This window comes from Lethenteron reissneri, chromosome 23, assembly GCF_015708825.2.
Source record: "Lethenteron reissneri isolate LAM-NWPU_2019-01 chromosome 23, ASM1570882v1, whole genome shotgun sequence".
Taxonomy (NCBI): domain Eukaryota; kingdom Metazoa; phylum Chordata; class Hyperoartia; order Petromyzontiformes; family Petromyzontidae; genus Lethenteron; species Lethenteron reissneri.
This window is the reverse complement of record NC_083801.1, coordinates 19,895,546-20,183,903: the sequence shown is the minus strand read 5'-3', so window position 1 is coordinate 20,183,903 and position 288,358 is coordinate 19,895,546. Positions and strand designations below refer to the sequence as shown.

Here is a 288,358-nt window from a genome sequence, read left to right as displayed (position 1 = left end):
ACTGGAGCTGAGATATTAGGAAGTGACTGGAGCTGAGATATTAGGAAGTGAGTGGAGCTGAGATATTAGGAAGTGACTGGAGCTGAGATATTAGGAAGTCACTGGAGCTGAGATATTAGGAAGTCAGTGGAGCTGAGATATTAGGAAGTGAGTGGAGCTGAGATATTAGGAAGTCACTGGAGCTGAGATATTAGGAAGTCACTGGAGCTGAGATATTAGGAAGTCAGTGGAGCTGAGATATTAGGAAGTGAGTGGAGCTGAGATATTAGGAAGTGACTGGAGCTGAGATATTAGGAAGTGACTGGAGCTGAGATATTAGGAAGTGACTGGAGCTGAGATATTAGGAAGTGACTGGAGCTGAGATATTAGGAAGTGAGTGGAGCTGAGATATTAGGAAGTGACTGGAGCTGAGATATTAGAAGTGACTGGAGCTGAGATATTAGGAAGCTACTGGAGCTGAGATATTAGTAAGTGACTGGAGCTGAGATATTAGGAAGTGACTGGAGCTGAGATATTAGGAAGCTACTGGAGCTGAGATATTAGGAAGTGACTGGAGCTGAGATATTAGGAAGTGAGTGGAGCTGAGATATTAGGAAGCTACTGGAGCTGAGATATTAGTAAGTGACTGGAGCTGTGATATTAGGAAGCTACTGGAGCTGAGATATTAGTAAGTGACTGGAGCTGAGATATTAGTAAGTGACTGGAGCCGAGATATTAGGAAGCTACTGGAGCTGAGATATTAGGAAGTGACTGGAGCTGAGATATTAGGAAGCTACTGGAGCTGAGATATTAGGAAGTCACTGGAGCTGAGATATTAGGAAGTGACTGGAGCTGAGATATTAGGAAGTGAGTGGAGCTGAGATATTAGGAAGTGACTGGAGCTGAGATATTAGGAAGTCACTGGAGCTGAGATATTAGGAAGTCAGTGGAGCTGAGATATTAGGAAGTGAGTGGAGCTGAGATATTAGGAAGTCACTGGAGCTGAGATATTAGGAAGTCACTGGAGCTGAGATATTAGGAAGTCAGTGGAGCTGAGATATTAGGAAGTGAGTGGAGCTGAGATATTAGGAAGTGACTGGAGCTGAGATATTAGGAAGTGACTGGAGCTGAGATATTAGGAAGTGACTGGAGCTGAGATATTAGGAAGTGACTGGAGCTGAGATATTAGGAAGTGAGTGGAGCTGAGATATTAGGAAGTGACTGGAGCTGAGATATTAGAAGTGACTGGAGCTGAGATATTAGGAAGCTACTGGAGCTGAGATATTAGTAAGTGACTGGAGCTGAGATATTAGGAAGTGACTGGAGCTGAGATATTAGGAAGCTACTGGAGCTGAGATATTAGGAAGTGACTGGAGCTGAGATATTAGGAAGTGAGTGGAGCTGAGATATTAGGAAGCTACTGGAGCTGAGATATTAGTAAGTGACTGGAGCTGTGATATTAGGAAGTTACTGGAGCTGAGATATTAGAAAGTGAGTGGAGCTGAGATATTAGGAAGTGACTGGAGCTGAGATATTAGGAAGTCACTGGAGCTGAGATATTAGGAAGTGACTGGAGCTGAGATATTAGGAAGCTACTGGAGCTGAGATATTAGGAAGTCACTGGAGCTGAGATATTAGGAAGTGACTGGAGCTGAGATATTAGGAAGTGAGTGGAGCTGAGATATTAGGAAGTGACTGGAGCTGAGATATTAGGAAGTCACTGGAGCTGAGATATTAGGAAGTCAGTGGAGCTGAGATATTAGGAAGTGAGTGGAGCTGAGATATTAGGAAGTCACTGGAGCTGAGATATTAGGAAGTCACTGGAGCTGAGATATTAGGAAGTCAGTGGAGCTGAGATATTAGGAAGTGAGTGGAGCTGAGATATTAGGAAGTGACTGGAGCTGAGATATTAGGAAGTGACTGGAGCTGAGATATTAGGAAGTGACTGGAGCTGAGATATTAGGAAGTGACTGGAGCTGAGATATTAGGAAGTGAGTGGAGCTGAGATATTAGGAAGTGACTGGAGCTGAGATATTAGAAGTGACTGGAGCTGAGATATTAGGAAGCTACTGGAGCTGAGATATTAGTAAGTGACTGGAGCTGAGATATTAGGAAGTGACTGGAGCTGAGATATTAGGAAGCTACTGGAGCTGAGATATTAGGAAGTGACTGGAGCTGAGATATTAGGAAGTGAGTGGAGCTGAGATATTAGGAAGCTACTGGAGCTGAGATATTAGTAAGTGACTGGAGCTGTGATATTAGGAAGTTACTGGAGCTGAGATATTAGAAAGTGAGTGGAGCTGAGATATTAGGAAGTGACTGGAGCTGAGATATTAGGAAGTCACTGGAGCTGAGATATTAGGAAGTCAGTGGAGCTGAGATATTAGGAAGTGACTGGAGCTGAGATATTAGAAGTCACTGGAGCTGAGATATTAGGAAGTCAGTGGAGCTGAGATATTAGGAAGTGACTGGAGCTGAGATATTAGAAAGTGAGTGGAGCTGTGATAATAGGAAGTGAGTGGAGCTGAGATATTAGCAAGTCACTGGAGCTGAGATATTAGGAAGTCAGTGGAGCTGAGATATTAGGAAGTGACTGGAGCTGTGATAATAGGAAGTCAGTGGAGCTGAGATATTAGGAAGTGAGTGGAGCTGAGATATTAGGAAGTCACTGGAGCTGAGATATTAGGAAGTCACTGGAGCTGAGATATTAGGAAGTCAGTGGAGCTGAGATATTAGGAAGTGAGTGGAGCTGAGATATTAGGAAGTCACTGGAGCTGAGAAATTAGGAAGTCACTGGAGCTGAGATATTAGGAAGTCAGTGGAGCTGAGATATTAGGAAGTGACTGGAGCTGTGATAATAGGAAGTCAGTGGAGCTGAGATATTAGGAAGTGAGTGGAGCTGAGATATTAGGAAGTCACTGGAGCTGAGATATTAGGGAGTCACTGGAGCTGAGATATTAGGAAGTCAGTGGAGCTGAGATATTAGGAAGTGAGTGGAGCTGAGATATTAGGAAGTCACTGGAGCTGAGATATTAGGAAGTCACTGGAGCTGAGATATTAGGAAGTCAGTGGAGCTGAGATATTAGGAAGTGAGTGGAGCTGAGATATTAGGAAGTGACTGGAGCTGAGATATTAGGAAGTGACTGGAGCTGAGATATTAGGAAGTGACTGGAGCTGAGATATTAGGAAGTGACTGGAGCTGAGATATTAGGAAGTGAGTGGAGCTGAGATATTAGGAAGTGACTGGAGCTGAGATATTAGAAGTGACTGGAGCTGAGATATTAGGAAGCTACTGGAGCTGAGATATTAGTAAGTGACTGGAGCTGAGATATTAGGAAGTGACTGGAGCTGAGATATTAGGAAGCTACTGGAGCTGAGATATTAGGAAGTGACTGGAGCTGAGATATTAGGAAGTGAGTGGAGCTGAGATATTAGGAAGCTACTGGAGCTGAGATATTAGTAAGTGACTGGAGCTGTGATATTAGGAAGTTACTGGAGCTGAGATATTAGAAAGTGAGTGGAGCTGAGATATTAGGAAGTGACTGGAGCTGAGATATTAGGAAGTCACTGGAGCTGAGATATTAGGAAGTCAGTGGAGCTGAGATATTAGGAAGTGACTGGAGCTGAGATATTATAAGTCACTGGAGCTGAGATATTAGGAAGTCAGTGGAGCTGAGATATTAGGAAGTGACTGGAGCTGAGATATTAGAAAGTGAGTGGAGCTGTGATAATAGGAAGTGAGTGGAGCTGAGATATTAGCAAGTCACTGGAGCTGAGATATTAGGAAGTCAGTGGAGCTGAGATATTAGGAAGTGACTGGAGCTGTGATAATAGGAAGTCAGTGGAGCTGAGATATTAGGAAGTGAGTGGAGCTGAGATATTAGGAAGTCACTGGAGCTGAGATATTAGGAAGTCACTGGAGCTGAGATATTAGGAAGTCAGTGGAGCTGAGATATTAGGAAGTGAGTGGAGCTGAGATATTAGGAAGTCACTGGAGCTGAGAAATTAGGAAGTCACTGGAGCTGAGATATTAGGAAGTCAGTGGAGCTGAGATATTAGGAAGTGACTGGAGCTGTGATAATAGGAAGTCAGTGGAGCTGAGATATTAGGAAGTGAGTGGAGCTGAGATATTAGGAAGTCACTGGAGCTGAGATATTAGGGAGTCACTGGAGCTGAGATATTAGGAAGTCAGTGGAGCTGAGATATTAGGAAGTGAGTGGAGCTGAGATATTAGGAAGTCACTGGAGCTGAGATATTAGGAAGTGACTGGAGCTGAGATATTAGGAAGTGAGTGGAGCTGAGATATTAGGAAGTGACTGGAGCTGAGATATTAGGAAGTCACTGGAGCTGAGATATTAGGAAGTCAGTGGAGCTGAGATATTAGGAAGTGAGTGGAGCTGAGATATTAGGAAGTCACTGGAGCTGAGATATTAGGAAGTCACTGGAGCTGAGATATTAGGAAGTCAGTGGAGCTGAGATATTAGGAAGTGAGTGGAGCTGAGATATTAGGAAGTGACTGGAGCTGAGATATTAGGAAGTGACTGGAGCTGAGATATTAGGAAGTGACTGGAGCTGAGATATTAGGAAGTGAGTGGAGCTGAGATATTAGGAAGTCACTGGAGCTGAGATATTAGGAAGTCACTGGAGCTGAGATATTAGGAAGTCAGTGGAGCTGAGATATTAGGAAGTGAGTGGAGCTGAGATATTAGGAAGTGACTGGAGCTGAGATATTAGGAAGTGACTGGAGCTGAGATATTAGGAAGTGACTGGAGCTGAGATATTAGGAAGTGACTGGAGCTGAGATATTAGGAAGTGAGCTGGAGCTGAGATATTAGGAAGTGACTGGAGCTGAGATATTAGAAGTGACTGGAGCTGAGATATTAGGAAGTGTACTGGAGCTGAGATATTAGGAAGTGACTGGAGCTGAGATATTAGGAAGCTGACTGGAGCTGAGATATTAGGAAGTGACTGGAGCTGAGAATTAGGAAGTGACTGGAGCTGAGATATTAGGAACTGACTGGAGCTGAGATATTAGGAAGTGACTGGAGCTGGATATTAGCAAGTGACTGGAGCGAGATATTAGACGAAGTGACTGGGCTGAGATATTAGGCAAGTGACTGGAGCTGAGATATTAGGACAGTGCCTGGAGCTGAGATATTAGGAAGTGACTGGAGCTGAGATATTAGGAAGCTACTGGAGCTGAGATATTAGGAAGTCACTGGAGCTGAGATATTAGGAAGTGACTGGAGCTGAGATATTAGGAAGTGACTGGAGCTGAGATATTAGGAAGTGACTGGAGCTGAGATATTAGGAAGTGACTGGAGCTGAGATATTAGGAAGTCGACTGGAGCTGAGATATTAGGAAGTCAGTGGAGCTGAGATATTAGGAAGTCACTGGAGCTGAGATTAGGAAGTATGGAGCTGAGATATTAGGAAGTCACTGGAGCTGAGATATTAGGAAGTCACTGGAGCTGAGATATTAGGAAGTCAGTGGAGCTGAGATATTAGGAAGTGAGTGGAGCTGAGATATTAGGAAGTGACTGGAGCTGAGATATTAGGAAGTGACTGGAGCTGAGATATTAGGAAGTGACTGGAGCTGAGATATTAGGAAGTGACTGGAGCTGAGATATTAGGAAGTGAGTGGAGCTGAGATATTAGAAGTGACTGGAGCTGAGATATTAGAAGTGACTGGAGCTGAGATATTAGGAAGCTACTGGAGCTGAGATATTAGGAAGTGACTGGAGCTGAGATATTAGGAAGTGACTGGAGCTGAGATATTAGGAAGCTACTGGAGCTGAGATATTAGGAAGTGACTGGAGCTGAGATATTAGGAAGTGAGTGGAGCTGAGATATTAGGAAGCTACTGGAGCTGAGATATTAGTAAGTGACTGGAGCTGTGATATTAGGAAGTTACTGGAGCTGAGATATTAGAAAGTGAGTGGAGCTGAGATATTAGGAAGTGACTGGAGCTGAGATATTAGGAAGTCACTGGAGCTGAGATATTAGGAAGTCAGTGGAGCTGAGATATTAGGAAGTGACTGGAGCTGAGATATTAGAAGTCACTGGAGCTGAGATATTAGGAAGTCAGTGGAGCTGAGTATTAGGAAGTGACTGGAGCTGAGATATTAGAAAGTGAGTGGAGCTGTGATAATAGGAAGTGAGTGGAGCTGAGATATTAGCAAGTCACTGGAGCTGAGATATTAGGAAGTCAGTGGAGCTGAGATATTAGGAAGTGACTGGAGCTGTGATAATAGGAAGTCAGTGGAGCTGAGATATTAGGAATAGTGAGTGGAGCTGAGATATTAGGAAGTCACTGGAGCTGAGATATTAGGAAGTCACTGGAGCTGAGATATTAGGGAAGATATTAGGAAGTGAGTGGAGCTGAGATCTTAGGAAGTCACTGGAGCTGAGAAATTAGGAAGTCACTGGAGCTGAGATATTAGGAAGTCAGTGGAGCTGAGATATTAGGAAGTGACTGGAGCTGTGATAATAGGAAGTCAGTGGAGCTGAGATATAGGAAGTGAGTGGAGCTGAGATATTAGGAAGTCACTGGAGCTGAGATATTAGGGAGTCACTGGAGCTGAGATATTAGGAAGTCAGTGGAGCTGAGATATTTAGGAAGTGAGTGGAGCTGAGATATTAGGAAGTCACTGGAGCTGAGATATTAGGAGTCATGGAGCTGAGATATTAGGAAGTCAGTGGAGCTGAGATATTAGGAAGTGAGTGGAGCTGAGATCTTAGGAAGTGACTGGAGTGAGATATTAGGAAGTGACTGGAGCTGAGATATTAGGAAGTGACTGGAGCTGAGATATTAGGAAGTGACTGGAGCTGAGATATTAGGAAGTGAGTGGAGCTGAGATATTAGGAAGTGACTGGAGCTGAGATATTAGAAGTGACTGGAGCTGAGATATTAGGAAGTACTGGAGCTGAGATATTAGGAAGTGGACTGGAGCTGAGATATTAGGAAGTGACTGGAGCTGAGATATAGGAAGTACTGGAGCTGAGATATTAGGAAGTGACTGGAGCTGAGATATTAGGAAGTGAGGAGCTGAGATATTAGGAAGCTCTGGAGCTGAGATATTAGGAAGTGACTGGAGCTGTGATATTAGGAAGTTACTGGAGCTGAGATATTAGAAAGTGAGTGGAGCTGAGATATTAGGAAGTGACTGGAGCTGAGATATTAGGAAGTCACTGGAGCTGAGATATTAGGAAGTCAGTGGAGCTGAGATATTAGGAAGTGACTGGAGCTAGATATTAGGAAGTCACTGGAGCTGAGATATTAGGTCGTGGAGCTGAGATATTAGGAAGTGACTGGAGCTGAGATATTAGGAAGTGAGTGGAGCTGTGATATAGGAAGTCTGGAGCTGTCACTGGAGCTGAGATATAGGAAGTCAGTGGAGCTGAGATATTAGGAAGTGACTGGAGCTGTGATAATAGGAAGTCAGTGGAGCTGAGATATTAGGAAGTGAGTGGAGCTGTGATATAGGAAGTCACTGGAGCTGAGATATTAGGAAGTGACTGGAGCTGAGATATAGGAAGTCATGGAGCTGAGATATTAGGAAGTGACTGGAGCTGAGATATTAGGAAGTCACTGGAGCTGAGATATTAGGAAGTGACTGGAGCTGAGATATTAGGAAGTCAGTGGAGCTGAGAATATTAGGAAGTGACTGGAGCTGTGCTATTAGGAAGTCAGTGGAGCTGAGATATTAGGAAGTGACTGGAGCTGAGATATTAGGAAGTCAGCTGGAGCTGAGCTATTAGGAAGTGAGTGGAGCTGAGATATTAGGAAGTCACTGGAGCTGAGATATTAGGAAGTGACTGGAGCTGAGATATTAGGAAGTCAGTGGAGCTGAGATATTAGGAAGTGACTGGAGCTGAGATATTAGGAAGTCACTGGAGCTGAGATATTAGGAAGTGACTGGAGCTGAAGATATTAGGAAGTGAGTGGAGCTGAGATATTAGGAAGTGACTGGAGCTGAGATATTAGGAAGTCACTGGAGCTGAGATATTAGGAAGTCAGTGGAGCTGAGATATTAGGAAGTGAGTGGAGCTGAGATATTAGGAAGTCACTGGAGCTGAGATATTAGGAAGTCACTGGAGCTGAGATATTAGGAAGTCAGTGGAGCTGAGATATTAGGAAGTGAGTGGAGCTGAGATATTAGGAAGTGACTGGAGCTGAGATATTAGGAAGTGACTGGAGCTGAGATATTAGGAAGTGACTGGAGCTGAGATATTAGGAAGTGACTGGAGCTGAGATATTAGGAAGTGAGTGGAGCTGAGATATTAGGAAGTGACTGGAGCTGAGATATTAGAAGTGACTGGAGCTGAGATATTAGGAAGTGACTGGAGCTGAGATATTAGGAAGTGAGTGGAGCTGAGATATTAGGAAGTGACTGGAGCTGAGATATTAGGAAGTGAGTGGAGCTGAGATATTAGGAAGCTACTGGAGCTGAGATATTAGTAAGTGACTGGAGCTGAGTTATTAGGAAGTGACTGGAGCTGAGATATTAGGAAGCTACTGGAGCTGAGATATTAGGAAGTGACTGGAGCTGAGATATTAGGAAGTGAGTGGAGCTGAGATATTAGGAAGCTACTGGAGCTGAGATATTAGTAAGTGACTGGAGCTGTGATATTAGGAAGTTACTGGAGCTGAGATATTAGAAAGTGAGTGGAGCTGAGATATTAGGAAGTGACTGGAGCTGAGATATTAGGAAGTCAGTGGAGCTGAGATATTAGGAAGTGAGTGGAGCCTGAGATATTAGGAAGTGACTGGAGCTGAGATATTAGGAAGTGACTGGAGCTGAGATATTAGGAAGTGACTGGAGCTGAGATATTAGGAAGTGACTGGAGCTGAGATATTAGGAAGTGAGTGGAGCTGAGATATTAGGAAGTGACTGGGAGCTAGCTGACTGGAGGATATTAGGAAGCTACTGGAGCTGAGATATTAGTAAGTGACTGGAGCTGAGATATTAGGAAGTGACTGGAGCTGAGATATTAGGAAGCTACTGGAGCTGAGATATTAGGAAGTGACTGAGCTGAGATATTAGGAAGTGAGTGGAGCTGAGATATAGGGAAGCTACTGGAGCTGAGATATTAGTAAGTGACTGGAGCTGTGATATTAGGAAGTTACTGAGCTGAGATCTTAGAAAGTGAGTGGGAGCTGAGATATTAGGAAGTGACTGGAGCTGAGATATTAGGAAGTCACTGGAGCTGAGATATTAGGAAGTCAGTGGAGCTGAGATATTAGGAAGTGACTGGAGCTGAGATATTAGAAGTCCATGGAGCTGAGATATTAGGAAGTCAGTGGAGCTGAGATATTAGGAAGTGACTGGAGCTGAGATATTAGAAAGTGAGTGGAGCTGTGATAATAGGAAGTGAGTGGAGCTGATGATATTAGCAAGTCACTGGAGCTGAGATATTAGGAAGTCAGTGGAGCTGAGATATTAGGAAGTGACTGGAGCTGTGATAATAGGAAGTCAGTGGAGCTGAGATATTAGGAAGTGAGTGGAGCTGAGATATTAGGAAGTCACTGGAGCTGAGATATTAGGAAGTCACTGGAGCTGAGATATTAGGAAGTCAGTGGAGCTGAGATATTAGGAAGTGAGTGGAGCTGAGATATTAGGAAGTCACTGGAGCTGAGAAATTAGGAAGTCACTGGAGCTGAGATATTAGGAAGTCAGTGGAGCTGAGATATTAGGAAGTGACTGGAGCTGTGATAATAGGAAGTCAGTGGAGCTGAGATATTAGGAAGTGAGTGGAGCTGAGATATTAGGAAGTCACTGGAGCTGAGATATTAGGGAGTCACTGGAGCTGAGATATTAGGAAGTCAGTGGAGCTGAGATATTAGGAAGTGAGTGGAGCTGAGATATTAGGAAGTCACTGGAGCTGAGATATTAGGAAGTGACTGGAGCTGAGATATTAGGAAGTGAGTGGAGCTGAGATATTAGGAAGTGACTGGAGCTGAGATATTAGGAAGTCACTGGAGCTGAGATATTAGGAAGTCAGTGGAGCTGAGATATTAGGAAGTGAGTGGAGCTGAGATATTAGGAAGTCACTGGAGCTGAGATATTAGGAAGTCACTGGAGCTGAGATATTAGGAAGTCAGTGGAGCTGAGATATTAGGAAGTGAGTGGAGCTGAGATATTAGGAAGTGACTGGAGCTGAGATATTAGGAAGTGACTGGAGCTGAGATATTAGGAAGTGACTGGAGCTGAGATATTAGGAAGTGACTGGAGCTGAGATATTAGGAAGTGAGTGGAGCTGAGATATTAGGAAGTGACTGGAGCTGAGATATTAGAAGTGACTGGAGCTGAGATATTAGGAAGCTACTGGAGCTGAGATATTAGTAAGGACTGGAGCTGAGTTATTAGGAAGTGACTGGAGCTGAGATATTAGGAAGCTACTGGAGCTGAGATATTAGGAAGTGACTGGAGCTGAGATATTAGGAAGTGAGTGGAGCTGAGATATTAGGAAGCTACTGGAGCTGAGATATTAGTAAGTGACTGGAGCTGTGATATTAGGAAGTTACTGGAGCTGAGATATTAGAAAGTGAGTGGAGCTGAGATATTAGGAAGTGACTGGAGCTGAGATATTAGGAAGTCAGTGGAGCTGAGATATTAGGAAGTGACTGGAGCTGAGATATTAGAAGTCACTGGAGCTGAGATATTAGGAAGTCAGTGGAGCTGAGATATTAGGAAGTGACTGGAGCTGAGATATTAGAAAGTGAGTGGAGCTGTGATAATAGGAAGTGAGTGGAGCTGAGATATTAGGAAGTCACTGGAGCTGAGATATTAGGAAGTCAGTGGAGCTGAGATATTAGGAAGTGACTGGAGCTGTGATAATAGGAAGTCAGTGGAGCTGAGATATTAGGAAGTGAGTGGAGCTGAGATATTAGGAAGTGAGTGGAGCTGAGATATTAGGAAGTCACTGGAGCTGAGAAATTAGGAAGTCACTGGAGCTGAGATATTAGGAAGTCAGTGGAGCTGAGATATTAGGAAGTGACTGGAGCTGTGATAATAGGAAGTCAGTGGAGCTGAGATATTAGGAAGTGAGTGGAGCTGAGATATTAGGAAGTCACTGGAGCTGAGATATTAGGGAGTCACTGGAGCTGAGATATTAGGAAGTCAGTGGAGCTGAGATATTAGGAAGTGAGTGGAGCTGAGATATTAGGAAGTCACTGGAGCTGAGATATTAGGAAGTCACTGGAGCTGAGATATTAGGAAGTCAGTGGAGCTGAGATATTAGGAAGTGAGTGGAGCTGAGATATTAGGAAGTGACTGGAGCTGAGATATTAGGAAGTGACTGGAGCTGAGATATTAGGAAGTGACTGGAGCTGAGATATTAGGAAGTGACTGGAGCTGAGATATTAGGAAGTGAGTGGAGCTGAGATATTAGGAAGTGACTGGAGCTGAGATATTAGAAGTGACTGGAGCTGAGATATTAGGAAGCTACTGGAGCTGAGATATTAGTAAGTGACTGGAGCTGAGATATTAGGAAGTGACTGGAGCTGAGATATTAGGAAGCTACTGGAGCTGAGATATTAGGAAGTGACTGGAGCTGAGATATTAGGAAGTGAGTGGAGCTGAGATATTAGGAAGCTACTGGAGCTGAGATATTAGTAAGTGACTGGAGCTGTGATATTAGGAAGTTACTGGAGCTGAGATATTAGAAAGTGAGTGGAGCTGAGATATTAGGAAGTGACTGGAGCTGAGATATTAGGAAGTCACTGGAGCTGAGATATTAGGAAGTCAGTGGAGCTGAGATATTAGGAAGTGACTGGAGCTGAGATATTAGAAGTCACTGGAGCTGAGATATTAGGAAGTCAGTGGAGCTGAGATATTAGGAAGTGACTGGAGCTGAGATATTAGAAAGTGAGTGGAGCTGTGATAATAGGAAGTGAGTGGAGCTGAGATATTAGCAAGTCACTGGAGCTGAGATATTAGGAAGTCAGTGGAGCTGAGATATTAGGAAGTCACTGGAGCTGATGATAATAGGAAGTCAGTGGAGCTGAGATATTAGGAAGTGAGTGGAGCTGAGATATTAGGAAGTCACTGGAGCTGAGATATTAGGAAGTCACTGGAGCTGAGATATTAGGAAGTCAGTGGAGCTGAGATATTAGGAAGTGAGTGGAGCTGAGATATTAGGAAGTCACTGGAGCTGAGATATTAGGAAGTCACTGGAGCTGAGATATTAGGAAGTCAGTGGAGCTGAGATATTAGGAAGTGACTGGAGCTGTGATAATAGGAAGTCAGTGGAGCTGAGATATTAGGAAGTGAGTGGAGCTGAGATATTAGGAAGTCACTGGAGCTGAGATATTAGGGAAGTCACTGGAGCTGAGATATTAGGAAGTCAGTGGAGCTGAGATATTAGGAAGTGAGTGGAGCTGAGATATTAGGAAGTCACTGGAGCTGAGATATTAGGAAGTGACTGGAGCTGAGATATTAGGAAGTGAGTGGAGCTGAGATATTAGGAAGTGACTGGAGCTGAGATATTAGGAAGTCACTGGAGCTGAGATATTAGGAAGTCAGTGGAGCTGAGATATTAGGAAGTGAGTGGAGCTGAGATATTAGGAAGTCACTGGAGCTGAGATATTAGGAAGTCACTGGAGCTGAGATATTAGGAAGTCAGTGGAGCTGAGATATTAGGAAGTGAGTGGAGCTGAGATATTAGGAAGTGACTGGAGCTGAGATATTAGGAAGTGACTGGAGCTGAGATATTAGGAAGTGACTGGAGCTGAGATATTAGGAAGTGACTGGAGCTGAGATATTAGGAAGTGAGTGGAGCTGAGATATTAGGAAGTGACTGGAGCTGAGATATTAGAAGTGACTGGAGCTGAGATATTAGGAAGCTACTGGAGCTGAGATATTAGTAAGTGACTGGAGCTGAGTTATTAGGAAGTGACTGGAGCTGAGATATTAGGAAGCTACTGGAGCTGAGATATTAGGAAGTGACTGGAGCTGAGATATTAGGAAGTGAGTGGAGCTGAGATATTAGGAAGCTACTGGAGCTGAGATATTAGTAAGTGACTGGAGCTGTGATATTAGGAAGTTACTGGAGCTGAGATATTAGAAAGTGAGTGGAGCTGAGATATTAGGAAGTGACTGGAGCTGAGATATTAGGAAGTCAGTGGAGCTGAGATATTAGGAAGTGAGTGGAGCTGAGATATTAGGAAGTGACTGGAGCTGAGATATTAGGAAGTGACTGGAGCTGAGATATTAGGAAGTGACTGGAGCTGAGATATTAGGAAGTGACTGGAGCTGAGATATTAGGAAGTGAGTGGAGCTGAGATATTAGGAAGTGACTGGAGCTGAGATATTAGAAGTGACTGGAGCTGAGATATTAGGAAGCTACTGGAGCTGAGATATTAGTAAGTGACTGGAGCTGAGATATTAGGAAGTGACTGGAGCTGAGATATTAGGAAGCTACTGGAGCTGAGATATTAGGAAGTGACTGGAGCTGAGATATTAGGAAGTGAGTGGAGCTGAGATATTAGGAAGCTACTGGAGCTGAGATATTAGTAAGTGACTGGAGCTGTGATATTAGGAAGTTACTGGAGCTGAGATATTAGAAAGTGAGTGGAGCTGAGATATTAGGAAGTGACTGGAGCTGAGATATTAGGAAGTCACTGGAGCTGAGATATTAGGAAGTCAGTGGAGCTGAGATATTAGGAAGTGACTGGAGCTGAGATATTAGAAGTCACTGGAGCTGAGATATTAGGAAGTCAGTGGAGCTGAGATATTAGGAAGTGACTGGAGCTGAGATATTAGAAAGTGAGTGGAGCTGTGATAATAGGAAGTGAGTGGAGCTGAGATATTAGCAAGTCACTGGAGCTGAGATATTAGGAAGTCAGTGGAGCTGAGATATTAGGAAGTGACTGGAGCTGTGATAATAGGAAGTCAGTGGAGCTGAGATATTAGGAAGTGAGTGGAGCTGAGATATTAGGAAGTCACTGGAGCTGAGATATTAGGAAGTCACTGGAGCTGAGATATTAGGAAGTCAGTGGAGCTGAGATATTAGGAAGTGAGTGGAGCTGAGATATTAGGAAGTCACTGGAGCTGAGAAATTAGGAAGTCACTGGAGCTGAGATATTAGGAAGTCAGTGGAGCTGAGATATTAGGAAGTGACTGGAGCTGTGATAATAGGAAGTCAGTGGAGCTGAGATATTAGGAAGTGAGTGGAGCTGAGATATTAGGAAGTCACTGGAGCTGAGATATTAGGGAGTCACTGGAGCTGAGATATTAGGAAGTCAGTGGAGCTGAGATATTAGGAAGTGAGTGGAGCTGAGATATTAGGAAGTCACTGGAGCTGAGATATTAGGAAGTGACTGGAGCTGAGATATTAGGAAGTGAGTGGAGCTGAGATATTAGGAAGTGACTGGAGCTGAGATATTAGGAAGTCACTGGAGCTGAGATATTAGGAAGTCAGTGGAGCTGAGATATTAGGAAGTGAGTGGAGCTGAGATATTAGGAAGTCACTGGAGCTGAGATATTAGGAAGTCACTGGAGCTGAGATATTAGGAAGTCAGTGGAGCTGAGATATTAGGAAGTGAGTGGAGCTGAGATATTAGGAAGTGACTGGAGCTGAGATATTAGGAAGTGACTGGAGCTGAGATATTAGGAAGTGACTGGAGCTGAGATATTAGGAAGTGACTGGAGCTGAGATATTAGGAAGTGAGTGGAGCTGAGATATTAGGAAGTGACTGGAGCTGAGATATTAGAAGTGACTGGAGCTGAGATATTAGGAAGCTACTGGAGCTGAGATATTAGTAAGTGACTGGAGCTGAGTTATTAGGAAGTGACTGGAGCTGAGATATTAGGAAGCTACTGGAGCTGAGATATTAGGAAGTGACTGGAGCTGAGATATTAGGAAGTGAGTGGAGCTGAGATATTAGGAAGCTACTGGAGCTGAGATATTAGTAAGTGACTGGAGCTGTGATATTAGGAAGTTACTGGAGCTGAGATATTAGAAAGTGAGTGGAGCTGAGATATTAGGAAGTGACTGGAGCTGAGATATTAGGAAGTCAGTGGAGCTGAGATATTAGGAAGTGACTGGAGCTGAGATATTAGAAGTCACTGGAGCTGAGATATTAGGAAGTCAGTGGAGCTGAGATATTAGGAAGTGACTGGAGCTGAGATATTAGGAAGTTAGTGGAGCTGTGATAATAGGAAGTGAGTGGAGCTGAGATATTAGGAAGTCACTGGAGCTGAGATATTAGGAAGTCAGTGGAGCTGAGATATTAGGAAGTGACTGGAGCTGTGATAATAGGAAGTCAGTGGAGCTGAGATATTAGGAAGTGAGTGGAGCTGAGATATTAGGAAGTCACTGGAGCTGAGATATTAGGAAGTCACTGGAGCTGAGATATTATCAAGTCAGTGGAGCTGAGATATTAGGAAGTGAGTGGAGCTGAGATATTAGGAAGTCACTGGAGCTGAGATATTAGGAAGTCACTGGAGCTGAGATATTAGGAAGTCAGTGGAGCTGAGATATTAGGAAGTGAGTGGAGCTGAGATATTAGGAAGTGACTGGAGCTGAGATATTAGGAAGTGACTGGAGCTGAGATATTAGGAAGTGAGTGGAGCTGAGATATTAGGAAGTGACTGGAGCTGAGATATTAGAAGTGACTGGAGCTGAGATATTAGGAAGCTACTGGAGCTGAGATATTAGTAAGTGACTGGAGCTGAGATATTAGGAAGTGACTGGAGCTGAGATATTAGGAAGCTACTGGAGCTGAGATATTAGGAAGTGACTGGAGCTGAGATATTAGGAAGTGAGTGGAGCTGAGATATTAGGAAGCTACTGGAGCTGAGATATTAGTAAGTGACTGGAGCTGAGATATTAGGAAGTGACTGGAGCTGAGATATTAGGAAGTCACTGGAGCTGAGATATTAGGAAGTCAGTGGAGCTGAGATATTAGGAAGTGACTGGAGCTGAGATATTAGAAGTCACTGGAGCTGAGATATTAGGAAGTCAGTGGAGCTGAGATATTAGGAAGTGACTGGAGCTGAGATATTAGAAAGTGAGTGGAGCTGTGATAATAAGAAGTTACTGGAGCTGAGATATTAGGAAGTCACTGGAGCTGTGATATTAGGAAGTGACTGGAGCTGAGATATTAGGAAGTTACTGGAGCTGAGATATTAGGAAGTGAGTGGAGCTGAGATATTAGTAAGTGACTGGAGCTGAGATATTAGGAAGTTACTGGAGCTGAGATATTAGGAAGTTACTGGAGCTGAGATATTAGGAAGTCACTGGAGCTGTGATATTAGGAAGTGACTGGAGCTGAGATATTAGTAAGTGACTGGAGCTGAGATATTAGGAAGTGACTGGAGCTGAGATATTAGAAAGTGAGTGGAGCTGAGATATTAGGAAGTGACTGGAGCTGAGATATTAGGAAGTCAGTGGAGCTGAGATATTAGGAAGTGAGTGGAGCTGAGATATTAGGAAGTCACTGGAGCTGAGATATTAGGAAGTGACTGGAGCTGACATATTAGAAAGTGAGTGGAGCTGTGATATTAGGAAGTGACTGGAGCTGAGATATTAGGAAGTGACTGGAGCTGAGATATTAGGAAGTGACTGGAGCTGAGATATTAGGAAGTGACTGGAGCTGAGATATTAGGAAGTGACTGGAGCTGAAATATTAGGAAGTGACTGGAGCTGATATATTAGGAAGTGAGTGGAGCTGAGATATTAGGAAGTCACTGGAGCTGAGATATTAGGAAGCTACTGGAGCTGAGATATTAGTAAGTGACTGGAGTTGTGATATTAGGAAGTGAGTGGAGCTGAGATATTAGGAAGTCACTGGAGTTGTGACATTAGGAAGTGACTGGAGCTGAGATATTAGGAAGTCACTGGAGTTTTGGTCACTTTTACATTTAGATTGAAAACTTATTTCTTCAGAACTGCTTGTTCCGTTTAGTTTGTTGTTGTTCTTTGCCTGCACCTCCGATTAGCACGGTTTGCTAGGTACTGCGTGAAAGAAGTTCAACATACACATATGCAACCTGCACTTGCCAGCGTGCTAGTGTATCGGCAAACAACCCCCCCCCCCCTTGTCACGCGCCCACGACGAACATAGCACGCGGAGGCCTTCACCCATCAGTGGATTGTCAAAGGGCTGTTATTATTGACCGCTGACTTGAAACACATCACGTGCAACATATTACCCTCTCGCATCGATGGCACCTAAAGATACTCTGACAAGTGCGTACTAACCCCGAGCCTTCTGTCACCGGTCTGCTGCTGCATTGCACCGTTTCAGCAGCAGATGACAGCAGTAGCCTATGAACCAACCTCTTCCACGCAGCGTGTGTTACTTGCCGTCCATCATATTTTGCTGTAAATCAGAACATCTTTTTAGCACCGTCATCATGTCACGCACGCTGCCCCGTTACTGAAAAGACATTGTCTAACGTTCTAGGCGATGGCCCTCTTTCTGAACAAAGAAGGCCAATGACCAAAACATTGAGTGCCGTCTTGTGTCATTCATTGCACAGCAGTACATACACATTTTATTCCAATCATTAAAATACATACAAGACAAAAATCCCCCGTATAGCCTTAACAGATTGTTGGGGCAAGTGCTGTTAGCGAGCACCTATGAAGGCCAGCACCACGCCCGGCCGCCTTTGTCTCCCCAGTGGCGATGTTTACTATACATCGCACCAGGCACTCATTGAGGCTGAGTCTACCTTGGGGAGGCCCAGGACCGGTTCAGATAATCGTAACCGGTGTTGGCCGTGAGCGGGAATCGAACTCGGGAGCCCAGTTTGTATGGCAGCGTGGTGCTAACCGCTACACCACCGCTACCCACAATCACGAAGGCGGGAGACACATTGCAATATGTACACGACAGTTTGCAGCAATGATCGCACCCATGCCCAAGCGCAATAACGAAGTGCCGGCCGTACACCACGCGACCGAAATGTGCTCCTCGCTCTCCGCTCTTCAGCTGGGAAAAAAACCCCATCTCCACTTGCTTGGTTCGGAGAACGCTCGTCCGACACGTCTGGAATACCTGGCCATCTGCGAACCAACCGAGCGAGTTGGCCGATGATCAACATCTACGAGAGGGTAATTGGTTCTTTACCCTTCTATCTGGCAACACTCACTCTCTTGCGTCCTCGGAGACAGCCAGAAGAGACGAGGGGCCAGCCGCCCGCGCACTGCAGACAGTCACAAAGTTATTCCCAGGAAAGGTCAACCTGGTCCCCGCGGTAGCTTAGCATGTGCCGTGTCACAACACGCCGCTGACCGCACAGCACACACCTGGCTCCCGGACTCCCGTCACAGTCACCAAGGCAGTCGACAAGCTGCCTTCTCTTGGAACGGCACGGTTGGCTCCGTACGGTGTGATAGAAGTTCAACATGCAAGCTTATGGCGGCAGCGATGAACGAGACCTGTCAGCTAAATCCAGCACCGACGTGAGTTCGAGGGAATCCCGTCACCGGAACCCGGGCAATTGCCACTGCTTAAGAAAGCGACCACGAAGCGATGGAGCTCAGGAACTGTGTAAGTCCCCCCCACACACTTGAAACCTGCAATTCGCGTCCAAGCTCCTCACGAAGACGGTAAAGCGTCGACTGCTCGCATTGAAACGCCCGTCAACAACGGGCCCGACGCTGTACGTTGTGCTCGCTCATGAGTCAACCATTGGGCAGTGTTGGCAAAACCTCGGGACCTCGGCGGCGTCACCTGGCGCGTCTCCGCAGCCAGCCGCGCACGCCGTTTCAGCTGAAAAGACGACGGCGTGGGAATCGACTTCGACGCGGCCGCCACCAGCCTGTCGAGTGCTTCTGTTCTACTCGCGACGGTGCCCAGGCGTCCGACAAGACGGACGAGAGAGGTTGCGGAATTCCGCCGCAAGCTTTTCTCACCCAATGACCACGGCTTTCGCCAACCGATACGTGACTACCCGCACTGGCTGCGGACACCAGAGCGCGTCACATCCAATTCCTGCCCGTCTATACTCGTGTGCATTGCCTGTCACCGCCATGCCTGCTGGAGGTTTTGTGTGCGAGTGGCCCACTAAGAAGGCCAGTGAGCATTGCGGTCCACTCGGCACTGGGGAGCCCTCTCTCTCTATCGTCGTGTCACCCACGTGTGCCGTGCCTGGCGCTGGACCCATTTTCCTGGAACTCGCGGCCGAAGGAACTGAAGGAAAAAACGCATTTATTTCTCAAAAAATGCCAACGTGACCTTAAAACTCACCGTTCTTTTAAATGCCCAAACTGAACAGGGGGAATAATAATAATAATTATGAGTATAGAGAGCGCTTGCCAATGACGATCGTGGTAAACTATTCCAAGAAGGTGCTTTTGAACCGTTGCCAATGCATTCCACGAAAGTTTCTTTGACGTTGGCATTTTTGGTGCCCTATAAAACCAAATTAAATTGTATTGTGTTACACTGACCCTTCACTGATTAATGGTTTTTTGTAACGAAAACCTGAAAACGCCTGATCACAAGCAACTTGGCAAAACACAAACATAACTCTCTGCTGGTCTGGTTCGAATAATCGGAGAGGGTATAGTCTGTTGTTGACTTTTGACCATCCACGCGGTTCAATTTGCAACGAAACGTTACTTTGGCCACGTCGTGCACACAGGAACAAAATAATTAAGAGCTTATGTACATCTCTTCACTGAATGATGATTATTAAAATATTAGTCAAAAGCAACTGTTTACATGCCTCTGATTCAGTGAAGCCCCAACACCTCGGGACCAGCATTGTATATCACCCCAAACCGATCTCCTTACTCCCGTCTCCGTCAGTCTCCCTCCTCGCCTCTCACCTCTTCTACCCTCTTTCTGCTCCACCTTCACGACAGCCCCCTCCCTCCCCCCCCGACTCCTTTCACCACTCACATGTCCTTTCTTTTTATAGCCTCTCCACTAACCTATGCACAATGGTAAATAAGGGTGAAATAGTTTTGTTTGGAATTTGTACCGCAGTTTCAAGTCAGAATCAGAATCTTTATTTATACTGGAGCAATCCGATGAGCTATGAAGCTCTTTTTAAAGATGTTCAGCAGCTTCACAGACGTCCAGTAGTCACCGTTGTCAAGACCTATTAAGGTCAGTTTAACACGTAGGCTTTCGCGACCAATGTAATCATAATAATGTTTTTTGGGTTAGATCGCGTAAAGTCATGATGCAATAGCGTTACTTAAATCGATCAGAAATTCTTCATTTAAGCTTAATGAAAACACCTTTGCATGGAAAAGTTTGTAAAAGCAAAACCTAGTGACCACAATAATTAACGTGTCGCCTACAGTTTTGCAGAATAAAGACCCAAACGCAGCGTCTACAGATTCGTTTGTACGTAATTTTGTGATATATACCCGAGGGTATTGGAAAACTATTGATAAATATACAGACCAGTGTTGTGTCTCCTCTCCACATAAAAGTAAAACAACGCTCGAGTACAACGACCTTCGGACTTTCCACACCAATATTTTCTGGCAGTATTTGCTTAGGCAGGCAAATTCTGGATGGGTTTCAACTTTTTGACTTCCAGTCCGGCCTGTTAAATGAACGCTGCTAGGTTTCCCGATGCAGGCAAGAGCTCTTCGCTGACACTGGAAGGCTTACACATGGAAACCACGTTTTCGGTAAGCCAATCTATCTTCTGCTTGCCCCATGGGGCCTTCTCAATACTGAGGAGTCCCTCAACACGAGGGTTGTTGTATTGCGGGAACCTTTATTCGACCCGTGGAGAGGTTATTTACTGGTCGGGTAAAGTGCTGACCGCCACACCCTGTTGTACTTTGCCCTTTACCACCATAACGAAGGGATCTTATCTCAGGCACCTATTGGTGACCACATCGGCAGAGATAGAGCAGAGGTTTTACCGGAGCATAACGATGAAGCAACAAGTTGACGTTTATTTGTTTAACCAGGTCTGAACTGAAGACACCAGAAAAGTTGAATTTGTAAGAGTGGCTCAAAGGCAGAGTCTCCAAGCATAAATTAACTTTGGGTCATGCTCATGTCAATTGGCAGTCCTGAATAATGGCAATTTTACGTCTTTCGTCGAGAACAAGCTCATTCTCACGATCTGGCGATCCTTGCTAACGAGCGTAAAAGTCACCAACAATGATATGCTTGTCACTCCTGGATACTTCGTAAGTCAAGCATAGCCCAGGATGTCAGCAGCAGCTTGGTGCATTGTAGACCTGAATTCAGCTCAGTTGACCTTGGATAAATGATGACAGCGATAATGATGAACCGAGTTACTCCAGGCTGGGATTTTAACTCATGATTATGAATGTGAGCCCCGCTCCTCTTACCAACAAAGCTGCAAACACAATACGTTTGTGTACCAACTTTGGTGACATCTGTGAGAGTATCTGGTCACCACAGGCATATCCACAGGAAGGCAACTTGGTTTAAGGACACACAATGGTGTGCACAATTGCACGTACAAAAGCCTTATCGAGATCACCAGTTCAAAAGAACTGAATGTGTGGACATTTTTCCAAGTAGACCACCAATTGAAAGAGTTGAGAAAATGTGGCCAAGAAACAGGCAGTAGTTAAACAAAGACACATCTGTAGACGGGTTTCATTCTCATTAGGACTCATCGGCAGCATACAGTCATCGATGCCCGGTGCCGCCATATGCCTCGGGAAGCCTCATACAGAGAGAAAGGGCTGTAACGTTTACACTGTGGGGACCCGTAAGTTGTCTCAAGGCAAACAATAATTTAAATCTGCAAATGACAAGGAAACCCATCACAAAAAATGAGGGCTACGGTGCACAACTTGTAGTTCTCAAGTTAGAAGCAGAATGATGGACACACGTATTTTAGTGCATCTATTGTACAGTTATTGATGATAATGATGATCAACCATGGCATGATGGCATGAAAGCCATGTAGAATCGGGTGTCTCTAGCAGGCAACTAAAATAAACAAATTACTCCATTAAAAAGGTTTACACTCAGCAGAAATGTTTTTGCTCAATTTGTTGGTGTATTGAATGACACCTTTGATATTTCAAGAAAATTACGGTATGTGTGCATTTATATGTACATTTATATATTGTATATGCACATCGACAGAGCCAAAGTTAAACATACCCATATTTCCAATGCGATGCCCTTATAAACGGGTTAAATGTATACGTATGCGATTATTAATTCTATTACTTGAAATTCATTGGATAATTAACCTTCTTATGTTTTCTGCATGCGTATATGTTCCCCTGGCCAAAATTGTTAGCATTTACAATTCATACTTTTGTCACCGTACCTTTGAAGTTACGTGCTTTGGCATGTATACACAGATAAAATAAATAAAAACCGCATGGCAATAACAAGAAAGTGCATGAAATAACTTAGAAACCACCAACCAGGGCAGCTTCGTTTAACTGAAAGCGCATGTTTTGTGAATTAAAATGAAATATTTGAATGCATCCAATTGCAATACTTACTGAATGTTTGACGAGAGATGCATGAAACACAAGCCCATGGTGGGGCTGTGTTTAGAGTCACCCGTGGCCGAATCCCATTGCATGCGAGCAAAGGGCGCTCGTTTTAAGGCAAATAAAGTGACCTTGGCCAATACAAGAAGGTGACCCTATGAAATCCGATTACACGTTAACAAGCCTCGCCATATGGCTTCGAGTTGCATGTTTACAAGTGCCCAGCTCCGTCGAGCCCGACCACATGTTTACACGCCTACATCCCTTTACTCTAAACGTACCTTCTCGTTCGTTAAGACTTCAGATGGGGCCAATTAGGCGGTTTTATCCCTCAAACCGAGTGACTGAATGGGGCCCGGGGGTGGTGGTCAGGTGACGCGGCTGAATCGTAATCCTATAGCCGTGGGTCACGTCAGGCCACTTTAGACGTTACCTGGGAGAATACGACGCTGGGCCGAATGAGCACGCAACGTTTTGGCCTCGTGTAGCAGCGGGGCAAGTTTATTTTGAGTCTCATTTGCCAGAGTAGGCCTGGGGTCACTAGCAGGCCAGGCATACGGAGTCACGATCATACGTGAAGTGAACCGCTTGCAGAGCAAGCAAGCTAATATGGATGCTCGTAAAACTGTGTTCACGTATTGTCTTACCGTGTTGTTAATCTGTTGTTTTCAAACTCAAGCTCAGATTAAATGCATTTCTCATCCGGAGATATTGTCACTTCAGCGGGGACCTCTGAATGTTGGTTACGATTGTTTTAATGTAATTATTTTGATTGCATCGTAATCTCAACAGGGGTGGAGCGGTGGCGCAGTGGTTAGATCACTGAACTATAAATGTCTCTGATATAGCGCCCTTTACGACGGAGCATCTCAAGGGCGCTTCACACACAATTAGAGACTTACATCATCGCTCATCTCAAACATTTGAAAGAGCACCCCCAGTGGCAGCTGTCGCTGTGGTTAAAATGTGACTCAGGCCTGCAAACGGGCATTTGTCTGCCAGAAGGAGGCGATGATTGCTATGTGTAATCCTAATTGAATCTGACGACCTGAGTATAATTCCCAGCCATAGTTAACATCAGTGGCGAGTGCTATCGGAGCCGTTTCTGGACACTCCCTTCGCAAATTTCACACTGCTCGGCATGGTGAAGTATGGCCAAACAACACCGATCGCCGACACGCCATGGGGAGGCCTTCATCCAACAGTGGATTAAGAAATAGCTGTACATTTTATATTTACACAGGGGGGGGGGATCGTGTGCCAAGTGCAGTCCTGACCGGGAAATGAACCCGCGAATTTCTAATCGTGAATTGAGCTTTAAAATTAAAACGCTCTGGATACGTTATTCAGCATGTGCTGTGTTTGTTCTTTCTCATACCAGAGAGGAGTCAATAATGAAACGCGAGGGGAGCCACTGGCACTGATGACCGTCATCCCCCCGCCTGTTCTCTGCCACGAGTTTGGTCACCAGTCCACGCAAATCAGTGCAAGATGATCTCTCACTTTCAGCAACGTGTGTGTCTCTTCATAAGGGCACTTTCAGCAACGTGTGTGTCTCCGATTAATGAGTGACCCAGTGATAAACACGTTTACGATTCACGTTTTCAATACATTCTTTAAGTCGTGATAAGGCGCCGGGCCTTATCACAACTTAATAGCTGAAAACAGTGCAGCCTTAAAGAAAGCGTAGATGTAAGTCGTTTCTGCTACAATTGTGAAAGAAAATAAAACACATTCTCAAGAAAGGGATGGCGAGGGGAGGAGAGGTTGGTGTTGTTAACTTGTTTCTTTATGACTGCAGGCACACATTGCACAGGGTATGTGGAAAGAAACATCTTGGAGGCCGACGGATACAACACAAATATGTCACGAATATAGGGTCCCAGCCCAGCGGCATGGGGCGGACATGGAAGAAGCAAGGAGATTTGATGAGGCACTGGGAGCTGTTGACGTTGGGATTTCCTCAACAATGTCATAAAACGTGGGTGCTAATGATACGAATAATTGTTGAATTATACTTATGTTATTGTTTGGGCTGCAGTAGGCTCGTACGACGCATGCATACCTGTCAACCCGTACGGTTTACCTTTAATCTTGTGCAGGGAAAATGAGTTTCCAGGTCCATATGGCGTACATCCGTTTCAATACGGGCAAAAAACACATGTGTGTGTCTATTTGTTTGTGTTTCTCCTTTGTGATGGGACTTTTTAGGATGAACGTTGAGTTCATAAGGGCACGGGGTGACCAGTAAGGTCTCAATTGGTTTGTAATAAGGTAGGGCACTGATATGGGGTTGACAGGTATGCGCATGCTAGAAATGTAAATTGCAGAAGAATGCTTCAAATGTCACAATCTCCAATCACAGGGTACCTCTCTACCACTTTAAATTCTGTAAGGGTGTCCACGTCTACGAAAACGTCCCTCGTGGTTTCAAAACCAGTCATTATAACAGCAACTATTACCGTGTTAATAAATTAAAAATACTGATGTTCACGACGTATTTATCCTAAAAGTATACAACAAAGATGTTACAACCCCTCCTCATGTCGTGTCGGTCGTGGGGTGTTGTTTGACCGTACTTCACCATTCTGGCCAGTGTGAGTTGACCCTATAAGACTACATGGGGAACCGTATGTGTGCATGCGTGTGTAGATGTGAATGCATGTGTAAATGTGCATGCATGTGTAAATGCGCATGCATGTGTAAATGTGCATGCGTGTGCAAATGTGCATGCATGTGTAAATGTGCATGTATGTGTAAATGCGCATGCATGTGTAAATGTGCATGCGTGGGTGTCTGTGAATGCGTGGGTGTCTGTGCTCATGATGCCTGCGATCTGTCAACAGTTAAAGGCACGCGGGCTGAGCCTACGAGATGACCAGGGGAAGACTACAACAGTGGGTTACTGAACCCATCTGTGTGGACATTTGAATGTCATCCCCTCTAAGCATGTTTCCTTCTGCTTCTTCTTGGGTACTGTGCATCAGAGTTTCCTTCAACATGGCAAATCCTCCCGGGTACTTTTAAAGACGAATAGGCGTTCCTGGGATCACTACTTTCGCCTGCATTACGTTTATTTTCATTATAATGTCAACAGTAACATCGTCATTATTATTTATGATAATCTATAGCAGAATCCAATTACCATCGGTATCCAAACATCATTGCATACACACCACCTAGGGCCCAGCAGTACAATTATAACAATCACATATTGCTGCCTGTAGATTGTCCCATGTGTTTTTTTATCAATGATTTGATTGTGGTCTAAGGCAAATTCACCACAAACGCAGTTCTTCTAAACTCGTGGTTTTGCATAACCCTGAAGACTGAGAGACTTTCTCACACGCAATGCACCTACGTGTGTGTTCGTTAACAAAATATATTTGAGCAAAGCGCTGAATATTCATATGCACACATTGTACTCGGGGCTAAATATAATTTTGCCGGCACGATACAAGCATGACGGTGCATTCGTTGGTTTGACTCGTCTAGGCGATTGGGTTGCATAATCCGCAGTAATAAACCATAGGCGTAGTTTTATTGCAGAAAATTATCACAAGAGCTGACCTTGGGATTTGGTTTGAACGCATTCAGACAACATTGTCGCTATCGTCTTGGGAGCTCGAAAAAGCCAAGGGTTGCATGACACTAAAATACCCCTAGTTGGGCGTTCGTCCGGCAAGCGCCACGCCACTCTACGCGCGGTCTCTGCTCGAACGCGCGCACGCACGCGCGGTGCTGCAACCCCCTTACTCCCTGCGCCCGCGAGCGCCCCGGCTTTGCCTCCCGAGCCCAGGTGCCTCCTTCAAGTCGCGCGATTCCCTTGGGCTGTCTCGACGAAGCAGGGGCGGCTCGGTCGCCGTTTTCCACTTGAACTTGGCCATGGCCAGCCGAGCCAGCGCCCGCGTTCTGCTGCTCGCGTGCGTAATGAGCGCTCTCTCCACGGCCTCAGTCATCATCATCGTCGTCGAAGTTGCCTTTCGGGGGTCGCTCCCGACCCCAACGGGGACGGATCCGCTCGAGTCCAAAGACCCTCGAGAGGGGTCCCCTCGGGCGGGACTCTACGAGCCCCTGTGGCGCCGCTTCCACGCCGAGCTGCCTGTGCAGAGAGACGCGCCCATCACGGGAACCTTCCCCGCGGGCTTCGCGTGGAGCGCGGCCACCGCCTCCTACCAGGTGGAGGGCGCCTGGGACGCGGACGGCAAAGGCGAGAGCATCTGGGACCGCTTCAGCCACGACGGCTTCGTCCACAACAACGAGAGCGGCGACGTGGCGTGCGACAGCTACCACAAGGCGCCCTACGACGCGTACCTGGCGAGGGGGCTCGGGCTGAGCGCCTACCGCTTCTCCATCTCATGGTCGCGCCTCTTCCCCCGCGGGGGCAGCGCCAGGTGGGACGAGGCGAGCAGCGCTGGGGTTCGCTACTACAACGAGCTCATCGACGCGCTGCTGGATTCCGGCGTGGAGCCCGTGGTCACGCTCTTCCACTGGGACCTGCCCCAGGCCCTGGAGGAGCTCGGCGGGTGGAGGAACGAGAGCCTCATGGTGGAGGAGTTCGCGGGCTACGCGTCCTTCTGCTTCAGGGAGTTCGGCAGCCGCGTCAAGCGCTGGATCACGTTCAACGAGCCCTGGGTGGTGGCGTGGCTCGGTCACGGCAATGGGTCAGCGATTGCTGTGGTCTCGTGGCAGGCTCGTCCGGTCGTGTGTCGTTTGATGGAAGGGTTCACGTTGTTTTGACGCGTTGCGTTTGTTTGGATAAGGGGGTCATCGCTAAGGCGAATCGGGGGTCACCTTCATTGATGTTTGGAGTTTCCCCCGTGGGTCGCGTGATTTTTTTTGCCCGGGTCCTCTGGGGGGGTTTTACCCCTCCCCCCCCCCCCTCGTCCACATTTAGAATTACATCATGTGTTTTATAGAGAATTTGGCTGCTGATGATATAAATGTCCGCGTGGTGATGATAAGCCACTTCGTTGAGCATTCATTTATGGCCAGGTCGCTTTTGCAAAAAAATATCTACATAGCTCAGTGAGCCTTACCTGGTACAACAAAAAAAACGAATACAGTATACCTGTACTGTGGTGGTCTTGCATCCCGATGAAGTGGTTGGGTTAATGCTGCTTGATGCGCGTCCATGAATCTAGATGAGGCTTCGGAGGCCAATTCTCCGCGTGTGTTATAGACTTCATGCGTTCTCGTCCGTATGGGCTGTGTGTGTCACGGGCTCGTTCGACTCTTGTAGCCACTTGTGGCCGAAGTAATGTAAGTTCAGCATACGTACGTGCAACGACCATCACCACTGAATAGATTACACTGGTCAACACACTTTTTCTGGCATAAGGTATTCCAACGGTTATAATGTAATTTTGGGGTGCTGATTCCAAATATGGCATCAGTTTTTGTCTATCACATCAGGTTTTTGAGATATCAAATATTGCTTTTTCAATAAAAACTGCAGAAGAAAAATATTAAGTAATTGTGGATATCTACATAAAATGATATTATAAACACACTATCCTAAAAATACAGCACCATATTTGAACACTAAAGCAGTCACTGACTCGCAACAACTTGCAATCATAAGTGACAGAGTTAATTTCGGGTAAAATAAATTAAAATGGAGTATGCCGATAGCATAAAAATGAGATGTGATAGAGAAAATCTGAGATCAGATTTGGAATCCGCACCCTGAAATTAGTCTAAAACAGCTGCAAAAGTCCAGGCCAGAAAAAAATGTTTTTTTGTTGTTGACCAGTGTTATTTATAATCGAATCGAGAGTGACCCCTCCTCCTCCCCCCGGCTGGTTCGACAATAGCATCGAATCGCCCCCCGAGTTGAATCGTTACACCCCCCCCGCCCCCATCGAAGCATGATGTTTGTGTAATGAACACGAACGCAGATGGAACGAGCTGAATTGAACTGAACAGAACTGGTCAAAATGTCAACCGCTGCAGTACGGCGAGTAGATAACGCGGGTTGGGCAAGCACATTGCGTGTATAAAATGCTGAATGGGTCATGGATGTTACAATCTTGATTTGAAGCTTTCGTGACTGCAGGAATCCATACTCTTTTGGTTCTTTCGGTAAAGTCACGTAGGTGGAAAATAAAATAAATCACGACGTTTCGGTCGCAACACAAACGGTAGGACCAATACCTCTGCCGTTGCTGATCATTGTTTTAAAGCTGTGGCCTCACACGAAATTGATTTTTTACAAGATGGAGGTACTCTGCAAACCTGCTGGCTACCTTCAGAAATGTGTTCATGAAGCCATCCAGATATATAAACACAGACACAACTTCAACCGAGAGGATGGGTACAAACTGACGTTATTAACCAAGTAAAGTCTTAACTGACTGTAATGTTTCCATCCTACCTGCCTATGTCAGCTGTTATTTCCGACTGCGTCTCTCTCTATGCCTATCTCTTAGATCTCTCATGCTCACATGCCCTTTGGGTTGCACTATCATGCCTATGGATTGCACCACTCTTCGATTTTACATTAACATGCTAATCTCTCACATTAACATAGCCACTTCCGTGCCCTCGTCCAGGAGGCCACTCTCATATCTTACAGTTACATGCTGATTTCTCACATTAACATCACTAGCCCCGGCCACTTCTTTATGACCCTTGGGCTACAACCATTTCAAACCTTTTAAAAAGTCTGCCTCAGCAGCAGACCATGCTTTCCCACCTGATGACGGACGCTTGTGTTGCGCCCGAAACGTCGTGATTTATTTTATTTCATACCTACGTGATTTACCCGAAGAACCAAAGAGTAAGGATGTTACAGTGTTGAGCCGTGTTTAGTTTGCGTTACACAGAGACATGTCTGATCGAGTCTTTTTTTTATTTCTTCTACTTCGATCAACACCGCCAGCGCGAAAGTTCGGCTGCCAACAAAAATCAACGTGCTCGGTTGATTTGAGTTGTTTTGAATGCGTACAGTAACAACTAGAGAGCCACTAGAGGGAGGGAATGTCCAGGAAGAAAGCGGGTGTGTGCATCACGACGTGACAGCAGCGCCGCGTAAGAGCACGTCAGGGGCACTGCATTTTAAAGCACTGCAAACTATAATAAAGTAACTTTCACAGCTCTTTGGTTCTTGCGGTAAAGTCACGTAGATCGAAGAAAAATAATAATAAAAATAAAGGTCAAGAAAATAAATGCTTATTTTTTTTTAATCTACGTGACTTTACCGAAAGAACCGAAGATGATGAATTCCTGCGGTCACGAAAGTTTTAAGTCAAAATTTACTTTCACAGCTCTTTGGCAATCCTCTGCTAGCGTGTCGGCCGTGGTGGTTACTTGACCATACCTCGCCACGCTGGTTGTTGTGGGTTAGCGAGGGATAGGGTAGGACTGCTTCAGATATCACCCGCCAATGATGTTAGCCGTGATCGGGGATTGAACTCAGCCAGCGAGCAAATCCACTGCCCCGCTACTCCAACCTGTTGCTATAATGTGTGCTATGAAAAAGGGGAATTGCTTGAAACGTTGCCTGCACGTGTTACTGACGGACGTGTTGAGTTTGTTTTAAAAAAATAACATTTTAGTTTGCATCCTTGCCAACGTAGCAGCAGCAGAGTCACCGACATATAAGTTGTAACTGTAACGGGCCCTGCTGAATAAACATACGGCATTGAAAGGGAATTGGCTAAACATCTAGAGTCAGTAACCCCTCCGAGGGAGTCATGAGACTCAGCGTGGCTTTACCTGCCACGTAAGTTCGACATGAATTGTTATCGTCATTGATGTTTGTGATTAAGTACTGTACATGTCAGCTGGACGCAATCAGCACACGAGTATATGGGAACCCCTGGAAGCTTAAGTAATTACTGCCTGTATTGACGCATCATCTCATTAGGTTATTTGACCGCCTCTTCAAACAATAATCAGTACCAAGCGCCCATGAGCAATCACAGGTGCCAATTTCATTCGCTTTTGTTGTTGCTAAATCGACCACAAGTGGCCCGATCCATCTGTTGTTGGCGTGGGGCAGAGAAGGTGGCCATGGGAAGGCGATGCTGAACGTCACCTTTCATTTTAGCGCGGGGTTTTCTCGGTTTCTCTGCTTCCCTCCCGCTTACAAACCACCCCATGTATAAAGAAAGCCCGAAAGCGCGACCGATAGACACATTGTATGTGTTTCGATTTAAAGCTTTCGTGACTGCAGGGATTCATCTTCTTGGTTCTTTCGGTAAAGTCACGTAGAATGGAAATAATAAAATAATAAAAATAAAACATAATAAAATAATTCTCACGACGTTTCGGCCACAGCACAAGTAGCCGTCCTCAGGTGGAGAACAGGTCTGTCGAGGACAGACCTGAGGACGGCTACTTGTGTTGTGGCAGAAACGTCGTGAGAATTATTTCATGTTTTATTTGAATTATTTTATTATTTCCATTCTACGTGACTTTACCGAAAGAACCAAGAAGACATTGTGTGTGTGTGTTCAACTTCGTTTGCAACGTACGCAGCCAACCGTGCTAATCGGAGGTGCGGGACGCATTGCTCTCAACGCAAACCGAAGCGCACGAGACAATCCTGGTGATGCCCGCTCACCCGCTCGCGTGCCCTGTTGGTATCTATTAGGTACTCGCTGACATCACTTGGCACCAACACTGTTAAAGGCTACGCGGGGAACCTACGTCTCTGTGTGAACGCGTGTGGGTGACATTGGTTATCACACCGCGCTACGAAACCTGGCCACCTGAGTTTGACTCCCAGAGAAGTTGCGGGGGGTGTATGAGTAATCACGTCGTTGCTGTTGTTATCTAATAATAATCAGTCGCTGTTGTTATCTAATAATAATCAGTCTCTCATTGTTGTCGTTCACGCAAGGTACCATGCTCCCGGGCTCTCTGCGCAGCCGGGCCGGGCGCCCTACGCCGTGGCGCACACCATGATCAAAGCGCACGCGCGCGCGTGGCACGACTACGACAAGAACTTCCGAGCGGCACAGGGCGGTCAAGTGGGCATCACCCTCAACTCGGACTGGGCCGAGCCCCGTGACCCCGCGCTGCCCGCCGATGTGGAGGCTGCTGAACGCTACCTCGAATTTCTGCTCGGCTGGTGAGGGGAGTCGAGAGTTTGTCGAGGTGTGTGTGGTCCTGGTGACGGTGATGCTTAGTGGTGGTGCTGGTTGGGTCATGGTGCCGGGTGGTTGTGTTGATAGTAGAGATACTGATGATGTTGCCAGCAGTAGTCGTGGTGATACTGGGGGAGATAGTGGTGCTTTTGGTACTGGTGATGGTGGTGGCGATATTGCTGGTGTTGCTGGTGGTTGTGCGAGTGGTGGCAATGTGATATTGGTAGTGGTGGTGCTTGCTTCTGGATCAGAATGTGCGTTTGTGGCAGTCACTGCCCAATCACGCATGCCCTGGTCATGCACATCACCAGTGTGAATGACCATGGCTGCCCTCTGGTTAAGTTTGCCTAAAAATATCCCTGGCTGTCGCTAGGCCAACTGGGCCTACAATGCATACCCTCAACCAATGGCATAAAACATTTGATCTGATGTTATATAGTTAATGTCAGCCTTACTAGCCTCTCGTGTCCCGCCTTAAACAAATCTGCTCGCTAACAGTATTTCCCTCAACAGTTCATGCCTCTGGATGAGAATTGGAGACACATGTATCGGAGCTGTACCATGTCCAAGGTCGTACATGTTACAAAGCTTGCACAGTGCGAGTTTTTAATGGGTCCTGCTGTGACACCAGTACAATTTGGCCAGTCTCATCAAGGCAGCTTAAAGGCCACTGGCCCTTGGTATTGTGGCGAAAGTGAGCTCAGGAGGGCGAGTCCAGTTGTGGCCGCACGCGATGGCGCGGGTTCATGTTTGCCCACTGCAGGTTTGCGGAGCCCATCTTTGGCAGCGGTGACTACCCCGAGGTGATGAAGAAGGCGGTGGAGCAGAAGGATATCGAATGCGGCCGCGAGGGCCCCAGTCGCCTGCCGGCCTTCACAGCCGAGGAGAAGGCGTACATCAAGGGGACATCTGACTTCTTCGGCCTCAATCACTACACCACCAGATTGGTGAGCACGTCAGCCCACGTGCCCCTGCGAATGAGACTCGCTGCCGTTTCCCCCCCCTCCTCCTCTTCACCAATTTGTTTTTTACCTGGCCCGAGTCCAGTCGTGTTACAAGTCTCCACTCACACTGGGAAGACTGTGAGTTCAAATCGCAGTCAGGGGTCAACTCAGTTCATATTTCCTTCGTGGCTGATACAATCAGTAATGCTTTGTGGGAAGTAAACAGTCGCGACCAATGGAGACGAGCAACATCACTCCTTGATCATTTGAGCCGGCAGGCGCTACTTTTGTTTTCATGTTCGTTTAGAATTTTAAACAACCGTTATTGAACAAATGATTCGCCGATCATTGAATGTGACAACAAAAGAGTGCGTCCGAAAGAAGCATTAAGTATTTAAGCAGATAAAAACAATTAAAACTTGTTCAACTAGGATTTCAACCCATTGTAATGAAGTCACCTATTGGCAATTTCACATGCTTGCAAGCCACGTGATAATCTTCGGGTGATCGGCAAACCCGGTAATTGACTTTGTATTAAAAGGAGTTGACCAAATCCCACATTCCAGGTGAAGCACGTGGTCAAGCCTTGCGAGGAGAACTACGAAAACGACGGCGACTACGAGCTTCTGACCGACCCGGCGTGGCCACAGTCCGCCGCCCCTTGGCTTTACGCCGTGCCCTGGGGTTTTCGCCGTCTCCTCGCCTACATCTCGGCTCGCGTGGGGCCCACCGTGCCCATAATCGTCACCGAGAACGGCTGGGCCACCGACTACGCGGCCGACATGGTCAACGACACGGACCGCGTCGACTACTACCGCACGTACATCAACGAGGCGCTCAAAGGTGCACACTAATGAGCCCTTATCAGGACGCAATGCAACTGCGCCATTGTGTGCAGACCTCCATTACTCAATGCACTGGTAGAACTGTGATAACTCAGGTATTTCCGCTCAGGTCTGTTATTTAATTGCCATTTTTCGTGCAAAGCCTGACTGAATGTTCAGACTTTTGTTCAGCTCAAGTGAGCAGAAACGATAACACCAGAGAAACCCCTGACATGATTGAAAAGTCAGAAAACAATGATCCGCAATCACTGAATCATGCACGCATTTGCCATACTGCCATCTACTGGCCATCTCTAGGCTCAGCTGTTGCAGTTTCACAAATATCTGCCACACAACGACGTTTGGTTTCAAAGCACGAAGTTAAAGGTGTGTGCTACCATAGCCAGCACATTGGATTAATATGACATGTAAACGCAAGATTCCTTGCCAAGTATGAATCATGATTTGACGTTTCCGTGGAATAGTGGAATCTCCACTGCTAGTTCAGGGTCTCCTACGGAAATAATCACTGACCAATGCTCTTTCGAGTAGGAAAAGACTTTTGATTTTGACTCAACGACACTGGATACATGAGATCTAATCTTATACAGACTGACAATCCAGTGCAACACTTGACAAAGACTGCGAAGGGCAGGTAAGAATGGCGAGATTTGACAGCCGAAGGCATCATTGGCGTCTCCACTACCATTGTGGTTAGATCAGATTGACAAATCGTGCATGCATTGACGTGACATTCTTATTCCACGTGCGACCCCTGGCACGTGCAGCCGTGAAGTTGGATGGCGTGGCTCTGGGTGGCTACACCGCCTGGTCGCTCATGGACAACTTCGAGTGGCGGGAGGGCTACAGCCATCGCTTCGGGCTTCACCACGTGGACTTTGAGGACCTGGATCGGCCCAGAACACCCAAGGAGTCGGCGCTCTTCTACGCAGCCGTCATCCGCGACAACGGCTTTCCTGCAGAGGGCGAGAGGACCAGGGGGCGCACGGGCACGGTGAGTGGGGGCGACACGCTGGGACCTCCCCTGGCCACAGAGACCCAGCCACCGGGACGTCCACCGCTGTGAAATTATATTTTATTGTTCCTGTTCGGGGTGGAATGATTTACCGACAGAGTGATTTGATGAGTTGTGATTCAGTTCAAGAGTTGATTTAGATTCATGTTCTACATTTTAGTCAAACTACTGACCACCCCTGGCCGCGCGGAGTCAAGCTATATGCGAGTTTATGTTTGCCAATGGGGCCTCTTGTTCACACGTTGGAGTTGAGGAGCAATCCGTTGTATATTTTTGCCAGTCGGATGTAATTGTCGCGGAGAAATTGTGTGTTGTTATTGTAAGGCCATTACATTCTTTGGGTCTTTCGGTAAAGTCGCGTAGATAGGTTCAAATAAAATAACAAAAAACTACGACGTTTCGATCGCAACACAAGCGGTCGTCTTTCCTGAAGACGTGACTTTACCGAAAGACCCAAAGAATATGAATTCCTGCAGTCACGAAAGCTTTAAGTCAAGATGTAAGGACATTGTTGTGTAAAACAATATGCTGTTGGAAAAATAATCAAGTCGCTTTTTAAAGTTAGTGCGTGTTACTTCTGCTTGAAATCAATTAATTCTTAAAACTTTCTCCTCTTCATCCCCTGTGGGATGTAAGGCTACAATGATCAATAGACTGAATAAAAAAAACATAAACGAATCAAATGTTTTTGTTGACAATGAATCGAGGATATGATGGTTCTACAATGATTGTAATGAACTTTAAATCAATGAAATGTAAGGCAATTAAATGTTGTTATTGTCATTGTTGCTGTAAAGAAATGAATTATCTTGAAATCAACAAACTGCTTGAACTTTACGAATGATTAAATACATTTTACCAGCTAAACTTTTAATCAAATTTTTTTCGGTGTTTTTTTTGTGTGATATTGTGTTGATTGTTTTCTGGTCATTTATTCAATTTCTTGGTTTGAATAATTGTTGCTTTAGCAATTGCTAATGAATGTCCCCTTAGTGTACTTCCGATTAACAAGGTTGGCGATGTACGGTGCGAAAGAAGTTCCACATGCATGCAGTACATTGTATAACGGTAAAGCCCTCCCCATGCATGGACTCCATAGAGCCATAGGGCAGCAATGGACATTAATGACTGTACTGTATTGATGAGTTCTAATGAGGGTGAAAGTGGACTACAGTTGTGTCTGTTTCACTGCTGCCCGTTGGAACGGCCACATTTTTCAACTCTTTTTAAACTCGTGGCCTAAATAATAGTAATGTGGCTGCATGTTCAGCTCTTCCGAGATGGTGGTTTATACAAGGCTGAGAGAATTGTGCATGCAATATTGTGGTTACACGACTGGCATGCTAGCCACCGTTGTGTGCTTTGCTAATTGTAATTGTGTGCTGGTGCCGGGTGGATGATTACGTTGCATGTTGAACTTATTTAGGCACCGTACGTAGCTGTCCTTGCTCATCCGAGTGGCGGGACCAAGGCCGATGCCAGGTGGCTTTGGGAGAGGCCTTCACCCAGTAATGGATTGGCCAAAACCAATCACTTAATACGTACAGATAGACATTCGTTGTTTGGTCACGAACATTATTTTTAGGGTTGTTCTTTGAAGTAAATGCTACCCATTTAAGACAATCGTCTGCATTATCAGAACCAAGTTGTGCACAAAGTGAGCTCGCCAAGGAAATAGAAGGGGCCTTGTTCTAGGTGTGTGCACGATGGTTTTACGCCAGTTCCAGGAGAACTAGACACACACTTATCTTGTAAAAGTATATTTCATTGCTATGTTCACTCTAAATATACATGACCATGATATCTAATCTAATCAAATAGTATCTATCTACATTTTGACCTTGAAATAATGTTTAAAAAAACGTTTAAAATATTGAATACCTAAGGCTCTGTTTTACCATGTAAAACATAAAATTACGTTGTGTTTTACGAGCCTATGGGCCTTTGGGACTGATGTTTCCCACGAACTTTTATTGACGCAGAAAATTCTGAATCGGTTTTGACTTTCCGAGTCTCATCAGCAGTGCGGCTTGTTGGTTAACATGGCACATTCTTCACAGGGTGGGTGCGTGGAAGTGCACGTCTCCTCTCCTTGTGTACAGGTGGGATTGTGAGTGTCTTAGTGCACAGGTAACTGTCTCCAGGGTTGTCTCGTCATGAAAGTGGAGGAACCAAAATTGTCTGGGGGACGACTCTCACCTGAACAAGGAGGAATTTGAGTGTGTCTGAGATGTGATAATTGGTTTTTTACCCTTTTATCTGGCAACAAAACTGACACTTTTTTTTTTACAAGGAGTCATGTTTGCATAGACCACAATACTTGCAGTCATAATGCAAACAAAAAACATAACTCTGATAATGTATGCACTGTCCTTGAAGTTGATTGGTCCACACCCGAGACATCTTTCCTAAGAGCCTAGTCTCACATGGTGTTGGACCAGATGACGCCAAAAGGCGCACGCCAAAAAGGTGTCGGTTTTGTTGCCAGATAAAAGGGTAAAAAACCAATTATCATATTTTTTCTTCTGGCAAATGAGGTTCCAATGGTGTATCTGAGATGTCTCCTATTTAATTAATAAGGAATGTCTCCATTAATTAGGAGTGGCATGGGTGTTGCGGGCTTATACCTGAAGATGTCTCCATGAATCAAGAGGATCATAATTATCTACGCGATCTTTCTTTGTGAGTAGCAGAGACTTCAATTTTGAATTACTCCTTACAAATAGGGCAGACTATCATCATCTGAGCATGTCTCAGTGAATTGGTAGGACACTCCGTATGGGGACGTCTCCGTGCATAAGAGGGACTAATTATCTAGGGGACGTCTCTATCATGAAGGGCTAGGGCTGTGAGTGTCTGGGGGAAATGTCTCGTCGGATTCTCCGCCAGTGACTAGTGTCACCGCTGGTGCTGCCGGTGCGGCTGAACAGGGTTCACTCTCAGCTCCAAGTGGCCTGGACAGGAGCCGCCCTCCCATGCCCGCCTCGCGCGTCCCCTCCAAGGCCAGCGAGGACATATGGAGCCGCTTCTCTGGCCAGACCGTGGCTGAGAGAGACGAGTTCGTGTACGGAGTGTTCCCGTCCGAATTTACCTGGAGTGCAGCCACGTCATCCTACCAGGTGCGACAGAGGGGGGGGGGGGGGTGTGCTTCGGTTGTACCGCCGTGCTGTTTGGCACGAGGAAGCTCCAGAAAAACTAAAAACTAGAGACCAACATCATCTGACATCAACGCCGAGCAACGCACTGGATAACTTTACAAGTTCATCATGGGTTAGGTTGCGTAAATATAAAATTATGAATTCAGAGTTATGGCACATCACGTAGGTAAAAAATAAAATAAATGAAATGAAAACAACTCATTTTCTTCATTTATTTAACTTAGTACCTACGTCACTTTACCAAAAAAACCAAAGCGTATGAATCCTTGCAGTCACGAAAGCTTCAAATCTAGAATTATGGAAAATCGCCCGATGAAGCTGGTTGTAATCACGTCATACTCGATTATAAATGTTGTGGGTTTATTTTCCATCAGATCCACGTGATGAAGTAATGGCAAATTGATACGTTTTGTTCACGTGACAAACCTTACAAATTGGCTGTGTCGGGTGAAGGTGGGTTGACGACACATTTTATATTTACGTGATCTAACCAAAAAATCTTTATTATGAATAATATTGGTCGCGACATCCTACCTGTTAAATTTGCAAATTGAATACACATCAGAAAGCCAGACAGCACAACTGCGTAAACCTATGTAGTCAGATAATGATGTTGGGTGGGACAATTGCTACCAGAGTCAAGGCAAAACTAAAAACGTGTCTGCTCTAACGAGATAAAACCATAGTTGCTCTTCTCCACCGGTATGTATAATGATAATATATTTTGGTTTTAACTAATTTATCAGGGAGAGCCACACTGAGTTGTAGGCCTCTTTTTTTCAGGAGGGTCTATCCAAAGTACATTCACGGTCGAAAAACAAACAAACACCACACTTGATTTTGCGCACGGACACGCGCGCAGGTGGAGGGCGCCTGGGACGCGGACGGCAAGGGCCCCAGCATCTGGGACGACTTCGCGCACCGGCCGGGCAACATTGACAACGGCGACACGGGCGACGTGGCATGCGACAGCTACCACAAGATCGCCGCCGACGTGTACATGCTGCGGGCGCTGCGCGTGACGCACTACCGCTTCTCCGTGTCGTGGCCCCGCGTCTTCCCCACGGGCCGGCTCGGCAGCCTCAACTCGGCCGGCGTTCGCTACTACGGCGAGCTCATCGACGCCCTGCTGGACGCCGGCATCTCGCCCGTGGTCACCCTCTACCACTGGGACCTGCCGCAAGCGCTGCAGGACATCGGCGGCTGGCAGAACGAGTCCCTGGTCGAGCTGTTCCACGACTACGCGGACTTCTGCTTCGCGCAGTGGGGGGACCGCGTAAAGTTCTGGATCACCTTCAACGAGCCGTACGTGGTCTCCTGGCTGGGCTACGGGGTCGGCTCGTTCGCGCCCGGCATCTGGGACCCCGGCTACGCGCCCTACCGCGTGGCGCACACCATCATCAAGGCGCACGCCCGCGCCTACCGCAACTACGAGTCGCGCTACCGGCGCGAGCAGCGGGGGGTGGTGTCCATCACGCTGAGCACCGAGTGGGCAGAGCCCAAGAATCCCGCGGACCTTCGAGACGTCGCGGCCGCCGACAGATTCCTGCAGTCCATCGTGGGGTGGTTCGCGCACCCCATCTTCAAGAACGGAGACTACCCAGACTCCCTCAAGTGAGATTCGCGTCACGTCTCGCTCGCCACGCGTTTCTCTGTCTCGTGATCTTTTACGAGGGCCATAATTTGCCATGGGATATTTTTCGAGGGCCATTGAGCAACCAAAGCCCTGAAATTAAGCTCTGGTCTTTCAATATTTTTTTTCATTTTAAAATATTTATTTGCTTTTATAATTCACAAGATACTTATCTACAGGCGCTGTTAATTTAGTTGTGTTTCCCAACCAACGCACGCACCACGCAGGTGGCAGGTGGGCAACAAGAGCGCCCTGCTGGGCCTCAATGAGTCGCGGCTGCCCTCCTTCACCGACGACGAGCGGCGGCTCATCCAGGGCTCGGCCGACGTCTTCTGCATCAACGGCTACACCACGCGCCTCGTGAGCCACGCCATGCGCCCCTTTGACCCGCCGAGCTACGAGCACGACCGCGACTCGCACGAGGAGACCGACCCGTCGTGGCCCAGCTCGGCCGCCGAGTGGCTGCGCCCGGTGGCGTGGGGCATGCGGCGCCTGCTGGGTTGGGTGGCCGCCGAGTACGGCCCCCTGCCCGTCTACATCACCGAGAACGGCGTGGCCTCTGAGTACCTGTCCGGCAAGGATGACCCCGACCGCATCCAGTTTTACGAGACGTACATCAACGAGGCGCTCAAGGGTGAGGCCGCACCGGTGCCAGCAGCGGTGCACAAACCGCTCCACCCACCCTTCACTTTCCATGCCACTGAACACTGGAACCTCTTACCTGCTTCTGTTTTCCTATTATAAATATTTTTTCAGTATAATTTAATCTCCTGTACTTGTAGGTTTTCGTGGTTGCGCTGTAGCTCTCGTTGTTTTGGGTTTGCTCAGGCTCTGAAATTTTTGTTTCTGAAAAAGCACTAAGCACGTGGAGCATAATGTCAGACATCATGCTGGACAATACGCAGTACAACCCAAAAACATGTGCGAGGTCAATTTCAACTGCTTACTACTCTCAGATCTCAATTGCGAACAGTCACTTGAATTCACAATCTGTCTATACTTTTCATTAGCTCCCTCGAATTGTGTGGTTGTACCACCGAGAACATTTCAGTGCATCTGAAATGCCCGCAATTAATTTTTTAAGTACCGATGACACGTGCTTTAAAAGTCCACTTTTTCTAAAGTCAGTAACACCCGCTACGTCTGCGCTTACACGCACGCGAATGCGCACCTCTCTGCACCCGCCCACACCACAGCTTCGACGGTGGACGGCGTGGACCTGCGGGGCTACACCGCGTGGTCGCTCATGGACAACTTCGAGTGGGCCAGCGGCTACAGCATGCGGTTTGGCATGCACCACGTGGACTTCTCGCACCCGTCTCGGCCGCGCACCCCGAAGCGCTCGGCACACGTGTACGCGGCCATCTTGCACGCAAACGGCTTCCCCATGCCGGAGCGAGACCGGCCGTTCTACGGCCACTTCCCCCAGGGATTTGCGTGGAGCTCCGCCACTTCCTCGTACCAGGTGCGGCACTCTGCTCTCGATCTCGCTCGGGTTTTTTTTCCCTTTTTCTTTTTTTTTCCCGGACTCGTGCACTTGCGGGGCCAGCTCGCGGCAATGGCCTCCGCGTCCCTCTCCTCCGACCGCTCGCCCGGGCTTTCCCCCCCCCCCCCCGGTCCCTGTGGCAGATCGAAGGGGCCTGGCAATCGGACGGCAAGGGCCTGAGCATTTGGGACGAGTTTGCGCACTCGCCCGGACGGGTGGCGGGCGGGGACACCGGCGACGAGGCGTGCGACAGCTACCGCCTGTGGCCGCAGGACGTGGAGGCGCTGCGAGCCCTGGGCGTCTCGCACTACCGCTTCTCGCTGTCGTGGCCACGCCTGCTGCCCGACGGCACCGACTCTTATGTCAACCCCGCCGCCGTGCAGTATTACAGCGACCTCATCGATGGCCTGCTCAGGGCGGGCATAAAGCCGCAGGTGAGCGTGCTGCCAGTTTTGCCACGCGCAACGCAAACGAACTGCTGCGAAGCACTCGTTCGCTCGTTGTCTGTCGAATGTGTCAGCACAGGCCGAAGAGAAAGAATGTAAAACACCGTGATGCCAGTTTAGAGTCAGGGCCCTTGTTAAACAGGGTGACAAGCCCTGCATTGGGTTTTTATTTCAGTTTCACGCGACTAATGTAAGAGGTTTAATTTGATTATCTGACTGCAGGCCCAAAATGGCTTCGCCAGGATGGTGCTGTGGTTGAAGAACGTCTTTCACAATGGGAAGGCTGTGAGCTTAATCCCAGACAGCGGATGCCTTGAACCATTATTCTTCTGGGGTCAATAAAATGGGAAAATTTGCGTGGCTCATCAACAGTGGTTCATGCTACTCATAGACCAGTCCCGACTAAACAAATGCTTAGAAACACCAACAGAGATAAACAATTGCCATTGCTCTGGTAAGCGTGGAGACAACTTGGCTTTACTTGGAGTGTTGTTCGCACGTCTTTTACTACTATAATTAGAGTAAAAAAAATAAAGGTGCAAATCCTCAATTGCTTTAACACGTCCGCTTTCACCACCACCTGACACAGCTAATTAGTAAGGCTTGTCACGTAAACAAAACATGCCAATTGGTTACTAGTTCAGCACAGTGCATTGGAGAGTAAACCCACACCGTTTACAATTCGAGTAGGACGCTTGCTTGTTCACACCACTGCTGATGGGAGGGCCTCCACGAGAGAGAGTTTTCGAGAGGCCACCTAAAGTAATTGAGGTATTTATTAAAGTGCAAGTTGCTTGAGGCTTCAGACTTCCCGCCAGGCTCGTGTGAGCCATCTCCTTTTGGCCCTGCCACCCCTGCAGGTGACGCTGTACCACTGGGACCTGCCGTCAGCGCTACAGGCAATGGGCGGCTGGCGCGATGAGCGCTTGGTCGAACTCTTTGCCAACTACGCGCGGAAGTGCTTCCAGCTGTTCGGCTCGCGCGTGCAATTCTGGCTCACCTTCAACGAGCCGTGGATCGTGGCCCTGCTTGGTCACGGGTATGGGTCCCACCCTCCCGGTGAGTGCGTGCGTTTGTATCTACGCTGTTGGACTTCTTTCTCACTGTACGCAGCCAACCGTGCTAATCGGAGGTGAGCATAGTTGTATTCCACAGAAGGTTGGGTGGTGAATCTGCCATGCATCTCAGTCAACCCATAAACACCTGGGTCTGCCCAGTGGCGTCTTGCCAGCGAGCATTTGAAACTTCACGTGGCCTCAAAATGTGCCTTGCCTTGCCGCAAGCACTGTGGTGGCATCCCCTGGTCGCGGCTTTTCGTGTGGATCAAGGTGATGGCCACTTTGGACCTCATTCCATCTACACATTGCAAGCTCTCTCCGACAAGCCTTTGGGAATGTTACAATTGACCCATTTGTGAACCCTGTTGCTTCATGGACTCAGGTAATGGGTAATGGCTTGCTTTTTGCCTTTGCTATCTAGTAAAGATAAGATGAAAGTCCAACAGGGTCTCAGGCAAACCTTGATCCAGCCTGCGAATTACAGCCATTGCTGGGAAGCTGATTAGCATGGTTGGCTACATACAGTGTGAAAGAAGTTCAACATACATACATTCTTTCTAGATTTGAAGCTTTCGTGACTGCAAGGATTCATACTCTTAGGTTTTTTCGGTAAAGTCACGTAGGTACAAACAAAATTAATTAAAGTACAATAAAAAATCACGACGTTTCAGAGGCAACACAAGCTTCCGTCTTCAGGTGGAACCGTCACAGCACGCTTGCTGTATCAAGTAAAGAGTACTTGATACATACATTCTGCCGCTGTGGGTGTGCAATTGGTCTTCGTGATTTCATATCTCATCTCAGCCTCTCTCTTTCTATATATACACTTATTGCAGCTGAAGTTTCTTGACGACCGGAGAGGATACAGTGGCAGTTTGCAAAACAACCGAACCCCCACAATGCATTACACATGTACGTGCGCAACCGCGATACGCAACGTCTAGCAGAGCCTTGTCGATGCCAACTTCTCTCGCGCGCGGCCACTCACACACGCGCCAGGCGTGGCGGACTCGGGCCGCGGGCAGTACCGCGCCGGCCACACGCTGCTGCTGGCCCACGCGGCCGCCTGGCACGTGTACGACCGCGAGTTCCGCGCCCAGCAAGGAGGCCTCATCTCCATCACCCTCAACTCGGACTGGGCCGAGCCGCGCAACCCCAACTCGCACGCGGACGTCAAGGCCGCCAACACGTACCTGCAGGTGAGTCGTGGCCCCCCCCCGGGAGGATCGAGGCTGCGGGGGGCTCGGCGCGGGGTGGGTGGGTCCTGGTGGGGACATAAGGCAGGCAGAGTGGAAGAGCGAGAGATAGAGATGGGGGAGAGAGCCTCCATTGTGAGCCGCTGGTTGGAACATGTCAAAGTATATGAACTAAAACTAAACTAAGATATTTTGTATTTTACCAGGAAAGGCCCACTGAGCTATGTAGCTCTTTTTTAGAAGCGACTTGACCACAAATGGTAGCCCAACGATGTAGCTAATCGTGTGGAAATGTATTGCAGCCAAAAACTCTCAACGTGTGATGTTGATTCCAAATGTTCTACATGTTCTGGAGGCGCATGAAACAGGCGTTTGATGTTACAAGGTGTGTTTTTTTTAAATAGACAAAACATTTACCTTCTGAATCACTTACGTGCGGTAAAATAGAATTATGAAAATTGTGCAGAGTAAAAAAAAATATCGCTCTTTTCATTACATTTCATACATTTGAAAACCGAATGTTGTTTGTTTTACTTTTGTCACGAACTGCACATCAACACGGGCATTTTAGACTTGGACTTAATCTGGGCAACGGGCTTCCTTCAGAGCTAAAATAAGGCAGAGTAACTCGCTTAACAGGACAGAAAACTTCGACCGGCAATCTCGATGCTTTAAAACAATCGTGTTACTGCACCACCGTCAACAGAGTCCTTTAATACTTCCTGTCTATTGCAGTGGTGGTTTAAAGAGTTGCACTACTGTGAGCTTCCCTGTCGCAGGTGTATACTCATTGCCCCTTGTACAGTTTCCTCTGGTCGAGTGAAACCGCACGAGATTGTACCGCGTGGGACAAACCGGCTGCCCGCTGTTGCCCTGTCACAGTTTTTCCTGGGATGGTTCGCGCACCCGATCTTCAAGACGGGCGACTACCCGGACGTGATGAAGTGGGCGGTTGCAAACCGGAGCATGCAACAGGGCCTCCCTGAGTCGAGGTAGCCCTGTCAGGGATCCTCGCACCGGCTTCTCCGCATTGCAACACGGCGCTCGCTACACATCGACAGTCAACACCGAGTGCCACGTCTCCGATCAACACCCACGATTGCACGATGCATCAACTATGAACGTCCGTTGACTGTGCGACTGGACTATGCGAATTGAGAGAACAACAGTGAATTAGAGGCATCGCATTGACTGTTAAGGAAAGGAAGTGGGTGTGGGCAGGAGGGCACGTCGCTAGAAGGCACGATTGCCAATGGACGACTCTGGTAGTGGAAATTCAGCCAAAGGAGGTCACTTGCACCTCCGATTAGCACGGTTGGCTATGTACGGTGTGAAAGAAGTTCAACATACTGTCCATCTTGAGCAAGATGGACAGTCGGTATCCCAGTGCCATGAGGGATTTCGATGGCACGATGGGGTCTTCATGCGGAAGTGAATAGATTATAGTTGATGATGAGAAGACTACATACGTCTGTCCTGCACACCCAGCCTCATACACCACCTTCCCGACCAGCATGGCCGTGGAGCAGATTGAGCGGAAAGTAGCGGCGATGTGTGAGGGTGTGGGGGCAACAGATGGGACCGGTTATAGTGAGGAAGGGGGCCACTGCTTTTCTAGCTGGGTCCCTACGTGGCAAATTACAATTTCTCGATACCATATTCCTATAGAACATCCACCACAACACAACATCTTTACAAAGCAATACATGCCACCATGTGGCATCTTACTCATGGGACCACGACACAAAACATCTACCACCTGTCAACACATTAACAGTCGTCAGCTTGGTCAAAAAATAACGGCCTCAATAATTGTCCATCTTCATCGACGCGATGCTTAGGAAAAGTTCGGTACGATATTTGTACGTAGCTTTTATTCACAATTGGTGAGAGGCTGCTTGGACCGAACGTCCATTGTTCAGAGGAGGCCTGGGCCACAAATCAATGCAGTGTCCACTTAATGAAATTATCAAAACATAATTTACAAGAAATCAAGCGGAACATTAAACAAGACGTTGGCTTTGAGCCCACGTAGACCCCAAAACTCTCCAGTAAATCCACTGTCCTTGTGCTGATTTTACGAGGAAGTATCTCTCATGGGATCTCTCAGTCTTCCCGAGGCATTAAAAGAAGCGTAATGTACAGGTACAGGTCCTACAGTCCTTTCCGTGTTCGGCCTTCTCAGATATTCTTCTTCGCCGTAATACATGCTGCTCTTTTGTTTGTGTCGTTGAGGTGGCCACCCAACCCGTGTCCTTTTGTCCCCACGCCCCAAAGGCTGCCACAGTTCACGGATGAACAGAAGGCCTCGCTGCGTGGAACTCACGACTTCTTCGGCCTAAACCACTACACGTCGGTGTTGGCCTTCCCTCGCGCCTACGCGGACTCCGAGGAGTCGTACGACGCGGACAGGTGTGCGTGCCGGCGTGCGTGCACCCCTCCAGAATGAGGCAGCAAGTTGGTAGAGTGGGGAGCACAGGTGGCGCATCTGTCGGTCACCTCGGGCAGTTAACCCAAAACACCCACACTTCGCGTGGCTTTCGGAGTGCACCTAGCCTGGCACAAGCGCTGCGGTGACGTCGCCGCCGCTGAGCGGTGAATGGTGGCTGCGACTGTTGTTGCAGCCCTGAGCAAGCAGCAGAGGTCGCAAACGGGTTTTGATTCCTTACCCATACCCGTACCCGGCCACACCAGGGTCGCAAATGGGTACCCGTATCCGGCCGGGTACGGGTAGCCGGGTATCGGGTAGGGTACGGGTATCGGGTACCCGGTTGCGACCTCTGGCAAGCAGGCTGTGCAGCAGGGGCGCTACTACGTCAGGGATAAGGCGACGGTGGTGGGGGCGGGGGGGGATTGAATAAACTTGCCCCATTGTCTCCACTGCCATGCCGGGAGATCACATCGCCCCAGGGATATCTGGATTGTACTTCAAGCGTGCTGACCATTACACCACTGTAGTAGCTCCTGAGTTTCGCACTCTTCCACCTACTTTAATCAGAATGAGAATATCCATTTATACTGGAGGAATCCGACGAGCTATGAAGCTCTTTTCCACAGGTGACCAGCAGGACATCACCTTTAAGGCAAGGTAATGCCACAGAGTGGACTCCGCGTGTACCTCGAAGTGCACCAAAGACATAACCGCTGCGCTTTGCTCGTCCGTGCAGTGCAGAGGGGTGGGCGTCGAGTCACACCGCTCGTGGCCAGTGTCCGGCTCGGGCTGGTTACGCGTGGTGCCGTGGGGTCTGCGGAGGCTGCTCGCGTTCATCGGGAGCGAGTACGGACACCCGCCCGTGTACATCACGGAGAACGGGGTCTCCGAGCGTGGGAGCCTGGATCTCAACGACACGTGGAGGATCCGATACTACCGCACCTACATCAACGAGGTGCTCAAAGGTAGCGCATCGCCCATGGCCACAACTGCTGATGATGTTGATGATTGAGTTGGCTCAATGGGAAGACTTATAACTCGCAGCAAGAAGGGCCAGGGTATGAGTCCCAAATCGCGTGCCTTTTGTGTGGACTTTGTGTGTTCTCTCCCTGGTCCGCATGGGATTCCTCCACGATCTCCAGTTTCCTCCCATAGCTGAGAATACTTACAACGTAACTGGTATTGGCCAAATATTCCATTGCTGGATTTTTTTAAATGCAAATTAACTAATTTGGGATTACACACAGCAACATGATTTTGTGTCTTTATACTCTTTGGTTATTTCAGTTAAGTCACGTAGGTAGAAAAATAATAGATCACGACATTTCGATCGCAACACAAGCAATCGTCATCAGGTGGGACAACCACAGCAAGAAAAAACTGCTGAAGTAGTTTTCATAAAATAGCAAGAAAAAACTGCTGACGTAGTTTTTTCTTGCTGTGGTTGTCCCACCTGATGACGATTTTTGCCCTTTAGTTCGTTGTCCTTCACCTGCACAGTCCGATTACCACGGTTGGCTACAGTACGGTGCGAAAGAAGTTCAACATGTCGTACATACACACACAACGTTGCGCGGCCTACTTGCGAAAACCTATCAGGACCCTCCTGAAATAGAGTCTTGGGCTTTCCTGGGTAAACACGCGTAATCATAAAATAAATTAAATTATAACTTGTTCTGCGTGAGTGCTCTCCACAGCTGGACTTGTCTGTGGCTGTGTTATAGATCGTGGAGATCCCAAGCGATGGGGTTAATTGAACCCCGGTAATGAACCACAGCATTCCTCAAAGCAACTGGGGAACTTCTAAATGATTGTATTGGTTATCTGGTGTTTCAATATCGGTTGATAGATGGTGGAACTCATACGTAAACTACCTCTCGTTGGAAGTACACCAATCAGTGAATAAAAAATAAAACTTTCATATTATATAGCGTCATTCGTGCCAACAGCATCTCAAAACGCTGTACATTAATTATATATAAGAACCAAATCCTATATACGCGGTTGGCTACACACGGCGCAAAAGAAGCCCAACACACACACACCAAGCAAATGGTAGACCCCATCGTTATTGGACTGAATTGTGCACTGCAATTGATTTACAACACCTGCACCCACCGCTTGCGGCCGCTGCTGGCGCAGCCGTCACGCTGGACCGCGTGGACGTACGAGGGTACACGGCCTGGTCGCTGATGGACAACTTCGAGTGGACGGAAGGATACCAGGAGCGCTTCGGCCTCTACCACGTGGACACCACAGTGCCCGAGCGCACGCGCGTGCCCAAGGCCTCGGCCGCCTTCCTCCGTTCGCTCATCAGCTGCAATGGATTCCCGGACCCCGACCAGCCGCTCCCTCCCTGCGCTCTGCCCCAAGGTAGGGGCGACACGGGATGTGTAGGGTGACCCAGCAAGGGCACGAGAGGGAACCTTCTTTAATTTAAGTGTCCGCTGGAGAAAAAAAAAACTATCCATTCAGTCGCTTAAGATCAGCTCTGGCAGTAGGAGTCCTTCTGACTGGTCGTGTAACATGTCTGGCCATTGTAGGTCTGTAATTCCAACTAATCCAACCTACCAGAGTACCTGACCTCTCATGAGCCTGACCCTGACCATAATTGTAGTTCATGCAATGTTCAGGTAATTTATCGGGTTACAATCATGTATGTTTTTACTGCATTTCGATTTGTGATGGTTAATATTGTGGTAAAGGTGCAGCGCTGAAATTGCTTGCTGTTGCCACTGCTGGCGAAGGGCTTCCGCTAGAGGGAGCTCTGGACAGCCTCTCTGAAAAGTATTTAGCCTACTCGAGTGTGGGTTGGCCAGATGTCACGGGATGAGGTGCTATTACCCACGCTTTATTCCAGCGCACGTGACGTGCTGATTAAAACTACCGTGATGTACCCATTGGTACTACATGGGTAGACAGAGTTGGGGGGGATTTAAGAAACTTGCCCCATTACTTCAACTGCCGCACTGGAAGATGGAATTGGTGACCTATGGATTGCAAGTCCAATGTGTCAACGATGACACCACGGAGACGTGTCCGCTTCCCGCAGTGACGACCACAGAACGTCCGACGTCGTCTCCCAAGCCGGGCGCGACTCTCGAGAGCATCCCGCAGCCCGGCCACGTGCTCTTCATGGGTGCAGAGATGAGCGCAGACGACGCGGCGGTCGCGCTGTACTCGCTCTTCGCCGTGGCGCTGGCGGGCGCGCTGGCGTGCGGCGCGTTCCTGTGGCGCCTCTGCTCTCTCCGCAGGGGCGGCGGAGGCTCGAAGGCGAAGAAGCAGGAGGGGAGGGGGGGCTCCACGCCCATGTAGCCGTCGCTCGGAGCTGGCCGTTGTCACTCGCAGAGCGGGCACTGGTGCATTTGCTGTCGCTTCATACCACGGTGGCGTCACGGTGGCGAGATGTTAACTACCTCCCCTGGTACACAGGAGGTCGTGGGTTTTATGCCGAGCCGGACGCCTGTTGTATATTGGGAGTGTGCGTGTTCTTTTCTCTGGGTCCTCCGGTTTTCTCTCCACATGTAGAATCAACGCGCGTTTAGAGTATTTGGCTGCTATAAATTTCCACGCGGTAAGCCGCTTCGCTGAGCTGTCATTTTGGGCTAGGTCGCTTCTGAAAAAGAGCTACATAGCTCAGTAGGCCTTACCATAGTTTACACCAATGGCTCACTTCAAGGATACGGGGTACTTGTAAACGACCGACTGCGCATCGCACACACTGCAGAGCGAGACACGAAGCACTCCTCAACACTCGCTACCACGCACGCAACACTCAGTACCACGCAAAGATGTAATCATGTGCATCCCACAACGCTGAGACGATACGAATAACACGAGGCACAAGAGGAGGAGTTGGGTACGGAGATGCGCGATGAGCAGAGATATCAGTTTTTTTTAATTGATGGGTGGAATTAAGGCACAAACATAATTGGAGAAAGTACGACCCATCTTGATCATGAAAAGTAACATGCTAGTGTGCCGAAAAAAGTAGATTTTTAATCGGTGAGAGACAAATGGACCAGATACGTTGACGAAGAAAATCGAAGGGAAGTTGAATAACACACAGAGCAGCTTGGATAGATGTGTGAAGAGGAACACGTGGATTAGCAAGCAAGTGCACATTTAAAGACATCGTAACGACCGTTAGGAAAAGTGACCAAAGGGGCGACGTTCGTGGCAGGGTGACGAATTGGAATCTCCATTGGAACCTCATTTGCCAGTAAAAAATATGATAATTGGTTATTTACCCGTCTATCTGCCAACAAAACTGACACCTTTTTTAAAAAGAGTCATGTTTGCATAGACCACAATACCTGCAGTCATAATGAAAACAAAAAAAACATAACTCTGATAATGTATGCACTGTCCTTGAAGTTGATCTTTGAGTTGTGCGCCTTTTGGCGTCATCTGGTCCAACACCATGTGAGACTAGGCTCTAAGGAAAGCTGTCTCGGGTGTGGACCAATCAACTTCAAGGACAGTGCATACATTATCAGAGTTGTGTGTTTTTTGTTTGCATTATGACTGCAGGTATTGTGGTCTATGCAAACATGACTCCTTGTAAAAAAGTGTCAGTTTTGTTGCCAGATAGAAGGGTAAAAACCAATTATCGAATTGGAATCTGTGGAATGGCAGCGAGAGGAGGAGGTGGTCCCAAAAGGACGACCACGGCGGAGGTGAAACGATGCGACGAAGCTCGTGCACAAGAAGCGATGTGGGTTGTGGTGGCATCGTGAGGGATTCCTACGGCGGCCCTCTTTATCCTGCAGTGAAGATGCCGACGACGATGACGAATAACCTCACTTTACTTCTAGAGCACTTACTAATACATTGAGGGGTACTTAAGACAACACTTTCTGCACACGGACAAAATTGTATATCCCACACGAGGTAGTATGTATAAATAACTGCATGCAGTGCTACTAACTAAAGTCTCAGTACACATTCTCCAGAGTGGCACTAACCTTTTGTTATTGCACGCAACTTACTAAGGTGGCGGGTTTCACGACACTTATTTTTAACGCTATCTAACTCAAAAAGCCTCTGTTGTGGATATTTTGTCGCCAAAGCCTACGTGTTAAACTCACTTACTAAATACTTGTAGCACCAACTGAAAACACATAATTAATGAACTACCAGCACTCGCCGCTACATCGGTAGAAGTCACTCCAGTACTTCCCATTCCTCTAGTGACTACAACACACAGCACTGCGATAAGCACGGTTGCCTGCGTATGGTGCGAAATAAGTTTAACGTACATACAACCACGTACAGCGTTTGCTACGCACTGCACTCTGTGTGCCCAGCCAACATTGCACACGCTAATATCATTCAATACACACGCAGATACAACTCCACATGGCACCACAAGACACAGATCCCCCGTATAGCCTTAACAGACTGTTGGGGCAAGTGCTGTTAGTGAGCACCTATGAAGGCCGGCACGGCACACGAGGGGGTGGTGGCCAACATTACTCCCGGCCGTCTTTGTCTCCCAAGTGGCGATGTTTACAAACCGCAACCAGGTACTCATTTGAGGCGGAGTTGACCTAGGGGAGGCCCAGCACCGGTTCTGATAACCGTCACTGGTGTTGGCCGTGAGCGGGAATCCAACTCGGGTCGCCGGGGTCCGTAGTGCAGCGTAGCGCTAACCGCTGCACTCCACACTGCACTCCACACACACTGCACCACAAAGACACACACGCGTGCACTCCGGCTCTCGGCACACGTGAATCTCTCACCACGCGCATCTGCCTCAGCGGGAGCTCTGCACTATGCACGAAACAGAAACGAGAGAACGGGAAGCATTTTTTCCCGTTCTTCACAATCGTACAGAGAACGTCAAGTTGTAAGCTCTTTAAAGATGTCCCCCACACCCCCACCCCGTGTGAACTCTGGGGCACAGCTGAGTCCTTCTGCACGCGCGTAACGGTGGCACAGGACCACGTCGAATGCACAACGCAAAATCCTCCGTGGTGCACACAATCAAACTCCCAAGGTTTATTGCGTCCAAATCGGCTATTTACAGATAAATGTGTAACATTGTTCACGTAATTACGTTCAAATTCCAAACCGATTTTAGCACTTAAACCTGTAAAAGTGAATAAACGCAATGTGGTGTGGAATAACCAAAACGGTGGCGTTTTTTTTTCCCTGTACTTATTTGTTAAACTTTTTGAATGCTTGAGATTCAAAACAAATATAAAAGCAAACTAAACTTTAATTTTCCAGGAACAGCCCGCCTCTGATATAAACTCTTTTTCCAGAGGCGACCTGGCTACACAATTATAGCTCATCGGAGTGGCTTTATCATCGTCATAATCATCATCACTTCTCAGAACTCATGGGGGGTAGCCAAATAATCTACACGCAAATTTGTAAGCAATCGTTAATTATATTCTTCACGTCACGTTGAGACTTCTCGATGTTTCCACTGCCATCTCAATCAGCCCTCTGGGAATAAATGGGTGGCGATTTAAAAACCAAAAATATCTTCCTAAGGGTCACACGAAAATTCAGCAGTTTCCAACGTAATCGGTGGGTTTTACCAGGAACTGACTTGGTAAAGTGTTGAACTTCTTTCGCACCGTACGTAGCCAACCGTGCTAATCGGAAGTGCGGCGAAGGACAACAAACTAAACACAAATAGCAGTTCTAAAGTAAGAAGTTTTCAATTTAGATCATTTAAAAGTGCATGGCTTCAGTGGCTTCCTAATATCAAAAGGAGAGCGTTCCAGACGGCTGCAGAAGCCCGTCTGAAAGCGCTATGCAATGACCGTCTTTGTTCGATGGTTAGCCAAAAGCCAATGCGAGGATGACCGGAGTTTGTGTGGTGATGTATGCTCTTTGACGAAATCAGCAAGGTATTGTCGTTCATTTGTATCAAGCACTCTGTGTGTAGGCACTACCAGGTTAAAGAGGCAAGACCAGGTTAAAAGCGATGATGAAATATACAGGGCGGACCATGTGATCGATATTATACAATAGGCTGCTTGTGAAGCATATTTTAAAAAAATTTTCATTCCATTTATTCAATACAAATACATTATTACGTGACATTTAGATTTTTCTCGCTGGTAATGCACACTGACAAAAGGACACATCACATGGCCTGTAAAACCAAGATGCATTTTAACACCTGAATGTGCATTGTAGTTCAAAGTTCAATCATAAATTCTTTGACAGCATAACAACAAAAAAACATTGCAGATTTGCAATAAGTGAAAAACATATATTCAAAGGTCTCAAGCATGAAGCAGATTATCATCTACGACGTAATGATACGTTACAAGTAAGAGGCCACGACAGAATTTAAACCTTAAAGCGTAGGTGAATGTGCCGGTCGATTGTATATCAGCTTTTTGCCGATGTTGTTTAACCATTTGGAAGTGAATAGTGTGTGCGTGTTCATGAGCTCGCAAACTGCCAGGGATAGTGGCCTAGTGCTCGTGAAAGTCAAGGCAAAGCAACGGGCATGTCGGCATCTGCATTGATCCATGTGTGCCTGTAGAGGCCCTCGTGTAAAGTGCACACTGTGGCTCGGCAACCCTGGCATTGACGCTGTGCGCGTGAATGCTGTTAAAGAGCGTGTGCGTCGCTGTGCTTCCCTGCAAAACACGGTCGGCATCAAGACTGGACCTCATGTTCCATTCTCAGTCTTCATGTTCGTTAAGCCTCAACCCCATGGCGTTGTCTCGGCATTAGATTCTCTCTCTCTCTCCCCCCATTTCCCCAAACCCCCATGGTCCCCATCCTCGCTGCCATCGCCGCCGCAGCTCCCAGCCCCTTACCGCGACGCATAACAAGACCAGAATTGTGGGGTGATGAATTCCCAGACGGTTTCCTAAAAAAAACGAAAACAGAAAGGAACACGTGGACAAATGAGCAATATGAAGATGTGCGTGCACCCCCAACAAAGCAACGATGCACTGCTGTCATCAGCATCATCGTACTATTCATTGCATACAGCTCTGCTAAAAGCAAATTGCACGGAACTCTGTTTGGAAAGAGGTCCTGTGCCCTCTACTGGACATGTGTAGTAAATCATCTTTCGTGTGGCTGCCGGAGTAAATGTGAACAGAGAACCAAATTCCACAGAGATGAGAGAGGACAGAGGCACATTTCACTTTGTAAGACGAACAGCACTGGACCAACCATGTGTTAGTTGGTGCAGATGCCAGGGTCTAAATCCCAGAAGGGGGCGGGGGGGCTTCCGACTGATATGCCAATGAAAAATGAATGGGTGAGCCCTGCTGTCCCATATGGGCCCACGTGTGCTTGTTTAGGGGCCCTGCAATGCCCGTTACATGAACCACCTTTCTGCTTCGAGTTAAGCCACTGCCAGGGGGCCCAACATGGGACTGTGCACCAGGGTATCTGATGCATCACGTCCACAAACACTGGGGAACCCGGCTTTGCATTACCAGAAAGGGCACTTCTAGTTCCTGAGCAATGGGGATCTGTGGGCTAAGATTCTCATGTACTCGTGGAGTGAAATGTGGGACATGCCGAGCAACGCGTGGCACTCCTGCTCTTGCCACCTCTAGCGTGGGTTAAGCTCACCCAGGCATGGGTTAGATGAGGCTATGTGACACGAACAAACTAAATTACTGCAACAAGGAGACCAATTTCACATGTTCTACATGTGGCAGAGGAAAAGCTGAGTTCCACGCACCGGTTTCGAAGGGCAGTGTCGCAGGGCACTCCACTCCAGAGAGTAGAGAGTGACCAGGACACCCTGGCCCAGGATCAGTGCAAACCACATGAAGATGTTCCACACGTCATTGCTCCTCCCGTCGTGAAGCAGGAAGTTCAGCACCACTGCAGAGAGACGGGGTGGGATCAAGGGGCGGTTGCACGATCAGCAACGTTGAGAATGCATTTGTCATGGGACCCACGTTTGGGTTCTGTAAGCTACTCTCCAAGTCCACACACACATGGATGTGAAGTGACACAAACAGGAATGCACGCATTACCCTCATTTTGACGTTATTAAAAAAAAAACTTAATAGAAGTGTTTTTGGGTTAGATCGCGTGAATATATAAATGTGTTGTTAAAACCCGCCACCACCCGACACAGCCAACTAGTAAGGGTTGTCACGTAGACAGAACATGTTAAATGTTTCACTAGTACAGCACGCCGGTTTGTTGGAGAGCAAAGCCACGACATTTACAATCTGAGTACGACGTTTCGCCAGCTTCACCTCTATAATGGATGATATTGGTCTCGAAAGCTTACGTGTTAAAAAAAAAGTGTTTTATTGTTGTTTGTTCAATCTTGCAAAGATAGGGCAGCAATTGTTTTCAGTATGAAAAATATGAGCTTATTTTGAACTAAATCTAAATCAAACGTTTGTCATTTACACACCAACAAACAGTACAAACGTGCCATACAAATGAATGTATAACTAATGAATTTAATATACGTGTGAAAAAAAAATCATTGTTTCTCCGTAAACGGGCAACCCTTTACGGGTGGAAACCCTTTAGGCGGCCAAGTGCGGAAGCAGTCGATGTCGACACGAAGGTGGGCTGAGGAACCGCAGTGGCATTGTGCAACTCCGATCGTTGACGCTATCATGTCGACTGCTGACCACGATCCCATCGATCCGCTTATCGCACGGGAACCAGCGAGTGACGGCGTGGGTGCACGGAGTGCGTGCGTGCGCGCGCGTCTGCAAACGTGTGATGGCGTCACTCACTGCCAAAGCATATGAAGAGGAAGAGCATCACCGGGCAGAACAAGCCGAAGCAGACGGTGAAGACGTACTCGTGCACGATCGCCGAGAAGATGAAGACAATCAGCATGGCAGCCCTGCGGTGACGCCGTGAGAACACCTGGGCCACGCAGGTGCATTGTACGAGGCACTGGATGATTCATCGAGGTTGCGGCGCGCTCATGTAAAATATATCGTCATGCTCGCGATACATTCATGGAATCGTGCACGTACGGATTCGGTACAACTATTTAACAGCTTCATCATGAGACCTCCTTTGCCAGTACCAAAATATAAGATTATGGGTTTTCCCCCTTTTTTCTGGCAACAAAACTGAAACCTTTTTACAAGGAATCATGTGCACAATACTTGCGGTCAAAATGCAAACAAAAAACACACTCTGATAATATATGCATTGTCCTTGAAACTGATTGGTCCACACCAGAGACGGCTTTCTTTTGAGCCTCGTCTCAATTGGTGCTAAACCAGAGGACGCCAAAAGATGTACAGCTCAAGGACAATGCATATATAGTGTATTTTTGTTTGCATTTTGACCACAAGTATTGTGGTTAATGCAGACATGATTCCTTGTAAAAACGGTTTCAGTTTTGTTGCCAGAAAAAAGGGGAAAACCCCTATTCTGATATTTAACATCTTATTATGGCGGCGAGATGTTAAATACTTCGCCTGGTGTGGGTTCAATCCCGACCCTGACGCCTGCTTTATATTATGAGTTTGCGTGTTCTCCCTGTGGTGGCATGGATTTATCTCCGGGTCCTCCGATTTTTCCATCCACATTTAGAAACATTCGTGCAGAGTATTTGGCTAGGATACCTTTGCACATGATAAGCCACTATAAGTTGAGCTATCATTTGTGGCCAGGTCACTTCTGAAAAAGAGCAATATAACTCAGTGGGGCTTACCTGGTAAAATAGAAAATAGTTGAGTTTAAAAATGGTGTAGTAGTTTATAAATGTACGTGCGAGTGATACATAAATGTTACATTCAGGCAAATGGAGCGAAAGAGAAACAACAAAACAGACAACACAAAGGAGACGAAGCAATCTTGATTTGAAGCTTTCGTGACCGCAGGAATCCATACTCTTTGGTTCTTTCGGTAAAGTCACGTTGGTAGAAAAATTAAATGAAACAAAAAATAATATATCACGACGCTTCGATCGCGACACAAGCGGTCGTCCTCAGGCGGAAAAAGCAATAATCCAGCATTTGAACTGTCGAACCAGCGAGCTCAAACCGGGTAGTAACAATTCATCAAATTGTCCGTTCAATAAAAGTGCTTTTAGCGAGCAGCGATTACGATCCAGCCAGGTGCCATGGAGGGTAGCGGCGGGGGGGGGGGGGTAATGAGGCACGGCCTTTGGGCTGCCCAGCCTGCGAGGTGGAGGGCGGCCAGGGCACGTACCCTGATGAGATCCCCGTAGAAATACGTGTAGAGCCAGTCGTGGACAACCACGTTCCACGTGCGGTAGTAATTGGCGAACGAGCGCGAGTTCCACCAGTCCTGCACACAAAGACACAGAGATCCCTCGTATCGCCTCGACAGACTGTTGGGGCAAGTGCTGTTAGCGAGCAGCACCTATGAAGGCCGGCACGACACATGAGGGGGTTGGTGGCCAGCACACCACGCCCGGCCGCCTTTGTCTCCCCAGTGGCGATGTTTACACACCGCCCTGGGTACTCATTGGAGTTTGAGTCGACCGAGGGGAGGCCCAGGAACTATTAAGATAATCATTACTGGTTTTGGCCATGAGCGGAATTCGAATTCGGGTCACTGGGGTTCGAAGCACAGCGTGCTAACCGCAACACGCACGCGAACACACACACGTGACCAGGCCTTATCATCTCTACACTGTGGCAGTGCCAATGATTTCTTAACTGAAACCGCTCCAATGTGTGTGTTAGAGAGAACAGATAGAGGGACACATTGTGCAGATTTGGTTTTATATCAACAGGGAGGGCCCATTGAGCTGTATTTTATAGGCATCCTGCAATGGTACAGATGTTATTACGGTACAGATCTTTTATGGGCGAAAGAAAATAACTCAACACTTTTGTCAGCAACACTGCCTTAAAAGAATAAATATGTAATAGACGGCGTTTCTAGCAGTGGCTCTTCTTCAGAGCACGTCGGTAAGGATCAATGTCCTAAAACGTTGCATCACATATATATTGTTTACTTTTCAGGCGGTGTTGCTGACGAACGCGTTGAGTGTTTTTCTGTTGATTGTGCTTGTGCACCACTGCCAATTTAATAGTCCGATAGCAACAGAATGTACACGTTACTTCACGTGGAGAGACGACACTTTCCGTCTCTTCGCTATTTCCTCGTGACTACATCAGCGCTCCTATAACGCACCGTCACCAATCACCCCCATTAGCTCCCGCGTGTGTTTCTGCCAATGCCAAACCCACGGGGGCTTTCACGCGCCCGCGCTACGCTCACCTTGTAGAACATGCGGTCCGCGAAGCGCATCAGCTCTCCGAACAGGTTCAGCCAGCAGTGCAGGAAGGCGAAGAAGGTGATGATGAACAGCAGGGTGCCTGTGTGCAAGTGTGTGTGAGTGTGTGTGTGTCAGTCACAGGGGAGCGGTAGCGTAGCGGTTAGCGCGCTGCGTTACGCACCTTGCGACCCGGGTTCAATTCCCAGTCACGGCCAACACCGGCCCTGGGCCTCCCCTAGGTTGACTCAGCCTCAAATGAGTACCTGGCGCAATGTGTAAACATTGCCACTGGGGAGACAAAGGCGGCCGGGTGTGGTGTTGGCCAACCACCCCCTCGTGTACCGTGCCGGCCTTCATAGGTGCTCGCGAACAGCACTTGCCCCTACAGTCTGTTAAGGCTACACGGGGGATCTTTGTCTGTCTGTCTGTCTGTGTGTGTGTGTCAGGTGGTGCATCAGCCAGTCATTTCGATCATCTCGGTCAGTCGACCCGTGGCACCTGCTGGGTCTGCCCCGTGACCTCCTGCCAGCGGGCGTTCGACACTTCACGTGGCCTCAAGGTGCACATGGCCTGGCACAAGCGTCGTGGTGACGTCACCGCCACTTAGTGGCAAATGGCGGTGGTTGTTGTTGTTGTTGTGTGTGTCAGTGCGTGGTTGGGCCATCACCGGGCACCATGGCGTGGCACACGTAGAGCACGAGCCGCTCGAGTGTCAGCGGCTCGTGCTGCACGTCCTGGAAGAGCGGCACCACCAGGCACTGGAAGATGAAGTGGCCGTACACAAAGATGCACGCCATCTGCGGGGGGGCAGGGGGGGGGCACGAGTGGAGGGGGGGTCAGGGTGCAGGAGTAGCAGTGGTATTGCTATTTCCCGCACCTTCAATTAGCGCGGTTGAATGTGTGTCGAACTGCTTTTGCACCGTACATAGCGAATCGGAGGCGTGGGGGAAGGACAGCAAACTCAACACAACAGGCATTTCTAAATAAATTAGTTCGTCAATCTAGACGATTGCAAAGTTGCATGGCTGTGGCATAGCTCCAGATGCGCTCGCATTTATACGCTACACGACTACAAATTATATTGTAAGTGCAAGTGCACATGATTCGCAGTGTATTTGCATTACGTGAAACGGTATTGTGTAAAAATCTATAATTTCCCTGCGAAATTTTCCCGGGAAAGCCTCAACTCAGTCTCAGCATTCTTCTTCAGAAGCGTCAAGCTTGACATGGTTGGTCAATACCTAAATGGGTTTTCCTCACTTTAACACGTAGGTTTTCGCAACCAATAGTATCCATAATAGAGGTTTTTGGGTTAGATCACGTAAATAGAAATGTGCCGTTAAACCCGTCACCACCCGACACAGCCAATTAGTAAGGATTGTCACGTAAATAGAACATGCCAATTAGTTACTAGTACAGCACGCCGGTGTGTTGGAGAGTTAACCCACAACATTTACAATTCGAGTACGACGTTTTGCCAGGAATGCCAACTAGCTTCATAAGGGCAACAGCCAGATTTGTGGAGAAACCCTGTGGTTTCGGTCTTAAATAGAGGAGATCATTGTGATGTCGTCACTTGTGAGCCATTAAGGTGCGAAGGCCGGGGGGGGGGGTGGCCTTTCCTGCATGCGAGAGGAAACTCGCGTGCCTGGAGAAACCCCGCATGGCATGGGATAACACGCGGACATTCGTACACGCAGATCAGCATCCATTCTTGCTGGGCGAGCATCTCGCTGCCTCTGGGTGTGTGTGTGCGAATTTCACATTCCTGATGATCTATGCTCAATCCACGAGCCCTCGGGATGGGTGCGAGCCAGGCTGCAGGCCGCGAGGGTGCAGGTGCGAACGAGACGAGAGGCTGTGGGATCGGAGCCTCACCTCGGCAAGCTTGGTGCGCACATAGTCCCAGCGGATGGACGTGTTTCTGAGGGATTGAAAGGAAAGAAAAGTCATTCACAACAGAGTCGCAGCGCGGGCTGGAGTGGGCACCTTTGAAAACAAATGCACGGTGGAAAGCAAGCGGAAGATATGGGGGGGAAAAACACCGGACTGAAGTTGCAACTCAAGTCCGTGTCGATGCAGTTTCTCATAGAGTCATACACACACTCGCAGAGATATACAGACACTCATCAAAATATAAACGCACTCATTAAGATATTCACAAACTCATAGAGATAGCCACAAACTCATAGAGATATACATAAAACTCATACAAATATACAGAATCATAGAGATACATGCACAATTCGAAAAAAAAATTAACAAATTTGTTAATATTACTGCCGTAAAAGGAAAAATATATAATAGGTGACGTTTTGGCAAAGCCCCTTCTTTTATAGCACGTACATAGGAGAGGCCAGAGAGGTAGAGTGGATAACAGTTGGAGACTTCACTTTATATCACGGGGCCTGATAATAAACACACACTCACTCATAGAGACACACACACACACAGAGTCCGTGTTGTTCAAAAGCATAAAAAAAGTCTGTGAAGCCAAAGATCGGTCCTATTGGTCAAATACAAACACATTCACATTCCCTTCCATCGTTTTGGACTCGCCTGGAAGTTCATCATCATCAAAGTCACATCAGATCCGGCCATAGGAGCATCCGTTGTTGTTGCATCACCAAAGCACACGGTTGCGTAGACCGTGTTATCGCAGCTCAGTTAATGTCTAACAAACACGGAGATGTCCCTCCGAATCTCTGTCTGGCTGTCCGGCTGTCCGGGACGTTTCCTGTTTGGACAGGGAGACTCTTCTCGCTTGCTAAATTCAGTGGCGAGCGAAAGCTCACCTGGGGTAGCTGTCGCGGTAGATGAGTGAGGGGCAGAATAGATAGTAGAGGTACTGGGAGATGCTGGGCAGCGATGAGTTGGGGCCTGGAACAATTGAATGTGGAAGAACAGAGACAGAATCAGAATATTTTTTTACTGGAGGAATCAAGGCCGTAGCCATGGAGTCAACATTGGGGGGGACCCAATCTTCCAGGGGGTCTGGAGGTCCCCCCCCCAGAAAAAAAATCTAAATTTGAAAAGAATTTCCTGCCTAAAATATTAAAAAATTCACTAACACATAGGATGGACTTTTTTTCTTCTTTATAATAATGCATAATAGTGTATTGTATTACATTGCTCTGTTTTTATCTTTTTTACCTTTTCTTGTTTCATTGTATGTAATGGCAGAGATTAGGGATTAATAAAGTACAACCATAACCACAATAATATGAACATAAATCTATTTTATAGCAATTATTATATAGCAATATATTGGGGGGTTCATTTTGAGCATATTTGAATATATATTTGGGGGGGGGGATGTCCCCAAATGTATAATATAATTACGGCCTTGGGAGGAATCCCATGAGCTGCAACGCTCTTTTTCACAGATGTCCAGTAGAGGCATTCAGAGTCTGTGTCACCTCTTACTGGCAAACCAAAAATCGAAGTGGAATTTAAGACGTGGATTAGAGCAATGTGAGTTGTGAGCTTTGGTGCTGTGAATAGTGTTAATACGGAGTGCTTCAAAAACATGTTCACACTTCTGAGAATTTGCAACAAGACCACGAGAAATGTGCCTCCGGGCTCTGGAGACCACCTGGAGAAGATTCCAGGCGTGTTAAAGTGTATTATACGTTTTGTTCCCATTAAAAACGATAGTCCCATATAAGTGTTAAACATTTTTTTAAGCACCCTGTATATGGCTATGTCATTTTTTTGGTGCATGGCATGGGTCACAGTCGTATTGATGCGAGTTGACTTTTGGTGAGGGTTAAATTGGTGCAGCTCATTTCCCGAGGAGGAGGTGGGGAACTTTTACGTACAAGACATCAGTGTGAGCGTTGCGACACATTTGAAACCGTCAGGGTTTGACAGCACGATGAGCGGAATGTTTTCAGATTTGTGTATTGTCGGAGGTTGCAGGTGAGGGGGCCGCACTACAGGCCGCCAATGGCCCACGGGCCTTGCAATGAAGAATGAAGATCATTGGCCTAGCTGACATTATTCAAGATGACGCCTGAGTGGCCGTGGGCACTGGCCACCTGTATTTTATTTGTGATCGGAATGGCACGACTTCCGGAGTGTGCTCCGAGTGCACGCTGACCCTGGGGGTGCACAGAGAGTGCGACGCGCGGGACGTTGTCACGCACGAACGCGTGGGCCTTCATCACGAACCGCACCTGCGGGCGGCACAAGCAGCAGCGGCATCGTTATCGTCTTTGTCGTCCTTCGCCCGCACTTCCCATGAGCACGCTTGGCTATATGTGGCGCGAAAGAAGTTCAACACACATGATCATTATTTACTCTATTACACTGTATTATACAATTGCCTTGTTTACCCAGAAAGGCCTCACCGAATCTCATTGCTCTTTATAAAGGAGGGCCTTGCCAAGTTTTGGCAGATGATTGCTATGCATGATCCCAATTGAGCAATTTGCGAGTGATTTTCCAAACAGGGACCATGACACGGGCACACGGGGTCTTTAACGACCACTGCGAAGCAGCAGACGGCGTGTATTTTATGGTGAATACACCCTGGCATTAATCGGAGGGGGGGGGGGGGGCACCGATTCGAACCGTGAATCTCAGCTCCACAGGCATTGCATTGTTATTGCACGCGATTTTTATGTCTGTATGATTTGTCTGTATGCTTGTATGTATGATTTATATGTATGTACGTAGCCAACCGTGCTAATTGGAGGTGCGGGGGGGGGGGAAGGACAACAAACCAAGCACACAAAAAAACAAGTTCTCAAGAAACGACTTTTCAATCCGGATTGAAACGCTGCGTAGCTCCAGCGGCTTCCCAACATCGAGAAAAACGACGACGAGCCCAAACGGGCGGCATCCCCGGCACACACCTGCTCGAGGATGAGGATGAAGCGCGAGGCGGGCGGGAGCACGTGGGCCACGCAGACCCACACGGGCAGCACGCCCAGCACGAGCAGCACGAAGGCCACGTACGGCAGGGCGCACGCGGCGCTCAGGGTCCCTGCGCGGAGCGGCGAGGAGCGCGCGAGGGCCCAGCCGCGGAGCTCCGCTCCAGGGCGCGTCAGCAGCAGGGACCAGGCGCGCGCCCAGGCGTGCAGAGCCCCGTAGGGCACCAGCAGCGTCGCCACGAACATCGCGCCCCACGTGAGCGCCACCAGGTGGAGCTTCCCGAAGCAGGAGATCACGAAGCTGATGTCGGGGAGCAACCTGCCACGGCGTGGGGAGAGAGAGAGAAGGGAAGCACATCGTTCTGAGCGCGGCGCCCGTTGTGTTTGTGTGTGCGCGTGTTGGCGTGGGGAGTGGTGGCGCTGCGGCTAGCGCGCTGCGCTACGAACACGGCGATCCGAGTTTAATTCCCGGCCACGGCGAACCACAGCGGCGGTTGCCTGAACTGGTTCCCCTGGGCCTCGCCGAGGTCAAACCCTGCCTCAAATGAGTACCCGGCATGGTTCGTCAACAGCAGCACTGGGAAGATAAAGGCGGCCGGGTGTGTTGCTTGTCACACCACCCCCTTGTGCACTGTGATGGCCTTCATAGGTCCCACGCAAAGTGATTGCACCACGAGCATTATGGCGATGTTGCTAAGATTGCGTGAAAGCTTATCAGACGGTGAATTAAATGCGTAGAGGCATCGTTTTCCCACGAACGGACTAGGTGAGGAATCACAGAGTGCTGCATTATGGGGGGCGACGAGGACTGGAGATGGGAACGACGGTGGCGGTGGGAACAGTGGCGGTAGGAACGGTGGCGGTGGGAACGACGGTGGCGGTGGGAATGGTGGCAGTGGGAACGGTGGCGGTGGGAACGACGGTGGCGGTGGGAACGGTGGCGGTGGGAACGGTGGAACGACGGGAGAAATAATGGCCGAAATTGAGCATTACTTTAAAATGTAGACATGGTGAAGGTATCACAAACCAGAAATTGTCAGGCGATGCCTACATATTGCCACAACATCACTTGCCCATCTGTAATCGTTATGCATGCTTGAATCCCCGACCCTGGTTCTGTGGGCATGAACTTTTTTCGCACCGTACGTTGCCAAGCGTGATAATCGGAGGTGTGGGTATTGGATTCCATCCTTGCAGATATCGCCCGGCAGTGGTGTCAGTACTCACTCTCCAAGCTCCGCGCTGCGGGGTTAGTGTCCCCGGGCGGAGGTGGCTATGCACGCCCGTAACCCACCGCTGTGGAGACGAGGGTTGGTGGGCCGCACACGTGCTGCGAAACTCCACACGTGCTGCGAAACTCCACACGTGCTGCAAAACTCCCTTGCTGTGGGCGTCGACGTGCCACACCCGGGCTCATGAGGCGCTTCCGCTTGCTATAGCGAGTGTTGTCCCCTTGCACGTGTGGGTGTTTGTCATGGTTGCTCCGGCTTCCTCCCACATTTATTAACAGTAATCCATTGGCTGAAAACATCTTAATACACAGAGGACCGCAGAGCTAGGGCAATTGTTGGAACCGGCTCACCGCTTGGCTGCTGCCTTCCGGCGTGTTCGCGCTTCCTCAGCGTTGTGAGATGCAGTATACACGAACGAAGAGGTTTTGGCAAACTTATATTTTAAAAATTATTTATCATTATATACCTGTCGTGGCGCAGGATGTCCAGGATAAGGGAAGCGACTGCCATGAGCAGCAGCACCGCCAGGAAGATGTGGTAGATGGTGCGGATGTGGTTGACAAGCAGCATCTCACTGTGAACAATATCCCACAATGCACGGAAAAGCCAACGTGCTTATATATTCATCATCAGAATTATAATCGCCTTTGTTCATGATGCACAATTATAAACACGAGGTCTCACAGGTGCGTTTTAAGTTCTATTTATATGCCTTACGTGGCTGAATTGTAAATTGAAGATGTTTTTTTTTTCCATGAGCAGCGGTGCGCAAGTACAAATAACGAAAACTATTCATAGCAGAGAGATATAGAAGGACCATTTCCCGAAAAGTTGCCTATCACACGTTTTAGTTTTAGGGAGGTTTTCTTGACAAATTTGTTGAGCTTGTGTAACATTTAAACCGCTTTACTTAATGTGTAAAGTTAATTTGAGATGTTTCTGTTTTGTATAATATTCAGACCTTTGTGTCGTGTTTTATCTGCATATTATTTTTGGCACGCTAACCCAGGTCTCTTTTGCAAAAGAGGTTCTTAGCCTGAATGGGCTGTCACCTGTTTGTAAGTAAATAAAGTCGATTATATTCCTGTGTATGGCAACAACTAACACCGCCATCTAGGAGAAACGGCTAATAACGTTGACCAACGAGTCAATAAATGATTGAACATTTGCACAAGTAAACCAAAGAGGCAAATCGTGACAGAATTTAAAACGGATAAACGAAATCCACAGCAGCACACACTCCACACGCAGCAGAGTTGTCAGACTGAGTGATTTTGTGCCTAATTGCACTTTTTTACGATTCAGAAAACAAATCCAAACATTTATGCTTTTGTTTTGGGGGGGGGGGGAGGTGTGCAGGCTCTACTCTGGGATAATTAGCCACTTTTCTCACGAAGGTTGGGTACTGTTTACCCCCCCCACGCCTCCGAAAAAATAAAATCTGGCAGTACTAACTCCGACTGCATGACACGCGTTGACATCAGAACCCACACTGATGCAGTAACGTTTTTTTTTCTTCGCTTTCATCAAAACGCCACCGTTTACGGGTAAACTGGAGGTGACGCTGCGAGAGTCCGGAAGCGCGTGAGGTGCTGTGCGGGACGTGCGCGCGTTCCGTTCGTGCCGCCTACTCGAGCAGTGACGACCGGGGCCTGAACACCTTCCCTCGTTGCTCGTGCGCCTCCACGGACTTCCTGCGGGATAGAATTTACGAAACAATGGCGTCGCGTGTCCGAACCTCGCATATCCAACCCCGTCGCATATATCTGCCCCCGTCAATGAAATGCTCGCATGGTGCAACTGTCATCTTCTATGGATGTTCGCACAGCTGACATTATCACGTGTACCTAGATCCACAACGAGCCAGCTACCCAACAGTGTCTTCTCTTGATTTAATTCAATCTTTGCTGTTCTGATTATCACTCCACAACCAAAAAGTAGTACAAGATTGCACAACACCGACATCCAGCAAATGTTTTTTCCCCCTTTTCAAATGTCAAGGTTTGCGTCTTTTGTAGCGGGTGTGACTTGATCGGGAGAGCGGGCAATAATTGTTTAATGGAGAAATTGGACAGATGTGATTATTCGCTCGAGACAACTATTATTGGATGGACAAAATTCAAGATTTTTTTCGCCACTGATGTATTCAATCAACGTTTATCAATCGTTCAGTTTTTTTTTTATCTGAGAAACAAAAGCAGCACGAGTCCCTGCGTGCACGATCTATTTCCCGTGGACGCACAGCCCCAGTGGATAGAGTAAGACACCGCCGAAGTGACTAAGGGAAGAGAGTAATGGCTCTCTCCTTGACTACTCACCACGCTCCAGGCACCCATGCCACATTGAGATTAAAGGCGCGTCACCGCATCCAGCTTAACCACAATTTTAATGACGACCACCAAGGAACGTATTCCTAAATGATAATGGCACCCGGCCTCGTAGGTCAGGGGTCAGCAAACAGCGTGCGGCTCTTGAAGGACTGCTTCGTGAAGTTATTTATCAAGTACCACCGTCTCGTATTGACATTGCATTGCGGCTCTTCATATATATTGAGTTTTTTTTGCACCGAATTCGAAAACAAAAATGCCTATTCTTGTTATTTTGGTTTCCAACTCCTATCTTATAAGCAGGGCCAAATGTAAACACCAAAAGGAGATAACTTGGCAGACTAACCTTGATGCCAGCGCCGGCTATGCCTCCCTGCACTTCAAGGTAAATAACGAAGCCCCATGTGTATGTGCATTTATAAATTATTAATGAACAAACATCCTGTATGTGTCCACAAGCAACGTTTTGAGGGTATGCACAGCCACTCTGTATCTCTGTCGTCTCTGGCTCAAAGCAATATTCATGATGACTCACCTATACCTCACATTTCAGAATGGGTAAAGTAAAACCATGTTGCTGTTTGTAACAAAAAAAAATATTAGAGAACAAAACCTGGTACATAAATCAACATCCATGACATTATTTTGAGAATTGTTTGAGGTGTGCTTTTAAAATTATTTGGTTTACACTGCTGCAGACCCGAGAAGGCGCCCACATTCTGATTGGCCTCCGTGAGTCCAAATGTTGCAATCGAATCGATAATTGAATCCAATTATAAACTTGAATCGTGACAATTCACTCAACTGCTGGAGATATTAATCGTCGCATGTCTACTCGTTACTGTGGCTTGATATTTCCAGGCTATGTACGCGATCTATTTTTTTTGCTGCTGCTGTTGTTGTCGTTGTTGAGATTCGACCAAACCCCAGTGCCACAACATTTCTGGACTCAGCTTCCAGATTTGTTAGCGGACGTAGGATTTTGGCTCGCAGGTGTTTTCCCCGTCCCGACTTGGACCGCAGCCGCCGCTCTTGCCTGTGTTTGTCGTGCAGCCCGTTCTCCAACGGGGCCCCATTGCTGGACAACGCAGTGTGGGGCCCACAAGGGAATTCCGTGGAAGGGTCGGAGCAGTGGTTGTGATCGCCAGGAGATGCGGTCCCTGTGGCTTGGCCCTGCACGCACACATCACAGAATCGCCCATCACCGTGAGCCTCCCCCTTGCCCCCTGCCTCATCGCAACATTCTCATCATCAGCATCGCCAAACATCCCTGGCAGTATGTTTTTTTGATCATTAAGCATCGTTATCAGCTTCATCTTGTGATCGTGCATTCTTCATTCCGATATTAGGAAGCTACTGGAGATATGCACTTTTGAATCGAGATTGAAAACGAATTGCTTTAGAACTGCTTGTTGTGTTTTGTTTCTTGTCCTTTCCCTGCACGTGCGATTAGCACGGTTGCCCTACGTACATTGCGAAATAAGTTCAACATACATACACACGTGCATACACAGTATGGCCATTGCCCAAATAAGTTAGCTGCATTATATTCACTGCTGGAAGGTCTCCCCAAGCTGGTGGGGTTCCTCATAGTCTCATGATGACACAAATGCACCGAGCACCTGGACATTTGTTTATGTCATTGCAGTCAATATGAAAGCTCTAATTTGTCTTTGTTCCCTGACCAATGTGATCGTCTTTCGGTGTAATTACAGGCATTTCCCACTGCATGGCTCTGTGTATGTTTCAGGCATATGGAGGGGGGGGGGGTCCTTGTCGATTTGTGATGGTGCATGTCAGTGTGGGGATAGTATTTATACACCATTTTACGTGGGTGTGCGTTTGTGAGCGTGTGTGGCTGTGTGCGCCGTGTTTGTCTTTGCGAGAGACGCGGATCTGAACCAGTCCTGAACCTCGCCCCTAGGTCAGACTCAGCCTGAAACAAGTAGCTGGTGCGGCGTGTAAAACATCAGCACCGTGGAGACCCAAGGCGGATGTGGTGCTGGCCCTGCTCCCCCTCGTGCACTGTGACGGCCTTCATAAGGTGCTGCTACTCGCTCACAGCACTTGCCACAGCAGTCTGTTAAGGCGATAAGGGGGATCTTAATCTTATGCTTTCACAACAATGTACCCAATCTCCTAGCATAAATCCTGAACAAATCTTGGCCTAGAATTGTCTAAGCCATTCGGTATTTGGGCCAGAGGTCCTGCATCATCCCTTCCATTTCGTACTTTCTAACCTTTGCCCTCCCTAAGCTCCGTGATAATGGGGTTAAACTTTTTTAAGCTGATGTTGCTTTTTGTTATTTTCCATCACGCACCGTGAACACAACACAACCGGCAGGTTATATGATGGCATAGTAAGCGCGATTCAATTCAAACTTTGATCCTGTGACACCATTATTACTTCTCTTAATTGCTATTGTTGTACATTATGGGACCTACACTTTTTGGCGTCCTCTGGTCTAACACCGTTTTGAGACTAAGCTCAAAAGAAAGCTGTCTCTGGTGTGGACCAATCACTTTCAAAGACAATGCATATATTATCAGAGTACGTTTTTTGTTTGCCTTCTGACCACAAGTATTGTGGTTAATGCAGACATGGTTTCAGTTTGGTGTTTTAACACCTTAACACCTGTTTTGTTGCCAGAAAAAGGGGAAAACCTATTCTGGTATTGTTCTCATACCTGTTTCCCACTATACAACTGAGCCATGCCGGAGCTCTGCACAACCAGGCCAGCATGGCACGGGAGGCGGTAGGTGGTTTTTCCACTGCAGAACCCATACCGTGCTGCCGACGTCATGCAATGAACGTGTAACGCTGAAGTGTTATGACTGGCAACAACGTACGATGGAAATAATTAACCTTCCCTCTGGTCCTGCTTGGCCTCTGAGCCAGATTCAGATGCCTTTGTGAGGCCATAGATAGTTTGGTTCTGATTCGGTTTGACAAAGAGCCAATGAAAAGCAACCCATGCCAGAAGGGCCCCACGTTGCCAGTGGAGAAGGGGTGTTAGATTAGCACGGTTGGCTATGTACGGTGCTAAAGAAGTTCAACATAAGATGTACAAAATTGATCTCTGGGGCCTCGTTATGGAACTCCACGTGATTGCTCAACTCAGGCAAGGTTATCATGGCAAACAGGCTCTAGGGCAGAGCTTAGCACAAACACGGTGCCAGCACCGTTCCCACTGGACATAGAGACGAGGTGTTTTTGTGATGAACATGTCCCACGATGATTAATGTGTGCTCCACGATCCTATTCGCTTTACGGATGGCATCGTGAACAATTTTCTTGTTCACTTTTTAGGGGCCATCCATAAATGACGTCACGCACCTAGGGGGGGGGGGCGGGGTCAGACATTTGTGACGATGTGTGACGAGGGGGGGGGGGGGTGTGAAATGTGATGTCACATCAAAATACGCGACTTTCAATAAATATAGACAACACGCTCTACTTAATAAAAAAAATCCTACAACATCAGAGTGCAGCGGCACATTAAATACGCACTACAATGACAATAGTTTAAAGCGATTTGAAGCATGTTTTATTTTTGTGGGGGGGGGGGGGCAGAGCTTTGTGACGTCATATTTGAGGGGGGGGTCTGACTTTTTGTGACGCCGTGTAACGAGGGGGGGGGGGGGGTCAAAAATCGTCATATAATCGCGTGACGTCATTTATGGACGGCCCCTTAGACCCCCAGAGTATAACTTACTGTTACTTGTTGCGCTATAATGACTTGGAAGGAACATTCGCTCTCGCTTAAACAAATCTTGATATTTGACGGCCATTCATATAACAAAGCTTTGATTGGAGTAAGAGGCCCGTGGACGCACACAACACGGCATCAATTATAACGGAGATAAGATCATTAATGTGTATCAGAAAAGCAGTGATGTGTAAGAGATTGCCAATGGGTTTAAAAGTCCAGCGCCTGATAACCGGCCATAGGAATGTTATCATGAGTGGCACACTGCATGCATTAACAGCTGGTAAGCCCTTGCTTGTGACTTTAATTATGCCGTGATTACAACGGCAGTTATTACTGAATGAACTGAGCTGAGGTCTTGTGGGTGACCATACAACTTTACTGTCCTGCCATAAATATTTAAAATACATCAGGAGTGTTGGTTCATTCAGGAAATAGTTACCTCTACATTAACATGTATGCACACATCAAGTAAATGTTAATACGCCGTACAGTGTTAACATACACCATATATATGCCACAACACGTTTATTTGTACGACGGAATATATGCCGATTAAACCGAGATGATTATATTTGACTGCCAAAGTGCATTGCGTGCACATAAAAAATGAAGAGAACACGCCAGCATTTGGCGCACAAGTCATTTTGACTGCTCTATCTTGTAGATCGTTAAATGTTTGAGCAGCTGGATCCGTGTAAGATTCACCTCTTTACTGCCGTCCTGTGTGACCCCTGAACTCTTTGCACAACCTTTGCTCTTTGGGAAATTTGCACCGATTATAAAAACGAAAAACTTCGTGGGTACCTTTTTTTCCTCTGCAGCGTCAAACCTTTGTAACAGTCTTGCTTTAAAAAAATAGATATAATGTGTTGCTATATTCAGAATAGTAATATGAATATGGGCTGTTCTACCACACTTACCACGTGCCACTTTGACGAGTGAGACCCTCTAGAACGGGAAGCGATGATCATTTGAGTTTGAGTCTATTTGATGTGTTATATGGATGGTGCCGTATAGCCCGTTTGCTTGGCTATCTTACGAGGGAGATCCGTGGTGTGTGATGGTTTATGCTCCTTGGCGAGATCAGCAAGGAATTGTGGTTCATTTGTGGCAAGCATTTTGTGCGCAATGAGTGCACAACTCATAATGTCTTCTTGGTTCTTTCGGTAAAGTCACGTAGAAGGGAAATAATAAAATAATATAAATAAAACATAATAAATTATTTTATTATGTTTTAGTTTTAAAATAATACAAATAAAACGTAATCAATTTTTTATTATGTTTTATTTTTCTTATTTTATTATTTCCCTTCTACGTGACTTTACCGAAAGAACCAAGAAGATGAATCCCTGCAGTCACGAAAGCTTTAAATCGAAATTTAACTCATAATGTATTCGTCGTCCGGCAACCGGCGTGGCCTTCCTTCATCCACTGGTGAATAAACGAATATCAAATAATAATGATGATGATGATGATGAAATGTGCTTAACTATCCCCACGCAAGATAATGTAACAATGCCTGGGATAATGGTCCATCCCCTAACAGGACCGATAAGAGGATAGCACCTATCTGCCTTGACCTTGCCCTGGGCGGAGTGTGAACACAGTGTGACCACCGCGGACTGACCAACCCTGGCCGGGAGCCGCGTGTACTCTGGCCTCTGCACACCACGTACAGGCCCGATGTCTCTGGGGTGGTGCACTTCTGATAAAACGCTTTGTACACAGAGTTGCGCTGTCGCCAACATTGATAGTTGCGTAAGGGACTAAAACAAATCTACAAGAATAACTCAAAGGTCAACATTGCACAGCTTTTCTCAGCGTGCGTGTAGCATAAAAAAAAATGGGTTTCTGAGTCTGTATGGATTTCTGTGATTTCATTACCAAAGAAATTGCACATTTGAAGTCAAGTTTGTGGTCCAAGAGGTGCAAAATCATTGTCTGTGTGTATCAGTTGGGGCGAAATCACGACGAATTTTCTATATTTGCACATTGTCTCCTGAGGAAGTCCCACTTGTGAATGTTGTTGGCTTGGAGGGACATTCATTCTCTTTGGCCACTGGGATGATATAACCTTGATTTGAAGTTTGATTTGAAGTTTTCGTGACTGCAGGAATCCATGCTCTTTAGATAGAAAAAAATATATTACCAGTTGGAGCGAAATCACGACGAATTTTCTATATTTCCATATTGTCACGTAGGTAGGAAAAATAAACAATTATTTCTTTGTTCTACCTCCGTGACTTTACGGAAAGAACCAACGAGGATGAGATGATATAGTCATGGTATTACATTGCATACATTAATGTGCACCTGCACCGGATACTTTTAGGACTTGTACATGTGTAATACCTTCCCCCGCACCTCCGATTAGCGTGGTTGGCTACATACAGAGCGAAAGAAGATCAACATGCATACAATACACCATATAAAAAAAATCAGTTTTTTACATATATCTTTCAGTGTGACTTCATTGTGTATTTTAAAACAATATGGAGGCATATCTACCTAGACCACATTGCCCTGTTCACAAACACACTGACCAACTTCTGACAAGCTAATGTTAATGATTAAGTGTTTTGTTTTGTTAATTCAACAGTAGGTTTGAGCAGTGGCTCAGTGTTTAGTACATTGAACTGTGCACCCAGGAGCCTCAGTTTCATTCCGAGCCACACCTCATATCGGTGGCATGTGATAATTAACCAGTCCTGTGCTCACCCCGTTCACAAAACCACCGTTGGTTTGCGCACCGCGCGATGAACCCAACGACCTGATTTCGATTCCTGGCTGTAGTTGAACATCGGTGATGAGTGATAGCTGGACTTGTCCTTGGAGCCACCTTCACCAACCCGCAATCATCAGCGTGGTGAAGTATGGACAAAGAAAGTGCATTACTGACACGGCACGGGGAGGCCTCCATTCAGCAATGGATTGTTAAAGAGTCGCACATTCTTATTGCTATTGTTTATAGACTCATATATTTTATGGTTTGCAACTCCAGTGGAGGGAAGAACGTTAAGATAATTTTGAACTACTTTAAAAAAACATTAGCTTTTTTTCGGTAAAGTCACGTAGGTGAAAATAATGATAAAATAGAAAAAAAAGTGAAAACAACTCAATTAACTTTTTTATTATATTTTATTATTATTTTCACCTACATGACTTTACCGAAAGAACCAAAGAGTATGGATCCTTGCAGTCACGAAAACTTCAAATTTAGAATATTTGATTTATTGATTTTTTTTGTAAACATACCTTAATAGAAGGCATTGAGTACCTACAATTCGTTTAACATGTAGGAGGCTTTCACGACCAATATTATCCATAATAGAGGTTTTTGGGTTAGATCGTGTAAATATATAAATGTGTCGTTAAACCCGCCGCCACCCGACACAGTAGGGAATTGTATATTTATTGATGTAATTTTTCATTTAAGTCTAAAAACTGTATCTAGAGGCAAAGTTGTATGCCAATGTTGCAGAGCGCAGTATAATATTTCATTGGGAAAACGTAATTGTCTTAGGGATGATATTCTGAAAAAGGAACGTTGCCCAATGGTTGTTTTGATGTCATTGTTTTGATTTCAGAACATTGCAATACATGAATAAGTAATTCATATTGTGTTGACATGGTCTGGGCTTACTTCATGGCTAACTGCTGCATAAAAACCAAAATAGAACAAAAACACTGCAATGTTAATGATTAGTCCCTGACAACTTTTCCCACAACATGCTAAACCTGCAACTGTTTTATTGTTAAAATGTATTGGTTTATTAGGTAATATTTTCTTTATTAAAGTAATCACTATTTTATCATTTATTATACTACTTCACTATTATGATTTAACAGTTTTCATTGATCTACATACATAGTTCTGGCTTTCATGACTGCATTTGTTATGTATCAAAAGAGGTAGGAAAGAGTGAGTTGGAAAATATAAACACGAAATGAATGACATCAACACTACAAGAAGAGGAGGCATAGTTTGACAGTTACTGCTGTACTGTCATTTTTAAATGGAATTTTAAAACTTCATAAATTCTCTAGAATTTCTCACTTTGAGTCGATAGTACTTAATTTTCTCTAATTATACAAGTGCACATCAAGTGCAACAACCATTTAAGTTAAATGAAAGAAACATGAGGGAGAATATACATATCAAACGGTATTTATGATGCTCCAATCAGTGCCATTTACTCTATGGATCCAGACGATAGACTGTTTTATCAGGTGAAAGTCTGATTGTTGAACCAGGTGAGAGCCTAGGAAATTTGAATGATATGTAACCAGCCGATTGCCCAAGAATGGCCAAGACACAAAGGTTCGAATCACTCAGTGGGAAACCACCCTTGCAGGAGAGACTTAGGCTCCTGGATGTGGAGCAGGCCTCTTCCCAGCCCAGGCTGTGACAGCCGACGCCGGGCCGAATGGGGCGTGACAAATGGGAGATTATGTTTGGAATTATAGTCAAGATCAATTCCTTTTACCAGGTGATAAATATAGATTTCTGTGAGCTTGCAATACCGCAATACAGCTGTTTTAGTTCTCCATGTTACCTAAAAAGGCATTGCTTAAGGCGCGTCTTACTGTTCACTGATTTGATGACCCCAGGGCCGTACGAACACCTTTATGAGTCCCATTCGCAATGACCTAAGCAATCAGCGGATGAGGAGGGCATCAGCTGCTTTAAAGGGACAGGTTTGGGTTTGGACCATGACACTATCAGTGTAACATGACTATACATGGTTGTATACAACATATTGGTTCAGCCCCAGTTTTTATTAGCTGTCCAGATACAAAGCTATATGAGATATAAATATACGGAAATTGTACTCTACCCATCAATGCCAAAAAATAGCCACACACTCGCCCTTTTGGACTCCCTCGCTTGTTTGTGGAACATGCCGCACATATCTTGGATGGTCACGTGCACAGACTCATTCTTTATTTATCCGCAGTGATACAGCAAAGCAAAAACGAATTCAAATGTTTTTTTCTTGCTGTGGTTTCCCCACCTGATGATGATTGCTTGTGTTGCAATCGAAACGTCGTGATTTGTTTTATTTTATTTCTAAGTACGTGACTTTACCGAAAGAACCAAAGAGTATGGATTCCTGCAGTCACGAAAGCTTAAAATCAAGATTAATTAAAATAAGTTTGATAGAACGGGGCATAGAGTGAATGTGGTGTCTTTTCAATACCCTACCACCCAATTCGTTTGCTTCAGAATTGTCAATCTTTCTCACGCTTCCCATGTCTTGTGATGTCACGATTACAAATTTGTAAATCGCAAATGTCTCCTGGGAGTATCATAAGAAGCCAGGGGTCTCAGTGCAGGTTATGAACGTTACCTGGCCTCTGCATGCATCCTTCAAGTGCTCGTCAACGCCACACGCATCCCCTGCGCACGCAGGCAAACACCGACACACAGTCTTGAAATCACACGTGGATAGTGGCGTACGCTGCCGTTGTACGCCCCGCACTCTTTAAACACCTGGCTGCTGACGACAACATCGGGACGGAACATTTCCACTTCAGGTGCAGCATTAAAGGTGTATGATGCCCTGGCCTTAAAGCAGTTCCACTGAACTGTGCTGCAGGTAATCTCGGAAAGTTATCTGAGACATGTATAGGGGTTAATTATTTTGAAGATACGGCTGGCTTGGCTCTGGACAAATGACTGTATAGACTTAGCCATTGTTTGGCAAGAAGCAGTTTACAAACAAATGGGCAAAAAACACGGCGGAATGAAAACTGAACCTGTGGATGAGGCATGGCAATTCATGTACAATTACCGTGCAATACTTTCAAAGTGCCAACGTAACAGTGTTTTTCTTCAGTAAAAATTCACGGTCGAACAGTACACCATCCATCATCTGCTTTCGTGACTAAGCAAAGTGTTTGCTTCGTAGGCAAGTGTTTGCTGAAATCACAATTATGGCAGCAGTGGCATGCATAAATGCTCGGAGCATGAGTATCATTGTCAGGAATGCTTGAATTTGGCATAATTGTAGTATAACTATTGCACTTGAATGTATAGAAATAACCGCATGATATGTCTTAAAAGCCACAATCATCACTGTTAACTTGAAAAGGCTAGTTGATGACGTTAGACTTGAGCTCATCCTCACCTCTTGAGTTATTATACATAGAGCACCTGGATATATACATCGCAATCATCGCCACCTACTGGAAGACTACCTCTCCAGGTCACTCAAACAAATGAAACGCATCCTCGTTTATTGAATGCTCATCTGGCTAAGTAACATTTACTAGACTAACCATGCGATCATGTGAAACTATACAGACGAGGGCTGTTAAAACCGTCTCTCTTTCATAAACAGAAAACATATTTAAAAAACCGGTATGTAAAAAAAACCTGTTTCTGTTCGCTGCACATGACAACAATACCCATCAATAAACAGAAATATACAACCATGTGTGTGTGTCTGTTTCTGTCTATGAATGCCATTTTAAATGAGGGAGTTACACATTGTACGACATCAGACTGACCTATAGGTTTTTTGTTTTACCCTAACTCTTCACGAGTGGTTTGTGAATCTCCATGAACACTTTTACAGTGATCTGTAGTTGCCGTAAGATGACTACCGCCGTGCCGTTTGTACGTTCGCGCGTGCGAGATGTTAACTACCTCGCCTGGTATAGCTCGTGGGTTCGATCCCGAACCTGACGCCTGTATATTTGGAGTTTTCGTGTCTCTCTCCATCGTGAATTTTTCTCCGGGTCCTCCGGTTTTCCCCTCCACATTTAGAAACATGCGTTGAGAGTATTTAGCAGTTATACATTTCCACGTGATAAGTGCCTTCGTCGAGCTGTCATTTGTGTGCTTCTGAAAAAGAGCTATCTCGCTCAGCGGACATTACGTGGTAAATTTTTAGTCCTAAAGTTCAACAGGAGAAATGGTTGCCGGTTCCTGACATTTGAAACCAGTAATCGATAACACGATTGGTTTCCAGTTTACTGGTTGTTGATTAACAACCCTCAAACACTTTCCAGGGATTCTGATAGTAAACTCTTCATTTTGTATGCTTGTCTCTAGCATCACAAGAAGAAATTCCCCCATGGATTGACCCAGTACCATACGTGACGCAAACCTAACCTGCTCATGATTGATCCTTTATTTACCCAAAAGGCCTCACTTGAGCCTCAGACTCATTCTCGTGAGGGGTGTGGAATGTTTAGCACTTAGCCTATACCTTTTCAGTAAATTTTAGCAATGAAAAGATTGCGTAATATCTGGAGAAAACCCCATATGTACGAGGGAATAACAGTAATGCATATTAGCAACATCCTACTTGCTGTACTGCCTTCTACAGCAACTTCAGATGTCACTATACGGTTGGCGTTCAACACACTAAAACCTTCGCATTATCCATCAACTTCAATTTTCATGCACTGGATTACAGAAGTGTGCTACTGCACCCATCGTACTCAATATTTGTCCTGTTCCGGCAGAGTTTCGCTTGAGCCAACAGGAATAATTCCTTGCAATGTTAATGAGGGTAATATCAATTACAAGCAGGTGATAATTATTCAGCTGTAACAAGAGTGGCAGAACCACTTTAAATTCTCCAGCAGCTTCCAAACTTCTGTTAACATGCCTCCTGATGATCAAAATCTAACCATGTACCATTGCTCTCACTTTGAACATTAAATAGTGTAGCACCTCCCTTAAACTTGTATTTAAGAGCTTGACTCTTGAAAATGTGCCTCACTTGAGACAGTAAATCTAGCTGTGACGGTCCCACCTGATGACGGAGACTTGTGTTGCCTCCGAAACGTCGTGATTTATTATTTTATTTCTATTATTATGTATTATTTATTTTTTACCTACGTGACTTTACCGAAAACACCTAACAGTATAGTGTAGCACCACCAAACACTCGTGTTCATTGGTAATTTAGAGGAAAAAAAACACCGAAACAACATCTTTTGATAAACCCCTGCAGCAGCAGCAGCAGCAGCATTGAATAATGTCTCACTGAAACTCCTGTTTGGTTTCATTCAGTCTCAACTTGCTCAAGGCGAGCGTCATTCAGAAGGGTGATTTATTTCTGACACGATGTTCAGATGGAACCCGATGGAGACAGAGACACTCACCGTTGCGCAGGCCGGGCAGGCTGGTGCCGCTTGACATGTGTCGACAACGTGCGTCCGAACACGCCATGTGGGAAGCGGTGAGACGCGCGAGGAATTGTCTTGACTCTCTCGACCCTGTACGCACACCAGACCCACCCACCACCCCTCTGCTCCCTGCAACTACACGGATTCCCTCTGCCTCTTGCGCTCTCTCTCCGACTGTTAACACTCACTGCTGTCTCGATCATCAACACTGACACACACACACACTGGTCTTTCTCTTGCAGTCTGTCTCCTTACCCCCATCCCCTCTCCCCACCCCCCGTCTCGATTGCCTTGCCACGCACTGCCTTTGACTGCCTGCCTGGCTAACTTGCTCCGCCTGGCAAGCCCCCCGCCCCATCTAGAAACCTGGGTGTAGCCCACCCAATTCCCCAAACTCAACTTTAGCACACACAGACAGACACCACTCGTACAATCGATCACAGCCATCTCTGTACGCATACAAACAAATATGCAGAAGCATGCCAACTATAATATATATAACCTTGGTATGAAAATATGCAAAGGGTCATGACAATTTCTAAGTAAATATTTTAGATTTGCTTATTTTTTTGTTTCAATTTTAAAGTTCACCATGCCAAGGGCTTTCACGTGCAATTAATGCACCGATTGCCCTAACACACAAATGCAAATCGCCTCTCCCAGCCAAACCCATGGATTGATAATCAAGCTAAAGGCTCTGGATGCGCTCGTGTATGCCCTATATACGAACGCTCTGAAAACTTTTGTACTCATGCCTTCCCAACTAAACAGACGCACTCAGAAGTGCATTAAGCATAATTAACGCTCTAATGAGAATTGCAACGAGCATGAAAATACGGCACGTGTGGCATTCTAAAGCATTTATTGAGCAACATACTCATTTGGGTGTTGAATTTATGGTATTTTGACCAATAATAAGTGGCAGCAGGTGTGTAGTGTGGACTTGAGGGGCATGGGGACAACATTTGAGTGCTCTGTGGCTTTGTTGTCGTAGTGTTTATAAATGCCTACCGTCGGCAGATAAGACGGTTGTATCACTTTCACGGGAAGGACAATAACATGACGAGATTTTTCCTCATTAGAACACCGCATTTTTCAGAGGTCACCCACAACAGCCCCACCTAGTGGACATGTCACGAGCCGCCAATGGATTTGAAGGTTAAACCTCCCCGGTGCACCGCGGTTGAAAGGATCCATAATGTCGTCTCTCATGTCAACGCAGATGATTATTCGATGTCTGCTGTACTTCTCAACTTACATCAAAATACCTCTTTAGTCACATGAGTGGCACACATTTTTATTTCCAGCAAATGCATTCACATCCAAATATTTGTACTGGTAGGAACCACCTGGTTCCACCAGCCCACAGGGGATTATTGTGTTCGTCCGTCCGTCGTGCATCCAAAAATGAGAGGGGTCGGGCTGGGTGGAGAGAGGAGGGTGGGGAGGGGCTGGGTGGGGAGGGGAGGGTGGGGAGGGGCTGGGTGGGGAGGGTGGGGCTGGGTGGGGGGTGGGAGGGAGGGGTGGGGTTGGGTGGGGAGGGGCTGGTCACCCTGTGGTGCCCTTATAAAACTCAACGTTTAACCTACTCACGCCGGCATGTGCCCGCCCTCACAGTCGGACATATTTGCGGAATACACCACGCCGCCGTTGACCCTGGCCATTGACCGAGCTGGAATACGGCAAATTAGGCGAACAACTTAAATCTCATTGTGCCTTTTTTTTCCCAGTCATTTGTTGTTCAGGCTGAGACCATAAACTGACCACATTTGTGAACGCACTTTAATCACAGAAGACTGTTTTGCAATCAAACACAGAATCTCAGGCATGCATTATGTTTGATCATCTCTGAAGCTACATATATTATAGGTTGAGGAAAAACGAGGCATCTGTGTATAAACAAAGTGGTCAGGACTGAGTAATAATACATCACGATCAACACAAAAAAACGCCCGGTGTATATTAAGTCATTCGGTTAAGAGCGACATCGGTTAACGTTTTTTTTGCGGTTAACGTTTCGCCTCTCATAGGACCCCATGGTTTCGACGAACGTTACATTTCTGACGAACGGGAAGTGTTTACGTTTTTGCACGCGGAGCGCCAATTTCGGCCAATTCGAGCGCTCGCAAGTGGGCTGAGCGTGCCTCGGCCAATCAGCGACGCCCATTTATGAGGGTTTAGACCTCGACTGGCTTCGTTAACAACGTGTTTTGAAAGTTTCGGGAGTGGAAACAGCTCTCTTGCAGACGCAATGATTTTTACTTGTTTTTCAACGTATAAGTGAAATTCCATAAACGGTTATTTCGGTTAACAGTGGTTTTTGTGGAACGGATTGAAAACGTTAATCGAGGGACTACTGGGTTGTGACTGACACATACACCGAAAATTACACTGCGTGCTTTCACACAAAAACACATTTGGATACATTTGCACGATGTTTATTCCTTGATGCCCTTATATGATTGGCAATTTTATATCCGTCTACGAAAATAAGTTGACAATCGTAACAAGCTGTGTCAGCGTATATTAAACCAGTGGAATGTGGAGGCTGTAAAACCACGAGGCTGGCTGAGGATCAGCTCTCTGAGGCTTGGTTTGTGATGGGATTGTTAATCTCAGTCACTATTCTCTCCACTGATCAATACGACACTAGATTGGTTATCTTGTGCTGGTGGTCAGAGCACAGTCTGTTCTTTTAGTAAATACTAACCAGCTGCAGCAGCTGTACAATTTGGGTGCTCCAAGTGATAAGTGAACTGAATATTCAAATGCTACAAAATCTGTTACTGCTGCTCTGTTGTCTGGAATTCCCTTCCACTGACCATCTGCACTGCTGAGACGCTTCCCCTGTTCAAGTCCAATCTCAAGACTCGGCATGACTTGTCAGTTCCTACGAAGCATCTTCATTTGCACTCCTTACCTACCTCGGCGCCCATCAAACACTCTCATAAACGTCCCAAGGCGAGGAAGGTCCCAGCATTTCACAATTTCAAACAGGGCCTTACATAAAATAAAACCATTAAATGTATTTTTTCTGGTAAAATTCAATAAAACACCAATTTCCGGGGTCTCCAGGGGAAGAGGAGGTGTAATTTCCCCCATCGCCCCCCATTTTGGATCTGCTTCTGAGCATTCCATACCTCTTTCCCTGCTCAAATGAAAATCTTAAAAAAGGTCCTCATTGATATTCAGTAGACGGACGTTCCCACCAATTTGTACAACATCTTAAGATAGTTCACTTAGAAAGGTAATAAATCAATATTGTGTACAAAGTAAATGACCTTTATATTACCATTGCACTGCAGTACTTGTTTTGGTAATTTCATCATAACATTTGGATTGTGTATGCATAATAGGGATCTAAATGCTAGGCATATTATTGTGTTGGCCTTTTGGCCTTGAATAAATAAGAAAATATCTGCCCATTTTAACACAGTAATGCAATTTGTAACGCCGCACAATATTTCACTGACATGATTGAGCGTGACTCTGAGGTGCAGAGCTAAGCTCAATGTCATTTGACATCCAGACGAACGAGGTGGAGCCTGTGAGTGTCTCTTAATAGTCAGCGTGGATTGAATGCTGCGAAGGTGCAGCAGCCGGATGGTGATGATGATGGGCTTCCAGATGTTGGGGGCCGCCATGGAGAAACGTCGCCCGGCAGTGATGGTCTCGGTCCAAATTGGAGAGATTGTGAGTCTCACTGTGAGATATCTACTATGATCTGTGGTGCAGGGTGACAGGAGCAAAGAAAGATACATTAGTTGAACAAAAGGGCGGGCACAGGCCGGCGTGAGTAGGTTAAACGTTGAGTTTTATAAGGACACTGCGGGGTGACCAGCCCCTCTCCACCCAGCCCCACCCCTCCCACCCTCCTCACCCAGCCCCTCCCCACCCAGCCCCTCCCAACCCTCCCCACCCAGCCCCTCCCCACTCTCCCCACCCTCCCCTCCCCACCCAGCCCCTCCCTCCACACCCAGCCCCTCCCTGCACGACGGACACAATAATCCCCTGTGGACTGGTGTAACCAGGAGGTTCCTACCAGTATTAACTTGAGCGTCAGCAGTCGCACAACTTGATCATAATGCTGCCCTCTGGCGGTAAGTCTATGTAATCTTTTATCTCCACTCGGGAAAAATAATTAAAGTTAACGTGCACACCCCTATTACAGTACAAAGTGGTCCAGATGTCGCGTAACCGCCCCCCCCCCTAATTAATTGACCCCAAACATGTTTTGTCCCTTTGCTTATTCATTTCTCTTTTCACACCCATAGGTGTACAAAAAAAACTTTTGAGATAATTAAATGGAGACATCTGGGACCACCCTGTACCGTAATTGCTTATTCAAGCCACTGCTCTCGGAAAGGGCCTTAACCCCACCAGGGCAAGCTCGAGGGAGAGAGAGCGAGAGCCACATCTCCCTCTCTCTCGAGAGAGAGAGGGAAATGTTGGCCTACCCCACACGCTACCCCAACACACGCAACCTGCCAGTTGGATCACGGGAAGGGGTTGCACCCATTTATACTGGCTCGGTGGACATGGGCACACGGGGGGGGGATTTACGGGGCTTTCGCATTCCATTCTCATCAATAGCAACATTGATATGCATTCTACAATAAAGCACCCAAGCCACCTGCCTCCCCTTCAAGATGAATCTGCACAAGGTGGTGCAGAGTAAATTATTGTATTACTCCCACTTTTTGAATGATTGTCTCCCATTATAACAGAAATACACGTTTAATTGTTTAAATGCAATGTTAGGGTCTCTCGTTATGATCAGGTACGTCATACTGATGATAGTGACTCTGCAGCATAAAAACAACTGTAACAGTAACCCAGATTCTAGATTTGAAGCTTTCGTGACTGCAAGGATTCATATTCTTAGGTTTTTTCGGTAAAGTGACGTAGGTAAAAATTTTAAATTAATAAAAGTAAAATAAAAATCACGACGTTTCGGAGGCAATTTTTTACCCACGTGACTTTACCGCAGTGCATGTGAGTGTGTAGACGTGAATAGGTTTGTGAGGCTCGGGGTGTATTTATGGGGTTGTGTGTTTGTTGCAACATTTGCCACTTTGGGGATGTGCATATGTGTGGGTAAGTGTGCATGCTTATGATGGTGGCTTTGAGTCTCAACGCGAAGCTCATCTCCACTCTACAGCCCGAATCCAGTGGTGGATATTCCACATTCCTATGGCAGGGCAGAGTCTATGCATATGAAAACCACTCTCATTGCCACTCAACCATCCCTGTTTCTGATTTATGAATTTGACTATGAACAGTCATATGCATTTACATTAAGGAATGCAATTCATGATTGGTCATGGTGTAGCTTTAAAATTGACATTTTCTCATAATGAATTTAAGCTTCATATTTGTTTCACAGCAAGCCCAGCCACAAGCTCAGTTTGCCAATATAACAGTTGCATACAAAATGTTTCAACTCCCTTTGTTTTTTGGACGTGACTATCCACTGGCAAGTCTTTTGAAAGTCACCGTCCGTCCATCCCGACTAGCCAGCCAGCCAGCAAAACTTTTTTTTAAATCATATATAGAGCCCTGTCTCTCTCCACCTTTCTCTTACCTTTTCTCTACTGTAATACCCCGCAACGTCACTATGTCTAGCTCTGTCTCTCTCTTCCTCTGTCCCCTCTTCAGCGTGAGGCACAAACCCGGCTCAGCGCTGTGGGACGCGGGCGACGTCACACGCGGCGATGTCACTGTCGCGCACTTCGTTTGCGAGTCAACCAGGTATCCAGGCAGGAAGCCAGCCAGCAAAACGTTCATCTAATAAGGCTTGGACAGGGCATGTTCCTAGAAGGGAGGATGACAGATGGTCAAGAATAATATTGGAGTGGCAGGCAAGGAATGGTATGCATCCGAGGGTACATCCACCAAGCAGACGGAGCAATGGACTCATGATGACGACGATGTCCCACACATTACAGGATGATTGTGATTTGAAATATCGACCACATGCATACTGGTTCAGTGGCAAGTGTGCTAAGCACTGGACCCATCCAGCCCTCTGTATAGCTTATCTTCGGCTCCAAATCAAGGCCCCATGAACTAAGATATTATTGGCCCATCCTTATAATTGCTGCAATATACATTATGCAATGCGCCTTAAACCAGCCAAACTCCATTTGCGTATCTCACATGTTATGAAACAAACTGTTCACTTTAACCCTTGGACTATAAAGATCGATATTTTTTGTATTTTAGTACGCTTAACAGGTGTCTGTGTATCCCTAACTGTAACATCAAGCGTACACTGAAATCTTCCCTATATCTCATGCATTGCCATCTATTCTCTTAGCATCATTTCATAGGAAGTTATGCCATTAGCTCTATGATAATGTCCAGTTCTTGATATTGCTAACAATCTAGAGGGAATTTTGACCTGCTCTTCCAAGCTAGCCCTGACATCTTTGGTAAAGTAGAGGGGCACGATAATACACAACACTTCACTGAAATGCAAACACATCGGGCCAGGCGGTACAGTATTGCAGAGGCATCTGCTTATAATCACTGGGGTCGCAACAACCCAACAAATTGTGTACACGTTTAAAACCAAAACAAACTCATATTTGTTGGTCCACCAAAATGTTAATAAAAACGGGACAGTCTGTACTGTTATTGTATTACCTCACTTGAAACTATATCCACGATGTAATCAAATTGCCACTCCGCCTGTTCGATCGAGTCACTTCAAAATCCCAACGGTTGCAAAACCACCGCCGCCGCCCAAGCCCGAACATCGCCCTTGGCCCATCATACTCGGCCACGTTCCCTCGCTTCCCTGCACTCCCTCCACTGGCTTCCCGCCGTCGCCAGCTGGGTCATCCACGAGATGGGCCGGCCTCTGCCCCATTGTCCTTCTCTCCTGTTGTGTCATCAATCGTGCCACTCTTCGCTGCCGCTGTCCTGCGCTGCATTAGTAGCAGCAGCAGTGGCAGCCCAATTCAGAAACTCCTTCTCTACACCAAGTGCCAGGGACCGCCACTGCCAGGTGTCGTTTCTCCGTGGCAACCGCGGGCCGTCTGGAAGCCGATCATCATCATCATCACACTGATGCACGTCCGCAGCGTTCGATCGACACCAACTGTGAAGAGACACTTAAATGCCCCCACGTCTTTCCCCTGGTTGTCGAGTGACACTGAAATTGGCTCAACACCTCCGAGTCGCTGCCATTTTCGCCTGTGAAATATTGTGCACATTTAAAATTGCATTGTTATTCAATAAAGATGCCGCTTTATTGTACGGGGCGAATCTACTGGACACACTACGGCATTTTTATACATGCCAGGGACGTAGTGAATGTTGAACTTCTTTCGCACCGTACGTAGCCAACTTTGGTAATCGGAGGTGCGAGGATGAGTTTCGAGAAAAAAAAACTTAGGATTTAGGGATATTTTTGTTTGTATAACAATGTACATGTCGTAACATGCGTGATGAAGTAGAGTCAAACAGCCTTGACAATCCGCACGGCTTTCTTCTCTCGTGCCGCATTGTGTTTTGATCGCCCCTTGCGCATAAGGGACCGTCCATAAATGACGTCACGCACCTAGGGGGGGGGTGTCAGACATTTGTGACGATGTGTGACGAGGGGGGGGGGGGGGTGAGAAATATGACGTCACATCAAAATGCGCAACTTTAAATAAATATAGACAACACGTTCTACTTAATTAAATAAACTTTTTAATACATATTTTCTCCTATAACATTCAGAGTGCAGCGGCACATTAAATACGCACTACAATGACAATAGTTTAAAGCGATTTGAAGCATGGTTTTTTTTGGGGGGTGGGCAGAGCTTTGTGACGTCATATTTGAGGGGGGGGTCTGACTTTTTGTGACGCCGTGAGACGAGGGGGGGGGGTCAAAAATCGTCCAAATCGCATGACGCCATTTATGGACGGCCAATAAGATATCCACGTTAGCCATGATCTTCAATTAGGCTCATGTTTTTGTCGGCATCTACCCTGCCCCAACGATGCCGCCGCTTTTTCTCCGGAGTGACGTCCGAATCCGAAAGGGCCTCTGCTATTTTCCGTGATTTCAGCCTCGGTGGTGGCGTTGTGTTTTGTGAGGGCCTTTTTGTCCTCTTGGGCACGCGGTTTCAAGGAGTAGAAAGGAAATGTCAGAGGCAGGACATTTGGGTTCGTCCACGACTATCCCAGGCTCTGACTGCAGAGGGCGATCGTGGCCCATGTCAGCAGCCTCGCCAGATTCACGGTTGCCACCACCTCGCCGTAGCTTACGAATGAGAGAGAAGGCATCGCGACCTACCCAGATCCCAGTGTTTGGGATTGAGACGTCCGCTTTATGAAATCAATATTTGAGATATTTACGGTTGTTTGGATAACTTCAAAGTTGGGAATCTGTTACCGTCTGAACAGGCATATTTGTTGTGCCACCTCTAATATGGTCAAATGTGCTGCATTACGAAGAGCTTATATAACACTAGGTTTAGGGGCCTGCTACAACTCGACTTTGGATCTCCAACTCTGCTTGCCAGAATGATCATGAGGACAGGAGCGGACGAAAACATCGTGATACGAATTGCTCAGCAGCCCGAGCAACCACGATCTCTCCACTGCTGGATAAGTCGTCGCCATCAACAACCCACGTGGCTCCTGCACATGAGCTGATGTCATCGCTTCATCGCGCACAGTGGCCACCCTCCTGGGCGTGTTCCCTCTTCCTTTGGTTGTCACGCCATCGTCCGTCCTGACCATCAGCCAACAATCCCGTCCAGCCCCCACAAGTTCTGCCCAAGCCGATTCACCAGTCGAGAGAATGTCCCTTACTTCCATTCGATCTCTGATTCACGTGTTCTCACTTTCCGTCTCTCAGTTTAACTCCGAACATGTCTCTTTCCGTGCTCTGCTGTGCACTTTTCAGCTGTATTCTTTGTCAGTGACCATAGTTCTGATGCGTCTGTCAAAGCAGGAAAGCTTTCAATGGATTGAGTTTGTAATAAAAAAAAAACCCATACATAGTTAATGCACACGAGTAAAGTTTTCCCCGAGCAAAGAAGTGAAGCGTGGAATATTCATCAAAGGGCATTTATTTTAGTTGTATTTTTCTCACTTTTCCAGCGGAGCAAATTACCATGGCAACCCATGGACACAACGGTATTGTCACCACGGATGACACCCAGCCAATTCGCTCACCACTTCCCACGCAATTCATCCCGAGGAGCTGCTTTGACTGGCGTAAGAACAAGCCAGCAAAACGCTGGGCAGGCCGAAATGAATGTGCGCAAATAACTCCCCCCACGGCGTTCCTGATAACACTCGCCACATATTAATTCGAGTAAAGCCAAGGTATGAAGGAAGCAATTGGCTGAGCAAAGGTCCCATATCTGGGTTAAAGGCACATTTTTAAGTCATTGTGTATATATACACATGCGCTTGTTTGTGTTGATAAGGCTGCAAAAAGAGTTACCTATCGACCTATCAAGTGCTATAATGCATATATGGTTAGGTTACGCAGTTACATTAAATTGAAACAAATTATAGATGTTTTAGATTTTTATGCTTTAGCAGGAACTGAATTTTAGTAGGTGAAGGAAAATAGTAATGCCTCTCTGAATGTAACTGTAATTGTGGCTATTTTGTATTTATTTGGTGTGGATATAAAAAAATCGAATACTCTTATTCTACGTTATTAAATAATCAAAATGGGAACACTGTACCAAACTGTACAAACAGTCCACACATTAATCAATGCGCCCGAGTCGTACATTATAAAATTGCGATTCGTACAATTAACAACTCTAATGCATCTACTTCTGAACAAACCATGCCCCCACACAGCCATTGCTGGCAGTTCTCTCTGATTTGCATGTGTAATTTGTGTTCAGATGGCTTCTAGGAGATGTAATTATGGTGACTGTCCATAACCTCAATTAGCCTTACTGGGTTGCAATGAGTGCTTATTAAACTCGGCCTTAATTACAAGTTATCCCAAGGGCCTCGTTGTGGTCCGTTAAGAGTGCAGTACATGTATCAAACGACACCGTGGCATGAACAAGTAAAATAATTTGAAGTCGAGAAGTTCTCACAGAGATAAGTTACGGCTCACTTCGTTTGTGCACGTGTGTTCCAAGCAAAAAACTTGACAGAAAGGCACAACGGCCGGTACATTCGCCGCAGCAACAGCTCTGAACTCTGACCCGCACTCTATGGTTGCCCTTCGCTGTGTACCGAAGGTGGCTTATCCAACCTGGTGGTGTCAGGCCATGTGCCTTGTTACCACGCCTAGTCAGTAACACATACATGCGCACGTACACACGCGTTCTCGTGGACTAAAGTCCAACTGTATTAATAACCTGCAATGGTTAGACTGTGCCGGAGAGTACAGCTATGTGCTAGCAGTCATCCTTGTAAAGTCAAGTAAATAAATAAGTCCACAAGTACCGTGGTTATTAGGAGCTGCCCTAGTGCATGCCTCGTGAATGCCTCGCCCCTGCAGGGACTTCGATCGGCCATGCTTTTCTTTTCTATCTGACACGGGGCAGAGTCCGCTGGCATTGGCATGCGGCGTGGGCTGCTACTCGTTCCATATTTATCCTTCCTCATGGGGCCAGTGATATAGCCCAGCACCAGCAGCAGCAGCGCATTCGCCACTTGTTGCAGAGCTCCGCGGTTCGAATCCAGAGGTCAACCTGGTTATTACTGCTGGTGTGTAAAAACCGTTATAAAACCCGGCGCCTGCTTTACAGTGGACGTTAAATATCCTGTGGTGTCACTCGCACGAGAGCGTGCGTGCGTGTGTGTGCTGGCGTGCGGTAGTGTAGTAGTTAGCTCGTTGCGGTACGAACCCGGCGACCCGAATTCGATTCCCGCTCATGGCCAACACCAGTGACAGTCAAGGCCAACCGGTTGTGGGCATCCCCTAGGTCGACTCAGCCTCAAACGAGTACCTGGTGTGGTGTGTAAACATCACTACTGGGGACACAAAGGCGGCCCGGGTGTGGTCATTGTCACCCACCCCCTCGTGTGCCGTGCCGGCCTTCATAGGTGCTCGCTAACAGCACTTGCCCCAACATTCAGTTCAGGCTATATGGGGGATCTTTGTCTGTTTTTGTGCTGCCATTATGTCGTATCTGCAAATGACTAAAAGTCATTGGAATATACATCGCAATCATCGCCGTCTACTGCAAAACTTGGCAGGACCCTCCTGACAAAGAGTCATGAGACTGGGTGAGTCTTTCCTGAGTAAACGAGCTTAATAAATAAATATCTTTCCAACTTTAGATTCTAATCTTACATGTAACTAATAAGCATAAATAAATGTATATGAAAAATTTACCCATGCATTGTTATAGTGAATATATATTCACATTAAGTGCGTTGGTTTTTAAGTTTATGGTGAAATGTAAAGCTTAGGCATCCAATGTGTTGCGTATAATGTTGCGAAAAGAAAAAAAAACCCCAAAACTCTGGATTTTATTCATATTTATAAAATGGTATCTCTCTTCGGGGAGTGGCGGGACGGCGGTTAGCACACTGCGTTTCAAACCCTGCGACATTAGTTCGATTCACTGTTCGCGTTGGTGGTGAGTGATATCTGCACTAGTCCAGGGCCCTGCCTTTAACCCGATTTGGCATCGGGGAGGCCTTCATCAAGCAGTGGATTTACAAAGAGCTAAACACATTTAATTACATTATATCTCATTGAGTTAGGCCAAATTTCACAAAGTGATCACTGTGAAGACGGTGCGGTGGTCGTACCAAAGTGGTGGATGTGCAATTTTTGAGACGATCCGTCGGAGAGATACAATGTCAGAAAGGTGTTGAAGCACACCGCGCTATCACTTGGTCGATCTGAGCACGACTCCAGAACCCCTTCACCGTTCAGCACTGGCGAGGCTGGTTAAGCGTGGCAAAGCAACCCCCACAACAGATATTGTGTGGGGAGGCCTCCATCCAGCGGTGCAATGCCAGGAAATGTAAATTATTATGCTTATCATCTGTACCTCCTGAGGGCAGATACATTTTTCTCAGGCTATATATGGCCATCTTGAAGAGGCTTTTTGGCTCAGGGAAACCCCATGTATTGTTATTCCACTTTAAACCAGATGCCTCGGTTTGGCCTCTGCGAGTTAGCCTCAGGCAAGGGTCTCTTTAAACTCACGATCTCTTAAGACAAAGAAGGTGCCGTACATATAGCAAGACTCTTGTTGAGAATATAGTCCTGTGTTCTTGGTGTGTCGTTATGAAATGCATTACCAACATCAGGTGTAGCTCATTGATGGTACATTAGGACGTAATTTATTACACGTATCGCTTTCATCATTTGTTACACCCAAATGTAAGCCACAAATAAAGCGCAGAGACGACGTTGCCTGTTTAAACAGGAGTCGGCTATTGGTTACTGTTCAACTTAAAAGGGCGACCTGAACATTAAAGACTCACGTGGCCAGAAATTGACAAAATCCGTGTTTTTCTGGAACACAGCGAATATATTATGCAGAACAGATATGCATAATTGGTTGCTTTTGGGTTAGATCGTGTCGGTGCAATGTCAACGTGAGCCATAACCTTCCCATCATCCGACAAGGCCAAATAAATCAAGTCACGTGGGCGAACGTGCCAGTGATTGTGTTCTTCAGCAAACCGGTTGCATTGAAAAGCGAGCAAAATGTTGTCGATGTGATGACGACGTTTCGATGGAGATTACAACCAGCATCATCAGGTGTGAGCAAGGGCTCAATGCTCAAGTGAATGTGCTTCCTCATCTGGGTCCTTAAGATTTAAGATAGGCATGGGAATCTCAACCAGTTCACTACTCTTGGGAACTAAGTGTGGTTGAAGCTGACTAGTATTTGTGTTGAGGAGTAGAGTGATGACGGGATGAGTGATGACGAGATGTCACACTCGCCTCAGGAGGAGTGACGTCATGTCCCCTCGGGGTATTTGAGGGGGGACCGGTGACGTTGAGGGGGTCTTCGCCGGGAGCCAGGGGAGTGAGTGGTAGGGGAGTAGGAACCCCGGTTAAAAGGGGAATTAGCGCCAGGCTAGAGGGCTACTTTACCCGGCTGGCCGAGTTGGCTGAACCCTCGGCCAGTGCTGAAGGAAGAGCCCGATAGCCTGGTAGGATGTAGGGAACTCCCATTACCCTTCCCTTGGGGAGATTCGTTAGTACCAAGTTACGTTAACCCTTTCCCATGAGTTAGGCGTAAGCCCCTAATCAACAGTTCGGCGTTAGCCCCTATACAACTTGTTTCCGCGTCGTTCTTCTACACAACATTTGTATGGTAATGCCAGGCACGCTGTAGACTGTGAGGTCACCATAGGGCAGAGCTTTGAGTGTTGCCCGCGCGTCCGTATGGGATAACTTCGGAGAATCTGGTTTCCTCCCACATTTCAAACACTCATTAGTGGCATTGGCCAAACACCCTCATGTAGGATCTTCCAAAAGTAGTCTCGAGTCTTGTGCTCTCCTCGGTAAATAAAGAGTCAAGTACATTTAATATAAAAAGAAAGAACTGTACATGCGAGACATTTTCAGCTGACATTTGTTCTGGCTCAGATTATCAATGCAAACAATTTTTTTTGCCGTTAGTGAGGACAACAGTCAGGCCGCCCATGGCTCCCAATCAAGGCCACGGACAGAGGTAAACAGGCAGCATAGTCAACGTGCGTGCAGGCAATGTGTGTGTGTGTGCACAAGCGTGTAATGTATGCCTGTGTGTGGGGGTGGTTGCATGTGTATGCAAGTTCTGTGCGCGTGTGTAATGTACATGCCTAAACACTTATTGTCACATGCACGTGCGTTTGTGCCATGCGACACTTTCTGCACATAATATGAATCAGCAATACAGTATTTGCGTATTTGTATTGTCAAACCTAATTGCATCTCATTTCCCAGAGTCTAGTTCAGAGCCATTTCTCGGGTATATGTGTGGTTGTGTAATGTTCTGACCTGCCTTTCCTGGACATCTGTGAAAAAAGCTTTATAACTCATTTAATTCCTCCAGTATAATATAATATTCCGATTCTGTGTACCGTTGTCAAGCTATGGATGAAATACACGTTCACACAAGTAAATCAACTTACAGCCCTGTTCTCTTCATCATCATCATCAGCCAATCCACTGCCGGATGAAAGTCTCCCCGTTGTCAGCCACTAGCCTTCACACATCATGTGATGCAAACACCCACCCAGAACCTGCACACGAGCTGATCTCATCGCACCGTCTCTGTCGTAGAAGCCCTCTCGGGTCGCCCTCCCTCGTTGGGCTGCCGCTCAGTCGCTACTCTCGCCCATCGGCCGTCATCTCCTCCAGCAGCGCGTCCTGCCCAAGTCCGCTTTCCTAAAAAGTATCAAATGTGTCTTTGACCTGCGCGTTGTCTGTAATCCACGTGTTCTTCCGGCTGTTTCTCAGTGCATTCCCACAATGCAGCTCTTCACGCGTCGTTGCACACTTTGGAGCTGTTGTGTCATATTCTTCGTCAGTGTCAACGTTTCTGTCCTAGCAGGTAATATCCACTGATTGAAAACACTTTCCTTTACACACACATTGGTATGTTTTTTTCATTGCATTCGCCTTTCCAAAATATTTTCAACCTGCCTCTTACTGTTTTTTTCATCATTTTGATCTTGGTCCACTTTTATATAACCGGTAGACATTTACCTCTGTGTTTTCCAGTTGTTTCCCTGCGGCGCATATTTCGGATTCGTTTCGCGAACCTGTTGTCAGTGGTTTTTTATTTGCTCATATATCCCGAGTCGAAACTCGCAGCCCTTTTTTCGTTACGTTTCTTCGAACACATTTGTTGTAGTTCATTTCTCATAGGATATTATAGTGACTGTGCCATCAGCAAATCTGAGACTGCCTTCTCGCTTTTGATTTTCTCTTTTTTTTGTGTGGCCAAATCGTATTTCATTAAACATCTTCGAACGTCGCCGTGAATGTTTCAAAAAGTGTGTGATAGTGCCTTGTCTCTGCGGGACCCTTTTGCCAGTATCAAAATGATGAAAAATAAGAATAGGTTTTACCCTTTCTGGCAATCAAGCAGGTGTCAAGATGTTTAAACACCAAAATAGATACATTTTGCAAGGCATCAAGTCTGCATTAAGCACACATGCTTGTGGCAAAACATGCAAACAAACATGCCCTGAGAATATATGTATTGTCCAGAACAAATCTATTCTTACTTTTCATCAGTGCCTTGTCTGACTCCCCTTTCACAGTAATGTGGCTGGTCCATTAAAAAATAAATATTTTCTAAATATATTTTTACTCAGGCCTTGATTTGTGAGAACCTGGTAACGGAGTTAATTTCTACCGAGTCAAATCCTCTTTCGTAGCCTAGAAATGGTAGTCAAAATGGTATTTGAAATTCATTGGTATTTTTTTTAATCTTGAATATGATTTATGGAATGTCCAGGTCTCGAGTTGAGAAACCTTTCGTAAAGCTTCGCTTGCTTACCCTCGTGATTGGTTGGTCTCTCAAGCTCTTGTTATTCTCTTTCCAGTGATATTCGTGAACAGTTTGTCAGTGTGCGATAAGAGAATAATGCGTCTGCAGTTCAAGTCAGTTGTATCTCCCCTTTCTTTCTGAATAGAAGAATGATTGAGGTGCCATTCCGTTAGTGTGGTTTCTCCCCCTCTGTAGCGAAGGAAGCGCTTTATTCGTGATTTCACTCAAATTCACGCTTTGTTTCTCCGGCGACAACATCTCTTGACGTGACCACTCAACGCACGCCGTTTGCTGTGTTGACGCACAAATCCACGCGTGGTTTCGCGGTTATTTTCTGACGTTGCGTTTATTGTGTGTGTGTGTGTACGGCCTGCAGGTGCATTTGCGTTGAGATGTTGAGCAGTAAAGGCAGCGATAGGGGAGAGAAGGTAGGGGGGGTAGGTCACTGGGCGTGAGTGGGGGCCTATGTGGGAGGGGGAAGGTGTAGGGTGGCCGTCTGACCTCAGCGAGTGAGTGTGTGTGTGTGCAGAGGGAGGGGGGTTTGTCCCATTGATCACGTATGCGCTCGGCGGTGCGTGTACGTGAGTGTGAGCGATGCCACGTTGGTTCGGGTTCACACTCGGCAGGTGCGCTCGCTCAGTGAAAGTATTTGCGTTGGGACGTATGCAGGTGTGCCCGTGTAGCCCTCTGTGTACGCGTACGTACCATATGCCTCGAGTGGACACAGAGCAGAAGGTCTAAAAAGAGAGAGAGAGATAGCCGTAGAGAAAGCTTTGCAACTGAGCTACCCAAGCGCTGGATTACCTTTCGACCAAAGTGCTCACGTGTCTGCCAAAGGTAAGGCTTTGTTGACTCAATGCTTTGTCCACATTCACACACATTCACAGAGAAACCTCACACGTATACTCTTCCGCATACACGAATTCCCAGACGAATTGTGAAATATGTGGACATATGTACGTGTGGTCACCTTCACGTATATTGCTTTTGTGAATGGCATCTGGAAAACGTGGCCCGTGATGTTATTGGTGACCGCTCTGCTAGGGCAGAGCCATGTGTCTTAAGCATCCCATTATGCGCTTGTGCAGCGCGAAACTAGTCCATGCTGATGACACTCAAAGAGCCCGATCCATTTCCTTGCCTTTGCTGTTGTAAGACTAACACACAAAGTTATGATTCCATGCGTAAATTTTGTATCACTTATTTTTATAATTTACCACCGTTCTAATTTACATTGCTCGTAATATCATTAAATGCCATCGTCACATCTAAGACTGGTTATTAGTTTATCCATTTATATTCCTGACTATTTCATCACTTTTCAGAAAACGTTTGAATAACCTTGGCAACAGCACGTCTGACTCCCATTCTGATATGTATACATCGATACTTTCATTGTGTAGTCTTAGTGTAGCTGTTTCCTATTTTACGTGAAGTTTTTTTAAATGTGATCTCGCCCTTGGCTTGTGAGCGCTTGGATAAATGCATCAAATCCCGTTGCAAAGCGGCGCTCAAGGTAAATACTGAACGTGCAAAACAAGTCATGCGCAATAAAAAAATTTCAACAATCGAGGATGGTGGTGGCTTGGGTAGGTGTTCATCCAGGACTGGATAGATCATGGCTGCGGATGATGTTTGCGTCAGCAGTGCAGATTTGGCTACTTCCATTGTTGTTCGCGTTGGTGAACAAGCACGTTTATTTACCGCTTGACAAAGTCATGCTGCTGTTCTGTCCTCCGGACAAGTGCGGCGTTTCACCCAAACGCGCCGTTGGCTCTCTGCCCCCTGTTCAAGTCCAGGCCCTGCCGATGGTCGTCTCTATCTGTCAATCTTTACTGTGCGGCGTCGTGACATTCCGGTGGATGTATAACGCTGATACAAATTCCATTTCTATTGTATTTCACAGTTCCATTTAAAAATAACAAAACAGTCAGACGCAGTGCTCAAACTCATTGCTTAGCACATACAGGCGGTGCTCCAGCAAAGTGCTGGTGCGTTGGCACTGCCACTGTGTGAACACGCAGGCAAGCTCACGCGTCACGTGGTGTTTGCCGTAACACTAAAGAAGCTCATGTGTGGCGTCATAAAACTCCTTTCATGTCACCGGAGGGTGGTGGTGGACTACACATGCCTGTAAATTGGTGGCTACGCACGCGCCTGTCATCCAGCACTGTTGAGGCGAGGGTTGGTGGGTCACACGCATATTGTGACCACAAAAGATCCCTCCCTGTGGCCGTCGCTGAGGTGCCATACCCTGGCTCGTCAGGAGAAGGCAGTACAGCAAGTGGACTAATCGCCATCTGTTTCCACCTCTCTGGGGATAGAGCGTTGCCCCCTTGCCTACGTCGGTTTTCCCCGGGTGCTTCGGTCTGCTCCCACTTGTATGAACACTCATTGAATTGGCTGACGTCATCTTAAAATGAAGGGCCCAATGCAGGACCCCTCCTGAAAATGTAGTTCTGGATTTTAGTGCTGGATTTTAACGAACAATTATTAGTTTTCATGTCGTGTTTTCTCCTATTAACGTTTAATTTGCAATGCATTGGTCAGTTACCAAAATGAAGCCAGTAACATCACTACAGTGTAAACCATTTCACTGACAGCAGAGCAATTCCAGCTGACAGGAAAACAATTTCTGAGACTAAACGGTCAGGCTGCCCTCTTCCAATTTACGTGTTCACTTCACTCCGGCTTGCACAACATTGGTGTCGTTGTGGTCAATGTCTTGCCTATGGATTTTAAATTGTGTACCCTCTTTTATATGCACTATAAGTTGCCATAAACACTTCCCCCAACATCTTCATCGAGGATTTTTCATAGCGGAAAAAGACACCGTGAATGATTATTATCGCGGTGAGCGTGTGTTTTTGTAACCTCTCGTACGCCCATGGTAGGGCAAGTCCCTTAAGTTTAATGTACGGAATTATATATTTATAATATATATTATTATTATAATAAAAAAGGCACTACTCTAGTTTGTAACTGTTGATTCACTCCATTGCTGGATGAAGGTCCGCATCACACCACGTCGGCTCGGTATGCCCAGTGCAGTAAATCGTTATTTGTAAATACCGTAAAGGCTAAACATATACAACGCTATATTTTATTTTAAAATAAATGCTGTAAACACACTGGACTGTGTACAGCATCGGACTGTTGCGTTTCACGAGTGCTACATTCCTTATTGAATTACGAGTGGAAACTGTTGCCCTGGTGAATAGTTCACCGCCACAAAAGCAATACGCTTTTTGGCTGCACTCGTGGCCTCATTCGCTTGAACCGTGACCATCAGTGCACAATTTTACATTCGTCAGAAAGACCTTGAGCTCTGGCAGGACTATATTGACGTATCACTTGACGTTGGTGAATGGCGGGAGTGGAACTTGAGTTGTCAGGTTCGTAGCGCAGTAACACAAACCGCAGTGCCATCGCCGCAACGGCGAAGTTGTAAACAAAAGCTCAGGTTTATTACTGAAACAAATGTTTAATTTCGAGAAGAGGACAGGCGAAAAGGAGCTCATAAACAGAGCCCTTAGAACAAGGGGAGATAAGAGCCCTTTACAATTATCAGAGATTACCAAACATTTGGGGTGGTGAAGCTTGAAGAACGGTGACATTCCTTGAGCCGCACATTAGGAATCTTTTATGTGAGTTTAATCCGTTGGGTTATTAAAGCGTGTGCCACATAACCAACGTTGTGCTCTCATGCTGTGGCGGGTGTGTGTGTGTCGTGTCCTATTTACAAAATGTGCAGGGCTCGGATATAAAGCGCCCTGTTGATGAAGTGGCTGAACGTCCGGACATGACCAGTACACCTCGGTCCTGAAGCCCTAGGTGAGCTTTGCCTTTCGGTAGGTTTTTTTGCACGTGACTCCGACTAATGGTGCCGCTTTTACGCTTTTGAACTGCACTTTGAAACTTGCCCTTTAAGGTGTGACCCATGTGGTGCTGAGATCTGGAGTTTTGCAGGTTCACATTGAGTGGATGTTTTCTTTTTTTTAAACCAGACAGTCGCATGGAAGCAGATTTGCAAACTTTGACAGAAGGGATCGGCATTAGGTAGGGTTTCCTGAAAATTCAGCACCATGTTACTGTCCAAATGTTTCTGTTAATATGTGTACCCAAGTTGCAATTAGCAAACGTGTATGTGACGAGAGAATACATATTCATAAATTATCGAGGATATTTAAGTGTTTTCGGACTTCAATTGCGATAAAGAAGTACTGCTGTGTTCTGTTGCTTCAATGCTCATTTCCAAAGGAGCCCCTATCGTAACTTTTATTTACCCATTTGAGAATCCCTTGATAAATTAAGATTGCACTGGAGTAGCGGTAGTCATGTATGAAACTGAGGTATAACATGGTTATGGCAAAAACAAACAAATATATGTCTCTACTAAACGATCGTAAGAGGAACAGTAATCCATAGAACTGACGTCTGACAAATACACAACAGTTACAATGTTGACCGTTCTCATGGCAGTGAATTTGCATTCGCTTCCGACTGACGTTATTATTGTCTTGGGCCAATCTTGAAATTGCATTCACAGTTAGATCATTTGAAAGTGTGGTCTTCACATCTTGGGGCTTGATATCCCTTTAGTCTTGCTTTTGGATGTATCTTCACGTGTGTGTGTGTGTTCGTGGCTGTAAAAGGCGCGTTGCGCTCCAAACCCAGCGACCCGAGTTCGATTCCCGCTCACGGCCACCAACACCAGTGACGATTATCTGAATCGGTCCTGGGCCTCCCCTAGGTCGACTCAGCCTCAAATAAGTATCTGGTGCGGTGTGTAAAAACATCGCCACTCGGGAGACAAAGGCGGCCGGGAGTGGTTGCTGGCCACCCCACCCCTCCTCGTGTGCCGTAACGGCCTTCGTAGATTTCTGCTCGCTAACAGCACTTGCCCCAAAAGTTTGTTAAGGCTGTACGGGGGATCTTTGTCTTTGTAAAAGGCCCATAGGGCTTCAGCTGAATTCCACTTTTCACTACCAGTCCCATTCCATACAATGTTAATTGAGCTCACGTGTGTGTGTGTGGCCGAAGTCAACGAAGATTACGTGTCCACAAGAGTACACAAAAAAAAATACTCCCGGGGTTATCTCTATCAACAAGCCACGGAGGGGAGCGGTGGCGGCGGCGTCGTGGTTGACGCACCGCGCCGTAAACTTTAGCGACGCGAGTTGGATTCCTGGTCGGAGGAGTTGACATCACCGCTGAGTGGTTTCTGAACTGATTTCTGAATGAATGAAATTAAATTAAATTTTGGGAACCGCCCATTCACCGGCCCGCACTGACCATCAAGGTGACCAACATCGCGTGGGAGAGGCTTTTCATCGAGCAGTGACAGAGTGCTGAGAATTAACAAGCCATCGACAAGTGTCAATTATTATTTTGATGACCTACAAAGTAGCTTCCCAGGTCTCTCGTCAGCCGGGTCACTTCTCACTGCTTCGCACTGTCATTCTGTAACACAGTCCACGACTATCATTCACTTGTCACCTGTAAATCTTGTTTCTGACAATCTGCCCACGGGAATGCATGACCTATGCAAGAAGTGTAAATGTGTGTTTTTTTTTTTAAAGAAAGTAAAAAGTGAGTCTAAAACTAGAATCAATGACTTAAAGCCGCTCGAAAACAAGTTAGGGTACACTGTATTTCGAAAAGTGTTGTATTTTTTGTTGTTGTTCCGCAACGGAGATCTGAGGTTATAAACGACCTCGATAACAACAACACCTGAGCTGGCGGCTGCAAAAGCTACAGATTAACCGAGGGTGGAGCCCATGCAAAGGCCAGCCCTTGGCCCACGACCCCCAGCCCTCAGCCCGCCGAGTCAGTTCCCCCCCCCCCCTCCAATAACCCCTTAGGATCAGATTCAGGGGCAGACCCTTCACCCTGACCCCTAGTGCCATGAAGGTAGGCCCTAAACAGCCCCCGAGAAGAAAGGGGCGCAAGTTACAGGGGGTGCCGCCCCCCATTGGCATCTCCCTTTGTGTGCTTATTCTGGATTCCGCACTTGCAATTCAGCGGGCAACTGTTGGATTTGATTTCCGATGCGCCCCAAAGTGCCGCCTACGGGGGTCGACAAAGCAACGTTGCTCTTCGTTTTTTGAGCATTTTTTGTTGTTTTTGTTTGTAACTTCGTTTGTTCAGCGCGAGTGTGACCGCGCGTAAGTGTCCACGTGTCGCCACTTCCTCCAAACCCGCACATGATACGGAAGAGTAAAGTACTCGTGTGCTACTGACAGTGGCGCGCGACGTGCATTTTTTAGCTTCCCAGAAAAATCAGTTGCCCGTGTCCTGACAGATGTAAATCACAGTTAATGAATCTAAAGCCGCGCTTAGTACGAAACAACATCGCTTAAAACAACATGCCAGGAGATAGAGCGTGCCGAGTGTATCCCAGTGGCCGATGTGCTACTCTGGTTGTGAGTAGACACTCTGAGTTGGATTTCATCGACACTTTGGATGCGATTCGAGGCTGGCTCTAAATGACCCGCGGTGATTTCCCCACCATGTAATCGTGAGTGTCCTATGTTTGTCCCGTCTGCACTCGGCGTGTTGAGTGGGATCAACTACACGGAGCTCCATCTGCTCCTCCCTCATTTGGAATGCCCTAGAAGAGCCAGTGCCGATACAAACGGGCCTTTAAAAAAACTTTTTTTCTTACAATGTCTTTTTTTATTCGCGAATAAAAGAGGCAGAATGTTGGTCCATTGTTTCAGTAACTGTGCATATGTGTAGAATCCTCTACGACTCTCAAAAGCGAGCTCCAAAAGTTCGCGGTCATCTCATTTCATGAATCCATTTCTCTCTTCTCCTGATCTTCAAGTGATCTTTTTGGGGTCAATGTTTTGCTTCATCAGATGTTTAAAGGGCTCCATCCTCTTGCACACATCACAGCTGTCACGTACTCGTCTCAACTCCCATGAACATAGTACGCACTTTACTCGTGCATCTCGTCTTCACAGAGCCCATTACTAAGTCTTGAAACACCAGTGAACCATTATTGATGTACGTATGTATGTTGAACTTCTTTCGCACCGTACGTAGCCAACCGTGCTGATCGGAGGTGCGGGGGGGGGGGGGGAGAGTTCTGGTCTTGGAGGTACAGTCACAACGTGGATGTATGATTTGTCCCAGATGCCATCGCTTTTTTGCAATGTATACCCTTCTATCACAATGTCCTGCTTCTCTTGAGACCACAGCTGCTGGCTCGTACGAAACCCACTCTGCCGTTATGGACAGCACTTCAGTTGTTCAGGGCAGCACTTTAATGCATTGATTTTTATTTTTTCTCTCTCAAAAATTACTTTATAACCCAACTCGGAGTGTGCGTGTGTTGTTATCGCAGCTGATGATTTCGTGAGGAGGGCGAGTGCAGGGTCGATACTGGGGCCAGGCTACATGGTGGGCTTGGCGTCTATGGATGGGAGGTGAAGAGGGTCTGGGTGGAATGGGGCTTTGTGGGAGAGTGGAAGATATAGTGTGGGTGGGAGCAGGATTCTCCAGGGGTGCACACGAGGCTGAGCGAGAGGGCTTAGAGCAGCGGTTCTTAACCTGGGGTGCATGCATCCCCTGGGGGTACGCGATGCCCTTTCTGGGCGTGCGAGATGTGGCCAGATTTGTTTTTATAGAAGGTAAATCATCGAAATACAAATTGAGCACGTGCACGCAAGTACAACTTACTTTGTTTCATCAAACTTGTGTATTTATTAACATACGGTTTTTTTACGATTGAGAACCAAAGCGGTGCAAGGCTGCAGTGAATGTTAAGAACCACTGGATTAAAGGCAGGGGTGGGCCCTCTCGAATTTCTGTCATTTCAGATGCCCCACCCTCCCTCGATGTGGCCCAGGTATTGGCACGGAGAGACTTTATAAGTTGACCTATTGGAGTGATGTCGCAGTGTGCGTCGACATGCAGCTATCAAAATGAAGCTCTGCCCACTTCACTTGGTGGCTCGCAATACCTCCCAGAATGCATCCTGCACCCCACAGAGTATGCTGCACAACATCACACTGAGCACATGCCACACAACACAGATCACGTGCCACACCACACAGAGGACACATCACACCAGAGCACATATCACACCACACTAAACATATGTCACAGTACAGAGTGCCACACCCACGGCACAGAACGGATGCGCTGCACATTATAGAACACTCACACCACACAATAACCTATGTGGGACAATTACACCACACCACACAGATCATAGTTGACAACACACTGCTCCTCGGAAAGCTTAATTGGCACTGAGAAACTCTTTGCTCGCTAAGATGTTTCTGGCTGCATTCTCTGGCAATGTAGCGTTTACAAAACTTATGACTGATGGCATTAATGAGTCCAGCAGCAAAAAAATGCATTATTGAGCACAGAGAAAAATGTAAAGATGATATTTCTGGCAATGGCCATTCTTCAGACAAGTTTACTCGCCAGTGATGAAGGGCAGACGGCAAACATGTTTGTATTAGATCTTCCAAATGTACACTTTCGTGGTACAATTTACAAATGAGATGAATATATCTAAGCACGCGAGTTAAATCAGCAGGACAGTGTGGGATGCGAACAGACTGCAAAAGCGCGGAGAAATTGAGATAAATAAGGAGAGTGGGAGGGAATGAGCGAGTGAGAGGGAGATTGAAAAGCAGAGGGAGTGAGATTGTGCAGCAGAGAGAGTGAGATTGTGCAGCAGTGAGATGGTGCAGCAGCAGAGTGAGATTGTGCAGCAGAGGGAGAGAGATGGTGTAGCAGAGGGAGAGAGATGGTGTAGCAGAGGGAGGGAGAGGCAGGAGGCAGATCGTGAGAGACAAGGAGGGGAGAGTGATTGGCCAAAGTGGAGAGTGTGGAATTAAAGTTTGGGATGGAGAGAGTGAGGAGAGAGAGTAAATATTTCCCACTATAAATAAAGTAAATGTTGAGTTGTTTTCAATATTTTTTCTCTCCCGAGTTTTGGTTTTTAGTAAAAGCTGCAGTAAGGTAATCACACTGGAATGTTGAAGGAGGGTGGTTGGGTGTATGAAGTTGAAGATTCAGAGTGGGCTGCTGTGCTTTACCTTATTTGGTGAGTTGAAGGCTTCGTAAAGTCAGTGGTGTACATGGCTTACTGTTATGCAACCACCGACTTTGCAAGAAATGAAAGCGTATCTCTATGAATTAAATAATAGCATACGACGTTTCGATTGCAACACAAGCAATCAACATCAAGTATAAATGAAAAGGAAAACAAACCTAGTAAACTTAGAAATATAATGCAATTCAACACAGAGAGTCGGCTAACATAACAGTCAACACCCTACCTGGTTGATTACGTTCTTCCAAAGATTTCAAAATTTCAGAGAAAGACAAAACACAGACACGGAAACACACAGACAGACACATAAGCAGAGAGAGATAACACACAGACACACAGAGAGAGACACACACATAGGCACACATTTTTTCTTTCTACGTGACTTTACCGAAAGAACCAAATAGTAATCCCTGCAGTCACGAAAGTTCCAAATCAAGTTCGTATGTCCATGACTGTCTTCCGCACTCCAAAAAGGAATTTTCCACGCAGAGCGCTGGTGCCATGTGCCCCGGGTCATCCACGACACCAGCGTGTGGGATCTGAAGACAAAAATCATAATTTTATTATTTGATCTTCTCTTTGGAACCCAGTTCCATCATATGTGGCCAACTTCCCGACCTTAAATGTGCTTTGTACCCCAATAGAATCAATATAATTAATAAAAATAAAACTTTTTTTTACACTTTTCGCTGGACTGCTCAAAATTTGTAGAAGAAGGAACGCGAATATGTTAAGCCATGAATAGTGAATAAGCGAGAATGACTTGATGAAACAAATTCTGAAGAGAATGTCAGATTTAGCTTGGAAGATGCCTGTTGATCATCTGTAGACGAGAAAGGATGGATGTCTTTAATCAGTGAACAGCATATTGGTAAAGCTACGTGAACTATTGTAGTCACAAACTCGATTCAGCGAGAAAGGGAGCAAAGGTAGAATTATATATTTTTCTGCCACACTGTATAATGCCTTATACAAACATTGAAGGCTATTGATGACAAGTTAAATAATATATTACGAGTCATCTATCAGTATTCTGCTGTGCTGTCCGGTTAGCGCACTGGGCTTGCGATACAGATTCGATCTCCAGCCTCTGTCCACGCAGGAATATTAAATTGTTTCACCACAGTAAGTTGATCAGTAGGTTTCACGTTGCATGGTAGAGCGTGGGAAACTCCCACCTCTTTCCACGAGCAGGCCAAACAACCTCTTAGTGCGGTGTTTCTCCAACTTGTTTGGCCCCTGTACTACTCAGCTGATGCAAATCTTTCTCGCGGAACACCCAGCCCCTCACCCCTGGAGACAAAAAAAAACCCATTCACTTCTAACTAGATTCGAACGTTTTCGTGACTGCAGGAATTTTGCTTTGGTTCTTTCGGTAAAGTCACGTAGAAAATTAAATCTAATAATACTTATAGAATACGAAGTTTCGGTTGCAACACAAGCAACCATCGTCAGGTAAGAATGAATGATACAACACAGACACGGGAACGGCATATTTAAGGCCTCGGCACAGATTTGTTGTCCTTCTGTTTGTCTTGGTGTGTGTATCGCTCTGTGTGTCTTTGTGTGTGTTTCTCTCTGCATGTGTGTCTGCCTGTGCCGTTCCCGTGTCTGTGTTGTATCATTCATTATTGCCTGACGATGGTTGCTTGTGTTGCAACCGAAACGTTGGATTCTATTATTATTATTTGATTTGATTTTCTACTTGACTTTACCGAACGAACCAAATCCCCATTCACTTCTCTCTCCGAATACCAGTGAGGGTATTTGGATCAAGGTAGTTAGTTTACCAAACTTAATTTATAAATAAAACGCGATGAGTAAAATATTTCGATTTAAAGCTTTCCTGACTGCAGGGATTCATATTCTTGGTTCTTTCGGTAAAGTCACGTAGAAGGGAAACAATAAAATAATAAAATTCTCACGACGTTTCGATTGCAACACAAGCAATAATCATCAAGTGTGAATACCACAGCAAGAAAATTTGAATTTTTAAAAATCAATGTCCGAAACAATGTCAATGTTGTCCGGCGGATCAACCTGCATTTGCATCGCAGCCCGGCGAACCACCTGGGAGGGTCGTGGCGGATGACCCCGGCAGTACCGGGGACCACACGCTGAGAGCCACCACTCTCAAGGGGCTCTCCCAGAGCCCCCTTCGGTGCAGGCCCTTCCAGCGGCGGCGGCGGCGGCACGAGCAAGCGGTTGTCAGGGCTGCACCTTCACTCGCTCATTCCCCGTGGAAGTCTTTAATCGGCCACGGGTTCGGAATGCGTTTGGTGGCGGGACACCTCCAGGCGAGGGCCAGGTGCGAGTGACGTCGGCGGTACCGAAGTCGTTTCTTCTGCTCGCACACACCCTTTGGCCCTCGTGGCTCTCGACAGCAAACGTTACGGCGTGTGAACGATGAGCTTGGGAGTCACACGGAACGCGCAGCGACTCGCCTTTGCGGTTGGGCACGCGAACACCGCGCTGGAGCTGTCGCTGCGTCGGTACGCAGCGTCAAGGGGCGCCTCCCCACAGTTTGACGAGGCACAATGGCACCCCCCACCCTCACCCCCCCTTTTTTTGTTTGTTTCAGAGTAGCTTTGTACGACAATAATTGTATAATTTACACGTGTGTACACGAGCAGGTGGTGTTTTAGAATGTTCCAACATTTTCTGTTTTACGATACCTTGTTTGTTTTATAGTGGTATGATCATTTAATAGATTTTTTTAACATGTATGTTATCTAAGGAAGTGGGTGGTATATGACCTACGCTGTGTTCCATTTTGGCAAAGTAGTTAGCTGCATTCTGTGATTTTTTTGTTGCACTTGGCTGTCCTTGAGGTGAACTGAAATGAAATGGACTCCCTTACAATCCCAGCGACTTCAACTGGGAAATGACAGAAGCTGAAATGAAGCAACACTGAAACTGAAGACTAAGCCCCAGTGAAAACCTGAAGTTGCGTAACCTCTTTTTTTTAATGCAATCTCGTGCCATTGTTGGTCACTGCTATTTTGGAGTGTCTGTCATCTATTCAAACATTTGTCCTCCCAGGTTGTTACAGGGTGACATGGTGCACGAAACACGTTGGTTTTATGTATTGGCGTGCATGCGGGCACACAGGTGTATGCACAGGTGTACGCACAGGTGTATACACAGGTGCAAGCTGGCGCTGTTGCTGCGTGATAGCGGATTGAACGATGCACTGCTTCTTCAGCTCATGATGCGTGCAACAAAGTGTGTGTAAATGAATCAACATTTTAAAAATATATATTTGTGATGTCATTTGTCTCAGCACATCATAACATTAGTACCCATTCTTGGAAAAGTGAACGTTGTTTCTCCTTATAGATGGATTCACCTCTGCCATAGAAACATGGAATTTCCACCACTAGCTCAGGGCAGTAAACGGGAGACATTCACTGCCCCACTGATCATTTGAGCGGGAAATAACATTGACTTTGGCTATGTCATGTGTTCGATATGTTAATGTCACCCCTGTCGCCACCACAGGCCCTTTTACCTCTCACCACCACTGTTAAAGAAGAGACGTGATTTTTTATGTAAATCGGTCACCCTGAATCAAGAAAACTCAACATCACTTTCTCTCTACTGTGTAAGGGATGCAGGCAATAGCCAGTGCTTTGAGCGGTTGACCAGTGACATTGAGGAAAGTTCGTAAGTAACTGCTGTTGTGCTGCATCATTAACAGAGGCATACCCTCCATGGCCTGAGTGTGACACTTCCACATCTTCTGCTATGACTTTAAATTCCTCGCTGTCTTTGAGTTTTGCTTCATTCCACATGCCACGAATTGAAGTACTGCGCTATGCTAAATTGCACACGCCACAATCATTCTATTGTGACTCTTCGTTGACATTAATGGTATATTGTGAACTTCTATTCACGATAAAGTACACAAGCGTAGCATTCTGCCTTACTAGCAGTGCAACAATTAATCCCACGTGCTGATTCAAGACATTGTCATTAATGCAGGGGTCAAATTTTTATGCAAGAGGTGATTATTTTGTTTTTACATTGCAGTTAATGATAGCACCTCCTCTCGCTGTAGTGGTGATGTAAACCCATAGCGTGCAATTAATATGAATCGAAAAGCATGTTGCTTCGTACACATGCAATTCGATGCACATATTGCAAGCTTAAGAATGTATCCTGTTTAAGGTGGCTGAATGGCACAAAGACTACACTGTCGAGCTGACACTGTTTAAGATTCTAGGTTTGAATCCTGGTAGCCTCCTGTGATTAAACTGGATTCTCAAGTATGGCGAGTTGATGGCCGTTGCCTGGTTACCAATGACTTTACAACGACAAAAAAAAACATCATATTGAATGTCGTTCTGCACTTAATATGAATACATTTAATCTCTGAGAATAAAACAAAATTCAGCTTGTCTTGCAACAGACGTTACACTCTCGTATTGCCAATGGGAAAGTGCTGGCCCTCAGTGTGTAGAACAGAGGTTACTTGCAGAGATCTCAGAAGTAGCTCTGTAGCGTCTGCTTCTGTGGGATGTTCTCAGGGTATGTGCTCTGCTCACTATGAAAATGCCGAATGGATGTTTTGAATCATGGCACGACTCCGACACCACCAAGTTGTCCCTCCAATCCGTGTTATATTTCAGGGTGTGTGCGATACCGGTGAATGTGTTTTATATGTTGTATAGCATGAACTAACACACATATTTAGATGCTGCAATGAACAGTGATGGTTAACAAACGGTAATTTATATTTTTTTTAAACGTGGGGGAAAAACGATAAAAATACGAGCGCATGCTGTATACAATCCGCAGATATGTAAATGCCGTTACAAAATGAAAAATTGTCAAGTGACATAATGAGCGTTGAGAATTGTTGAAGGAAGGCTTCATGAAATCAGTCATGTTGCTATCACGAAGATGTAGGTAATTATCCAAATTATTTGATTGTCAGAGCCATTTCCACCGCTTGTCATGTGTCAGCTTTTGCTGCCTGATTTTGCGTCCGAGTGGGAGCCACCTCACAAATGAGGCACTCCTACCTCAATGCTGACATCCCAGGCGGCCGCTTGTTTAAATGAATGAACGAATGCCGTTGATGGTTGTGTTTCTCACAGCATTTTTCCAAACTCTTAGAAATGCCACTGGGGCTGGGGATGCCTTTGTGTGCTGACACTCCAATGCCGCATCAAGAATGTGGCATTTTGAGGGTATTGGTGCCTTCCTCGGCCACCCCGCTACGAGTCACTTTGTGAGGAGCTCCTTTAATAGCAAAAGCAGAGAAAAGGGGGTTCCTTCACCGACCATGACTAAGAAAGAGCTCTCGGAGAGACGTGTGCCCTCCGTATTTCTGTACAAGCCGTACCCTTCTGCTGCATATCTAACGTTCCTGCGATTGTGGGTGGCTGTGTTGGACAGGATGTCCGTAAAGCCAAAGTCTGTTATGGAAGAATCATAATTTTACAATAGTTACAACCGCGTGCTTAAATACTCGGATTATGTGAAATGTTTAGTGCATGCCATGAAACTAAACATTTGAGTGACCTTCAACAGAAACATATTCATTAACAGTTCAGAACAATTCACAACATGTACATGTGATATTCTTGCAATTACCTGATACTTATCAATCTCGATCCGATGTGTGTTGCCAACGGCATGGCAGAACATGTGGAGGCTAAGAGGGATGAGGCTCACACAATAAAACATTCTTACGAACATATTACCAAGTACTGCAACGATAATTTTGACCAATCTTGCTGCATCGTTGGCCTATTGTGGAGGAATTAAGTGGAGGTGAATAAAGGCCCTGGCAGTCAGAGTTACTTACAACCATATCAACCACATTTTAAAAAAATAGCAAATCGGCATTGCTGGATTGAGAATCATCTGTGTAGTATGGGCCTGAAGAGGCACTGGAGAGATGAGTTGAGATGGAGAAATACGTGGAGTGAAGGGTCGAAAAGGAAGCAATGGGGATGTGTGGAGAGAAAGTCTGAGGAGTGAGAGTGATGGTGACAGGGTGGCTTTTAAGGCGGTTGATGCACGATGATTACAGACACGGGCTCCAGTGGGTGTGCTTTAGACATGCACTCAATCTCGTTTGTTTGCTGCCATTTGTGGCTTCCTGAGTTCAAATCCTGGTCAGGGTCAATTTTGCCCATAATCCTTCTTGGTTTGAGCAAAATTTGACTTTTCTGCTGGGTCAGAAGTAAATAGTGGGTGTCTAATGGGCTAAACGGGTCCCTGCCATAATAATAGGGAATTATATTTTAAAATAGAGATGACTATTGCTCATGAGTGTTCCAAAATAATCTTGGGGAAAAAAGGAGGTCCTATGTCTAGCAAAGACTTAGAATCGAGAGTACACGAATTAAGCAAAATGCACCAAAATAAACAAAAATCCACAGAGATATACCATGCCTACGATTCACCGAACATACATGTATGTATTTACATTAAACATGTCAGCAGACATAGCAGTACACGGAGATAACTGAAAAGCAGCAACGACAAGAAAGTCCACAATGACATGCTTAATAAGAAGCAACCATTTTGCTCGGATTTATATTTTTTGTTACCATTGCATAAAACGATTTCAAAATGACAAAATTAAATTATGATTCACTTGCCTCGTGAAGAACATTCTTGACAGGACATTTAAAAATGTATTCAACCTTGTATAGATAAGAGGCTTATTAAATCGAATTCAGGAGTTGTTTTGTGGCTTCATGATTCTCATTGAAGAATGTTATTTTTTTACAAACAAGCAAATTAATGTTAGTGGTCAGTATTTTCTTAAATGCAGTGTGAAGTGAGAGTTATTGTGCCTCTTTAATACGCCGTGATCCAAACAACACCCCTGATCTACATATATACTGTACGAACTTGCATACCTACACAATTGTTCAGCGTATGTTACATATTTCACGCGGTGTTTAAAATTGGCCGGTATACGATATGGACATATTCCGTGCCGGCACTTCCCACAACACCAAATATGTGTACCGGGAATGTTTCCTCTTCCTACGCGACGATGTTTCTGCAGAGAGAAATCGCCTGTTAACATATGGGCTACAGGACAAAAATAGGTCGCACTTATAAATACGGCTTGTATGTATGTACGTGTACTAAGCTGAACACTTTTACCCAGAGCTATGTCACGCACGACTCGTACGCCCATTCCACAGAACATGACAAAAAAAAGATAAATCCTCATCTGTTCTTCCAATACGGCTGACAAAAATAAGGCATTATGTTTTTCAACTTGGGGCAATAAGATCTCACGGGGAGTGATGTTTGGAGGGTGGGGGGGGTCGAGGGGGGCGGTGGGTTAGGGCAGAACTTGGAAGTTGTTGCGGATTCCTACACACCCGGGGCTTCTCGTTGGACTCATAACTCCTTTACAACCGGACGCTTATTATGGCACGTCGTCATAACGCCAGTAAACAATCCTTGCAAAATAAAAACATATTTGCAGCAAAGTAATCTCTTTATATGACCGTGCACAGAGCTATTGCGCTTGCAGCAGCACGGGGAGCAGAGTGCGCTACTCCACGTGCCAAGACGAGATGTCTGTGTGTGTGCATGTGCGCGCGTGTGTTGGTATATGTGTGTGAACATCCTACATACAAATGATCTGCTTTGGAAATGCCTCCACTCTGAGGTCCCACCGTTAGAACAAAAAAAAACAATATCCCACCCGTGAGAAGCGGGCAAAGTGTTGGGGGCAAAATGTGACAGTTCACATTGGTGTTTATAATTAACCAGACGGTTGATCAAAATGCTGCTCGTTAACAAAGGGCATCACGAGCAGGACAGCCATTGATAATTGGCAGGGCTCCCCTAATGAATGGGTAACTTGAGGGCTGCCTTGTGCATTGTCGGGACCAGCCCATTGCTCCTATCCCCCACCTCATGTTTTGCTCCCCCCCTCCCAACCTTTTCCCTCTCTCATCCTTCCTCCTCTTTCTCCAACTCCCCCCTCCTCTGTCTCCATCGGTCCCCGTCCCCCCACCTTCCCACACATGTGGGATGAGTGGTACAGCCCCACAGGGCTCCCAGTGGCCACTTGTTTGGTGGGCTGTGAGTGGCACCCCTCTAAATGTGGCCCATTGGTATCGGCTGCTCTGGCGGGAGTTTGGGGGGTGAAGAGAGAGATACAGAGAGAGAGAGATGATGCCAACCGTTCGGGATGAACATGTGTGATGGGAAGTGCAATGTGCTGTGGTCTGTCATAGTGTAGAACGCTGCGGTCTGTACTCAAGTTAGTGGTTGCAGCCCTGCATGGTGCAGTGTGGAACGAGTGGTGTTGCTGCTGTCTTGGTGTGGTGTTGAATCTGGCTTGCGACTACTGCTGCTCCTGCTGACAACGCAGCGTTTTAGTGTGGTGCAACTGTGCGTGGCGTAGCGCACGTCACTTTTCGAGTCGTCCGGCGTGTCCCTCGTTGCGTCGTGGCGTTACCGCGGCGTGGAAGCGGTGGGTGACTGAGAGTGGCGCTGAGGCTCGCTCCTTCCTATCCTCCGCCGTGCTCGCGCCGCGTGGCCAGCCGCCTCGCCGGGATGCCCTCCGTCTCTGTGCGCCTGCCGTGCCGGCGTCGAGGCCGCCGCGTCTCCTGGGTGTGCGTCTCCTGCAGGCTCGTGGTAAGTTCACGAGGAGAGAGTGTGGCCAGTCTCGTTAGGTCGGACTCGCATGGGGGGCGGGGAGGGGGGGTAAACAAGTGCACGGTCAATCTCTTGACTCGCCGGTCGCACGGCGGGGAAGCGTTGCGCGTGTGCCACATCTCGCACGAGTCAGACACCCACGATGTTCACGACGTCGAAATTGCGGGCGGGATGATCGTTCGGTGGCTGCGAACACGGTGCTGCAGAAATGATTCCTTGCGATTGGCACAGCATGTGTTTGTCACACGCATTTTGCTCGCTAGCCAAATTGTGTTTACACTGCAATGCGAATGCTGAGCAGCTTTGTCGTACCGTGTACAGGAAGGGCATGTTATGTTTTCTTCTTCTTCTATATTCTGGTGGTGATAGAGTGCGTAATTCTGCTGTAATTGAACTTAAAACTGCTTTACAAGTGTAACGATGCTGGTGTTTTATTCCGCATTCTTTACGATTTGTTAACATTCATTCCTGGTTGATATATCTATTTTAACGCAATGGCAAAATGTGCATCACGTACATTTAAAAAAATAATCTCACCTATAATTGTTGTTCTCCTTATAATGGCTCAGGTTTCCCTTGAAAACACATTTTGTATATCTGTTAAAAATTACGATGTCAAGTCAAAACATGATTATTATTATTGTACACAGCAACGGTCTTTATTTAGCCAAGAAAGAATCCCAAGACTATTTTTCACTCGGGTTCAATTGGGGAATTGTGCTGTCCAACTTCACAACCAGGACTTTGTGTTTTACCATCAGCAGATTTCTAAACACGGGATACAATCTCAATATCTCCTTTACAAGGCCCTAAATAAAACGGCTGATTGATCGGTTGACCGCCGCATTCATCTCGTTCAGCGCGTCCTTGGAATTCAGCTGAGACCAAGTTCGTGTTTGTGAATGAATGCCGTGGCACGAGATGGAGCGGGCCTTGGTGGACAATCGTCAAGTTCCTGGACAGACCCTAGGCGCCTTCATGCCTCTTGTTTAACTTTGACATCAGCCATGTGCTTCGAACAAAGCTGCTGAGCGTAATCGTATGCCATTTACGAATATTTTCTTGCCATTGTGCTGCCCTGTGATATGCTTTTGCGTTGCATGTGCTGTTCTATTCATATATTTAGCGTTGCTCAGGTGTGTGTGTATTTTTTTATGGCTTTGCTTTATTTTGTTCAAAGTTGCATCGCGCGCGTGTCTTGTGCTGAGTGACGCTGTGTTGTGCTTGATCACAGTCAACGTAATGGTGTTTGCAACCGTCGTTTGTTGGAGTCTATTAGAGCTCATTGCATTTCTCTGACATTGTATGTTGTCAATTTGCGTCGTATTACTTTCCCTTGAACCGTGTTGCGTGTTATGGCCTTGCCTTTTATCTCCCCGGGTAGTTGCGCTGCACCCATCAACAATCGTGGGGTTGGGTTTCTCTCGTGGGAGGGGGGGGGCGTGCAATCTCTCTCTCTGCATCCCAGAATAACATTTGTATACGTGCGTATGTGTTTGCGCACGTGTACGTGCTTGGGCACTCACTCACCCCAGTCTGCATTGCCACGGTGTGTGTGGGTGTGCCGTACGTGGGTGTGCACACACGTGCGTGCACACCACCACATCAAGTGCACACGTAATATCGATGTCAACCGCGTGGTAGCGAGCGGAGAGGAGGGAGGAGCAATCTTCATGCGCAATGCATCTTCCGTCGCCAAGTTAAGCCAACCACGTTCGTTGCCTGTGATTGTTGCTCATTCAAACGGAACCCTGTGGGCGCAGAAAACCACGTGGGTCACTCGCAAACGCAAGGAGCGCGACTCGTCCGCTCGCTCGCTCAGCTGACCGCTAAGACGCAAAGTCACGTGGAGAGGACACGTTGCAACTCTCAAACGGCATCTGGCGCGTGTGCTAAACCATCACTACGTTATCCTCTTTTTTGTAGGCGGGGGGGGGGGGGGGGCTTACGTTGCACGTTGAGCACAGCAACGAGTGCCCCACAATCCACCTGCCCGTACTCTCAAATGCGCATTTTTGGTTTTACTCGCCGATTTGGACGCTTGCCCACTCTGCAGGCTCCGCGAGATTGGCCGTCGTGTTCAAGCCTCGCCCGTCGTAGCGGTTTAACGCAAAAATGTGTCCAATTAAGGCCATAGAATGGCATTTTCTGGGCTTTTTTTCTCTTTGGCGTGTGTGCAATGTGCTTGGCCAATCCTTCTTTGAGTCATTATTCAGAGTTACGGAGCAAGAGAGACTGTGTGACTTCCACAGGGGTCTACAATCCTCGGCTCGCACTCGGTACCATGATATCTGCAGTCCTCGTTCCACATGCCCTCATTCGTGTGAGGACGATGTCCCTTCGCATGCATCCGTGTGACATCTGCGATTGCATTAACACCCTCACGCGATGTCTGTTATCCTTGTCACACGCGAATGCGAGGTCTATAACCCCTTTGCTTGACACTAACTCACGCGGCATATTTGGTACTCGTTTCGCATTCGTGTGTGATCTATGATCATTGTGCCAAGCTCAGCTTATGCGTGGCCCGATAAGACTCGTTTCTGACTCATTCGCAAAAATCTACGACCTCTGGTCTGAGACTCCCTTGCGGGACGCGAACAACCTCTGTCCCACGCTGCCACACGATGCGCCTTTTCTCCGTGAAAGATCTGGGATGCCGTTAGCATGAAAGACGGTCTATAAAGTGGAAGTATGTAGTATTATTATTATCCCCGCTCGCTCTCACAAGCCTCAGTGTGGGCCAATGGTCCCAGGAGGCACGTGTGCGACTCGGCGCACTCCGCATGTAGATTCATGTGGAGCGACTGACCTCGGCGGGGCTTCACTGGACGGTCGATGGCCCTTTTGAAGGCGATCCAGAACTTTGGGCTGCTTCTTTTTGTGTTTGTTTGGGGGCGTGGGAGTGGGGCCACTGGTCCCATGCTTCATGTCAGAATGTAACTTCGGGTTGTTCATCCGCAGCCGCTCGATCTGTGATAAAGGAAACAAACAAAAATAATTGCAGCTGTCTTTGCTTCGTTTGACAATTGTGAATAGCAAACGCAAACGCTGATATGTGTATTTAACCATTAAACCACGAATGTATTCACAACTCCTTGTTTATAAGCTACACTATACTGTACTAAATACACTTATTGTAAGCATCTGGAAATACCCATACCTAACTATGCATGCTCACGATATTGTAATGTTACCACACTTACCAAGTACACGTACACCCTTACACTGATATTTATGCACGGGACATGTCGCAAATATATTCATCAGTTAATATTCATTCTGAGACTAATGGTACTTGTATCAAATCCTGTTTGCGATAATTGATTTTTTACATTGTGTGTCAATGATATATTTATGTTGAATTGAGATCGTGGAACTCATCAAAAGACTGTAAATACGAGACAAATGAATGAGACGAAACAAACGCGATATTAAATTGACAGTTGCTGGGAACTGGAGAGTGGTGGTGCAGTGGTTAGCGCACTGCACTATGAAACCCACGATCTTGAGTTTAATTCCCAATGTTATATTGAGCTTCAAGTCAGTGGTGAGTGCCATCCCGACCATTCGTGGAGCCTTTATTCACCAACCCTAACTGACCAGCGTGGTGAAGTATGGTCAAACAATCCCCACAGCGGACATGGTGCAGAGAGGCCTTTGCTCAGCAGTGGATGACAAATTATGTACTACTTATAATTACAGCCACCATCATCAGCATCGCGATCCATGGGCAGATAGCCCGTAAGTGTCCACTGCACATGCCGTCATGTGCTTCCCCTTCTCTCTTGTGCCAGTGTGTTCAAGTAGTGCACATCAATCTGGCACTAATAACACAGGACAACAATATACGCTACACCCAAATAATACATATACAGCCATGAAGGCACAAGAAATCCAATATGTTTATTCATTGGGTCTTTCTGTAAAGCCACGTAGATAGAAAAATGAGAAAAATAAAAATAATAACAATATCACGACGTTTCGATCGCAACACGAGCAATCGTCATCAGGTGAAAATATAGCGGAAGCGCTGCTAAGGCAGGGAGTTATAAAAAAAAAACACAAATGGATTCATATTTTGAGGCCATGGATCTTTCCCTTGATGTTGGCTATTTCCAAATGAAACTTTTATATATTGCTCGAGAAATTGGTTTGTGAGAATTTCTCTTCAACTAGCGCTGAGCTCGAACAATAATAATCGGCACGTTAAAATACTCTTACACGTGACTGTTGAAATTGTTTGGCTGTGTCGGGTGGAGGAGGGTTTGACGACACAAATTTGGTCCGATAATGACATGGCCTCACCCACAAATCTAGTTTGAATCAAACTCCCTCATTTCCCCTCACACCCAATCCTTGCATGCTACTTACAAAGACAAAGCCCCCTCCCCCCCGTAGCCTGGACAAGTTGTTGGGACAAGTGCTGTTAGTGAGCATCTATTGAAGGCTGGCGCGGCACACAAAGGGGTACAACCACGCCCGGCCGTCTTCGTCTCCCCATTACCGATGTTTACACACGGAACCATGTACTCACTTAAGGCTGAGTTGACCTACACACACAAAAACACAAAGATCCCCCGTATAGCCTGAGCAGATTGTTGAAGCAAGTGGTGTTAGCGAGCACCTATGAAGGCCAGCACAGCACACGAGGGGGTGGGTGGCCACCAACACGCCCGGCCGCCTTTGTCTCCCCAGTGGTGATGTTTACACACCGCACCAGGTACTCACTTAAGGCTGAGTTGACCTACACCCACACACAACCGCACACACATGCTCCAGCCCCAGGCCCATCCGTCAGGCTGTGGTGTGTAATCAGTAATTGCCACTGCGCTTACCATGATCCTATCAATTGCTGTCAGGCAGGGCTAATCTCAGCTCATGCGGGTCTGATGGCCTAACTCTGCCTTCAGGGAGGCATGGGTAGGTGACTTCAAAGTGTTTCGCTGTGCTTTTTAAAGCGTTGGAATTTAATTAAGAGATTTCACGTTCGGGGTGTCAGCTTATTGTCCGAGTACACAGCTCAAAGCCTCAGCACCAGAGAGCCAAGCGTTGACGAGTTCGTTTGCTGTTGCAAGACAATAAAAGACAGGGTGGTGGGACGTAGCCCTTTCTGGATGAAATTATATAAAATAAAAACCTGTCTAGTTCAACGATTGCAAGAAAAGGTCTGTTTAACTATCTCATTTAGAAAAGGTATGCTGCCGTGATATTCCGTATTGGTTTGCACACTGGACTTGCAATCCAGAGGTTAGCTGGTTCAGCCTCTTGGCAGGGCAGTTGGAAACAATGAGGCAGGTGTCTAAAATCCCCAAGCCTCCATCCACCAAGCAGCATAAATAGGTGTCCCACAGTGAGTCAATCGGTAAGTCGTTTGAGGTAGCGCGATGTGAACTCCCTCAGCTGGTATGCAGGGAGGTTCGTGGGTTCGATCCTGACCCTGATGCATGTATATTTGGAGTTTGCATGTTCTCCCCGTGGCCGTGTGGATTTTTCTTCGGGTCCTTACGGATTTTCTCTCCACATTTAGAATCAACGCGCATTTCGAGTATTTGGCTGCTATAAATTTCCACGTGACAAGCCACTTCGTTGAGCTATCATTTGTGGTCAGGTCGTATAGCTCAGTAGACCTTACCTGGTAAATTATAGAATACTTTAACAGTGAATTTCTTCAAATATATATAGCCAGCGTGGAAGAGTAGGCCAAATACCTCATATAGGGGCTCTCTAGAGCTCGCCACAGTGAAAGCCCTTCGGCTAGCAGTCGCATGAGCAAGAGATTGCAGGGTTGCACCTTTTTAAAATAAATGTTGGAATTTTTTGACGTAAAGAAGGGAATTAATTGTTTATTTATGCATGCAGCCACAAGGGTCTTGCTGACTTGTTTGTTTCCATGTGTTCTTGCAAGTTTTCCAGTTGTTTTTTGTAAAAAAAACTTAGTGGTGGGAGAGAAGACATGCAGAATTTAGAAACATTACAAACAAACAACTCTGGATAGGATCTCCACTATCCTCTTCCCCATGGGGAATGACCGCTTCCTGGATATGGTTCAAGAAAACTGGCCAGGAAAAGAATGGTATCATGGAGAGCTTGATGAAAACAATGGGAAGGCATAGAGGCGGAAGACATGCTTGTGATCAGGAAACGTTTATGTATCAAGTCGTGGGGAGACTGGAACAAAAATAATAATGCTTTTTTATCACGTCAAAGTGTATATTTTTTCAACTAGGCAGATACAGACTGTGGGTTCTAGTCACACGCGCAATTAGCCTGTTTCAAAGCAGGATTTAACCACAAATCAGTGATCTGTAATTTATAACGACACTCAATAGATTATTTCACCAGTAATCTGGTTTATGATAATAAAAAACCGATGTTCTGCTAGTTTGGATTGAATCGGCATTTGTTTTGTATTGAATTATCCTCATCTGTTTTGTATTGAATGAGTGTTTGGTTTATATATTTGTGAACCGACATTTGCTCGGATTTATATTTTGTTTTACGATGGCTGGAGGTCCTCTGGCCTTGCACTGGGTCTGTTGTGCACTGATAGCTGATGTACTGCAGCTGACAGTCCATTGATAACAACAGTCATGGGGTGAACTCTGCAGTGCTTACATGTGTGGATTAACTGTGGTTGGGTGAGCTGAGCAGCGCGGGTAAGTATACTGTGACAGTGCATGTGCTTAAAGATGCTTGCGTAAATGTGCGTACGCATCGTACATTAATGACACCTTCTTGGTTCTTTCGGTAAAGTCACGTAGAATGGAAATAATAAAATAATAAAAATAAAACATAATAAAATCATTCTCACGACGTTTCGGCCACAACGCAAGCAGCCGTCCTCAGGTGGAGAGCAGGTCTGTCGAGTAGACAGAGTCTGTCTTGTAAATAGTCTACTCGACAGACCTGCTCTCCACCTGAGGACGGCTGCTTGCGTTGTGGCCGAAACGTCGTGAGAATTAATTTAGTATGTTTTATTTTTATTATTTTATTATTTCCATTCTACGTGACTTTACCTAAAGAACCAAGAAGATGAATCCCTGCAGTCACGAAAGCTTTAAATCGAAACATTAATGATACGTTTATATGTACGCGATCTAAACCAAACACCTTTATTTTGCATCTCTCATGATAGATTTGCGTGCGTTATAGTCCGACAAACCCCAAGCAGATATTTCACCTGTCGCCACCAGCGGCGGCATGACTTTAGTGGTTTGATTTATTTACGTGGCCAACGACAGTAACTTACGTGATAACCATTTGAAATGAGTGGGCTACCAAATCGTTTACTCGTTTTAGCCATTTCCATTTCTGCTGTGGCCCATGGACTATTAGTGAAGTTGTGTGTTCCAATAAATCGAAAGTAGGTGTTAGAAAATGTTTCTCAGGAAATATGAGTAAAATACTTTTATAACCAACCAACCTCTCTCGTATTTCAATGGCCTCAACTGCCACCTCCCAATGTCACCCACCAGCAACATGTTTTACTATCATTTATTGACGTTTCTCATCATCTACAAGCCTTGGCCACCAACTATCAACCCTACCAACTACCGAGTGTCACCACCACCCACCTGTCTGTCTGACCAACCACTTCCTATCCTCATCATTAACCGACCAAACGCACAGTCACCCCGCGTGAGATAACTGCCACCTACAAAGCCCACACCACGAGCCACCAATCCTCCATCCTCAATCACAGCCGATCACCCATGCCACTGCCCGCCAACTTAAATCCAAATTGTAAATAGTTTCAAAATTTCACATTCATTCCATACGAACTATCAAACCAACTTGATATATGATTTTTGGGCGCCACTCATTCGAGACGTCCACGTTATAAGCCACTTCGTTGAGCTATCTGAAAACGAGCTATATAGATCAGCGGGCTTTAACCTGGTTATAATAAACAAAAAAAAGTAAAAATGTTTCACATATTGGATTCCTTCCAAATCAGCGCTGAGGGATATCTGAACCAGTCCTACCTAATTCAGCTTCCCACTTCGCAACTCGTACTGACCGGCGTGACAAAGCATGGTCAAACAACCCCTGACCAACACACCACAGGGGTGTGTGAGGGGAGGCCTTTGGATTAACAAAGGGGTGAATTCATTATGATTCATATATGATTTCATAAAGTGACTGTCGTTGCTTGTGTGTGTGTGTCACACAGCCAGAAGAGACAGAGGAGGACACCAGCTCACAGGGGCTGCTTAGCGAGCAGGCGACCCGCACGCGCCCGCACACGACAGATCGGTGTCGCGTGTGCTCCAGACCTCTGCACAAGCCAGGCAGTCGCTGCCCAGGTGGGATGCATATGGCTGACACGCACAAAGGCACGCACGTGCTCACTTAACAAACAGCATCACACCACTGGGTCACAGTGATGTTGCCACAGTGCTCGTGCCAGGCTACGTGCACTTTGAGACCCCCTGAAAGTGGCGAAGGCTCGCTGGCAGCTCACAGGACAGACCCAGATGGTGTGGGTTGACTGGCTGAGATGACTGGGTGATGCACGACCCGTGATCCCGACTGTTCCAACACGCGCACCCATTAACTAATACACCACGAAGTCGTATACTCACAAGTGCATGCCCCCTACATGCTTGGCACACACAGCGCAAATCGCTTGCGCGTGAAGGAAAGAAAATAAGGAACTCGGAACAGCTGCTCGTGTAAGGACATAGCAGTCACACTGCGATTTCGGATTTAAAATTAGCATACATTCGTTATGTCACACACGCATGAACTCCACCCTGACCTAGCCCTCTCTAACCAGAACCACGAGATTAAAAGGAGCTCCCACTTATTGTCATCTTTTCTTTCTAGCCGTCTTTTCTCGGTTCCCATGCACGGCGAATGCGTACACATTAATTACGCCTCCCAAAAGCTTACGAGCCCCCCGAGCAAAATCCTGCGCACATGCTGATACGGCCGTAGTGTGTGTGCGTGCGCTCGCACGTAGCCCCGCGCGTGCGTTGGTTCCGAGCCAGCCGAACGACGAGGGATCAAAGGTGGCTCATGGTGAGGCTGCAGACACCGGGCAACTTTGATGCACGGCACGAGCGTTTAACGCTCCGCACGTTTGGTGCACATGGTGGTGTGCACGTGGTGGTGCACACTCACTCCAGCTCATGAAGAAAGCGCACCTGCTTGTGTTCCACACTTGCACACACGGGCGTGCGCACGTACATGCGTACGTACGAGGTCTAAAACACGTGAAATGAAAAATGTAGGAACCCTTGCCAAAGCCAGCCTTCTGCCCAATCCACGCTTACTCATCGATGGATGACACCAGTGATACTATAAATACATTCTGAATAGATTTACACATTATTTTGAAAAATATACTGAACCCCACATACTGCCGCCACTCTATGGCCCCACAACTTTGTCAATTCTCCCTTCTTAAACCCATTTTTAAATCCCCCAGGCCCACCCCCCCCGCCCCCACTACCTCATCCTACAATCACCGCCACCACCACCACTCCAGCCTCACCCGTGTCCTTTTGTGCATTGCCACAATGCTCGGAGTAAAGAGTGGCAGTGTGAGGTTGGCGGGGTGTGTGTGTGTGGGGGGCATGTGGCTCCCCCACCCGTCCCCCGAGCTGTCACTCTCCGTCCTTTGTGTCGTGATGCATTGAGGGACCCGCCGTTGCCCCAGCTCCTCCGCGACCCGCTCGTGTGACTGGCTGCACACGCGCCCGCCCACTCGCTCGCTCGCTCGCCCGCCCATGAAGACAGTGGCATGCCACCATCTCTATCTGTCGCTGCAGCGGCGCTCGCAGGAGACGCCGTTCGTTCGCTCAGTTGGGGGGGGGGGTGGGTTGCCCGTGGGACACGAGTCGGTGAGTTAGTGCCACGGCCGTGCTGCTGGCACAGGCGTCGTCGCGCGGCTGAATAACGGCGCAGTGGCGAAATTCGGGCACGCTCCAGATTGGGATTCGGGGGTTGCGATTCGTATTCCGAGATAAGGCTACATGTGGGCTTATTTATCTGGCCAACCTACTCAGTCCATCGTGGAGAATGATGGTCAAACAACTCTCATGACCGCCACGTCGTGAGAAGGCCTCCGGCCAGCGATGGATTCACAAAGCGCAATATTTTTTTTATTGGTTGAAGTTGTATGCCACATACTTGAGATTTGTGGTGGTGACCGATGCACACTCCTTTACACAGATAAGCACTGGTGATCGATGAACTCCCATGCTGTTGCCAGACTGCCACTTCGTGCCAGGATGTCACTGTTTTGCATGATCGCACCAGCAGTCTGAGCACTTTCCAAGTTACTAACGCCATTTGCACATATTAAGCCACAGATAATTTGAATGACCGTATTATTTTATGTTTCATCATGATCATCATCATTGTCACGATCCATGCGCAGAGAGCCTATAGGTGTCTCCTGCACATTTCGTCAGTTGTTTCCACTTTCCTCTGTCGTATGTGCTCAAGTAGTGCGCGCATCTTTCTGGCACCGAACTCGCATGTCGTTGTCGAGCCATTCATTCTCTGTGAGGTCTTCCTCTCTTTCCGGTTCCTCACATTTTTCCGAACAACACACTTTGCATTTTACATGTTGATGTCCCATCCTACACGTGTGTCCAAATAGTGCCAGGTTCCATCTCATGACTACCTGCATCAGGTCTATGTTTCGGCTAATAATAATCGCGATTAATTGAGTGAATCTATATCATGTTATATAACGACTGTACTACAGAGACACATGCACAAACACTCACAATGCAACTCGGTAGAAATAAAAAATATATAGGAAAATATACACTGTTAAGACATGATACTACAAACACAAAGTAAAAAAATGCATATACGCACACATTTTAATAACCCTTACAAAAAACATTGTCAGGGTTACGTTATTGTATACGTATGCTTGACAGACAAGAAATAACAAACTCTGGCATGGTTAGCATGAGACTACAGCATCGCTGTGTTCCACAAACGGCGCAGTGCGCATTGATTACTATTGATATTAAATTGCAGCAAAAAAATGTGCGCGCACTGATACATACGTGAAAAATTAACACAACGTGTTTTACGTTCACTAAATACATTTAACAGGAAGAGTGCGTGAAGACGAATACAATTCACTTGAATGCAACGTAGCAGTGAGTGAATATCGATTTAAGCGGCGTGAGCATGCAGTATGTTTGCGTTATAAATCCTGAGCGTTTATAATTGCACTGAACTTTAAGGGCCAATCCAGCTTACCACACGTCCTCCACCGAGCCTGCGCCATGGCAACGCCACGTAGTAGTACGTGGCAATGCTTTGAGTTTTTCATGGCGATTATCAATGATTGAGTGATTATGAAATGTAAATGACTAAACGCAAACAACTTCCTGGCAACCTATGCAGCGAGAGTAACAAAAATGTGTAGCAATGGCGGCATTCCAGCGCTTCCAAAGTGCGTGCCACGCACGTGGGTATTCACCTTGTGCACAGTGCGAGAGTATGGATTAGCACAGGCTGGGATGGTATGCATCATTGGTAGTGATGCAAACGTTGTGGCGGTGTTGTCGTGATACACACAATGCTAATGATCTTCTTGGTTCTTTCGGTAAAGTCACGTAGAAAGGAAATAATACAACATAATCAAATAAAATTCTCACGACTTTTCGGCCACAACACAAGCAGCCGTCCTCAGGTGAAGACAGAGCTGTCTGAAAGACAGCGCTCCAATGAACCGTTTGATTGGAGCGCTGTCTTTCAGACAGCTCTGTCTTCACCTGAGGACGGCTGCTTGTGTTGTGGCCGAAACGTCGTGATAATTTTATTTGATAATGTTTTATTTTTATTATTTTATTATTTCCCTTCTACGTGACTTTACCGAAAGAACGAAGAAGATGAATCCCTGCAGCCACGAAAGCTTTAAATCGAGACTGCTAATGATGACAGATCTCTGTGTAGAGCAATTGGAAATGATCATTCCTGTTCATGTTAACATGAAAACGTGATTTAAAAACACCCCCACGAATTTCCACCCCTTAGCCTCAATGACTGTCTATGGAAGTTGTGTTTGCAATCACCTATTTAGGCTGGCACGACACACAAAAGTGGTACTGCGTGACACACATCAAATCCCCTTTGTCTCCCCAATGTGGATGAAGACACCACACTCGGTACTCATTTGAGATCGCGCTGCCCTAGGGAATGCGCTCAGAGTATGATCGTACGTTCTCACTCGTTCTTCTCTCGAATGGCATTTGAAACTCAGCGGAGGAATTTGTAACGTACACGTGAAGTTTGGAAAACCGTTCGATGGAAGAAGATGACAATCCTCTGGTGGTGTTCTCTGTTTGGTATTAAAACACAACGAATGTCATCGTGTCGTCGACCAAATGCCCTTCATGACAACACTCAATCGTGTACATTTCATTGCAATTGTACGTGAACAGTGAGGAGTGAGAGCGATACAACTATCTTGGATTGAGTCAAATCAGAGCCAACATGTAAAATGAGTATTGAAGAGACTGAGTTTGTGAACCTTGAGAAAAACCAGTTTTAAAGCAGATTAATCTCGAGAGTTGCTACCGTATTTGTGCATTGCTTTATTTGTTCAACGTTACTTTAAAACTAGTCCACCGCCTTACTAAGACCACGAGCCGATACTCTAGGAGGCCGGGATGTGATAGTCAACTAGTCAAACACTCGATACATCAATCAATAAAGACAAATCTTGGATCAGAGTGGCAGGCAATCTCTCAGCCACCATTCTCCACGAAGCAGTGCTGACGTGACCACTGCACTTGTGCCAGGCTAGGTGCATTTCGAGGCCATGTGAAGCTTCGGAAGGCTCGCTGACAGAAGGTCACGGGACAGATCCACGTACACGCACGCACACACGCGCGCGAGCGAATAAGGCTATGACTATGAAGACACATGGTATGGCTCACAAGAACACACACTGCTGCTAGGCAGTGGGGAACAGTGGGGAAACAAGACAGTTGATTTGTGCGTTGTTGTGAGCATAATACATCTTGGGGTATTGGTTATAGTGGTGCTGCTACGTGTGTATGATGATATTTTGTGTGTGTGAGTAGTTGTTAGTAATCACTTCACATGCTCACATGCAGTTCTCCGCATTCATGGCCAAATATGGCACATACAGTAATGCACATTACAATGCACTTGAAAATGTTTGGCACGCACACAAACACCACACGAATGCATAGGTAAGTTAAGCCTCATGTGCGGTGCTCTGCTCGATTTTGCTTCTCAATTGTGTGAGGTGTGATATCAAGTGGCAAATTATAATGATGATGATGATAATAATAATGACTTATGCTAGAATGTTATGACATATTCACAATTCCTGCACAACAACATAACTGTGTCACTTATCCTCGGTAACTGTGTAAACCATTAACATTATCTCCTCCATATTTTCAGTTTGCAAGTATGCCGGCCACACGAAGGCAAGCCGTCCTCAAGTAAGGGGGCGTGGGAGCGGGCAAGGGTTCAAGGGGGTCAGATCACGGGTGCTGAGGTGGAAAGATGAGGACCCTATAATTGACCATCTCAGTGGGTAATTGATTACCTGATAAAAAAAACGAAATCCCTTTGGGACTATGGTCACAGATGCTTCCTAATCTGTAGGGCTGGCTGACCAGCTGGGAATTACTTCACATATGCCTGCACATACAAGGGAACTCTTTCTTTTGAGCCCACTTTAAATCAGTGGGACACGCACTATCGTTCGCGACGGCCTCTCACGGCCCATCACGGCACCACTGAGGGAGTGGTGGAGGTAGCAAGGGGCACACCAAGCAACTATTGTCTCTCCCCCCCTCCTGCCCCCCCCCCCACCAATGTTAGTTTTCGCTGACACTGCACCGCGCAAGGCCGATCTGACCTGGGGAAGTGCTATTTGATATGCGGAGGGGGGAGGACGAGGACCTCACCGATTGTGCCAAATCTTTAGACGTTCAGTCGAGAGACAAGAGCCCACGGCAGAGCAGCGCAGGAGCGCTTGCGTGGTCAATTCTCGCGGCTGAAATCAAAGTCGCGACAAGTGACAGCAGAATGAAGGAGGCTGTCAGTGGGCGGAGAGAGGGCCTGCAACTGGGGTGAGGGGCAGCAGTGATGGGGCATAATCAGGGTGAGTGCACTATTGTGCAGATTTCATGAGCTGTGCACCCCCATGGGCCGCTTCGTTCTTGCGCGCGTGAGCACACGTGCGCGCTCATGCGTGCACCTGTGCGTAGCTGTACGTGTCGTGCCTACGTGTGTGTGTATGGGTTTGTGGGGAGTGATGGTGTCACACGAGTGGCATCATCAGTGATTCTGTGCCTCTCCTAGGGCGATTTAAACGTCAGCACCGAGTGTGGAAACGTTTTTGCAAAGGCGGCCGGAAAATATTTGCTTTCACACTTGCTGCTTGTGCACAAGTCTGTCTGGTCACGAATGCCACTTTCCCAAACAGCCTATTCTATGTTCATCGTAAAGGTTTTTGGGTTAGATCGCGTGATTAATTATTAATGTGTCGTAAACCCACCTCCACCCGACATAGCCGATTCGTAAGTTTTATAACTTATTGCCACCTTTTGTTCACGTGGCAAACCTTACTAATTGTCGGTTTCTGGGGGGGGGGGGGGGGTTAACGATACATTTATATTTCAGAATCCGAATCTTTATTTAGGCTGGAGGAATCCGATGAGCTATGAAGCTCTTTTTGCACAGATACCCAGTCGTTACGCGATCTAGCCCAACATCCTTTATTACGAATAATATTTGTCACGGAAGCCTACGTGTTAAAGTCTATTCAAGGCTATATATTGGTTGTGCTTTTTATACGTTATCCCCACATGAAGACAGACGCTTGCATTGTGGGCGAAACGTCGTGAGAATTGTATTTTATTATGTTTAATTTTTATTATTTTATTATTTCCCTTCTACGTGACTTTACCGAAAGAACCAAGAAGATGAATCCCTGCAATCACGAAAGCTTTAAATCGAAATTTAATTTAGTTGTTTTCATTTTTCATTTGTTTAATTTTTTACCTACTTGACTTTGCCGAAAAAACCAAAGAGTATGGATCCTTGCAGTCACTAAAACTTCAAATCTAGAAATATATACTGGTTCTCTGTGGTGTCCAGTGTGCACATGAATGAGTCGATAGGCACATGCATGCATGTTCGTGGCTGTGCGCGTGCATGCATTACCAGTCTTCAGCCAGGAGAGGGATCCCGCGTCTCAAGGTGGTCAATTGAGGCACAAAAAAAATGTAAATATACAGGGTGATCCTCTTATAGATACCCAACGGATTCTAATAACCCCTATTGCTTTCGTCTCAACAGGTGATTAGATAGTGTATTGCGAAAGTGATGACTTCAGTATATTCGAGGCGAGAGTGATAAACGATTTGCCAGGTGTGTTGATATCGGTGGGAGACACGGAGAGGACTTGCAAGTAAAATATTGTTTTCCCGATAATGTAGTCCCCAATATTTTAGTGGGGTATCGATGAATGGATCACTGTGTATTACACAAGTACTGCTGAAATATGCGTGTGAGTATTTTGTTAGTTGATTTGTTCATGTATTTAATCCCTCATGCACATCTTAATCGTGCCCCTCGTGTGTGTGTGCATGCAACATCAAACATTCAGGATGTAGTATGTTGAACTTCTTTAGCACCGTACGTAGCCAACCCTGCTAATCGCAGGTGGGGAACCTCCCACACCATATTTTTCAAGCTCTTAGCGATCCAATGTTATATTTAGACAAGTATTACATCTACAATTATTTGCCATAGAACATAATAATGTTATCTTAGCACTCACAAGGTTGAATGCACCTGTGCATCTTGAAAGAACAAGTAAAAGATTCCATGGTATACCCAGGTAAGGGGCCGTCCATAAATGACGTCACGCACCTAGGGGGGGGGGGTCAGACATTTGTGACGATGTGTGACGAGGGGGGGGGGGGGGGTTGAGAAATGTGACGTCACATCAAAATGCGCAACTTTAAATAAATATAGACAACACGTTCTACTTAACTAAATAGACTGTTTGATCAATGTTTTCTCCTACAACATCAGAGTGCAGCTCCACATTAAATACGCACTACAATGACAATAGTTAAAAGTGATTTGAAGCATGTTTTATTTTAGGGGGGGGGCAGAGCTTTGTGACGTCATATTTGAGGGGGGGTCTGACTTTTTGTGACGCCCTGTGACGAGGGGGGGGGGTAAAAAATCGTCCAAAATCGCGTGACGTCATTTATGGACGGCCCCTAAGGGGAAGAATTAACGTGACCAGCAGCAACAATTAACATTTATATAGCGTCAACATTTTATCCAGATGCTTGTTAAATATGAACAAAACATCAATAAATATTTATTCATCTAGCGGCGTACTTTGATGACGCAGGATGCAAGCAACTGGAGCTGACGAGGCAATTCAGAAGGAGCAAAAATATATATCAAAACCATTTTTTTCAAAAATGCCACGATCCCTCTGCTACGTTAAGCTCGTGGCAATTACAAGGCCGTGTGCAGAATATGTACAAGAACGCTGGTGTCAAATTGAGATGGAAAGCATCCTGGAATCCCCGTTACGTTCCGTTGCTGAAGACACCTGGCACATACTTAATTTGGAGCTTTCGTGACTGCAGGAATTACTCTATGGTTCTTTCGGTAAAGTCACGTATAAAGAGAAAATAATAAATTAAATACTAGCATACGACGTTTCGATTGCAACACAAGCAATCATCATCAGGTATAAATGAAATAGAACACACAAATCTAGTATACTTAGAAATGTAATGTAATACAACAGAGAGTCGGATAACATAACAGTCAACACCCTACCTGGTTGATTACGTTCTTCCTGAGAATGCTAAATTTGAGAGAGAGATAAAACTCAGAACCAGAGACATATAGACAGACATATAAGTAGAGACACACAGAGAAACCACGCCTCTGTGTCGATGCCTGGTTGATTACGTAATCAACCAGGCCTCGACACAGTGGTTTCTTTGTGTGCCTATGTTTGTCTCTCTCTATGTATCTCCGTGATATCTGTCTCTACTTATATGTCACACCTGATGATGATTGCTTGTGTTGCAGTCGAAACGTCATGAGAATGTTATTGGTTTTATATTTTTATCATTTTATTGTTTCCCTTCTACGTGACTTTACCGAAAGAACCAAGAATATAATGGTTTTATTGTTTAAGTTTTTTTTTGTTTTTCATTTATAACAAATCTTTGTTAAGTAGGTCGATAATGTTTTGATGAGTACATCTTGGAAATGTTTGATTTTGGCACTGCAATTATCAATTGAAAAAAAAAGTTCTGCAAAAATGGCTTTAAATTGTCTTCAAGAAGACCTCCATGTAGTTGTAACTAATTGCAGGGATGCACTCACTCGTGTCTTTCCAGTTGTGTATCTCCAACAATGACTCTTCTTTGTTCGATGCACTTGTTGTAAGTCACGTAGATAGAATGACAACCGCTTGTGTTGCGATCGAAACGTCGTGATATTTTTAATCACTTTATGTTTGTTTTTATTATAATTATTATTTTTCTTCTATCTATGTGACTGTACCGAAAGAATCATATAATATTTCGTTCCTGCAGTCACGAAAGTTTTAAGTCCAAATTTGTTGTAACATGGCTTTGGTTTTACTAATAGTCACTGTAGCTTAACTTTGCAACCTTCTTTGTGAAGTGATCCAGATGTTTCCTGTAGTTCATTTTCAAGTACAATGACATACGGAAAGACTTTGCCATCATCATAAAACTAAATAATCTAAAATAAATAAAGATGATAATGCTTTTGTATGAATGCATTTTAATCCTAGTATCTGCTTGCCGAAAACCTTCAATGTTTTTGCTTCTTCAGCATGTCGCTACTTTATTTTATTTTAGATCACCACACATTGTGCAATTGTCGAACACGATAAGTCCCATTCTCTAACCTGCCTTGTCTGCCCTCTTTGAAGAAGGGTTATTATCCTGACATGTGAACTCATTGCATAGCTTTCATTTCTCAGGCACCGTTTGTTAATGACCGTGATATAATCTAGGATTGAAGCTTTCGTCACTGCAGAAATTATACTCATTGTTTTTGTTCGGTAAAGTCACGTATGTAGAAATAAAATACAATTTAAACAAATAAAACCAGGTGATAATGAGCGCTTGTGTTGCGTTGGAAACGTCGTGATTTATTGAAATTTAATTGTATTTATTAAAATTTTATTTTATTTCTACATCCGTGACTTGACATATATTTTCTACCCGCGAACGAGACGGCTGTGCAACCGCATAGCGACAACAGCGCGTTAGCACATTGAGAGCAAGTGGCACTCCCGTAATGCCGTGGCTTCTGTGAGAAGCCCCGAGCACAGCTCCTTATGGCCTCATTAGCTCCTTGGGGGGCTGGGGCAAGGGGCGGGCCTTGGAACTGACTTGGCTTGTCCTTTTCATTAAGCGTCCATTTATTAAAGTGCTGCATGCACACTTTTGCCCTCGCGTCCCTGCCTCCCGCTATATCCGTGGGGAAAGTTGGACGTCGGGGATGGGAGCAGAGCTCACAGCTTCACGTCTCCTCGGTATTTACTTTCACAAGCGGCTGGAATATGGGACTTGGGGGAGGGGTTGGCGGGGAGAGAAATGAGGATGGTCGGCTCAGACCGGGGGGGGAATGGCGAACGGGTGATGGTTTGCATTGAAGCACAACAAGAGCTCACAAATCCCAATTAAATTGAACCATTTGAGAGCCCATTATGATACACCATTTAGATCGCAAAGATCATGAGGAACAAGTCTATCTTAAAGACAAAATATCTCGTTACATTATAATAAATCATAAACTACAATCTGCATAGTTCAACATTTTTCACAGAGCATTTCCAAAAGTTGCAGCAAATTTTAAGTGAATGTCATGTGACTTTAAACAAATTAATTGGAAATTGGGTTGACTGTACCTGTCAACTCTGATGTATACATACATATAAACGTTTACTTCATATAGGTTAGTTTCATGCCATCGTGGCTATTAGTTTTTTGCATGAGGCACATACTGAAATGTGCTGTAAATATGATATGGCGTGGATCTGTTAAAATCTTGTAAGAAATCTAGTTGAAACTGCATAAAAATAGGTGTCTGATCTAAACATGTGCTTTTCTGAGTAGCTGACCTGTGTGTTATCTTAATAACCCTCTACCTCACCTGTTTGCTTCCTCACGGATTCTTTCATCTCACTGCAACTTCATTGAGTCGAGCTGCACCAGCTTTTCGCCAGTGAATCGCCCGAATTCTTATCACCCTTGCGACACTTGGCATTCAACTCATTTTGCCCATTGCGTATATATTTATTTTCACGTGAAATGTGCAAGGGACCTGGGTCATGTATGAATGCCTTGCATAGTTTACAAGCTGACAAGTGTGCGTGCCTCCTCGGAGTGGCAGTGTTTACAGCTTTTAAGGAGCCAGGCTCAGCTGCAGGGACCCTTGGGTTATAGCCACTTAGTCTGTCCCGCAGGACCAATTAAACCAGATTGTTTTGGTTTCCACCTTCAATCTCACCCTCCAAATGTAACATTTCAATTTCGCTACAGCATGTGCTGGAACACACGTGATGCTACCTTTTTTAGAGGATACAGGCTTCAGGACATATCATGGAGGGCCTTTTATTTCCACCACAATACCTCTCCTCTCTGCTTTTCCAAAAAAAACACCCCATGACAGCCTTGTCTTTCAGCACACTGTTCGGTGAGGCCTGTCATTATTGAATCTGAATTAACTCATGCTCCCAGACAACCTGATTGCCTCTGTACAACCCAATCAATTAAGATAAATTGCTTTATATATTCTTCTGACTCTTTAATTTAATTTTCTTTATACAATACATGGTCAGGTCAGAATCGAATGCCATGCTAATATTTTTTTACAAAGAAGACTCGGAAAGCAATGTAGTGAAGGGAAAAAAATTGTGTACATTTTTACCACGTTTAGTAGTGGATTGCTTTAGAATTGGTGACTTAATTCTCTGGCACCAGTATGTAATGGCCTAATTTGATTAATGGTGTCACGGCGTCTTGAATTTCCACATCAGGAATTTGCTGGCGTAATACCTCGTACCGTTATTGGGTGAGTTGAACTGTCTACACCATGTGAATTAGCTCAGAGGCAAGCAGAGCGATCTACAAAGCCAGACTTTTTGGCGAAAATGAACAGTGAGCGAGATCATGGAGAAACTAAAAACTTTTTTGCGTGGCGTGTGTCCATGTGGTGACATTTTTCACGTTATCAGTTGCGAAGCTGCAATTATATGAACTATGTTATGAATAATAGACTAAACATGAGCGCAATTGCAAAATGTACAAGCGAAACATTCAAATGCTGCCAAGTGAACTGAAGAAAATGTTTCATCATGTAAACATTCGCATTATTGCTCCTACGTGAGCTGAAGAAGCCAAACTGGGCACTTTATCCCTCGTGTTTACTTGAGCACCTCAATTGCTCCCTTCTTCTCTCTTCATCAATTTGCCCCCCAACCACGAATACGTGAAGAGGTCGTGCTCATTACACACGAATTGCTTGCCACGATGAACCACAATACCTTTGCTGATCTCGGCAAGGAGCATAAACCATCGCGCGAATTCCGGTCATCCTTGCAGCAGTGGCGGCTTTTGGCTGCTGGCCGTAGAACAAAAACATCGCGCACTTTCAGATGCGCTTTTGCGGCCGTCTGGAACGCTCTTCCTTTCGATATTAGGAAATCACTGGAGGAGCTATGCACTGTTAAATCTAAATTGAAAACTAATTTCTTACACATTCCTCTTTGTGTTTAGTTTGTTGTCCTTCCTCCGCACCTCCGATGAGCACGGTTGGCTACGTATGGTGAGAAAAAAGTTAAACGTACAACCAACAATTTGAAAATCCATGCCAACTCTCCAACCCACCTCTCCCTCAACAACCATACCTTCAGCGACCATCCTCCTTGTGTTTAACGAGAGCCCAGCAACCCACACTCCGCCCTCTGTGCAGGGAATGCAGGGCAGCTGGTCTGACCGCTGGCCCATGTAGCGTAACCCCGGTTCCTCTCTCCACTCGTCTCCCTTTATAGCCGTGCCACTTATTGAGAAACTGTACATCATTTTCTGCTCTTTGTAATTATATTGCCTTCCCTTTCCCCATGCTGCCGCCTCGGTCTTGTAGCTGGAGGGAGCTCAGGACCGGTGTAGGTGATTTGACGTGGAGGCGAATCGATGCGATTTCGGACCGCACTGAGCGCGAGGAACTGGGGTGCAAGTGCTGTTATTCTCACAGCGACTTGCAGCATGCACGACCAGAGGCGTGTGCATGTGGGGTGAATTGTGGTCGATGCTTTGTCGTGGCCATAGTGACTTTGTTATAATCGGCAAATGCATTTAAAAAGTCAAAACCATCATTAACACTTTTCTTAAAACATAGAAACATCCATGAGGCCAATGTTACTTACAATGGTCTTCATTTACAGCAGATACATTGACTGACTTACGGTTGGCGTGTGCATGCCTATATTTAAATGTCTTTTTTAACAAACCACTCACCTGCATCATTATTCCCTCCCTTACTCAAGCACACGCTAAATAATAAAGATGATGAGGGTGGTGAGCTTGCTTTGATTATGTGTGCGCTCCACTGCTACTGCACTCCCTGCATGTGTGGCACGTTTGAATTTGTTTTAAAACATGTTCAATAATACACGAAATCATTATTAATAATAATTGTATTATATAATTAAACGAAAAACCCAAAGAATATAATTAAACGATTTATACGTACAGTTCATTCATTAACAGAATGGTTATTTTTTTAGTTTTGTTTGTTTTATTCAAGCAATTCGTTTGGCATAGTCGATTTGGAGAATTGTTACAGTCAGTGGCCTGTAGCCCACATCACACGGCATCTCAAGCTCTCGTCCTAAGCGGTGCATTACAACGAATGGCAGTTGCCGTGTCTTACAAGTGTGCTACTTTCTCAGTGCGGGCATCATTAACGGCGCGAGAAACTTCATATTCAAGTTCTTTTTTGTTGTTGTCCTTCGTTCGTGTACAGTTTAGAGGGAAATCAAAATAGATGTCATTCGCGTGCAAGACAATCGATCCAGACACCAGCGAGACGTCGCACTCAAATTGTAAATGTTTTGGGTTTACTCTCCAACACACTGGTGTGCTGAAGTAGTAACTAATTGGCACGTTTTGTTTAAGTCAGAAACATTACTGATTGGCCGTGTCTGGTGGTGGTGGGATAACGAGGCATGTATTTGTATGCGATCTAACCCACGTTATTTTTTTTATTATGGATAATATTGGTCACGAAAGCCTCCGTTTAAACCGATCCAGGCAGCCTGAGCTGAGGGGTGCAGAGTTGTCCTCTGCCAGGTAGTGTTTCTCTGCTGTCAGCAAGAGGATTTCCGGTGGCAGAAAAATGCGTAAACGTAAACATAGCTACATATATCGTTTCGTGCACGCAAACGTATGTGGGTTAGGGAGTGCGGTCTCTGTTCAAAGGGCCCTTTGTGTTCTCCTGACCCAGGTCACCCGCCCTGCCTGTGCCCTCTCTGTCTACTTAGCGCTGCGGTACATTAACACAACCGGCCCCAGGGAGAGTGGTGTTCACTGTGATTTCATTGCCAGTACTGGATACTCGGTGGGACACTTCAGATGCTCGCCCACCGGTTTTCACATTGACACTCGACCGTGACTGCAACGGCCTGCACATCGTCGTGCGCACAACGTGACACGCACGTCGTTACGCCGCTGCTCTTGCGTAAATTCCATTCGCAATCGTCGCGTGCGATCCTACGGTGCGGTCCCGATTTCATGCGCATTGCCACGCATGATCCCCAAACTCGGTCTGACGGACAATTGCAAGTTCTCACGGACAATGCCACGTGTAGTTTCATGAGAAATCCCACACCTAATTCCATTGACAGTCGTCAATTCCACTCACACCATCCTATGTACAATTTCACACAAAAATCTCACGTCTCATAATATACTAAAATACAGCCCTTTGTCAATCCACTACTGGATGAAGCCCTTTCCACGTTAGTCACGTGAGCTATTTGTACATACTTCACCATGCCGGTCCATGCGCGTGCTGAAGAGGGAGCAGGCCCAGGACCGATTCAGAAATCACGGCATCACTAGGAATCAAATTCACCACTGTGCCACCACTCTACATCATAATAAACTAAAAAACTAAACTTTTTTTTATTTAACTAGGTAAGGGCCACTGACCTTTATAGCTCTTTTTTAGAAGCGACTTGGCCACAAATGATAACTCAACGAAGTGGCTTATCACGTGGAAATGTTTTGCAGCCAAATACCCTGAAACCCGTGTTTGTAATTGTGGAGGAAAAAAACTGGAGGACCCGGTGAAAATTCCACGCGACGAAACTCCAAATATACAATCGTCAGGGTCAGGATCGAACCCACAACCTCTTGTATACCAGGTGAACTCCTTAACATCACGCTAACGTGGTGCCCGTAATCCCATGTACAGTCCCATATACAATTCTACGCACGAACCCCATACCCAGTCCCATACACGACTCCACGCGTAATCTCAAATACAATCCTATATCTTCTTGGTTCTTTCGGTAAAGTCACGTAGAAGGGAATAATAAAATAAAAAAATAAAACATTATAAAATACAATTCTCACGACGTTTCGGCCACAACGCAAGCAGCCGACCTGTTCTTCACCTGAGGACGGCTGCTTGCATTGTGGCCGAAACGTCGTGAGAATTGTATTTTATTATGTTTTATTTTTATTATTTTATTATTTACCTTCTACGTGACTTTACCGAAAGAACCAAGAAGATGAATCCCTGCAGTCACGAAAGCTTTAAATCGAAATTTACAATCCTATAGTTAATGCCACGCACAATTCCGCATGTAATCCCACATTCAATCCCATGTGCAATCTCGTGCACAAATTCACATACAATCCCCGAACACAGTCCCATGCCCAATTCACCCGCTATAATCTGCAAAACCTTGGTTAAGTGCCCACTTTCCCCTTGGGATGCCAGGTTCCTTTGCAAGTCACCCTGTGGTCAGAATCCGGAATACTTTTCCTTGTTTTGTACACACACACACCTACCACCGTGGGGATGCAGCCTTCACATTCTTGTGGCATTCCGCCACGTGGCGCCACCAGGGACCTTGTGGTAAAAAGAGGATTTTTTTCACGTATTGCCCATTACAACGTTTACAACAATTTTTTTTTGTAAGTCTGGAGAAATTATACACAAACAAGGGCTCTTTTGTTCCGTGTCCCGGCACCACCAAAGGCTGCGCGGCATGGGAAGAGGGGGTGGAAGTGTTATGCTTGTGCGTGTGCTTCAGTTCTTGTGTGCATGCGTCTATTAACTTAATGGTGTAGATGTAAGCGTACGTGCACGTGTTTGTGTGTGGAGGGGTATGTGGGGAGTGGTGATGCAGCGGTTAGAGCGCCGTGCTACGAACCCAGTTACCCGAGTTCGATTCCCGCTTGCGGCCAAAAACCAACGGTGACGATTATCTGATCCGGTACTGGCCCTCCCCTAGGTCGACTAAACCTCAAATGGGTTCCACGTGTGATGTGTAAACATCGCCACCAGACAGACATAGGCAGCCAGGCATGGTGGTTGCCACCTACCTTCATAGGTGCTCGTTGACAGCACTTTCCACAGCAGTCTGTTGAGGCTATACGGAGGACATTTGTCTTTGTGTGTTTTCCTCCACTCGTATATGAACACTGCAGTGCAGCGGCGAGCATACGCCACTGCAGTACCATGAACACCCTTAATGCAGTCCTCCACTAAGGTTTGATTTAGCTTACATTTAATCAACTATGTAGGGGTGTAGTCAGGGAGTTGGGGGGTGGGTAGAGGTAGCCCGGTACAAGTGACACGACCGCCTTCTGTGCTGTCCTGGCTACAATAGGGAATGGGACCTGCCCTACCAGTACAAATAGCTACACGGAGGGATCGTTTTGTCTTTTGTAAATGCATTACTAAGTATGGTGTGCATAAGTCATCCACGTGTAGTTTGCACATGCATTTGTCCATGAGGCTGTTCACTCTTGCGCGTCCCCATGTGTACGCATCTGTTCATGTACACACGTACACATGAACGTTACCTCTGTATGTAGGTGTGTGAGGAGTAGTGGCAAGTTGGCACAGTAGGAGGTACAGCTGGTGCATCTACAAGTCATCTCAGTCAGACAACGCATGGCACCTGGGTCTGCCTCCTGACCTCCTGTCAGTGAGCCTTCGACACTTCACGTGGCCTCGAAGTGCACCTGGCCTGGCACAGGCGACGTGGTGACGTCACCGTCACTTGGTCGCGAATTGCGGATATTGGTGTTGGTTAGTAGTGGCACAATGGTTCATGAACTCTGCTATGAACTCTGTGATTCAAGTACGACTTCCGACCATCGCGAGATATCAGTGGCGAGTCGTATCGTAACCTGTCCAAGGGCTCCCATTGATTGGCTCGGCATTAAATAAGTAGCTGGTGTTGTGCATAAACATTAGCACTGGGGAGACAAAGGCAGTCGGATATGGTGCTTGTTACATCACCCAGTGGTGTGTCATGTCAGCTGTGAGAGATGCTCGCTATCAGAAATTGCCCCAACAATTTATCTTGTCTTCACGTGTATATGTGCATGCTGTGTGTGCTTGTATTCGCCCACGTGTGTTTGTGTCTAAATGTCTACCACCTGCTGTGCCAGACATTTGGTATCAAGGGACCCCACAGTCCATTCTTCCCATCTCTTTCTCAAAATCCCTGTCCAAACAGCACAGGTGCAGACACCAATTCCAGAGTGAGTGCTAAATTCCACGTGTTTATTGTGCTTCTGCCTAAATTTAAACTAAAATGTCAACAAAATGTTTTTTTCTTGCCAAAAGTAGCTCATTCTTTTGCAGAGTTTATGTTGGCATTTTACTTCTCAGATAGACACGTGGTCGCAAAGGCAGTTGTGGCTTAGTGAAACGGGACCGTGTATGATGACGTCTCTATGAATTCAGAATGCAATAAATGAGTGAAGGAGATGGGACATGTAGAGAATGAGGCAGATAGGATCAGAGAGAGCGACAACCTGTCAAACTTGATGGTAGTTGGAAATGTTGTAAAATATACAATGGGTGAAGTGGACACCATGGATGTAGAGTTTATTGAAACACATGGCATAGGCAAGTTCAAATTAAAAAACGTTGGTAATAATCATTGTACATCGCATTGTGTTTATAGTGGTGTCAATCCCCTGATATGGCGTCTGTGTGTACCTGAATCGTGTGTTCATCAAAATACTTTTGGGGAAAAAAAATACATTTGGAGGCCAGAAGAGTGGATGTTGTCCTTCCCCCGCATCTTCGATTAACATGTTTGGCTACGTACGGTGTGAAAGAAGTTCAACCTACATACTAAAGAGACGTACAATAAACAGAAGAGAATGAGAAATGTCACTAATAAAATGACTACATTAGAGATATACTACGGATGGGGCAGAGAGAATCAGTGAGAGCAGCATGGCCCCAGCGGTGGTATGGGGGGGGGGGGGAGAGAAAGGGGCTGTAAAGGCGAAGGTAAGGATGCTGATTTAAATGACAAAAGCGAGGTGGGGATCAGAGATGGAAGTGGGAGAAATTATTGAGATGAGAGAGCAGAGCAAATGATGTGGGGCGAGGCGGGGTGAGACGGGTGACGACAGAAACAGACATTTAGAAAGAAAACAATTTTCAACATCTGTGAATGACTCATCAAAGAAAATCCTTAACGGTATAAACAGCAGACTCGAGTATGTGCGGGTGAGTGTATGTGTGCACGCGCGCGCGCGTGCACTTGTTTATCTGTCAGTGTTTATCTGTGTGTGGGTGTGCCATATTAGCTTATGAGAGCCCTTTGAAACAAAACAGATCCCAGGTCTGGTAATGGATCACGCAGGTCCACGCAGTGACGCACGGGCCCAGTGGGGGTCACTCCTTGGCACTCCCTTCTGATATCCATCATGAGCACAACTCCTATATCTCCGTTAGGGTCAATGGATTTGAGTGGCTCGTACAGCGAGATACACCTCAGTTCCGGTCACGCATGACACAACCCACTTTTGGCTTTAGCACATGTAGAGTGGCACTGTCAATGTATAGCGATGCAGCCGCTGATAAATCCATGCCTGAAATCCAGCGGTTTGGAGGCAGGGGTTAGTAGTGCGACAAATAGACGTATGGATATGTCTGTGCGGACCTTTGTTTTACCCTGGATATGTTTGATTATTCTCCAGGTGTTCATATTTAGCAAAATAACCCTTAAAAAGGAATTGACCAAACACCCCAATGCAGGACCATTCGAAAAGAAAATCCTGAGATTGAATGAGGCTTTCTTGGATAAATGAAATGAAAATTTCAGTCACAAATAAAATTTTGTTCGTGATAAATATTAGTAGACTTGAGATGCACAACTCTGGAATGAAATTATTTCCCTTTTAATTATACAGCTACAAAATTGTTGCAAATAATAAAGGGAAACACTTTGCAGCAGTACTAGTGATGGGTTGTTTTAGGCAAAGGCAGGTTCGAGGGAAACTTAACACGTAGTTTTTTTTCATAGCCAATATTATTATTCAAACTTGTTTTTTGGGTTAGGCCATGTAATGTAATGTTACATAGCCTAACCCACCATAAAATCAACAATGAATGAGGGAAGTTTGTTGTAAAACAGAACTTTAAAAGCATGTACAGACTCACATTAATTTTCGTTATTTATGGTTCTGAGGGAGCGGTGCTGCATTGCATTATGAACCTTGGTGACCTTATTTCCATTACCGGCCATGGCTAATGTGTACTGACCAGTGTGGTGAAGTATGGTCAAACAATTCCCATGACTGACACGGTGTGGGCAGGCCTTCATCCAACAGTCGATTGACCATAGGCTGTAAATTATTACATTTATTATGCCTCTTTAAATACATCCATAACAAAATCCACTTCAATAATAACTTAACTAAATACTTTACAGGGCGTGTCACTTTAGGCTCGTGCAAACAATGTTTGTTTAGGATCCTAAGCGCAACACTTTTAACCCAGTCAGGATGGTGGTCCTCTGGATAAACCTGTCCCCGACATAGCAACATGGAATTTACACCTTGGGGCAGAGCTACCAATGAAGATATGAGTCATGTTACTTTAATAATATCACTTGCCCATTTCCAAAATTCGTGGGACGTTCAATCTGCCATATGGTGCTTTGTGTATCATTTTTGTGGCTTTGGCCCTACTTGTTATTTCTCCTTTGATGGGTTCCTCTTCTTCGGCTGGCAGAAAGAATGTTATTTCATGCGTCCATTCTAGGAACATCTCAATGGAGAGCCCTCATGATGGTGGTTGTGTTTCGGGAGACTTTTGAGAAGCTAGGAGCCAGCCGGGTGGCTCTGATGGCCATGAGTTTGTTTTTTTTACTACCGAGAAAGATGTGTGTGTACGGGTAAAAGATTTATAGAGCATGGCAAGGTGGGGGTGGACATCCAGGGAAAAAAAAAGTTGGAGCTCATTGTGAGACAGAGGTTCAGCATTTCAAGCAAAGCCACGCTGGTGGTGGTGGTGGCGTCAGACCGAACTTGCAGACAGGAAGTGGGAGGCCCTCTGCACGCAGCCACACCCCACCCCCAGCCATCCAGCCAGCCACCCACCCACACTCAGGCTTGAGGGGAGAGGGGTGGGAGGGGTGGGTGGCTCGTGGTTTATTTGGTCAATCATTATACCGCGGGGGCTTAGACGAGGAGGAGAAGGGAGAGCAAGAGACAGACGGGCGGGCGGGCAGACGGGCAAAGAGCATGCGTCTGCAGGTGTGTGCACATGTGTGAGTGCGCGCGTGTTTGAAAGGTATGGTGAAGTCTAAGTAGTCGATTGTCACACCAGAGCACTTTGCTCACCCGTTTACGTTTGCATCTTGTTTGATAAAATGTGTATACGAGTGAGCAAGTATGTAGGTACGTATGACTCTTTACGCGTGCATAGATGTGCGTATGTGCGTGCGTGTACGCGTGACTTTTCTTCTTAAAAGTGCAAGTTAACGGGTTTCTGCATGTGTACGTATTCGCGAGCACGTGCGTGCAAGCGAATTTTTTTTCTCGGCAGCGACCATGTGTCATACATTCACAGGAATGTGCGCGCGCGCGTGTGTGTGTGTGTGCGCGCGCTCAATCTGCGTGTTAAAATTAATGTTCTTGAATTAAAAATAAATCTGGGTGCTGGAGCATTGTGTGATGATCGCGAGTAGCTATGCGAACCGCGCGTGATCATATCCCACCGAGACAACGCGTGTCAAATTGGGGCTGGCGTGATTGTCACTAAAACATTTTTTTTTCGGTAATGAGACGACGGCTCGATTTGCTACCCACCCACCACGCTTGGGTCATAGCTGGCCACAGATTATGTCATTAAAATTCCTCTTGATTCAAATATACCCTCGTTTCACTCTTAAGTTTATCCGTGCATTTCCACGCGCTTCTATTTGTCATCATCCCGGTACATCTAGTCATAGTTCCCCCCGTCTGTATGATACAAATTTTAGACATTGTGCATAGATCCATAGAAGCGTTGATATTTTCAAATCGTATTGAAGTATAACTATCTTACACGTGAGGAATCTTCAACGCTGATATTTGCTTAATAACACAACCTCAGTGGTACTCCAATACTTAAGTATGCACACTTAATCTCACCCTAATACACACACAGAAACTTCTGTCCACATAACCATGGGACTTGTGCCAGGAAAGGTGCGCATTGAGACCATGCATAAATATATATGCACACACTCACACAGCCATGACCACATTCAACGCATATGCAAGGTAAAACGATGCGTCGATTTATCGATCAATATAAACAACAAATTATGGTCGTCTGCAACGTTGTACAAGGTATCGATGTTAAAATTTAATTTGCAACCCTGAATCGTGACAATTCGTTGAACCGACGGGGTGTGTAAGTAGTTTTTATACCTATCATGGAATACAATTCTGAACAAAGACAACAATTCCCCGTATAGCATTTAAAAGACTGTTCGGGCAAGTGCTGTTAGCAAGCACCTATTACGTCCAGCACAGCACATGAGGGGGTGGGTCGCCAGCACAACACCCGGCCGCCTTTGTCTTCCCAATGCGAATGTTTGCAAACTGTACCAGCTACTAATTTAGGGCCGAGTCGACCTAGGGTTGTCCCAGGACCGGTTCAGATATTCATCACTGACGTTGGCTGCGAGCGGGAATCAAACTTGGGATTCGTCGAGCAGGGTGCAAATCACGACACTTTTGCTCCCCACACGAATCCTTGACCATACGGAACAAACGCACACACACACGCGCACAAAACAATTGTCCCCCATATCAATTCTTTCCACTTTACCCCATCCCCATCATCTAACTCCCTTTCCCTCCCAAACTCCATGGACATCTACCCAACTTGTCCTCCCCGGCACTCTCGTTCTTCCGCACTCCAGCCTGCCGCTTCCACTCACTCACTTTCTCTCACCTCGCACCCATTTACGCCTTCCGAATGTTCGTGAGCACCCGTTTCGCTCTCCCTCGCACACTCGCCAGCGTGGGACGAGTGCTGCGCCCCACTCTCCCGAGGCGTGCCACGCTGCAGCTGGGCAGGCACACCCGGAGACGGCCGCCACTCGGCTGTGTTTTCTTCTTATTCTTCTTCCCAATTTCACGACGCCGAATGCGTCGCCGTTCCGATGATGGGGATCCGTGGCCACGTGAGAGGGGTACACTTGAACCTGGCCATCTATAGAACTTTGCTGGGAACCTGCGCAGTTCCACAGGGGTACGCGTTGATCTGCCTAGTCGCTGGGTACTGTGAAAAAGAGGTACCCTCTGATTTGGGGGGTATCTGCAGTTACACACTTGGTCAGATATACAATGCGCAATGATAGTAACTAGCGCGTTTGGTCTTTGTGCCATTCTCATAGCTGAATGTTATCGCGAATGCTCGATGTTTCACAGACGGGTATGGTCTGCCAGTAGGGGGTGATGTTGCTATGTAATTTTAACCAATTGGATAATCAGGTCATTTTCGAGTAACCTTGCAAGTTTGACAACTTTGGACCGTGACGCCAAGTGACACATAACCAGATATTTTGTCAAACGACATCATGGGATCTTGAATGTCCACTGTGAAGCAGATGCTGGCAAAGTTTTTTTTTGCTTTATGCACCCAAACCGTGTAAATCAGGTGACGCTGATGCACGGCCACTCGGGCACCTCACCAAGCACATCCACCCAGTGGCGGCGGTCCCTGCGTGAGCGTCTCGCTTGTCCGTGGTGGCAGAAGCAGCGTGGAATTAATTAGGCTTGTCTAAACAGTTCAGAGATTAATAGCAACCACAGCGGCCGTTACCAATGGGACCTCCACAGCAACTTTGTGACTGCCTGCAGAACATTTCCTTTCTGAGCCCAAGTGTTTGTTTCGCAACCGTCCGTGTATTGAGGCTATCTTGCCAGGGACGCCATACAGGGACAACATCATAACAATTGCTCCATCTTTGGAGGTAAACGCTAGCTTAAAGTCCATCATCTTTACAGCCACTGTTTTCTGGAATTCTAAACATTTCCCCCATCATTTGTCTCGGGGGTAAATATCATGTCTTCGCAAATCCCTTCAAGATCTTCCCCATTATATTGTCATCAATAGAATGCCCTGGCAGTTCTAAAATGTGCAATTAAACTCTTGGTTGCATTGCTAATTTTACGGAAAATAAATGACAGCCCTTTGTCATTTATCGCTGGATGAAAGCCATGCAATGCATTATCTGTTATGGGGGGTTGTTTTACAGCACTTCACCGTGATGGTCAGTGCGGGTTGGTGAAGCGGGGGCCCAGAACTGGTTCAGATCTTACTCGCCACTGATGTCAATCATGGCTGGGAAACTAACCCAGGTCACTGGATTCACAGCATATACAAAATTAATGGAAACACTTTAGTTGATAACATGACTCAAAACTATATATCCAGCCCAAAGGTTGTGAGTTCAAACACTTCTCGGTAGGGCATTGACTGATTCCATGATCACTCCAGCATACAAATAACACGAGGCCCAATTTTTGAGAAGTAAACTGTTTGTTCTTTTGAGATGCTGGTTGCTATAATATAATATGTAATTTACACTACGAGCTCAGGACCTCAAACAGAGATAAATGCAGGACAATGCTCATTTGAATAAGGGGACACATTTGCATTTTGATAATAGATTAACTGATTAATGCATTAGAGTCCTTATTCGTTGCACGGTGTTCTGAATCCTGATGATTTAGCTACGCAGTTACCCCCCCCCCCCCCCCCAATGTAGAGCTTTCTCCAGATACTCTGCTTTAAACCCACATACAAAAATACTCAAGCACGATTAGGCCAAACCTATTATTGTTGAGTGTGACTTCACTTTAACAAAAGAACATAAGAAATGTTACAAACGAGAGAGGGCCATTCAGTCCGTTTGGCTCGTTGGGTTGTTATCAGCAGATCAATTCTAGAATATCATGGAGGAGTATCTTGGATCTGTGAGCAGACTGTTGCAGACTCCCACCACACTTTGCATCGTAAAAAATCAATCAGCTACCTTAAGCCTCCGTTGTGAACTTTCCTGCGTGCAGGTTTCCACCCATGGCCTCTGGTTCTCTTCTCTGTGTTGAGCTTAAAGTAGTCATCTGGATAACCTTATTATTTATTATTTTGTTGACATGTAATAAGTCCCTACGTAATCTTATCTGTACAAGACTATGATGACACACAGGTGTTTAGGAAGTTTACAATGCAATTTGTAACCACATCAGACAGTGGTATACTTATGGGGGGTACACGTGCATCTTGGGAGCAGATAAAAGCATTTATTGGGGTGTTTTCTTTTCTAATTCTATATCAATTATGCCACCAATGGCAGTTACATTTCATCTCCAAGCTACCAGGAACTCCTAACGGATTAGCAGAGCAGTCCAGTTATGATAGAACCATGATTTGATACGTGCGTTGTTTTATTATGTATTCATATATACATCCTCAGATATGGTTATGACCAAATTAAGTACTATGAGCAAATTTAAAGATGGCATATTTGTTGTGACTATCACAGCAGTGGCTCGGATAACATTGTCTTGCTACAAGTCAAAGATAAAAGTGAGTTCCTGCTCAAATGAGCATTGGGGCAATGCTTATCTGTTGAAGCCACTAAACCAGTGGTGGGAATCTACGTGCCTATGGCTGGGGCAAGTATGTCCATAGGACGAAGACTGCTGAATGACCCACTAAATGGTACTGACTGTATCAACCACCAGAGGAAATGGTGGGGTAAGTCAACCGCAAACCAGGAATTGAACTAACGTGGGTGTCATAAATATTGGCTTAATACTCGTGCTCGGATCTTTGTCCTTTAAGAACCCACTCAGATGTGTTTTCAGTAGCATTCTTAGATGGGGCCTCGTGATCGTTGACAATCAGAGATGGCGTCAATTGCACCTCACATGACCACGGCCCCTTTTGAAATGCCCTCGCCTCGTATCTACGCCCGTCACTCAGACTCACGTTAGCCAGACCCCCCGCTTCTCTGTATTGTTCCTAGCGGCCCTAGAGCTCAGGGGCAATGGATGCTCTGTAAGATGCGCTTCTCTGCTCCGGGCCAGAGTTCAATCAACGTCCCAGCATGGCACTACCGGACACCGTGCAGCGGGAGGTGCCATTTTCGTCTCTCGGACGATACATTAAACCAAGGCCCCTGTCTGCCCTGAAGACACAGAAGACCCCATGTTGCTCTTCATTAAAGATCGCTGGACCTGAACCTTGCGTTCCCAGATACAATCCCGGTATCGCTGAAGAGTATCGCTGGGGTGGAAACAACTATCTTTGTATGATAATACGTCTACCACAAACAAATAATAAAAACATGTGTTTAAGTAAATATATTCTTCTTTTGTGGGAGCGGGACATCCATGTTAATGAGATGTGTGCAACATCATGGCTATATACTGGTCACTAACCGATGAATCACCTCCTTGCTTAAGAGCCACCTGAGAGCCTGTTGAGACGAGACATCCTCTCATTTGTAAGAAGGGCCTCAATCTGCACACATTACAGGAGCATCGCAGAAACCTAGCAAGGGCAGTCAGCAGGTTGTAATTCTTGCCTCCGATTAAATTTTTATACACTTACATTTTTTTTTATAAAAGTGTAAAAGATTGGAGATTTTTGACTGTCCTTGTTTATTTATCATCACACACTCGTGACCTCCGAATGCAGCTGTTTGTTTAGGTCTCCCCTTTGAGTACACAACATTTATACACGCATGTGCGCACGCAGTATGCCGTATATAAACCTGAGACCATCCCTGTTGGCCTGCTTCTAAGAATCCCATGCGTGCCCCCAGAGGTTTGTGCAATTCATAAACGCAAACTGGCAGTTCGTGAACGTTGCAAAATGTTAAACACAACAGCACATGTTTATAGTGAGGAAGCCATATTCCGTTACCCGCATGCCTCTGCTCACATGCTATGTGTTTGCCCGCTTTATTTTGCCAGTGGTAGAATTTTGTTTTTCTCGGGAAAAAAACCTACGTGATATAATTTCCTGTTTGTGCCACCCAAACTCCAAGCAGTTGATGCCCTGGCTTTGTCACTCACAGGGGCAGATTGCTGTGGAGCCTCCTGTGAGCCGTACCCAGGTAAGGAGCTTTATTCCTTGTTCATTTACACACTTTTATGATACGTAAAAAATGGTTCAGCCCTTAATTTGTTTGTTTACTCGCTACTGCTTGCAGTTTGGTCTTCACAAGGGGGAGCTTCAGAGAGCCATTCTGGAGGGTATATTTATATGTTAGCCTTTTCTTCCACACAGGCGAGATATCTTAAAAGAGGTGGGAACACCCACACTTTACTCCACCATGTGTAAGCTGCCGATGAACTAACCGTGGTTTACGATTTATACTGCTGGATGGACAGAGGTGGAGGGATTAAGAAATGTGCCCATTTCAACGGCTGTACCGGGGGATCGGATCGGCAACTTATGGGTTGCTGTATATTCATTTGTCCAATGATATATTCATTAAGCTTTTTGGAGAGGTGGTGCAGCAGTTTTTAACATTCTTTTAAAAAAATGTAATAAGTGAAGGGTCAGGGCGCATCGAATCGCAATACCCTGGCTTGCCAGCAGAATGCAGTACAGAAAGTGTGGACTGATATCATCTGTCCCTTCCGTTTGGGATAGCATGTTGCCCCCTCGCATATGCTGGTTTTCTCTAGGTGCTCCGGTTTCCTACCACATGTACAAACACTCGCGAATTGTCTGAAAACATCTGAATATATAGAGAACTGCAGAGCAATTATTGGTGCCTACTTCCTGCCTGGCAACCTTGCAGCTTATCTATGGGTTCTCAGTGATTGTGAGATGCAATTTGCATGAACGACGATGCGATATTAAATGAATTATTATATTACTGGGCGGCAAGTGGCAAGTATTATGCAAAAACCCGTACTGGGCCCCCTCACAAACTCACAGTGATGAGCATGGTGAATGAAGTTTGGTGAAACAATATTTAAGACCGACATGGTATGGGGAGTGTTCGATCCAGTTGAGTGAATTGACAAAGAGTTTAACTTTAAAATAAATAAATCTAAAAGTCTCTCGTTGAGTATTGGGCACGTTAAACATATTTTAACATGTTTTTTCTTTTGCAACCAGATGTTTTAAATTTGCTCGTAGAAAATAAATTCATCACAATGATTAAGACAGAAAGAATAATACCTTTGCAAATGTGTGTTGCAATGTGTTGACAAACTATGCACGGAGAATCAGTACAGTTACTAGCACTATAGACATCCATCGGTGAAACTCTACAGACATTGGGTAGAGGTCATCTGTAAAATGACCCATGGTGCACACAAGACAGGAATCATCTTAAATATAACAGATAGCAGACAGGGATCATCACCAAAGGCCTGTGTGGGATTTTCCTCCGGCGTTTTCCATGAGTCACAGGATGCATTTTCTATTGGAGCTCAGGATGGAACGTGTCTGTGGTGCCGTTTTCCAGTCGCGATGGATTTGCCAGAGAAATCGACCTGGAATAAAGTGGCTTGGACAATCCAGGTTCTGAAAAAAGTCGGCCAAAGGCAAACTGGCTGGTATAGAAGAACGTCTCCGACAAATTGACCCAGGCAAACAGGCCGCAATCCTCGGTAGCTGGAAGACATCCGAGCACGTTCAAAGTAGTTATTTACGCCCGAGCGGAAAATTCGATAAGAGCCGTTGCACGTAATTCATCTACGGACCAGACACAGACGCACACAAAACATACCCCACACACGCGCGCGCGCACTTTCAACGGGAATAAAAGTAATGCTGTAAATTACGTTTTTGAAAAGGGATGAAGTACCATTAAGACTGTGTGTGACTCGTGTGTCGCCTGTGCTGTGATCTCAGGCTCCGGCGGGACTGTGCCGTAATCTGCGCCCTTGTCATTAACTCTAAATGGCCTCTCGAGCGCGACCGTAAACTCTTCAACGAGTTTCAATTGTAAATGGCTGACGTTATACTATGTTCACACGGCCGCGTTGTTAGCGCGGCGCTGCAAGCAGCCCAATTTGGTGGCGTCACGTCGGCCTCTCGTTACGAGCAAGGTCCGTCCGCGCTCCCCGTTCCATTTGGCCGCTCAGTGCCCATAAAAGGCCGCCTTTTAGGTCGACTGTTTCGTTTTTTCCTTTCCCTCCCTTCACTTTCCCCACCACCACCACCACCCCCGCTATCCTCCGTAAACGATCACTTTTCAAATATTTTTTGCAACATGCACGTCTTTGCCAGCGCAGTGCGTGTTCGCATGGGGCGGTTTGTTTAGCAAATGAGCCGTGCGTGTGAGAGAGGGAATACCGGCCACGTGAAGGCCACAAATGGGTGGCGTTGGAGCTGGGGCGAATTTTGATGGGGGCTCAGGGTGGAAGGTGTAGGGAGTTTTGGAAGGGGGCTAGAGAGTAGGCGTATTCCTCGTGAGGCTGAAACAACACTTGGAGCTGCATGAAGCCGCCAGTCCCTTCCTGTTTGGCTCACGTCTGCCTTCTCCACTCCGGTTCCGTTCATAGAACTTGTGCCACAACACAAGACTCAGGAACTCACAGGGAAAAGCAGGGAGCCTTTCGGATTAGGGATGACGGCACGTCGGGAGTGTCTGTGTATGTAAGCTTTTGTACGTATGCACTACGAACCCGCTCACGGCCACCACCAACAACAGTGATAGTGAATTATCTGAAACGGTCATAGGCCTCCCCTAGGTAGACTCAGCCTCAAATAAGTACCTTGTGCAATGTGTAAACATCGCCACTGGGGAGACAAAGGCGGTCAGGCATTGTGCTGGCCACTCATCCCATCGTGTGCCGTGCCGGCCTTTATGGGTGCTCGATAACAGCACTTGCCGCAACAGTCTGTCGAGGCTATAAGGGGGATATTTGTCTTTGTATTTAATCATATGTATTTATGTATGTGCATACATTTAGTGTATCCGTGTGTAGGGGTTAGGGCGGGGGAGAAGCAGTGCATTGTGCCACTAATCTGGCAATCTGGATTTGATTCCCAGACATGGATAATATCAATAGCAGTGGTATCTGAAGCTGTCGTAGACCTCCCGAAGATTGGCTCAACTTTAAATAACTACCTGGTGTGGTGTTGTATAAATCAGCACAGGAGAGACAAAGGTGGCAATACTTGGTTCTGGCCACACCACCTCCTCTTGCACTACATAGGCCTTAATATGTGTTCACTAACAACACTTGACCCAGAAGTTTATATGGCTATATGGTGGAGTTTTTGTATGTTTGTGATTGTACTCTTACCTACATATGCACGGATGTGTTTGGCATTTGTGTGTTTTTTTCTAGTCTTCTAGCGTATGGCAAGCATTTGTCAATTATACGTCCAGGTTTAAGTTTGTAAGCTATTTGTAGTTTGTTTCCGATATTGTCCACTGGGTCATCATCTTTAATGTTTTCCGCTTGTGGAAAAGGCGTGCGCAGCAAGCGAGCTCGGTCGCCGCCCCACAGTTTTTCTTGGGCAAGAGCGAAGCCACGTGGAGTGGCGGTGGGGTCCCCTCGACGAGGCTTCCATGAGGAACCTCGGCAGAATGCCACCATCGTCGCCAGCGGTCCTCATTTTGGCCCCGCTTCATCCAGTTGTCTCGCTTGGCACGATCCCAGATTAGTTTGTGGCATCTCAGACGAGTTTTCGAGCAGTTCTTGGTGTCACCAGGAAGTCGATGCTTTGCTCGGATTTTTCTCACTTGGTTCAGATGTCGCGGCATCCCCGCCGGAGGTCTGCTGGCAACAACGTTGGCCAGAAATGGGTGGCCACTCAGTGGGAGTGCGTTTCATTGTGCCCATTATTGTTTGAAGGGCGCCGTTGATCTGGACGTCCAATTTATTCGTGTGGGCGCATGATCCCCAAATTGACATACGGATATACTTAGCACTGGGGTACACGAGGGCAAGGGTGGCCGTACGTAGAGTTTTGGTGACGGCTGATAGATTCCATGCAGAGATACTACTGGAGTCAAGATGCTACACTGTTTCTCAGCAAGCAGCTCTGGGAGTATATCTATCGAAAATCCTGACCATACAAACATACGATATATATTCATTCAGAGTGTCCTCTCCAGGTTTCCACTCTTCCGTTGTTTGTGTTTCTCAGATGCAGCTGATCCTTCATATGCAGTATGCGCACTGTTCACAATGAAAACTGAGCTCATTCAAAATGGACCCGAGCAGCTCATTGTAAAAAATTGTATCCAGATGATACTGGACAACAACTAATTTCCATAATACTATTCATATGTATCCTATGAGAATTATTCTCTGCCGAACGACAGCAGCTATTGCATTTTATATATTAGGTTGTCAGTGGGACAGTGACATTCATGAATGCATAGTTGAATTTCTCATGGTCAACATTCGGAACGCATTCAAATATCGTACTGTAGAAATTATTCTCCTTACCCAGCAAAGCCTCACCGAGTCTCAGAACTCTTTGTTCGGAGGGTCCCGCATTTGTACGCTTAGCCAGAACCCACACAGACTGTTTAGCATGTGGGAGGAAACCGGAGAACCCAGAGAAACCCACACATATAAGAGGGGAACACTCAAAGCTCTGCGCAGATATATTTAAGCATCCTTTGATGTACTGACCACCCTTGCAGCCCAATTCTCCAACCCCTGATAATCCTAGGCAGTCTCCCATCCCGGTGACAACTGTGCTCAGCCCTGCCTAGCTCGCAGGATCTGAAGTTGTGAGTGGCTGGACACAGAAATACAGAGGGGATACTGCACGGGGTCATTCCTGTGGATTTTGATATGTTTATGGACAGCGAGTGGTCAACACTAGGGGTGCAGATAGACCCACAACACGTGGATTGGAATGTGAATGGATCAATATCATATCATATCCTTATCAGTTGATCAGCTTACAGGATTGTGAAGTACTTTTAAACTAACTTAACAGCCAGCAACTACCGCCAAAGCGTAGGCGGTGAGACGCCCCCTGTTGAATTTAGAGGGCTTTGGTTTGATAATTATTAAGTCGGAATAAAATTTTCACGTTTTTTTTTTGCAGTATATATATTTTAAATCCATCCTCATGTGCTGTAATGAATACCATCACATTTTAACTTCCTGGATTCTCGTTTTGAAGCCTGAATATATTTTTTTGTCCGTGATGATGTTTGGCACATTTGCAAGCAAAACGTCATCGTGTTTACTGCTACATTTTTGCCTGTGAGAATTGCCATCCAATTTGCCGGCGAGATGAAAAACAACAACAATACTAAAAATAATCGGAGAATAATGAATATGCATGTGCACCATGTGATGGCTTAATTTGTTTGGCCACGTCGAGATGGTGGAGAGTTTCACGACACATATTTGGTCAAATCATGATGTTTCCTCACCCAAACATCAATAATAAATCGTAATGAATATGTAGCGATATTAAATACGAAAATAAATGTCAAAAACACGTAAAAAATACAATACGTTCATATGCATCAATTACGAAATGTAAAAAGAAAGGTTTTACTGCTGAAGAAAAACTTACTGTGTTTCAACAGGGAGTGGGGGTGCCTTACCCCCTACGTGATAAGTGATGCTGTCCATCAGGGGCTACCTTTAAGTATATGTGATTCCACAGTAACAGAATTATAACATGAGACACACAGACCTTGACAAAATATATTGTTAGACTTTCCTAATTTCTAAATGTTTTTACAGAGCTTGTTAGCGTTTAATGTGCCCAAATTGTTCTTGTTGTAGTTGCATAACAGTGAACACGCTCAAATATAAATTGTACAATCATATTTTGCTGTCAAGTGGTTAAATTTGATGAAATCTTGAGTGGATGCTGATTAGCTCAGGATGGAATATGTGTTGTGAACAGACCTAACTCAAAGCATGCATGCCCTTAGTAAACACCTAGAGATGGAATGTTGGAGGCAGGGGCAGCAGTGTTTGAAAACCTTGTGGCTTGGCATTCATCATTCAAGCCGCCAAGGCTAACACACTAAGGGCAGTGATCCCAGTTTCAATCACTTTCTCATTCCTCATCATAGTGTTACTTGGCTATGACTACAATCATGGTTCCTTCTAAAATGCGTAATCGTTATATTAGCCAGACCAGAAATTAAAATTAAATGAAGACGATTAAGCCAAAACTCAACATTCTGAAACTAAATCTCATATTCTTTCGTGCAATATCAATGGCTGATAAATCTAAACACTGTGAATCTAAACATGGTTTTGTACCACGTGATGCATTTTACTACGGTAGGATTTGTTTCTGTAGCCAGAAGTTGTCTCTAGGAGCAGGTTTTAGATGCAGGAGATAAGGAAGCCTCAGTGTCATCATATAGGTCTCCATTGCAAAAAAACATCCATCTGAATGCATTTCAACCTTGCCAATGATTGATTGAATTGAATTGTATTTTTTTTATTGTATAAAACTGACAAGCTGCGAAATAAATATTACTATAAACTGAAACATTAAACGAATATAAAACTGCAAAAAGAAACCAAAATTACAATTGAAACTGACACATTATTTAAAACAAATAAATTTTCCCTACAGAAATAAAAAGCACAGTTGGAAAACTACCAGTAAACATTGTGGTCTCTCAAGCCACGGACATAAGAGATCCATCGCATTATGCCCTAAGCCATGCACGTTGCATGCCAGCCACGTGGCCATGGTTCGCTCTGGAAAAATGCACCAATTATTGCTATATTAGTCCAGTACGGACACTGCAAGGCCATCTGTCATACGAGACACACGGAGCGCAACTGAGCTACCCTGTATAAAGAAAGGAAGAAAGGAAAAAAAAGATGAAAAGCTCTCCACTGTGTATTCCCTTAACAGCCCAACATCTGCCAGTGGGTCTTACTGGCCCAGAGGTGGTCGGTCTGGGAGGGGAGCATGAGAGGAGTGGGGTGATTCTGAATTCCCTACCAAACATGGAGCCTTTTGCACTTCAACACCAAACCGTTCCTCCACAGCCCCTTTAGATTTGACTAAAGAGACACCAGTCCCTTGAGGGCCAGTGGATCCATAGTCAAGCCCGCATCAACTTGAACAAATCTCTCTTTAAGCTCCTTGCTGTTTTTTTAGTGAAAACAGCTTTGCCAGTGCCATAGTTACATAGCTGCATATCTAAAATATGTATCCATTTTGATGCAAGATTTTCGCTTTGCTTCCACGCCCTTCCCAGCCCTATGACATCGAGTGACAAAGGGTTTACTTCCTAGAGTCGCCTTCAGAGTGTTTTAACAAGTAACCTGAGCTTGAACACAAATAAACATGATATTATTGCAGAATTGACCTGAAATGCTCTGTGTCAGACCCTTTCTCCCCAACACATGTTATCTACTAAGATGTTATTTAATTTGAGTCACCTATGGTAACGCATATTTGCAGAGGCACGTGATGCTATACAGGCTCTCGCTGCTGGGGCAGAATTTTGCATTTCAGCTGTGCTTCCTGGAAAAATGTTTAAAAAATTAATTTGGAGTCGATGACAAAATGCGAAAAACATGAGTGCGGTTATGTGGCTTCACCTAACACTGAGCCGTCCACGCTACACAGGTTTTGTCTTTGGAAGAAACAGTTTGTATTCGTCCCTGGTCCTGAAGATGCATTATCTTAAGAGAAAGTGGCCCTTCAGAAACGTTGAGAGTGGGCTGGATGAGGGATTTTTGTAAATCAAAGCAGTATTATTATTAATTATTATACCGGCCGCCGTTGTCTCCCTAGGGGCATTGTTCATGCACTGCACCAGGTACTCATGTAAGGCTGAGGCCGAGGGGAGGACCAGGACAGGCTTAGATAATTGTCACTGGTGTTGTCCGTGAGCGGGAATCAAAATAGGGTCACCGGGTTTGTAGCGGAGCGCGCTAACCGCGACACCTAACGCTCCCCACACAACAAAGATCCCCCGTATAGCCTTAAAAGACTGTCGGAGCAAATGCTGCTGTTAGCGAGCACCTATGAAGGCCGGTACGGCACACCGAGGGGGTGGGTGGCCAGAACCATGCCTGGCTGCCTTTGTCTCCCAAGTGGTGATATTTATACACCACCCACCGGGCACTCATACACATGTTGTGCACAGCCACACGAATATCTCCACATTGAATCTAACCTATGGAAGAGGTGTAAGTGCTGTTAGGGAGCCCTTGATGAAAACCGGCACAGCAAATGAGTGTCTCACAACTGGCCACTTTCATCTCCTCCTTTGTGAATATTTACACCGTGTGCCAGGTACTCATGGGCTATTCCCAGAAGCCCTGCACAGATATAGATGCCACTTGCCACTGGCGAACATGGCAAAAATCAAAGCTAGATTCGGATGCTCAGAGGACAAGTTAAATGCGGTTCATGAGCACCAATTTAGGCCAGAATTGTGCACAAGGGTGCGGCGTGACCAGCGTTTGCCTTTGTCTCCCCACTACTCACGACGTCGACACATCGCACAAGGTACCCATTTAAGAGTGAGTCAATATAGGGTAGGCACATGACAGGTTTAGATATCACTAGTGGAGGGGAGGCCACACACACATGGACAAAAAACATAATGTCCACAAAGACACGTGCAATAATAGCACGAGGCCCCTCCCTGCTACACTGTGTGTGGGGTGTGGTGAGTTATAACTGAACCTAATGCATTCAGATGTATGTGCACACACGTTTAACCGATTACTGGAAAGGCCACCTTATAATAGGTCACACGGCTCACATTTTTTTTTCACCATAAAGTTGGGCCTGTGTTGTCAACAGGGATGTTTGCTGTTCTATTCTTTCTCTTTGATTTATTAGTTCTTTCCTATTTGTAAAACAATTTAGTTGCATGAGCTGTTACTCCCAAAATTTAAGGGACAGCCTGTTTTATTACGTGTCCAACGGACAACTCGTATATTACATAAAGAGTTTGTTTTTGCTGCATTCATTGAAATGTCCACAAATGTTTGAAAGCACCTGTCAATCTGAGCAACCCACAGACAAATTCCCTGCACGAAGCATCTACGAGTAAGCAAACTAGCTCTCTGAAGTGTTGTCAGGTTGTACCGCGCGTCACTCGGTATGATGTCCAATGTTTCCCTCCGCTGGCTGGCAATATCTTCAGTAACCAAATAAAAAAAAAGATTGCCCATCAATTCCCGAAGAAGCACGTGGAGCGGAACGATTGACATCCTGTCGAACAACAACGTGCGGTAAAACTCCGGCTGCAATGTTCCGCGAGCCGTACAGCACAACCGTGAATATCGACTCAGACGTCAAATCATTATTTACCAACACGTGAGAGCACATTGGGACTTCAAGTTGTTTCTTTATTTTCAAGAGAAGTCTCAAGTTCTAAGAGTAAGAGTGTACAGAATAGAAAGTACAATTGTTGTAATAAAACCTAATTCGAATTTTTATTGTATTTACATTCTAAGCAATATCAGTTAAACATTTACAGTGGAAACACATTTTTTAAACCAAAATCTATACTAACAATTAAGATGCACACTAAATGAGGGTAGAACGTAATGATTGAAACCATTTACTTTCAGGTTGTTCAAGCAATGAATCTAGTGCATCATAACAAAAAACTGATTGAGATGGGTTAGCCATTAAATGTAAAGAGATGCAATAATTGTTCCAGTTCCGTCGAGTGTAAAAGGTGCAGGAACATTCTCCAAATCTAGTATTGGCCCAAGACGTAGGATGCTTGGGATGTGTAATCAGGGTTTCAATGCAGGGCCTGTGTAACTAAATCGGATCAAACGTTATGATATTATCTTCGTAAATGCTTTCAAGGCAAACCTTGACCAGTGTGAAACGTAAAGGTTCAGCCCTGCAATTGCTTGCTCACACCACTGCTTGGCATAAGGGTCTCCACTGAAAGGGGGTTTAAGATAGTTCACGAGAGCTCCTGCTGATGGCCAACGCTTCCACGCTGAGCAGACGTCTTGGAAGATGTGACTCATTCATTCGAGCCCTTCCGTATTGATGGCGGATGCATTAAGAGGTCGCATTGATGGACAGAGTGGCTCTCGTTTATAATAAAAGCACCAGGCTGAATGGAAGACTGCGTCTAGACTGCATTGAAGTCGTGATGCGTGTGGATTTATAAATCACATGACCAGAATCAATAAACGTGAATGAAGGTGGATGCGACAAGCTGGTAGCACGTGGATAACGAGAGATACGATTTATTTCACTTGAGTATAACCTTCATGATTCTTCAGGTACACCTTGTAGACTTTTGATGAAATGATATGTTCAAAAGCACATCTTGGTGTTTTTTCCTCCTATTCCGTTTACTGGGCCTCATACCTTGCCGTTACGTTCAGGTCCTCAATGCAGACAAAAATGAAATCGTCTTGAAGTTACTGAGCTGCTCCCAGTCTCATGTCCATTGTGTTGTCACAGCCAGTGACCCTATCTTACCTGCCCTGCAGAAGGTGCTTTTTAGTCATAGCGCCGAGGTCATGTTGTTTCATTCCACTTATTTCCATGCCTTCAAAAGCGGAGGCATGACGGAGAGAGAGAGAGAGAGAAAAAAAAACCCCCACCGAACATAAAACCTGTGAGAATTGAAACCCTGCATTGTTCAACATTTGTTGTCGCGATCGACTCATTTGCGCGCATTTCGCTGCGCACCAACGCATAACGGTGTTTCTGCGCGAGGGCATGCACGGCACGCTGGTGGGAATGCAACTCGAGTCTGCCAATCACGGGGAATGAATCCACAACAAAATGTCACGTGTTGCTCGCTGCTGGCTCGTCGCCCGGGGATGTGTCACATCTGAGAGCCGCTTTACGGATCATTAGCAGCAGACCGCACTAAACACCGTAGGGCCCAGGACAGACTCCCCCATTGCAGCAACTGCAATGGGCCAGGGCACTCCTGCTTCGCCAAGCATGTGCCCTTGCTGATTACAAGAATGCCACGAGGCCGCGTTTGTTGATGGACGCGCGCCGACAGCTCGATGCAGGGGCTGACCGTGGTGGTTCACGGCGTGCATTTGATGCGGGAGCCCACGCTTGATGCGAGAAGGAACGCGCTATGTGCCAGCGTTGATGTATAAATGACCGTTATATCTCCATCGATATTGTTTATGGATTTTTTTGTTGTTGTTTGCTGTTTTATTGTGTTGAGTATTCTCAAGATATATTTTTTATTCCTATAAATCGCGTCTTTTGTCAGATTCTCCTGGAAATCGTACATCTACATCGACCAAAAGACGATGCATCTGAACAATTATATATCATTCTATTTTAGATATTTTTTTTTAATTGCTTGATTGAGTCATTTACATTTTTATATTTAGCGAGATGCATTCTCGTATTAACCCTTGCATACACGACCCCGAATACACGTGAGATGTGTACAACGCTAAAGCACTTGCTCGGTTATATTTTATATCGTGGGTCTCAATGGGTTTATATCATCTTCGGCTTTGATAATGGATACGGACTGTATTTTAAATTTGAAATATATATTTTCTCCTACTTCTCCCATATTCTGTACCCACATCCCCCCCACACCCTGCCCCCCCTCTCCGTTTGTCCATCTCACCCAAAACCAGCCGAGCAGTGCCAAGCTGCCGCTGATACAGCCAGAGAGGACGGTAAGCATTGACAGGTTTCTCTTGGGTATGCAGAGAACGCTCGCACATTCAGAACTGGCATGCACGAGGCAAGAAACAGCAATATCCCCGCTATGTCGATGTTCCACTCCCACACCGCTGTCACGGCTTCGCATGATGTTTTGCAGCACCGTTCGGAGGCTAATTCCTCATCTCGGACATAACCCCCCAGTAAGGCCATCCCCGCATAAAACCACAGCAGTAAAGTAGAGTGCCGTTCAGTGAAATGAAAGGCAGGCCTTTAAAGAACAGAGGAGATTTTCCCATTTGGACAGATTTACTGCAGTCCCCATTCTTTCCCTGTAGTAACACCTTTCATCTGTGCGTAAATATCCTGCCAATGGGTTCAGCGAGCCCCGAATGAGTCTGGATGCGCACGGACAACGTCCAGCTCTTGTCTCCCTGCGATGTTTGTTGAGATGTTTGCCGACTGAACCATTTTTTTTATTCCGCATATATAATGAGCGACGTTCAAATATCTTGTTTTGCGGGAAAGTCCACGCATCCCGAATAGCCGAACAAGATATTTCGTATGAAATTAGGCAAGGGAGCCAAACAATGTGTTTTTGATGCACTGCGTGTATTGGGCCTATTCTGCCCTTGAACTCAACCGTGGTTCAGAGCCAAAGGCAACTTGACACTTGAGCCTTCCTTCCTTCTGCTTCTAACTCTCCCTCATTATCTCCTGCCCTTCTCCTCTGGCCTCTTTCGCTTTAATAGCTCGTTATATTTATTCCGGTCTATTTAAAAGCGGGAAGGAACTCGATGAGGCAACAGCGGCGCCTAGAAAAAGTGTAAGCGAGGCAACGTTCACAATCGACCGAATCGCACGGCGCGAATTCACGCCGGACACGAAACGCCGCAAAGGAAAACAACAAAGTGCACGGGCAAAATGGTGGCTATAAAACTTTTCCTGCCCTGTTCCGGTCTGCTCGCCCTGGGGCCGTGTCTGTCAACTGACCCCAGGAGAAGAACTGTATCAGGGACCCAAGTTGACTCAAGAATTTGTGGAATTTGAGAAAAAAAACCTTCCAACTACCTTGTCCCCTGACCATGCATTTTGTCTAAACCACACCATTCCCAGACTCTCCTACGCTTTACATTTTTTTTTCTGTCCCCCTGCTGATGTATGCGTTGGACCTTTAAAATCCCCTGATTAACGTTCATCCGGCTGCTTTTGAATTTATGCCACTGGGATCCCTCACACTTTGTCTTTGCTCTTCCTTGCAATGTGCCCTATCAAATACGTCAATGCACGCTCATGCACAGTCCACAATTATACCGCTATTCTTTTCATGGAAGTGTCGCATTCTGTGGTTATAAGGCGTTATTAGTGAATATTCAGAGGAGACCGAGACAACCATTGTTTTTGTTTACAGTATTTTGACGTTGACTTTCATGCCCAGGTATTTAAGCTGCGCGTCTAATGCTGCCTTCGCAATCTCCTTGTGGCCAATTGCACAACACCGTTTGCGATTTTCACATAGCTCTCGTTGCCTTTGAGCCACACATGTGAGGGGTATCTCTGCTTACTATGTGTCAAGGAACCACGCTCTGTACGTTTCAAGTTGTTTTGCGTATACCACAGCCTAAATGTTATTACATATAGACAGACCTCATGAATCAGAGATCTAAACTGTCGTGCAACTGCAGTGTAAACAATTTTAGCATTAACGTACGTACACTGCTCTGGATTATCTTCTGTCAAAGTGTTCTCATGCACAAATGTGCACCAGCCAATACTCATTTCCATTGTGGTCTTGTTTCGAGTGTTGAACAGTCCGCATACCTACGGCTGTGTTTAGTTTATCAAAGTTCAATGTTGATTTTTCATTCGTGTTGCTCGCCATGTCGTGCTAATTTTCACTTACCATGGAGAATGATTGGCTGAGCCGAGCGTGACTTATTTGTGAATCAGTGACTGTGATTTTTAGCCTGTTGCTCTTTCAAGTGAACTATCCTGACCTGATCTTAATGGGCAAGCAATTAAGATAGCGAGTTTTGGAACTCCACTGGTTTGTTTTACAAAAATATATTAACGACCAACACGCCACTAACATAATACTTAATCACCCTTGAAGAAATATGCAGCAAATCGAAAGCACAAAAGCTGGTAACGCTTGCTCAGTAACACAAAGTGAGGGCTGCATTTTTTAGATTAATCATGAACAGTTCTTGGAAGTTGACCGCTGGATTAACTAAGCCTCCTGCCTCGTACACTGTACACATAGTGTGTACAAATGCCCCTACTCATGGACCAAAGGTTACAGGAATTGGCATTTGCATGTTTTAGAAGTCTCTGTTTTTAACGCAAGCCATAAATGTGCTACAGTGAACCCTTCGCCTGAATGGGTAACTGCTAACGATCACAACAATAGTGCTAAGTATTACTATGCTAAATGAATGATTAAACCATGGATTGCCTGAGTAATATTGGCAAATAAGGGCATACACAAAAATATAAAAAATTAAGATAGCAACAACATGATTGTAACAAATATATAAACATATGTTTTGTCATTCAGATAACATTTTGCAGTGGTGGTGAGATGTTACATGCCTCATCTGGTATGCAGGAGGTCGTGGGTTCGATCCCGACCCTGACGCCTGTATATTTGTAGTTTGCATGTTCTCCCCATGGTTGCGTGAATTTTTTCCGGGTCCTCCGGTTTTTCCCTCCACATTTAGAATCAACACACGCTTAGAGTATTTGGCTGCTATAAATTTCCACGTGATAAGCCACTTCGTTGAGCTATGATTTGTGGCCAGGTCGCTTCTGAAAACGAGCTGTATAGCTCAGTGGGCCTTACCTGCTAAAATAAAAGATAGTTTAGTTTTAAAAATAAATCATAATAAATTGTTTATGAGGTTTTTCACACAGGACTTCTCTCAAAACACCCTCCTAAGCGGTGTCCCACATGCCCACACTGTTACGAGAGTGTTTGTTTTCCTACAAAAGCAATATATGTAATTCTCACAGCTGGAATTAAGTAAAAATTTAGTATGATGAATTTTCTTGCGTGCAGTTATTGGTTGCCAGTCTGAACCCAGTTTAATCAGGGTTGACTGCTTGTATTTGAACCCAGCATCTCAGCCATGCCAGCTCAGTGCTCTGATCTCTGAGCCACCTGGCCATCAATTCTTAAATAACATTGTGACCCTGAATCGTGACACTTGATTTCATAATTAATTGTTGGAGTGGATTGATACATGCCTAGCTGACAAGCCCCAGTGGTACTGAATCTCATCTCACTGCTAAGCACGCTGAAGGTCATCCTTGACTTTGTCACTCTGTCGCTAGTTTCGCCACCCGCTGTCATCAATGCTCACGACTGACGCATCTTTCACAAGTGCCATTTGTTTTCATTCATAGTGGTTATGATGTCCCAGCTACTCACGTTTTCCCTAAACCACGTGTTTCTTCTATTGTATTTTTAAGCTATTTCGAGTGCGCAAATGTGTTGTTTGGCTGTTCAATTTAATAGGGATGATATTGTAGGAAATCCACAGTGAGAAGGAGGGACACGTATCAGCATTGTGGGATTTTCTACCAGTGGATCGCACTATCTCACGCTTGTTTAAGCAAATGGTCAATATGGCTCGACTTTGACTCAGGCAGCATTTTGTCAAATTGTAAAAGTGTGACGGTTGTGGGTTTTTTATTTTATTCAGACGCCCCAGGCTTCAGCAAGCGCCGCCGGGACCTACGAGCTGGTGAACCTGCCCAAGACGTGAGTGAGGCCACCCACTCCCCACTGCCACTCGCTCCCCACACTCCCTCTCCACCTCCCCTCTTCCTGTTTTCTCAGTAAACTGCACGTCCGTTAACATTTAAGGCACGTTAATTGCAGAGAGTAGTAAGCTTGCAGTGTACAGCCTACGCTGTGGGTGAGTGGGGCCTGTTGGCTCATACTGCACAAGCCCCCGCCAAGGGGAGGCATCGTTTAGAAAGAAGCTCGTTTGTGCAAATGCTTTAAATACGGTCTCAAAGTTTGGTAAAGGCATCCCTCGGGGTCAGCTAAGGGCATAGAATCAGCGCTCATTGAGGATTTTTACAGGTTGCCTTGGCCTCAAATGAGCTAAAATAGTGTCTGTTCGCTCGTTTATATATTGCTTACATTGCCTGCTGTATGCCCTTTGCACTATTGCCTGCAAAAAAAATTACAAGAATGGCAACCATCTCTGTGTTCTCATATTCCTCAACATGCACTGCATACGCTCATAGCATCCAGTGAATTAATACTATGCAGTGTAAATTTAGCATGCGCCAAAGATACGTATACAAATGCCATATGCAGTGACTCAAATCATCAATGAATGCAAACTAAGAAGTGAGGCAGTGACATTCCTCTGGGTTTTGCTGGACAGAAAGCAAGTTGCTGACCTATTCATGAGAAATTAGAGTTTTATCCGATTGATTTCGTTTTTTTTCTTGGGATGAGCTCTCACATGCAAGGTACAACAATATTCAAAAGGGATTTTTTTCTGGCAGTTCAAAATCCCAAATTGTGCCCTGGTGACTGAGGAGTTTAATGATGCAGAGACTCAAACCTGCAATATTCATTCTTAAACTCACGATACACTCATCACATTGCATGTGTTTAAATTAATATTTTAGATTTTTGTATGTTGTATTTAATGGGTTCACATTACAGCTACAAGTGATGCTACCATTTACTGAAACGTAAATAATGAAATAATAGATGGTTGAGACTTTAACCGAATTGTGGTGACCCTGAGTTGCGACAATGCATCAAATCACCAGGGGATGTGAATCGTTATACCCCTATGATTGACACTGATGGAGATTTCCTTTGGCTGAGAATATCGAATTAATTTGTGACCGATCAAACCCTCCCACGTCGGATAACGATTCCGGGTGCGTTTTTTCTACACCAATCAGCCCAAACGGGAGCTCTTTCAGATGCGCTTCTACGGCCGTCTGGAACATTCTTCCGATATTATAAAGCAACTGGAGCTATGCACTTCTAAATCTAGATTGAAAACTAATTTATTTACAACTGCTTTTTATATACATTTTTTTGTTCTTCCCCCGCACCTCCGATTAGCACGTTTGGCTTCGCATGGTGTGAAATAAGTTCAACATACGCACATATAACATAGACTACAGGCATATGTCCTGCAGGGCACGCGTGGCCGAGATGGAGGCCCCCTTCGAGTTCGACCTGACGTACATCACGGAGCGTATCATCGCCACCACGCTCCCGCCCGGCATCCCGGAGCACGCGCACCAGAGCAGCCTCCGCGACATCGCCGGCATGCTCACCTCCAAGCACGCCGACAAATACCTGGTGGGTCGGTCGTACAGATTACAAAGATCCCCCGTATAGCCTGAACAGACTGTTGTGGCAAGTGCAGTTCGCGAGCATATATGAAGGCTGGCACGGCGCACGAGGGGTTCGGTGGCCAGCACCATACCCGGCCGCCTTTGTCTCGCCAGTGGCGATGTTTACACACCACACCATGTACTCATTTGAGGCTGAGTCGACCTAGGGGAGGCCCATGACCGGTTCAGATAATCGTCGCTGGTGTTGGCCGTGTGTGGGAATCGAACTCGGATCACCGGGTTCGTAGCGCAGCATGCGAACCGCTACACTACCGCATGCTCACACGCGCTCAAGCGAATTCAAACGTGACCAAAGACAACACTGTTTAATTGTGCCGCATCTCCGATGTTAAGCAAGGTTAGAGTGTGGATGGTACTCGTATCGGTGACTACTGTGCACAAAACAGGTGTTGTAGGCTGTTGAAGGCCTTATCCAGCAGTGGATTTGACAAAAGTGGATTGACAGTAGGTCCGCACATGTGCATATGTCCATACTCTGGATCCCTCCAGCAAGAAGCAAAGCACTCACTAACGGAAGGACTGAAACATACCAATGCACGACCTTCTTGATAAAGTGTCCTGAGGTTCATTGAGGCATTCCTGAAGGATTGGCATTTTTTGCATAAATCAACTTGCATTCAACAGGCAGAGCCCCGCACACTTACACAGAGACGCCTGTAATCCCAAAGATTGGTGGATAATGCACCGATGGAGCCTGCAGGGCAATAGATGCCTCTTGGAAGCAGTCGAACAAGGTTGGTTTCTCACGAAGGCGATGTGTTTGTATATTTGAGTGTTATGCTAGTTACTGCAATTTCCTCCCACATGCACGAGTAATGAAAATGTATTGAGACTGAATGTGTTTTTCCCTGTTGAACAAATAAATTATTGGTATATGGGGGATACTGTAAAAGTCCGTGGTCCACATTCCATAGGTTTTGGTGCGCCCACATATAAATGCCACATTCATTCTGCACAAGCAGCGAGTGTTCACTGGTGTACATCCACAAACAATGCTAAAGCATGCGGTATATGTGTATATGTGTACAAATTCTTGTACATGTAAAAGCGTATACAATATGCGAATGGTGCTTGTCTTGCATTTGCAGATCATTAATCTTTCCGGAAGGCGGAATGAGATGCTACAACTCAACCCACAGGTGTGTACAGGTGGTCACGCGCTCACAAGCACACTCTCCTCATTGTATGCGTATGCTGTGAATAACGTGTGCCAACAAAATACAAAGGAAAAGAAAAGCAACATTGATGCGAATACGACTAAACACAAAGATGGCTCATTTAGTCTCGCAGACTGTTGGGGAAAGTGCTGTTGGCAAGCCCCTGGCTAAGAGTGGCATTGCACAAAGGATCCGTGAGACCAACATCGTGATAATTACTGCTGGTGTATTCACCGTAAAAAAAATTACCCGCCATCTGCTTCACAGTGGACGTTAAAGATCCAGTGGCGTCATTCACACGAGTAAGCAATCGTGGTAAGGGTGTCATTGTCTAAATGTAATAAAATACCTGCATATTTCTCAAATGGGATTGTACACATCATTCATTAGTCCCTACTGCGAACACTTTGCAGATCCCTCCTGGCGAAGATTCATGAGACTGCTGGGTAAACAAGTGGTAATAATAAAAATAATAACAGCTTTGCCTCCACAGTGGTGACCTGTACACACCACACCAGGTCGAGTTAATTTGGAGGAGACTCAGAAGTAGGGATAGGTTGAGATGCTACTTGTCGCTGATGTCGTACATGGCCATGAAACAAACCGAGGTCGCCTGGGATTGTAGCGTATTGTGCAAATCTACGTGGCACCACTACCCCCTCATAGCCACACACAAAAAACGCATACAATTAGTCGCATGCATACACTCTCACCAAATTCATAAAAACAAGTGCTTAAACAAGCATGAATTGGAGCTTCTCCATTTATTTATTAACATACATTGCTACAAATAGATTTATTCACATCTCGAACCTAACTTTCTCAATATATCTTAATTATGCTATAATGCCACGAGGCAAAGGGGAGATGCATCTTTACCCCATTTGAGACACTGATGGGAAACAGCCTTGGAATGTGACATTCCAGGACCTTTCCCGGTGTGTTTTCCATTGCCCTCCATAACCATCCACAGTGGCGTTTAGCTGTGGGGATTACCAGAAGACGTATTTCAGCAGTTCACGTTAAACTATTATTTTGATAGCGTTTGTGACCAAGCAATGGAACGGTACACATGTACAGAGACAAAGATCCACCAAGTAGCCTTTGGGGCAAGTGCAGTTAGCGAACACCTATGAAGGCCGCCATGGCACATGAGGGCCATCACAATGCTTGGCCGCGTTTCTCTCCCCAGCGCTGATGTTTACACGCCACACGAGCTACTTATTTGAGGCTGCATCGTATGAGGGGATGGTCTAGCACCGTTTCAGATATTCGCCACTGTTATTGGTCATGAGCGGGAATCGAACGCAGGTCACCGGGTTTGTAGTGCAGTGCACTAACCACTGTGCCATTGCTTCCCACAAACATTTGTAACAAACGCACACAACCTTATTGATGCACCATCATCATCACCACCACATGATATAAAAACAAAAGCCTCACTCGAGGACAAGGTGGTTAGGATACCACTGTAAAAAAAAAGCAGCGGGGCAAAGGTAAACATGCATTGCACCACACGTGTTACCTTGACAAGCAAAAACAACAAGTCATGTTGTGCCCAATGAGGTGCGAGTGAGACAAAGAAAAATGAGTTGAAAATAAATGTTTCCAATGTCGTTGATGAATTGGTCTGTACAAATGGGGAAACCACAGTGAGTGGATAACTACCAACTCTTTTCAAGGCAACTGGCGAGTGTGGAAGAGTAGCCCACCAAAGATAATCTCGAGTGGATCTCCAGAGACCCTTCCACTAGCAGTGGCATGAGCAAGTAATTGCAGGGCTGCACCATTGCCTTCAGCTATTCGGTACGATTGAGATGATATGCCTGCTTAGATGAGTGGTTGACTTTTGATGTAAAAGCTGCCTGGGGGCTGCGCATGTTTTCTGGGGAGTAACGATGTGGCGTGGCGTGCAGGTGTTGGATTTTGGCTGGCCCTCGCGCCACGCGCCTCACCTGGACACGCTGTGTAGCATCTGCAAGGCCATCGACTCCTGGCTCAACTCACACCCCCTGCATGTCACTGTGCTTCACTGTGCGGTCAGCAGGGCAAAGGGTTTATAGGGTTCAGGGGTGACTCTCGATTCAATATTCACAAAGGGGCGTTTTCAGGTGTGCAATGGCTGTGTGAGCAAGCCTGGTCAACGGTCAGTATGGCATCTGTGATAGTCCATAAAAGGCACAATCGGTCATCGGGACCTGTACAACTATTTCACCAAAGACAGGATTGGTTATGAAGACCTCTATGTAAACCAATCAAAGGCATAGTTACCAGGAGCTGTAATATCATTGTATCAGCACACACATTACTGCTTCAGCAAATTGTATTATTAGTAAAAAATGGAGATGTAAAGAGTAGAAATTTTAATTCAAACAAAAAATATCGGTATTTGGCCAACTGGCCTAAAAACATAGTTTTTGTTACTTTTAGTTATACACAAGAAACATATAAATAATAATAATGGCACACACGTGTGCAAATTGTTTATGTAGAGTGCTTCTGAAAAAAATGGAAAAAGGAAATTGCAGAATGTTAGAACATTGCTGCGTAAACAAACAGGAACACGGAAATAATTACCGTCCAATGCTGATGGAGGCATCAGCCTTCCAGCACTCGTGGTTCCGTAATGACTCAAAAAATCCCACTCGTCAGGATTTGCAAGCCTAGAAGGGGCTCGCGTTGGCATTAAGAGCACAGGGTCACTTAAGGTGTTGTTACTTCAGGCCTATGGATTAGGTTTTTCTTATTTACAAGAAGCCCAGTTTAGTGGTGAAATTTACTGAGCCGGAAATGCTTGGCAGCACACATCTTCAAGTTGCCAACTCTCCAAGGTCTGGGCTGATTATGCCCTAATTGATGGAAATTATATCATCTTATTTAATCATATAACTCCTTGGACATATCTAAAGTAGTTACCTTGAAGCAATAGGCCTCATTCAAAACGCGAATGTTTCACAAATTTAAACGTTGACAAATTTTAATGTTTAACAATGTCATTTTGACATTTACCGTTTTTTTTGCACCCTGCGTGTTTTGGATGAGGAATGTGCAGATTTGGAGTGGAAAGTGAACCTCTTAGTAAATCATAGAAGCACAGAAGCTGATAAACTTCTGTTATGTCAGTTTTACAGCGATCGTGCAGCCTTGGAGCACTGTAGTGTGTCTGGAAGTCAGAACTCAGGGTGGCAGCATCACTGACAAATTCCATTCTGGTGTTGCCGCCTTCACATTATAAAAAAACAACCCTAACCTGGCACATCTGCCAATCAGTGCTCTTTTCATGGGTCACCGTGACAATGTTGATGCCCTCTGAGTTACGACCCTTGAGCCACGTACCATTTACAGCCCCAGGTTTTTTTTTAAGCTGGAGCGAATTTGCTGGTAATTCTTTCTCTCGGGCACATGCTAGCGATCGTCTCCAGAGCACGTGAATATTGTCCCTTACACACGTTTTCTCTCTCTGGGGTTTGACACTGAAAAATCGGATAATGCACGGCCGTTGTATAAATCAGATGTGGAATGTGTGTGGCATACATGTGCAGTACATGTTAGGTATGTTGGGCTCCTCTGTGGTCTCTGGCCGCTGTCTCTAAATTGTTCTTTTTCTCTTCGCCCCTCTTCAGGGTAACAGCGGGAGTGCCGGTGTTGTTATCGCTGCCTTTATGCACTACAGTGCCATCTGTGCCAGGTGTGTGCACTGACATATTGGGTGTTCATCGCCACATTGTGTCTGCCTGCATGTATGTAAGAGACGTATGTATGTAAGAGACTGTTTGTGTGCGTTAACGAATGTTTAATATCAGAAATGTTTAAAATACACAATTAAATGTGCTTCTGAACTCTTCAGAAACACAAAGGATTAGTTTTTTTTCCTGTTTATTTAGCGCTAAAATATTACGACACTGCAAAGTGCCTTTTCAATCCTAAACTAGGAAAATATAAAGCCAAGTAACACTGAGGCATAAAGGAACACCGAGTCAAGGCCATCCGAGACCCAGGGATAAACAATGGCCCATGCCCACAAGGGTACACACAGCCACTGAGAATCCCAGAATCAGCAGAGTGCAAGGGGAAGTCTGGAAAAGCGATGGGACAAAATGGCCACCATTCTGGCACACCACCGATCCCCACAAACCACCAAACCGCACCACCTTTGGCAAGGCAGTGACAAGGCCCCTTGAGAGACGTTATAACACTGTAATTCCATAGATGCAAGGCCCCAGAGGAGACCTCAAGCCACAAATGTCGTAGCAGAAAAACCCAGAAATGCAGCAAGGCTGAGTGAGTGCCCAAGCATTGCTAGTTACCTCTCAGAATGAGACACGATGGAAGAGGTAAGGTCGGGGAGGCCAGGAGAGGGCCAAGAGGTTGAACAGCCAAGCCGGCCTAAAACATAGATACAAATAACAATTAAATCATAAAAATAGCTTTTAAAAGGTCTCAGACCTGCTTCTTCCAGCTAGTTTCAGTTAAAAGGGATTTTTTTATTACCATGTCACCTTTGTGATAGGGTAGACAGATAATGGTGGCCAATAATTGTGAGCAAAGAGCATATAACATGAGAGGTCAAGCCTTTGTAGACACTTCGTAGAATTGGTTCCTGACAATTTACAAAGTAACAAAATGTAACAAAATTACTGTCACTCTTAGACCCTCCCCACAACCCCTGACCAACCTCTCAGAACCTATTGCAGTGTCAAGCAGAACGCTATTAGAAAACATGAACACTCACCAGAGCAAATGTCAGATCCACTCGTGTTTTGTCAAACACATCCTTATATCATTCATGGGTGACCAAGAGATTTTATCTCAATTTCAACAAGTCCATACATTTAACCAGATTTTAAAGAAGCTTATAAATTTATGACGTTTTACTCTAGAACATCAATGGCTCGGTATTTAATTGTATTATTGTTATTCTAGATTTGAAGCTTTCTGGACTGCAAGGATTCATACTCTTAGGTTTTTTCGGTAAAGTCACGTAGGTAAAAAATTATAATAAAATAAAAATATTATTTTTACCTACGTGACTTTACCGAAAAAACTTAAGAGTATTATTGTTATTCTTTGAAAGTACTGCATTAATTTTAATTGTGCAGCTTAGTCTATTTTGCAGTACTGACGTCTAGCCAGGTGACTAGTTTGAATCACAACAGCGATGAACACCTCCATACACAACCTTATCGGTTGACATACATGTTTCATATTATCCCGGCAATTCTATACTTTTCTTTTGTATATTAATTTTATGGAAAAAAATCACCTGCTTTCATTTAATATTTTGCCCAAATTTTAACTGCCTCAATAATGGCAACGGGTGACTGATTAGGATCCACCACTTCTTTGTCTCATACTGCATTGGCTCTTCATGTGACAGTCACCGCATCGCACGGCGCTTTCAGGTGCGCTTCTGCGGCCGTCTGGAACGCTCTTCCTTCCGATATGAGGAAGCCACTGGGGGGAGCTATGGCGCTTTGAAATGTAGATTGAAAACTTTATTTCTTTAGAACTGGGTTTTGTGTTGAGTTTGTTGTCCTTCCACCCACACCTCTGATTAGCGCGAAAGAAGTTCAACATACATACGTGCATATGATGCTGTTTGCTCATAATGGGTGGACACAACTATCCGAATATATATGAGTGAAACAAGGAATGACATTCCCTCTACTCTTTCACAAAGGTGGATGGGTCAATAGTCGCACCCACAAAAAATCGTCTGAGGCCAGAAGTTAATTTCTCCGAAGCATCCAGAAGTAAATGTTTGTCACACTCATGTTGCTTCACCCCGTTGTGTCTGTGTAGTTAGCTCCTAATATATCTCAGCAATTCGACACTGGTCGCACACGTGTATTGTAACGCGAGTGCATGCCACACAGTGCATGCTATGACTATGAATGATGTGTACATGTCAATGGATGAGTGAGCGTGTAGGTATTGCATATTTATGCAAGTATTTAGTATGTAGGTTTGTGTATGCGCAAGTGTATATTTAAAAATACTCATGATCACGTGTGTATGTGTGTATAAGCGTTCGTTTATAGGGAGCTCATGGCTAACACCGGTTACAATAATCTGAAACGGTCCTGGGCCTCCCCCGGATCGACTCAGCCGCAAATGAGTACCTGGTGTGATGTATCACAAGGGAGACAAAGGCGGCTGGGTGTGGTACTGGCCACCCACCGCCTTGTGTGCCGTGATGGCCTTCATAGGTGCTCGCTAACAACACTTGCTCCAACAGTCTGTGAAGGCTATACGGGGGATCTTTGTTTTTGTTTTCGTGTGTGCGTGTACCACAGTGCGGATCAGGCTCTGGACAGATTTGCCATGAAGAGGTTTTACGTGGAAAAGTTTGCGTCACTCACCCAACCCTCACAGCAACGGTAAAGCACACGGCCGATGATTGACAACAGTCAGCACATAGCATACAGGCACGTAGCATGCACTTTACAAAATGTAAATGTCAAAACTATGTGCTGAATGAATAGAGATTACTGTATTTGACACATCATTATGATGGTCTCCGGGTTTTCAAATAACATCTTTTGGAGATTTAAATAGGAATTTAATCTCGAGTACTTCACCAGGAACATATTTTAAATACTGTACATGAAATAACACGGCAACATTTCAACGTTCCATGATATGAAGTGATCTGTTGTCAATATCACCACTGAGATTTTAAGCCACCGCAAGTTATAACGCAGAGGAACTGTGACAATGAAATGTTATGCTGCCCACTGCATGGTTTTATAAGACAAGGTCAGCGTCAGGTGACTGGGGTCACTTGGGGGTCACATAAAAAGCTTTAAGAGGTCACTTGGGGTCACTTTGAAGGCGTTCCGTGTAGGAGCTGCCCCTCTACTGGAATGTGCATCCAGGGGTAGATCGAGTCCAGCTGTAGGAATGAGCACATTAATCTGTATTCACGCTGATATATTCACATGAAATAAGGATATCTGTTCACTTAATTTATTGAGGCAAAGGGGGACAGCAAGATACGACATTTGAGTTTTACCAGCAGTCACTGTATTTTCTTTATATAAGACGCTTTTACATTGCTGCACACCCGTGGCAAACTTTATTGTTTTTCTTCTGTAGAAAAACCGAATCTTATCTCTGTGATCAAACATAATCATTTTATGGCACTGCTATCCCTAATAAAAGGCAAAGAGTCGAATAAACTTTCACAAATATGCACTTTGTAAAAGTAGCATCGGTGTAGGCTGAATGTGACACCCTGAGATTTCTACACCGTGCAGGCTTCACACGTGGCCTTGTTGTGGTGAACATCCTTCGTGACAGGGCCGTCAATTCAATTCGCGCGAACAAAGTTCGGTTGTTCCCATTATTGTGACGATTCATCTCACCAAACTCCATTCCTCAACCTCATATCAGAAACAATGAATGCAAGTGAATTGGGGTACCCTGCTTGGAATGCACACATTTAATATTTTCCTAATTAGCTCTAGGGATGTAGTGGCGCAGAGCCTGATATTGTCAAATGCGGGCTTGTAGATGATAAGGGGTAGACTACATCAGGGTGCCATTAGACTCTTTCATTTGGCACAATTCTGCTGCAATTAATGTAAAATTTCACTCACATGTGTGAGAATTAGCGATTACACATTGGTAATATTTCTACTCATAATTTAACAGCTGCTGTCATTTTTGGTTTCATTAACCACACACTGTGTAACGTAATGAAAGACTTTAAAACACACATAGCCGAAACTCAATTTTGACACTATAGCTTTAAGCCTAATATGAGGTCCTTTCTCTGTGCTGCTCATTAAAGGCCCCTTGGCACTCTTTGCAATTAACGCTGCTGTCGCTGCTGTGTAGGTACGTGTATTATTTCAACGGCCTACTGTCAGGTTCCATCAAGATGAACAGTGCCCCTGTGTACCTCTCCCACATCCTCCTTCATGGCGCATGGGGTCCCCCAGGTCTGGAACACACACACGCGCACACACACACATCCACGCATCTGCACACACACACGTGCACACGCGCACACGCACACACTCCACAACCACATGTGCAGGCACACATGCACGGACATTCACACGTGCACATAAACGCACATACATATCTACGCACACGTGCACACACATGCGTACAATATTCGTATTTTGTACACACAGTCATGTGTGCCCCCATGCATACACATGTTGCACAGAGAAGTAGTTATTTACTATATCTCATATCATGTATACAGTGTCACATACAAAGTGGAGCACATATATACCTGCGAATGTAATTACACGCATGAATATACAAGTACACATGTATAACACCTGCATGCGAACACACCAACAACTCTCAACAGCCAAGTTTATCTCCTTATGCGTGCACTTCTTTTGAAGCGTGAGGCTGGCCTCCTGCTTATGAGCATTGCAACAAATGTGGACAAAATTGTGTGCAGTACTATTGGTGCCCCATAAAAATGCGTAACTTCATTTAAAAAAAACTCAGAAGACACCGTAAGGGTGCAGTGATCGCTGCAGTGGGCATCTGCTGTAGAAACTCGTGACGCTCAAGCGAAGGCGCATTGATGTGGTCGACCTCGCCCAGCTTGTATTGGAAACAGGTGTCCACCGCTTCACGATCATCGCCACTTGTCTGTGTTAGCTGTGCTGAACTGTGAGCTGGGCGTTGTTGCCCACCGGAATTGTCTCGGCTTTTATTCTTTTGGAGAGAAGCTAAGAGTGACCGGATTCACGAATTCATGCATTCCATCGTTTTGTGGTGCCGGTATAGCAACCGCGTAGAGATCTGGAGTGCTGCTTGGATGTTCGCCTTTTGGGCCAACGTGGCTTCATGTGTTACATCTATCGGTTCAGCACATTTATAATGCTCAATCATCATTCGGTGATCTAACTAGTCATAGTGATCAATCTACTGTTGGATTGAACATCCCCAAATCTGTGATATAATAGTCCATCGAGCAACTGCGATTAAGATGATTTCACTATTCTCAATGGATGGTCTCTCAGACTTGTTTACGCCGATGGCTGCAGTTCCTTATTTCGTCTCGACCACGAGCAATCATCTCTTATAGAAACGTGTCCTGCCCAAGCCCACTTACTTTCCTTAAGAATCAGTATCATGGCCTTAATTTGAATATGTCCTCTTGGCCATAATGTGAAATCACTTATTTTGCTTTCTGTGGCTGAGCTTAAATAGAAAACAATGTGCATCTCTCCATTTTTTGTGTTAGCATTTCAGATTTTGTTCTATTTTCTTTGTGCATATCGATGTTTCGGAACCATGTGCAATCATTGGGAATATTCACTGATTTAAATGGTATTGTTTGGTTACGTTGGTACCTGAGACTAAACATTATTGAGTAAAGAGCTGCACGAGAGCAGATTGGAGTGTTTCTGGAAAGCTAAACTTGAGAATGAACGTGGATTTTTATATGGCGTCTCATATAGGCAAAATATATCACTTAGAATTGCAATGATGATGCAATGGAAATTAAGATTAATACCAGCCTTACAGTGCACCAACTAAATACTATCAAATATTGGCCTCACAATTACATAACAATGGAACGTGCAGGTGTTCAAGTTGAAGTTTTTGGTTGCCACAATTTAAAATCGCCTCACTCCAATAAAATGCTCATTGAAATGCGGCAGCTCATGTAACACACATCCACTTCAATGAAGGGCCTTAAGTAGATGATGTTTATGTAATGCACAGTATTTCAATTAATCTCCGAGCAGTGTTACAATGCCGTAAGTCCTTTAGGCACACTTCAATATTTAGAAAGCATGAATTATTCACACGCTTAAATTCAAATTGTTTTGTATTGTAAATACAGCATTTATTTTGGGTCACCACCCGTGGTTTTAGGTCTTACATCAACCCTCCTCTTTGTTAACAACACGGACTTACAGACAACAGCCTTCTCTGGATGTGGTACTGAAGGCCCCGATGGCAAAGGCTTTTCCTAGCATCTTGTACTAGTTATAGACTCATCATCGCCAGCGATGGAAACGTAAGGCTGTTCTGCCAACGGTATTTGGCTAACTGGGCCCTATACTTTGAATACCTGTGATTGTTTATAAGCCCAGATTGGATACTCGGCAAGAAAATAAGTGTGCACAAGGAAGGGATATGGGAGTAAAACAAAGAACAATCTCTTTTATTAATTCCCTGCAATAAAAAAAAATCCGTCTATCTTGGGAAGGGTGTTGGTGCGTGTCTCGTGTGTGCGTGTTCCCGTGAATGGCAATATAATTTTCCTTCAGTGAGTAATTGGCTGGAAAAAAAAAACTGCCAATCGCTGGGTATATGGCATGTGTTGATTAGAAAAATCAGTTTTTAATGGCAGAAAATTCGTGGAATACAAGCTTTGGAGATTCAATATTGTTTCTTAATTGCTGTTTATATTAATAATAGTCTATAGCAATTACATACTTAATAAAATACAAATGAGTGGCACGCTGTGTGAACGTCATTTAGCGTGGTGCCCACTGTGAAAGAAACTTGAATGATATTATTAAAGTAAAACATGACGTTGCCAACTATTAAGCAATACATTTGGATAAAAAAAGCTATTTAGTGGACCACATTTCAAAACGAAAATAAATAAATCCTGAGTTAGTGTAAATGAAAAGTATAAAGTAACAAAAGTCTCAAAAACACATCATAATGTGGGTAAAGAGAAATAAGAACAACATCACGAAAACAAACTTGCCATAATTAAACTACGTGGAAATAGGAGATGCGTGATGTAATGCGATGTGATGAATTGCCATAATTCGGGCTCACGTTTTCGAATGAATAAAGCTTCGTTGTTTATTTTGTGTTGGGGCAAATTTAGCTCCTCTAGTGATTGCAGGGGTCAGGTGAACCCATTACATGCAACGAATCGAAAACAATCAGTTCATACACGCACGACACAATGCACGTATCGTGAGCATAAGAATCAATTCTAGTCAATGAATCGGTGCCTTATTGTGTGCCGAGCACGCACCATGGGACATATGCCGCATCCTGCATACCTAATTGGATTTGTGATGTGGAAAATGCCATGTGCCGTATCTACGCATTGTTCGAGGTTTCTTCTGTTTTGTGCTGCACGCACTGCCCTTGCGTGTGCGGTGTGCAGGTGGGCGCGTTTTCCTGCGCTTGTACCAGGGGCTGCACCTGTACTACACCTCACCTGTGTAGTGAGTACCTTCATGTAAACCCACACAGACAGCCAGCCACAGACAGCCAGCCACAGACAGCCAGGCACAGACAGGCAAGCACAGACAGCCAGGCACAGACAGCCAGCCACAGACAGCCAGGCAAAGACAGCCAGCCACAGACAGCCAGCCACAGACAGCCAGGCAAAGACAGCCAGCCACAGACATAGATAGCCACACACAGTTAGAGGCAGCCACACACAGGTGACGGCTGAGCACTAAGCACCAACGATGCGGCACATAATTATTCTGTCTTTCAGTTTCATTCATACGAGAGCCCGTTGAGATAATCTTATCTCTTTCTCAAGGTATGCTTGAGTGGCAATCTAAACATCTATTATTAGCAATATGAATTTTTATATGAGTTTAAAGTATTGCATTAGATTTGGAAAACAAAACCAAAATGAATGACTGTGCAATATTCTTAAAAAGTGGCACTGGGCCTCGAGTGTCTACTTTACAATAGATGGCAAACTGTTGAAATTCCACTCCTTACCAAGTCCTACGTGGCCTGGGAGAATCACTCGACATCGTGCCGACTCCGTCAACAATCTGCAGCTTGCCTCAGCAAGACATCCTTCAACTGCCAGTGCCGACAAGGAGCCACACATCTTCAGCGTGCGAGCGGAGGGACGGAATGTCACCGCCATGTGCTGTGCGTCTCGGCCATGCCTTGACGTGCGCTCTCCTCACTCTTACCACCTTCCCCCCCCCCCCCACTCCTCTCCTCCCCCCCCACTCTGTCTTACCCATCCGTGCATCCTCCCTTAACCCTGGCGCCGGCAGCACGGTCCGGGCGGAGGTGCGCGACGGAGCCCCGCTGTGCATGAGCCTCTCCCCGGGAGTGGTGCTCAAGGGCGACATCCTGGTGCGTGCGGCTCAGGCTCACTGCCGTCGCCTCTCCAGTAGGAGTGTGCTGACTGCCGTTGTCCAGGGCAGACCTGTGCAGCATGTATACGACGCAATGTCCAGATCTACGTAAACAAAAAAACGAAGGAGACATCACAGCGATTACACTCCGCTGCTCTTGACGCAGGTTATCCGGCTAGACGACCTGAATGTGAAGTTGCAGTTGTTGCTCTGCCATCTACATCAGCAGCCGTACGAAACAAGAAGAATAAGGCTGTTGTCGGTCCTGGGTAGAGGCTAATCTGGCCGCAGTGCTGGGGCCAGGATCAGCCCAGCCCGCGGCAAACAACTCTAGTGAAGTCCTCATGAATCAAACCGCGGGTCGATATAATAATGCCTCACTCAATTAATTTTTCCTCACTTTATTACTTTTATTTATGAAGGATTATTCCACTGGGTGGTGCTGCAGCAGAAAGCTTCGCTCACAACTGTAAGGTTGTGAACCGGAGTATCGGATGCTGCCCGTTATCACTCTCGGGTTGAGAACAACACAAATTAGCACCACTTTGTGGAGAGTTCATAGTATGGCTGTCCTATAAGAAAGACTGGGCCTTGCCATAGGATCGTGGAGTTTCCGCTACTTTCTCAGAGCGACCAAAAATATTAGCACTGCCCCAATCTTATTTGAGCAGCGGGTCCACTGCCTTCTGTTTTGTTTTACAGTGTAAATTATTATCTGGCCTCGCTACAATAACCAAGCCACACTGACCAGCGTGGTGAAGTATGTTCTAACAAGCCTCATAACTGCCATGGAGTCAGGAGGCCATCAGCCAGAAGTAGTTTGTTATTTCTACATTCATGAAAGGTAGAAAAACCTCTACGAACACGTTCTCATACTCCTCAGAGGTATTAAATTTGACAGCGTAAGACACACATTCTCATCATACCTCACCCCCTACCCGACATTCATCAGCTTGATAACAGGTAGGAACTCACTCTTAAAAAAAAAAACACATCGTAGGTGAGTGTTATATATTCTTGATTCTTGCAGATTTGGTGACTTCTGTGACACCAGCTAATAGCCCACATTTAGAGGACCTGCAATAACTAATTATGTGTGATGTGATGTTCCGGTTACAGTTATGTACGTTATTAAATCAAATAAGCACGTGGCCTCATACGTGACTTGGGTGCCCTTATAAACACCCAGCCCTGACACTGCCCGTAAGTCCACTTCGGCTCATGTGAGTTATTCTGGGTGCAAAAAAAAAACCTCAACACAAATCTACTACTGTTCAATCCAATCCATCAAGGTCGCCGTGACTTCTTACAGATCACCTGCAGTGGGAAACTGTTATCTTAAACAGTTGGAGATTGAGGTTGTAGAGTTATTGCATGGTACGTCAAAAGTTAAAGTGGTTTCCTGCTCAACTGAGCAAAGGACAGCACTCCATCTCCTCCTATGCAGCCCTGAACCAGCGGTGGAAATTCACGTGCATTATTATGCCGATATAAGTAGTGATTCCATTAATCTCTTGCATGGCTGAATTTGACTCATCTTGAGATAATTAATGGGCCCTGACCTCTGGTTAGAGTACGCTTGTTTCGCAAGCTGACCCCTGCCCTCCTATGCCACGGATACGTCTTTACTTTTTCAGGCTCGTTGAGGATATGAAAAGGAGTGAGCGAGTATGCGAGTCTGGGTTGGGTGGGTGTATAGATGTAATAGGTGAGTGAGTGGGTGGGTAAACAAGCAAGTGAGTGCGCGAGTGAGTGACCTATTGAATGGGTGAGCAAGTGAATGAGTGAGCGAATCAGCGAATGAGCGAGTGGGTGGGTCTGTGGGTGAGTGAGCAAGTGAGTGAGTGCTCATCTCTGCTGTAGGTGAAATGTTACCGGAGCTCGGAGGACGGTCGGGAGGTGGTATTCCGCGTGCAGTTCCACACGTGCACGCTGCAGGGCAACCGCCTGAAATTCACCAAACACGACCTGGACGAAGCTTGTGCTGGTGAGGACTGCTCACCCCACACTCACCGCACTCACTACACTCATCACACCAAGGCCGTAGCCATGGAGTCAACATTGGGGGGGACCAAATCTTCCAGGGGGTCTGTGGGTCATCCCCCAGAAGAAAAAAAAATCTGAATTTGAAAACGAATTTCCTGCCTAAAATATAAAAAAAATTCACTAACATAGGATGGACCTTTTATTTATTTTTAACAATAATGTCTAATAGTGTATTGTATTACATTGTTCTGTTTTTTTCTTTTATACCTTTTCTTGTTTCATTGTATGTAATGGCAGAGATTTGGGATTAATAAAGTACAACCATAACCACAATCATATAAACAGAAATCTATTTCATAGCCATATATTGGGGGGGGGGACATTTTGAGCATATTTGAATATTGGGGGGGATGTGTCCCCCTCAATATATATTATAACTACGGCCTTGCATCACACAGCGCTCACAGCATACATAGCGAACGCACGTCTAGATCCCGTTGTACACGCGGGACACAGCATGCATAACACAAAAGAGTCGCGCATACACAACCGCCATTCGCCACTAAGTGGCGGTGACATCACCATAACGCTTGTGCCAGGCCATGTGCACCTTGAGGCCACGTGAAGTGTCGAACGCCCGCTGGCAGGAGGTCACGGAGCAGACCCAGGTGCCACGGGTCGACTGACTGAGATGACCGAGATGACTGGCTGACGCACCACCTGTGCCCCCTATTGTGCCAACTTGCTGTACTTTAGCCACCCTGCGCTCTGCTCGTTGTTGTGAGCGTCGCTCCTCCGCCCTCCGTTGTTGTTGGAGGGCGACTGCCTCCAACTCACACACCACACCACATACACTCTGAACATCACAGATGTGTACAATGCTCTTAACCATGCACACAACACAACCATCAATATCTATCTCCATTTGAGTCAGTGTCCTTCAACTTATCCAGGAGGGAGGTTGTTGAAATTCTTTATCTATTTTCAAGGTAAAAATTGGTTAACCCGAGTTAAATAAATACAGTAAAAAAAAAGTGTTTGCAAGTAAGAGCTCACATTTTGTGTATGGTACCAACAGCACCCAGTAGCGTACTTCGTGAATGAAGACCGCAAAGGGTCTTTAACATCTACTCTTCAGACAGCCTGGACATTGATGATTTCCCCTAAAAAAAATCACCACCGCACAGCTTGTAGGGACTGGGCTGTTGACTATGCTCGCCACGCTCGCCGTCACACGCGCGGCACATTCTGCAGTGAGCGGCGAACACACGTTAGTTTTTCACCGCGGTGGATTCTTCCTCGTGCTCCTCTCTTCTTTTTTTTGAAAGCCGAATTTATTTCACCTCTTGTGGGAACCACAAACCGCCTACGGACATTCCTGTGCGCTCTTTCTCCCAATCCAAGTGCCCTTCGACAATCTCTATATATCGCAGGCAGACAGCCGCTCTTCACGCTTCGTAACAGCTGCCCCTCGTCTCCCAGGCTATGCCAGACTCTAGCTTTATCTCAACCACCCTGAATCAATTTTTCTCTCAACATGTGAATTATTAAGGTCCTCCACATCTCCCTTGTAATGCGACCCTCTCTCTCTCTCTCTGCTATCTTTCTCTTGTCCATTCCTTTTCAATGCGTGATCTTTATCTGGCCACTTTTGTAAGTGATTTTCAAAGCATAAACTTTGCAGCTCTTGCTGCTAATGCTCCGCTATTGCTGTTACAAATAGAAATAATACTGGCGCAACGTCTACCGCCAATGCATTTAATAATGGTCGGAGTAATTTTACACACGATTGTAAATAGACACTGGCAGATTAAAGTTGTATGAGGTTATTTCAGATGGCTAAAATTACCATTATCTATATTGAAATGTGTTGGGAATAAAACAATAATTATTATTATGATTTTATTTCACATAGTTTGAGTTTATTTTATTTTCATCACTGCTTATCCATTAATCCAGTTTGCTAGCTACAACAAACCAAAGATATAAAACATCAACATTGCAGAGGAGTACAGACTCCTGAAGGATATTTCACAACTATTAAACGAGGTATTTAACTATATTCTTTGTGTCTTTCGGTAAGGTCACGTAGATAGGTTCAAGGAAAATAACTAAAATAACAAAAAACTACGACGTTTCGATCGCAACACAAGCGTTCGTCATCAGGAATAAAAAAAAGAGTTTCCTGCAGTCACGAAATTTAACTGTCATAAATTAAACGCACGCGAATTAAGATTTATAGAGGCTTCCTATAGGGCAACGTGCATTAAACATTAATTTTCTGTTGTAACTATGTATGTCCCCTTATGGCTCATACCCAGACGGACAAATACTTAAGCCATAGAAATCCATTATAATATTAACCCAATGCGTCATGACCATAAATCACAGAGCTTTTAAAATCCAGAGATTTAATCGTGCCTTTCCCCCCCCCCCTTATCCTTCACATTCTTGCTAATAACGCTGCAGGATTTAATGTATAACATAAAATCTTATTTGTGAAAAAAAAAACCCCAAGGGTCAAACCGTAAACCAACACCAGCACAGATCCCACCGAAAACAAGCCAGAGTGAGGCGTAAACATTTTCCCGTGACTCACGAGGGCTTTAAATTCCCGACAGTGCAGGATGTTATGTCCCGCTCACCGCAACCCAGCCACTAGCGTCGTCATGCTGGCATATCCTGACTTTTCATGAGTGAGGGGGGAAAAAAAATCATCAAATTTGAGAAGGAAACCCAGGGCGAAACGTAGACCAGACCTTGGCGAATGCTACAGACACCAACTCCCCCCCCCCACTCCCCCCACCTCTACCGTATATGAGCGAAAGTTGTGGTGAGCAGCGTGACCCCCCCATTGTCTGTCTAGGCCTCTAGGGCATCACAGAGAGAGAAAAAAAACAAGGCTGGATTAACTAATAGGTAGTTCATTTAAAAAAAAAACAATCTTTAACTTAAGTATTTTTCGCTGAAGCAGCATCACATTATTTAACTGTGCTGTGTGGTTTTGATAACTGATCAAAGGTGAATCGGGGTCTCACGATTAGTTCCTCTTGGATCTGTGAAACCACCACCCCCTTTTCCTTATACACACCGCTCCAAGCTGAGCGTCAGCTCATGGTACCTCAACATTGGTGGCAAAGCACGCATTTGTGCATTACATTCGAATATGTTGCGTTTAGACCACTTTTTTTTTAAGGAGAACTTATTCGCAAAATGAAAAAAAAATGGAACCTACACCTCCTTCCCTTATCGTTCCCTCCACGTGTAACTTTAAAGATATTCTTGGTTCTTTCGGTAAAGTCACGTAGAAGGGAAATAATATAATAATAAAATGTTTACATAATACCATAAAATTCTCACGACATTTCGGCCACAACGCAAGCATCCGCCGTGGCCGAAACGTCGTGAGAATTGTATTTTATTATGTTTAATTTGTATTATTTCATTATTTCCCTTCTACGTGACTTTACCGAAAGAACCAAGAATACGAATCCCTGCAGTCACGAAAGCTTTAAATCGAAATTTTATTTTAAAGATGTCTGTTTAGCACGTTAACATTAATTTGAACAAGCTTATCATCATGTATCAGCCATTATCTATGTACTGCTGGATGAAGGCCTCCCCCAAGCTGTCACCGTGACTCACAACAATCCATATAGCTCCGGCACAACAGCTGATCTAACGTTTCCCCTTTGTGGTGTACATCCTCTGGGTGTGTTCCCTGCTTTGGCTGCCAGTATGCTATTAGTCACGACTCCTGGCCATCATCATCATCCCTCATAGTTACGTGGCCTGCCCAACCTCTCTGTGCCTAACAGTCAACACGATGTCTCTAATTTGTTTACGTTCTCTGATCCACGTGTTCCTCCTTACGTTCCTCAAATCCAGGCGCAAACCTCTCCACGCTTGTTTTGTATTATGTGTCATTACATTCTCTGCCAACATGCCAACGCAGGGAACACGTAACTGCGTTACAGCTTAATTCTTCAGGTGCATATCTTTCTTTTTGTGATTAATCTCAGTAATTCATCAAACCTTCTCTCACCCACCTCTTTATTTGCTCACCTTGATCCCAGCTCGCCTTCAGTAACTGCCTTGGGTATACACACTTCGCTGTGCTCAGCCCGTTGTGTTCCTCCCAACAGATATCTTAAATTGGTTGGCAACCTTGTCACTAAACATGATCACACTTGGTTACAAATAAAGGAATGCATCCATTCTGCTCACTCAGACGTCTTGCGTGACAGCTCGCTGTTTATCCCCGCTGAGACAATACACTTTCCCACCAGTAACTACATCTTTTAAAATGGGATTTGCCCCCATGGGGCCTCTTGCCGGCAGGGGGTGCCTCTTGGTCTCCGCTCTGACAACCCATCAGAAGTGACAGGGGACAGATGCTATTTATGTCCGCATTATTTCTCCCCCCCCCCCCCCCCCTGTACTTATTGGCAACGCTTCTGCTGCTGCTGCTTCTGTAATGTCCACTGCGTAAACAGCTGATTGCACAGTCCAAACACTGCATAGCCCTTGAGTTGGAATGCCAGGAGATGAAGTAGCGCTACATTCCTAGCCGAGCGAGCGCTACGAGTAAACAGCACCTCACCGCCACTTTTAGCCGCAGCCTGATACGCGCACGCTTCATGGTGTGAGTGCGCTGTACGCATACGAGCGCGTGCGTGCACGCGCACATTCGTACACATGTGTTCACCTGCGGGTGGTGCAAAGTGGAGGGGTGGAGCGGTGGCGCAGTGGTTAGTGCACTGCTATGTTGAACCCAGCGACGTAGGTTTGATTTCCTGGCCACGGCTAACATCGGCAGAGAGTGGTTTCAGGACTGGTCCTGCACCACCCCCCCCCCCACTCACCACCTTCAGCAGCACGCACGGACCAGCGTGGTCAAGTGTGGTCAGACAACATCCGTGATTGATGCGGCATGGGACGGGGCTTCATTTGGTAGTGGATTGACAAAGAGCTGTACATCACAGTAGTTATTGTTTATTAGTTGCATGTTACATGTGCAGTGTGCTGCTCATCACGTTATACCATATGTTAAAGCGTATGTTAATTTTTATAATTACTTAATTTGCGTGTTGATTAGTCAATAATATTGTTATGCTTGGACTAGGGCATTATCTTTTGCAAATTTACTTAACTTAAATATTTTCAATCTTGATTAGTTACAGTTGGATCTGTAAATACATATTTTCCTCTAAATAATTAATGTTTCGGTGTTTTTATTTTCCTCTCTCTTCAACTTGCGATTTTTTTAGTTACAGTTGGATCTGCCAATACATTTTCTCCACGGCCAATCAATCAATTCTACTTATTTTAAGTCGGTATGTTTTATAGTGTTATGTTTTATATTAATTATACAGTAAACCCTTGTTATTTCGGCTCTGGCCTTGCCGAATTATCCAATATTCTGAATTATGTACAATCGTACTCCCCAGTGCCTCCTGACCCAATGAAAAAAACTTCCAAATTTGTTTTCCAAAATGTATTTTCCAAACAAAGTTACCCCTATCATCAGTAACCAGCACTGCAGGCAAAGGAGGAGGATGTGATTGGCTCCATGTGGTAGGTGGCAAGAGTAGGTCGTGGAGAAGGCTTAATGCACTTAATGTACTGTATGTTCACTTTATCACTAATTGATAACTTAAACACCAAATTACACTAACTTAAACTTCCCATTTTTTCACTTAACAATTAAATTATTTGACACTTTTACACCACATTACACGCTGTCAGGCGACATCAGCTGATGTGGCACTTCACTGCGGCACGAACGCTGACCGCGCGATGTCACTCCACGTGCATGCCGAAATTGTACCATTCGGTACGGCGATTCGGCTCACGGCGAATGACTAATATGCTGTATGTATGCCGAAAGTGCACCCGTGCCGAATGATCCCCAATTACGAATGATCAAATGCAGAAATAACGAGGTTTTACTGTTTGTGAAAAGCATACGGAGAACAATTAAAATGTATGAAATGAAAAAACTCACTAAAGTCTTAATCTTTAGAGCTCTGTACAACCAGATGCCCTGCTCATCACGTGTTTTTCCTTCTAACTCCACATGTTATTGTGCACTCATTATACCCCGGTTGAAGTCCTTTGTGGTGTCTTATAAATTACACTGTGGGTCTGTTTATGGTTAACGTTTCTGGGGGGTTTTAGAACATTGTTCACTCATCAGAATGTGTGGTATGGAGACAATTTAAGTGGATGTGACAGACGAGACACCTCGAATATCGTTTACGTGAAACATGGTTTCGAACTTACTTGTGTTTATCAAGTGAACAACAATGCGGTTCAAAGGATAGTGAAGGAGATGAACGAAACTGCCTGCCAAGGTCATGACCTCACCAAGAATCATGGGGCCTTGATTGCCTCATGATTCCTCGCTTCCCGATGATGCTTGGTGAGGTTATTGCCTTGCGCTGGTCTGAGCGACGAATTGTCTTGGTACCTCCAGATGTGCTGCATGGGAGGCACCGATGTAAATAATAAATTATGTTGACGATATATTTATTGTTCTGTGTTTGTATGTGGCACCTCAGATCCTGGCTTCCCAGACTCTGGCCAGGTCGAGTTGCTCTTTTCCTCTGGCCCAGTCCATGATGTTGGTAAGGAAGCAACATACACACACGCACACATGCAAAGACAAAGATCTCCCATATAGCCTGAACGGACTGTCGGGGCAAGTGTTGTTAGCGAGCACCTATGAACGTTGGCATGGCACACGAGGGGGTGGATGGCCAACACCACACCCGGCCCGCTTTGTCTTTCCAGGCGTGATGTTTACACACCACACCAGGTACTCATTTAAGGCTGATTCGATCTAAGGGAGGCCCGCGACCGGTTCAGATAATGGTCACTGGTGTTGACCGTGAGCTACACTACTGCTCTCCACGCATGCAAACACACACACACACATGCACATGAAGATAACGATCATCTCCTAGCTTCATTGCACTGTTGAGGCAAGTCCTGTTTTGGGCAACTATTAAAGTGAGCTGCGTTATGGCGGTTAGTGCTCTGAGATGCAATCCCCACCACCCAGGCTTGAGTACAATCAGTCGGCATCAGTAATAAAAATTATCTTGATGTACCTGGTGTGCCTCTACCCTGAGTCAAAACATTAACCGGTGGTGTAGTATGTCATGAAGTTAATTCGCAAATTCATGTCGTGACATTACAAAGTGCTGGACAAAGCTCACACTATGTGCTGGGCTGCTCATAATCATCATCCATATTCAATCCACTGCTGGATGAAGGACCTCAAAAGCAGCTTCCATCTCTCATGCTCCGACGATTTAATAATCCACCCTGCAGCTGCACATGAACTGAATCGGTTCATGTTCATTGTAGCGGCACAGAATGGACAGTACATTTGTAATTCAACACGAAATATTACTGATGACATGACAGCATCTGTGCCCGTCATGGTGCACAGTACGGTTCCATGAAGTGGAAACTGTCAATTTACAGGAAATCACGTGACACATTTGAGCAGATTGGGACGAGAAATATAAATGGCTGGAATTCAAATCGACCGTGCCCATTTCTGCAGACACTTGCTGCGTTTGAGTCACGCTCGCTGCTGTGAGCGTCACCCCTCCACCTCGCGCTAATTCTGGAGGGCGGCTGCTGCCGCCAGCTGCCCAAACAGTGTCACTCTCACGAGCCTCCTCCACAGATGTGAACCCTGACGGCCACTCCTTATAGCCGCCGGTGGCAAGTCCGCGATGGCACTAGCACACACACGCACACGCCCCTAAAGGGACATCACCGTCCACTTGCAGCAGATTCAGAATCGCCAGAGTTGCGGGCAAACTACACCCGCGGTACTTTCAGTTGTCCAGCAAAAACGCTATGGTCACTGCACGAGCAATGATGGACATAAGCGCAAATAACAAAGACTCAACACATTCATCAGCAAACATCACACTGCCCTGAAGTTAAATACATATATAATGTTTCATATTTCTGACAATGCCCCCTTCCTACCTGCTAAAGGGCCATTGCCCAAAACGTCACATATTCATAATCAAAGTTTTTGAAATTGTAAATGTTGTGAGTTTACTCTCCAACACACAAGCGGTGTGCTGAAGTAGTAACGAATCGGCACGTTTTGTTTACGTGACAACCTTACTGACTGGCTGTGTCGGGTGGTGGTGGGTTAACAAAACATTTATATTTAGGCGATCTAACCCAAAATACTTTTTATCGTGAATAACATTGGTCGCGAAAGCTAACGTGTTAAACTGACGTCACCTATTATATATTTTTCCTGTTTATGGCATTACTATTAACAGATGCGTTGAGTTTTGTTAGTTTAGTTCTAAGATGCTTTGCAGTAATCACACAGGTTTAGAGTGATGTTCATGTTACTAGGCTTGTGAATGGATTAACCCCAATTTAGTATATCCTTACACTCAAGTTATGGTCACTAGCTTAGTGATTTAAATTTCAAGACATCAAAATTACTCTGCCTGAAAAGTGTCTCAGGATTGTTGTTCGTCAGGATTAGATTGCATCAAGACACTCGGGGGGTATATTTTTTATTAAACCGAAACCTTTGAAATTAGCTCTGATTTGTAAAACAAAAAATCAGCCCATAATCATCCCAAAATCTAATATTAAATTTTGACACAATGTATATCAGCAGAATATAACAAGTGGCGAATGGTGCGGATGTGTGCATCTGTAGGGTGTGGCTGTTAAGTGGGTGGGTGTATGCGTGCGTGTGTGTGTGCCAGCGTTTCCACGTGTAAACTCGCATGTGGCCATGTGCACTGATGATGTATCCCACACGCATGCTCAGGGAAAGGAGATGTACCCCCGGGCATTACGGTGGACTGCAGTTCCAGTGACCCTATCCTCCGCTGGGTCTCATACGGGGACCTTCATGCTCAGCTCACTAATGGTGAGCACACTCACATCGACTTACACCTTATAGCTTACAGCGTGCACACACTCTCAGCTTACCAGTTCGGTGGCGCCAGGATCACTACCGCGCTGAATGCATGTGCACGTTTATAAACCCACGCATTGTTCGCTCAAGGCGGTAGACGCACAACTGGTTCATTGTTCGCAAAGTGTGCGCGCGCAGCTAACCGCCGACATCCATACTTACAAATCAATCAGTCGATCGATGGGCCCTTATTCAGATCCACGTGAGGTTTTTAGTTTTTTTGTTGCCAATAAGACAATCAGTGTCCTTTGCAAGGCGGACCAGGAGTAGTGGACGCGAGCACAAGTCCGCACGCACGTGCGTGCACACGCTGTCACGTGTGGACACCTCGAAGCGCGCACGTGCTTGCTGGGCACGCGTGCGCCCGGGGCACGCGCGCAGGCACGCACATACACATGGCGCTGGATTCCCGTGCTGTTTGTGGGATGTGTTTTCCATTGCCATGGTAGCCATCTCCACCCACCCGCGCCCGGGTATCGGCCTCTGAGAAGGCGGCTCCACACCGACGAGACAACACTTTGACTTTCAGACTCACTGTGAACTCTATTGCCGCTATATCCACTTTAGTCGGTGTTGCGGGCTGTAACCGCTAGTGCCATCGTAACCGCCGTGATGTCGACACGGATACCGTGTGTTGTTCATCAGCGAGGTTTTGTCCGTTAAGTCGTAGAGCTGAGATGTGAAACTCCTGGTCCGTCTTATCTTTCTTACATATCACTTCCATCTACACCTTTGGTTCCCATTCATCTCATTCTCCCCCAGACACAAAAAGCTTCATAACAACGGCTGAAATGGTTCCACCATTGTCAATGAATCTAGGACTCTCTCAGTCTGTGTCATCCTCACGAATGTGCTTATCTTCCTTTGATAACCCGTAGAGTGACCATGAAGTGATGAAAGGAGAACAAGAGGCAATAGTTGTCAGTTATTTTTTTAAATCATAGAGCTTAACAGGCTCATTCACGAGGATTCCGTTGATAAATAAGGAGGAAGAAGTGAACTAATTCGAAACTAAATTTGTCTGAATGTTGACAAACATACCGTGTGCTAGAACAGTATTACTGCCACTCTTTAGTAGCCACGATTGACGCCATGTAAAGCAGCTTACATGCTGGTTTTATGTTAGCATCCTGCTTATTACTGTCTCGAATCGGACGGAATTTATCACACGTAGCTTGTTGAATTTAAACTTATTCGCAGCATCCATTATCCATTCGTTTGACTAAATCCATATGTGTGTACGCTTCACTATGATTTCGAGCAGAGCGTGGTTTTGTACTTTCGTTTGTCAAACTTCTTTCGCACCGTTCGTAGCGAACCGGGCTAATCGGAGGTTGCGGGACGTGACGCTTTATTTTTTATCCACCCCGTTGGGAGGCTTAAACAAAATATATCCCACGAGGACTTTCAAGCAATGGCACTGGCCTTGCCAGATGTTTGTCTATGGCAACCAGAGCAGCCAATGTAATACACCCAGTCTCTGCATGCATGCATTTTGCTGCCCATTATTTCAAAGTCGATGCTGAGTTCTCCTCCTCTGATTGCTAATGTACCCCATGTTACCCTCAATTTAAATTGCTCGAGATGGCCGTGTCTTTAATTTAAGGAGCTGTTTCATTAACTAAAAGCATGCTTGCAGTTACAGTAGGACATGTATCGAACATAGTAATTGGAAAGAAATATCTACATGCTGTAGTGAAACGCTTTGAAGCCATTTTTTAACGTTATAACGTCCATTGTCACGTGCTTCACCCTTATTCGATTTACCCAATTGGCAGCAATGCTATTATCGGAAAATCCTACTGGAAGATGTATGCTAGGCAGTGAGATGTCTGACGCAGCTGCATATTTGTCACCTGTGAAATCTGGTGCATATATAAGAGCCCCACCCCTCCCACAATATCATGCCCCCCCCCCCACCTCAACTAATGTAGGTGCCTCGACACTGAGCAGCTTCGGCAGAAAGTGAGCGTGGTGGTTTTTGGCTGGGCTGGGCCCCAGATGCTTGCGGGGGAGGGACGTGAGTGAGTGAGTGTCTCCAGATGTTTGCAGGGCGACCAAGCTGGTGAGGAGGGGTGGGCGGCCTGGTCTAGCAGGGCAACAGTAGTGGCCTGCAGTGAGATGCCCCTGCTGCCCCTATGGAACGTGTTAACATTGTTTAAAGTGATGGGGTTGGGACAGGAGGAGATTAATGTTATCACGGTTATTGTTTGTAAAGTTATTTTTGCGTGCGTGCGCGTGTGTGTGAGCACTGTGTGTGTGGTGTGTGTGTGTGTTCTATATTTGTGGGCGGCATCTGGTGACGATTAAGTGTGTGTGTGAAGGGTAATGTTTCTGTGTGTATGCTCATGCGCTTCTCTTGGGTGTTTATATGTACTGTGCTGTATTATGTGCCATGTTTCATAACGTGTACATTATATGTACAAATGTATGTGGAATGTACACCGTGTCTGTATTGGATTATAATTTTTTCCGCTGTCCATTTGGAGTATCATGTCTTCGTTTGAGCATAAGGCCATTTATGTAATGCTAACACAGGTCCGTACGCCTCACCATTACGTTCTTTGACCTTGCATCTCCTTATCGTGCCATGAACTCATTTGTCTCATTGTTCTGTCATAAAGCTGTGGTATGCTGTGTCCCGCATGACACTCCTTTGCCGTGCATTGTGTTCATCCATCTCCAGCACGTCATGTTGCCGCCGGGGCCTTGCGTCTCTCTGCCATGAGGTGTACTGCCCCCTCCAATGTTACACGTGTGTGTGTGTCTGTAATCTTAGCGGACCGAGGGGTTTAAGTCCACGGTGTAGAGGAGGTTGTTTTGGCTTTTGGGTGTGGAGGAGCTCTCGGGACACGGGGCTGTGTTGAAGTGGCTCGGGGTGGTGAATGTTTTCTATGGAGATGAGGAGGGGAGGCAGCAGTGAGGATGATGTCAGTGGAATCTTCCAGTGAAGGAGTAGTTTCAGCGGTGGGGGAAGTATGGGGGGGGGTTGCATCTGGGACCTGTGCCATGGGCTACATCTGGTAACGGACACACACAAAGACAAAGATCCCCGTATAGCCTTTAAACGACTTTTGGGGCAAGCGCTCTTAGCGAGGACCTATGAAGGCCGGAACGGTACACGAGGGGGTGGGTGGTCCAACACCACGCCCGACCGCCTTTGTGATGATTTACACACCACACTAGGTACTCGTTTGAAGCTGAGTCGATCTAGATGAGGCCCTGGACCGGTTAAGATAATCGTCACTTGTGTTGGCCGTGAGCGGGAATCGAACTTGGGTCGCCAGATTCATAGGGCAGCACGCTAACCATTGCGCCACTGTTCCCCACGTGACACACGAATCAGAATCTTTATTTATAGTGGAGGAATCCGATGAGCTATAAAGCTCTTTTCACAGATGTCCATCACCCACGTACATTCGGCACCACAAGTACTGCCACCTCAAGCCAGTGCAAAAATTATTACCATTCTCAAAACAGTTTCCACATATAGCTCATGCATACCTCTATGGGAAGGCAACCATTACAAAATCCATACACACGTGCAGAACTATACACACAAGTAAAGCAACGTACAACCAGACATACCTACATTCATATCATTCATATGTAGGACCAAATAAAACGTCATTCACTGACATGCAGAAACAAGCAGTTATGTGTGTACACACAGATGTATAAACACACTTGTGTATTTAGGAAAATACACATGTACATTCACACACAACCAACCCACACACACACAGGCGAGCAAACACACACCCACACATCCCGGCTTCCACGCCCCCAGGCCCCATGCGTGTCGTTGTGTGAGAGCGGGGGGTGGTGAGGAGGTGGGTTCAGGGAGTTGGCCTCAGTTTCTTTCCTCAGCAGCTTCACTTCCAGTGCTGGTGGTGTGTTGACGGGTTGAGAGGGACGGAGGTACAGAAAAACAATATATACATACAGAGAGACAGAGAGGTGGGGGGGGGGGGGGGGCGACAGGGGAGCAGGAGAAATAGGGACTGACGAAAAGAGTGACACGACACAAGAGAGGAAGAGAGAGATCACGATTATGGGCGACAGAGGGAAAGAAGGCTAAGAAGGTAAGTGGTGGAAACTTGTCTGAACGTACTGATGTTGTTTACTTGCGAAAGCGCGCTGCGTTAGTTATACCCGAAAGGCGGTGACTGATTTGTAAGTGAGAAAAAAGGTCACCCTGTTTTGAGAATGTGACTTTATGGGTTCGTGAAACGAGATCACGTGCGTACATTTTGTTTAACAAAAATTCTAATCTTGGAGAAATATAAACAATATACAGCAGAGATTTTTGTTTTTGTTTCAAAGAACGCAACAAGCAGGGATTTCCCAAATGAATGCTCGCGAGGTGACAGCCTTCCCACGCATTCCTTGGCAGCGCGATGACTCCGTGCGTGTCACCGTGTGTGGCACACGGTCTGCACATGTGGAATGTGCGGCCTCTTGTGTACTTACCTGCAGCTTGTACAGACCAAGTCCCCGCTCACACGCCCCGTGCGAGGGGCCTTTGTAGTCTGCACAGGCGTGTGCACCCCTGCTTTTGTAGTAAGGTGCATGAATTATGCTTCAGCGAGGGTGACGATCATTTTTTGTTTTTTTAGAAATTGTTACATAAACGATCAAAAAGAAGGTGCACTTTAGGTACCGCGACGAGCACAGCGAACACATCATCTGGCAGGTTTTCTGGGGAAGTATCAGGTACAGTTGTCCAGGTTTCCTTGCCTACATACAATGCAGGACGTTCATTGCCAGTCCACTGATGGATACAACTCACAGATTCTATTCTTGCGCATGATGGCAATTTGTTCAGGAGCTAATGGGGTTCTGCCAGTCATGACGAGAGGGCTTCAGGGGAGCTTGTGTAGTTTTGCTGTTACGCTTCCGATGAAGAAGCGCAGACTACAGCGGTTTGCTATGTGGCCCATAGTTTGGGTTGTATGGCTTTAATCGCACTCCTGTGGATTGTCTTAGACGTGACTTTGTGGGTCTCTGTGTATCTCTATGAGTCTCTGTGTATGTATGTTGAACTTCTTTCGCACCGTGCGTAGCCAACCGTGCTAATCGGAGGTGCGGTAGGACAACAATTTCGTAATAGAGGTTTCTCGGTTCGATCGCGGAAATATAAATGTGTCATTAAATCCGCCACCAACTGACACAGCCAATTAGTAAGGTGAGCTGAACTAGTAACGAATTGGCATGTTTTGTTTACGTGACAAACCTTTACTAATTGGCTGTGTCGGGTGGTGGCAGGTTTGACGACACATTTATATTCACGTTATTTAACCGAAAAACCTCGATTGTGGATAATATTGGTCGAGCAAGCCTCGTACGTATTAAAAAGGATAACACTTTGAACCCAAAAAGCAGTTCTATGTGTGTCTCTATGAGTTTACGGTCCATAGTTTGGGGGAAAATAGCCACAGTCGCACCATCGCGGCTCGTCTTTAATATTCCATTCATGAAGGAGATGTGCGCGTCCGGCCTTTTTTGATGATAATTTTTGTTCTGATGCGGTTGATGGTCACACCGCCATTGCCTTTGAAGACGTTGCCCGGTCGGGGGTGATCTTCGTGTCAATGTCTCCCCCAATGCTGCCAACTTTCTAATGGAAAATTCGTTTGGCCAAAAAGCTGAGCTATTGTTGTTCTCGGGTAGATCACGTGTTATGTGCGATAAAATATTCCTTTTCCACTTTGGTTGCTTTTTAATAAATGCTACCGTATAAAGAACAATACAAAATAAATTCAAGGCTAAGCTAAATATGGTGTATGATATTGTAACAGAAAAGAGTTCATGCAGCAGAGAGCTTTGAAGAGAATGTAAAAAAAAAACTTTATATAAAGTGGGAAAAAATTGGCAATAAACAAAACTTGAAATATGATACCAACAATTTCCCAAAATGTCAGCTTAATGTTTCTTTTTCTCAGCTTTTGACTAATTTATGACGATTGTGGTGAAGCATTTTCTGTACCACTGCCAACATGGACTTTTGTTTTGTGTGCCTTTACAGATCGCAAGTATTATTTTAATGAATATTTCGACGAGTATTTATGTACAATATATGTCTCATATATCTATGTATATACATGTGTACGTGGATGAAGAGTAACCGCTGCGTGTTAGCAAATAGTTTCAGAGAGGTACAATCCCAGCAACCTGGGTTGGACTCCTGATGATGGATTACACGGGTGGTTTCTCACTGTGTCATGGACCACCCTTTAGGTAAACTGATCTTTAAATGAGTAAATGTCAGGGTGTTACAATCAGGGCTGGAAAGACCCTGATTGTAACATGTGCTGCGCTGTCCTTAATTAGCCGCCCATCGAGCAAGATTCGCTCCTACGGTTCGGTGTGGCTCGCCAGAAGCCATCTTCCTCGCAGTCACGGTGTGTGCGCTGGTTGGAATACGGCACGTACATTGTGACGAGTTACGGAGGCTACCAGTAGAGACTCTGTGTGGGGTGGGTAGTCCACAGCCAGTAGAGCCATGCCCTCCTGGTTGTGCGAGTGGAATGTGCGACGGTTCCCCAAGGGCTGGGTTTGTTGGTGCCTTTTATTGCACGCATACCTCCAAGGGGCATTGGAGGTCATGTACACATGCTCGCATAAAGCCCCCCTAATGGTTTATTTTTAGTGCCCGTGAAGATGTGTTTGTTAACGGATAACAATAGCGTGTAATGAACTGTTAATGCCCAGTAATTAAGTGCAGACGTTGAGTGCGCCGAAACATCACAAGCGGCAAGCGCATTCACGAACGCCAAGATACAGTTCGGTACATCTTCACACGGGGTTTGGGTTTTTTTTGACCTGTAAGAAAAAAGCACCCCCCCCCCCCCTTTGAGTGACACGCCTACTTTTTTTCGAATGGCCTTCCCAGCTCAGTAAAGGTATGGCTACAACTGTGTTTAGCATTAAGTCATCTTTACAGAGCTTATTGACAGCTGGACTTTCCCCCTTTATCCAACTCGCCTTGCATGGGCCTTTCCAAACAATGTAGTTTTTTTTTTTACAACAGATGAACGATTGTTAACAGCGTGTTATTTGGAAACTGGTCATATTACCCGGTAATAACTAGGCTTTCAAGACACTTGCAGTAAAAGTATAAAAGGAATTCCACAGGTGAGCAGGAAAGGTAAAGCTGACCACACGCGTTAATTAAAGGGAAAATGGCTTATTGAGCAGCAGTTGCTGCTGTGGTACAGAATACCAACTCGGTTATTCAAAGTCTATCTTGAGGCCAAAAGGCTTACCATGACAGCAAGCAGGGATAGATTTATAAAAAATATATACTGTGACTGTGTACGTGGCTTGTATGTGTGCTTTGTGCACACATGTTTGCGATTCTGTGTGTGGACATGTGTTTGTGTGGGGAGCGATGGTGCGACGGTTAAGGGCACTGCAGAAGTGCATGTGTGGAGCCGCATTTGAATTCCTCACCATGCACCAGCGTGAGTGGCAATTGGAATCTGAAGCTTGGCCTGAGCTTCCCCTCGACAAACTCTCAGTCTAACATTACTAGCTGTGTGCGTTGTCGTCACTAGCATAGTATGGGAGAGAGACAAGGTGGAAATGCATGGCCGTTGGCACCACAATCTCCAAATGTGTCGTCCCAACTTTAATATTAGCGTTCACTAAAGGGGTCGTTCAAGCGTTATCAACACATTTCATCACGTATGCTCTTACAGAGCTCTTACAGAGCATACGTGATGGAATTTTCACCCTTTTTCCGTGTTTAAAATGTTGAATAAATCCCTGTACCCCAAGCATGTTATACTCCAAAATGTGTATCTTTGTGTGTGTCTATGTACATTTGACACCAGTTTCAGTTGTTTTCTCGTAACACGTCAGAATTCTTTGTCCTCACCGAGGCAAAGAACTCGCACTGCAGGTGTCAAGACGCTTCCCTTTGATCAAAGTGTAGTTGTACCAGACTGGAAGATATCTTAAAGGTCGAAACAGGAGTTTGTCATTGCTATTATGACCCAAACACATTTTCGGTGTGTGTGTGTGTACATGTGTGTACATGTCGGTGAGTGTGCGAGTGACTTGCCCCGACTAGATTAAGGGTTAAATTAAGGGTGAGGGTGTGAATGACCTGATATAAAGAGCACTGCAAGGGAAGGATCAGTTAGGGATTCCGGGAGGGAGGAGCACGTGTTGACAGGAGGGGAGGCAACGTAGCGTGTGGGTGGTTTGTAACTGCCCGCTACAAATGCCACATTTTTCCACGGGGGTTGAGCACAACACCTGCACATGTGCATGCGGTACGGGCTGATTGCTGGTGGTGGACCGCGTCTGCAGGATTTCTCAGCTCAGGTGACTCCCATCTCTTCGCTGTCCCTTTTCACTCCCCACACTGGCAGCAGAGCTATGTTTCCTCGTCTCGGTTTATGATAGTATTGTGCTTGTTTAGCCAGGATAGTCGTACTGAGTCGCATTGCTATTTTTAAAGAGGGTCCTGCCAAAGTGTTTACATTCACAGGGCTATGATTGCTATGTATATTTCGATGGAGTAATTTGCTGGTAATTTTAACATTGTCTAACTTTTGGACCATTAAGCTGACACACAGCGGGCCTACTTTAACATCGACTGTGAAATAGAGGGCTCGTATTTTAATGGTTAACGCACCCACAGTAATACGCAGGGCGGCAGCTGGATTTAAATCGTGAACCTCTGCAATGAGCAGCGATCGCGTTCCTCCTGCCAGACCTAATCGCCGGCACTTGTCTGTGTGTGTGTCGTGCCGTTTCTTTGCTTCCTTCCATTATTGCTCTTAGCTTGTCTAAAAAAATAACTCCCTTAAAATTATCCATCCCGAAAACGCTGTATCTGACTGAGCTTTCTCCAGTTACCTGTTGAAGTTGTGTACGCTGATCCACGATCACCCAGGGAAGTGACAGCAAAGGTGTCTTTTTTATATTTCAATTATTACTGCACGGTACCTTTTGTTGAGCCACCTTGTTTGTATCGAGTGCCTACACATGCGACACCGTTGTAATACGCATTGGGTTTTTTTGTTTTACGGCATCGGTTAAATCAAGGCAAAGATGCACACAATTGATAGCCATGCTTTTGACACGGCATGTCAGTCTACGGCACTGCATTACTGAGAACCAGACAGTCGGGAAGATAGACATCCAAGACACTGTGTGCCGTTCCTACAGAGCATTCCTGAGGCAGCAGTCATTACAACCGGCGGCGATGTTTACGTGAACGCTCCTTAACTGGGGAATTGCCACCCTCCTCGGCGTCGTGGGGGTTTGATGGGGGTGAAGGGTCTTTAAATCAGCTTCCTGCCCAGATCCGGCTCCGAGCCACGGTGGAGTGAGGCTCAATGACCCCCCTCCCGCTCTGTTGACGAGTAACATTTTTCTGCTTTCGTAACGGGAGCTGTGTTCCTTGGCTATAACGTACAGTGCTGGTATTGTGGTTCAAAACAAAGTGACTGTTAATAGGCTTCAATTGGCCGGGTTTTTGCAAATTGCTCTATTTTTTTGCTCGTTAAAAATGCAAAATTACATCTGATTTCGTTATATACAAACGGTGCATGGGGCTCGTGTTGCAAGCTTTGTGTGAGTTTAGCTGTTAGCGCGTTGCGCGACAAACCCGGCCACCCGAGTTCGATTCCCATTCACGGTCAAACGCCAGCTTACAATTATCTGAACTGACCCCTAGGTCGACTCAGCCTTTAAATGATCACCCGGTGCAGTGAGAGCAGTCTTGTTCAGTCTGTATGTGAGATCTTTGTGTGTATGCACAACACTGCACCTCGGGGTTGTGAATGCGCAGCTTGTGCAGGCTTGCTGCGTCTGTGTGCACACGTGCGTGTGTGCACTCGTCCTGGGATGTGTGTGTGCGTGTCGGGGGTTAGACTGTGTGTGTGTGGGGGGGGGGCCTTGCTATGGGGAGTGGGAAGAGAGGCAGGTTGAAGTGCACGAGGGGGTAGGGTGGGGTGTGGTGCGTTCCTACATGCACATGGGGTGGGGGCCGGGTGTGGTGGCTCGACTCGTATTATTTATATATTTACACATTCACTTTGGAAGTGCACGGGGTGCCTCGGGGCGGCTGAACCCACGCACTTCCTGGCCCCAATTCCCCAGACGAGCCCCGTCACTTGTTTAGGAATTAAGGAGCCAGGAATCCCACCAGAGGACAGTCATTATGATTACACCGCACGCAAAGCGCGGCACGCTCACTCACACACGAGTCTCTTCGCCGACACACAAAGGTCACGAGGACTCGCGAAAAGCTCCCGCGGTGGCTTTTATTTGGTGGGTAACCAGGTGAAGCCGTTCTGCTCCGCGGTTGGTGAAAGTGGCAGCGAATTGTTTGCCCTCGGTAAGTTTGGCTCTTATGTTACGGTTGATATTCATCGCGCTGCCGATGGAGAAACGAGAGTATGTAGGTGCTGTGGGCATTAAGGATGGAGATGATCGTCATGATGATGATGGTAATGAGGACGTGATGATATTTAAGAATGTTGAGGTTGGAATATTTACGCTGATGTCAACGGTGTGTTGTTGTGAAGACAATTTCGACGATGATATTAATAGAGCAAGATAACTTTGATTATGGCGATGGTGAAAATTGTTGATTTAAGATGATGCAGGTGGGGATTGTTGATGCCGAAGGAAAGTGTTGATTAACGTTTCGGCAAGAACCGTTCTTAGCCAAATACAGTGTAACAGGAAAAAATGAAATAATTTGCTTGTGGTGAAACCGTACACTGAAAGCTGATCCTTACTGCATTTTAGCTGAACAGTCGTCCAACCGTGAGACTGCGCCAAGTTACCTTTGTGCTGAACAAAATACAGTGCTCAGCTCACAAGTATTCTGACGCCCGAAGTCATTGTGTTTCATGTATTCGGTCACTAACGGACGCGGCTAAATCGATGACTAAAAGATGAGTGAGTGGCTTGTGCGACGAGACGTGTGTGAGCCGGCAATTTATCTATTTGCTTGCTTTGTTTATATTCCTTTTCGTGGGACTCGTATGAAACAAATCGCTGCATACGCATTACGATGATTTTTTGTATTGCACATTTTACAAACAAAGGTGATGTGTTATGAGCAGAAAATTCAACCACGTACACTTCACTCGCGTAAGTCATAGTTCGCAATTCACGGAACGATAATGCTTACTCAAGTAGTTATTGGCCTATCACAAGATTACAATGGTCTGCCTGATGTCACTGCAAGAGAGATTTCTATATATGTAAAAGTTGGTTGGATAGGTCACACCAGTATGGACAGTGCAGTAAATGAAAATAATGTATACGTGTTTGTGCAAGTTCCGTGAGAAATGTAAGAATGTTATAATTGATGCGAACTATAATTACTCATGTTGTTTGTCTTCTCCATTCTCCGCTACCCTCCCATTTCTGTCCCTCCTCCTCCCAAGCAGATTCATCATGCAAACAGGGAGAGAGATTCCCTGGGGGTGAGGCATCCCCAGAGCTCTCCCTCTTCACTCACTCAGCCCCTACAGCCACAACTCATCCCACTCTCTCCGTAAGCAGCGACTCTGGCCACTCCACCGCCTCTGTGCGCACAGCTAACGAACCCTACTCGCAGCCGCCACAAGCACAGCCACAACAGCACCAACTCCTACAACAACAACAGCAGCAGCAGCGGCAGCAACAACAACAACAACAGCAGCAGCAGCATCATCAGCAGCAGCAACAGCCACAGTCAACGTCGCCCTCCGAGTTCACGGCCGCGGGCAGGAGTGGCGAGCCTGGGCCACCCGCGCCGTCCGTGCCGTCGGGCCCGTCGGCGAGCGAGCAGCGGGACCTGGACGAGCTGCTGAGGGGCTTCAGCCTGGACGGGGGCGACCCGTGCGACCCGGGCGAGCCTCACCGGGGCGGCCCCAGGACAGCCGGGACGCAGCTGCACGCCATGCGCGGCCTGCAGCAGAACGGGGGTCACGCAGGCGGGGTCGCCGTGAGCATTCCCGTGGGAGGAGAAGCCCGGCACCACAAGGTGAGTCGTCTGGGTGGATTTGATAGGGCTGTGCAGCCAGTCACCTGACCAACATGTCGGTTTAACACGTAGGCTTTCGCGACCAATATTATCCATAATAGAGGTTTTTTTTTGGGTCAGATCGCGTAAATATAAATGTGTCGTTAAACCCACCATCACCCGACACAGCCAATTAGTAAGGTTTGTCACGTAAACAAAATATGCCAATTTTTTCTTCCTCGTTCAGCAAACTTGTGTTGGAGAGTAAATCCACAACATTTACGATCCGAGTACAGCGTTTCGCCGGTAATTACAACCAGCCTCATCGCTTATTATGACCAACGCGTATGTATGTTGAACTTCTTACGCGACGTAAGTAGCCAACCGTGCTAATCGGAGGTGCGGGGGGGGGGCAAGGAGAACAAACTAAACACAAAATGCACTTCTCAAGAGATGACTTTGCAATGTAGATGATTTAAAAGTGCCATCGCTCCAGTGGCTTTCTAATATCGGAAGGAAGAACGTTCCAGACAGCCGCAGAAGCGCATGTGAAAGCACGTAATGCGGTGACCACGGTCTTTGTTCAAGCCAGTGGGTGCTCCTGCTTGATTGAGCAAGGCGGGGGTGCTCATCTCAGCTGGCAACCCTGAGTCATTTCTGGAGGTTTGACGATGATTTATTTGTTGGATTATTTGTTTTTATTATACCGTGGTGCAGCAGTGACTAAAGGCTGACTGACTCGTGTTTTTAGCCTCAGGTACAGCGCAACATCTGATTTTTTATAAATGTATGCTGATGTTCCAGTTTAATAACGGCGAGCGTTTGGAGCCTAAGTGACTAATCGCTGAAAATGCAGAGCGCTAAGTGAGGTATGAGCATTTGGTGTGGTGTCATCGATTTGTTGTTCTCGTATTGTTACAAATTCATAGATACATAAACTAGTGTAAATTCAAAGTATGCCTCATGCCAATCGCACGATCGTAATAAACCTGGGGGAAAAAGTGAAAAACATAAACCAAAACTGTGTATTAAGCATCATTTTACGATCAAATTCAACAAAACATTGTAAAAAAAAACCTTATTAGACATTGTATTTGTCATCATCTCTCCATGTTCATTGACATATAAAGAAACACTGAAGTTTGACTATAATTATTATCCTTCACATTATTTTCATTCGATTGTATTTCCATTATCATTAATTCGCGATACATTGAGGTTGATTTCAAGGCCTAGACGGTAGTTCTCCGTTGCATTGTTATCATCATTATTATTCTTGATCGGCTCATTGGGCTTCCGTGTGTTGTTGACCGACTGCCCATCTCCCTCTCGCCCAGGTTCTGGTCCAGGTGCACACCGAGCGCCGAGCCGGTGCCGGCAGCGGCGGCGGCGGCTTGAATGATCGAGAGACGGACATTCTGGACGACGAGCTGCTCCCCCCGCACGACCTGCGCAGCGTGGACAGCCTGGGCACGCTCTCCTCGCTGGAGGGCGGCACGCTGAGCCCTCCGGGGGCCGGGCCCGGCGGGGAAGGGCTGGGTGGCGACGGTGGGCCCGCGGCCGGGCGCTACGGCTTCCTGCCGGAGCCGCACAAAGTGAGCCAGTGCTCGCTGCTGTCGGACAGCACCGGCTACAACACGGTGGAAGAGCCGCAGCAAGACACGCCGTGCCCCACGCACAGCTGGGTGCAGCAGCAGAGCATGTACGCCAACGTCGGCGCCAACGCCAACGCCGGGCCCGGCGGCTCGGCGGGCGTGGACGAGTACGGGCTGACGTACCGCTCGCGGACTCCGCTCGTCGCCACCGCCGCGTGTTCGGCGCCCGCGCAGCAGAACATCATCTACTCCGAGCCCAGCGGGGACTCGGGCGCGCCGGCGGTGCCGCACACACCGGCCCGCGGCTCCAGCAGCCGCCACGCCGTGCAGCGCGGCGTGGGCTCCTGGAGCTCGCACGGCGGCGGGGGACAGCTCGCCGCTACGCTTCGCGGGGGCGACTCCCCCGCGCCGCCGCTGTCCGCCCTCAGAATGGAGGGACGGCAGAATGACCACGGCCAACGGGAGAGCCCGAGCAGCGGCGCCGACGGGCCCCCGCTGTCCCCGTCCCAGCAGGACTTGGAGCTGTCGCTCGAGACGCTCAATCAGCTGATCCTGGACCTGGACCCCACCTTCACGCCCGTGCCCACGTGCACCCCCTTGTCCACGCTGCGGCGTCAGACTCCTACCCCGCTCGGTTCACGGGCGAGCGAAGCGGGGTGCCACCCGGAGCACGTGCGGCTGCAGTGGCCTGCCCCGGGTTCGGAGGACGAGCCGGATTTTGGGAATGGTGGCCGGGACTTTGGGAATGCCAGAAATGCCTCCTCGACAGGTGGCAGCTATAAGTCACCGGCGTCCGTAACCGGCAGCGCGGGCTCGAGCGTGGGAGTGGGCATGCCGGGATTCTCCGAGCCACCGGCAAGGGAGGCGGGAGGGCGAGCGAAGCCCGGAGAGACGGGCAGCGTTGGGTCGGCCACTTTTCCGGGGCGCGGTGCCGGACTGACGGAGCGGAGCTGGGCTCAGCAAGGGGGTCCTCACTGGGAACAGACGGGGATCACGCAGCAAGGTCGGTCTGGTGCACACCCGACGTAACCGTGTACATGCGTGCGTGCTGCTACCCTCGCACACGCAGGTCGCACACCGAAGAGTTCACGTAACAAAGCACAGGGCTCGCAGGCAGGCATACACGCACGTATATTTACACTCAACACTTACGACTCAAAACAAACATGCATATACACACGCATAGAAACGTGCTCGCGTATGCAGACGTCCATGTGTGTTTGGCTCAGAAAGGCTACCATGGACACTCTTGTTTTGACTTGTCGGTGTTTGTCAGCATGCTAAAGTTGGGCTTTCGCGAAAGGACAGTTTGAGGGAAGCATCAACAATGTGTCATTTCTGCAGAATCAGGAAGAGAAAGCCATGAGGCTTTGTGCAAATGGAAAACAATACTGCTCACACCGACTGGCGCACACACACAGAAGCATATGCACGGCACACAGCAAGACGGTGTTACATAAGAGCCAATTCAATAAAGACAAGCCACTTTATAGGTGGAATTAGTCTTGAGTAAACTTGCTGCCATAATAAATGCGAAACTAATCTCAACTTCGCACGGGTAGATGTTTAGTAGTGAGAGTCAATGCCTCTGCTTACAATTCTTATATTGACCAGGCTGGCCCTCAAAGGGCGTGTGAATTGTAAAGGAGGCGTCAGGTTTTGTGGGTTGTTAAAACAGGCTGCTGCTGCTCAAAAGCTCTGATTAGAGAATGTGTCGGCTAATTCTTACGTTTTTTTGTGCCTCTTGATGTCTATAGAGACAGAGGTGGGTTTGAGTAGAGACTGTGGTTGTGTCCCCGTTATTTTTGTTGGCCTATTTGGTCAGTTGAAGCTGGCTGCGGTTTAGGGGCAGTCGCATAGAGGCTTAGTTTCATAACCGCATGGGAGCATCAAAATATTTACAAACAACGGGGAACATTGCCTACTATACACGGTAAGTGGCAGTCTTAATGAAGGCACTTTGGTTTGCCTCTGTGAGTTTAAAAACATAACAATGCTTCTACAAAGTGTATTCTCTCTGCCGACTTAGTGACAGTCTTGCATTCCAGGTTCTACCACCACAGAGCAGGCATCTGTAGCCAATGCACTGCACACAACACAAGTGGTTATTCAATGTCTTTAAATAAATTATGATGGTGATTATTATTTCATTTATTATTTTCTTAATGTCTCCGGAATTGGCTTTTTCAACTATTTTCTGTACACTTCTTAACCCAGGCAATCCTCGCTGAATCTCAAGACTCCTTTTCAGGAGGGTCCTGCCAAGTCTTTTGTCTTTTGTTTTTTAGTGGGGGACATTTGACCAATTACCAGTTAGGTAAAGTATTTCTTAGCTATTGAAGGAAACCCGGAGACCCTGGAGGAAACCCATTTAGATCAGGGGACGAAAACAGAACGGTGCCCGAGTCAAGAATCGAAACCCAGGAATGTCTTGTTGTGATGCACAAGTGTTACCACTGCGCCCACCCAGCCACGCAAAGGGCAACACATCTACACGCTGCTGTGTTGAGCTAAACATGTTATGACCAACATTGCAGATTGAGGATCACGAAATGACACGAACACAACCCTACTCCCCTCCAACAAAAACCAACATCAAACATTCACAAAGTAGCCACGATGCCTGTCCGTGGCTTGTGCTTTTTAGTGAGCACAAGTTAGGTCCCGCAAAGAAACACCTCGGGGGATTGTGTGGCCCTGGTCCGTGACCGACCGCCTTTACCTCCCAGTTGCTGTTACACACCAGGTACTCATTTAAGGCTGAATCATCCACGTGGAGGCTTAGAGCAGGTTCTGATACCACTCCTAAGAATCGGATCACTACACCACCACCACCACCACGTGATCTTCTCCCGCGCGCGTGCGCACACACACATCTGCACAGAGGGCAATAAGTAGGGGCAAGAGAACAATGAGTGACAGGTGTCAGGACGGACCACACACGTTGGGTGTTTGAGAGGCATGGCCATCAAGCTCCGTGAGTGAGTGTGTGGGAGGGAGCGGGTTCATGCAGCTGTGCTGAGGCTCCGACCACACAGCCATTTATAGAGACAACGAAAGGCTTATTTGGGAACGGCGTGCACGTGCGTACGTACATGTACGTGTGCATACAGTACGTGTGTGAATGCTAACATGTTTGTGTGTGTACTTTACCACACAATGGATAGAACATCAGGATTTTAGACCCTACGCTTAAGTGTTAACTTCAAATCCATTTAAGTATAGGTATGAATACATACCACTTTGAACAACTGCGTGAGCACGTGTGCTGCTGGATGTGTGTGTATGGACGTAGGTTTGTTTTTGTAGCCCTGTGTGTACATGTTTGTGCCTCCCGTGGGTCAACAGAGCCTGAAATGAGAACCTGGTTTCATGCATTAACATTGGCATTGGGAAGATAAAGGTGGTTGAGCAGGGTGCTGCCAACACACACCCCCTTTCATGGGCTTCCTCAGCCTTAATAGGTGCTCGCTAACGTCTTTTTTTGTTCCCCTACAGCCTAAAAGGCGAAACTGGGGATTTTTGTTTTGTTTGTGGGTGCACATGTGTATGTGTGGAAGCCTTTGTATGACTGCACGCGGACGTGCGTGGGCACGAGCGCGGACGTGCGCGCGTGTCCTCCCCAGCACTTTTTCACAGTGGTGGTGGTGGGGGGGGGGGCGTTCTACGTGTGCATGTACGCACAAGGCACGACTCTGCAGCGGAGCCGACTCCGATCATAATTAAAAGGCTGCGGCAAAGAGCATCCGTGGGCCGAGCGCGCGCCCAACGCTCTCAGAAGCAGCACCGCCGCCCGGCGCAGAGGGGGGCCCTCCCGGCTCGTCGACAGCTCACCGCGGCACAGATTTATTCTGGGTGCCGCTGTTCTATTCCCCCCCCGCTAAATTTGGCCACTTTTATCAGACAAGCCCCCTCCGACTCCGGGTCAGATCCGTTTACAAAGCCGGGTGTCGCGGTGCGGCGCACGGCGAGCGTACGGCCCCCAAGGCGAGTGAGAGCAGCGATTGAAGCGGCCGCCGGGGCCACCCTCCCTCCCCCCTCTGCGCGGTTCACCGGGGAGCCTCGGTGCTCCGCGAGGGCTTGGCGACTCTCCCGCGATGTCCGAGTGGGCGCCCGCAAGAGGTAATCGCGGCCGCGTGGCCATCCCCCCCGATGGCGCTGCTCGCGATCGTCGGCGTCGGGGTGCGCCGAAGCGCAACGGAGGGGCGGCTTTCGTGAGTGTCGCGGGCAGTGGCGGCAGCGGCGGCAGCAGCGGCGATTGTCGTATAAGTTGTTCGAAGTTACGGTGTTCATAATGACTGTTAACACTGCAGTACGGTGCACGTCTTAGATGTCTCCTTGGCTTAGCAATTGTGGCGAGAGGCATTTGTACTGGGAGTTTTAAGTAGACAGTGCAGTGGAATTATCGGTTTGGAAAGTTACTTAAGCAGTTTGCGCGAAAGTGCCGCTATTTTATCAATATAAAGGGTTAAATATCTTTTTTTTTAATGGGTAGAGAAGGATACCCCCTCAGGTCTGTTTTTATCAAAATCAGAATCAGTAAAATACAATTAAGTGAAATTTTATTTTTCGAAATTCATTTAAAATCCACGAGTAAGGTGATTAACACTTGTTTTACATAAGCGGAGAAATATTTTGAATATGTTTAATCATTAATTCGGCGGTCACCTTGACAAAGAGGGCACAGGGCACATGAGATGCAGTGCTATACTATCATCACCGTCATTCCGCTTGTTTACCCACGAGGGCCTCACTGGAGTATCTTGACTCTTTTACAGGAGGGTCCTACAAGTGTTTATAATTGGGGGTTGGGGGGGGTGGCGCTGGTTGCTACGCACAATCCCAATCGAGTAATTTTGCGGGTAGGTTTCACCCGTGGCGCATTTGGGCCACGAAGCCGTGACCCAATGGCCCACTCTTGCCAACGTCACCACGGAATCTTTAGTATCCACTGTGAAGCAGAGGGAGCGTATTTTAAAAGTTAATGAACTCGCTGTAATGTCGAGGGCGGCCGCTAAAGTCGAACCGTGAACTTCTGTGACAAGCGGCGAACACACTGCTGCCGGGCCAGGTGACCAGCCTAAATATTCACACCTGGATGAAGAATTCTCTTATAACGGCTTTGACATACAATTGTACAATGTTACTATAACAACTTACTCAAGCACTCGGGCGCAACTGTTACTACTGCATACCCAAGGTTTACTGACACAGCTACATTGTAACTACAGAATACGATCGATACTTACACACACGCGCGTGGCTACAATGTTACTTACATAAGACTTATGGACACAGAGCCATGATGTTGACAAAGCTATGTAGACATCTGTGGTTAGTTGTAAAAACACTTGCACAAAAACATGTCTGTACTTTATAACAACTTAGAAAAACAAGGGACATTTTCACTTAATTTGTTTATTCAGCCAAAGACTTTCTGCTGCAGTACATATGGGTCTCAATACTTCTTATTCAATACATTACAGCTCAGTGCGATGCACAATGGCACTTACACTTTTACTAAAGATTTGTTTTGACCAAATGTGTGGCAATTCAAAATGCAACGTTATTAATGTTCTGCACTTCTTGTTAAGGCCGGGTCATCTACTCATTTCCAGGCCAGCGGAATCCTCAGTCAGGACCAAGGCTCTCTTGTTCCAAGGCCAGAAGGCTTTGTATGAGCCTGGCTTGGGCTAATCATTGTCCCTTGCGTATTAGAGAGCACGAGCGTGGTTATTCAAAATTAGCCAATGCTGAGATTGCAGCGCACTAGTTTTAACTTCGGTGTCCATGAAGATTGTTCCTACTTCCACAGCATCAACTTTTCTAGAAGTCCTCGTGCCATGATGAGTAATGACAGCCACTCATCTCCATGGGCAGTCCAACGTGTGATAGGAAACCATGTTACTGTAGAGAGGACTTGTCCCGCCTGAAGACAACTACTGTTGACTTCTCACCAAGATATCCGTCCTCCCAAGTGGGTACTCATTTTAGTGACCTCAGGGATGATGGTGATGGTGCTGAGTCACATGCAAATTGGGATTTGAGCCTCGTGATGATAGCCGTGTACTAGACACCCTTGGTATGTGATGTCGAAAACCTTCTTGTGAAACAACCTTCAGAGCCATCCTGACGCGCCACAAGGAAACTTCCTTCTGCACAACTCGCACGCGAGATCTCTCCACAGTGCAGGCACAGTTGACAGCGCACAGCTACGATGAACACTGGCTCCATTGAGGAGGCCCGGGGGTCAAGCCGTCAATTGTTTCGCTTGTTGTTTAGTAACCAACGGAAATTCCTCGGTGAAGTCATCGCGACATCCACGCGAAAGAGACTGTACCGGGCCTAGCCTCGCGACCTTGGGCCCGCTGAGCGGTTGAACCTAGCGTGTGACTCCACCACCCCTCCCGTCATCCACTGCCCACTCACGCCACACCTGAACGCCACTGACCCCTGCTAATCGCACTGACCTGTGCTCAGAGGTATAAAGTTACCACAAACATTGAAGCTGTCGACGTACATTACTCGTGCGTCTGTCTGTCATGTCCATGTGTACTGGTACAGTCCGTTGCCAATCCAATGCTGGGTGCGGGCCTCCACTTACCCTGCAGGTAGCATGGGAACATAGAAGTACAGGGCAACAATGGACGTTGCTCACTTCCCTCTGCTGCCCACCACGTGTCCCCCTTGAGCCTATTACAAAGTCTTGGCCATGGTGGTCACCCTTGCAATCACTATCCAGGGCCATACCTGCTTAGCTTCCCAGATCTGACAAGATCAGTCACATTCTTGGCCATGTGGTCATAGGCAGGAACACAATGGGTAGACAATCTGGTCTTTGCAACACAACCAACTTTGTCTGACGCACCTGTCAGCCCTCACTGCTTTGATGCCTGCTGAACCCACTCGGCTCCGCTGAAGCCCTGACTCCTGGGGCTAGCATGGGCCCACGGTCCATAGGTCACGGCCCCTTAAACAATCCCCGTCAGCGTCCATCAAAGAGGGCATACCCTCGGATGACTCCACCGCTAATGGTAGTAGATCAACTCCACCCCCCCAATGGTTCAGCAAGCCTCCTTAACAACCAGGAGCGTATCCTTTTGCTCTGGGACCGTGAGTCTCGCTTGCCAGCTTGGACGCTGGGGTGGTGTCACGCGCCTTATCTGTGACTCGTACCGACAGCCGTAATGCAAAGGTTTAATGTCATGGAAAGTATACATTTTTTTAAGTGTGTTACCTGGATAATCCCTTGAGATGGAACATCTCAATTGGAAGGGTGTCCAGGGTAGATCAGCTCAGCTCATGTGATATTTAGCAGATAAGCCACACTCTGAGCAGCTACTCAGCCCATTTAGCATGTGTCGCTGTGTTGTCCGCTGCAACTCGCAATAAGGGCAGACGGTTTTGTTTTCAGTGGGGCAGAAAGGGCCTATTGTGCCGTAGTGTTTATGCCAAGCAGTGGTGGGGGGGGGGGTGTAAGGACTGCCTGTAATATTTTCCGCTGTGGCTGACACCAGCATTGGATCACTGGGAATAATTATTATATTTTTTTACGGGGAAATATTGCCAAAAAAGCTACTGAAGGCATCGTAGATTATGAATGGGGGTGGACGTGCATGCTAATTGGATGAAACTGTTCGCGATCAAGTGTCGGTGTCGTGTGTTGGAGCCTTGGAGGGTTCAATGGGAGTTAATGAGCGTGTGCACACACAAGACGGTGATTACCCTAGTAAGTGCGGTGGAGGATGCAAAATATATCTCCAAAACCAGCATGAAGAGTTAGTCAGCCAGCTAGTGGGAGGCAAAGGCACATAATATAATCATGATTAAAACAATAACTCACCACCCTGCATCATTAACAATGTATTTTAGGAGAAAACAGTGTTCGTAGAAGAAGACGACTAACGTTTCATGCCTTTGCTTGTTACAAGTATGCTAAAGGATTTGAAGATTTCGTGACTGCAGGAATCCGTACTCTTTGGTTCTTTCGGTAAAGTCACGTAGGTAGAAAATTAATAGATCACGACGTGCTGTGGTTTGTTTCACCTGATGACGATTGCTTGTGTTGCGATCGAAACGTCGTGATCTATTAATTTTCTATCTACGAGACTTTACCGAAAGAACCAAAGAGTATGCTAAGGGAGTTAACTAAATCGTTTATTTCAATTGGATATACAACATTTGGCCATCCGGCCACATTTACAGGCTGGCAGGCACTGGCGAACAACGAATCGAGCCAATTGAAGAAAACAACTCACTGCGATTAAAGTGTGAGAGCGTGAGAGCGGGCCGGTGCCACAGGAAGAAAAAAAAGAATAATGACGTGGTGCGTTCGTGAGTAAAAGCACGACTTTGTGAGCTCTCGGTTGCGTGGGTGAACGAGCGAGTGCACAGCTCTGCAACTGAGCGAGTACATGGTTCAAGCGTGCAATTGAGGAAGTGAACGGATATAAAGTTTACAATGAAGTCAATGAACCAGTGAGTAAGTCCATGATTAAGTAACAAAATAAACAAGCGGACAGTATGCCTCTTTCCTCTCGTATAAGTCCCTCCGAGTAAAATATACAAGTCTTTTTTTTAATGCATTTTATCATCCTTTTGGTGAGTGCATAAATTCAGCAGTATTGCTTCAACACAAGCAAACACTGTCAGCCTCACTTGAACCAAGGCCAGTAAACTGCCACGTGTTTATAGGGAAGGACATAATTAAGTCATTAAGTAAGTCAGTTACCGAGTACTGGGAAGTCAATTTGCGGGTACTTGATAAACTCTCCCAGGGGGTTAATTAGTCGAGGAGTGAGTCTACATTTGAACGACTAATTGGGTGTGTAAAGTCCTTGACCGAGTGAATGAATCACCGAGTGAAGAAGGTGCGAGCGGCTGAGGAGTGAGCGAGAAGGCGAGCGAATGAACAGATTTCGTCCCGCACATGGGCTGGGGAGTCCAACTTGGGGGCTGCTGCCGGGCATTCCCTGCACGACAAACGCTGCCTGTGTGCTTGGCCAAAAAGAAGCGAACGTCGCCGGGGAGAGGATTCGGACACGCGGGCAGCAGTGCCGTTTAACAGCGGGAGACGCGAGCGATGCTAATAACGGGCTCCTCTTTACGAGCCTCCCAAAATTCACAGGATACCGAGCCATGTTTGGTGTGGGTGGGTGGGGCGGGGGGGTCAATCGCACCCCCACCCCAACCCCCCACAACTGCGAGATGCTTCTCTGATCGTAGAATTGGGGAGCGGGGGGGGGGCACGGCGAGGGTGGCATTGACACCCAGCTCACACGCGCACCTCATCTCATGCGCGCAGTGGGGGAAGTGGTGCAATTAAGAGAGTGGCATTAAAGCCTTCTCTGCCCTCCCGCTTCTAACACTGCTGCGTGCGCATATCGAGACCACCTAGGAACGTGCATTTTAATTGGCCAATAGCGCTCAGCGGGCGGGATGTTAAGTGGAAGTTTTTTACGCCGCTTTCTCACTAAACCCTGATTGTGCATGTTACACGGCACATTGATTAACGCGGAGCACATTGATGTGCCAGCTGCTGTTCGAGACCTGTGGTCGTTAGTGATGCAAATAATCAACCTTCAATTACAAACTCCCAGTCAATCAAAATGTCACATTTCATGCAACGCTTACCTGAAAGCAATAATGAGGTGGCTAAATTTTGATACATCACATTGAAGTGCATCCGTACTCATCCGCAGCGAGTATAGGGAAGGCGTGTCTCTTTTGGCTGTAGAAATTGAACGGCTCAACCGAAGCGTCGAAATGCACGTTCATGTGCCTTAGATGTACGTGTACGTGAGTCTTAAATAAGTGACACACGCACACTTTGCGTGTGACACGCTCTAGCATGTTCGTGCATGGTGCCCATTTAAAAAAAAAACTTTACTGCACCCCTTGCCGGGGGGCAGAGAATATAGATCAGAGCAAGGTCGCGTTTGACACTTGTGCTATTAGGTTCACTTGTGCCGATGCTATATACGTGACCGGTTGTGCGATTGCATTGGCACGTACCCGTGTGTGTGTCCTTGGTGTGATGTGACGGTGGTTAGTGCACGGCACAACAAATCTCGGTAACCTTGGTTATATTTGGATAACAGCCCACCGCCTTGGTCAACTCGGCTGAAAATGAGCGTCTGCTCTGGTGTGTCAGCGTCAACCTTAGAGGATCTGGTGTGATGTGGGTAAGAGTACCTAATCAGGGCGTTATTTGTACGTGTGTTTCTCCGTGCCTGCGGTAGTATAGCGTTTAGCGCGCTGCGCTACAAACCTGGTGACCCGGGTTCGATTCTCGCTCACGGCCAACACCAGTGACGATTATCTGAACCAGTCCTGGGCCTCTCCTAGATCGACTTAGCCTCAAATGAGTACCTAGTGCAGTGTCTAAAAACATCGCCACTGGGGAGGCAAAGGCGGTCGGGCGTAGTACTGGCCACCCACCCCCTCGTGTACGGTGCCGGCCTTAATAGGTTTTTTTAAGGCTATATGGGGGATCTTTATCTTTGTGTGTGTACGTTCACACGTTTGGTGCGTTCAGGCATCTCAACCATGGAGGCAAGGGGCCGGCCTGTGCACAGACGCAACCTCAGCAACGGTCGCTATGACAACCAGGATGGCGAGCAAGGTGCCGATGGCCTCAATGGCAGCGCCGGCGAACAGAACATCTATCGGGCCACCGTGCGGTCACCAGTCAGAGCCATCTCGCCAGAGGTGCGCAACATCATCGCCGCCAATCCTGGAGGCCGACCGCGAGAGGTGAGGAAGGGAGAGCGGGATCGTGGCAAGCCCACCTCGAGAGGGAGACCACATTGCAGCTATAGAGGGGGTATCAGCGTCCACCTCTAGAGCAGCACTATTGGTGAACTCTACAGGGTTGCCGTAGCCTGTCTTGTTTAGGCTTCCATTGCGCACCTCTGGATGGTTACAATCGTCCACCTCTAGAGGATGACTACAGTACAATCCACCTCTTAGAGGGTCATAATCAACCTCCAAAGGTGGAATATTGTCATTATTTTAGAGTGTCCACCAGCATTAAGGGACACCACTGATCATTCACAGTGATTCCACAGTCTACTTTTATTGAAGTGGTTTCACAATCTCGAGGATCACCGTTATCCACCACTTTAGGGTCACAACAGCACATCGTTAGGGTGGTATAGTTCACCCACTGGTGGATATCACCAGCCATCTCCAGTGGAACATCAAAGTCTGCCACCATAAGCCGTTTGTCCAGCTATAGAAAGACATCGGAGTCCATCACCACAGGGATATCATAGTACACTATTGCCGCACAAAACCGTGGCATCCCAGCTCAGTGCGGTGCACCCACATAAACCAACCACACATCGCACGCAATGCAGTGGACGGCTAAGCCGGTAAGCTGCACTGACTCGGCTGCTTGTATGTGCACGCGTGCTTGTGCGTTTGACACACGAACAGAGGCACATGCACAGTTACAAGGAGGCATTCGAGGAGATGGACCAAGACCCGGGCAGTCCACCTCCCCGTTCACCAGAAGGTACGATCCCCCGGCGGCTTGTGGTCCTTGTTCGTTGTCGACAGATGCTCCTGCTTCTGGCCAAAGTTTCCTCCGTGTGGATCTCCGCTCTGAGCCACTGGACTCAAATTTGACATTCGCAAGACCTCATTTGATTCAGATAACACTGTACACGTGTGGAAAGTGACTCTCGCCTGTGCGTATGGGTCTCTTCTTACTTGTCTGCACATTCAAGTGGATGGTATTCCCTGAAAACCTAGCTGTTTACCCCACAAGCCACCTTACACAGTATTTAGCCCACCGAATTGAGACATCATCTTTGTTAGTATCGCCTGACTACACATATTTCAGTCCATGCTAACAGGTATCTCTGGCAGCTGTATAAGACACATGAACAACCGTGGCATGTGGACGATGCCGATGTGCAATTTGTGTCCTGGCCTTGGCACGTTCGTTGGGGTGCGGAGGGTGACAGAAGTAGCCGCGTGTGCGCGTGTGCGCGTGTGTTACAGGGGAGCGGTGGTGCAGCAGTTAGTGCGCTGCGCTACGAACCCGGCGGCGCGAGTTCGATTCCCCCTTACGGCCAACACACGGTGACGATTATCTGAATCGGTCTTGGGCCTCCCCTAGGCCGACTCAGCCTCAAATGAGTACCTGGTGCTGTGTGTAATCAACGCCACTGGGGAGGCAAAGGCGGCCGGGTGTGGTGCTGGCCACCCACCCCCTCGTGCGCCGTGTTGGCCTTCATAAGTGTTCGCGAACAGCACTTGCCCCAACAGTCTGTTAAGGCTATACGGGGGATCTTTGTCTTTGTTACAGCACGTTCCCCGATTGGTCTGGCTGAGACGCCGCTCTCTGCCCTCAAGCTCAAGCCCCACAAGCCCATGGAGATCCACGTCTCGTCGGCGCAGGGTAAGGCCACCGTGGTCTCGACAGTTTGACTGAGCTGCACACAGCTCTCTGATTTGTTATCGGATTTTACCGCGTGTTGTTCGGCACGATGTCCAGCGTCGCAATGCAAAGGCTGCAGCGGAGAGCCACACAGCACAACCACAGAACACCTAGACACGCCAAGCACACCAAGCACACTTGCAGTGCTTGCTAAACGCAATACTTCCACACCTTCCACTCCACATGAAACACACCTGGAAAAGCTCATCCCACTCTCAATGCACAACCAGTTAGCATGGTTGTCTATGTATGGTGCTAAAGAATTTCAATGTACACAACCAATCATGGACACTGCACGGCATTAAGTTTATCGACCACGTGCACTCGGCATAAACTCACAATGCGCACTTTACTCGGTGCATCATTGTTATTATTACCCACGGTCGTGACAGATGTCTCAAAGCACTTGGGAGTTTCAGGCCTTGGAAGAGAACCTTGGCGTTGTAGAAGAAAGAGCAAGAGCAGTTGAAATCACCATCGAGAGCACTACTCGTTTTTCTGTTTCAACAATTTGCCACGGGCAGTGAAAGGGTGTGGCAGAGGCTGGGAGTTGGAGAAGAGTCAGTTGATAGGTCGCCCACTGTGGTTGATTCTAGTTCCGTGTGAACCCAGCCGCAGGCCACATCAATTGCAGTCCTTACCCAGCGTGGTGGATGTGCCACCGCCACTGTTACAAACAAAATAGCAAAGCTGTGGCGAGATGTTAACTGCCTCGCCTGGTTTACAGTAGGTCGTGGGTTCGATCCGAACCCTGGCACCTGTATATTTTTGGTTTGCATGTTCGACCCGTGGTCGCGTGGCTATTTCTCCTGGTCCTCTGGTTTGTCCATCCACATTTATCATCAATATGCGCTTAAGAGTATTTTTGATGCTCTCAATTTCTACATGATAAGCCACTTCATTGAGATATTGTGTTTTGGCCAGGACGCTTCTGTAAAAGAGCTATCCAACTCAGTGGGCCTTACCTGGTAAAATAAAAAATTGTTTTCAAAAAAGGACAACTTAACGGCCAAGAACGCAAGGCACGTGTGGTCATGCCTGAAGCATTTGTTTATTCAAACTAGAAAAACAGGCGCAGACCATTTCACTGCCTGCCGGGATTTGTTGAACAAACAAAAACCCCACCAAAGAGAAGCGGGATCGTTGTTAAACGTTCTCGCATATTGAATGGAAGAAAAAAACGCACGCACACTCGCCTGAGGGTTTGCCTTTCAAAGGGAGTGGCCATCGGTCGACCTGTGTGTTATTTATTTTCTGAAACAATATAAAACGTCGTGTATCCAGAACACGTGAAGTAAATATCCGTACACTCTAAATGACTTATTCATACCATAAAACCACACTTTGCCCGGGCATATGCCTTGCTCACCGCTGCCTTAGCCAAGTGATGGTTGATCTGGCAGTAACGTCCAAACAAAGCATCGCAAGCAACAGCAATGGCAGCGAAGCATGGTGATGTTGTGATAACCGCACGTGGGCTATTACGGTGCTGCACTGCGTTTTTGTTGTTGGTGCGGTGTGTTACAAATGCACCCCATGGCTGTAACTTGCATGTCCCTCTGCCTCCGTCCCTCCGTGCGGCCCAATCCCCGGTCTGCTTGCTTGCCCCCTTATCCCCTCCACCACCCTCCTCCATGCCTGCTTCATTTTGGCGCTCATCCCACAGACGTGCCTGACAGCGCCATTCCCAGGTCCACCCTGCCCGGTGAGTGGACCTCACCATTGCCTTGAGCACAGCCATCGTCGATGCGCACAAGCGTCATCATCGTAGTCGCTCGCTTAGTCACTCATTCTCCAAACCTCATCGTGATGGTCATACCCATTCGCGATTGCCACCGTTATCATCATCATCAATGAGTCACAGTGATTTCCTGCTCAAATGAGCATTAGGGCAGTCCTGAGCCAGTGGTGAATATTCCACATACCTATGGTAGGGGAACATCTGTCCATAGGACAACCGATGTTGACTTTCCTACAAAGTGGTACTCATTGTAACAATCCTGAAGGGATGATGGGCTAAGGCAACTTCCAAATAAGATTTTAACTTTCAGCTTCCGATTGCGATGCACTCACTACCCCTGAACCACCTGGCCAGATTATATGTCGATGCAATCAACATTATCGTCTGTGAAGCTGCTATCAATGTAACCTTTCTAGACGCTATCACCCCATGTAACCCTCAATGTCACCGTCGGTATTATGATCTTGACAGCTGTTGTAAAAAAAACATTACTGCTCTCATTCCCATAATAATAATTAACAACATCATCAAAATCATCGTCATCTTATGCTTCTGTAATTGTACTGCTGCCGTTCATCCCGCGTCTCATTTCGGCGATGCTGAATGGGTCCCTTGCGGGTCGTTATTTGAAGAGAACATATTAAACGAGAGGAATTTTCCTAATGCGGTAACAGCGTGCGGTGGCAAAGCTTAAGATCACCGGCAGGCTCGCCTAGGCCTCGGCGGAAAGAGGGGGTGGAGAAACCCCCACACTGCCCCTGGCTCACCCAAACAAGAAAACACCACATTCCTTTGCAATATTAAAGCGGCATTATTTCATTAAATGGCAGCGCAGTGCAGACTGCCGTGTCCCTGGCGCCACGAACCCAGTTGGCAGCCTCGCAGCTCAGTCGCCAGGGTCGGCACGCAGGGGGCAGGGCAGTACACAGGAGGCAGGGCAGTACACAGGAGACAGGGCAGCACGCAGGAGGCAGTACACATGAGGCAGGGAAGTACACAGGAGGCAGTACACACGAGGCAGGGCAGTACACAGGAGGCATGGCAGCACACAGGAGAGAGGGCAGCACACAGGAGGCAGGGCAGCACACAGGAGAGAGGGCAGTACACAGGAGGCAGTACGCAGGAGGCAGGGCAGCACACAGGAGGCAGGGCAGCACACAGGAGAGAGGGCAGCACACAGGAGGCAGTACACAGAAGGCAGCACACAGGAGGCAGGGCAGTACACAGGAGGCAGGCTTTGTGGTTGGCGTGCATCATCTGTCTGGTGTGCATGCAGTGTGCATGGCTGTTTGTGCGGTGGCATGGTCACGCGTGCCTTCTGAATGATCGGATGTGCAGCATGAGCGTGAAATCAACGCGCGTTCCTCCCACTCTCGCCGCACGCTTTCAGAGCCGTGGAGCTACGTGGAGACCGTGGCTCGGAACGCCGAGGCCGACGCCGCCAGCGCGGGCCAGCGCGCCTCCCCTTACCACTCCTCGCACGCCGAGCCCTACGCCGCGGCCTCCTGCGGGGAGCCTCGCCCAGACCCCGCCGCCTTCTGGTCGTCTCAGAGACGAGGCCCCGCGGCCGGCGCCACGCCTCGTGACAACGGCGCGAATGCTCAGTATCCCGCGCATCCGGATGGCCCCGTCGGTCTCCTCGCCATCTCCGGGGCGCAGCAAGCAGGCGCCTACAGCGGGTACGCGGGCGTGCAGGACTCGCGGGCCAGGCCCGAGCAGGCGCGGCAGCACGGACCGTACGCCGGCCAACCGCCCCACGACCAGCACCGCGACGCTGCGGTGACGCTGGCCCGTCAGCCGTCACCCTGGGAGGAGACGCCTGGTTTTTCGGATCCACGCGGCACCCCGTACTTAGATGCCGGCTTCGGTGCGTACAGGGCTAACCAGGCAGGAGTACGGTACAATGGTACGGAAGACCCGGCCGCCGGCAAACAAGGGAAGCCCGAGCTGTACGCCTACGGGCCCAATCATGGAGCACAGCAAGGAGTGGCGTCCTTGCAGCCGGCTGGCATCAGGACGGCCACGCCAGTGGACTTTCAGCATGCAGCCCAGCAGAGCGTCCCGTTCAGTGGCATGGAGGACAGAGCTGTCTCAGCTCAGAAGCAGCCCGGCCGGGCTGTCGAAGGCCAGGCTTCGTACGACGAAGCAATGCTCGCGGATGCCATGAGGCTGCACCCTCACCCAGTCATCTCTGGCGTGGCCTACTATGGCCGGAAAAGTGATGATGGAGGCCACGGTGGCTCATCGCTCAGCTACGGAGGCCAAGGGCCTGGGTCCTCGAATATGTACGGAGTCCAGGCGGCCTCAGCCAATCCAGGCATCCTGCGGAGACCCCCAGGGTCGGAGAGCCCGGCACTGTCGCACCGGAGCACGGGTGAGACTCCCGGGTTTGGCGACGGCGTCAGAGCTCTGGGCCCTGTGCCGCCAAGCCCTAGGCTGGTGGCTCGTGGCGTCCACACGTCCACGCCGCACGACGACTACCGGCGGCAGCTCGCTCCGCTTTCGGGCCGGGAGAGCGGTGGCAGCGGACGCTCGTCGGTGAACAGCGCGCTGAGCTACGGTGCGGCGACGCCGTGCGCGTCGCAGAGTCTAGCCTACGAAGCGGCAACGACGCCGCCGGCCAGCACCTACAGCCTCAACTACAGCACCTTTTCCACCACCTCCTACGGCCCATCGGGCGAGCAGCAGCCGTTCGGGATGTCGGGCGTGGCGGCCTCGGCTCACGCGACCCAAACCAGGTTGCCCCGAGGCTCCAACGACGAGGGGCGGCCCGGGGAGGCGTCCCCACCGCGCGTCTTCCCCGGCTGGGACGAGGGAGGTTCTCCAGAGGGACGGGGCGGCAGCGGCAGCGGCGGTCGGAGTGCGATGCGGCTGTCGCCCGGCAACGTGAACGGGAAGTTGTCGACGTCGCCGCTGTCCAGCGGCCTCTCGAGCCCCGGGGGTTCGAGCACGCACAGCGCCGCGGCCTTCCCGCACTCGCTTCCCGATTGGAGCCCCACACACGGTGGGAATCGCACGCCGAGCGCGGAAGACTCGCTCGCACTCGCACAGCGCAAACACGCACACGCGTTAGCACTGACGCAGCACAAACACACGCTCACACTCAACATTGCATACGGCTATACGCGCTCACGCGGCACATATGTTCGCACTCATGCAGAAAGCACACACACGCTCGCACTCAACATTGTATACACGCTCACGCAGCACATACGCGGCACACGCTCACATTCAACATTGCACACTATACATGCTCATGTGGCACACACGCACACATTCAACATTGTGTACACGCTCACGTAGCACATGCGCTCACACTCACACGGCACACACAGCACATGAGCTCACACTCTTCACTTGCCCTGCAGTAGCGGACACGTAGCTTGATGACATTACTCTCAACAGGTATATTTTTGTGTTAGTGCCATAGCTCAATATTGCACGACCAGCTATATTTATTATTAACATTGGCACCATCCTTACCATCAGCCGTGCACCTAGCATCTTCATCACCAAAGTTCTGCCATCCTCAGCATAATTATCCTCACCACATCCAGCATCGGCCGTCTGTAGTAGTCCAATATAAAGTGCGCAATGTATGTGCGTGTTCACACGCTGAACCAGTTACATTTCCTGCCATTCACACACGAGTGGTAGTTTCTGTCTCAATCTGGCTTAAGGCCTCTATCCCCATGTGAGAAAAACAAGAGATATCAGGCTATGGCGCTGGCCCCCGCCGCATGGTCGGTTGTTATTGATGACCAAATACGTTCTTAAGTCAATAAAGTCCGGTGGTCCAGCAATGTAACTTGCGCTTTTCTCAAGGTTGCTCAATGGCCTCAATATATTTAGCCTTCGTGACCATTATTAATAGCTGTTTGGTAACAACATTTGTCCTAATAGCCTATGTACACTTATAGTGGGACCTTGTATGTGTGTTAGTGTGGTCTTGAGTGTGTGTGTGTGCGCGTGTGTGTTAATGGGGAACGGTCGTGTAGCAATTAGCGTGCTGTGCTACGAACCCAGCGACCCGAGTTCAATTCCCGATCATGGCTAACACCAGTGACGAATATCTGAAGCAGTCCTGGGCCTCCCCTAGGTCGACTCCGCTCTAAATTAGCATCTGGTGCAGTGTGTAAAAATCAGCATTGGGGAGACAGAGGCAGCCGGGATGTGGTGCTGGCCGCCCGTTCCCTCATGTGCCGGGCCGGGCTTCTTAATAGTTGCTCGCTGACAGCGCCTGCCCCAAAAGTCTGTTAAAGGCTATATGGGGGATCTTTGTCTCTGTATGTGTGTACTCACTAGGTTCCCCGGTCAGCCCAGATGGGAATTTGGAGTCACGTGTGAACTTTGTGCAAGACACATCCAAGTACTGGTACAAGCCCGACATCTCCAGAGATCAGGGTAAGATGATCTCTTATCCCACCGTCCTGCAATTGTTGCTCCGATCAATCAAACATGTAATTTATTATTGTTGGCATTAGCCAAGCTCACTTAACGGAAGCGCCGACTCCACGTGTATGGTTTCCAGAGACACACTTTCGCAGTCGTGAGCATTGGTGGCCATAGTATGCTGATGATTCCTAATTAGTACGAAACCGGTCCACAGATGTCTATGACTGTATCACTGCTGCTGTCAGTTGGTCACATTTGCTCAAATGTATTTTAATGTTCTTGGTTCTTTCGGTAAAGTCACGTAGAAGGGAAGTAATAAAATTATTTTATTATGTTTTATTTTTATTATTTTATTACTTCCCTTCTACGTGACTTTACCGAAAGAACCAATAAGATGAATCCCTGCAGTCACGAAAGCTTTAAATCGAAATGTATTTTAATGGTGACCGAAGACAATAAGACCACAATGCACTTCGTCAGGAAATGCTGATGGTTTTAACATATCCACAAAGGCAGTACTGCTTTTTACACATAATTGTGGAATGTTTGAAACTCACTCCTAACTGCATATATATACAGACACAAACACACACACATACAAAGATGACCTCACACCAGGGGCGATTTTAATCAGTGGAGAGTATGCCAGCGGGCCGTTTTAAATCGAGACTGCAGCCTTTTATAGCATGTTGTTACAAACGCGTGTGTGACATTTTCCATTGTCCGGATTTATGCAATGAGCTAACGTGGATTTTTATGAGCCTGTAAACTAAGTTGCGTCTGTGTATTTATTCCTGAATGTGTCTTGTTCGTGTGTATGTGTGGGGAGCGGTAGTGTAGTGGTTAGCGTGCAGCGTTACAAACCCAGTGACCCGACTTCGATTCCCGCTCACGGCCAACACCCTAGGTCGACTCAGCCTCAAATGGGTACCTGGTGCAGTGTGTAAACATCGTCACTCGGGAGACAAAGGCAGCCGGGCGTGGTTCTGGCCACTCACCTCCTCGTGTGTTGGCCTTCATAGGTGCTCGCTAACAGCACTTGCCCCATATTTGTTGCGTCTGTTGTGTCTGCACATACAGACACCGTACATTTAAAAGATGTGCTGTTTGCATTTCTATATATACCTTTAATGTCACCGATTTACACTTAAATGTAAGCATTGTAGCAGTTACTTCAATGTCCGCATTCGTGGACAATCTTTGCCTTTTGCTCAATCACGGCTGCTCCCATGCAGTTCCTGGAAACGTATGGGAATGTCTGTATGTGCGTGCGTGCGTGCGTCTGTGTTTTTGTCTCCTTATCTCACAGCGATCACCATGCTGAAGGGTCGGGACCCGGGAGCATTCGTCATCCGTGACAGCAGTTCCTTCCGTGGGGCCTACGGGCTCGCTTTGAAGGTGGCCACCCCACCAGGTCCCTCGCTGGACAGCAAGAAAGGCATGGCGTGCACACACACGCACACACACGCATGCACACACACACGCACACACGCGCATGCACACACACACACACGCGCATGCACGCGCACACACGCGCATGCACACACACACACACGCGCATGCACACACACACACGCGCATGCACGCACACACACGCACCCCCACACACAAAGAGAAATGAAGAATTTCCATGCCAGCCCACATGGCACCGTGCGTGCTGGTGCCAGCCCCGGTAACCCGTCTCTGACCCCTTCACCCCCAGGTGACCCTGCGTCGGAGTTGGTCCGCCACTTTCTCATCGAGTCGACCCCCAAGGGTGTGCGGCTTAAGGGCTGCACCAACGAGCCGGTGTTTGGTGAGTGTGTGTCTGATAAGCTGCGGTGACAGTGATGGTGTAATTGTGGTGGTCTTGATGTGATGATAATGATGATAAGGGCCTTGGTTTTTTGGAATGTATCACCAAGATTACTGCGCCTAAATAGTACGAAAGCTGAAAATCACATGTCCTCGTGAGGATGACCAAATACTGCTTCAAAATCATTTGTTATTGATTGCAAGGTAATAATGTAAAGATTGACAGTAATGATTGAAGAGCTCATCAAATGTTTAATCGATAAACATATATGATCGCTGATTGGTAAGAAATCATCAGGATGAACTGTCAGTTGTAAATCAGGCAATTGCGATTCTAGGAAAGGAACATGTGTCAGGGGTTTTACAACACTAATTTCAATGCATTCCCTACGACGGTACGCCTATATGTGATGAACCTTCCTGTTTCATGTAAGAAGCAAGTCAATACACGTTGTGCACAGGAAACCACTCGCGCAAATGTATGCATAGATGGTGGTGGGGACAGTGACTGGGCATTTGAAAGGTCCTAATATTAATATTAATCTTGGTTACCCAGCAAAGCATAACTGAGTCTCATGACTCTTTTTTGTAAGGGTCCTGCCATGATTGATGTGTATAATCCGAATTGAGTCATATGCAGGCACTTAAAAAAAAAAACAATTGGCAAATTTGGACCATGACACCGGCACACAATGGCCAACTCTTGCAAGTGACGTCATGGGATCTTTAACTTCACTCCGTGAAAGCAGAAGGCACGTATTTTGACAGTTAATACATCCCATGTGATATTTCACATGTGTGATGCACTGCAACTTTCTCCATTAAAGAGGTTGTGTAATGTGTTATTACCTCTTCTTTGTCGTCCAACTTATAAAATCGTCTTTTCCCAATATTCTGCACAGGCCACTGCTTCTGGTGTTGGCATTGCCAAACCTTGAGGAGTGCATGTTATTACATCGTCAGCATCGATACATTATCAGTGTTTACCGCACCTCCGATTAGCATGGTTGGCTACGGACGGTGCGAGAGAAGTTCAACTTAGGTACATGCGAACTGTGGCCCTCTGCAACAAGCAGCGACCGCCCGCCCCTCTCCCCCGTTATGCATCGGTATTTGCGTGAGTTTATGTATACACGCGTGTCATCTGTGTGTGTGTGCGTGAATGCAGGTAGCCTGTCTGCCCTCGTCTATCAGCACTCAATCACGCCCCTCGCCCTCCCGTGCAAGCTGCTCGTCCCAGAGCACGGTAACAGCCTCTCATTTACAAACCTCCTCCCTGCCGTGTCCTCCCTCAGCCCCCACAGCCCAATCTGCAAATATTCCTCCTCATCAGCCCATCCGGCACCACATCACCTCCTCTCCCTATTAACTTTATCGTGTTTTTACATCTTGCATTCTTTGCTTTAATCTGGCAGAAACGCATCTTAAATTATGCTCATTTGAAGGAAGCGTTATAGTGCAATTTCTTGTTGGAATGGGGAAAATAACAAGACAAACTGAGAGCTCTTTATATGTTCATACTTGGCTAACAGGGCACATCAGATATTTTTTCCACGAAATGGAGCTGGATAATGTACCATTTCGACATTAGCGTTGGTGGTGGGAGATTGATGTGATGGCGAACTCAGCATGGTTTAACAGGATGCATATTTGTCTGTGCCGGCTGTGCATAGATCCTCTGGACACTTCTTCAGTGAATTCTGCCTCAGAACTCCTCAAGCAGGGCGCAGGTACAGCACACCCACCTCATCACACCTCCAAAGACGAAGGAAAAAGATATAGCCTTTAACAAACCGTTGGGGCAAGTGCTATTATCGAGCCTTTAACAAACCGTTGGGGCAAGTGCTATTATCGAGCAACTCTGAAGGCCATCACGGCATATGAGCGGTGGCAAGATGTTAACTTCCTGGTCTGGTTTTCAGGAGTTCATGGGTTTGATCCCGATCCTGACACCTGCACATTTAGTGTTTGCGCGTCTCTCTCCCCGTGGTCGCTTGGATTTTTCTCCGAGTTCTCTGGTTTTTCCCTCCACATTTGGATACGTGCATTTAGAGTATTTGGCTGCTATAAATTTCCACACGATAAGCCATTTCATTGAGCTATCATTTGTGGTCAGGTCGCTTCTGAAAAAGATCTATGTAGCTCAGTGGGCCTTACCTGGTAAAAAAATCTAAAGTTAATAGTTTTAAATTTCAATGTAAAGCTTTCGTGACTGCAGGGATTCATCTTCTTGGTTCTTTCGGTAAAGTCACGTAGAAGGGAAATAATAAAATAATAAAAATAAAACATAATAAAATAATTCTCACGACGTTTCGGCCACAACGCAAGCAGCCGTCCTCAGGTGAAGAACAGGTCTGTCGGAAAGACAGCGTCTTCACCTGAGGACGACTGCTTGCGTTGTGGCCGAAACGTCATGAGAATTATTTTATTTTGTTTTATTTTTATTATTTTATTATTTCCCTTCTACGTGACTTTACCGAAAGAACCAAGAAGATTAATAGTTTTAGTTTAACAGGTGACGATTCGGGCAATGGCCCTTTAAAGCACAAAGCTCATTCGTGCTAGCTGCCACATCGTTCATCTCAGTCGTGGCACTCCGGTGATACACCTGTGTGGTGACCGCCCTCCTTCCTGCAGCCTGTAACGTGCTCTTCCTGGGCTCCGTGGAGATGGAGTCGCTCACGGGGCCTCAGGCGATTGGCAAGGCGACCGCTGAGATCCTGGACATGAAGCCACGGCCCGTGGCAACGACCGTGCACTTCAAGGTGTCGGCACAAGGCATCACGCTCACCGACAACCAGCGCAGGTGCGGAGCATTCGGCGGGGTGGGGGGGGGGGGCACATGGAGGGCCACGCGGGGATCGTGGGACGTGCGGAATATGTTGTACGGACTCTAAGACGACGATCGCCTGCGGTGGATGTGGTACACACACTGTGTCTCTTGGTCACTCACTCTGTGTGTCTCTTGGTCACTCACTCTGTGTGTCTCTTGCTCACACACTCTGTGTGTCTCTTGATCACTCACTCTGTGTGTCTCTTGATCACTCACTCTGTGTGTTTCTTGCTCACTCACTCTCTGTGTCTCTCAGTCACTCACTCTGTGTGTCTCTTAGTCACTCACTCTGTGTGTCTCTTGGTCACACACTCTGTGTGTCTCTTGGTCACTCACTCTGTGTGTCTCTTAGTCACTCACTCTCTGTGTCCCTTGATAAACTCACTCTCTGTGTCTCTTGATCACACACACTCTGTATCTCTTGGTCACACGCCGAGAGGCACAGAGAGACATTCGGTGTGCCTTGGTGTGTCACCAACGTCCCACGTGGGTAAACTCGTGAATGAGGACTCTGAGACTCAGGGAGGCTTTCCTGCATAATTGAAATTACGACATTGTTATGCTATTGCACATGGAAAATGCGCGTGGTGTGTCGGATGCCATGCTGGTGTATGTGTTACACTGGCACATAACTGCAATTTGAGATTGAAAAAGTACCATGATATGTCACTGTCGATTTATAGAGGATGTATAGAGGAATACATCTCACGAATAATGTACACAAGAGGAGGGATGTTAACTTGGTGGTATGTCAGAAAATTATTCGGTGAGGACATAACAAATACTACAAAAGAGACCGAGTTGTAGATCAGGTTCAGCATCACGAGATAGTCATGGGTATATATCTTGAGGATATGAGGGTGATGTAAGTAAAAGCAACTTTGAGCCAGATTCATAACTTGATGAAAATGTTCAAACCAATCACCTTGAAAATGTGCGTCATCGTTGCCAGTCGAGACACTGGCTCAATTTTACAAAAACAAAAAAGACAAGTAAAACATACACCAACATGTTCATCTGTTTGATGTGTGTTGGGTCACAGCTGCCTATACGGATAACGTGATTTTTGGCTGGCCATCGAACAAAGACGGTCACTGCATCGCACGCTTTCACATGCGCTTCTGTGGCCGTCTGGAACGCTCTTTCTTCCGATATTAGGAAGCCACTGGGAGCTATGCACTTTTAAATCACCTAGATTGAACACTCATTTATTTAGAACTGCTTTTGTGTTTAGTTTGTTGTCCTTCCGCCCTGCACTTCTGATTGGCACGGTTGGCTACATAACGGTGTGAAAGAAGTTCAACATACGTATATACATACAATGTGAAAACGCCATCTCACGCCGCATTCTGCCTCCAACACACAGGCTGTTCTTCAGGCGTCACTATCCGGTCTCGACAGTCACGTTCTGCAACGTGGATCCCGAAACGAGGACGTGAGTCTCACGCGGTTGCTATTGACGATTGGCGGGCGGGCAGCGCCGAGGACCACTCGGAACATCGCACACACAAAAGCGTAGCTCACTTCAGCAGATGAACAACAGCAGTCGTGCCTTATGCAGGGGCGGTCAGTCGGGATGTGCTCCTGATTGATTATTATTTTTACTAAGCCCAAAACAATCGAAAACTTTTTGTTTCAGATGAATTGGTATAAGTCAATATATCACGATACGTAAATGATCTGAAATACACCAAAATTATCAGAAATCGTTCTTTGAAATACACAAATCATAATTATTTATAATTTAAAATGCATCCCTTCCCGGACGGATCCTGAAGAGAGGCCCCATTGGTCCAGGCACTCGTTATAAGTCGACTTACAGCTCACTCCACGGCTTCTCCTGAAACTTCGGGCAGCTCGTGGGAAATAAAAGCCATGTTATGGAACGGAACTCACAGGTCGATGGAAAAAATGAAAGAGATAAAAAGCATAACACACCGATGTCTATTTAAAGCCTGCCGAAAGCATGTCGAGATAAAATCTGATATTTTTCAAGAGAGATCCGGGTAAGGAAAAACTAGACAGTCATTTCCTTTATTAGTGTAAGGCCCCGATTGGATCAAATGTTTTTTTGTAAGCGGCTTGGGAAACTCGAGATTCAAAAGGAGCCCTGTTGTGTTTTTTCGTCATTTAGTTGCGGGAAATTTTTTTAAAGATATATGGTCTACAGCGGAGCACACAATTGTCTGCCTATAAGAATGCAATGTTTTCAGGCTCTGCGTAGGCTGCATCTGTCACCAAATGTGATTACAAAGTGAGCCACTTAACCCGTGAACACAAGGGCGTGTTACCCCCACTTTAAATGGAATACTGTGCTTCTTGTAAAGTTAAACAAAGGTAGATCCATGCAATGAAATTAGTTTATAAACTATTTTACTGGATTTGTTTTGCACTATACTCTTTTGCCATTGCTTATCACCATTGCAGCCTGTGAAAGCAGACTGTTCAGAGAGTTTCCGTTTGTCTTTAGAACAAATTTCTGTATATTTGACGCGGATAAATATGTTTCTATCCATCACAAACCATACTTTATTTTTACTGAGATATAAATGCTTTCATAACCAATTAAGCCCTAATAAGCTACATTTGACATCCAATTACAGTTATAGTGATGAAGCTACTGAAAACACAATGCATTAACCGTGGCTTTTGATGCCAGTTGTGGCTATTAAAGTGAGAAAAAAATGCCTATGCGAGTCATTTGTTCTACGAAATAAAACTAAGTGATTGTAAAAAATTAGCACTGACATTATACTCTTTGCACATCAATCATCGCCCCCTACTATTGGCAGACTAAAACCTCGGGTCACTTGCAACTGAGACTATCCTGGTCTCTTGGACTCTCGCCTGGTTAAACGAAATAGACCTAAAAACAATTTTCGATGTATTCCTGAGTAACTCGAAGTCACCGCTTAACCCTGTCGTTATTTGGAAACTGACGCAGTTGTGTAGCAGAACGTGTAGAGGCTCGCGTGCAAACTTTAGAGGCTACTGCACTCCAAGGGAAGTCAGGCGTAGATATTCGTCCAGTTCTAGATTTGAAGCTTTCGTGACTGCAAGGATTCATACTCTTAGGTTTTTTCGGTAAGGTCACGTAGGTAAAAAATTAAATTAATTAAAATTAATAAAAGTAAAATAAAAATCACGACGTTTCGGAGGCAAGACGGAAGCTTGTGTTGCCTCCGAAACGTCGTGATTTTTTATTTTACTTTTATTAATTGTAATTTTATTTTTTACCTACGTGACTTTACCGAAAAAACCTAAGAGTATTCGTTCAGTTCTCTCCACCACTCTTCGCCACTCCCCCGAAGCACAAAACAAAAATAATGCATGCACAGGCCTCACCAGTGGCACATTTAAGGGTGCAACACCAACACCGCTCGTCCAATAATCCTATTTGTCTGTCCGGTTTTGTTGATAGGTGGGTGCAGGCGGAGGGCGCTCCGGGATCTCGGTGAGTGGAGATGGAGCGGTTTGTAATAAAACGGGGAGCAGTAATATTGCAAGCGCAATGCACACTTGTGACCTCCGATTTACCTGTGCTGTTTTACCACATTTATATCGGTATGCGCTGCCCCAAAGTGTACGCATGTTTAAACATGCCTGCGTATGTGTGGATGTATTTATGTTCGCATATGTGCGGAGTTGTGGATCAGAAATTGGTACATGTCACCTACAGTCTCAACATACGTAGTTCAATTCCTGAGCATGTACAACGTCAACCGCTCCTGTGCCTTCATAAACATCACTTGCACGTGACTATCTATGAGGCTTAATGGTGGATCTTTGTCTTCATATCTGTGTGTTCGTGTGTCGTGTGTGCGTCCACTCCCAGGGTGTTTGGCTTTGTGGCCCGCAAGCCCGGCTCGTCCACCGACAATCTGTGCCACCTCTTCGCTGAGCTCGACCCCGAGCAGCCGGCCGCCGCGATCGTCAACTTCGTCTCGAAAGTGTTGCTCACCTCCCAGAAGCGCTAAGGGCGCCTCCTCCTCCTCCCACGTCCTCCATCCCTCCCTCCCTCCCTCCACCCCCACCTCCTACCTATTCCCACCCGCGCCCTCCAGCATGGAATGTGCACGTGCTAACTACTCCTGCATAATAACCTTGCTTATTAAGTGTATTCGAGTTTACTAGTCTGCTTACTTGTATCCAACACATGAAGGCATAGCGTATGCAGGATATTACACATCTGCTGTAAACTAGGGCCTCGCATACGGGCACGTACACTTAGTACGCATACACGCACCTAGGCGCTCGTTTCGGGCAAAGGTGCGTCACGCTATGTTGCGCGCACGCACGCACACACGCACACACGCACGCGCACCCTTGCGCTCATGCAAACACGTTCGGCCATGTGCACTCAGGTATATGTGCTGACCTGCGGATACATGTACACAGCGCACACCGACAGAGGGTGTGCACACCAAGCACATTCAAAAGTGGGTCACGCACAAAGTCGAGTAACCTGAGAAACTCCATTTTGTGCCCGCATACCTCGTGGTTACGCCACACATTTGACCGTATTATCGATGTTTTATTGTAATTGTTATTACTAATGCGCGCTGAGAAGCCGAGATTTCCAAAACTGCCATATAGCCGTATAACCGCACTCAACGCTGTCAGTGCTTTGTTCTGGTACAGTCTCAATATTTTTTTAACGCTCTCGTGAAAACACTAACCTACCAGGAACACCCTGCGTGCTCTCTCTCTCTCTACGGGAAATCATGCCAAAAATGCCTTACGTGCCACACATCGTGTCTGGGGAAGGACGAATTAACGCTGTAGATATGGCGGGTTGCCGGAAACATGGAAAGCATATGTAATTGGCGATAGGTGCGCCGAGTACGTTTTGTGTAATATCGGACTGTGGCAGGCATGTGCGTCGTGTGGGAGCTAAGGTATGTGTGTGACAGGATAATGTGCGTGTAGTGATGAGCTGAAGGGCTGTTTGATTGATGTTGGGATAAGGTGTGCGTATGTGATGTTGGAATAGCACGTGTGTGTGTGTGTGTGCGTGTGTGCACTGTGATTTTGGACTAAGGTGGGGTTCACTGGGTTTCCCCAGTTGTCAGGTCACCCATGTGTGTCTTTTGGAGTGAACTGGGAAAGATTTTACTTTGGATGTGAAAGTTTTCGAACAAAGAGAAGGGGGATAAGATGTGATGGTTTATTAGTGTTGAAGCAGAGAGATAGCACGGTTTACTCATATCGAATGCCAGACTTTCAAGATTTAAAGCCAGAGTTTGAGACAACCCAGTAGTATTAAGGTATAAAGCCAGTACAAGTTAGGTCTTGGTTGCGGTGTGCCTCTCCGCATGGTGTATCACTAAGAGCACGGCTCCGAAACACAGCGAGAGTCTCAATATAGCTTCTTGTTGTTATATTTTCATGTGGTAGGATTTAGCGATTGTAGCGCATACCTTTTGAAAGTGGACATTGGGCAAGCATACTGCATGTTAGGACACCACCGCAAGATCTCTCCAAACACCCTATGGGCCCAAAGCCTATATTCACAAGCCATGCAAAAATTATGTTATACTTATCCAATGCTTAATGCTTGTACCCGGTTTGGGATAGGAAGGGGAGATTCCTCCACGGTGATTGTCTTTGGTTGTACTCTACTTGGAAACACGAGGAACATGTGCATTTGGATGAGTGTCAGTGGTCGACAACGCCCTGTGCTGTGTATCCACCGTCTCTCCCTGGCATCCATTGATGTATCGTGCCGCACCGGATGGCCACAAATCTTTATGCCAACAGAGGGCAGTGAGCTGCCACCCATTGTGCATTTCCAAATATCAAATTAACCAACTGTGCCCTGAATCACTTTTTTTATTATCAATGAAATATCCTCATATCTACTTTCTAATTATTATTTTAACTAAACACCCTTCTGCTTTTGTTAAACAAAAATGTAAGCCAAGGGTTGTATGCAATCACGTGTAATCTGAAGTGCCTGATTTAATTCAACTAAGCATTTTTTATTGTGATGATAAGAAAACAGTGCCCTTGTTAATTAACTTCGATGAGCCATTCGAACGTTCACTCAACATGCAACAGGTTGCGTAGACTTGAAGGCCCGGGAAGGGCTAGCTGCTTTACCGCTGCGCGCTCACGTTACTGTATATGTACCATCCATGTATGTATCTGCATATTACATAATTTTAATCCTGCACCATTACTGAACCCATGTACAAATATACGTAATGTACTTTCATAAAGACATCAATACCTTCTATACAGCTGTGTCCGTTGTTTAATGAGCCTGGTGTCTCCCCTTATCTCCGGGATGAACCTGGAAAATAACTCGCCAAGCCCATGTGCACGTTTGTTCACTGGAAAGTTGTTTCACTCTAGTTTTGAAATAAAATATTTATCTAAAACCATTTTAACATTTGTAAAATGTTAAGTCATGTAATCTTAATGGAGGAGAGATTAATGGACCAATAAAAAATAGTATAGCGTCCCATCAGAACACTCGAGTTCAAATATTTTAGCTTTCCCATAAAAGCCCACCATTTCAGGTGCAATGAGAAATGATTTAATATGTTCATTTCATAAACTACTTTAGTATGTATGAAAGATCTGTAAGATCCTTTTAACTCTAACCAGATCATGTGTTCATAACACCTACAGATGCATCAGTGTGATGGCAATATCCTCAAAGAAGACATTAAATTAAAATATGATGTTCTCATTCACAGTCCACAGAAATTCCCTTGTGTAGATCGTAAATGTTTGAATATGTGTGTGTTTTTGCCAATTCTGTGTTGGAGAGGGTGCCAAAACTATGAAATTTACTGAAATAATTTTAGAGGCCACAATATGAAGATGTCTCTGGGTTTGTATAGTGACGAGGGGCACAGTGGAAAATTGTGCGGTGAAGCAGTGGTCAGCTCGCTGTGTTACGAACCCAGCAATCTGAGTTCCATTATCGGCCACAGCTAACACGAGCAGCAGGTGATGCATCTGAACTGCTTGTGGACCCTTCCTTTTCACCAACTCACGCTGACCGGCACGGTGAAGTATAATTAAACAACATCCATGAAAGAAAATGTGAGGGAGGCCTTCGTCCAAAAGTGTATCAACAAATTGCGTAATATATATACGTGAAAATATGTTTTGAGATTGAACAGTGGAAAGTTGAGATGCTCATAGAAAGGTGCAATGGCTTTGTAATGATGGGCTTTGTCTTAGCACCGTCAATTATTTGAAGCGAATGACCTTTGGTAAAACAAAAACATTGGGAGAGCATTGGCAAGGCCGTTTCTCTGGATGAATGGTCAACGGAAGAAGCAAATGCAATGTTGCTGCGTGTGTTTTCGCGGTGATGCAACATAGCTCATGTGTTTATGTGCAAAAATAAATGATGGCCAGTTTGATCAAGTAAGGAAAGGACATCATAATCTGGGAGCCTGGGGTTATAGGCAGTTTGATCCAGCGAGGGAACGACTTGGCAATCTGGGAGGATGGGGGATGCGGTGGACACATTTTCTGAACGCTTTGGAATAAGTAAGAAAATACTAAATAACTTATTGATATGATGTATATTTTTTACGACTACATTTGTTTAGCCACGAGAGTTATTGAGACTGCAACGTTTTCACTTGAGGCAATATTACTTGTAATCTCAATTGGGTAATTTTCAGGTACTTTTTCAGCATTGGAATTTTTGGGCAATATCATTTACGTTGGGGGTTTATTTTTGCTATGGAAGGAAACTATAGAATCTGGCGAAAACTCATGCAGATCAGTTGGGGGAATATGCAAACTTTACAGATAAAGCTGCTTGAGTGAGGAATGGAACCCAGGACCTTCTTGCCGTGTCGTCCAAAGTGTTACCGCTGCCCCACCGTGCACCACCCGAACCAGTTCAGATAAATTATTCTACTTGTGTAGAATGTTACCTTCATTCACACTTTTTATCATTATAACAGCACCTATGTGAATTCTAGATAGCTTGTACAACACCACACTGCCCATGACTTGAAGTACGGTATATTGTTTAACGGTTCATGTTGAATGGAAAATGCAATTTATTTATTTCTAAGTTTAATTTAAGCATCATAGAATTACACGATACCCAAAGAAGTGTATCCTGTTTTTTTCCATTGTTCTCTTTTGCTCCATTGTTTTGGAATTACAGGGTATAAAAAATATCAACATAACTTTAAGGGAGCTAACAATGCTTGTGAGATATTCGTCAGTTTGAAAAGTACTTTAATTATTGAAGACATCTTTACTATGGCATGAACAAGAACATTAAACACGGATACAAAACTGTGTTTTCATGACTACCCATGTTGTCCACACCATCTACAACAGCAAGGTTAGAAATATAAAGAAAAATCGTTCAATATTTCACATTTTAGCTTCATGTCGGACAATTCTGAGGGAAAGAAATACCAATTGTTACATGTCCTGTATTAATTTCCAACTATCGATATTAATCTACGCCGTGGGATTCGGCGATTTGAGCCGTCTGGCATGGATGATGTTTCACGCAGCATCCGCTCGGCCGGTCACTGTGACGCGCAAGCTTTTGCCAGAAGGTTGCCCTCTCAAAGATTATTCGGGAAGGTTTGAGGTTTCAAGAATTAGAATGGAAACTAAAAATAGCATGAGGTATCCACAGCCATAAACACAGCGCACATTGAACGGGCCCGGCTCCAGCTAATTAGGGGAAGGGAGGCGGGGATGCTTGTAGACCAGTTTCATGGGGGCAGCCACCGTAACAGTGACGGTCACCGTTAAGCAGTGAACCCCTGGGCTGAGGGGCTAAAAGGACATTTGGTGGTACAGGGCCCACCCCAGCAACTGCTAACACCGGCCCTGGCTATCCGTCGACTAAAGGCGGTCACTGCATCGCGCACTTTTCAGGTGCGCTTCTGCGGCCGTTCTTCCTTCCGATATTGAGAAGCTACTACTGGGAGCTATGGCACTTTTAAATCATCATCTAGATGGAATACTCTTTTCTTCAGCACGGCTTGTGTGTTTTAGTTGACCTTGCCCTGCACCTACGATTAGTACGGTTGGCTACGTGCGGTGCGAAAGAAGTTCAACATACATACTCCCAGACTAAACATTTGTATGCTATATCAAAGCATGGCTTCAGTCAGTGAAGACAATGCGGTTTGCGTCATGGTTTTGTCTAGAATCAATTCCAGACACGGCCTACGTGAGGCAATTTGATGTTGAATTAAACAATCACTAGCCCCGGCCACTTCTTTATGACCCTTGGGCTACACTCATTTCAAACCTTTTAAAACAGTCTGCCTCAGCAGCAGACCATGCTTTCCCACCTGATGACGGACGCTTGTGTTGCGCCCGAAACGTCGTGATTTATTTTATTTTACACCTACGTGACATTACCGAAAGAACCAAAGAGTAATGATAATGTTTTTTTCTTCGACGTCTCACCATTATGACAAATTCTTAATACAGTATATACAACTATTGAGGAGAAAAAAATGTGAATGCAAGTTAAACACCAAGAACCAGTTGCATAAAACACTCCTTAGGTGGAAATTTTTATTTTGACATTCAGAGCAGTGTAAGTTGAGGGAAATGTTCAATTACAGTGTTTTATGCCGTATATAAAAATACTCTAATGCTATACACGTGCATAAACAGGTTACCCTATTTCTAAGTAGATGTAAGAAACGATGGTGAAATTCTTGCCTTTTGATGTATTGCATTGAAAGCGTATTTTATTTAAAATATAGCATTTATGTCTTGGCTTGAAATATGTATTTTCATGTCTTGAACAAAATCTATGATTACAAACGTCAGGCTGTGAGTTACTAATCCACATTACTCTAACCCTGCATCAATCACGTTTTATAAGACGCCATTCAATAGAGTCCTTTGAAGCTAACTTATTTGTTCCATGGGTATTTGACTACTTTGGGATAAATAAGTACATCGGATAAATCCCACATTAAGTGCTAACATTTTCACAATGGAATGAATTATTTAAGCCCTGTGTGCCATGAATTGCCTCATTAATTAGAGCAAGTGTTTGTTCGGCAGTGGCGCATTGGTCTTACCAAAAAATTCCCAGCAATTACTTGCAGCCTTGTAAAATCGATAATGAATCTCTTTGGCCTCTTATACGATAAAGTAAAGGACAGTCAAGTTTGTAAATGCTGTGGTAAAGGACATTAATTCAACAACTATCTTTACATACTCTTAGTTTTTTCGGTAAAGTCACCTGAAGAGAGATCGAAACGTCGTGATCTATTATTTTTCTTCTTCTACCCACGTGACTTTACCGAAAGAACCAAAGAGTATGGATTCCTGCAGTCACGAAAGCTTCAAATCAAGATTGAACTATCTTTACTTCAACAATAATTACGCTCTTCAAGTCTCAACATCGTAACGATGTATCTCTCCCTAGAGCATAACCCCAAACAGGCTCACTCTCGCTCAGACACATCGCTGCTTCGACATGCAACAATCTCCGTGGCACAACCCAGTTTATGTAAATCTCCAATTAAACGCACACTTGTATAACAGTTGCAACTGTTACAGTGGAAGCACATGCTGTATGAACCGGCAACGTGCGTGTGTAATCTTGTACGTATATATATATGTTTGTGTTTGCCTGGGTGTGATATTGGATATATGCCTCCTGCGTAAGTTATTGATTTAACATATATACATGGCATTACGCGTTTGCGATGTACGTGGCAAGGGGCCGTCCATAAATGACGTCACGCACCTAGGGGGGGCGGGGTCAGACATTTGTGACGATGTGTGACGAGGGGGGGGGGAGAGATGTGACGTCACATCAAAATGCGCAACTTTAAATAAATATAGAATTTTTAGAACAACACTAGTTGTTATAACAACACTCCTACAACATCAGAGTGCAGCGCCAGATTAAATACGCACTACAATGACAATAGTTCAAAGCGATTTGAAGCATGTTTTATTTTCAAAATGGAAATATGGTTTTGGGGGGGGGGGGCAGAGCTTTGTGACGTCACATTTGAGGGGGGGTCTGACTTTTTGTGACGCCGTGTGACGAGGGGGGGGGGGGGGGTCAAAAATCGTCCAAAATCGCGTGACGTCATTTATGGACGGCCCCCAACTGACACCCTGGACACCCTTGTCAACTAAACTAAAACATTTACTATTTTTTTATGTTACCAGATCAGGCCCACTGAGCTATGTAGCTCCTTGTAAAAAGGTGTCAGTTTTGTTGCCAGATAGAAGGGTAAAAAAAACAATTATCATATTTTTACTGGCAAATGAGGTTCCCATAGTATGTAGCTCTTCTTTCAGAAGCGACCTGGTCACAAATGATAGCTCAACGAAGTGACTTGTCAGGTGGAAATGTATAGCAACCAAATACTGCTGCTTGCGTTGTGGCCGAAACGTCGTGAGAATTATTTTATTATGTTTTATTTTTATTATTTTATTACTTTCCTTTTACGTGACTTTAACAAAAGAACCAATAAGACAGCCAAATACTCTTAAGCGCGTGTTTCTAAACGTGGATTGAAAAACTGGAGAACCCAGACAAAAAAATCCGCACGACCACAGAGAGAATATGCAAACTCCCAATATACAGCAGGCGTCAGGGACGGGATCGAACCCACGAACTCCTGCCTACCAGGTGATGAGGTTAACATCTCCTAGCCAGCACGGCGCCAAAACAGGATTTTCTATCTCAAAAGATTTTCCAGGTGGAATGTTTCAATTAATTTTGTTTACGGCATGAGGCACATTGAGCCATGGCAATGTAGCGCCTCCCAATGGCCATATGTGAAATCACACCTAACAAGTTAATGCAATGCGATTTCACAATTTCTCAGACCCAGCACAATTGTATTGTGAGTTCTTATGAATGATTTGCCACTGGATCCCCTCCCCTCAGCTCCACTGCTTCACCTGTGGATCTCATTTTCTTCACGTGTCAATTTTCATAAATCTTTAACACTTTGATATCTGCCTTTCTTTTGGAACCATCCCATTTTGAATTTACATGCATAGCTGTGTGCCCTGAGGCATATTCACTGCACACGATTCTTTGAAATACCAATGTCCCTAAAGCCTTGAAGTCATTTTCATTATGCATACAAATAATGGAGGCTATATCTATCAGAAACCCATTGGCAAAGCCATATACATATAGATTGGCCTTAGTGTGGTTGGCTTTGGGGTAGAATTTTACAAAAATCAACTACACGAGAAGTCTTCTTATTCCTTCCCCGATTACCCGTGACTCCTACTATCTGGAACAAGTGGAAATTATTATTATATATCCGGGCGGTGGTAGCTATGCACGTGGCTTGCAATGCAGGACTGTGGAGGCGATGGTTGGTAGATTGCACAAGTTGCCATGCTCTGTCGAGCGAGAAGAAAGCAGTACAGCAAGTGGACTAATCGCCATATGTGCCCATCTGCACGGGGATAGAGTGTTGCCCCTCACATGCGTGGGCTTTCTCTGGGTTCTTTGGTTTCAACCCACTTTTATAAAAACACATTCATTGGCTGAAAACGTCTTGAAATGAAAACCCAATGCAGGACCCTACTGAAAAAGTGACTCGGTGTGGTTTTCCTGGATAAATAATTATGATAAATTATTAATTATTATCCTCGACCCTATTTTCCCCATTATTCGCAACTTTACCCAAAGTTTATAGTGGAGTGGCTTGCTCACACAAAGACAAAGATCCCCCAAATAGTCTTAACAGACTGTTGGCGCAAATGCTGTTAGCGAGCACCTATGAAGGCCGGAATGGCACACGAGGGGGTGGGTGGTCAACACCACGCCCGGCCGCCTTTGCCTCCCTCGTGGCGATGTTTACACATCGCACCAGGTAGTAATTTGAGGCTGAGTCGACCTAGGGGAGGCCCAGGACCGGTTCAGATAATCGCCACTGGTGTTGGCCGTCAGCGGAAATCGAACTCGGGTCGCCGGGTTCATAGCACATCACGCTAACCACTACACTACCGCTCCCCACCCACACACTCATTTACGCACACAAAGACAAATGTGCCTGTATTGCTCTTAGCAAGCACCTATGAAGGCCAACCGCACATGGGCAGGTGGGTGGCCAACACCACACCTCGTCGTCTACACACCGCCCCAGTTAGTGATTGAAGGCTGAGTTTACCTAGGGGAGGCTCAGGGCTGGTTCACATATTCGCCAGTGATATTGGTTGATTCATGCACGCTCACACACACACATCGACTCACATCCATTTACAAATACACCAAGACAAAGACCCCGCGTGTTGCCTCTTAATAAACTGGACAAGCGCCGTCAGCGAGGCGGATCGTTGAGAGAGATGGCGTGGCCAGCACCACGGCCGGCCGCCTTTGTCTCCCTCGTCAGAATAATGAAGGTCACAGGGTTCAACAGGTAATAATTTGCATCTGCACACAAAGCTATCTCAGGTTTAGAAAAAACCCAACATTGATCTCACTGGAAAGGTTGACCCTGCTTTACGTAAGACAAAGAGCGTGCACGCTCCTCCAGTACAAATGTGAGGCAGTTCATTTTGCCTGATATCCCATGGGTCCTTTTAACATGAGCGAGTCAACAAGCCATACAGGATTCTGTTTAGGGGCGCCTAAATGTCCTCTGTTGAAGACTAATGAACGAATGTGTTCCAAAGTCTGCCTGTAAGGGTTCAGCAACATTAAACCTGTTTTTGTCATACCACGTGGACAAGGCACCAATCAACAGATACTCAACGCATTTGTCATTCAAATGTAAAGGGCAATATAAGTAATAGGCGATGTTTACGGCGATGGCGCTTCTTCATTGTCTGAAATGTCACCTATTATATGAACGTATTTCTGTTGTCCTTGGAAGGTAGTTTTATTAGACGAATATGTTTCGTCCTTATATGTGCTTATTAATTCCGTAGGCCTACATCACTGTCAGCATCATTTTGCGGGCCTGCTTTTTCATGATGTGGGAATCAAAAGCTACTTCTGTATGGTCATACAATAGGATATATAACAAATAAATAAATGGATTGATTAAAAATAATCACAGCTTTCTTTGAGGTCGCTGAAAAAAGAGAATTATATTTACATTTTAGTCGACTGATTTTGCTCCTGAAAAAAATAAGGAGCAAATGTATAACTGCAACCCAACGATAAAATCCAGTCGTGAATGGTATATACGTACATCAAAATGCCACTGAAAATACCCTAATACCCAGTACTGTAGTAGTGGAAGATGAAAGAGTTCCATTGATCCACATTTATAATACATTTACAAATAAGACTTGAACACGGGATGTAGATCAGTCTATTGAATGGACCTTGTAAATTCGATTCTATAAAACGTAAATCTGAATGCAACTGCATTATAACAATTGTACCACAAATTTATATGACAAACTACATTCAATTAAACTCATAACACATTTTCTGATCGCTATAATCAGGATTAATTTCTGTTATTTTTTACAAATTAACGGTAGAAAAATTGGCGTTTTTACATAATGGATCAGTTTGAAGAAAGGCCTTTCAAATATGACAAAAGTTAATTTGAGCACCTAAAGAAATGTGGCAGATACCTCTCACAAACGGTGCACTCATCGGCTCAGTTGGCTCAGTGACACTTTTAAAAGGAAGAGTTTTTTTTATTCCAATTCAGTTGCATTATGGTTACGAGTGTAAATCCGAGTGCTCTCCCATAAAACAAAATCACAAAAATTAGCTTCAAGGTCACACAGCAATTAAACCCGTGGCCCGCAGACAGTAAGGTCACTTACAAACCCTGGAGACTCAAACGCTCCTGGTGAAAATAATCCATTACCATGGACTAGGGCTTCAAGCCCTCAACTTCACAGGCCCTAGACACGCAGGCATTGCTTTGTAAACATGGCGATAGTATTAACAAGTCAGCCGCACGAGCCGGGTTAATATTGTCAAACAATGAGATACGAGTCTGGAGACAGGATCTAAGGTTATAGAATGCAATTACGGTCATATCGACCTCGCATTCTGGTTATATTTCAAGAGGCAAGGTATGAACGAGATGGGACAAGCATTATAAAATAGACAAAGGTCTACTGGCTCTTCTTGTTTTACGTCAAAGTGAGATAATGAAATTGGTATTTAGTGACGTAAATCTTCTTGGAGAATGCAATTGTGAGATACCTATTTTTGCAGTGACGCCTATTGCATTCATTTCCATTTGGTTCGGAAAAGATTGCGAGGATCAATCATTTCATCGTCCACAGCACACTCTGTACATGTTAAGCATCGTGTAGTAATGTATGTATGTATGACCGTCTATTCAGTTAAATTAAGACATTTTATCAGACACGTACTGTAGGTGGCAGAGACACCACAGAAGTAAAAAATATACCAAAAAAACAAGTGCACCACCTACAAGCCGACAATATTCCCAAACAACCCTCCACTTTTTCTACATGGTTTTGGCATTTTGCACGTTTATTTTAATGTTCAAGCAATCGTAGGTAAAATGTTTAACTCGCAAAAGCTAATTATAAGCAAAACACAACACAATTGTCAATAACACTGGGGACTTAAAGGAGAAAAAAATATATGATAGATGACGTTTCCGGCAGTAGCTTTTCTTCAAAGCACACAGATGAAGGGCCCTTTGCTAAAATCTAACTTTAATTGTTAATTATCCGTGTAGATTTCTTCAGCTAAATGTTACCAAACACTGAAGCACTCCTCATTGGTAAAGAGTCCACTCTCAGTAAAGACTCCAGATTGAGCATCCACCTTTTAAACTCTAACCAACATCACACTGGATAAGAGTGTGTGCAAAACCTTGGAGCTGTCACGGATCCTGAGCGATCATTTCTCCATAAATAGCTCAACTACGTGGGAAGAGAATCACGAAGTTGTAAGGTAATGACAGCACCATATAATGATTTAGTTGCTGCTGAGACCCAAGTCTATGCCTTCATGACAACCCGGCTCAACTATTCGTAGCACTACGACCTTCCCAGATCCCTCATTCTCCCATCTGCAGATGCTCCAAAAATTATGGCTGCTGGACTCATCACCCAAATTCCCCGATCCATCCACTAAGCCCAAAATAATCTCTGATCAATTGCAAGGTCGCACTCATCGTCTTAAAGAACCTCCGTTGATTGCTTCCTGCTCACCTCTCCCCTCTCACTTCACTCTCCTCCACACACTCTCTGTCAAATACCCCAGTAAAACCTTCGCTTAAACGGGAGGCTGCTCATACTCCTCTGCCGTCCCCGTCGTCTTGAACTTCATTTCCCCCAGACATTCGTGTCATCAACTCCCTTGCCCCTGTTCTAGTCCAGACACAAAAAAATACCATTACTTTTTCCTCTGCTTACGACGGACAAAAAACGTCTCTCTGCAAAATGAACATGCCCACTCTCTGTGTGTACGACCACTTGAGATGCATTCGCATTTAGACCCGATATAAATCCAAATTGTATTGTATTCCCACGTGGGGGGGGGGGGGGGGCGTGTTCCAGTGTTCACATAGGACAGCCAATATTGACTTCCCACAAAGCAAATATGCATTGGGCTAGTAGTCGTGATTCATCGCAGATTAATAGGCAACCCAAATATGAGCTCAATTCCACAAAGTCAATGTGTTGTCCGTTAATATCATCCGCACGTTTACTTTCATTGGATGACACATTGACCGCCGTGTATCTGGGGACCACCATCTGGTCCCATCCAGACTTGGGGGAAGGAGGGGGAGCCAAGCCGGACTGGGACAGAGAAGAGAGACCGGAATAGCCACCCACCTGTGTGACAAGGGGGGCCCAGGCAATGCTTGAGGTATGAACTGCCAGGGTCGAGAGGCCAAAGACTCAAGAGAGAGAGAGAGCGCGCAAAAGTGGTGTGCGCAGAGCCACGGTTGCAATCAGCTCAATATCCATCGCATCCAATCTCTCACGTGAGCACAGCCCCCGCAGGACTCTGCAAGATCCGCAGCTCGAGGGGAGCATCGTCAACAGCGGCCCAACAGCGGCGTTCAAATAGACGCTGAACACCAGTAGCGCTTGGTCGCATTTCTATGCGAGCGTAGGTTTCGCATATTTTTGCACACACACCAAAAAATCGTATGCTTAGACCCATCATTAATAAGAGCAGGCGTGAGTGTTTGACGATAATGCACTGTTTTGTTAACGCGTTGATAGACGTTAGCGCGTTGTTTTTTTGTTAGGAAGTTGTTAGCATATTCACAGTGCAGTTGTTTGTTATCGCGTGTTTGTGTTATTTGTAAGGATGTTATGTCGTTAGCGTGCCGTGTGTTAGCGTGTTGTTAGTTTGTTTGTGTGTCAGTGTGTTGCTTGTTGAGTTGGGGTTAGAGAAGTGGTTAGCAAGCTGCGCTACGAACCCGGCCACTGTTCCCATGTTTGTTTTAGTTATGTTTTGTAGTGCCCTATAACCCAAAACAAGAAAGTGTGTTATACCAGAGGACGCCTTTCTGGTCTAACACCGTTTGAGACTAGGCTCGAAAGAAAGCTGTCTCTGGTGTGGACCAATCAGCTGAAAGACAATGCATATATTATCAGAGTATGTTTTTTTTTTGCATTCTGACCACAAGTATGGTGGTTAATGCAGACATGATTCCTTGTAAAAGGTTTCAGTTTGGTGTTTTAACCTCTCAACACCTGTTTTGTTGCCAGAAAAAAGGGGAAACCCTATTCTCAAGAAAGTGTGATCTTGGGTAATCTGTTGATTATTCAATTTCACATGGACCCACAAGCACGAGGAAGGGAGTGGTTCCACCATGGTGTATCGTTCGCTGCAGCCACCAACAGCCACTCACGATGCTGAGAGGGGCATTGAGGCCCCCATTCTGCGCTGCCCGCTAATGAGCTCGTATTTAGCATTCCATGCACACACGTGTAGGGAATTAGTCAATCCCAGTGTTTTATTTCATAGCGCCCCAGATAGAGGATGGGGGGGGGGGGGTTACATTGCCCTTTTCGAGATGAAATCCCTGTGGGCATAAGCAGGCACCTTTTCCCCAACGAAAGAAACTGATGCCAATTAGTGCTCCCTGCGAGAACAATGAAGGACAGACTGGGCGAGAGCCTCCGAAAGGTCACTCGACGGACACACACGCACGCGCGCACGTGCATGAACATTGCACGTGGAGTTATTGGAGAGGGCTTGATACGTCACCTCTGGTGCACGATCAGAAGTCGTAAGTGGCAATGAAAGACATTGTTGCTGAAAAGCCTAGCAGGGACGCGTGCCCTGCCGGGGTTCCGCAAATGAGATGGTGACCCCCACTGATGCAATACACGTAAGCATCCTCAACCTTCACCCGGAGTCATTGTGAACCCCTGTGATAACCTACACTCTACAGGATTTTCAGATTGCTCAAACTCCTTTCACAAGCTGGCCACTTTAGCGTTAGCATTTACAGGTCGGCGTGCGCGGTTCAGACCCATTTCAAATCAAACGACTCGCGCAGAGATTGCGATAGCACTTACGGTTGAATGGTCGTGTTTGGTAGAAGTAGCTGACTTTGTGGAGATGAAATGAGTAAATCATAGAGTTTGCTCAGCGATGGGCAAGGAATTAGTACTGGGTGGAGGGATGCAGAGTGGAAGAAGGTGTGCGTTCAGACGGCTGGGCACTAACACTGGTCGTTAAATTAATGAACTACAGAAGGCAGAGGCAGCTTTAAACCCAAAAAAAATATTATAATTTGCAAGGGGAGCTGTAAAAATGATTTTAAAAAATTATTAGGGGTTAACTTTTCTGGTCGCACCTCTTACATTATTACGTGTAACACGAATGGAGTCTGACCTGGACACAGATCTGATATCGTGTCGAGGCCCTGTTGCTCTTTTAGTTTGCTGTGGCCAGAAACGGAGAGGGAAATTTTGGGGGCAATGATGTGGGGTGTGAATTTTAAGGATGATCGTTGGTGTCGTGTCGTGAATTGTTTTGAAATTACGTCAGAGGGTTGTTGCTGGATAATATTGTGTGTAATAAAAAAAAGATCAGATTTTTCCATCATGCATGATGATGACTACAATCGGGGCTTCACTCACGGCAATTCCCCCAGCTGCCTTGCCAGTCTAATAGATGCGAGTCCAAATGTTGCACAGAATTACATAAACTGTGCAACAACAACAACCGCCGCCATTCGCCACTAAGTGGCGGTGACGTCACCACGACGCTTGTGCCAGGCCATGTGCACCTTGAGACCACGTAAAGTGTCGCTGGCAGGAGGTCACGGGGCAGACCCAGATGCCACAGGTCGACTGACTGAGATGACTGGCTGATGCACCACCTTTGCCCCCTACTGTGCCAACTTGCTGTGCCAACTTGCTGTGCTTTAGCCACCCGGTGCTCTGTTGTGAGCATGCATGCATACACACACACAAAGAGCCCCCGCATAGCCTTAACAGACTGTTGGAGCAAGTGCTGTTCGCGAGCACCTATGAAGGCCAGCACGGCACACGAGGTAGTGGTTGGCCAGCACCACACCCAACCGCCTTTGTCTCTCTAGTGGCGATGCTTACACACCATACCGGGTACTCATTTGAGGCTGAGTCGACCTGGGGGAGGCCCACGATCGATTAAAATAATCGTCACTGGTGTTGGCCATGAGCGGGAATCGAACTCGGGTCGTCGGGTTCGTAGAGCAGCGTGCTAACCGCAGCACCACCGCTCCCCATCGTGTACGTGTGTATTAATACATAATACATACATACAACTATACAGACACACATACAAACACATTTATTACCAAGTTTATTTTTTGTGTTCCTTTTCTGTTTCAGGTCACTGCAACATCACACGCATCGACAATTCAGTTCCAGATAATTGCAAGATACATGTAAGGTCCCTAGAATCGTTACCCTCCCCACGTTCTCCGCTGTTCTTTGTCACAGTAATCCATTGTAGCGTTTGCATAGGAGCAAGGCGGCTGGAAATGACCAGGTTAAACTCCACATGGATTAAGAAGCGACATCAATTCTTCACCACGGCCTTCCGACAGATTCGTTTTAAAATTTCCTTTTAGCAATGAAACATGAACTGTGAACCAGCTGTAAACTACAGTGGTAGTTCTCATGGCTTCTGGACCCCCCATCTCTCCTCTTCCAGTAGGGGCCACTGATGTTCAAATGAGTGGCGGCTACCTCTCAGGTACGACAACCAGGCGTGTCACACAGTGCTCGAGCATAGCTTCCGGGAAGTCCCGTGGCCTCGGGTTTTCTCAAAGCTAAACGCAGAGACTACTGGTATCACTCTGCCTGTGAAGTTTAACGGTGCAAGTGTCCTCGTCATGAAATTAGCCCAGTGGAAACGGGCAATGTGGCCCTGTGTTATTCAATGCCACTTTCCAACTTAAGTTTCATTTCATTTATCCTGACAACTCCATTCTATATGAATGGAGGAGTCAAGATGAATACAAAAAATATTGAATAGATTTAGATGATGGGGCCTGAAGTCGATACTATTTGTGCAATGCGACTGAGTTTTAGACCAATAGATGATTAGAGAACAAAAACTCACGACACTCATCATTACCACTGCCTTACAATTAATTGTTATTTGACAGGGCTAATGTTGATCATGGTGAGATTTTTTCAACCTGGGCGTTTTCAGAACTGCCAATGGACTGCCTTAATGTCTTATTTTATTTTGCAACACATCAGACTACCACGTTGTAAGCGCATTCGGCTTTCAATACCCCCACGGTGCCGCTGCGGTGTCGCGTTATTCGCTGCGCATTCGTAAATTGTAAAATGTTGTAGCCGAACGCATATTTCACATGCTCGCGTAATGTCGCGACCTTCTCTGTGACCCATGCACACACTTTGCCACATTTATCGCCGACCGTGTGAACAACACGACACCAAAACGCGGAGGCAGTGGCGGCAGCAGAACGGTAATGGGTGGGGGTGGTGGCGGCAGTAGACCAGTGTTCTGGATTTTGATGTAACATCTCGCGGTGCGAAATACACACTCCCAAAGCTTGTCCTGAACACTTGGCTTTGAGAAGTGAAAAAGTTCGACTATGTGTCTCAACCAGAAAAATGAGACAACCTCCCACCACTGTGCCCCCCGCCCCCTTCCCCAACTCAGTAAATACATCGAATGAAAAGTGGAATATTACGTGAGGATTTGGGGATGTCCGGAGTAGGCCAGAGGGCTCTGTGGTCATCACACCAGCACACACCAGCCTTTATATTCAGGGCTTAGAATTCAACATTAGGCCACTCATCAAAGACTACGAGAACACTGTCAAACAAACGTGCCATTTGCTATCTTGTGCAGATGTGAAAAGTCACATATAATCTCATGGTCCAAATGTGGAGAGTTATCCACAATAACTGAGTTGCCCTTTGCTAAATCTTTGCTGGATATAAAAGCTTCTGTGCCTGTGCTGAACCGTGAGCAGAACGAGTCAGTTCTGTACCAGACTGCTGCAAGGCAACATTTGTAATATAATTACCGTGTGTGTGTATACATTTATATTTAAATGTGGAACGGTTCCAGATTCTGTATGAAATGCAATTACCAAGTCCATATTAAAAAAAAATCTTTAAATTGCCAGTACAGTGATATTACATGATTTAAAATACAAAGTGATAGGCAAAATGTCATGCCCTATCACGTGTACGTTTAAAAATACCAGTTATGTTTAGATGAGAGCGGTGGTAAGAATTGCTTGATATTTCTAAATGAATGGAAGGAGAGAATGCAGGATTTGATGGGGGGGAGGAGGGGGAGGGGTAAAGACCGGTTTTGTATTTTTTAATGGCTTTTTTAAAGACATCCTTTATGGATGGGTCAAAATGTGACCTCATCATCGAATAGGTCACTCACTGCCTTGCGCTGGCAAATGTATACGCTTCTCAATGCATGTGCTAGATATAGCCTTATCGGCGCATCGTGCATCAGAGCATCATGCTCCGGAGCATCATACGTCGCTGAATTGTAACATCACAGAAAACACATCAGAGTGCAAACATCCAAAGCTTCGTACATAAATGGTTCTCGCAGGGACAGCGTACAGGGTGTTGTTGTTGTTGTTGTTCTTCAAGTGCTGGGAACCTGTGAAAGGGCATATACAATTCACTTGGTTGTTTTTATTATTATTAAGTTTACCTCTGCATGACCGACCTATTGACAGACGGAAAATTTGCACACACCCATCGTACCTTTTGTCTGGTGGCGAATAGCTCCAAACGATCACACTTTTATCAAGCAGCTTCTCTAAAGGGCATTCCTCCTTTGTGTAAAAAAAAAAGTCGTAACTTTTTAAAATTATTTTATTGCACAGGCAACTGTGTGCAACATCTATAGGGCAAGTTCTATTTTCGTAAGCAAAATGGCGTATTTTATTTAATGAGTTGCTAATTGTCAGAATTGTATTGATATTGATGTATTTAATGTGATCATATGAAGTTGGCATTGATGTTTTATTTATAAATTGATTACGATTATATTCGCAAAGCTAAGCCACTGACGCATTTATAATTAGTCATTGGTTGTACTTATGACATTCATACTGGTTTTAGCAGTTATTAAATTACTGTTTTTATATGTTAAAGCTATTAATATCACATTTATAAAGCCATTACAAAGCTTCAACACGACTATGCTCACAAGCAGTGTTACATTACTGGAGTTAATTTGCCCATTTAATACCTTTGGTGTAAAGAAAAGACGCCTCCATGAATGGAATCATGCTAAACGATGACATTGCAAGTCAGATTATTTGCTCTTTGACAACTTCTAGAATCATAATCGCCAATCATTCTCCCTGCACTAGGGAATAAAAACCAATCCCATAGTAGTTCAGTGTTAAGTTTTACAATTGTAAGACATTCTAATTATCACCGTTATTTAATATCCTATTTTTAAATTACGACCGTTATACGGAATCACAGTACGTAGTATTGATTTATTAAATACACTACATATATATCTAAAAAAATATGTATATTAAGTGAATGTTTCACCAAAATGGGTCTCATCATGTTGTGAGACTACTGCCGTGAGAATGTGGAATTATCCACTGCTTTTTTTTTCGATTTTAAGCTTTCGTGACTGCATGGATTCATCTTCTTGGTTCTTTCGGTAAATTCACGTAGAAGGGAAATAATAAAATAAAATAAAAAAAATTTATGTTTTAATTTTATAATGATTTTTTTTTATTTCCCTTCCACGTATCCACTGCTTGTTCGAAGCCACGAAGCGAGCTGAGGGCTACTCAGGAGCTCAATCACGCAGCAGGGAGACACTTTGACTCCACGACTGTAATTTTCCCCAAATGTGATGGGCAAGTGGGGCGCGCCTTGTGAGCGATGTGGGGATCCACGGCCCAGCCCTCGCTGCTTGTGCAATCAACTTGTGCGGTACATTTCCGATGAATGAAACCATTCGGGCCTTGACCGAAACTACTTCCAGTTTAAAGATGAAATTTTTCACCTTCAACGACTTTCTGTTTTTTTGTATTCCCCGTTTACTTAACTATTATTTTCCAATTACCTAGCCATCCTGCCTTAACTTTCGCTTTTAACTCCGTGTTGGCAACACCGACTCTGTTGGCGGCTGCGATTCACCTCGCTCGCGCGTCTCATTGCTTTGTTGTGACCTTTGCTCGGCCCCCGGTGACCGTGAGCTCTTCCCATGGCTGCAATTTCATCACCAGTGGGGGGGGGGGCGGTTTGTGTCGATTGCTTTTTTTTGGTTCCTTGAGACGTTGTTCGCGTGTCGCGTCCAAGCTTGGCGGCTGGCGCGATCACACAAAACGCCGGAATAACCCCCCCCCCCCCGAGGTTGCTGCTGCAGAGATGCGAGAGGGCTCCCGCTGCGACACGAAACAAACAAAAATTCTGGAAAAAATAAATGAAAAAAATATGGGGAAAAAATTCTGAAAAAAACGCCTCGCTCCGTGAAAAAAAATCGCAAAAAGAAAAGCTCCTGAAAAAAATGAGGTTTTTTTGCTCTTTCAGTGGCCTTTCGCTCGACATAAATAGTGCGGGACAGGCGAAACGGTTTAAGTTTGCCCAGCCGGTCCTGGACATTGCACTTGAGAGAGAGGAAATACCCCCCCCACACACACACGCGCACACAAACTTGTCATCGGTGGCCGCAGATCAAAAGGTAGCGCTGAGTGAGGGCCCAGGCGAGACGGGAGAGGGCGATTTCGGCCCATTAGCAGACAAGCTGTCGCCCGGGAGGCAGCTAAAATGTTTGATGGACGGATGGCCACAGAAACCGATGATGGCCTCGTGACACCACGAGTCACGGTGGGATTCACGGCGTCCACGTGGCAAAGTCACGGGCAGCCTTCAAGGCGGCCCTCGCTGCCGATTTGGTGGACGGAATTATCCTTGAAGTCTCGTGGCGCTCTTCGTGTTGACTTCTGTTTAATCCTGCGCTCAGATTTGCATAAACGCACGAACACCGTCGCTCTTTCATCGGCAATACGTTGACTTCACCACAACAGGGACTTACAGATGTAAATTCTCACTCAAGTGAAACATCAAATGAGAGGACGCGGCTTGGGCTGACAGCCGTTTGCTAAAACGGTATTGGAAAGTGCCTCCTCCCTCTCTCAAAAGATCACATGTAGATACATTTATAAGTGTGTACGCGTAACAGTAGTAGTGTATATACAGTAGTAGTGCATCTATATATGTAAAGTACTCAAAAATGCTCATACAGTGTAGTTCATGTACAGTATTTGGTCTAAACACGTGCCTGACGGGAAGGAGAAAAACATGAAATCTTTCTCGCGTCGTGAATGCGGTCATTTCTTGAAATGCGGTTTTGTGAAAGTGCTGTTGGCGAGCAGCACCTACGAAGGCTGGCACTGTGGCACACGAGGGGTGGGTGGCCAACACACACCGCCCGTCCGCCTTTGTCTCCCCGGTGGCGATGTTTACTACACACCGCACCATGTACTCATTTGAGGCTGAGTCGACCTAGGCGAGGCCCGGTTTAGATAATCGTCACTGGTGTTGGCCAGGTCGTCAGGTTCGTAGCCCAGCGTAGCGCTAACCGCTACGGCAAAAATGCCCCGTGAACCCCATCACCACCAACAACAACCACCACCACACCCCTGTCACCGCCACTCTAAGCCCAGCAGGCTTGTGGACATTGCTTTGTTCCATTTCAACCCCCCTGCTTAGCACACTCGGGAGAAAGCTTTCCGGGAAGCGCCTGGTCCCATCGCCTTACAAGTGAGGGCGGTGGTCGTCTCGTGCCTCCATCCCGGATAAGCGGGTGGCTTTGAAATTGGTGGCAATGAGATTCCAACTGCGGTAAGGTAAAGACAGAGGTGCAGCCCTGCGTGCCACTGCTGACAACCTTTCGAGTGGGTGATTTGGCCTATTCTTCCAGACCTCTAGGAAGAAGTTGGAGTAGCCACACTTTACCCAACCACACACGACCTGCCAGTAGAGTAAATGTCCAAGTACAGTCAGTAACACGGTATAGATACAAAGGGCCGTGAAAATAATTTCAATTCAGTTTCAATAACAAAACTATGAAAACATAGAAGAATAGGTTTTACCCTTTCTGGCAATAAAACAGGTGTTAAGATGTTCAAACCACCAGATAGAACCCACTTGCAAGGAATCATCTGCATTAACCACACTACTTGTGGTGGACATGCAAACAAAACATGCTGTGATAATTATATATGACATTGTCTTTGAAACTGATTGGTCTACACCAGAGACAGCCTTCTGTATGGCCTAGTCTCACCAGTGTCAGACCAGAGACCGCCAAAAGGCGAACAGCGCAAAGACAATGCACGTGTCACTCACATCTTGGGGTGAGCAGCTATATCATGAGACTTTTTTTTTGCCAGTATCAACGTATGAAAAATAATAGGCTTTACCCTTTCTGGCAATAACACAGATGTTGTTAAGATGTTCAAACATCAAATAGAAACCTTTTGCAAGGACTCAAGTATACATTAACCATACGTACTTGGTACTGACGAAAAAAGATCCTAATAATAAAACTAAATGTCTGGTGTTAACATGGCTGAGTGGCCAAGGGTACGAACAACCACTTCTTTATAACGTGCTTCAAACTAAACTATTTTGAAACTAAACTTTTTATTTTACCAGGTAAGGCCCACTGAGCTTTATCGCTCCTTTTCAGAATCTATATAGCTATATAGCTCAACGAAGTGGCTTATCACGTTGAAATGTAAAGCAGCCAAATACTCTAAACGCATGATGTTAATTCTAAATGTGGAGGAAACAACCGGAGGTCCTGGATAAAGATCCACACGACCATGGAGAGAACATGCAAACTCCAAATGTACAGGTGTCAGGGTCAGGATTTAATCCACGACCTCCTGTATATCGGGCGAGGTAATTAACATCTTGCCACAGTACGTGAGCTAACACTAGTCCCTCACTTTAAATGTGGGATGCCACCCATGATTACACGAGGTTTTCAGGTGTGGTCTTATTTCAAGGTCTCAGCCTGACCACCAATAACGACAATCCTAAAAGCATTTTGTATACATAGTTGTCTTCACTTCATCCGGAACAGCCCTGGGGTTTGAGAAATAAAATGTATGAGATGGCTGATGTAAGGAGAACCCATCTTTACAGAGCAGAAATGAGAGCCATCAAATGTTCGGCGAGACTAAAGTGACACCAGAAATAGTTCAATGTTAACATCATCCGGTGTTGTCCCTTGTTTTGACAAAGAAAAAAAACCCATGTGATGTTATTCTCATTTTAAAAGCAAACATTTATACGAGGGAAATAAAATAATAAATGATTTAACTCCAAGGGGTGATGTTAGGTATAATGAATATAAATAACTTGAGGTGGAGTCATGAATGTTTACCCCCTTCCTATTCTCAAATGTTTGCAAAGACACATTGTAAATAAATGTATACAATTATACACACACGCATCAATTCGAGCATGGACATCTAAACAGCCACTCTATTCATTAGCTAAATGTTTGCATTTTCCTTCATTTTCAATCATTTACGGTAATTGCTTGTAATTAACTATTTCTAATCTTCACAGAAATGAACTTGCATTTTTTTAAACCATCAAAAACACTTTCAGACAGCACGATTTAACTTGACATTTGTAAACATGTAGTTATTTCTACTTTTTTTTACAACAGTGTATTCCACGAACGATAACGTATGTGCATTGAATAATATATGCATTTTTATAAATGCTACATGTAAAATAATGGATTTTCTGTAAAAAAATAAATAGCTAGGTAAATAAATAAATCAATATAATAGTAAATTAATGCACTAATCTCACAGTTGTGGGCCTGTGTTGTATTAGCTGCTGCGAGCAGTGCAGGCATATGCCGCAGTGAGACTACACGGAGCTTATTTAAAAGTCTGTCAGAAATTCAATGAATAACATTTGAAGGTGGAGGGAACATCTACTGTTGAAGGGGGCACTATTGCAAATCTGCAGCGCGCTGTGTAGTGATGCACAAAGTTCCCATAAAATATGCAACGGTGCAGAGGTCAACGCTCAAGTTTCACCACCAGCTAACACAGATGATGCGCCGATGTCCAACACACACACGATGCACCACCAGCTGTGCCAAGCTCCCCGACGTTTCCCCCGCTATGAATTCAGACGTGCGCTTACACTGCCAGAATAAAACCCAACAGCGTCTGCTCCTTCTCCACCTGCCTGTGTAGTTACGGCTGCCCGGTGGCCACCAAGAACTTCTACTGCTACACTATTGGCAGGTGGTGGTGGTGGTGACGGTAAAAGCTGCTGTTCCATGGCAGAGTCTCTGACAGCGGTAGAAGCTCTGCTGTCGGAATGGGCATCTATGGCACAGAGTCGCGCCATTTGTGTTTTCACCTACACCTGCTCGCCAACTCAAGGTACTCTTCTCCAGGCTCCCGCTAAGAAACCGGCCGAGTCGGGAGAGACGCACCCCATGGAGACATTGTCGATCGCCGATTTCCTCCCTCCCTCATATCTCTTCCAGGCAGTCGATGGGCACCAGGCCCTTCTTGCGGCCGCTCTGCACGCGCACCAAGCCCTGCGAGGGCATGCTGGCCTTCTCCACGCAGATCTGCCGGGGCCGGGAGCATGACGAGGGGGCGGGCGAGACACCGGGGGACAGCGTGAAAATGGAGAGGAGCGGGTGAGTGATGGTTGCATTAAAGATGAAAGGTGAAAGAAAGCCCAAATTTTAAAATTGCGTGTCACGTATGAATAAGTATATAAATGAAAACTGACATGTTATTCATCACATGAAAACGCAGAATAAGCACATCGCAATTAAATAACTAGAGTGAAGAAGAGAGATAGATGTGGGGAGAAAACAAATGCAGACAAATCAGCCTTGTGAACGGGCATACAAAGCAACAGATGTACACAGATATTCATTTGGAAGCTTCAGATAAGAAGAGCGAGCTCATGAAATTGCATCAGAGGGGAGCCACAAAGCTTCCATTTACAATGAAACCCAGCCGCTCTGCTCATTCCACGTTTGCACCTCTTGTGCACGCTATGTGAATGCAGAGAGACCACATCCTGAGCAATGGAGCACAGTGCATTCATTGCTTTTGGTTAAGGCACATGTGTGTCTGTGGGCATGTGTAACCATGTATGTGTATCAGGAGCAGCGGAACCGTGGTTTCTCGCACTATACCGCAATTTTGTAGCCTGCGTTCATTCCTGGCCATGCAGAAATGAAACCAGGCCCTGCCCAATTGAAATATAAACCTGGCTGTAGTCTACGCTACCTTTATTTGGCATAAAATGAGAAATCAGCACTTTTTGGATATAGGCATGGGAGCGTATGTGGGCAAATGTGTGTGGGTACTTCTGTGTGCATGTGGGCATGGGTGTGTGTAGTCGTACGTGTGAGGACATGGGTATGCAGCGCTTAGGGTCCTGTACTGTGAACCCAGAAAGCTAAATTTGATTCCGAGCCATGGCCAACATCAGCAATGAATATCTGAACCAGTTCTGGATCATTCTGACATCGACTCAGCCTTAATTGAGTACCTGGTGCAGAGTGTGTAAAAAATCAGCACCGGGGAGATGAAGGTAGCTGGGCGTGGTGCTGGCCACACCACCCCCTCATTCTCTGCCGGCCTTAATAGGCGCTTGCCAATAGCACTTGCCCCAATAGCCGGCATGGCATTATGGGGAATATTTGTGTTTGTGTGCAGACACACGTGTGCACGTGTGAGCGGGCATGACATGCACATGGGCATGGATGCACACGTGCACGAGCATGTGCGTGGATATCTTCGCAGCAGCTTTTGGCTAACCATTGAACAAAGACGATCACCGCATCGCGCGCTTTCAGATGCGCTCCTAGGGCCATCTGGAACGCTCTTCCGATAGTATGAAGCCACTGGAGCGATGCACTTTTAAATGATCGAGATTGACAAACTCATTTCTTGAGGACTGCTTTTTGTGTTCAGCTTGTCGCCCTTCCCCCCCGCACCTCCGATGAGCACGGTTGGCTGCGTACAACACACGTGGAACATAGACACGCGCACCCCGCTCTGCCCGTGCGAGCGCTACCTGCTCGAGGTTGAGCGCCAGGTGGCCGTGCTCGCGGGTGCCCGCGCACGCGCGCACGCAACGGAACACGCGCTCGCCCGGCCGCACCCGCTGCACGAAGTTGGCAGGGAAGAAGCCGACGCGGTCATCGATCCGGCCCTGGGGTTCACAGCGACAACGCAGGGTAGAGAGAGGGGGGGTGGGAGGGCGCAGAGCGATCGGTCGAGGTGCGGCATGAAGACGGGCGGACGATAACCGGCAGAGGAGATGTTCACGATTGCGTCAATTGATCAAGGTGATATCGATTCTGAGGCTCGTGATGCGTGCTTCGAGTCACCCGTGTAGGAATCGATGTTTTTTTTTAATTTGTGTGCACCGTGACCCCGGCAGCCACCGGTGACTGTTACATTTACCACGAATGAAAAAAAAGACTTGAGGTGGCTTGGGTTGGCTCAGGGGTCTGAGCAATGAGCCATCACCGCTGAGATCCTGAATTCCGAATCCTCACATCATGCCGAAAAAACAACTTGAAAAAAATTATGGCAGAAAAGAAGAGATTCCATTCTATAACCTAATTTCCAGAAAAGACTTGTGTTGAGATATTATCTTCATCATTACCATTTACATATATCTTTATATGTATATTAATATATGTAGACAAGGCTCACTGTTGTTCAAGTGTGTTAAAATAAAAACCTGAAATTGTGAAATGTACAACTGAAACTGTTGCATTGTGATAAAATAAATGATAAATAAATATGATACCACCGATGGAATTAGTTTATAACATTCAATAACAGCACGTTGTTTTATGTCTTTGTTTACAAATATACTCCATGATAAGAGTGCCTTGGATTATCTCTCTGAGCCAAAGGGATACTCAGTACATCCAATAAAAAGCAATGCAATATTTCGCAGATGTAGATCAGTCAATGTGATATTTCACATAAGAGTTTAAAATAGAGAAAGATGTCCTTTACCGACAAGAATTGATGTTTACACATCAATATGGTCATATAGTCAATACTGATACAATCCGACATGCACGCACACACGCATCACACACACACATACTCCTCTGAATCTTTTTCACTGACTGCGATCAACATGTGAGTGCTCATTTTCATAATCAAGCTTTATACAATTGTGCCTGCCTGTACGTGCCCGGCATGTGATTCCATCTACTACGTGTGCTGGTGCTAATAATAGTAGGCATGCCGCAATGCACAAATACATCGGCTGAATTAAATATTTAAACTCGTTTCTGATTTCTTTTTTTTAGCTGCTGCTGCTGTTATGATAAAACATTTATTGAAAATATTTTACCAAAAAACTTACCTTCCACCACTCTTCGTTGGAATCGTCAACAATTGATAGGATGTCTCCGGGCCTGGAAAATAGAACACAAAGATCTCCATGTAGTCAATAATAATGATTAACATTTATTTACCCAGGAAATTCACACTTGAGTCTCAAAAGTATGTTTAAAGGGGTCCGAATACGTGTTTGCAGTGGAGCCCGATGTTGCTGTGCGTTTTACAAATTGAGTAATTTGTGGAAATGCTTTTTCTCATCTGTCATGTTTATTATATTCTTTGGGTCTTTCGGTAAAGCCAAGTAGATAGAAAAATAATACAATTATCACGACGTTTCGATCACAACACATTATTTTTCTATCTACGTGGCTTTACCGAAAGACCCAAAGAATATGAATTCCTGCAGTCACGAAAGCCTTAAGTCAAGATGCTTATTATAATCAAGGGTTATACAATTGTGCCTGTAAGGTGCACAGCATGTGATCCATTGGCTACATCGCTGGCAATACTATGAGTACGTACGGAGGAGAAACCTTCAAGTCTGCGCTGCGGTGAGCCAATAGCAAACTGTGCCCACCTCTGCAGTGTTGTCAAGAGCAATTGGACAACACAGGCTTGACAGGTGCCCAATTATACGAGCAGCTGGAGACTGGGAGTCTAACTGGTAGATGTGGCCACAGACAGGGCTAGATGAACACCTCCGCACACCGCGTCATTCGTTGAGCTTTATAGCGCAGCACGCCAACCACTGCGTCACCGTCGCAATCATGAATTCAACTTGTAACGTGCGCAACATTCACTCGCCGTTGAAGAGAGGGAGCGGCTCAGCTGTGCGAGCAACCACTGAGAGGGGAGGAAGAAGGCTACGCACTTAGCTGGCGCCAACAATTGTCCAAGTTCTGCAGTTTTCAACATGTCACATTGTTATCGGACAATTAATGGGTATTTAAATGTGAGAGGAACCTGGAGCGCCCGGAGAAAATTCACGCTCGAGGGGGCAACATTCGATCCCCATACATAACATCAGCCTTAATGTGGGTTCACTAACAGAATTTCCTGTGCAAACTGCAATGAATCCTTGCGGCAGATTTTAGCTAGCCATCGAACAAAGACGGTCACTGCATTGTGCGTTTTCAGATGCGTTTCTGCGGCCGTCTGGAACGCTTTTTCTTCCGATATTAGGAAGCCACTGGAGCTATGCACTTTCAAATCTAAATTGAAAAAAACATTTCTTGAGAAATTATATTTGTGTTTAGTTTTGTTGTCCTTCCCCTGCACCTCCGATTATCAGGGTTGGCTACGTACGGTGCGACATAAGTTCAACATACACACATATGAAACAGTTACCGGATTCTGATGTTTAGAACCATGAGTCGATAATACGGTTACCAGTTTAGAGGTTGTCATTAATCAACCATACCACAAACCCAGAAAAACTCAACACATTCGCCAGTAAGACTGCCTTACAAGAACAATATGCAACAGGTGAGGTTTCGGGCAATTTACTTGCTATGAAGAAGGGCCCTTGCCCAAAAAGTTGCCTATCATAAAATCCTGGGCGGTATCGCGATGCACGTACTGGATGGCTAGGTCGCCGCTGTCTTGCGGCACGTACTGGGACAGTGCCACGTACTGGTACATCTGCTGAATGGACTCCATGTGCTTCAGCTGACCCCTCCGCACCTGCGCGCACAACGAAGGAGACGGACACAACAACAACAACAACGGCAGTCCACGTCGTCCCCTGACCACAGCAAAGTAACTCTCGAGTTGACAGCAAAGCCGCTCTATGGCTCGAGTCAACTTTGGGTCATTTCAAGCCAACTTCTTCTTTCGTACTATGGGTGAAAGCTTACAATTGCACGTCTGGGATGTTGATCCACTCAGTGGCTTCCTGAGATGATGCTAAGTGGAGAAATGAAGTGCCTCCCGAAACAGACCTCAGTTGGGGAGGTTAATGCGATATGTTCTGTGGTCTCAGACAATTGCTCATCAACCCAGTGTATCTTGGGCCTGCTTTAGATGCAAGTATCCCTGTATTTATATATTATATATAAATATAATTGGAAATATTTATTTCATAAACAATTTCAGGCCATTCTCAATCCACCTTTGGATGAAGGCCTCTCCAAGCCACGTGAGTCGTGGGGGGATGTTTTGTTCACCATACCCCATCACACTGATAAGTGGGGGTTAGCGACGGAGGGGAGGAAAGACTGGCTCTGATATCAAATGCCACTGACGGCTGAGAACTAACCTTGCCGGGTCCATTGCGCGGCCGTGCTAACCACTGCACCACCCCCTGCTGTGTTTACCAGTGCATGGAATTTTTCAAACGTGTATATTCCCATCATTGGGTTTTCGGAAAAGATCAATTACTTGGCCGACACGATCAAGCTTCCTGCATGCCGAGTGGCGACCTGGGACTTGAACTCAGGTCGTCAAAGATCTGAGCTCGGCGGCCCTGACGTGGCTCTCCGCTCCTGACAGGCACCCAGCCTCCTTTTCTGTCGTAACAGCCTTGATCTATCTCCTGTTGGATGGAGTTCTCCCAAAGCCATCGCCACCCAGCATGTTGCCCCGATGCAACGGTCTATTTAGCTCCTGCACACGAGCTGATTTTAGCGCTCCATCTCTGCAGTCAACGTCATCCCCCCAACCACCAAGGTGCGTTCGATCCTTTGGCTGCTATTCTGTTGTTAGGCAATTGTACCTTCCAGTGACGCGTTGTGTCCAAGCGCGCTTTTACTTCTAGATGTGAAGCTTTCGTGACTGCAACGATTCGTACTCTTAGTTTTTTCGGTAAAGTCACGTAGGTAAAAAATGAAATTAAAATTAATGAAAATAAAATAATAATAAATCACGACGTTTCGGAGGCAACACAAGTCTCCGTCATCAGGTGGGTCCGTCACAGACAGATTTGCTGTATCAAGTGAGGCAGGGATAAGAACTTGCATTTTGTAAACCCTGCCTCACTTGATACAGCAAATCTGGCTGTGACGGTCCCACCTGATGATGGAGACTTGTGTTGCCTCCGAAACGTCGTGATTTATTATAATTTTATTTTTATTAATTTTTATTTCATTTTTTACCTACGTGACTTTACCGAAAAAACTAAGAGTGCACACTTTTACTCACAGTCGATGTGACCTCTCTCAGTTGTGGTTGTCCTCGAATCTCTGTGGTCCCTCTTTCAATTCCCTCAGTCTAGTCGCAAGCGTGCACTTCCACGCCCTTCTTGTTTGATTTAGTTTGTGAATGTCAGGTCATTTACACGGATTAAAAACGTTCCGCTTTTGCAATGCAATTGTTTTTGACAAGTAGAGTGAAAAATAACCGCAAATTAGCCATGCCTGAAGTGTAATTGTCTACTAAGCACAAAGAGAACGCTAACGAGCCCGTTAATATTATCACTATTCCCTTTAGCGAAAAGCAAAAATAAAATTAGGCACGCAATTTGTCGTACTCACTGGAATATTTTTGTTATCGCATCGTGTCCTCTAAATCTCTCTCTCCTCATGTCTCAAGAGGCTTTCGTCTCGCTTATAAGCAGAGGAAATCTCCCGGTCGTGTCAGCCCGAGGCGCAGTTTGACTTCTATATTGGGGGGGGGGAGGGGGGCAGAGGTTTGCTTTGTTCCTGGCATTAGGAATCGCGGGTGCATATAATGCATGTATTTATTTTTTACCTTAATTGTACAGTAGAACTCCTCTTATCGACCACCCATGTTAACGATTAATTACATATAATTACTCAACGAAGGGCATCCATAGAGCCCAATGTGTTCGCTTACCGACGATTCCCCTGCTAACGACGGGCTGTTGTAGGCACAGTAAAAATATTAATTCATGCATCGATTAACCATGTATATTGTTATATTATGTGTTTATAATGTTGTTAGCATCTTTTGGTATTAATATCCATTGTTTACATATTATAAAGTACGTTGTTTCGTGTGAAAAACGGTAACTTGCGATGCAATTGGAACGAATTAAGCCTTCAGTGTGTATTTCCCAGACTCGCTTAACGCCCAAATCACTTAACGGCCGGTTCCGCAGGAACCAATTGGCATCATGATGAGCGATTCTTCTGTAACCGACTGAAAATAAATGAACGAAGGTGTCCAGTTTTGGGGGGGGGGGGCATTGCCCCCCGTGCCCCCCATGGTACTGCTCTGTCGGCCTCACCGGAGTCGGCTTCTTAGGCTTGTCGCCAGCGCCCGTGTCCTCAGAGCCCGTCCCAGCGGGAGACATTTTCTCTGTGGGGGAAAAAGACAACAACAACAACAGCAAGTTGTGACGCACTCCGTTTTTAAACAACAACAACAACAATAATGATGATGATGTTATAATCGCAATTATAATAAAATAAAGACGCAGCAGAGCTGCAAATGTCTTTCCATAAACGAGTGTCCGAGTCAAACACCCATTAAAGTTCTTCACTCACCCAGCCCCTTTTCCCCACATCACACTCTTCTGCGCCCCGGTGCTTGAGCATCAATCGGACAAACATATCTAGGAGTTACCCTTTGGTTGTTTCGCTAAAGTCACGTAGAAAGAAAATGAGTTAAATAATAGAGGACGACGTTTCGATTGCAACACAAGCAACCGTCATCAGGTAGAACTAAATTTGAGAGACAAAACACAGACACAGAGACACACAGACAGACAGAGAGAGACTCACACAGAGACACAGAGAGAGACAACACAGAGAGAGACAACATAGAGACACACAGACAGACACACAAGCAGAGAGAGACACCACAGAGACACACAGAGAGAGACACACAACATAGACACACAGAGATCCAATTCCTCTCTGTCGAGGCCTTAAATAGAGAGGAGGGGCAGAGAGAGAGGTGGGTTTGCTGGGGCAGCTTGCTGGAGCAGAGAAAATTCAAGTTTATATATTGGAGTGTTGCTCATCTACCCATTCCTGAATGTACCGTGCCCACTTTGCTAGCTCTCACGTGTGTGTGTGTGTGTGGTGCTGGCCACCCACCCCCTCGCGTACCTTTTCGGCCTTCATAGGTGCTACTCGCTAACAACACTTGCCCCAACAGTCTGCTGAAGGCTACACGGGGGATCTTTGTCTTTGTTTTGAGTATGTGGGGAGCGGCAGGGTGCTGGTTAGCGCTTTGCCGCTACAAACCTGGCAAGCGATTCCCACTCATGGCCAACATAAGCAACAGATATCTGAATCAGTTCTGGGCGCCCCCTAGGTCGACTCAGACTCAAATTAGCACCCGGTAGGGTGTGTAAACATCACCACTGGGGAGACAAAGATAGCCGGGCATGGTCAAAGTCACATCACCCCCTTGCGTACCGTATTGGCCTTTGTAGGTGCTGGTTAACAGCACTTGCCCCAACAGCCTGTGTACCTTATATGGGGGGGGGGGGATCTTTGTCTTTGTTTGAGCATGAGTGCGAGTGACTTGGTTCCATAGCGTACACGCACACCTGTACCTGGCTGGCTGTCTGCCTTGGTGGCTGGCTGAGTCCCCGGCGGGCCCTCTAAATGAGCATCTGGGTTCGTGGCTGGCTGAGTGGTTTGCTGGGCGGCTGGCTGGGTGGCTTGCTGAAAAGATGGCTGGGTGCCTTGCTGGACGCCCGGCATTCCTCCTCCCATGTCCATCTCTTCTGGCACATCCATGAGATCGGCGTCCTACAGGCGACCGGGGTGACGAGATGTAACACGGGGCAGTCGTTCAAAACTCACGCGTGTAAAACTCAACCTCCACCGTCACACTGATGTCACAATCACCACCATCCAACGTCGTCCAATTTGTCATCCAAAAAAAAAACTATTTGATCCACCGACCCTTAACCTCCGAAGTTCTGGATTGCTGGTGTACATTACCACCACACATCGCTGAATCTAAACCAACACCTCCAACCCAATGTGACAAATACAGCTGGGGAAGCTCACAATGTACCCACTGCAGACTAAATTTACATTGATGACATAATACAGCAGGCTCTTAAATAGCTTCACTCGTCCGGCAGAACCCGTGAAGTCGATGAGATTGTTTTGTTCGGTTAACAATAGACGATAAAAAACATCAACTTGGCTACTGAGACGCAGGGCTGCGAGTGCAAATGAAAAAAAAACCCAACTACATTTTCATAGCGAAGGGAAGGGGGGCGTGAAAAGTTAAAGCGTGTACAGCCAGGTGCCAGCACAAGCAGTGGGAAGACAAGCATTACGTTCCACACCCACAGTTGCAAGCGCACAAAACAATTGCGGATCCTCGTCATGATGTGCACTCGATTGCAGGGCAGTGGATCTAGCAGCCGGCAACTCCACTCATCGCGATCCGCCGGAGAGGCACACAAAATGTATTGCACGTCGCATAACCCCCGGTGAATGGTAAACGCGAAAACCTACACCACGGTGGGTTGCAATGACAGTGGTTTGAGAATCCCTGGTATAAAGGGTCAATTACTGACCCCACATAATTAACCTTCTAATTTCTATTTACCCCACAATGGTCTGTACTGAATTGCACCAAATAATCGTACGGCAGATGCAGCTATATCTGCAGTGCCGGGTTAAGCTCGTGCGGGGCCTGTAGCTATAAAGGGGCCCTAAATAAAAATAAAAAACACGTAAATATTAAAACACATACATTTTTTACTTGCATAGTAAAGTAATTGTATTTTTTCATTTGCTATACAGCCAGATAATTCGACACATCGCTAACGTTAAACACCCAGTCGTTCATAAAAGTTGAATGCAGTATAGTACTATAGTAATAGAGCAAGTGCAGAATCACTGAACCGGAATTAATAGCTTGAAAGCATTTAGCGCGGGGCCCTTGATAGTGCGGGGCCCGTAGCATATGCTACTTTTGCTACTAGTATAATGCGGCACTGGGTCTCTGACAGCAGTGGAATATTAAGAATAGCTCACAGCGCGACCGTGGCCACCGATCTCAAACCACGGGCCACTTGCCCGCTTCAATGATTCCTGGCAGCATATCGGATATTCACCACGAGGCGACTCGACACGCCGTCCCGCTGGACTCTACTCGTCAACTTCGACGTTGACACGTTTTTGTTGGGCGCTTAGTCTTGTGGTCCTTCGACCGCCCCCCCCGCACCTCCGATTAGCGCGGTTGGCTACGCACGGTGCGAAACAAGTCCAACGTACGCGCGTACATATTAACGTGGGTGTTTACATTCGAAGGAAGAGGGTGACATTTTTGGGTTATTCTTCTTCCTCCGCTGCCGGCCGGTGGCGTTGCGTACCATGCTACTGCTGTGTCGGCACGGCCCAGGCTCACCCTCGCATCCACGCCCTTTCACGCGCTGCGCCAGCGACGTGCCGAATCGCAGAGTCTCGTAGACCGGGTCCACTTTCTTCCCGCATCCTGCGTGATTGGAGGAAGCGGGGGAGGAGGAGGGGGAGGGTGGCATCAAGGGCCGATCGGAGGTTGGGTTGGGAGAGAGAAAGAGAGAGAGAGTCCCAGGGGAACGGGGTAGACGCACACACACACACACGCAAACACGCACGTGCAACTCGTGTGTACGTGCGCCCACGTGGGGGCTGGAAGGGACCCCACACAGCAACGCTCCCCCAAACCCCTTCCCTGGCTCTGACTGAGGATCTTGTGACTGTTTCCAATCAGAGCATTGGCGGGTCGACACACGTTAATGTAAATCAACTCGTTCTCATCGCGGTTTAGTGGGGTTTGTGCACCATGCCCTGTGCCAGCGTGTGCCGGCCAAAAGGAGCCGTGCCGTGCGAGTTGGCTGACCAACAGCGGATGAGGCTGTCTGCATCAACGCGCTGCCTTCGAGCAGTGGGAAGACAGAGACGGCGTTCGCGATTCCGTGGCATGTAAACTCAGTTGCCGGTGACGAGGAGCCCAGCTTTAGACCACTTCTGTGTACAAAGATAGGTTTGATGTCTCGGAGCAAAGGAGACATGCCTGACGGTGCTGATTATGTTATTAGATTTTAATGAAGTGTCTTTTATGGTGAAATGTAAGTATAACATGGGTAATGAGGCTTAATATGCATAATGTATTAGATACTCATGTAATTTGATCTGGCACGTCAGAATAAGTCGTGTAATATTGTTAATTTGCGTTTCCTGCTAACACGTGTCGAGGAAATATGAACCAAACGGATATCGAAATATAGGGCGCATTATTGTTTTGTGATTGTCAGAGGTGGCACCGTAAATCTACCTTCCAGGGAAAGTGGCCTAAAACGAGGAACTCCTTGAAACCTTGTTTAAAGGCACGCTTTGGCTCCACGTTTCCACGGCGTTCCGGCACCGTGTGCATGATCACCGTTCGCTGGATACACTCTACGGAAGCGAAGGTGGATTTTGTTTATCGAACGCAGTACGAGCTTCGTAAACTTGTCAGGCTTTATACCAAGTGGTAGGCTCGTGTTTAGCTCAGCATGCTTGTCCACTACCGTATAAAATAGCGATGGTATCAATTAATCAAATTGCAACCCAGCTCAGTCACACTGGGGATGCTATTGAAGCAAATAGTCTGCTGTGAAAAGCAGAGCACTGTCCGTTAACGCCGCTGCCAACGTGTTCAAATCATCAATCAGGGCGAAATTCAAAATTTTCAACGACGAATGATTGCTTTTATTCCCTGGGTAGTGAACCTCCGTGGTCAGCAACGCAGGTAGTGTTCTTACCTTACATGACAAAACACGGTATTTAGCATTATTGTGATGATGACGATGGTAATGGTGATGACGATGACGAACTCCAACAGTCTGTACAAAGAGTCGCAGCCCCCTTGTTGTAGGCCATCTCATCGCCTCGCGTGTGTGTGTTACTACCTCGAGGACATAATTGATCTCCGGTTCATCTACTAACCCGCCAAATCCAGAGCACTGGATCATAGACAGAGGCGCCACCATACCCAGCCGAAATGAAGAGAGGCCACAGTGTGGGATGGGCCACCGTGAGAGAGGCAGCACTGCAGACCACCAACATCGAATCACGAGACCCCCGTCTCGTCAGAGAACACCAATTGTGCTGCGTGGCATGGCAAAGGTACACAGGTGACAACACAGCTACTGCTGGACTTTGGGGAGAACAAGAACAACAGTAATTGGCACGTGTGATCCTCCGTGGCAGACGGTGGCATTATGATCAGCCCTGGCGTGGAGCAAATGGAGCAGCAGACGGGATAGCTGCCTTTTCCCATGACGCAACAATGGCGTGGAGTCGCTCTCCATCACACTCCCAATTATTTTTTATGCCTATACGGAAACGGATTTAGACCACGCGTGCATATTTTGGCACCCACTTGTGGATGATTCGAGCGGCGTTGGATTCACAAGTGCTTTATTTGCATACTTGCACGCACGTGCTCACACGCGGAGAATACATTTTTATTTATATATAGCAGAATGTTTTTTTTAACATGTCACGATTATTATAAATCACAATTTACTTCTCAAATTCGTAGTGACATCGATTACAAACACGGTGCTGTGTCATCTGGAACTTTCTGCAGACTCGAATGTTCGCCATCGCAAATGGACGGAATTCAGTCCGCATCTTCGCACATATTCCGTGTGCAAGGCGAAACAGAATGTGCCTGCTGTGATACTGGTTGGCGATAATGGTGGTGGTGGTGATGATTAGTAATGATAGTGGTGGTGGTGGCCATGGCGGTAGTGATACTTGATGATGACATGGTGGTGGTGGCGGTGATGGTAGTGATGATAGCATGCAGCATCACTTTCAACTCCTCTGTGACAAGGACCGAATTTCATATCTAATGGGCACCTTTAATAGGGTCGCACGCTTTACTTGAAGCAACCACTTAACAGGCAGCTCTTTCAAATACTTTCTCATGCAATCACCAGCTTTGCAGCTAAACGTAAACAATCAGAATGCCGCCACCACAACCCCCTTTGACCGGCGGCTACGTGCCGTCTCTGCAAGCAGCCACAAGACCTCTCCACAAAAAATGTAACTAACAAAAACGCATAGAACGCTCTCTCTCTCTCTGGCACACAATATTTGAACGTTTCCGCATTCGTACGACGGTGCACAGACGATGTTAAACACGTGGGCATTGCGATGGTGCGTACACTCTGGAGCAGTGCGTCGGCGAAACCGAGTTTATTGTTTTAAACGAGGCAAGACTGGAAACAGAGCACTCGATCCCCATTGCCGTCAGCGGTGGCCGGCTGGCATTGCTGCGCGGTCGCGGACTTTGCGGTGAGAAAAGCCAGGAAATGCCTCTCAGCGACTTGCACTCTGTGTGCCTCATTGAGGAAGCACATCAGCAGGCGCGGCGGGTTTTGTGGCAAGACCACGGATGGGCACCCTGCTACCGTATGGGTTTGTGCGTATGCCACGGGAGAGAGGTGCATTAAAGCCTCTGGATACCGGACACCACTCTTTCAGTATCTATGGCTTGAAACTGTTTTCCAGGACACAATGAGATAACGAAAAACCGGGGGTTGCAGGCAACTTGAGTGGATCAAAATGAGTTTTGGTTTCAGTGATGACACCAAAAGCACTCGGTGTTGTTCTGTTAGTGCTGGCGAAAGAAAAAAATGGCATGGATAGCAGTGTGAACAATGCCACCTTGCAAGGTTTTATAAACTCAGAGGTGAAACTGTGCCAGCAGCTGTAGAAAAACTTTACGTCACCGCTTTTTTTAGTTTTTACTTTCCATTATTCCAAAATGTGTAAACACAGCGCAAGACAGCACGGAGACTTAAAACGTTGCAAGCCATTGCTACACCTCAGTGGAGACCTGCAACTTGAGCTTCAAGCCAGAAAGTGGCTCCTTTGTCCCGTTGCTTAATTTATGCGGGTCAACAAACGGACACATACGGGGGGGGGGGGGGGGGTGAAATAGATTTGCGAGTTTCACGCTTGGTCCCACCCTTGGTCGAGTGTCCAATCAATCTTCCAGTCCCCCCCCCCCAAATGAGTTCCACCGGCCCGGTGTTTGTCTGATCGTTGAGGTCCGTCCCCTGCTCTTTTGAGTCACCCCAAGGTCCGCCACCACGCATGCGGTAGAGAGAGAGAGGGAGAGGAAGACGGCGCGGGTTCACCTGAGTGGCCGTCCCCACGCCTAGCCGAGCTGCAGACACAAGGTTTCTCATTTCGCTTACGGTCTTCTTCTAGAGGCAGGGTTCACATAGCGGCGTGCGCGGGAGCGAGGGGGGAAACAAGACGACCTTTACTGCAAGCGAAAAAAAACACGCGCTAACGCAACGCGCAGGCCTGTCCCGTGCACAGCTTTGGGACTTCCAGTGACGCCTCACTCTCTTTGCGAAGTGTTCAAGACTGTCACGCACGCAACGCAACGCAGGCACGCGTCCGCGTCTCAAGTGTGTGCGTCAACACAAAGGTGCTTGTGTTGACGTTCTGGGTCTCGGCACACGTGGCGTAGCTGCGCCGTGGCCCAACACGCACTAATGCGATACGTGTGATGTGTTTGGATCATGTTTCTTCAACCGCTCATCTGAAATGGGGGTGGGGAACGTGCAGGAAGGAAACACGTGAGGGTCAGGAGCACTTGGAGACAGACTTGCCAATTCCAATCGTGTCAAATGGATGCTTTCAGGGATCACTGTGGAGTACCGTCAGAGGCTCTTAAATCAGGCTTGGCTTAAAGCCACCACACGTCCACCTGACCGGTCGTCGCCCCTTGCTCACACGCCAGACTCAAACAAGGAAAGGGTTTCCCTGAGGACGCTCGAGTCAAAGCCACTCTCCACTCCGCGCAGCCGATTGCTGCATCCTCGCACACTCACGTGTGCACGCGCTGGTCGTGACACTTCTGAAAATGAACACAGGTTCTCACTGATAAGTGACATTGGAGCTGGCCTGATGGTTTTAAGAAATGATGGTGGTGGGGGGGGGGAAGCTCAGCTGAAATTGAGAAGATATCATGCAATCAGCAATCGGATTTTGGTGAATTACTCAGCATTGCCACACCAATTATCCTTGGCCCGACTTCTCAAATGCACTGCCAGTCTCAAGCCGCGCATGGTTTCGCTTCTGCCAATTTTGTGTTTTTGTTTTTTAATTGTCTCTGTGTTTTCTTGTTTCGGCAGCGCCAGACACAATCTTGAAATCACGATTTAACCATTTTATATTCTCTGAGTAAAACCTCAAATTGAATGATAAATTTACCCAGACTCTCTCTCAGGAGGGCCCTGCTAATTTCCGCAGTTACGGGGGAGGCGATGTTGATTGCCGCGTGTTTTCTGAATTTATGACTTTGTGGGTCATTTTTCAAATTTGGCAAAGTCACTAAGCACAGATTGGGTACCGTCCTCATGCATTGACAACTGGATCAAGATCTGTTAATCAGAGGGAAATTGCAAAGGACTTAGAGGGACTTAAGACGCTTGCTAATCTTTTTGCCAATAGACAGTATGCCAATATGTACGCAAACATCAAGATGGAGTAACCACCATGTTGATTTTTCACAATAATCAATCGAATAACTACCGGCCATCAACATGACAGCTTGTGGTATTACCTCTGTGCATCCAAAATCGTAACCACATCCCCGCCATGTGGCAGAATGCCACCGAGGCGAGCCCTGACAGAACAGATTAATCCCCGAGTGTTCACCGTACGTTTGAAAACTGCAAAAAATCCATCCGCCTCCGTAAAATGTCACTTTTTTAAAGAATAAACTTTGATCCTTTTCCATTAGCATCGCAGTCCTGTAAACCAAAGGGACCGGACAATAAAGGCGAGGAGAAAAAAACGAGTTTACAGCTCAGGATGAGAAAATCGAGGAGCAATTTAAAGCACATTCCCCCGCCCCTCCCCCCCCCTCCAAAAATCGTAGACCCTGAATAATAGTGAAGCAAAGCAGTTGGAAGCAGAATTACAGACCATCGGCATTTACATTCGTAGCATGTGGCTGCATGGAAATAAAATGTGGGGCCTGTACATCACAAGACTTCAAACATGAGGTTTGTGCAACAGGAGGTTAAGATTGACATTGTTGTAAGCAGATATATGTGCGTGGCAGCCTCTGTGTGTTTATGTGTGTAGGGGGAAAAATGAATGTTGCACGGTGCTACAATCCAGTTAGGGCCATATTTGATTTCTGATCAAGTACATTTGAATCAAGCTAGCCTGGCCCTCTCCTAGGTCAACTCAGCATGTCATACATTGAATGTGTGAATCTCAACAGTGGAGATGCGGCTCAGGCTAGCGGTCAGACCATGCTTGGCCTTAATAACAGCCACTTGTCCCGACCACACACAAGGCTAAACGGGCATCCGTGTTTGTGCGCGCAGCGTGCGAATGTTCCCTTAACGGATGCTGGAAAACAAAACAATACAAGCGTGAGAAATAGATGAAACCCAGTGCTAACGGGTGGCAAAGTGGCGGGGAAAGAGCGAAAGTCAGAGCGGAGGGCAGAGGCTGGGCTTACCGAGCGGGATGACCTCCATGATGCAGGAGAACTGCTCGTTGATGAGCAGCGGGGAGCTGTAGTGACGGCGGAATCCCTTCGGCTGAAAGCGAACGGCCGTTCACAGAAAACGCCGTTAGCAGCACGAACGCACCGCGCGCTCCTCTGCCCAGTGGGAACCTCGTTCCGCTTTCCCCGGGTGGCATTGTGCAGGGAGGACTGCTCCTCAGCTTGGGAGGAACCTGTGGTGGCGCGTTGCTACCGAGCAGAGTAACATAGGGTCTACACCATTGGAACCTCATTTGCCTGTTAAAAATATGATAATTGTTTTTTTTACCCTTCTATCTGGCAACAAAACTGACACCTCTAAGGAAAGCTGTCTCGGGTGTGGACCAATCAACTTCAAGGACAGTGCATATATTATCAGAGTTATGTTTTTTGTTTGCATTATGGCTGCAGGTATTGTGGTCTATGCAAACATGACTCCTTGTAAAAAGGTGTCAGTTTTGTTACCAGATAGAAGGGTAAAAAAACAATTATCATATTTTTTACTAGGTAAATGAGGTTCCAATGGTGTAAATGCTTACCCCGAGCTCTCATACTCTAATGGTGCATTGTCTTTGATTTGTGCGCCTTTTGGCGTCATCTGGTCCAACCCATGTGAGACTAGGCTCTAAGGAAAGCTGTCTCTGGTGTGGACTAATCAACTTCAAGGACAGTGCATATATTATCAGAGTTATGTTTTTTGTTTGCATTATGGCTGCAGGTATTGTGGTCTATGCAAACATGACTCCTTGTAAAAAGGTGTCAGTTTAGTTGCCAGATAGAAGGGTAAAAAACCAATTATAATATAGGGTCGTTAATCTCTGCGATTCGGTATAACAATCGGATCGTTCTCTGTGGCTTCGTGCCATTAGGGTGGTTTTCCGTGGCTCAGCAGCATGAACATCATCTGCTGTGGTTATGTATCATTAGGATCGTTCCGAGGCTCGGTAGGATTGAGATAATTATCTGTGACCGAGTCTCATTAGGATATTTCTCCGTGACTTAGCATCGTGAGCATCGTTCTCTGGCTCGGTATCATCATGATGGTTCTCTGTGGACCGGTTGCCATTGAGGATCATTCTCTATGGCTCGTCGCACAAGTGTGAATGGTGCTTTGACTCAATAACCTTTCTATCGTAGTGATCCATGCTATAATAATGCCACACTTCACGGATGACCATGGGGACCTTGGCAGTGGCTCTCACGGAGGCTCCACAATCTCCTAGAGTGCTCCAGTGATTGCATGTCTGCATTGTCCTGCGTAGCTTTCATTACAGGCAACACTGTGGAATTGGACATGGTCAATTTGGCAGCATTTGCAATTAATAAAAAAAACGCAATAATTTATTTTCGGCAAATTAAGAGAAAATTTGCAAATAAATGATTCCGTGGAAGCAGATGGCCTTGAGGGAATAAAGCAATAAATGTGACCGATGATGTGGGCAGATGTGTAAATGTGTTCGTGGCTTTATGCGTATGCACGCTTTCCTGTCTGTTACACATTTGTTTAATATGTGCTGTTTTCGCTGGACTATTTATTCCTAGAGGGTATTTTTGGTGCATGCACCGTCCCGTCATCGTGAATATACGCTTATGTATACGTGGATATGTTTGTGTATCTACTGCACAAAATCATTCATATGCTGGTATTTGTGTTCACTGCACACACGCAAAGAGTGTGTACAAATCTTAACCAGTGAGTTGAGCATGTAACACGTGCGAACACGTGTGCTTGTATTTATTTGTATCTGTGAATGTGGGTGCACGCTTATGCGAGTATGCTCACACTTGCACGTGACCCAAGTTCAATTCCCGGCCGCAGCCAGCCTCCCTGTCAATGACCTGAATTGGGTATTCGGCCTCTCCTAGATCAACTCAGTCTTCAAGGAGTACCTGATGCGATGTGTAAAATTCCACACTGAAGAGACAAAGACGTCCGGGCATAGTGCTCATCATACCACCCCCTCAAGTCCCCTGATGGCTTTAATAGGTGCTCGCTAACAGCACTCGTCCCAACAGTCTGTATGGCTACAGCGGTATGTACGTACGTACGTTGACCTTCTTTCGCACCGTACGTAGCCAACCACGCAAATCGGAGGTGCGCGGATCTTTATCTCAGTGTACACGTGCGCGCAGACTCGCTTACCATCTTGCCCATGCAGCGCTGCATCTCGACACCCCCAAGACAGCGGTGGTGCAGGCTCAGCTTGCACGCCTTGCAGCGCAGGCCGTGCTTGCTGCTGCTCCCCGTGTCTTCGTGGGGAGGGTTTGGGGGAAGAGGAGGAGGAGGAGATAGAGGGGGTGCAGAGAGGGCATTTGGGGATGGGATGGGCGGAGAGAGAGAGAAAGAGATTCGACGCAGGGAGCAGCAGTGAGCGCATATTCACCCCCCGCTCCTTCTCTCCATCACCGTTGCATTTCAGATTAGTATGGTCCCGTGCACAAGTGGGTCAAACAAACAAGTCCTGGGAAGGGTCGAGCGAAGAGAATGGTGCCTGCATGCTCACATGCCCTTTTCAAGGGTGTTACTTTTACAGCTGCTCCCCCCTTCTCGGCTCATGACGTTAAGCCAGTTCCTGGCATGTCCCTCTACATGCTTTGCCTAGCCATGTCGTGCACCTCAGTTCCACCCTGTCCTGTTCAACATTGCCCTTACTTTGTGCTGCCAGGCTCTGCCAATCCTGATAACGACTCCGCCTTGTTAGGGTTCAACACAAGCAACGTCTGGACCAGTTTTGACATTCATTGTCTCATTAGCTGAGTCAGACTTACTTAAACCTAATGCTGGTGAAATGGCCAATGTTTAAAGGCAAAAAGGACCCTTTCTCTAAGAAATGGGTTCAAGTTCGACAGAAACTGATGTTATTGTACGTAGCACACAATAATCACTGAGTGTCACTGTGGAGAATATAAGTAACACAACAAATAAGCGCATATTATTCCCCCTTCCCATATTAATTTCTTCCCACACAACATGTGTTGATGTGTATACAAACAAAATTCTCCTGATGACCATTTTTGAATGCAAATATTTTGTAAAGTGAGGCGTACCATATTTTCAAAAACCCGTTCAAGATGACCTTCTCTTTGTGGAAAAGCTAGCTTTTGTTAAATCAGAATCTCATAAAAAATTGTTCTTAAAAGCGTGGCGAGGTAATATCAGCCATGGTCATTCCACTGTTAGATCAAGGCTTCCCAAAGCCACCGCCACCTCTCATGATCCTTTTATTGTACTAACCCACCTCGCACCAGGACATTTATTATCAGTCCATATGAACAGATATTATAAATTCTGAACACATGAATGAAAATATGACCTAAAAATATGTCAGTACGCAAAATGCGATGAGTCTAGCTGGATTTTCTGGATGATAAATGGCGATTAAAAAATTACAACTTTTGTCGCTAGTTGAATTGTAAAGGTCATGGGAACAATTTTTCAAGGGTCATATCTCTTTTTTAGCCAGATATTTCTGCCCGTAACTGTAATTTCAACTGTAATATTGTATACTTAATTCATCTTTATTAATATTTAATACACAAGTGTACATTTTAAAAATATATATCTGCGATGGTCACGTGTGGACCACGTGTCCAGTTGATACAGAACCATGTTCATGTTTGTTTCCAGCTCCTCCAATTTCTTTCCCAACGTCTGTCTCCCTCCGAATACTACTGGACGGCTTATCCTTCTAGACTAGTTAAGGCCGTTGCATTATTTAACCAAAACAGTCACTTGGCGGCGCAGGAAAACACACTTCAATACGATACGACGAGACAAACATCTTTGGCTCGTGCACGCTACACACGCACACCCGTGGACACACGTGTGCATGTACACCAACACAAATCCTGTGGCTAGCCTGCCTCGGCACATGCTAGTTTTGAACACCTATTACATCTGCTCCAAACTAGCAATATGGTCACTAACAAAAAATGTGTAACACAGACACCCACCAAAATAGACACCTTGTTTAAAATGTCACCTGCCACACTGACAAGTCAAAGGCAATGTGAACACAATGGTCAGCAGCCGTCGACTTCTCAGTGCAGATGGTGACACACCAAACCAGGCACCCTATAGAGGCTGCGTAAACCTATAGACCGCAGGCAGGTACAGACAGCATCATACCAAATTGGAATAACCATGACTCACATTAAACAAAACAAAGGCGGTTTAACATGTTCCTGGCCTGGTGGATTATGGTGAGAAGTCGTGTGAGCAAGCACCCATCATGACCTACACAATCCACCGGATGTGGGTGCAGTTCAAGCTGCCACCAGGACACCACAGGTGTTAACTATCTCGCCTGGTATACAGGAGGTCGTGGGTTCGATCCAGACCTTGACGCCTGCTGTATATTTAGAGTTTGCGTGTTATCTCAGCGGTGGCGTGGATTTTTCTCCAGGTCCTCCGGTTTTTCCCTCCACATTTAGAATCAACATCACGCGTTTAGAGTAATTTAGCTGCTTTACATTTCCACGTGATGAACCAATTTGTTGAGCTATGATTTTTAGCCAGGTCGCTTCTTAAAAGGAGCCATTTAGTTCAATGGTAAAATGTAAAGTTTATTTTAGGTACTCAACATATGGGACACACAAGGCAGGACTAGACACTGACAGCCACCCTTGCGGTTGTGGCCACAGTGGTAGGGAGCGATGCAGACACGGACTAAGATCCCACCAATATCCAACTGGACTGTTGGAGGAAGTGCTGTTAGTACACAGCTACGAGGGTGTCCTTTCAAGCGGCATGGGACAGACAAGATAACCCAGCCGTCTTGTATCTCCCGAGTGGGAATGTTTACACATTACACGAGGTACTTATTTGAGGCTGAGTCGACCTAGGGAATGGCTAGGACCAGTGTTGGTCACGAGCGGGAGTTGAACTCGGGTCGCCGGGGTTTGTCGCGCAGCGCGCTGACCGCTACACCGGCACTCCGCCCACTCGCTCGAGCAAAACAAAGACCCCCCTCTGTTTTCCTCCTGATGACGATCGAAACGTCGTCGTTTTTTTGTTTCTTTTTATTAATTTGAACCTATCTACGTGACTTTACCGAAAGACCCAAAGAATAGGAATTCCTGCAGTCACGAAAGCTGTAAGTCAAGATCCCCCGTATAGCCTTTAACAGGCGTTTTGGGGTCCACGTGCTGTTGTTAGCGAGCACCACCAATTAATGCCGGGGTGGGTGGCCAAACACCACGCCTCCCCGGTAGTGCATACGGGTACTCATTTGAGGCTGAGTCGACCAAGAGAGAGTCCCAGGAACAGACACAGATTCATCGTCACCGGCGTTGACCGTGTCGAACTCACGCACCCACAATCATGTGGTTGCAGATGTCACAGAAGGTGGGCTTCTTGAAGACGTGCTCCTGGAAGTCGTGCTGTCGCTCGCCGGGGAAGAGACGCAGCGGGGACGGCGGCGGATGAGCTGCGGCCACGTTGGTGGTGGCGGAGGACGAGGAGGAGGAGGACGAGGAGGAGGAGAGGAGTGCCCGGGAGGACCGCGCCTCGCCCAGGAGGCACTCGCGCGACGCCGGGGGGAGTTGCGGCGGTGGCGGCGGTGGTGGCGACGAGGGGCTACCGCGGAGGGCGGCGTTCGGGATGAGGGCCGGAGTGAGGATGAGGTTGCCCTCTCCCCGCGAGTCCCGGTCGGAACGCTCGAAGACGTTGTCTGCACTGCGGCTGCGCAGAGACTTGGTCTTGAATGACAGCGAGCGCTTCAGCCTCTGCAGCTGTGCACACGTTGGGGTTGGTGGGTCAGAGTTCACGAGGGTTGGGATTGGGGTTTCCCTGTTAATTTTGCGTCGTTCGAAGTGTGATCGGGAGTGTGAAGCGTGATCGCATTCAAATGGATGCAGGCGGGCGACTCAGGATTGTGGGGGCTTGGAATGGGCATTCATATTAGGGGTAGAGGATGGGTACAGAAAAAATACATGGATACATAGGTAACATCATTGTTTTGGTTCACATTCATCAATTTATTGACATTGCTACTAATCCCTCCGACAACATCGGTGCATCAATGTTTTGCTGTCGATGTTGTGTTTTTCACGGCGTATAAAACGCTGCCCTTTAAAAAAGAAAACACGCTCTTTGATGGAGAGAAAAAAACTGGTCCAAATATTTTTGGCAGGTGCACGCATTGTAGATAGGGTTAAAGTTAATATTCTGGTAATTATACGTAAGTTTGTTCATGGTTGAGTGTTCATTCCGGAACAACAGCATTTTGTATGTTTAAGTAGAATATTACCAAACCATTACATTTTTCGACATATTTTGGAAAGCAGACTTCAACGACAGCAGAGTGCGACTGGTTTTTTTTCTATAACATGATTCATAAATCCATTATTATGATGTATCCTGCAAAGCAGCGCAAATTTGTGTCGAGGGGTAATCCAGCCAGAGCAGTCAGCTATTTCATTTATATATTTATTTTATATTTCATACTTATTCATACATTTTTTTTCTTCTATAACCAAGATTACACTTTAATGCTTGCATTGTTCTCCTTGCTAAATAGTCAATTAAAAAAAGTCAATAAAATAAAACATCACACGTAAAAACACTTAGTCGACTCTTCGATATGTCGATGATTTTAATTCAATGCCCCATCCCTGGTCACGATTCACTGCCAGGAATCGTTTTAATTCCAGACCATTGAACCTTTTTGTGTTTCAATCTCATTATAACCATCTCGTTTGTATCGTCCGATTTTTTCCCGGCTCATTTTGTACGATCTTTGTTAGCTCCATGAGCTGGAGTGTATCGTCAGTGTACCTTCTGCGTCAAATTCATGTAAAGCGAACCGCCATTCTTACGCGCGTGATTCGAGCGAAGAAAAATCCTGAGCCTTTAGACGTCGATTTTGTTTCTCTCGGCAGATCCCATGCGTCATCGTGTCGGCGTTAAGTGCAGAGAGGGTCCCCGTGAACGAACACACGCAAACATACCTTGCATTCTCGAATTCAGGAAGGTCGAAATGATTATTCATATAAGGATTGTCACGTGAACAATATTAACAAGACTACCTTCATTGCTGTTTCATTAGGTCGTCTTAATGCCATCTGCCAATTTCCCCCCTTTTGACGAAGATTAACCCCCCCCCCCCCCCCCCCACCTAATCGTGTATGCCTGTACGTATTAAGGGAGAAGAGATCAAATGGGCATGCAGAGGTGTGGGGCTGTCGTTAATACTCTGGTCTCCCTGGGGGCACACATCCATCGTGCCCCCCCCCTTCATAGACAGCGAGATAACATGAATGTAGAGTTAGTCAGCAGATATTTGGCGCAAAACAGTTTTTCCTTAAGTTACGGAGCCCTTAAGTTATTTGGGACCCTGCGCTTTGGCTTATTCTGCTCATGCAGTGCATGACCACTGAGTGCCGTGGAGACGGAGCGATGAATTCAGCTCATGCGCAGAAGCGCGATGGATTGTGGCATCGCAGGAGTGTGGGGAGGAGGCCTTCATCCAGCAGTGAATAGAACACGCCTGATGATGATGATGATGGGAATTTACTGCGATTGTTCCAGGTTGTAGCTTGGCTTCATCACATGGATAGGATAACATAAGTGGGATGTAATTGGTAATGAAATAGGCAACTCTTTTTTAAAAATTGCATTGATTTTAAATACCCCCATATTTCACTTTCATGTGCAAATCATTTTCTCGTCGTCATGGACACAGGTTATTGTGTGCACACCGCTAAACATGACATGAACTGGCAATAAATCTACTTGTACTCAGAGCCACGTTTCAATCCACAAATCCTACTCTTCCTAAAAGCACTGGACCGAAATTTATGAGCAACAGCTCTAACTATAAAGGTCTCGGGGTCTATTTATAAGTGAAACGACAGTGCACGTCTTGCCGCTTTTTGACATGACCTTGCCGTTCAAATTATTTAAAAATATTCCCCTTTTATTTTTCTAGAAGCCATGCCCAATAGTGAATGTGAAATTACGATTTGGCATTTTTGTCGAATGCCATTTTTTTTGTACGTGTGGCAAATTTATTTAATTAGAGGCAATTATTTGCATCCGGACTCACGTGACGAAATGTACGAGATGGTGGGAGAGAGTGAGAGAGAGAGAGAGAGGGGAGTTCTCAATTTAACCTTAAAACACTCTGAGGGCACCGAAATACATTGATGTCTGAAAGGCTTGTCAATGCCTCTGAACACAAACGCTTAACACAGAGCATCAGTGGGGGCTACGCGAGGCCGCAGACTAAAAAGGTAGCCAACCTTTAATGGGTCAGCCCGTAAACCGTCTCACCGCAATTGGACATTTAGACTCAAAAGCACAGGCGGCAACATTCTTGGCCACCGTTGACATTCAAGATGATAGTAATACTAATGTACACGCTCTTGGTCAATCCACCTCGACACAGGAGGGGGACTTCAGGCTGCTGGATGAATATGCAGCCGTCGGTATTTTTGGGGATTCTTGCGAGGACACCGGCATGCAACACGATGTTGAGCTCTGCGGGTCATTACAATGTGTACACTTGGCGTGATTACTCACTCGGTGGGGCAATTCAAGGGCGCTGCTTGGCATTGCGTGACACATTTACCCATGGAGCAATGGGGATACTGCATTCATTCCATTTCTAAGCAGTTGGGCACTGTGACAGAAATCTATATCAATATTACAAAGAATATTTATTTCTAGTGTTGCATAAAAATGTCGTCTTGTATTTTGCAATGGGCCTATTTGGAACCATTCAGCTTTACAGTGGAAATGTGTCTTATATAAATACAAATACTCTCATGCTTTGTCATCAGGACAAAAACCTCAATTTATTCCATGTATCCTATGCGTGCCGCACTGTCAGGGGCAGCTGTCACAATACCCTCCTGCAAAAAGGTCTTGCCGATCTCAGACACATTCATCGAATTCACAAGCGGATGCCACATTTTATTTATTTATTACATTTTACGTGTATCTTCTTTCTTTGCCATTCCGTGTCTCGGCCAAAATGAAAGGAAGCGTTTTCTCTGCCAGTTTTGCCCCCTATTCCAGTTAATGAGCCTGATGTTGTTAAAACCAATTAATCTCTCAAGGACATGAGGGCAGCTCACACCACCCAGCTGGAAAACGCTCCAGTCTGGACATGACAGGAGATCTCCCGATGAACTTTGCTCATGGCGATTTGATACCAGCCCTCTGGTGAGTCTTCTCTTTTAGCCTCTAGGCAAATCACTTTTCATTTGCTGCTACTTTTTACACTCTCGAAGTTCACTTTTTTTAGGCTCTTGCAGCTTTCTACTTGAATGGTTATCAACTTGAGGATTATTTTTTTCAGCAATGATTTGTGCCGTGCCTAAGAACCATCCAAATGTCCAAAATGTCCTTCGTATCATCATGAACACATCGAGAAGTCTCACAACTTTTTTTCTTTGAACGTTTGGACAATTGCCTTTTTGAGTATATTTATTTGTGGAAGGGCAAACAGACTGCCGAGAGAAAGGCCATGCTTATGAGAAGACATCAAGCACCATTGCGATCGCTCCAGGCACAACCAGCTTCAGGTGGGATGTGTTGTTGCAGTGCACGTGCAATCATCGTTCTGGCCTGCAATGCTAAATGTCAGTGGTTGGTTGTATTCGAAATATTCTCAAGTGATATTTCTCCTTTAGTGTGCAATGTAAGTCAGTGTGAACCAAAGGCAGATTTCACCCAAGGAATGTTATGCATCTTGGTCCCAGGACTGGCGGGTTTCTGCTGGTGGTGCCGTTTACATCGACAACATGAGCCGCAGAGGATCATGCCGTCTCCACCCATCACAAGCAGATCAACAAAACGCTGTAGGTTGCACCTTGTGCAAGACGCTCTAGGGCATTGTGAGCCTTTCGGCTGATATCAGCTGCCTATTTGAGAACCAATTCGAGGAACCCTCATGACAGTTCCTTGAAAAAGGGCAGGACAATCAATGGCAACGTGCTTCAGCTTGGACATGTCACAGTGCTATGAAGAAGGATCATTGCCCGAATCGTTGCTTGTTTGCATATGTTTCCTTTGAAGGCCGCGGGGTTTTTTTTTTTGCTCCAGCAGGACATGGTTAGACAATAACTAGAGGCTCGTGCCTCTTCATGCCCGAGGAAATTGTAAAACTGTGTCATCTGCCCATCTCTTTTGAAATGATTTAAACTGTGACCGAGTGGCTCTGGCTTCCAGCACCATTGAGAAAATAGATTTGAACCTCATTTAGAAATGTCTTGAGTATCTCATGTATAACTATAATGGCCGCTCCTCATCCATACAAAACTATTTTACGAGTCATACAAGATCCATTAAGGGGTGAACGTGCGATTTTCATATGCATGCTGTATACCACTGTTGCAGTAAAACTAAATGACCGTGATTAAAACATTGCTGGAATACCTGAGCATCTGTTGCATGGAAATGTGCTGCTGCTGCTGCTGCTGTACGGATATGCGGGCAGTGGTGTTACCGTAGAGGCTGTGGGAACTGCTACTACCTGACCAGTGGGAACATTGCTCCATTTAGAAGTGTTCAGTAAATCGCAACCCTATAATAGGGCTTATGTGGGTCGAGGGGGTGGCAGATGATGGCAATGGCTAAGTGGAAAGGTGTGTATCTGGGGGGGAGGGGTAATGGTAATCTTATATCTGGACATGTATTCTGGGCATCGCTCTGGCAGACGCGGAGCCCAAATTGCGAGCCATGCCTTCGGGTTCGTTTTACGCACTCGGGCGACAACACAGCCCCTGCCAATCGCGTGTCCGCGCGATTTTTCGTGGGTGGCGAAGCTGCGGTGTGTTGTAAACCCCTAAGGCGATTTCCCCCGTCGTGGGTGCTGTGGCGTTTGACGTTCGTTTGACGTTCGTCGTGGCGTTTCATTCATCTCAAATGTTTCGTCGCGACGATTGAGGTGGGAGTTCCATGTCTGGGTGCGCGGGCAATTTGTAGGCGTGAAATGTTGTGCGTCTCTTTGTCGTTCACATGCAGCTGCGTTGCTTCTTCTGTTATTATTATCAGAGGCCGCCCCCCCCCAGTGTTTTTTTGTTTGTATGCAGAGATACAGAGTTCTGCTTGTATGTAGTATATATATTTTTTAGCAGCCTACATCTAACAATCAACAGATTTGTCCAATGCATTTCACATCATTCCATTGGCTGCATTTGGAGAATGTATAATGAGATCGCTTTGTCTTTCCAGCGGCGCAGTGTACATCTACGCTCCCTGTTCTGTACATTTCACATCACGTCCTTGACTCCGCAACCTTTGGCGAACCCTAAGGGCAAATGAGTTTCTTATACAAAGCCAATAGTCATGGCGCGCAAAGTTTAAAACCCATCGTGTTCCATAAAAGGGATGAAAAATGTTCCGGTGGACGGACACGACATGCCCTCTTCATTCAAACAGTTTGCGGTTGTGGCGCACACAAGCATCACGTGTACGGCCCGAAGGCAGCACGGGTACGGCCCGTAGGCAGCACGGGTACGGCCCGAAGGCAGCACGGGTACGACCTACAGGCAGCACGGGTACGGCCTGTAGGCAGCACGAGTACGGCCTGTAGGCAGCACGTGTACGGCCTGAAGGCAGCACGTGTACGGCCTGTAGCCAGCACGGGTACGGCCCAAAGGCAGCACGGGTATGGCCCGAAGGCAGCACGAGTACGGCCTGTAGCCAGCACGGGTACGGCCCAAAGGCAGCACGGGTACGGCCCGAAGGCAGCACGAGTACGGCCTGTAGCCAGCACGGGTACGGCCCAAAGGCAGCACGTGTACGACTCGGGGGCGTTGCTGTAATTACAGCAACCACAGACTGCAACACCTGCTCACTGACAAATTAAGATCCTTTGTTTGGACAGTCTATTTGTTTTTTCTATCCGTGCGTTCATGTCACTCTTTGTAGACTTAAACATGGAGGGAGCGTACTCGCACTTGAACCTGGCCGCGTCCGGGCGCCTCTTGTTCTCATTTTGTGAGCGGTTTTGATTTCTTCTCTTGAATATCCGCGCGCGATTCATTCACGACCATCGAGTACCTCGTTTGTTAGTTTGCGCAACCCCTTGAATGACCCCGTGGTCACTGTTGTCTTCGGATGCTGCTGCTGCTACTGTGCTCAGGCACGGCGCTATCGCCCTTGTAACACAGCCGGGGAGAAAACAAACGGACTGAAAATGTAAGCATCGCCACGTGCCGGCACTGTTGTTAACTCGTGGGAATAAGACGAAGCTCCATTAAAATAATGCGTTGTGAATATCACAATGGAGGGTGGGGGGGAGAGGAGTGAATTGAATAATTAGAATTCCCCTCCGACTGCTAGGAAAAAAGAGTGTGACTCAACTACTTTGTTCTCGCCATTTGTTTCGACTTGTCACATGTATCGGCTTTGCTACCTTACAAATCTGATTGCATTTTAATATAATCGCAGGTTTCTGTTATCCCGTGCTCCACACGTTAACCTATTGTCCGGGCGCATTAGGGAATGATTGCAAATTGCGTTGCAATTGTTGCGCGCGCGACGGAGATTAGGGTCTGAAACAATGGAACTAAATCCTCACATATAAAATAAGAACCATTCTGTAAAGGTCACCGTGGAAGAGGAAACGAAACAACTCATCTCGCCGCTTGCCATCGTGACGGCAGCACTGGTGAACAAACACATTCCTGCGGAGGGAGCTGGTAGGAACGTTGGGTTGCTCGGTCAATGGCCAGGGTCAACGGCGGCGTGGTGTATTCCGCAAATATGCCCGACTGTGAGGGTGGGCACAAGCCGGCGTGAGTAGGTTAAACGTTGAGTTTTATAAGGGCACCGCGGGGTGACCAGCCCCTCCCCACCCAGCCCCTCCCCACCCTCCCCTCTCCACCCAGCCCCACCCCTCCCATTTTTGGATCCACGACGGACGGACGGACACAAGAATCCCCTGTGGGTTGGTGTAACCAGGAGGTTCCTATCAGTAATAAAGAACGTGTTTATCCCACACACACACAAAACAACAACAACAACAACAGCTCTGCAACATCCACGATGGGCTCGCTCTGTGCGTGTTTGATGGAGTCCGATCGACCGACGGCGCGAGGCAGTCGATCTGCCTCGAGCAACGGTCGTGCTCACTGTTGCGCGTGCGTTGAACTTCGTTCGTGACCGTGCGTAGCCAGCCGTGATAATCGGCAAGGGGGGGAGGGGAGGGCGGTGGCACGGGTGAAGGACAATAAACTAAACGCAGCAAGCCGAGCGGCTTCCAAATGTCGGAAGGGAAGAGCTTTCCAGACGGGCGCAGGACGCAGCGCATCTGAAATCGCCGCGCGTTGCGGCGTTGACCACCACCGCCTGCTGCTTCCATTGTGTCGGCGCAGACGCACGCGGGGAGCGCGAGAGGCGCCAGACGGCGAACGTCGCCCCGTATCGCCACGCCGTCGGCTTTAGCGGAGGTTGCTGAACACGAATAACGGACGAGATGCGTTGGGTACTCGAGCGCAGAGCGTGGGATTAGATTTGTGGGCGTTACGCTGGCTTGTGCAGGTGTGCGCAGGTAGGGAGCGGTGGTGGAGCGGTTAGCACCGCTGCGCTACCAACCTGGCTATACCCGAGTTCGATTCCGGCTCACGGCCAACGCCCAGCGATGATTATCCGAACCGGTCCTGGGTTGATTCAGCCTCAAATGAGTACGTGGTGCGATGTGTAAACATCGAGATTAGGAAGATAAAGGCGGACGGGCGTGATGCTGGCCACCCCAGCCTCTCGTGTGGCCTGCAGGCCTTCATAGGTGCTCGCTAACAGCACTTGCCCCAACAGTCTGTTAAGGCTACACGGGGGACCTATGTCTTTGGTGGGTGACGTGTGTGGAGCGGTATAGCCGCGCGGTGGCATATTTGGGAAAACGTAAAACGGTATTTAAGGATTTGAGAAAACTCCGTCTTACCTATTGTTATGACAAAGTATGACAGGCAGTAGCATAATGATAGTCAATGTCCTGGATGTCGGGAGAGACGTGTGCAACAGCTGCTGTCGAAGTGCGTGAGAGTTGGTTCGTGGTGTGTGAGTGACATTATTCCTGGCGTTGTGTGTCTGTGTGTCATGGATGTTTTCAGGGTGCGCATATTATACGAGGCACGTGGCCTTTTTTGTGATCAATTGCGCATCGTTTGAATAAATATCATGGTGTGCGTCAATCCTGGGGTATGCGTCAACCCATGGTGTGCGTCATCCATGGTGTGCGTCAACCCATGGTGTGCGTCATCCCATGGTGTGCGTCAATCCATGGTGTGCGTCAACCCATGGTGTGCGTCAACCCATGGTGTGCGTCAACCCATGGTGTGCGTCCATCCATGGTGTGCGTCATCCCATGGTGTGCGTCAATCCATGGTGTGCGTCAATCCATGGTGTGCGTCAATCCATGGTGTGCGTCAACCCATGGTGTGCGTCAACCCATGTTGTGCGTCAACCCATGGTGTGCGTCAATCCATGGTGTGCGTCAACCCATGGTGTGCGTCAACCCATGGTGTGCGTCATCCCATGGTGTGCGTCAATCCATGGTGTGCGTCATCCCATGTTGTGCGTCAACCCATGGTGTGCGTCATCCCATGGCGTGCGTCAATCTATGTTGTGCATCAATCAATGAAACGATGCTTACTGAGGGGCGTAGTTATTGGTGTGTATGTATGTTCGCGTGTGTGTATGTCAGACCAAAAAGGGTGGATGATTCGGGGCTATATGTTAGACGGTTATGAGTGTGTATACACGTATATATGCCAGATAGAAAAACAAGGTATGCGATAGGGATGATTAATGGGGTGTGTGTGAAGGTTATAGATCAGTTCATGGTAAGTATGGGAGATAGTTAAGGGCGTGTGAGATACATGAGCAAACGGTGGGTTTGAGAGATGGTTAATGGTGTGCGGTGTGTATGAGTGAAATACTATTTCACCACGAGTCGAGGAGAGATCGTTAACGATGTGTGTATGAGAGGTTGGTAATCGTGTGCGGTGTGTGTGTGTGTGAGTGAGAGACGTTCACGGCGAGTGTGAGATTTAGTTAACGGCGTGAGACATATTAGCACGCAGTGTGATTGAGAGATTGTTAATAGCAGTGTGGGTGACTAGTTCACGGTATGATCGTTATCGGTGTGTGTGTGTGTGGCAAGACGAGGCAAGCGTTGTGATGGTGCACACGCACAGCAAATGAGGCTTTATCTCTCCTTTTTCAGCGCTACGGAAGCGGACCGCCGTGAACGGAGACGCTTTTGTGACCTTCGTAAAAGACAACAGCAAGACCGCACGGCAAAACCCTCGCTTCGCATTTCGTGTATTTCCTTTGCCAACGTTGATCCACGAGCCCACCCAGCCCCCCGCCTCTGCGAGCCAGGAATGCGCCACGCGCGAATTCGTAAATTCCTCGTCGTGGGAAGCCTGCCGCCCAGATCCTCCACGCGAGGAGAGTGCTAATTGGAGGCGCGTGGAATGGGCCATCAATTAGGAATAGCGCAGATCAGATCACACGGCCGAGCTGAGCGGGAATGGAGGCACGTTTATGAACAGGTGTGTATATGTATGCGTGTGTGTGCGAGGGAATGGGGTCTCAAAAGATCGATTATTTAGAGATAAACGGAGTGGGGGGGGGGGGAGTCAAACATTTCACATCCGCCGCAAAATATTCTTCCTCGCGCTTGTAAATTTGGATAACGCGGACCACGCTAGTCTGCTTGCTACCTGCTCAGCATGCAAATACATACCCCTGTCCTGCCCATGGGATCATGAAACGTGAGAAGCTGTGGAGAGGATGCACGCAGCAAGCAGCAGCAGCAGCGGCAGGGGCTCAGCGTGACACAAAGAGGCATATGCAGTCGACGAGCCATCGTGGACACTGACGCTACGGAGTGGTAGGCGAGCGGGCGTGGTGCTCGCTCACGGCCATACCAGCGGACAATGCGAACATGGAAACAACCATACCTTCGATTCGTGGTGTCCGTCCTGAGAATGTCCCATGGTCACCGGAGAGGCCACGGCATGGGCCAAATTGTGCTGGGATCCATGGAGCTGCTGCTGCTGATGCTGCTGATGATGCTGATGCTTTTCATGCTCGTGCTGTTGCTGCTGATGCCCGCTCGACTCAGCGTCCCTACTCGCAGTCCCCGCCATGAGTGACAGGTACAGGACACCCGACCCCCCCCCCCACCCCACGTCGGGGGTGCAGAGACCCCGAAGAATAAGGACCCCCCCCCCTCCCTCCCGCGGACCACACACAGACACCCACACTAGGGGGTTGAAGCGATCGAGGAGGGTCGCTCACTAGGGCAGGGCAAGGAGACGGAATGAATAGCGCCTGTGCGCAACCAAAAAAAAAACTTTACATCACGCAAGATACACGTCTTGCAGAGTTGGGCACTTGTAGCCTCTGTGCCGTCCTCGGTTAACACGAACACGAATTACGCTCGCGCTGCGTGCGGCTGCAAGCGCGCGCAACGAGACGAGGGACGAACGCGTGCCACCCAATGCGCGCGCATGAATCACGAAACGCCGATGTATTTTACCCAACGCGCGCGCGTACGTTGCGTGCGTACGCCGAGCAACGAATTGAGAGCCGGGCAAAGATTCCGTCGCCAATGTTTATCATTCGGTTCGAGGCGAAATCCGACGGTGCCTACAGCTCGCCTATTGTGTGGCAGCCACGCGCGCTCAGCAGCAGCAACAGCAGCAGCAGCAACAGCAGCAACAGCAGCAGCAACAGCAGCAGCAGCAGCAAGCAGAGCAAGCGAGCACGTGTTGAGACGGAGGAGGCTCGCAAGAGGCACGGAGGAGCTACTGCTGCTAATGCAGCCCACCCGGCCGCTCTTGACGCTCTCCCTTGCCCCGATATCTCTGCGTGATTGGATGCAGCCCAGAGGCTCAACACACAGGACGGGTTGGTGTGGGTGGAGGGGATGGAGCGCGGACTATAGGACGGGCGGGATGGGATCGAGGGAAGGCGGGGGGGGGTGAGTGGGGTGGGGGGGACACGGGATGGAGTTGTGGCGTCCGTTGCACGTCTGTGTCTTTGTGCGTGCGGGGAGCGGTGGGCGCAGTGGTTAGCGCACTGCGCGCTGTGAATTATTACTCTGCGGCTCGGGTTCGATTCATGCTTACAACCAATGTCCCGCGGCGAATATCTGAACTAGTTCTGTGGCCACACCTGGGTCGACTCATCCTTGAGTGAGTACCTGGTGCGGTGCGTCAACATTCAGCACCAGGGAGACAAAGGCTGCCGGGCGTGGTGTTAGCCACGCACTCATCTCGAGTGCCGCGTTGACCTTCATAGGTGCTCGCTAACGGCACTTGTCCAAGGATTCTGGTGAAGGCTATATGGGGGATCTTTGTCTTCGCGTGTGTGGCTCACCGGGCTGTTAGTAGACACGAACGCCACTTGCTCAGACAGTCTATAGAGCTAAATGAGCGGTCTTTTAAAAAAAAATCTCTGTGTTAATGATGTATGTGAAAATAATAATAATAACGTTATGGATTGCGCTGCGACCCATTCAAACACGTCGCATTTCTATTCCTGGGCATCGGCGTCACTTGCATGCTGTGGGTGAACAAGGTTGTGGCCTCCCCTAGGTCGACTCGGCCTAAAGTCGATCATTGATACGACATTTCAGTACCGCCGTGTGTCCCTTGGACCTTGGTAGGCGTTTGCTAAAAGCGCTCTCGTCGTCTCAACTTAAATCTCAATGTTCTCTTCTGAAAATGTGCGCATGTGCAAGTCGGTATGAACCGGGCCTCCCCTAGGTTGACTCAGCCTCAAATGAGTACCTGGTGCGGTGTGTAGTAAACATCGCCACTAAGGAGACAAAGGCGGCCGGGCGTGGTGTTGGCCACCTACCCCCTTGCGTGCCATGCCGGCCTTCATAGGTGTTCGCTAACAGCACTTGCCCGAACAGTCGGTTAAGGCTATACGGGGGATCTTTGTATTTTTTTGTGCGTATTTATGTATGTGGCGCAGTGGTTTGCGCTATGAACTTTGAACTCGGCTCCCCTAATTCGATTCCCCTCCAATGCTAACACCCGTGGCGAGCGGTATCGAAACCGATCCTGGGCCTCCGTCTAGGTCGACTCAGCCTCAGATGGCTTACCTGGTGCGGCGTGTAAAATTCAGCATTGTGGGTGGGGGGGGAGAGACAAAAGCGGCCGGGCGTAACATCTGAACGTCGTTCGCTGTGCCAACCTTAACAGGTGCTCGATAACAAAGCTTGACCCAAGACCCCATGTGGAGGCTATGCGGGCCAGCTTTGTCTTTATACGTCTGTGTGCGCGTGTATATGTGTGTGTGTGTGTACACGCCGGGGAGCGGTGGTGTAGCGGTTAGCGCGCTGCACTACGAACCTGGCGACCCGGGTTCGATTCCCGCTCACGGCCAACACCGGTGACGATTATTTGAACTGGTCATGGGCCTCCCCTAGGTCGACTCAGCCTCAAATTAGTACCTGGTGCGATGTGTAAACATCGCCACTAGGGATACAAAGGCGGTCGGGCGTGGTGTTGGCCACCCACCCCTTCCTGTGCCGTGCCGGCCATGAAAGGTACTCGCTAACAGCACTTGCCCCTACAGTCTCATAAGGCTATACGGGGGATCTTTGTCTTTATCTTTGTCTTTGTGTGTGTACACGCCGCTCCTGTCGACCTTTCGTCGCCGTAGAGCAGCCGGGGGTCCGTTGTGGACACGACTGGGGAGGGGGGCATTGGTGATGATGTTGGCGGGGGTGGCAAGGGGGTGGCAGTGGGCAGTGTGGCGATGGCATGGACGCACACAGAGAGAGAGAGAAACAGAGCGAGAGCGAGGAAAACGAGTGACGGGGGTGGGTGGGGAGAAGATAGCGAGGGCTGGAGATGGCGGAGGTGATTATCTATAGGATGGGGGGGGGGGTGCTTGGGGCTGTGATACACTGAGGGTCAGGGACGAGAGAGAAGACACGGGCCCACTGGGGCAGGTCCGCGTCGTGTCGGTGTCAGGACCAAGGCCTCTTGGGGACGAGGTTGGTGTGTGGGGAAGGGGCGATGCGGGCGATGGGATTAAAGTCGGCGGAGGCGGAGTGGGGGGGGGGGGTCTCGGGTCTCCCGTGATGTGGGGTTTTGTGCTATTGACGGCCCGGCCCTTGCGTGTGAAGGGCGATCGGGATTCAAGGGAGGGCTGCTTGGGAGGGAGTCTCGTCTGCACACCGCCGCAGCACTGACGGAATGAATGCACAATGGGGGAGACATAGATTTGTTTTGTCCGGGGGGCCACAACGCAGGGGCAGTTCTTGCCAGGAATGGCGGGGGGGGGGGGGTCAGCGGCAATGTTTATCGAGCGATCGATAGATACGAAATGTTACTTCTCTGACTGACGTATACAATTGTGTCGTTATAAAAGTTGTAGTTGGACAACTACGTGGATTGTAGCGTACCCCGCTGTATTCCGTGGTGGTTTACGGTCAGTTAAACATCTCAATTGTTTTATGACCTTTAGAAGGTCATCCCTGCGCCAATGAGACCACCACATGTCAATATTCAGTTTTTTCAGAATATTGCCAGATCGAGCAAACACACAAGGACCTCCCTTATAGCCTGACCGTTGGGATAAGTGCTGTCAGTGAGCACCTATTATATTCATGCCGGCAAGATACACGCCAGAGAGAGAAAGAGGTGTGTGACTAGCACCACGCTCGGCTGTCTTTGTGTCCCCAGCTCTGACGTCAACACCCTTGCACCAGGCACTCGTTTAAGGCAGAGACAACCGAAGGGGGAGATCCAGGAGACGTTCACATCACCATTCTCACCGAAGTCCATCTGTGACTGTGAATTGAATTCTGAGAATTCAAATTCAATTCGCTGGGTTTTCAGCGCACAGTGCCAATCATCGTGCCCTTGATCCGTACACAATGGGGCAGGGGGGAGTGCCGCTGCGTAGGGGTTCGAGGTTGTGATGTACCGCGCGTTGTTCGACACGATGTAGACGGCCTTTAGCTCCACGTACCGGGGGCTTCTTCGACAAGTGAAACGTCGGACACAATTCCAACCAACAAGCGACGCGAACCCCCGAAAAAAGCCACAATTAGAGAGCGTGTGCGACTTGGAATTTTTAGATGGAGAGGGGGGAGAGGTGGGCGACGAAGAGGTGATGGCGATGAGAGTTGACATCCTTTCTCTGTTTAACAAGAGTGATTAAATATCTCTCATAACCACGATTAAGAAGAGAGAGAGAGAGAAAAAAAAAACATTTGGGCGCCGCAGCGCAGGCCGGTTTTGGGTT

The 288,358-nt window shown here is 46.5% G+C and overlaps 4 protein-coding genes across 17 annotated transcripts; 2 read left to right on the top strand and 2 right to left on the bottom strand.

The window, feature by feature from the left end:
- The first annotated feature begins 26,084 nt into the window (after window positions 1-26,084).
- Window positions 26,085-50,025, top strand: LCT (lactase). Its single transcript, XM_061557652.1, has 17 exons — window positions 26,085-27,062; window positions 31,247-31,477; window positions 32,257-32,440; window positions 33,004-33,280; window positions 34,050-34,276; window positions 37,228-37,416; window positions 38,318-39,069; window positions 39,316-39,722; window positions 40,285-40,553; window positions 40,718-41,008; window positions 41,881-42,079; window positions 43,078-43,277; window positions 44,157-44,266; window positions 45,552-45,686; window positions 46,447-46,670; window positions 47,848-48,078; window positions 48,758-50,025. Exons 1-17 carry the CDS (start codon window positions 26,284-26,286, stop codon window positions 49,018-49,020), a joined length of 4,968 nt encoding a protein of 1,655 aa, XP_061413636.1. The 5' UTR covers window positions 26,085-26,283; the 3' UTR covers window positions 49,021-50,025.
- A 1,659-nt stretch (window positions 50,026-51,684) lies between these two features.
- On the bottom strand, window positions 51,685-78,438 carry LOC133346176 (sterol O-acyltransferase 1-like). The gene is made up of 15 exons (XM_061557653.1): window positions 78,157-78,438; window positions 75,387-75,436; window positions 67,359-67,495; window positions 65,627-65,689; window positions 64,462-64,569; window positions 62,746-63,082; window positions 61,989-62,064; window positions 60,682-60,766; window positions 59,765-59,810; window positions 58,554-58,683; window positions 57,889-57,986; window positions 56,848-56,946; window positions 55,410-55,545; window positions 54,383-54,528; window positions 51,685-53,551 (listed from the first exon to the last, which is right to left on the bottom strand). Exons 1-15 carry the CDS (start codon window positions 78,221-78,223, stop codon window positions 53,495-53,497), a joined length of 1,635 nt encoding a protein of 544 aa, XP_061413637.1. The 5' UTR covers window positions 78,224-78,438; the 3' UTR covers window positions 51,685-53,494.
- Window positions 78,439-94,267: 15,829 nt separating this feature from the next.
- LOC133346171 (tensin-3-like) lies at window positions 94,268-230,141 on the top strand. Of its 13 annotated transcripts, none has more exons than XM_061557639.1 (33): window positions 110,798-111,326; window positions 119,524-119,656; window positions 124,764-124,804; window positions 146,032-146,070; window positions 157,499-157,540; window positions 161,231-161,289; window positions 162,705-162,870; window positions 164,015-164,065; window positions 166,000-166,122; window positions 167,707-167,771; window positions 170,380-170,463; window positions 171,926-172,029; window positions 175,203-175,263; window positions 176,068-176,149; window positions 178,015-178,138; window positions 184,701-184,766; window positions 186,968-187,069; window positions 198,541-199,118; window positions 200,435-201,695; window positions 211,230-211,447; window positions 212,132-212,210; window positions 213,009-213,101; window positions 214,807-214,845; window positions 216,272-217,885; window positions 219,187-219,285; window positions 220,586-220,714; window positions 220,979-221,071; window positions 222,239-222,316; window positions 222,744-222,800; window positions 223,708-223,876; window positions 225,270-225,338; window positions 227,325-227,357; window positions 227,739-230,141. In XM_061557639.1, exons 1-33 carry the CDS (start codon window positions 111,246-111,248, stop codon window positions 227,878-227,880), a joined length of 6,174 nt encoding a protein of 2,057 aa, XP_061413623.1. In that variant the 5' UTR covers window positions 110,798-111,245; the 3' UTR covers window positions 227,881-230,141. The 13 variants fall into 13 exon arrangements, with proteins under 13 accessions (XP_061413632.1, XP_061413633.1, XP_061413625.1 ...); XM_061557638.1 differs by having other exon boundaries at window positions 198,538-199,118; XM_061557637.1 differs by having other exon boundaries at window positions 162,690-162,870.
- Window positions 230,142-243,613: 13,472 nt separating this feature from the next.
- On the bottom strand, window positions 243,614-284,235 carry LOC133346169 (SH3 and cysteine-rich domain-containing protein-like). 2 transcript variants are annotated; one of them, XM_061557634.1, is made up of 12 exons: window positions 284,047-284,235; window positions 273,441-273,858; window positions 270,269-270,375; window positions 268,099-268,180; window positions 265,748-265,816; window positions 261,944-262,065; window positions 260,159-260,357; window positions 258,881-258,951; window positions 256,274-256,377; window positions 254,717-254,768; window positions 253,400-253,537; window positions 243,614-251,930 (listed from the first exon to the last, which is right to left on the bottom strand). In XM_061557634.1, the coding sequence occupies exons 1-12, from the start codon at window positions 284,233-284,235 to the stop codon at window positions 251,829-251,831; spliced, it is 1,653 nt and encodes a 550-aa protein (XP_061413618.1). In that variant the 3' UTR covers window positions 243,614-251,828. The 2 variants fall into 2 exon arrangements, with proteins under 2 accessions (XP_061413618.1, XP_061413619.1); XM_061557635.1 differs by lacking the exon at window positions 265,748-265,816 and having other exon boundaries at window positions 284,047-284,209.
- Window positions 284,236-288,358: the final 4,123 nt, after the last annotated feature.

Bases quoted from the DNA above. Each gene is read 5' to 3' on its own strand.
- LCT (XM_061557652.1), top strand. From the start codon at position 26,284: ATGGCCAGCCGAGCCAGCGCCCGCGTTCTGCTGCTCGCGTGCGTAATG. The intron at 34,277-37,227 runs GTGAGTGGGGGC...GCGGCTGAACAG, and splicing joins CCAGGGGGCGCACGGGCACG to GGTTCACTCTCAGCTCCAAG. The intron at 42,080-43,077 runs GTGAGTGCGTGC...CACACGCGCCAG, and splicing joins GTATGGGTCCCACCCTCCCG to GCGTGGCGGACTCGGGCCGC.
- LOC133346176 (XM_061557653.1), bottom strand. From the start codon at position 78,223: ATGGCGTGTTCGGACGCACGTTGTCGACACATGTCAAGCGGCACCAGC. The intron at 62,065-62,745 runs GTGTGTGCCGGG...TGCCGCCCGCAG, and splicing joins TCATCCTCATCCTCGAGCAG to GTGCGGTTCGTGATGAAGGC. The intron at 57,987-58,553 runs GTGATGGCCCAA...ACTTGCACACAG, and splicing joins GTGCCACGCCATGGTGCCCG to GCACCCTGCTGTTCATCATC.
- LOC133346169 (XM_061557634.1), bottom strand. From the start codon at position 284,235: ATGGCGGGGACTGCGAGTAGGGACGCTGAGTCGAGCGGGCATCAGCAG. The intron at 270,376-273,440 runs GTGCGTGAGTTC...CTCCCCACGAAG, and splicing joins CTGCAACCACATGATTGTGG to ACACGGGGAGCAGCAGCAAG. The intron at 251,931-253,399 runs GTAGCGCTCGCA...CGGCCCCGGCAG, and splicing joins TGGCGCTCAACCTCGAGCAG to ATCTGCGTGGAGAAGGCCAG.
- LOC133346171 (XM_061557636.1), top strand. From the start codon at position 111,246: ATGCCCTCCGTCTCTGTGCGCCTGCCGTGCCGGCGTCGAGGCCGCCGC. The intron at 184,767-186,967 runs GTAAGGAAGCAA...ACGCATGCTCAG, and splicing joins TGGCCCAGTCCATGATGTTG to GGAAAGGAGATGTACCCCCG. The intron at 187,070-198,537 runs GTGAGCACACTC...CCTCCTCCCAAG, and splicing joins TCATGCTCAGCTCACTAATG to CAGATTCATCATGCAAACAG.